The sequence below is a fragment of the Panthera onca genome, chromosome B3 (genome assembly GCF_046562875.1).
Source record: "Panthera onca isolate mPanOnc1 chromosome B3, mPanOnc1 haplotype 2, whole genome shotgun sequence".
NCBI lineage: Eukaryota > Metazoa > Chordata > Mammalia > Carnivora > Felidae > Panthera > Panthera onca.
Window position 1 is genome coordinate 70,660,066 of NC_138344.1, and position 288,358 is coordinate 70,948,423.

General features: G+C 37.3%; 15 protein-coding genes and 2 pseudogenes across 19 annotated transcripts; 8 read left to right on the plus strand and 9 right to left on the minus strand.

Moving 5' to 3' along the window:
* Positions 1–2,162: 2,162 nt before the first annotated feature.
* LOC132668412 (olfactory receptor 4K2) lies at positions 2,163–3,113 on the minus strand. Its single transcript, XM_060617386.2, has one exon. It carries the CDS (start codon positions 3,111–3,113, stop codon positions 2,163–2,165), a length of 951 nt encoding a protein of 316 aa, XP_060473369.2.
* Positions 3,114–26,778: 23,665 nt separating this feature from the next.
* On the plus strand, positions 26,779–27,726 carry LOC132668413 (olfactory receptor 4K3). Its single transcript, XM_060617387.3, has one exon. It carries the CDS (start codon positions 26,779–26,781, stop codon positions 27,724–27,726), a length of 948 nt encoding a protein of 315 aa, XP_060473370.3.
* A 9,600-nt stretch (positions 27,727–37,326) lies between these two features.
* On the minus strand, positions 37,327–107,101 carry LOC132669334 (olfactory receptor 4K2-like). Of its 3 annotated transcripts, XM_078448433.2 has the most exons (4): positions 107,014–107,098; positions 103,124–103,269; positions 60,695–60,859; positions 37,327–41,103 (listed from the first exon to the last, which is right to left on the minus strand). In XM_078448433.2, exon 4 carries the CDS (start codon positions 41,084–41,086, stop codon positions 40,127–40,129), a length of 960 nt encoding a protein of 319 aa, XP_078304559.1. In that variant the 5' UTR covers positions 41,087–41,103; positions 60,695–60,859; positions 103,124–103,269; positions 107,014–107,098; the 3' UTR covers positions 37,327–40,126. The 3 variants fall into 3 exon arrangements, with proteins under 3 accessions (XP_078304559.1, XP_078304560.1, XP_060475035.1); XM_078448434.2 differs by lacking the exon at positions 103,124–103,269 and having other exon boundaries at positions 107,014–107,080; XM_060619052.3 differs by lacking the exons at positions 60,695–60,859; positions 103,124–103,269 and having other exon boundaries at positions 107,014–107,101.
* LOC132669335 (olfactory receptor 4N2) lies at positions 72,304–74,239 on the minus strand. Its single transcript, XM_060619054.3, has one exon. It carries the CDS (start codon positions 73,789–73,791, stop codon positions 72,868–72,870), a length of 924 nt encoding a protein of 307 aa, XP_060475037.3. The 5' UTR covers positions 73,792–74,239; the 3' UTR covers positions 72,304–72,867.
* Positions 88,087–90,587, minus strand: LOC144616679 (olfactory receptor 4N4C). The gene has a single exon (XM_078448438.2). It carries the CDS (start codon positions 89,657–89,659, stop codon positions 88,733–88,735), a length of 927 nt encoding a protein of 308 aa, XP_078304564.1. The 5' UTR covers positions 89,660–90,587; the 3' UTR covers positions 88,087–88,732.
* On the minus strand, positions 104,925–235,922 carry LOC132669333 (olfactory receptor 4M1). 3 transcript variants are annotated; one of them, XM_078448435.2, is made up of 5 exons: positions 235,375–235,922; positions 208,904–208,966; positions 113,349–113,471; positions 110,558–110,668; positions 104,925–107,105 (listed from the first exon to the last, which is right to left on the minus strand). In XM_078448435.2, the coding sequence occupies exons 4-5, from the start codon at positions 110,577–110,579 to the stop codon at positions 106,138–106,140; spliced, it is 990 nt and encodes a 329-aa protein (XP_078304561.2). In that variant the 5' UTR covers positions 110,580–110,668; positions 113,349–113,471; positions 208,904–208,966; positions 235,375–235,922; the 3' UTR covers positions 104,925–106,137. The 3 variants fall into 3 exon arrangements, with proteins under 3 accessions (XP_078304561.2, XP_078304562.2, XP_078304563.1); XM_078448436.2 differs by lacking the exon at positions 208,904–208,966; XM_078448437.2 differs by lacking the exon at positions 110,558–110,668.
* LOC132668414 (olfactory receptor 4S2-like) lies at positions 120,591–121,554 on the minus strand. The gene has a single exon (XM_060617388.2). The coding sequence runs from the start codon at positions 121,527–121,529 to the stop codon at positions 120,591–120,593; it is 939 nt and encodes a 312-aa protein (XP_060473371.2). The 5' UTR covers positions 121,530–121,554.
* Positions 133,830–135,192, minus strand: OR4Q3 (olfactory receptor family 4 subfamily Q member 3). Its single transcript, XM_060617389.3, has one exon. The coding sequence runs from the start codon at positions 135,171–135,173 to the stop codon at positions 134,226–134,228; it is 948 nt and encodes a 315-aa protein (XP_060473372.1). The 5' UTR covers positions 135,174–135,192; the 3' UTR covers positions 133,830–134,225.
* LOC132669690 (olfactory receptor 11H2-like) lies at positions 148,781–149,767 on the plus strand. Its single transcript, XM_060619696.2, is given in 1 exon segment — positions 148,781–149,767. A coding segment is annotated over 1 exon segment (987 nt).
* Positions 182,179–183,192, plus strand: LOC132669691 (olfactory receptor 11H12-like). Its single transcript, XM_060619697.1, has one exon. The coding sequence runs from the start codon at positions 182,206–182,208 to the stop codon at positions 183,190–183,192; it is 987 nt and encodes a 328-aa protein (XP_060475680.1). The 5' UTR covers positions 182,179–182,205.
* Positions 183,271–190,976, plus strand: LOC132669692 (vacuolar protein sorting-associated protein 29 pseudogene; annotated as a pseudogene).
* On the plus strand, positions 196,886–197,854 carry LOC132669694 (olfactory receptor 11H6-like). The gene has a single exon (XM_060619698.2). It carries the CDS (start codon positions 196,886–196,888, stop codon positions 197,852–197,854), a length of 969 nt encoding a protein of 322 aa, XP_060475681.1.
* On the plus strand, positions 210,832–211,867 carry LOC132677235 (olfactory receptor 11G2-like). Its single transcript, XM_060629115.3, has one exon. It carries the CDS (start codon positions 210,832–210,834, stop codon positions 211,783–211,785), a length of 954 nt encoding a protein of 317 aa, XP_060485098.2. The 3' UTR covers positions 211,786–211,867.
* Positions 235,559–236,512, plus strand: LOC132677421 (olfactory receptor 11G2-like). The gene has a single exon (XM_060629252.3). It carries the CDS (start codon positions 235,559–235,561, stop codon positions 236,510–236,512), a length of 954 nt encoding a protein of 317 aa, XP_060485235.2.
* A 26,379-nt stretch (positions 236,513–262,891) lies between these two features.
* Positions 262,892–263,860, plus strand: LOC132676264 (olfactory receptor 11G2-like). Its single transcript, XM_060628390.3, has one exon. It carries the CDS (start codon positions 262,892–262,894, stop codon positions 263,858–263,860), a length of 969 nt encoding a protein of 322 aa, XP_060484373.1.
* Positions 263,861–272,818: 8,958 nt separating this feature from the next.
* Positions 272,819–282,440, minus strand: LOC132669695 (olfactory receptor 11H12-like; annotated as a pseudogene).
* Positions 282,441–283,049: 609 nt separating this feature from the next.
* On the minus strand, positions 283,050–283,988 carry LOC132669696 (olfactory receptor 11G2-like). Its single transcript, XM_060619699.1, has one exon. It carries the CDS (start codon positions 283,986–283,988, stop codon positions 283,050–283,052), a length of 939 nt encoding a protein of 312 aa, XP_060475682.1.
* Positions 283,989–288,358: the final 4,370 nt, after the last annotated feature.

The following is a 288,358-nucleotide window of genomic DNA, read 5'->3' on the forward strand; positions in this document are numbered from 1 at the left end:
TTTACACTGAACCGCAAGGGAAGGTAGTTGTAGTTGCCTTTATTTATGGAAGTCCTTCAGAGGCTGTGATCCTTTTCATTCTCAGCTGCAGAATCTTACTATAATTCCAACTAATCAGTCTCATTATTGACTTGTTTTGCAGAGTTGTCTGCTGATCAGTTGTACCTTTAAGGGTTTTGGCAAATGTCCTTGAGTTTTATAATTCTCCACACAAGTATTGAAGATTGATGACATTCTTTTGAAAAGGCTCAACACTTTAATCTTGCAAAAACCATTTCATTACAAAATATACTCCCTATTCAAATAAATATATTATGTGAAAGAATTATTTGGGGCATTAACAAAATACCAGTTAGAAAATTTGTACATAAATTAATTCATTGATCCTGAACACATTTGCATATTTTCACACATAAGTGAAAGTTCACACACCACATGCACACACACCCTAAATTGGCCCATTTGTATTCCTATTTCAAATAGAATTACGCTATTATTTGGTGGATGTAAACACATTTCAGATTAGTGTTAATACTATAGACATTTTTACCCAACAGTTTCAACCATTCCTAGGGTTTTAACACAATATCACACATTTTTTACTGTAAATTTGTTTCCTCATTGGGAAAATCACTGGGTGTTATATGTAAGTGATGAATCATAGGATTCCACTCCTGAAACCAATATTACACTATATGTTAACTAACTTTAAATTTTTTTAAAAATGAAGAAAATAAACACACTCTGATGAAGAAAAAACACATTTCTGCTGGCATTTGCCTTAAAATTAACAGTTAGGAATATCCTTTCTTAACTTCTCTCTCATCAGTGATAATTAGTGCATATGTAATTCTTGGTTATTATTTACTCAATAATGCCAGAGAAGAACAACTTCATATTTATCAAATACTGTGGTTGTAACAGATATTTTCTTGTACATAAAAGTTGGATAATATGCTGAACACTATAAATATCATTTACCCAGTTTCAAATAGCAATTAGTTCTTTCATGTGTGCCATAAATTTAAACAAGATGATTTGCAAAGCAAGGTACGCAGAATTCTTTCTTCTGGTTTTCAATTATTGCAATTCCAGTAACAACCAGCAGGTGGCAGAGATACCTTGTGTACCTTAAAGCTAATATTGAACCTATTTAACACTTAAAAAAAAAACACCATTTGTATAAAGAAACATACTTATTACATTGACAGTGTATTACTAAGCACATATTTCTTATTTTTTCAACCATATATTAAAAGGAAAAAGTAATTTAACCAAACTGTAAACCAGTCCAGTACTTTAAAATGAAATCATAGGTTGTCCATAAACTGTTATTATAAACTGTATCTCTTATTTTAATTCCAGTTTTAACTTCTCAGCCATTAAACTGACATAGTACCTGTATGAAACAAAATATACTGCTTTGAAACTCATTTGTAATATTTTCTAATTTGTGGAATACTTCAGCCTCTTTATTCATAATGTATTATCAGAAGTTATCATGGCTGTATATCTTTGCTTATTAGCTAAAAGTGAGTGGTGGAGACTCTTCTACTTATAGCATTTGCTTTGGACCTCATCAGCATTTGTAATGAAATACATCTAGGGTTTTCTTCAATTAGAAGAGATTACAAATTGTTTTAAATGTTAAGTAGGAATGACCCAGGTATATATGGAAAAATCACTGCTTGTCAGAGGATAATCCTATAGCAGTATGGAGTTTCTAAGGCTTATAGAAATCTTACTAATTTGACATACTTTAGGGACAATTCTCTGAGTAACTCAGTAACGAGTTGTATATAAATGTCATTTTCTTCTAGTTCCCTTTTAACCTATATTTCCTCTTCTAATTTTTTGTTCATCGTTTCCATTGAATAGATTGTTAATGTTGGATTTCCTAACTGGAGCAGGAACTCTTGGCATTTTTATAGATAGTCTTTGCTTCTGGAAGAAATTGTTTCTGTCAACTTGATTTTGTGAAATATAACATGTATTTTAAACATATGACTAAGAGTAGTTTTAATATTTATGATTTGATTGCAATTTGATTTGATTACAATTTGATGGGAACTCCAGAAATAAGAGCCTAGTCATAATTCTGTGTACACAATAACTGTGCCATGTAATGCCTGGGAAGTTAAAACTAGAACTAGAATTTAAAATTAAAAATAATGCCAAGGAGTTGTCTTGTTAGGATTTAGAAGCCTATTTTTCAGTTTCCTCATGGCTGTCTTCACGTCTTGATTTCTTAAAGTATAAATTACTGGGTTCAGAATGGGAGTAAAGATGGTATAAAACACAGACAGGATCTTGTCTGTAAGAAAACTGCTTAGTGGCCACATATAGATGAAGATGCATGGCCCAAAGAACATGAATACAACAATGAAATGAGCTGTGCAGGTAGAAAGGGCCTTAGATGATCCTTTTGAAGAATGATGCTTGATAGTAACAAAGACAATAACATAAGAATTGAATAAAAGAATAAAGCAGGACAATGCAATTATGCCACTTGTTGAGATCATAAACAGGCCCAGAACATAAGTATCTACACAAGCTAGCTGGAACACCACAGGAAGGTCACAGAAAAAGCTGTCTACTTCATTGGGACCACAGAATGGTAATGTGAGAGCAAATATGACCTGGCTCATTGAATGCATGACTCCCACAACCCAGGAAGCCACCACAAGGGCAGCGCACACCCAGGGTCTTATGACTGAAGTGTAGTGGAGAGGCTTGCATATTGCAATATACCTATCAAGGGACATGGCCATAAGTAAAATTATCTCAGTACCAGTAAAAAGGTGTAGGAAAAATATCTGGGTGATACAACCATCAAAGGAGATGGTTTTGTGTCCAGTGAGGTAGTCTGCAATCATCTTAGGGGTGGTAAAGGAAGCAAGGGACATATCAATGATGGAAAGGTTGGTAAGTAGAAAATACATAGGAGAGTGTAGGTGAGAGTCAGCTATAACCGTGATGACTATGAGACTGTTACCAACCATTGTTGCCACGTAAAACAATGAAAACACTATGAAGAAAAACAGCTGTAGTTCCCAAGAATTAGAGAGTCCAAGCAAAACAAATTCAGAAACAGACTTATTGGCCACATCCATTGTCCTGATTGATAGGTGGAAACCTGTATCAAAGGAAAAAAGAGACAGAAAATACAATTCTATTTAAACAAAAGCTCTAAGAATCCACTTTCAAAGATGTTGTTTCCTCTGTGAAAACTTATCTTTGCTATTCTTTCCATCTTCATTCGTATGTTAGTTTGAAAGATAATTATAGGGTATTAGAGATTATAGTGAAATAAAGCTTAAGTCATAGATATTGAAAATAATATCTGTTATTTGGTACTATACAGCAATTAAATTGAGAATATGTCATTATAATGTATCTACTTAACTAAGTATTTGTCCATCTATTCATCTATATAATCCTAAGGATAATAGCTAACATTAAGGAAGCACCTGCTCTGGGATGGCTGCGTGTTATACACACGCACGCACGTGCACACACACACACAGAAGTCATTTAGAATTCATCACTAAGAATACCCTTACTGAAAGAATATATAAAAATTATATATATATATATATATATATATATATATATATATATATATATATATATATATATATATATGTTGCATTATAGACAGGCTTCAGTGAACAATTGCAGAATGCTTGCAAATTTCCAGAGAAGATTTTCAACATAATTGCAGATAAGTTATCAATCAGTTGGACCCATCACAGAGAAAATTAGTTTTGCTGATCTTTATCAAATGGAAGAAGACTGCTTTATTATCAGGTTTACTACATTATAGCCATACAGCTCAGAGAAAGGCATTTACCTTTTCTTCACAATTTCTTTTCTGTTAAAGTATGAATCTGTTCCTCCTACAACTATCTATAGTTCTATGACTTAAAAATGTACCTTTATCTCCTAAAGACTACTATATCACATCCTTTTTATGGGAAAGAGCTCCAAGATTAAGCTCTTTAAGCCCTCCCCTGTTGAGTTGTCCTTTCATATATGCTAATATATGCAAACTATTTATTGATCTTAGCTCCATGAAATCAGGGTTAGGAGATGGAGGTAGGAAGGGCAGAGATTTAAAATCTTTCAGTAGAAATAATATTGTAAAACACTTAAACTTACCAGATCTACAGCAGAATCAGGGCCTGAGATTATTCAGTGTTAGGTAGGCTCTGACAGAGAGCATATAGGAGGTAATTTTATATATAAATAAATGACCTAGTTGATCATTAGTTGTTTAGCAGCTGTAGATAAAATGGATATTGTAGAAACTTGGGGCTTGACCAAGAAAACATCTTGCAATGGGATTCATTAAATAGCAAAGATGGTATTATTTGGCTCACAACAAGAATATATGTCAAAAGTCTTATGGGAATTTACAATGATTATTTTCATCTGGACCAGAGAGATTCATGGAATGGAAGTTAGAACAGCCATCATTTAAGAGTTAGCCAGAAATATCAAACCAGTGAGCTTTAATAAGCACCTCTGATTATCTAACCATGTTCTACAGGCAGTGGAGAATAAAACCCAAAAACATTCACCTCTGCTTCAAGTCATTTATTATTTCTTTGGGTATATTGAATACCTATAAATAAAAAATTAGTGAAAAAAATACAGTCAAATCTAATGTTCACACAATTCTCAGAGATCATTAGTGAACTGAATTTTAGATAAAACTTATAGAATGTTTAATCAAGAAAGTGGTCTTGCAGGGGCAGCGAAATGATGCATTTTGCTATTTATATGGATTTGAATATTTTTCACTTCTTACTATTTTTTACTGTTTTGTGTCAAAAACTTATACACAAGTATTCAGAGCAGTACTATTTACAACAGCCAAAAGGTTGATAAATGAATGAACAAAATGTGCTAGAGCGATGCAGTGGATTATTATTTAGCCATAAAATGAAATGACGTATGAAGACTGATACAAATTACAGCATAGTTGAATCTTAAAAACATTTTAAGTGAAAATAGTTAGATATGTCTACCTTTTAATGTGTGTGTGTGTGTGTGTGTGTGTGTGTGTGTGTGTGTGTGAAAGAACAAAATCACAGCAAAAGAGCTTAATTAAATGGAGATGAGTGATATGCCTGATAAAGATTTCAAAGCAATGGCCTTAAGTATATTCACTGGACTTGAGAAAAGTGTGGGGAATCTCAGTGAAATCTTCAACAAAGAGAAAGAAAATATTAAGAACAATCAGAGATGAAATTCAATAACTCAAATTAAAAATACACTAAAAGGAATAACTAGTAAACAAGAGGAAGCAGAGGAATGAATCAGTGAGCTGGTAGATACAGTAACGGAAAGCACCCAAGCACAACAGCAAAAGGAAAAAGAACAATAAAAAAATGAAAATATGTCAGAGGAACTCAGCAATGTCATTCACATTATAGGGATCCTAAAAGGAGAAGAGAGAGAAAAAGGGCAGAACATTTATTTCAAGAAATAATAGCTGAAAACTTCCCTTATATATGGAAGAAAGCAAACATCCAAATCCAGGAGGCATAAAGAGCCGCCTAAAAAATCAACCCAAGGAGGTCCACACCAAGAAACATAATAAGTAAAATGGCAAGAAGTAGTGATAAAGAGAGAATCTTAAAAGCAACAAGAGGGGAGGGAAAAAAAAAAAAAAGTTACATACAAGGGAAACTCCATAAGGCTATCAACTGATTTTTCAGCAGGAATTTTTCAAAGTGCTGAAAGGTAAAACATACAGCCAAGAATACTCTATCCAGTAGGCTATCATTCAGAATAGAAGGAGAGACAAAGCGTTTTCTAGGCAAATAAAAGTTAAAGGAATTCATGACCACTAAACCAGCCCTACAAGAAATGTCAAAAGGGACCTTTTGAGTGGAAAGACCATAAGTAAGAGTAAGCAAAGCGGGAAACACAAAAGCAGAAAAAATATATCTGTAAAAATAAGTCAATAAGGGACTCACAAAATGAAAGAATGTAAAGGACCCCATATACCTAAAATGTGGCAGGCGGGAGGGAGAGAAGTAAGAATGGATACAAACTTAAGTAACCATCAATTTAATATAGATGGCCCTATGCAGAAGATGTTATATATAAAATTAATGCTAGTTACAAATCCAAAACTAGTAATAGATATGCAAAAAATAAAAAGAAAGGAATCCAAGTCTATGACTAAAGAAAGCCAAGTTTTTGTGAGAGAAGAGAACAAGGGAATAACGTAAGAGAAGAACTATAAAAACAAGCATAAAATGGGGCGCCTGGGTGGCTCGGTCGGTTAAGTGTCCGACTTCGCTCAGGTCATGATCACACGGTCCATGAGTTCGAGCCCTGCATCAGGCTCTGTGCTGACCGCTCAGAGCCTGGAGCCTGTTTCAGATTCTGTGTCTCCCTCTCTCTCTGCCCCTCCCCTGTTCATGCTCTGTCTCTCTCTGTCTCAAAAATAAATAAATGTTAAAAAAAAATTTTAAAAAAAAACAAGCATAAAACAAGTAACAAAATAACTATAAATACATACCTATCAATAATTACTTTAAATGTAAATGGCCTCAGTGCTCCAGTCAAAAGAAAGAGAGTGATGAAATGGATTAAAAAAAATCCATATACTGCCTACAGAGGTTCATTTCAGACCTAAAGACACATGCAGATTGAAAAGGAAGTTGAAGTAGCAATACTTATATCAAACAAAATAGACTTTAAAACAAGAGACAAAGACAAGAGACAAAGAAGTACACTATATAATCATTAAGAGGACAATACAAGAAGATATAACAGTTGTAAATATTTATACATCCAAAATTAAAGCACCCAAATACATAAAACAGTTAATAAAGATAAACTAATTGATAGTAATACAATAATAGTTGAGGACTGCAACATCCCGCTTATATCAATGAACAGATTATCCAAACAGAAAATCAACAAGGAAACAGTAGCTTTGAATGACACATTGGACTAGATGGATTTAACAGATATATTCAGAATATCCCATCCTAAAGCAGCAGAATACACCTTCTTTTCAAGGGCACACAGAATATTATCCAGAATAGATCACAAAACAAGTCTACAAAACAAGTCTCAATGAATTCACAAAGACTGAAGTTATATCATGCATTTTTTTTTTACCATGAATCTTTCTGACCACTTGCTCTGAAACTAGAAATCAACAAGACAAAATATGGAAAGACCACAAATACATGAAGGTTAAATAACATGCTACTAAACAATGAATGGGTCACCCAAGAAATCATAGAAGAACTCAAAAAACATATGGAAACAAATGAGAATGAAAACAATTGGTCTAAAACTTTGGGATACAGCAAAAGCAGTTCTAAGAGGGAATTTTATAGTAATATAGACCAACCACAAGAAGCAAGAAAAATCTCAAATAAACAACCTAACCTGATACCTAAAGGAGCTGGAAGAATAGCAAACAAGACCTAAAACCAGCAGAAGGAAGGAAATAATAAAGATTAGGGCAGAAATAAATGATACAGAAACTAAAAATAGAATTGATCAATGAAACCAAGAGCTGGTTCTTTGAAAAAAATAATAAAATTGATAAACTTCTAGTGAGACTTATCAAGAAAAAAAAAAGGATAAAGGACTCAAACACAATCACAAATGACAGAGGAGAAATAACCAACACCACAGAAGTACAAACAGCTGTAAGAGAATATTATAAAAAACTATCTGCCAACAAATTAGACAACACAGAAGTAAGGGAAAAATTCCTGTAAATATATAAACTCCCAAAATTGAATCAGGATGTAATAAAAAGTTTGACCAGACCAATTACCACTAAATCAAAATTTAAAAAAACTTAGAATGAGTAAAAGTCCAGGACGAGATGGCTTCACAGGCAAATTGTACCAAACATTTAAAGAGGAGTTAATACCTATTCTTCCCAAACTATTCCAAAACATAGAAGAGGGAGGAAACTTCCAAATTCATTCTATGAGGCCAGTATCACCCTGATACCAAAACCAGATAAAGACACTGCAAAAATAACTACAGGCCAATGTCTCTGATGAACATAGATGCAAAAATCTTCAACAAAATATTACCATACTGGGGCATCTGGGTGGCTGAATCGGTTAAGCATCCAACTCTTGATTTCAGCTCAGGTCATGATCTCACAGTTTGTGAGATTGAGCCCTAGGTCAGGCTCTGTGTTGACAGCGCAGAGCCTGCTTGGGATTTTCTCTCTCCCTCTCTCTGCCCCTCCCCCACTCACTCTCTCTCAAAATAAATAAATAATATATATATATTAGCAAACCAAATCCAACAATACATTAAGAAAACCATTCACCCCAATCAAGTTGCATTAATTCCCAGGATGCAAGCGTGGTTCAATATTTGCAAATCAATCATCATGATACCTCACATCAATAAAGGAAAGGATAAAAACCATATGATCATTTCAGTAGATTTAGAAAAAGCATTTGACAAAATACAACATTCATTCACAATAACAGCCCTCAACAAAGTAGGGTTAGAGGGAAAATACATCCACATAATAAATAAATGCCATATATGGGAAACCCACAGGTAACATCATACTCAGCTAAGATCGGGAACAAGACAACGATATTAACTCTCACAACTTTTATTCAAAGTAGTAATGCAAGTCCTATCCACAGAAATCAGACAACAAAAAGAAAAGGCATCCAAATTGATAAGGAAGAAGTAAAACTTTCACTATTTGCAGATGACATAATCCTATATGTAGAAATCCTATACATAGAAAGCTACCGGGGAGCCTGGGTGGCTTAGTCGGTTAAGCGGCCGACTTCGGCTCAGGTCATGATCTCATAGTCTGTGAGTTCGAGCCCTGTGTCAGGCTCTGTGTTGACAGCTCAGAGCCTGGAGCCTGTTTCAGATTCTGTGTCTCCCTCTCTCTGACCCTCCTCCGTTCATGCTCTCTCTCTGTCTCAAAAATAAACGTTAAAAAACATTTTTAAAAAGCTACCAAAAAATTATTAGAACTGATAAATGAATTCAGCGCAGTTGCATGATACAAAATCATGATACAAATGTGCAGAATGTGTTGCATTTTATACACTAATAATGAAGCAGCAGAGAGAAAAATTAAGAAAACAGTCCCATTTACAATTGTACCAAAAATATGATACCTAGGAATTAACCTAATCAAAGAGGTGCAAGACCTGTACTCTGAAAACTCTAAAACATTGATGACAGAAATTCAAGACGACACAAAGAGATAGAAAGGCACTCCATGCTCATGGATTGGAAGAACAAATATTGTCAAAATGTCTATACTACACAAAGCATTCTACAAATTTAATGCAATCCCTATCAAAATACCAACAGGAGTTTTCACAGAACTAGAACAAACAATCCTAAAATTTGTATGGAACCACAAAAGACCTCAAATAGCCAAAGCAACCTTGAAAAAGAAAAGCAGAGCTGGAAATATCACAATTCCAGACTTCATGTTACATTACAAAGCTGTAGTAATCAAAACAGTATGGCACTGGCACAAAAATAGACATATCAATCAATGGAATAGAGTAGAAAACCCAGAAATAAACCCACAATTATATGATCAATTAATCTCAGTGAAGCAGAAAAGAATATCCAATGGGAAAAATCTCTTCAAAAAATAGTGTTGGGAAAACTGGTCAGCTATACACAAAAGAATGGACCACTTTCTTACACCATACACAAAAATAAACTCAAAGTGTATTAAAGACCTAAATGTGTGAAACCTGAAACCATAAAATTCCTAGAAGAAAGCACAGGTGGTAATGTCTCTTACATTGGCCATAGTAACATTTTTCTAGATATATCTCCTGAGGCAAGGCACATTAAAGCAAAAATAAATTGTTGGGACTACATCAAAATGAAAGCTTCTGCAGAGCAAAGGAAACAATCAAAACTAAAGGGCAACTTAAGGAATGGGAAAATATATTTGCAAATGACATATTCATAAAAGGTTAGTATCCAAAATATGTAAAGAAATTATAAAACTCAATATCCAAAACAAATCATCCAATTAAAAAATGGGCAGAAGATATGAACAGACATTTCTCCAAAAAAGACATACCAATGACCAATAGACACATGAAAAGATGCTCAACATCACTTATCTTCAGGAAAATCCAAATCAAAACTACAATATCACCTCACACCTGTCAGAATAGCTAAACTCAAAAACACCAGGGATAAGTGCTGGCAAGGATGTAGAAAAAAAGGAACCCTCCTGCACTGTTGGTGGAAATGCAAACTGGTACAGCTACTGTGGAAGACAACGTGGAGGTTCCTCAAAAAAAAAAAAAAAAAAAAAAAAAAGAAGAAGAAGAAAGAAAGAAAAAGGTTAAAAATAGAACTACCCTACAATCCACAGTAATCTCACTATTAGATATTTACCCAAAAGATACAAGAACCCTTATTCAAAAGGATACATTCAACCCTAGGTTTATAGCAGCATTATTTACAATGGCCAGATTATGGAAACAGCCAAAGTGTCCAATGTTTGATGATTGGATTAAGAAGAAATTGTATATATACAGTGACATATAATTCAGCCACAAAAAGGAAAGAAATCCTGTTATTTGCAATGACATGGATGGAACTAGAGAGTATAATATTAAGCAAAATAAATCAAAGAGTGACAAATACCATATGATTTCACTAATGTGTGAAATTTAAGAAACAAAACAAACAAGTAAAGGAGAAAGAAGAGAGAGGGGCAAACCAAGAAATAGGGCTCTCAATTGTAGAAAACAAACTGATAGTTACCAGAGAAGATGTGGGTGGGGGATGGGTTAAATGGTTGATGGGGACTAAGGAGTGCACGTGTGATAAGCACCAGGCATTATATAGAAGTGTTGAATCACTATACTGTATACTTAAAGCTAATATTACACTGTATGTTAACTAACTGGAATTTAAATAAGAACTTTTTAAAAATAAATTCTTCCCATGGTGTAAGTTTAAAAAAAATAATTAAAAAGACTAAGGTAATAATTGTAACAGTGTACTATAATAATTATAAACATACGTGTAACAATATCACAAAATAGAGGGAAAGGGAATAGAACTATATAAAAGTACTGTTTCCATTTCTCACTAGTATCAAGTTAATATAAATCTGAAGCTGATGTCCATAAGATACACAGTAAGAACTGGAACTACTAAGGAAATAATTCAAAAAGATAACAAAAAAATTATTAAAGAAGGTAAAGGACTACATTAAAAATATTTATTCAAGGGGCGCCTGGGTGGCTCAGTCATTTAAGCATCTGACTTAAGCTCAGGTCATGATCTCATGGCCTGTGAGTTCAAGCCCCATGTCGGGCTCTGTGTTGACAGCTCAGAGCCTGGAGTCTGCTTCAGATTCTGTGTCCTCCCTCTCTCTCCGCCCTACCCCTGCTTGTGCTCTGGTCTCTCTCTGTCTTTCAAAAATGAATAAACATAAAAAAATTTTTAATAAAAATATTTATTCAATGCAAAAGAAAATAGTAAAGGAGAAGGAGAATTAAGAAAACATGACATATATAGAAAATAAAAGCAAAATAGATGTAAATCCAATAATATCAATATCAACATTAAATGTGAATGCATTAAAAATAACCCAATAAAAAGTCAGTGATTGTCAGACTGTAAAAAACAAAATAAGATACAACTATACTCTATTTAAAAGAGACACATTTTAGGGGCGCTTGTGTGGCTTAGTTGGTTGAGTGTCCAATTCTTGATTTCAACTCAGGTCATGATCTTACTGTTTGTGCAATTGAGCCCTGTGTCAGCCTCCTCACTGACAGCACGGAGCCTACTTAGGATTCTCTCTCTTCCTCTCTCTCTCTCTCTGCCCCTCCCCCATTCTCTCTCTCTCTCTCAAGTTAATATTTTAAAAAATAAAAGTAATAAGAGACACATTTTAGATTCGAAGATAGAGATTGAAAGCAAAAAATTGAAAATGACATATCATGCAAACAGCAACCACAGAAAAGTTGGAGTGATTAGACTATCAGACAAAATAGACTTTAAGACAAAAATACTACTAGAGACAACAAGAGGCATTTTATAATGATAAAGGGTCAATCAATCAGGAAGATATAACAGCCATAAACTATAAGAGCCTAATAACAGCACCAATGTACATGAAGGAAAAAGTGACAACAATGAGGGGAGATACAGACAATTCAACAATAGTAGTTGGATCATAGTTGGAGACTTCAATACCTCACTTTCAATAATGGGTAGAATAACTAGGCAGAAGATCAACAAGGAAATAGAAGAACAGTCCTGTAAACCAACTAGGTCTAATAGACACCGATAGAATAGTTCAAACAACAGCAGCATATGTATTCTCAAGTGCAGATGTCTCATTCTTTAGAATAGACCGTATACTAGTCCCATAAAGCAAATATCCATAAATAGATTGAAACATAACAAGTGTGTTCTCTGACCTTGATGGAATGAAGTTACAAATCAATAAAAGAAATTTGGTAAACTCACAAATATGTGAAAATTAAACGATATACTTCTAAATAACCAACTGGTAAAAGAAGTTATCCAAAGAAGATTAGAATACACTTGGAGGTGAATTAAAATTAATACACACCTACTATTCACCTACTGGAGGTGAATTAAAATTAAGACTGAGGTCCTGGGTGGCTCAGTCGGTTAAGCCTCTGACTTCGGCTCAGGTCATGATCTCTCACTTTGTGAGTTCAAGCCCCACATCGGGCTCTGTGCTGACAGCTTGGAGCCTGGAGCCTGCTTCAGATTCTGTGTCTCCCTCTCTCTCTGCCCCTCCCCTGCTCACGCTCTGTCTCTCTCTTTGTCTCTCAAAAATAAATAAATGTAAAAAAAATTATAAAAAAACACAACATACTAACACTTATGGGATGTAGCTAAAGTAGCAGTGTTTAGAGAGAAATTTACAGCTCTAAACAATTACATTAAAAAAATAATAAGGATTTCAAATTAATAACCCAATCTTCCACCTTAAGACACTGGAAAAAAAGATAAAACTTAATGCAAGGAAAAGGAATAACAAAGATTAGAGTAGAAACTGATGAAATAGAGAGTGGCAAAGCAATAGATAAAATGAATGAAACCACAAGGTTCTTTGGAAAGATTAGCAATACTGACAAACAGAAAAGAAGACTCAAATGACAGCATCATTGCAGCAGGGGTCACCACTACTGACCTTACAGAAATTTAAAAAGATATAATAAATACTCGGAATAATTATATGCCAGTAAATTACTTAGGTGAAATGAACAAATTCCTGGAAATATACAAACTACCTAAATTGACTCAAGGATTTGCAAATGACATATCAGGTAAAAGGTTAGTATCCAAAATCTATAGAGAACTTACCAAACTCAACACCCAAAAAACAAATAATCCAGTGAAGAAATGGGCAAAAGGCATGAGTAGACACTTCTCCAAAGAAGACATCCAGATGGCCAACCAACACATGAAAAAATGCTCAACATCACTCATCATCAGGGAAATACAAATCAAAACCACAATGAGATACCACCTTACACCTGTCAGAATGGCTAACATTAACAACTCAGGCAACAACAGATGTTGGCAAGGATGCGGAGAAAGAGGATTTCTTTCGCATTGTTGGTGGCAGTGCAAGCTGGTGCAGCCACTCTGGAAAACAGTATGGAGGTTCCTCAAAAAACTAAAAATAGAACTATCCTATGACCCAGCAATTGCACTACTAGGCATTTATCCACAGGATACAGGTGTGCTGTTTTGAAGGGACACATGCACCCCATGTTCATAGCAGCACTGTCAACAATAGCCAAAGTATGGCAAGAGCCCAAATGTCCATCGATGCATGAATGGGTAAAGAAGATGTGGTATATATATATACAATGGAGTATTACTCAGCAATCAAAAAGAATGAAATCTTGCCATTTGCAACTACGTGGATGGAACTGGAGGGTATTATGCTAAGTGAAATTAGAGAAAGACAAAAACCGTATGACTTCACTCATATGAGGACTTTAAGAGACAAAACAGATGAACATAAGGGAAGGAAACAAATAATATAAAAACAGGGAGGGGGACAAAACATAAGAGACTCTTAAATATGGAGAACAAACAGAGGGTTACTGGGGGGGGTTGTTGGAGGGGGGATGGGCTAAATGGGTAAGGGGCATTAAGGAATATACTCCTGAAATCACTGTTGCACTATATGCTAACTAATTTGGATATAAATTTAAAAAAATAAAATTTAAAAACAATCTGAATAGACCTTAAAAAATAAAAAAGATGATGAGAAATGTGAATTGAAATGGGATGCAAGAAATGCCACTTTTCTTTGATAGTTCTCCATTACTTGCACTCGATTCCTGGTTAGCTTCTTTTTGACCGCTGTATTTGTAATTACTGGTAATAAAAGGCACACACCTTTCATAATTGGGGTTACATTTTGCAAGATAACAATCTTTGAATACAATTTTAAACTTATAAAATATATTTTGGGAAGTAGTGTTATTCATGAACTACTCTTGCTGCCCTGGCCTTAGCTCTAAAAGTTCACATTGTGGTAGAACTTTAAAACCCACATCTAAAACCCTGAACATTACACTACAATCCAGAGAGTTTTAGGTTAGTAACTGTATTTTACTCTTTCCTTCCTCTCCTCCTTTCCCCAATGCTGTGCACATTTGATCTATCATTTCGCTTTATCCATCTTGTATACCATCTAGTACATTGAGAGCCCACAACATTCTGAAAGATATGTTACAAATGGGAATCAAGAGAGATCGCTGGGGCTCCCAATTTTTTGTAGATCTGAAGTATGCCGAGGGAACTATTCAGCAGAAAACATAGTCTGTCACCTATGGAAAAAGAAAAATGACTCTTAGGTTGTGGCCAAGAGCTACCTAGATCAATGGATTAGGGAACTACCTCGGGGAGGAGGGGGCAGAACCAGGCGAGAGTCAAGGAACATTCTCTGCCCTCTGGAGTCAGGGAAGTTGACGAAATACCCAGAAGTATTTCAGAATAACTGTGGGCCAGGGCCTGCTGTGTGTTACCTGCTTTTTGCATTGGCTGACCCATCACAATTAACTGATCATAGTCTCACCATTGTATATTGTATGGAGAATAGAGCAAATGGTATCTTTTTCAGTTCAGAGATATCCATACTAAGAGGATCTGTGCCCAAGGGGCTGCATATATATCTGGAACTGGTACAGAAGAAATGATTCTGGATCTTAAGCCAAAAGCTGTAATTGCCTGAGACTTTGGGTATCTCGCAATTGAGTGGGCATGTTTTCTATCTGAGAGAAATGTAAATAATTGTGTCCAGAGAGTGGATAGCGACATATTAAAAACAATAACCAGAATATTTTATATCTCCTTCAAATAAGAAATGGATTTTTGCCTAATCCTTTGAATCTTGGTTGGCCTTGTAAATTGCTTAGCACTATACAATGTGGCTGCAGGGTTGTTGTGTGAGTTCCAGAGCTGAGCCCTTAACAGTCCTACAGCTTTGATTTTCATCATATAAAATAAAAATTTCGTCATATAAATAAGCTCAGGCTAGACTACTGGATGTAAGATACTGTGTAGAAAGGAAGAGACCCCCAGCTATTTCAGCCACTCAAGCTGAGCAACAAAAATGTAAGGAAACCCATCCTGGATGTTCTAGCACCAGCCAATCTCCCAAATAAATTTAACTGAGTCTCTCCTGTGGATTGTGGGGAGAAGTGAACAGAATTTTTCTATTGTGGACATGGTTACATAAGAACTGCATTTTCCCTAATCCCCTACCCTGCAGGTTTCTGGGTTAGTATTGTTTAAAAGAAGTTTGTTTGGGATGTGAGAGGAGTGAGCATAAAGCAGTAGCCATTCCCCTCTGATCATTATGGTTAGATTAGATATCAGGCAGTTGCAGACATTCCAAGAGGTTCTGGTTCTGGCTTGTTTTACTCCAACTCTGTATCCCAATTCTTTTTCCTGTCTTACTTGAGTATCTACAGTAGCCACAGGCCATGACAGATGCACACAAACAGATGCAACTGCCTATGCACACAACTAACAGTTTCACATCTTTCTTTCTCATTTTTTCTTCCTTCCTTCTCCTTCCTTCCTTCCTTCCTTCCTTTTTCTTTCTTTCTTTCTTTCTTTCTTTCTTTCTTTCTTTCTTTCTTTCTTTCCTTTCTTTCTTTCTTTCTTTCCTTCCTTCCTTTTCCTTTTCCTTTTCCTTTTCCTTTTCCTTTTCCTTTTCCTTTTCCTTTTCCTTTTCCTTTTTCTTGTACCAGCTTCCTTTTATAGCCCTACTTCATTGGCTAGATGAGCTTGCTTTCTTAGATTGACTCATTGGTGTTGCCTCTGATTTTGCAACTCCTCATTTTATATTTTTATTTCTGCAGGTCTTTCCACAATTGTTCAGGGTCTGATTTCTATGGTTGAATCCTTATCCCATAATGCACAGTGGCTCTGCTTTCTAAACTGAACTCTGACTGATAGAATTCAACCTAAGTAAAAACTAACAACCCAGATATATTCAAAGCAGTTTTTTTAAAGAACTGAGATTTTGATTTATTACTAAATTCTACTTCTTGGGGCACTTGGGTGGGTCAGTTCGTTAGGCGTCCGACTCTTGGTTTTGGCTCAGGTCATGATCTCACAATTTGTGGGCTCAAGCCCCACATCAGGTTCCATGCTCACAGTGCAGGGCCTGCTTGGGATTCTCTCTCTCTCTCTCTCTCTCTCTCTCTCTCTCTCTCTCTCTCTCCCCCCCCCAACTCTCTATGTCTTTCAATCTCTTTCTCTCTCAAATAAGTAAACTTAAAAAAAAATACTAAATTCTCCTCCTCTTAGCTACTTCATTAATTTCTTTAGCCTTATTTTGGCTTTTGCTATATTCTTTTCCTAAATTTTTGAGTTGGGAATCTAATTCACTTATTTTTTTTTCCAATATATGAAATTTATTGTCAAATTGGTTTCCATACAACACCCAGTGCTCATCCCAAAAGGTGCCCTCCTCAATACCCATCACCCACCCTCCCCTCCCTCCCACCCCCCATCAACCCTCAGTTTGTTCTCAGTTTTTAACAGTCTCTTATGCTTTGGCTCTTTCCCACTCTAACCTCTTTTTTTTTTTTTTCCTTCCCCTCCCCCATGGGTTTCTGTTAAGTTTCTCAGGATCCACATAAGAGTGAAACCATATGGTATCTGTCTTTCTCTGTATGGCTTATTTCACTTAGCATCACACTCTCCAGTTCTATCCACGTTGCTACAAAAGGCCAAATTTCATTCTTTCTCATTGCCACGTAGTATTCCATTGTGTATATAAACAACAATTTCTTTATCCATTCATCAGTTGATGGACATTTAGGCTCTTTCCATAATTTGGCTATTGTTGAGGGTGCTGCTATAAACATTGGGGTACAAGTGCCCTATGCATCAGCACTCCTATATCCCTTGGATAAATTCCTAGCAGTGCTATTGCTGGGTCATAGGGTAGGTCTATTTTTAATTTTCTGAGGAACCTCCACACTGCTTTCCAGAGCGGCTGCACCAATTTGCATTCCCACCAACAGTGCAAGAGGGTTCCCGTTTCTCCACATCCTCGCCAGCATCTATAGTCTCCTGATTTGTTCATTTTGGCCACTCTGACTGGCGTGGGGTGATATCTGAGTGTGGTTTTGATTTGTATTTCCCTGATAAGGAGCGACGTTGACCATCTTTTTATGTGCCTGTTGGCCATCCGGATGTCTTCTTTAGAGAAGTGTCTATTCATGTTTTCTGCCCATTTCTTCACTGGGTTATTTGTTTTTCGGGTGTGGAGTTTGGTGAGCTCTTTATAGATTTTGGATACTAGCCCTTTGTCCGATATGTCATTTGCAAATATCTTTTCCCATTCCGTTGGTTGCCTTTTAGTTTTGTTGGTTGTTTCCTTTGCTGTGCAGAAGCTTTTTATCTTCATAAGGTCCCAGTAATATACTTTTGCTTTTAATTCCCTTGCCTTTGGGGATGTGTCCAGTAAGAGATTCCTACGGCTGAGGTCAGAGAGGTCCTTTCCTGCTTTCTCCTCTAGGGTTTTGATGGTTTCCTGTCTCCCATTCAGGTCCTTTATCCATTTTGAGTTTATTTTTGTGAATGGTGTGAGAAAGTGGTCTAGTTTCAACCTTCTGCATGTTGCTGTCCAGTTCTCCCAGCACCATTTGTTAAAGAGACTGTCTTGTTTCCATTGGATGTTCTTTCCTGCTTTGTCAAAGATGAGTTGGCCATACGTTTGTGGGTCTAGTTCTGGGGTTTCTATTCTCTTCCATTGCTCTATGTGTCTGTTTTTGTGCCAATACCATGCTGTCTTGATGATGACAGCTTTGTAGTAGAGGCTAAAGTCTGGGATTGTGATGCCTCCTGCTTTGGTCTTCTTCTTCAAAATTACTTTGGCTATTCGGGGCCTTTTGTGGTTCCATATGAATTTTAGGATTGCTTGTTCTAGTTTTGAGAAGAATGCTGGTGCAATTTTGATTGGGATTGCACTGAATGTGTAGATAGCTTTGGGTAGTATTGACATTTTGACAATATTTATTCTTCCAATCCATGAGCAGGGAATGTCTTTCCATTTCGTTATATCTTCTTCAATTACCTGCATAAGCTGTCTATAGTTTTCAGCATACAGATCTTGTACATCTTTGGTTAGATTTATTCCTAGGTATTTTATGCTTCTTGGTGCAATTGTGAATGGGATCAGTTTCTTTATTTGTCTTTCTGTTGCTTCATTGTTAGTGTATAAGAATGCAACTGATTTCTGTACATTGATTTTGTATCCTGCAACTTTGCTGAATTCATGTATCAGTTCTAGCAGACTTTTGGTGGAGTCTATCGGACTTTCCATGTATAATATCATGTCATCTGCAAAAAGCGAAAGCTTGACTTCATCTTTGCCAATTTTGATGCCTTTGATTTCCTTTTGTTGTCTGATTGCTGATGCTAGAACTTCCAGCACTATGTTAAACAACAGTGGTGAGAGTGGACACCCCTGTCGTGTTCCTGATCTCAGGGAAAAAGCTCTCAGTTTTTCCCCATTGAGGATGATGTTAGCTGTGAGCTTTTCATAAATGGCTTTTATGATCTTAAGTATGTTCCTTCTATCCCGACTTTCTCAAGGGTTTTTTTTAAGAAAGAGTGCTGGATTTTGTCAAAGGCCTTTTCTGCATCGATTGACAGGATCATATGGTTCTTCTCTTTTTTTTTGTTAATGTGATGTATCACGTTGATTGATTTGCGAATGTTGAACCAGCCCTGCATCCCAGGAATGAATCCCACTTGATCATGGTGAATAATTCTTTTTATATGCTGTTGAATTCGATTTGCTAGTATCTTATTGAGAATTTTTGCATCCATATTCATCAGGGATATTGGCCTGTAGTTCTCTTTTTTTACTGGGTCTCTGTCCAGTTTAGGAACCAAAGTAATACTGGCTTCATAGAATGAGTCTGGAAGTTTTCCTTCCTTTTCTGTTTCTTGGAATAGCTTGAGAAGGATAGGTATTATCTCTGCTTTAAATGTCTGGTAGAACTCCCCTGGGAAGCCATCTGGTCCTGGACTCTTCTTTGTTGGGAGATTTTTGATAACCGATTCAATTTCTTTGCTGGTTATGGGTCTGTTCAAGCTTTCTATTTCCTCCTGATTGAGTTTTGGAAGAGTGTGGGTGTTTAGGAATTTGTCCATTTCTTCCAGGTTGTCCAATTTGTTGGCATATAATTTTTCATAGTATTCCCTGATAATTGTTTGTATCTCTGAGGGATTGGTTGTAAGAATTCCATTTTCATTCATGATTTTATCTATTTGGGTCATCTCCCTTTTCTTTCTGAGAAGCCTGGCTAGAGGTTTGTCAATTTTGTTTATTTTTTCAAAAAACCAACTCTTGGTTTCGTTGATCTGCTCTACAGTTTTTTTAGATTCTATATTGTTTATTTCTGCTCTGATCTTTATGATTTCTCTTCTTCTGCTGGGTTTAGGCTGCCTTTGCTGTTCTGCTTCGATTTCCTTTAGGTGTGCTGTTAGATTTTGTATTTGGGATTTTTCTTGTTTCTTGAGATAGGCCTGAATTGCAATGTATTTTCCTCTCAGGACTGCCTTCGCTGCATCCCAAAGCGTTTGGATTGTTGTATTTTCATTTTCGTTTGTTTCCATATATGTTTTAATTTCTTCTCTAATTGCCTGGTTGACCCACTCATTCGTTAGTAGGGTGTTCTTTAACCTCCATGCTTTTGGAGGTTTTCCAGACTTTTTCCTGTGGTTGATTTCAAGCTTCATAGCATTGTGGTCTGAAAGTATGCATGGTATAATTTCAATTCTTGTAAACTTATGAAGGGCTGTTTTGTGACCCAGTATATGATCTATCTTGGAGAATGTTCCATGTGCACTCGAGAAGAAAGTATATTCTGTTGCTTTGGGATGCAGAGTTCTAAATATATCTGTCAAGTCCATCTGATCCAATGTATCATTCAGGGCTCTTGTTTCTTTATTGACCGTGTGTCTAGATGATCTATCAATTTCTGTAAGTGGAGTGTTAAAGTCCCCTGCAATGACCACATTCTTATCAATAAGGTTGCTTATGTTTATGAGTAATTGTTTTATATATTTGGGGGCTCTGGTATTCGGCGCATAGACATTTATAACTGTTAGCTCTTCCTGATGGATAGACCCTGTAATTATTATATAATGCCCTTCTTCATCTCTTGTTACAGCCTTTAATTTAAAGTCTAGTTTGTCTGATAGAAGTATGGCTACTCCAGCTTTCTTTTGGCTTCCAGTAGCATGATAAATAGTTCTCCATCCCCTCACTCTCAATCTAAAGGTGTCCTCAGATCTAAAATGAGTCTCTTGTAGACAGCAAATAGATGGGTCTTGTTTTTTTATGCATTCTGATACCCTATGTCTTTTGGTTGGTGCATTTAGTCCATTTGCATTCAGTGTTATTATAGAAAGATACGGGTTTAGAGTCATTGTGATGTCTGTATATTTTATGCTTGTAGTGATGTCTCTGGTACTTTGTCTCACAGGATCCCCCTTAGGATCTCTTGTAGGGCTGGTTTCGTGGTGACAAATTCCCTCAGTTTTTGTTTGTTTGGGAAGACCTTTATCTCTCCTTCTATTCTAAATGACAGACTTGCTGGATAAAGGATTCTCGGCTGCATATTTTTTCTGTTTAGCACACTGTAGATATCGTGCCAAGCCTTTCTGGCCTGCCAAGTTTCAAAGGAGAGATCAGTCACGAGTCTTATAGGTCTCCCTTTATATGTGAGGGCACGTTTATCCCTTGCTGCTTTCAGAATTTTCTCTTTATCCTTGTATTTTGCCAGTTTCACTATGATATGTCGTGCAGAAGATCGATTCAAGTTACGTCTGAAGGGAGTTCTCTGTGCCTCTTGGATTTCAATGCCTTTTTCCTTCCCCAGTTCAGGGAAGTTCTCAGCTATAATTTCTTCAAGTACCCCTTCAGCACCTTTCCCTCTCTCTTCCTCCTCTGGGATACCAATTATGCGTATATTATTTCTTTTTAGTGTATCACTTAGTTCTCTAATTTTCCCCTCATACTCCTGGATTTTTTTATCTCTTTCTCTCAGCTTCCTCTTTTTCCATAACTTTATCTTCTAGTTCACCTATTCTCTCCTCTGCCTCTTCAAGCTGAGCCGTCGTGGTTTCCCTTTTGTTTTGCATTTCGTTTAAAGCATTTTTCAGCTCCTCGTGACTGTTCCTTAGTCCCTTGATCTCTGTAGCAAGGGATTCTCTGCTGTCCTCTATACTGTTTTCAAGCCCAGCGATTAATTTTATGACTATTATTCTAAATTCACTTTCTGTTATATTATTTAAATCCTTTTTGATCAGTTCATTAGCTGTTGTTATTTCCTGGAGATTCTCCTGAGGGGAATTCTTCCGTTTGGTCATTTTGGATAGTCCCTGGAGTGGTGAGGACCTGCAGGGCACTTCCCCTGTGCTGTGGTGTATAACTGGAGTTGGTGGGCGGGGCCGCAGTCAGACCTGATGTCTGCCCCCACCCCACCGCTGGGGCCACAGTCAGACTGGTGTGTGCCTTCTCTTCCCCTCTCCTAGGGGCAGGATTCACTGTGGGGTGGTGTGGCCCGTCTGGGCTACTTGCACACTGCCAGGCTTGTGGTGCTGGGGATCTGGCGTATTAGCTGGGGTGGGTAGGCAAGGTGCATGGGAGCAGGAGGGGCACGCTTAGCTTGCTTCTCCTTAGGTGATCCACTTCAGGAGGGGCCCTGTGGCAGCGCGAGGGAGTCAGATCCGCTGCCGGAGGTTTGGCTCCGCAGAAGCACAGAGTTGGGTGTTTGTGGGGAGGGAGCAAGTTCCTTGGCAGGAACTGGTTTCCTTTGGCATTTTGGCGGGGGGATGGGCGGGGGAGATGGTGCTGGCGAGCGCCTTTGTTCCCCACCAAACTAAGCTCTGTCCTCCGGGGGCTCAGCAGCTCTCCCTCCCTTTGTCCTCCAGCCTTCCCGCTTTCTGAGCAGAGCTGTTAACTTATGACCTCCCAGAGGCTAAGTCGCGCTTGCTGTCGGAACACAGTCCGTCTGGCCCCTCCGCTTTTGCCAGCCAGACTCGGGGGCTCTGCTTGGCCGGCGAGCCGCCCCTCTGCCCCGGCTCCCTCCTGCCAGTCCGTGGAGCGCGCACCGCCTCGCCGCCCTTCCTACCCTCTTCCGTGGGCCTCTCGTCTGCGCTTGGCTCCGGAGACTCTGTTCTGCTAATCCTCTGGCTGTTTTCTGGGTTTTTCGGCAGGTGTAGGTGGAATGTAAGTGATCAGCAGGACGCGCGGTGAGCCCAGCATCCTCCTACGCCGCCATCTTCCGCCGCCCTATTTCACTTATTTTTGATAAATGTTTAAAGCTATACATTTTCTTCTAAATGCCATTTAAATATTCTTTATAGATTCAAAAATGTCATATATTTATTATCATGAATTTTAAGAAAATCTATAATTTTGGTTTTAGTTTGTTTTTTAGCCACCAGAGTTTAAGAGAAGATATTTAAAATATTTAAATTTCCATGTGCAAAAACCTTTAAAAAATGCCATTATTTTCTAGTTTTGTTGCATTTGATCATAGAGTGATTGTAACATTTCTACTTTATGGAACTTAAACCTGTTGTTTTCTCGACCAAAAATCTACATGGTTCGTATCCTTTTTATTTTTTAAAAATTTTTCCAGCTTTATTGCGATATAATTAACATATACATTTAATGTGTACAGCATGTTGATTTGGTGCGTTTATATATTGTAAAACAATTACCACTGTAGAGTTAGCTAACATCTCCATCACTTCATCCAATTAGCATTTCTTTTTTGTGGTGAAAACATTTAAGATCTATTCTCTTAGCAACCTCCAAGTATGTAAAACAGTGTAGTTAACTATAATTACCATACGTTCTTACATTAGATCTACAAAACATATTCATCTTGTAACTGAAAGTCTGTACCCTTTTACCAACATCTCCCCATTTCCCCACTCTCAAGCTTCTGTTAACCACCATTCTACTCTCTGTTTTTATATGTTCAGCTTTTCTAGATTTCACATGTAAATGACTCTCTGTTTGACTTATTTCACTTAGCGTAATGTTTTCATGTTATTGCAAATGGCAGAATTTCCTTCTTTCTCATGACTGAATGATATTCCACTGTATGTAATACCACATCTTCATCCATTCATCTGTTGACTGACACTTTGGTTCTTTCTATATCTTGGCTATTGTGAATAATGCTACCTTGAAGAGTGCAGATATCTCTTCAAGATCTTGATTTCATTTCTTTTGGGTATATTCTCAGAGGTAGGATTGCTGGATCATATGGGGTAGTTCTATTTTTGATTTCCTGAGGAGCTGCCGTACTGTTTTCCAAGTGACTGAACCAATTACGTTCCCACCAGAGGTGTGCTAGGGCTCCCTTTTCTCTGCATCCTAGACAACACTTGATATCTCTTATCTTTTTTATGATAGCCATTCTAACAGGTATGAGGTGATATCCTATTGTGGCTTTGACTAGCTTATCTTTTCAAATTAGTGTTATTTAAAATTCACTACAAAAAATTGAGTATTTTTATGAAACTGAATATGTTTTATATTTCTCATTACAGATGAGGACATTAAAGTTCAAAATGATAATGTGGTAATATTCTCAGGGTAATATAGTAAAGTCTTGCCCTGTGATGTGAACTCAGGCCTCCAAATCTAATATCCAATGTTCTTTATTACCCCAGCTGTGTATAATGTAGTTCCATCAAATTATTTCCTTTTACTTGATGAGTACAAGTCAAGCACAAGGTAGATATTTCAAAATTTCTCAATAGAGAAGTACTTAATATTCATCTAAATTTTATTGGTTGTTATTCTGATTATGTAGAGATATTAAAGACTTAATGATCACTTAACATCTTTTATGTATTTAGAATGTGTCATATATTTCTTCACTTTTCATTTCTTTTTTTTTCCCCTACTCTATAATGATTCAAGTGAATATTATAAAATCTAAACTCTCAACCATTCATTGATTCTATTATTCACAGTATGAATTTTTCTCTGAGCAGGGAAACACAGGCCTTATTCTCAAAAATTAGTGGAGGAACTGAGAGATGACATTTGTAATCCCACAAGTCAAATAATCTTATTTTTCTTACCTATGCTATGGTCCAAGATAAAAGTTAAAAGCCTACTGGCTTCCCTTATCCCACAATATCCATACCATATACATGAAGCACTTAAGAACAATCATAACATTTTGTGATTCATCTTTAACTGTGGCCAAATTTGAATGTTTTAATAACTCTCACTGCAACTTGAACATCTGTTTATTCCCCAAGCAGCAGCTGGTCTTTTTCATGCCATGTCATTTACTGAATTGATTCCTACCAATACAGACTTTATAAATACAAAGGTCCCAAGAATTGTGAGCCTCCTTGACTTAGAAATTAGGCATAGTATTGACATGAGGTCACTCTCAAGCAGTTGTCACTGCTTTCAGGTACTAGTTGAATGTTGCAATATTAATATGTGTGTGGAAAGGATCTTAAAATCATCCAGTTCAACCAACTTGTATTATTTATGAAGAATCAAGGCATCAGGTTATTTAGTAAAGTATCCAGTCTCACATATGTAGGACAAGATTTAATTCACATTGTCTGAATCCTGGGCTGCCACTATTTCTTCTACACCAATCTAAGTAAGAGCTGTGACACCCATTTTAATATCAGGTATGTGGGGCCAGAAACAAATCTAAAAGTTTCTGGAATGGATAAAGTCAGAAGAACAATGTGGAGTTAAGGAAAGAGCACCCAAATTTCAGGGGGGAAAAAGCCAATAAATATGGGTAATTGCATGTATAAATAGGATTTAGTCTTAGAACAATTCATTTAAAATGTGTACTTCTAGCAGAGTTTTGAGAAAGAAGAAAGCTTAGTTTAGTGGCAAGAATAAAGGAGTTTGGAGTTTGTTGTGAATTTTAAGTACATATCTTCTCAATTGGCTTTCAATGCAGTTTGTAAAGTCTTCTTGGATCTCAGCGAGAGCTAGATAACCTAAGAAGTCTAGTTTTAACTTTTAAGGCATATGGTATTACCTAACGTGTAGGTTCACCATCACCATCTTCTGTCTATACTTAAATCTGTCTCCTATTTGTTCCAAGTGAACTCCTGAAACAGGAAGAGTTTTCTGCTTCAAACTGCTTCAGTGAAAGTCTATAAAAGCTAGCAGTTAAAAAATATTTAGGTAGCATGCCATTTAAGTCTTTCTGTTTAAAATATACATGGCGGGGGGGCACTTGGGTGGTTCAGTCGGTTAAGTGTCTGACTTTGGCTCAGATCATGATCTTGCAGTTGGCAAGTTTAAGCCCTGCATTAGGCTCTCTGCTGTCAGTGTGGAGCCTGCTTTGGATCCTCTGTCCCTCTCTCCCTGCCCTTCCCCCACTTGTGCTCTTTCTTGCGCTCTCTCTCTCTCTCTCAAAAATAAAATAAACATTAAAAAATAAGTGAATAATAAAATATACTAGGAAATTTATAAGACCTTTACACTCTAGCTACATCATGTTCACCAGCCTTTGAAAAATGCCTGGCCTTGGGTAGTGTAGAAAATAAATGTTATTCATGTCTGCATGACTGAAATGAAGAACCAAAAATGAAAGGCTATTTCATTTTGATTCTGGACAATCTCCATCTGAAAACTGGAATAGATTATGTTTCTCTGTAGCTCTTTCCCCTCCTTATGTTCTATTCCTTTATCCTACCCACTGTAAGAGACAGTGCCCACATTCCTTTCCACTTGTGTGTTCCCACTTACCATCTATCATGATTCTCAAACTTTGTCCACTCCAGTCCTTCAGTCATCATGATGTTTTGAAAATTACCATTCTTTCCCTTCAAAACTTTTTGGAAGTTGTGAAAAATTTTTTAAGTACTTCACAACTGAGGAGTAAATCTTCAAATAGCTGATTTTTTATTTCCTATTATGAAGAATTATATCTTATTTTTAAGCAAATTTCTAAGTCATAAGATTTAATCTTGAATTGAATCAATTAAGATACCTGGAAAGACCATGGTGAAGTATTTGACCACTGTGATCAGGGAAGTGATAAAACAGGGAACTATCTGGTAGTGGGATGCCACTAAATTATTTCATGCCAAAACAAAACAAAAACAAAAACACCTTACTTTTAATTCAATCACTGTATTTTTTCCTAGTTATCCTCCCATCTGGAAATGTCAGAATCCTTCCAGAAATCAGAGTGAATGGCCTGGAATAATCAGTCAGTCGTAACTGAATTCATACTACAGGGTCTCTCTGGTTCTTGGGAACTCCAGATCTTCTATTTCCTGTTTTTCTTCATAGTCTATGCAGCCACTGTACTGGGGAACCTCCTTATTGTGCTCACCATCATGTCAGAGCCACGCCTTCACTCCCCCATGTACTTTTTGCTGGGCAATCTCTCCTTCATTGACATGTCTCTGGCCTCATTTGCCACCCCCAAAATGATTGCAGATTTCCTCAGTGAGCACAAAGCCATCTCTTTTGAAGGCTGCATCACTCAGATATTTTTCCTGCATCTGTTAGGGGGTGCTGAGATTGTACTGCTGATATCCATGTCTTTTGATAGGTACGTGGCTATATGTAAACCTCTAAGTTATTTAACCATTATGAGCCGAAGAATGTGTGTTGGGCTCGTATCACTTTCCTGGATTGTTGGCATCTTCCATGCTATGAGTCAGTTAGCATTTACTGTGAATCTGCCCTTCTGTGGACCCAATGAAGTAGACAGCTTCTTCTGCGACCTCCCCTTGGTAATTAAACTCGCCTGTGTAGACACATACATTCTGGGAGTATTCATGATCTCAACCAGTGGCATGATTGCCCTGGTGTGTTTCATCCTTTTGGTGATCTCCTATACTATCATCCTGGTCACTGTGCGGCAACATTCCTCTGGTGGGTCCTCCAAAGCCCTCTCCACTTGCAGTGCCCACTTCACTGTTGTGACCCTTTTCTTTGGCCCATGCATTTTCATCTATGTATGGCCTTTCACAAATTTCCCAATAGACAAAGTGCTCTCAGTATTTTATACCATTTTCACTCCCCTCTTGAATCCAGTGATCTATACTCTTAGAAATAAAGACGTCAAGGATTGCATGAGAAAACTTAGCAGCCATATCTTTAAGTCTAGGAAGACTGATCATACCCCTTGATTTCCTTATACAAAAATGGAATACCTGTTTGGCATTTACCTTCCTCATTCAGTTGGTCAACAAAGCGATGCTACTTCGAGAAACCAGTAAGTTCCTGGCAGAATTATTTATGTAATCAGTCTTAGCACTCACTGAGTTCTGTTCATGTTAATTGTTCTTCACACAATAGAACATTTACAACAGGGCATCATCACATCTATACTCAGCATTTTACTGCCCAGAGACCCACTTTTTAGAATATCTAGCTTTTGTCAGATACAAACAATTTATTTGAGTATTCCTCCCCCTGAGACATTTGCATGTTTTAAGAGTAAATTTGCTTCTGGTCTCTTGTAAGTAGCCTCTAAGCCAACACCCAGTATACTACCCTGTACACTAAAGTAACAATGAAATTATTTGTTGCTGACAAAGGTGCTGATGCATGAATTATTTTAGTTCAAAAGTCGGGAAAAAATTGAAGATTCTTATGAATTAAAAATATGTGGTATTTAATATTTTGAAACCAAAAATAAGAATGTACCTTATTTATATTCTGTCCCTAAGTTCCCTAGAGTGGATTTTCCAATTTTAAAACAGTACAGTTAACTCCAGAAAATTCTGGTAGTCTTATATATTAAAGATTGATATGTAGTATATAGCAAATTCCATCCACACTCCCATTCTAGAAGCTGAAATTAGAGACCCAAGGACACTGTAGCTTTTTCATGGTAATGCTAATTAGAGGCAGAATCTAGGTCATTCACCTCCAAAGAGAGAAATATGTTTGTTTTCTAAACAGTAACAAGTTATTTTGGTGCTATGACATTTGTTTTATTGTTTTTATAATCAAAAGATACCTGTAAAGAGTAGTGTCCTAACGGATCTGAACCAGTTTCCCCCCTGGTTAGACACAGTATTTGACTTAAGGGACCTATGAAACAGTGGTCTTTCAACATATTTGATATACCTAATAACTAAAGTTTTTAGAATATAGAAACCATCTAGAAATATCTATTTAGATTTACAGATGATGCAGTTGAGTATCAGGGAACAAAGTAACTTTATCAAGTTCATACATCTGTATGACAAAGTCTAGCCTAGAACATGCCTCTCCTCTCTCTCTCCCTCAACTGAACAAGGGCTAGGTTATGTTCAAGAGCATTTGGTCATTGTCATTCTGAGAGTTACACATAGAAGAAATGTCAGTGCATATAAGTGGACTACCTGTAACCCTAAATAATTATCCAGCTTCCTGGCATTGTCAAAGTTTGCATAATATTGTAATATTGTATTCGTTTGGGCTTAGGTAAAGACAGGTGAATATCTAGAGATGACTGATGGGAAAAATAGATTGTAAAGAGTTGAAAGAAAGATAAACCAATCATTAGCTGAATGGATGAACAGATAAATGGAAAAGCAGATAGACGGGAGATGGCTGTATAGCAAGATATAGATAGATACATACATTCGTAAGAAATGCTTATAATCATAAATAAATGAATAAAAACTTTACTATATTGACTCAGTAGTCTGTGTGTTGAATCTGTACAATTGTGAATTGCAACTATCACTTGTTTAAAATTATTTGAAAGGTTATTGAATTTAGTAAAGTTGAAAAGGGATACTCTTTTAATATTTGTTTATTTTTGAGAGTCACAGAGCGTGAGTGGGGGAGGGGCAGACAGGGAGACAGAATCTGAAGCAGGCTCCAAGCTCTGAGCTATCAGCACAAAGCCCAACATGGGGCTCAAACCCATGAACTGCAAGATCATGACCTGAGCAGAAGTCAGATGCTTAACTGACTGAGCTACCCAGGGGCCCTGAATAGGGAAACTCTTAAATAATTCTTGTGATGAAGTACAACTAGTGCAGTTTACTAATGTGTTTAATGGCTACTTGAGAGATCTACCAATGAATTAATATTAGTGAAAAAAGTAATTTAAAAACCTTTTGTTTATTTATGACTCTGGATATTATAAATCTGTTCTCCCACCTTCTCAATTCTGTTAGATCAAGTTTCCAGGTTGTTCATATTTCATTCTGATCAATAGCATATGATTGGCTGATCAGGGTAAGGAATATTGCATTTTTTTTCTGTGTCAGACTATGTATTTTCTGCTCCAGTTTAGCATCGTAACATACACACTAATAGAATTATTGCCAAATAAATATCATGGGTTCCATTATATGGAAATTTACATGTGCTTTAAAATAAAGTTCCAAGTATTAGGATGCAACATGGTAAATTAACCCCAAAGACAAAATCTAGATGGTTAACATAAGCACCAACCTAAGAAAATTTGAATAAAGGACTCTCCCATTCTGCATTCTAAGTGCTCCACCTACAGGGTTCTCTCCCTCCCTGCCTCATATTCTCTACTGACACTCAATTATCTGAGCATGCTCTTTTACCTGGTATTCTCATTACCACAAAGAAGAAGCTTAACACTGAGTCTCAACAGTTTGCTGTAAAGGATAAACCTGACAAACAATTTCAGGAAATAAGCTAATTTTATGATGCCATCTCTTCACCTGGAAGAGTCATTGGCCTAATTGAAACTGTGACTACTGTGGTTCAGTAGAGCAATTTTTTTCTTTTCTTTTTTTTATTCTTTGAGTAGATGTCCTTCATTTATCTCTATTGAGCTTATTTTACAAATTGATCTCTTAATTATAGTCTAATAAATGAAACCAGGAATAAATAAATAAATATATATGTATATATATGTCAAAATACTTAATATTGTTCAAAAATTAAATGTACACACATAAAATTGAGTTTGTCTCAGAGTGGATGATCTCAGCAGTGGGCCATCATCCCCAAACTGGGTTCCTGATATCAAAAATTCCTTTAGATATATTTCTCTCCCAGCAAAAAAAAATCATTGTTCTGCTCAAAAAACTACTGTCTCCTGCTCATTTGAGGAGAGAAAAATCAGCAAAGTGGCCTTTCATCTGATGATGTAGCTGAGGGTTTGTGTTGCTTCATTATCAAAAACTTGACTAAAAAAAAAGATTTTTTTCTTGTGTCATTTTTTTCTGGTCAGTTATCATTTTGCACCCCCCCCCCATGATTTAGAAGATGATGTTACAATTTTATTTTTTAAAAAATTTCAATGGTTTTATGGGGCGCCTGGGTGGCTCAGTCAGTTGAGCATCCAACTTTGGCTCAGGTCAGGATCTCACACTTTGTAAGTTCGAGCGCCATGTTGGGCTCTGTGCTGAGAGCTCAGAGCCTGGAGCCTGTTTCAGATTCTGTGTCTCCCTCTCTCTGCCCCTTCCCCGCTCATGCTCTGTCTCTCTCTGTCTCTCAAAAATAAATAAACGTTAAAAAAAATTCAAAAAGCATTTCAATGGTTTTAGAACCAAGACATAGTACGATCTTATGACATCCTCCTTGAAGGTTTAACCTAAGCCCCACCTCTTCAAAAGCGGCTCCTCAAATTCTTTTATTAACCTCTACTCCTTTCAGAGCTGATGTTTCCTGCATTATTAATTTTATACATTGATATATATTGTTGCCTAACCATTTCTTGAGTCTGTCTTTTCTTCTTGTAATTTATAAACATTTTGAGAGCAGAAACTTTGCCCTTGCTTGCTTTTGTTGTTGTTATTCATTTGTTTGGGTAAATTGTTTTTAGTACCTGCCATAGCATTTGACTCCAGGCACAGTTACAAGTAGTGATTTGGTACAATTTTTAAAGTAATAATGTTTTTCCAGACACCCTTTTGTGTTTTCCTTGTTACTACCCCACCATTCTTTTACTGTGTCATATTAATCATAGAAATGTTCAGATAGAGAGCATTTCAGAGATAAATAGTTGCCCCTATCAAATTCTGTCCCCATCAAATTCTACCATTAATTATGGGACCTTGTGCAAATCTCTGATCTGATTGAATCATCTGTGACGTGCTTTGGAGTACTTGTTGTGTGTAGGACCTTTGATTGTCAACTCATTTTATCATATGGTAATTCAATTATAAAACTTCCTAAAAGTCAGGAGAAATTGAGGTAGAATGTATAGGGAAAGGGACTCTGCTTTTCTTTTTTTAATAATAACTCCTTATGCTTTTTATTTTGTATTCATTTCTGCATTTTTTTTCTTTTTTCAAATATAATTTATTGTCAAATTGGCTAACACCCAGGGTGTAAAGTGTGCTCTTGGTTTTTAGGGTAGATTCTCATGGTTCATCGCTTACAAACAATACCCAGTGCTCATCCTCAATGCCCATCACCCATTTTCCCTCTCCCCAACACCCCCACCCCCATGGGACTCTGCTTTTATACTCTTCAAAATATCCTGGAGACCCAGGGAGGTATGCATCCCATAAATTTTGGTATGTTGTGTTTTCATTTGTCTCAACATATGTGCTAATTTCTGGTTTTATTTCTTTTTTGATACAGTTGTTCAAAAATAAGCTAATTTCTACATATTTGTTAATTTCCCCATTTTATTTTTGTCATTGATCTCTAATTTTTTATTCCACTGTGCTTGGAATAGATACTTGGAATTATTTCAGTCTTCTTAAATTTGTAATGACTTGTTTTGTGACCTAGCATGTGATCTCTTCAGGGGATGTTTCATGCACACTTGAGAAGAATATATAGTCTGTCACTTTTGGGTGAAATGTTCTGTATGTGTCTGGTAGGTCCATTTGGTCTGTAGTGTTGTTTCCACCTGCTGTTTCCTTATGAGTAGTTAGTCTGGATCATCTGTTCATTATTGTATGGGGTATTGAAGTCTCCAACCCTATTGTATTGCTGTCTTCTTTTTAAAGTTTATTTATTTTGAGGGGGAAAGAGAGAGAGGGTATGTGAGGGGGAAGGGACAGAGAGAATCCCAGGCAGGCTGCGTACTGACAGCCTGGGGCTCAATCCCACAGACCAGGAGATCATGACCTGATCTGAAACCAAGAGTCAGTCGCTTAACCGACTGAGCCACTCAGGCACCCCTATTTTATTGCTATCTATTTCTCCCTTCAGATCTGTCAATGTTTGCTATATATGTTTAAGTATTCTCATTTTGTGTACATGTATTTTTCTAATTTTACATCTTCCTGTTGAATTGACTCTTTAGCATTACATAAAGACCTTCTTTGCTTTTGTGACAGTTTTTGACTTACAGTCTATTTTTTCTTATAGAAGTATAGATACCCTTCTCTCTTTTGGTTACCATTTGAATGGAATGTATTTTTCCATTCCTTGACTTTGAGCCTGTTTGTGTGTCCTTAAATCTAAAGCAGATCTCGTATAGACAGCATATAGTTGGATCTTGTTTTTTATCCCTTAGCTGCCCTATGGCTTGTTTGCGTGGTGAGTTTATTTAAAGTCACTGTTTATACTAAGGACTTACTATTGCCATTTTGTTCATTGTTTTCTGTTTTGTAATTTCTTTTGTTCCCTTTCCTCTCTTGCCATCTTCATTTTTGATTTGATGATTCTTTGTAGTGCTATGTTTTGATTCTTTTCTATCTTGTATTGCTACAAGTTTTTTCTTTGTGGTTACCATGGGGCTTGCAAAAAAAAACTTATTATAACAGTCTATTTTAGACTGGTAACAACTTTAATTGCATAGAAAGACTACACTTTTACCCCACACACACAAACCCTTTGTAGTGTTGTTGTAAGAATTTAAGCAGATAAAATAGCATGTGCAAAGGCGTCCAAAACAATGGAGTGTTGCACATGAGAAGAAGAAGAAAATTAGCATCTAAAGGGGAGAGGAATGTAAAATAGGGCTGAGAAGGTAAGCAGGATCCAGATGATGCATGGCCTACTATAATTTGTAGTAATTTGTTGTTGTATATTCCCCAACCACATTAGCATTTTTTCTATGACACATAGAATGAAGCCTGTCACATTTTAAGCTTTTAGTAATAAATATTGGAGAATAAATGAATATATGATTTTCAGCAGTAGTGAAATTAGCAGTGTTCAAATCAGCATCAAATCAGAATATTTCACCCTTAGAGAGACAAGTGCTGAGAGGTATATGCCTCACCGGGGATGTCCAGTTCTGTTCTCTAATCCTTCCTGCTCCCCTCCAGGTATTCTCTGTCACCTTAATGTAAAGGCTCCCACCAACTTGCATATCATCCACCCAGTGAAAATACACTAACCTGCCATTCAGAACAGACATCAAGAAGCCATTAAGATCATTTCAGGGTATGGGAGGAGAAGAGATTCTGGGGAATAGCTTCAAGATGCAAGGTGATGGGAAAAGAAGAGAAGAGGTAAAAGGAAGCCTTATTTCCAGAAATTACTGGGTTAACAGTTGCAAGTCAGCTCACCATATAACTTAAGATTGAGGATGCTGGTCAAGTAAACAAATTCAAAATTATACAGGAGAGATTGTAAAGAGATAAGAAGAGCCAGGATAACTTCTCTTCTGTGACTCCAATATCGTCTTCAAGTGCAGACTATGTGTTTGGCACCCTTTTATCAATCATACAGAAAATAAATAAGACAGAACTTTCATCAAATCACCTGAGAAGGCTGTAAAACGTTCTCACAACAGGAACTGGGTAAAAGCTGACCCATTGCTTACAGTCTGCCCTCAGTTACCCAATGCTTCCTCCTTCTTTCCAGGGCTCTTGCCACTTTCTTTCAGTACAATTTCTTTCTGCTAATTTAACATCTCGTTCTCTAAAAATAATAAACCAGGGGCGCCTGGGTGGCTCAGTCGGTCAAGCGTCCGACTTCGGCTCAGGTCACGATCTCGCGGTATGTGAGTTTGAGCCCCGCGTCGGGCTCTGTGCTGACTGCTCAGAGCCTGGAGCCTGTTTCAGATTCTGTGTCTCCCTCTCTCTCTGACCCTCCCCCGTTCATGCTCTGTCTCTCTCTGTCTCAAAAATAAATAAACGTTAAAAATAATAAACCATATGCAGCTCCTGAGTTCACTAGGCATTTATATTTTTCTCTGCTTTTTGCCCATGTTGTTCCTTCCCTGTGGCATACTTTCCCCCCAATTTTGCCTTCAAGTCTCAGATTCAGCACTACCTCTGAGGAGCTTTCTCTGACTCTGCAGGCATATTTGGACATGCCCTTTCCTAAGTCTCCATATTACCATGTGCAAACTTATATCATGACCATTATGACACTGCATTGTGATTACTTTTCTTTGTACTAGATATAATCTCTTTAAAGGTAAGGGATAATGCCTTATTATTTGTGTTTCCAAAGGACAGAGCATGTATCTTGAAACAAACAAACAAAAAAAGCCCCAAAAAACATTTCTTGGAGTGAGGGCACCTGGGTGGCTCATTCGGTTAAGCTTCCAACCTCAGCTCAGGTCATGATCTCATGGTCCATGAGTTCAAGCCCCCCATCGGGCTCTGTGCTGACAGCTCAGAGCCTGGAGCCTGCTTTGGATTCTGTGTCTCCCTCTCTCTCTGCCCCTCCCCCTCTCACACTTGTCTCTCTCTCTCTCTCACTATCAAAAATAAATAAACATTAAAAAAAACATTTCTTGGAATATCTATACTAAAGGGGGATATTAAGGTGGCACCTGTTTGACAGAAGCAGAAAATTCTACCTAAGTAAATGTCATCTCCTCTGTTCTAATACTGAACTATTTCAAGAAGAGGGCAGTCCTATCCTCCTATAATTAAAAATGCTGAGGTAGCTCTTCAATATAAAATGAAATACAAGTGACCAAGAGCAAATTTCCACTGGAGTGTAGTCAAAAGAAAATCGGGACATAGGAGAAGAAAGGCATTAAAAAAAGAAGATAGAAGTATAATGAATTTTTTTGTATCCCAGTTAGGCTTAAATCCTCATATAGAAATTTATAGGAATATCAGTATTCCAAAGAGATACAATAAATGCTGTTTGTTGAGAGTGAGCCATCAAAAGTTGGGGGCATAATTGAATTGTGTCAAAGTATGGGTTAAGGCTGGAAGAAAAGTTATAAGCATGGTGAAGGAAAAGGCATATTATCCATCTTATACATATTATACATTCTTTATAAGGATCAGAAACTGTTGGAGTAATATGCATGAATGGAGTGGCCTAGTTCAAGACAAAACAGAGAGAGGAGATCTCTGGTATTAGCCGAATCTGAAAACTCAGCTGCAACTTAGAATTGTGGTCCAGTGTTGGCAGGGTTATTTTTCTTTTTCTTTCTTTCTTTCTTTTCTTTTCTTTCTTTTTTTTTTTTTTAAGAAAATCTATCAAGCTCGGATGCCTGGGTGTCTCAGTCAGTTAAGTGTCCAGCTTTACCTCAGATTATATCTCATGGTTCATGAGTTCGAGACCTGACTCCGGGCTCTGTGCTGACAGCATAGAGTCTGGAGCTGCTTTGGATTCTGTCCCTCCCTCTCCCTCTCTCTTTCTCTTTCTCTCTCTCTCTCTCTCTCTCAAAAATAAATAAGCATTAAAAATTTTTAAAAAATCTATCAAGCTATATTTTCTTGTGAAATCTCTCAGTCTCTAATTTTGTTGAATTAGCTTGATTTCTTTATAAACCTCTTAGGGAAAGACAAGCATGTTGTGAATGCAGGCTGTTGGCTTCCAAACTCTGCTAAAAGAATTTAAAAAAACTGGGATAGACAATGACAAACTTGTACCAAACCAGAGGCTTAGTAAGTGGTGTAAAGCTGAGTTTAGATCAGACAACCTGGCTTCATTGGTGCTATTCACAGTCCCCACTCTGGGAGTTCTTAGTCATGCGGGGGGAGCAGGGGGAGACATTTGTGTCTCTAGCCTCCTCATTGGAACAATATTGCAAACACAAACTAAAGTACATAGGAGTGTAAAGAAGACCAATTATACTGAAATATAGTTATCAAAATGAGCTGTAAATATAGTTTGGGGTTTAACTGATTCCCCAGGAATAGGCTTAACCACAGAAATGCCCAGGTAGAAATTAGATATTTATCCAAAGCTTCAGGGATATCTTAGCCAAATGAAATGTCTGACTTGATGCTATAATTTCACAATTCCAATTTTAACAGTTTCTTAAATAATACTTCTACCATGTCTCCAAATAAACTATTCCCTTATATTTCTGTAAATCTGGAGTAGTGGTAACTTCTTTATTTTTTTTTAATTTTTTATAATGTTTATTTATTTTTGAAGGAGAGAGAGACAGAGTGTGAGTGGGGGAGGGGCAGACAGAGAGGGAGACACAGAATTGGAATCAGGCTCCAGGCTCTGAGCTGTCAGCACAGAGCCCAAAGCAGGGCTCGAACCCACAAACCGTGAGATCATGACCTGAGCTGAAGTCAGCTGCTTAACCGAATGAGCCACTCAGGTTCCCCAGTAACTTCTTTATTAATAAGCTGAATATAGAGTGAATAGGTACATGTCACCATTCATTTCCCAGTTAATATTTTTTTTTAATGTTTGTTTGTTTATTTTAAGAGAGAGCAAGCATGGGGGAGGGTAGAGGGAGAGGGAGACAGAGAAACACAAGCAGGCTCCATGCTGCTAGTGCAGAGCCCAACTTGGGGCTTGATCTCATTAATTGCGAAATCATGACCTGAGCCAAAATCAAGAGTCAGACATTTAACTGACTGAGCCACCCAGCTGCCCCTCCCAGTTAAGAATTTAAAGCATTTCCCTATCTTTTGAATGGGTAAAACATAAAGACAGACAAAATACATGAATAATATTTATCACTTTTCAATCATAAAAACTTTATTTAAAAACATTGTCGTGAAACAGGACACTGACCTGTAGAACATTGTGCATTGTTTTTTCCCTCCTATGCAATCTTGGAATATATTTAAACTTAAAATGAATAAGAAACTTCTAAAATATAATACTTCCTTTGCAAAACACAAACATACAAAGGACAACATTAACTACATAAATGCACCAAAGATTAATAATTGGCACAAATCCAATAGTTTAACATTAGTTAATATTAGGTAAATTGACACATCCTAAACAGTCTTAAAACCATGCCCTTTAAGTTCAGGTAAGCACATCTATTTCCATTCCATTTACCCTGTCATTTGTGCATATCTAACACAATGGCACTAAGTAATATTTATTAGTTAGTATTGGTTAAACGTTTAATGAATGCCAAGCACTGCTAATTGTGTTACATGTCTTTTCAATTTTCACAACATTCCTAGTGGTTATATACTAGATCCACATTTTATAGGTGAGAAAACAAAGTCTTAGAAACGTTAGGAATACTTGCTCAAAGTTGTACAACAAGAAAGCGATGCAATTGGAATTCAAGACTGGTCCCATCTAATTGCTAAACATATGTCCCTCAAAAACAGAGAAATAGATCTTGTACATTAATGTAGTATCATCAGCACCCAGAAAGGACCTTAAACAGAATGGGTGCTCAATAAATAGTCATTGAACTAAAGATTGCTATTTCAGAAGCAGGGTTTATATTTTATTTTATATGTTTATTTGTTTATTTATTTTTGAGAGAGAGCGAGTGAGCAAGTGGGGAAGGGGCAGAGAGAGAGGAAGAGAATCCCAGGCAGGCTCCATGCTGTCAGCACAGAGCCCGACATGGGGCTTGATCCCACAAACCATGAGATCATGACCTGAGCCGAAATCAGGAGTCAGACACTTAGCTGACCAAGCCATCCAGGCACCCCAGAAGCAGGGTTTATATTTTAAAACGAAGATGATAATTTTTGCTAAAGAATGGAGATGAGACAAAAGGACATTTTTACTTTTTCTCATTTGACTGACTTTATGGCAAGAATAAAGAGTTTATGATTTGGCTAAAAATTAACTAGTATTTTAAACTAGAATGTGGTTTTTATACCTAGCTCCAATACTACATTTCTTCATAAACCTCTGCCACATTATTTAACTTCAGATATTAAGTATTTATCTTGAAGATTGTGTTGAATCATGTTGAAACCTTAAAAGTCCAGAATAAATGTAAGAAACTATTAATACCATGAATGTCATCATAACAGATCATTTCCTAAATTATTTTCGTAAACTTCAGTCAATTCAAAGAGATGCAGCCTATCAGTACATTGTTATTCATAAAAAACACAAAGTATCTGGCAATCTAATTTCTACAACCACCCTCCATGTTAACAATGGAAAACTGGAAAGTGTTCTATTTGTTTTTCTGCCATATGTCTTAAGAAGCTGCAAAGAGACGTCCTAAAACTAGAATGTCAAATTTTGTGAGCTGCTGGTTTCACCTGAATGTGGTTATTCTTTAAAGGTATACTACTTAAAAATAAAATGAATTTTGGGTAAGAGTCTGTGTAGTTGCGAAGGGAAAAGAAAATGACATTTTTGGAGTCTGTTGTGTCCACTTTCCATAAAATGGTCACAACAGTTTTTATCATCTTCATATTAGAGATTAAACAGGGTAGAGAGATGAAGTGAAACTCCCAGGATAACACAACTAGGAAATGACAGATCCAAAATTAAATCTGGGATCTAGGTATATTTAGAGCAATGACTTTTACCCATTACAGTAATTCAGTCTTGAACCAGCTCTAAGAATTTTCTGTATCTTAGGTTCTTTCACTGTTAGGGAAATGGTTTGGCTAGCTGATTTTCAAAAAATGTCTTGGAATAAAAAGTATGTTTAACACAATCACTAATAAGCCAGATTAGGAAGAATTGTTCTATGTATTTTTTTAAATTAGTTTCATCTTTTCTTCCTCTAGGCTACGTTATGTTGAGAATGAGAGACAAAACTCATACTAAGACTAATAAAGTTTTGTAATGTTTTACTTTGGAAATGACAAACTTGTCATGAATTTAGTAGTTAATTTTTCAAGCATTTAGTCTTGAGAGTAAATGAATGCATCATATCTCTGACATTCAACCAGGTTTTAGGAGAGAATCATATTTTAGTTGTTTACTTTCTATGGTTTAAACTTCACAAATGGCTGTTTAAATAATTATTTGCTATATCAATTATCAAGTGTGGTAATGATCTATACACCTCTTAAGAAACCAGATTGTTAAATCTCAGATCCTCCAAACTGTTCTCTTTTGTTCAAAGTTGACTCAGAAGAATCTCTTCACCATTTGAATTTTCCCATAAAAATATTTCTAATGAAAAATAAACACTTTTAATCAAAGTTCTGCAAGTGGACACCATCAAAGTACCACAAGGCTGTGCAACTGAGTAGGAATGTTCTGGGGTAGAAGACAAGAGAACAGTATTTTATCTCAGGCTTCTCTAAGTTGCTGAGGTATGTTGATAGGATTCATGGGTATATGAAGCCCTGAATTTATGTTTTGATTATATGTGCATTTTTCTGTGAAAATAACCTATAGATTTCAGCAGATTTTCAAACGTGTCTGTAACCTCAAAAGGCTCACAAACATCTCAGTAATTTTTAGACAAGATTATTTCACATCTCTCAACCCTGGCTTCTTCTTTTTGTGAATTTAAACTAAAAGACTTGAAATGAAGATACTAAGTATTGCTATAAAAATAAACTGATGATATAAATCTCAGGAGATTCATTGCACTGGATATCTTGGAGAAGTTTTCCCAAGATCTAGGTATTGGTTACTTAGTTTCTTCTTCACAGCCGTCTTCATTTCCTGGTTTCTCAAAGTATAGATAAGTGGATTCAGAAAGGGAGTAAAGATGGTATAGAAAACAGACAGAACTTTGTCCACCAGGAAGTTGGTGAAAGGCCACACATAGATGAAGATGCAGGGCCCAAAGAACATTAACACAACTAGGAAATGTGCAGTGCAGGTAGAAAAAACCTTAGATGATCCTGTGGAGGAGTGGTCCTTGATAGTGACAAGAACAATGACATAGGAGGTGAGCAAAAGCAGAAAACTTACAAGAGCAATCACACCACTAGTTGAGATCATGAAGATTCCAAGAACATAGATATCTACACAAGCCAGCTGGATGACCAAAGGAAGGTCACAGAAGAAACTGTCTACAACATTGGGACCACAGAAGGGTAAATAGAGAGTAAAAGCTAACTGGCTCAAGGTATGCAGGAAGCCCACTGTCCAAGAAGTTACCACAAGCCCAACACACACTCTTTGGCTCATAATTGTTGAATAATGGAGAGGTTTGCATATGGCAATGTACCTGTCAAAAGACATGGAGATCAGCAGCACAATCTCAGTCCCAGTGAAAAGGTGCAAAAAGAAGATCTGAGAAATGCAGCCCTCAAAGGAGATGGTCTTATGCTCAGCAAAGAAGTCCATGATCATCTTTGGAGTGGCAAAGGAGGACAAGCACATGTCAATGAGAGACAGGTTGCTGAGGAGGAAATACATGGGGGAGTGAAGGTGTGGGGTGCATAGGACTGTGAGCAAAATCAAGCAGTTGCCCAACATAGTTAGTAAATAGAAAACAGAAAACATCACAAAGAAAAAAATCTGGAGCTCAGGAGAATCAGTAAGTCCAAGTAATACAAATTCAGATACTCCAGAATGGTTGAATCCCTCCATGATCTGCAGACTCTGCTCTGGAATGACAAAATAGGACAAAATTACAGAGCTAGAAAATGTGACACTTCTACAATTACACATGAAGGAATTATGGTATCAATAATTCACAAGAAAACTGATTACCTAAAAGCCAACTAACAACTATCTCAGTAAAGATTTTTCCTTTTGGCACAAATTTAACAATTGCTATCAGATATCACTTCAAATGGACAACTTCTTGATTTTGACCAACATCAGCACATTTTGGGTTATATTCATCACATAACCACACACTAATATTCTGGATACTAAGTAGTTATATAATCCATATTTATAGAGGAAGAATTACACTAAGTGTGCTCTACTTATTCAGGTATATAAAAAATTAAATGATGGTTGAAATCTCCAAGCTTTCTGTTAAACAATAACAATAAAAATATGATGATGTCAAATCCATTATTGTTGAGCACTGGATTTAACTAACAGTTTAACATAACAATTTCAGAAGACCCATTTAGTGTCTCCTATCAGGGTAATAACTAGTGACCTTCTGTTTTCTCAGCTACAGAAAAAATCCAGTTCCACCCTTACTTTACTTGCAAATTTTCAAATTGTTTTCTCACTATTGATAAGTACTATTCTTAATACTTAAACATATAAATAATAAGTTACTTTCTTGACCCCATTAAACTATTGATAACCAAAAGGTGTACCTATGAGTTTTTCTCAATTTTATTTTATGATCCCATAGAAACATTTGAAAGAGAGAGAATATCCCTCCTTCTCATGCTACTCCAACAAAACTATTTTTTTAGACTAGAAAAAATATATTCTACACCTGGACAAGGAGATACACAAGATAAGTGTTGGACATCCTTGAGTACCATAATGCTCAAAACAAAACAAATTTAAAAATCCACTTAGATGGTGGTATCTCAAGGTGACACAAGAGCCACTTGGGGGAGGGTGGGAAAGACACATTAAGGACTCAGACTCATTCTTCAAAATTGAGTTTGTAATTTGCAGCACATTTCAAGTTCTGAAAATACCTTCTGTGATGTTTTTTTTAATTTAAATAATCTCCTGTTTTTCCATGACAAAAAATTAGGTTTCATAAACCATTTGCAAATACTCAAATTGTTCTTTCAATTTTGATAAATATCTGTAAAATTTATCAGAGAACAATAGTCCAGAAATATTAAAACTGGACTGTGGCAAAGCAATTCAAAGGGTTAAGGTGTCCTTACCCTGCTGTGTGGCCTTGATCTTACCTTGATCTTGATCGAGAGATTAAATTAGATAGTCTGTATAAAGCACCTATCATATTTCCTGGGCAACATTTAAGAATTCTCTAGGTTTCAAAATTCATAGTTAAGAATACTGTTCTGAAATAATCAGCTTGTTTTAGTTCATTAATAATAATAATTACAGCATAAATATTCAAACCTAGTTTCAGTGCAGGGATTTAGGAAAAGACGTGTTCTTACAAAAATCGTTTCATCTTTTTGAAGTTAAATTACTTCATTTTAAATGAAAATTATGAGTACCTTGATATATTAAATGCACTGAAAATACTCAGCCTCACACATTTGAGTATTTCTTCTGTTTTCCTAACTTGATAATGTAATTAGTAATGGAAACTCAGAAACTATTATGCCTAATCTATATATATGTATATATGTATATGTATATGTATATAGGATGAATATATTGTATATTCATTGTAACTGAATAAACAGTTGTCAGAATTTTTTCTCCTTTCATCTACAGAATTCACATTTAATTCCTATTTAGTGGAACCATCTATCTTTACATCTTCGTTATTTTTTTTCTTTGCTACTCCATTATATTTGCTCTATAGAATTATTAAATGAATTGTTTTTGCCACCTGAAGAACACAAAACACAACCGCTTCCCAAGATCCTTAATATTATTTCCAGATTTTAACCTACCAGTTATACATCAGGAATCAAAAACACCATGTAGTTTGAGAGTCACAAGCCTACTGAAATCACCATGATTCTTAGTAAGCATCAAAAGCCTGGAGTATGGATATAGGTTTTTCCCATTCCTGGTATAAAAACCTCTAGAAAGCAGCGACATTCAGGAGATGAGGGATTAGACACTCCTGTCTACTTGCAGTGGGAGTTATTAAAATGTTGAATTGACTTTTCCCAAAGTTACAAGAATTGTGGAGTGTGTCTTTGCTATTTAAAGTGAGGATACACCCATGATGAAGCAGTCTTCATTAGAGAAAGAGCATAATTGGGACTGGACTGGGAGAAGGACACCTTTGAGCAACATCAAGGAGCATTTTAGTAGCAAAAAAATTGCTCCTTTGAACATAGAAATAGTCCCACCTTTAAGCCACAGTGTTCAGTGTCTCAATGTTGGAAAATTACTCTTTTAGGCTAAGATACTTTGTCACAAAAAAAAAATATATATAATATATTATATATATATATAATATATATATAATATATATATATAATATATATAATATATATATATAATATATATAATATATATATTATATATATATATAATATATATATATATTGCTTACTGGAAGAATCATATAAGGGTATAATCTGCATTAAAGTTTTTGACAGGACACTAAAAATTATTACAGGCTAGTAGGTATAATGATATCTGCCACCACCAATAGGTGAAATCTGGGGAAGGAGAAGTTGGAAAACCCAAAGTAATAACAAGAAGTTAAGACAGGTACTTTGCAAGTACCCTAGAAAAATGGTGTATGAATTAAATGACACAAATGTAAAGCATTTAGCACAATACCTAGCATAGAGAAAGTAGTGAATAAAATATAGGATAACTAGTGGAGGTGATTCTAAATAACATTATTTTTTGGAATGTCCGTCACACATAATTTAGGAAAATACCAGATGTAGATTCTCAACCTGAAACAATAACTGAGGATGTTGCCATATTTACTTGAATCATTCATGTGTGGATTGCTCTTCAAACACAACTTTCTCCTCAAATGCCTCAGTAATTTGAACTCCTCATAGCTATACTACCTATCCTACATTCCCCAGAAGGCTAGCAGTAGAGTCCAAGGAAATCTTCCCTAGATGACCACATTTCTTACAGACTTTGAAATAATAAACAACTTTGTTTTGAATATTTTTACAATTTCTGTAAAGGAAATTTTTTAAAAAGCCAACTAACATAAGAGCAGTTGAAAAAATTCACTAAATTTTAAATATTTGCCCAATTTTTAAACTTTTTTTTTAATTTTTATTTATTTTAAGAGACAACAAGCGAGAGAATCCCAGGGAAGACCCGTGCTATTAACAAGGAACCTGATGCAGGGCTCGAATTCATGAACCATGAGATCATGACCTGAGCTGAAACCAAGAGTCGGACGCTTAACCAACTGAGCCACCCAGGCACCCCAATCAATATTTGCCCACTTGAAAACAAAAGGTAAATGTATACAGACATTACCAGAGTTAACCTGGAAAGGTTAAGAGAATTAACAGAAAGATAATAGAAATAAAAGATAAGTCAGAAAGAGTATGAAGGAGTTTAGGGGCATTATGCAACTGTTCTGTATCTTGGTCACAGTGGTGGTTACATGAATCTATACATGTCTTAAAATTCATAGCACTGCATACCAAAAGAAATAAAAACCAATTTTAATTTAAGAGAATTTATAAAGTATAATTTTAGAAAGCAAAACCAGATAATTTTGCTTACAAAGTAAGCAAATAAAACCATGAGCTTTCTTATAAACCAACACTAACCTAATAAAATATATAGTAAAAAAAAAAAAAAGCCTTTTCAGATAAGCAATAGAATACATAGAGTAAATAAGAATAATCTTAATCAGAAAGGTGTTGGATCTATGTGACAAGCTATAATACTCTACAAAAGGAAAAAAGCAAATTAAGGTACATGCTGTGTTATTGGAAGGCAAAATACAGTATCACTTACAGTATCACTAAAGTAAATTTTTTTATTGAAGTACAGTTAACATACAGTGTTATATTTTCAGGTGTACGATTATGTTACTCAGTGCCCATCATGGTAAGTGTAGCCACCAAACAATGTACCACATTAACCATATTAATAACCATATTCCCTATGCTGTACTTTTTTCTCTGTGACTTAATTTATTTTGTACTATAAATTTATACCTCTTAATCCCCTTTATTTCACTCATCCCTACCCCTCCCCTTTGGAAACTACCAGTTCTCTGTATTTAAGAGTCTGGGGTTTTTTTTTTTGTCTTTTTCTGTTTCTTTATTTCTTAAATTCCACACTGAGTGCAATTATATGGTATTTGTCTTACTTTGACTGATTTCACTTAGCATAACACTCTCCAGCTCCATCCATGTCATTGCAAATGGCAAGACTTCAATTTTTATGGCTGAATAATATTGTGTGTGTGTGTGTCTTCTGTTACCATTCATCAGTTGATGGACACTTGGGCTGCTTCCATATTTTGCTTATTGTAAATAATGCTGCAATAAACATAAGGATACATATCTTTCAAATTTTTGTGTTTTGGGACAGGTAAGTACCCAGTAATGAAATTACCAGATCATATGGTGTTTCTATTTTTAACTTTTTGAGGAACCTCCATAGTGATTTCCACAGTGGCCACACCAGTTACATTCCCACCAATAGTTCATGAGGGTTACTTTTTCTCCACATCCTAGCCAACACTTGTTTCTTGTGTTTTTGATTTTAGCCATCCTGACCAATGTGAGCTGATATCTCATTATGGTTTTGATTTGCATTTCCCTGATGTTTTAGAGGTGTTGCACGTCTTTTCATGTGTCTGTTGACCATCTGTATATCTTTGGGAAAATGTCTAATCAGGTTCTCTGCCCATTGTTTAATCAGGTTGTTTGGGTTTTTTTGGTGTTAAGTTGTATAAATCATTTTTGTATTCTGAATATTAGCCTCTTATCATATATATGACTGAAAATATCTTCTCCTACTCAGTAGGTTGCTTTATCTTTTTTCATAGTTTGTTTTGCTGTCCAAAAGCTTTTTATTTGATGTAGTCCCAATGGTTTATTTTTGCTTTTCTTTCACTTATCTCAGGAGACCTATCTAGAAAAATGTTTTAATCGAAGATCAAATAAATTACTACTTATGGTTTCTTCTAGAGTTTTATAGTTTCAGGTCTCACATTTAGGTCTTTAATCCATTTTGAGTTTATTTTTGTGTATGGTGTAAGAAAATGTTCCAGGTTCACTTTTGCATGTAGCTGTCCCGTTTTCCCAGGACCATTTGTTGAAGAGACTTTCTTTTCCCCATGGTGTATTCTTTCCTCCTTTGCCATAGATAAATTGACCATATAAGTGTGGGTTTATTTTTGTGCTCTCTATTTTCTTCCATTGGTCTGTGTGTCTATTTTTGTGCCAATACTGTTACTGAGAGATAAAAAAGGAAAGAAGCCTTGGTTCTTTTTGCTGCCACTGTGAAGAATAACAGGACAGGAAAATGAAAGTAAAGCAGAGAAGTTTTACTAAATTATACACCAAGGGAGGAACAGGCCAGTCAAGAGAGACAAAGGCCCCAGAAACTCTGGGGTATGAGCTTATATCAGTTTTTTCTCTTTGGGGTGGGTCCTAGAGTAGCAACATTTGAGTGACAGGCCTGGATTATATAATAATTAGCCAACCATGCATGTCTTTTACCAAGATCCATTTGAAATCCCTGCACAGGGTAGGAAACCACATTATTTCTATTCTAGAGATAGAGGTCAAATAAGGACAGGCAGCTGCTTTCTGCACAAATGCAACAAGCACAAATTTAACTCTTCTTCTGCTAGGATGTTGTAACTGCAAGCTGACTGCTAAATGAGTGGGATGGAGTGGTCCCAGCGTGTCCCTTGGTTGGGTCTCTCTGTCAGGATGTCTAAGGTCCATCCTCCTGTTGCACATGCCAAGCTTCCTGCCTATCAAGTACCATACTACTTTGATTACTACTACTTCATAGTAGATCTTTTTTCTAAAGTTTATTTATTTATTTTGAGAGAAAGACAGTGTGAGCAAGGGAGGGACAGAGAGAAAGGGAGAAAGAAGGAATCCTAAGCAGGCTCCGCACCGCCAGCTCAGAGCCCAATGTGGGGCTCAAACCCATGAAACCATGAGATCACGCATGACTTGAGCCAAAACCCAGAGTCAGACACTTAATCAACTGAGCCACCCAGGTGCCCCTGGAGTATATCTTTAAATCCGGGGTTGTAATACCTCCAGCTTTGTAACTCTTTAAGACTACTTTGGCTATTCAAGGTCTTTTGTGGTTCCACACAAATTTTAGTGTTATTTGTTCTAGTTCTGGTGAAAACTGCTATTGGTATTTTGATAGGGACTGCAATGAATATGTAAGAATGCTTTGGGGAGCATGGACATTTTAATATTAACTCTTCCAACCCATGAGCATGGAATATTTTTCCATTTGTTTGTGTCTTCAGTTTCTTTCATCAGTGTTTTATAGTTTTGGAGTACAGGTCTTTCACTTCCCTGGTTAAGTTTATATAAATGGGATTGTTTTCTTAAAGTCTCTGTCTGCTACTTCATTATTAGTGTATAGAAATTTAACAGATTTCTGTATCTTTTCTTTCTGCAAATTTACTCAATTTTTGTTTTAGTACTTTTTTAGTAGAGTTTTTAGGGTTTTCTAAGTATAATATCATGTCATCTACAAATATGGACTGTTTTACTTCTTCTTTACCAATTTGGATACCTTTTTTTCTTATCTGATTACTATTTTGAGGACTTCCAAGATAAGTTGAATAAAAGTGGTGAGAGTAGACATTCTTGTCTTGCTCCTGATCTTAGAGGAAAAGCTCTCAGTTTTCACCATTGAGTATGATGGGATAGCTATAGCTTTTTCCTTTGGGCCTTTATTGAGATATATTCCCTCTAAACCCGCTTTGTTGAGGGTTTTTATCATGAATGGATGTTGCACTTTGTCAGATGTTTTTTTCCTGTGTCTATTGAAATGATCACATATGATTTTTATCCTTTCCCTTGTTAATGCAGTGTGTCACAATGATTTGTAAATGTTCAACCACACTTGGATTCTAGGTATAAATTCCACTTGATCCTGGTGAATAATTTTTTGATATATTGTTGGTTTAGTTTGCTATTATTTTCTTCAGGATTTCTGAATCTATGTTCAGCAGAGACACTGGCTAGTAGGGTTTTGTTTTGTTTTGTACCGTCTTTGGTTTTGGTATCAGGAAAATGCTGGCCTCCTAGAATGAATTTGGAAGGTTTCCTTCCTCTTCTATTTTTTTTTTTGGAATAGTTTCAGGACAGTGGGCATTAACTCTTCTTTAAATGTGTGCTAGAGGGGCGCCTGGGTGGCTCATTCCGTTAAGCAGCCAACTTCAGCTCAGGTCATGATCTCACGGTCCGTGAGTTCGAGCCCCGCGTCGGGCTCTGTGCTGACAGCTCAGAGCCTGGAGCCTGTTTCAGATTCTGTGTCTCCCTCTCTCTGACCCTCCCCTGTTCATGCTCTGTCTCTGTCTCAAAAATAAATAAACGTTAAAAAAATAATAAATGTGTGCTAGAATTCATCTGTGAAACCATCTGGTACTGTACTTTTGTATCTGGAGAGTTTTTTGATTACTGATTCAATTTTGTTGCTAGTAATTTTTCTGTTCAGATTTTCTGTTTCCGCATTCAGTTTTGGAAGGTTATACATTTCTAGGATTATGTCCATTCCTTCTAGGTTTTCTAATATGTTGGCATATGATTTTTCATAATATTCTCTTATAACCCTTTTTTAATGGTGTCCTTCCTTCATTTCTGATTTCATTTATTTGAGTCCTCTCTCTTTTTTATTGATGAGTCTGGCTAAAGGTTTATCAGTTTGGTTTACGTTTTCAAAGAATTAGCTCCCAGTTTCATTCATTTTTTTCTATTGTTTTGTTTTTTTTTGTTGTTGTTGTTGACACTATTTCACTTATTTCTGCTTTAATCATTATTATTTCCTTCCTTCTACTGGCTTTTGGCTTTTGGCTTTGTTTGCTCTTCTTTTTCTAGATCCTTTAGGTGTAAGGTTAGGTTGAGATTTTTCTTGTTTCTTAAGATAGGCCTATACTGCTGTAAACTTCTTTTAGAACAGCTTTTCCTACATCACCACACAATGGTTGTGTTTTCATTTTGATTTGTCTCTGTGTATTTTTTATTTCCTCTTTGATTTCTTGGGTAACCCAACCATTATTTAGAAGTACATTATTTAGCTTCCATTTATTTGCTTTGTTTCCAGATTTTTTTCCTGTAACTGATTTCTAATTTTATACCATTGTGGTCAGAAAAGATGTATTTTATTATTGCAGTCTTTTTTAATGTATTAAGATTTGTTTTGTGTCCTAACATGTGTTCTATCTAGGAGAATATTCCATGTGCGCTTTAAAGAATGTGTATTCTGCTGTTTGGCGATGGAACAGTGTGTGTGTGTGTACACACATACTGTTTGGCTTTGAATGACACAAGACTGCATAGATCTGTTTCCTTGTTGATTTTCTGTCTGAATGAACTATCCCATTGATGCAACTGGGGTGTTAAAGTCCCCTACTATTATTGTATTATGATCAATTTCTCCCTTTTTCCCTGTTAATAGTTGCTTTATGTATTTAGATGCTTCCTTTTGGGATGCATAGATATTTGCAATTGTTCTATCCTCTTGTTGGAATGTTTCCTTTATCTTTCCCTACAGTCTTTGCTTTAAAGTCTATTTTATTGACTATAAGTATTGCTACCTCAGCTTTCTTTTCACTTTCATTTGCATGATGTTTTTCTATCCTCTTACTTTCAATCTGTGTCTTTAGGTCTGGAATGAGTCTCTTGTTAATCTACTACCTTATTATATGTTTGCATTTACCTGTGAAATTTTTTCCTTTCATAATTTTTTAACTGCCAATTATGGACTTTCCTCCTTTCCACTCAAAGAATTCTCCTTAACATTTCTTGTAAGGCTGCTTGAGTAGTGATGAACTCCTTTAACTTTTCTTTGGGAATCTCTTTATCTCTCCTCCTCTTCTGAAGGATAGCCTTGCTGAATAGAGTATTCTTGGCTGCAGGTTTTTTCCTTTCAGTACATTTGAATATATCACCACTCCCTTCTGGCCTGCAAAGTTTCTGCTGAAAAATCAGTTGGTAGCCTTATGGAATGTCCCTTGTATGTACTATTTGCCCTTGCTGCTTTAAAAATTCTTTATCATTACTTCTTGCCATTTTAATTATTATATGTCTTGACATGGACTTCCTTGGGTTGATTTGGGTGGTGGCTTTTGTTCGTCCTCCATCTGATATCTGTTGCCTTCACTAGATTAGGAAAGTTTTCAGCTATTATTTCTTCCAATATGTTTTCTTTCCCTTTCTCTCTCTCTTCTACTGGGATCCTTATAATGTGAATGACATTATGCTTGATGATGTCACTGAGTTTCCTTAACCTATTTTCATTTTTTATTCTTTCTTCATTTTAGCTTGCCTGCTTTCCATTACCCTGGCTTCCAGATTGCTGGTCCTTTCTTCTGCCTCTTCTAATGTGCTATTGATTCCCTCTAGTGTGTTTTTAATTTCTGTTATTGTGTTCTTCATCTCAGACTGGTTCTTTTTTACATTTGTGATCTCTTTTTTGAAGGTCTTACTGAGATTCTCCACTCTTTTTTAAGTCCAGTATCTTTATAACCATCACTTTGTCTTTATCAAGCATATTCCTTATCTCCATTTAAGTTTTGTTGTGATTTTGTTCTGTTCTTTCATTTGAGACATAATCCTGCCTCCTTATTTTGTCTAACTCTGTCTGTTTCTATGTATTAGGAAAGTCAGCTATGTCTCCTGATCTTGACTGTAGTGCCCTTTTGAAGAAAAAGTCATGTGGCGCCTTGTAATGCACATACTCTCTGGTCATCAGAATCAGGCTCTCCAGGGGTGTCTTCTATGGGTCCATGCATCCTAGTGTTCTGGCTGAGCCATGTTTCCTTCAGATCAGTTGGCTACAGTGGCCCACTTTGGCTGCTGTGGGTGCATAGGGCAGGGTTTGGTCGTGTGCTGTTGAGAAGTCTGAGGCTTCCATGGGCTTATAGCTGGGCAGTGTCAGCAGTCAGGCTAGCTGTCTGCACTCATTCTGTCAGTCTGTCACAGTTACTTGCACAGTGAGCTGCAGGGTACTCTCCCTGGGCTTCCCACTGAGAGATTTTGTTTGTTACTGGAACTGGCATTCAGACTGGTTACTTGTCTGCCAGAACTGTGGCACTCTGCTGTGTGTGGTTATCTTCCCCACTCCTCAGGACAGGAATCACTTTGGGGTGACACCAGTCCCTGCTGGGCTGCCTGCAGGGTGTGTCAGGGCAGGAGCTGCTTTACAAGGACCCCTGTAAGTGGGGCAGGTCTGCCTGGGGATGCAGGGGTGGGGAACATGGTAGCAAGATAGGTGAAGAGTGTTCATGCTGGTTCTCACAGTGTTGGCCTATGTAGGCTGGAGGAGGGGAAGAGAAATGGTGCCCATCAGCACTTTTATTTTTGGAGAAGTCTTCTAAAACTCCCTGCCTTTCCTGGATTAGTAAGTACATCTCCTTCATATACCCAGGCACTTTTCAAACTACTGCATATATGTTGTGTTTTCATTTGGTTGTTATGCTGGCTATATGGTTATATGTTACAGTAACTCAGTTTCTTATTGCCCTCCAGCACTCCTAGAGGTTATAGAGCTAATAAGCCCACTGATTTTTAAAATACTTGGAGTTAGTGTGAGTCCCCCATGCTTGGGGTACCTGGAGAGTGGTCTAATCCTCTTTCTTCTCCATGATGGTGGGATCCCTCCCATGGGTGATTAGTTTCTTAAAGAGGTTTGGTTCCCAACCACATCTCTGCCCCTCCTACTCTTTTTAATGTGGCCTCTTTACTATATGATTAACTGTAGAAGATCTGTTCTGCCAGTCTTCATACTGTTCTCAAAGTTAGTTGTACAGATGTAGCTGTTATCTCAGTGGGTTCATAGGATGAAGGATTCTCCTACTCCACCATTTTCCTGACCTCCAGCAACAAGTAAATAAGATTTTTTTTTAATTAACAAAATAATTCCAAAGTTTGTCTAGAGGCAAATAACTGGAAATAATATCTTGGGGCACCTGGGAGGCTGTCTTTAAACCCCACGTCAGGCTTTGTGCTGATAGCTCAGAGCCTGGAGCCTGCTTTAGATCCTGTGTTTCCCTCTCTGTCCGTCCCCAGCTCACACTCTGTCTCTCTCTCAAAAATAAACATTAAACAAAGAAAACAAAAGAAAAATAATTGAAAAAGTAATGGCTTAGGGACTTTGCAAATTTGATAAAAGCTATTCTCACGTAGATCCAAACAAAAAAAAATATGGAAAATCACTATTTTATATGTATGCATAAAATAATGTAATTGCTGAAAATCAATGATAAAAATGAAAAATTGTAAAGCAGCCAGAGAAAAAATAATACATGATACATAGGGAGAAACAAAGATGCATGACTACAGATTTAATAGTCATTCTTCTAATAAATTCCAAAAGTATGCACAAATAAGAAGGCAATGGGAGTGGGATATTTGAAATATGAAAAGAAGGTGGAGGTAGCAGGACTCTGTCAGCCCAGAATTCTATTCCTATCAAGAAAGTCATACAAAAAAATAAGAGTTTTCAAAAACTGAAATGCTGAAATATAATGCATTATAAGTAGACCTGTACTCAATGAAAGCTAAAGGCAAGTTTTCATGTAGAAGGGAAATGATATCAGATGTGAATCTGAATATACAAAAGGGAATAATAAAATATTAAATATATATATGAGTAAATATGTAAGATTTTTCTCATTTTTAAACTCTTTAAAGCAAAAATAGTAACAATGGGCTGTAGGTTCCATAATACATATAGCAATAAAATGTATGAAAACAGTAACACAAGGGAACAGGAAGGCAGAAGTGGAAATATACTATTCTAAGATTATAATAAAGTTATATTAATTTGTAATATAGAAATTAAGAATGCATATTCTTAATAAGAATGCATACTTAACAATGTAAATCCTAGAACAAACTGGAGAAAAGAAAAAAACAATATAGCTAATTAAAGAGAGAAAAAATAAGAACAAATGATACAAATAGAAAAAAAAATCACAAGATGATAGATTTAAAAACAATACTGATGAGTACATTAAGTATAAATGAAATAAACCATGTATTATGGAGTAACCATATACTGGAAACTACAAGCCCTAAATATTTTTAAAAATTAATATCCACATCTTAAAAAGTAAACTGATGAAATTAGTTTTTTTTTTTTTTTATCTTTTATTTTTTAATATATGAAATTTACTGTCAAATTGGTTTCCATACAACACCCAGTGCTCATCCCAAAAGGTGCCCTCCTCAATACCCATCACCCACCCTGCCCTCCCTCCCACCCTGCCCTCCCTCCCACCCCCCATCAACCCTCAGTTTGTTCTCAGTTTTTAACAGTCTCTTATGCTTTGGCTCTCTCCCACTCTAACCTCTTTTTTTTTTTTTTCCTTCCCCTCCCCCATGGGTTTCTGTTACGTTTCTCAGGATCCACATAAGAGTGAAACCATATGGTATCTGTCTTTCTCTGTATGGCATATTTCACTTAGCATCACACTCTCCAGTTCCATCCATGTTGCTACAAAAGGCCATATTTCATTTTTTCTCATTGCCACGTAGTATTCCATTGTGTATATAAACAACAATTTCTTTATCCATTCATCAGTTGATGGACATTTAGGCTCTTTCCATAATTTGGCTATTGTTGAGAGTGCTGCTATAAACATTGGGGTACAGGTGCCCCTATGCATCAGTACTCCTGTATCCCTTGGATAAATTCCTAGCAGTGCTATTGCTGGGTCATAGGGTAGGTCTATTTTTAATTTTCTGAGGAACCTCCACACTGCTTTCCAGAGCGGCTGCACCAATTTGCATTCCCACCAACAGTGCAAGAGGGTTCCTGTTTCTCCACATCCTCTCCAGCATCTATAGTCTCCTGATTTGTTCATTTTGGCCACTCTGACTGGCGTGAGGTGGTATCTGAGTGTGGTTTTGATTTGTATTTCCCTGATAAGGAGCGACGTTGAACATCTTTTCATGTGCCTGTTGGCCATCCGGATGTCTTCTTTAGAGAAGTGTCTATTCATGTTTTCTGCCCATTTCTTCACTGGGTTATTTGTTTTTCGGGTGTGGAGTTTGATGAGCTCTTTATAGATTTTGGATACTAGCCCTTTGTCCGATGTGTCATTTGCAAATATCTTTTCCCATTCCGTTGGTTGCCTTTTAGTTTTGTTGGTTGTTTCCTTTGCTGTGCAGAAGCTTTTTATCTTCATAAGGTCCCAGTAATTCACTTTTGCTTTTAATTCCCTTGCCTTTGGGGATGTGCCGAGTAAGAGATTGCTACGGCTGAGGTCAGAGAGGTCTTTTCCTGCTTTCTCCTCTAAGGTTTTGATGGTTTCCTGTCTCACATTCAGGTCCTTTATCCATTTTGAGTTTATTTTTGTGAATGGTGTGAGAAAGTGGTCTAGTTTCAACCTTCTGCATGTTGCTGTCCAGTTCTCCCAGCACCATTTGTTAAAGAGACTGTCTTTTTTCCATTGGATGTTCTTTCCTGCTTTGTCAAAGATGAGTTGGCCATACGTTTGTGGGTCTAGTTCTGGGGTTTCTATTCTATTCCATTGGTCTATGTGTCTGTTTTTATGCCAATACCATGCTGTCTTGATGATGACAGCTTTGTAGTAGAGGCTAAAGTCTGGGATTGTGATGCCTCCTGCTTTGGTCTTCTTCTTCAAAATTACTTTGGCTATTCGGGGCCTTTTGTGGTTCCATATGAATTTTAGGATTGCTTGTTCTAGTTTCGAGAAGAATGCTGGTGCAATTTTGATTGGGATTGCATTGAATGTGTAGATAGCTTTGGGTAGTATTGACATTTTGACAATATTTATTCTTCCAATCCATGAGCAGGGAATGTCTTTCCATTTCTTTATATCTTCTTCAATTACCTGCATAAGCTTTCTATAGTTTTCAGCATACAGATCTTTTACATCTTTGGTTAGATTTATTCCTAGGTATTTTATGCTACTTGGTGCAATTGTGAATGGGATCAGTTTCTTCATTTGTCTTTCTGTTGCTTCATTGTTAGTGTATAAGAATGCAACTGATTTCTGCACATTGATTTTGTATCCTGCAACTTTGCTGAATTCATGTATCAGTTCTAGCAGACTTTTGGTGGAGTCTATCGGATTTTCCATGTATAATATCATGTCATCTGCAAAAAGCGAAAGCTTGACTTCATCTTTGCCAATTTTGATGCCTTTGATTTCCTTTTGTTGTCTGATTGCTGAGGCTAGAACTTCCAGCACTATGTTAAACAGCAGCGGTGACAGTGGGCATCCCTGTCGTGTTCCTGATCTCAGGGAAAAAGCTCTCAGTTTTTCCCCGTTGAGGATGATGTTAGCTGTGGGCTTTTCATAAATGGCCTTTATGATCTTTAAGTATGTTCCTTCTATCCCGATTTTCTCAAGGGTTTTTATTAAGAAAGGGTGCTGGATTTTGTCAAAGGCCTTTTCTGCATCGATTGACAGGATCATATGGTTCTTCTCTTTTTTTTTGTTAATGTGATGTATCACGTTGATCGATTTGCGAATGTTGAACCAGCCCTGCATCCCAGGAATGAATCCCACTTGATCATGGTGAATAATTCTTTTTATATGCTGTTGAATTCGATTAGCTAGTATCTTATTAAGAATTTTTGCATCCATATTCATCAGGGATATTGGCCTGTAGTTCTCTTTTTTTACTGGGTCTCTGTCTGGTTTAGGAATCAAAGTAATGCTGGCTTCATAGAATGAGTCTGGAAGTTTTCCTTCCCTTTCTATTTCTTGGAATAGCTTGAGAAGGATAGGTATTATCTCTGCTTTAAACGTCTGGTAGAACTCCCCTGGGAAGCCATCTGGTCCTGGACTCTTCTTTGTTGGGAGATTTTTGATAACCGATTCAATTTCTTCGCTGGTTATGGGTCTGTTCAAGCTTTCTATTTCCTCCTGATTGAGTTTTGGAAGAGTGTGGGTGTTTAGAAATTTGTCCATTTCTTCCAGGTTGTCCAATTTGCTGGCATATAATTTTTCATAGTATTCCCTGATAATTGTTTGTATCTCTGAGGGATTGGTTGTAATCATTCCATTTTCATTCATGATTTTATCTATTTGGGTCATCTCCCTTTTCTTTTTGAGAAGCCTGGCTAGAGGTTTGTCAATTTTGTTTATTTTTTCAAAAAACCAGCTCTTGGTTTCGTTGATCTGCTCTACAGTTTTTTTAGATTCTATATTGTTTATTTCTGCTCTGATCTTTATTATTTCTCTTCTTCTGCTGGGTTTAGGCTGCCTTTGCTGTTCTGCTTCTATTTCCTTTAGGTGTGCTGTTAGATTTTGTATTTGGGATTTTTCTTGTTTCTTGAGATAGGCCTGGATTGCAATGTATTTTCCTCTCAGGACTGCCTTCGCTGCGTCCCAAAGCGTTTGGATTGTTGTATTTTCATTTTCGTTTGTTTCCATATATGTTTTAATTTCTTCTCTAATTGCCTGGTTGACCCACTCATTCATTAGTAGGGTGTTCTTTAACCTCCATGCTTTTGGAGGTTTTCCAGACTTTTTCCTGTGGTTGATTTCAAGCTTCATAGCATTGTGGTCTGAAAGTATGCATGGTATAATTTCAATTCTTGTAAACTTATGAAGGGCTGTTTTGTGACCCAGTATATGAGCTATCTTGGAGAATGTTCCATGTGCACTCGAGAAGAAAGTATATTCTGTTGCTTTGGGATGCAGAGTTCTAAATATATCTGTCAAGTCCATCTGATCCAATGTATCATTCAGGGCCCTTGTTTCTTTATTGACCGTGTGTCTAGATGATCTATCCATTTCTGTAAGTGGGGTGTTAAAGTCCCCTGCAATGACCACATTCTTATCAATAAGGTTGCTTATGTTTATGAGTAATTGTTTTATATATCTGGGGGCTCGGGTATTTGGCGCATAGACATTTATAATAGTTAGCTCTTCCTGGTGGATAGACCCTGTGATTATTATATAATGCCCTTCTTCATCTCTTGTTACAGCCTTTAATTTAAAGTCTAGTTTGTCTGATATAAGTATGGCTACTCCAGCTTTCTTTTGGCTTCCAGGAGCATGATAAATAGTTCTCCATCCCCTCACTCTCAATCTAAAGGTGTCCTCAGATCTGAAATGTGTCTCTTGTAGACAGCAAATAGATGGGTCTTGTTTTTTTATCCATTCTGATACCCTATGTCTTTTAGTTGGCGCATTTAATCCATTTACATTCAGTGTTATTATAGAAAGATACGGGTTTAGAGTCATTGTGATGTCTGTATGTTTTATGCTTGTAGTGATGTCTCTGGTACTTTGTCTCACAGGATCCCCCTTAGGATCTCTTGTAGGGCTGGTTTCGTGGTGACAAATTCCTTCAGTTTTTGTTTGTTTGGGAAGACCTTTATCTCTCCTTCTATTCTAAATGACAGACTTGCTGGATAAAGGATTCTCGGCTGCATATTTTTTCTGTTTAACACACTGTAGATATCGTGCCAAGCCTTTCTGGCCTGCCAAGTTTCAAAGGAGAGATCAGTCACGAGTCTTATAGGTCTCCCTTTATATGTGAGGGCACGTTTATCCCTTGCTGCTTTCAGAATTTTCTCTTTATCCTTGTATTTTGCCAGTTTCACTATGATATGTCGTGCAGAAGATCGATTCAAGTTACGTCTGAAGGGAGTTCTCTGTGCCTCTTGGATTTCAATGCCTTTTTCCTTCCCCAGTTCAGGGAAGTTCTCAGCTATAATTTGTTCAAGTACCCCTTCAGCACCCTTCCCTCTCTCTTCCTCCTCTGGGATACCAATTATGCGTATATTATTTTTTTTTAGTGTATCACTTAGTTCTCTAATTTTCCCCTCATACTCCTGGATTTTTTTATCTCTCTTTCTTTCAGCTTCCTCTTTCTCCATAACTTTATCTTCTAGTTCACCTATTCTCTCCTCTGCCTCTTCAAGCCGAGCCATCGTGGATTCCATTTTGTTTTGCAATTCGTTTAAAGCGTTTTTCAACTCCTCGTGACTGTTCCTTAGTCCCTCGATCTTTGTGGCAAGAGATTCTCTGCTGTCCTGTATACTGTTTTCAAGCCCAGCGATTAATTTTATGACTATTATTCTAAATTCACTTTCTGTTATATTATTTAAATCCTTTTTGATCAGTTCATTAGCTGTTGTTATTTCCTGGAGATTCTTCTGAGGGGAATTCTTCTGTTTGGTCATTTTGGAGAGTCCCTGGCGTGGTGAGGACCTGCAGTGCACTTCCCCTGTGCTGTGGTGTATAACTGGAGTTAGTGGGCGGGGCCGCAGTCCGACCCGATGTCTGCCCCCAGCCCACTGCTGGGGCCACAGTCAGACTGGTGTGTGCCTTCTCTTCCCCTCTCCTAGGGGCGGGATTCACTGTGGGGTGGTGTGTCCCGTCTGGGCTACTTGCACACTGCCAGGCTTGTGTTGCTGGGGATCTGGCGTATTAGCTGGGGTGGGTAGGCAAGGTGCACGGGGGCTGGAGGGGCAGGCTTAGCTCGCTTCTCCTTAGGTGATCCACTTCAGGAGGAGCCCTGTGGCAGCGGGAGGGAGTCAGATCCGCTGCCGGAGGTTTGGCTCCGTAGAAGCACAGAGTTGGGTGTTTGCGCGGAGCGAGCAAGTTCCCTGGCAGGAACTGGTTCCCTTTGGGATTTTGGCTGGGGGATGGGCGGGGGAGATGGCGCTGGCGTGCGCCTTTGTTCCCCGCCAAGCTGAGCTCTGCCGTCCGGGGGCTCAGCAGCTCTCCCTCCCTTTGTCCTCCAGCCTTCCCGCTTTCTGAGCAGAGCTGTTCACTTATGACCTCCCAGACGCTAAGTCGCGCTTGCTGTCGGAACACAGTCTGTCCGGCCCCTCCGCTTTTGCCAGCCAGACTCGGGGGCTCCGCTTGGCGGGCGAGCCGCCCCTCCGCCCCGGCTCCCTCCCGCCAGTCCGTGGAGCGCGCACCGCCTCGCCGCCCTTCCTACCCTCTTCCGTGGGCCTCTCGTCTGCGCTTGACTCCGGAGACTCCCTTCTGCTAATCCTCTGGCGGTTTTCTGGGTTCTTTAGGCAGGTGTAGGTGGAATCTAAGTGATCGGCAGGACGCGCTGTGAGCCCCGCGTCCTCCTACGCCGCCATCTTCCCTAATAACCACTGAAATTAGTTTAAAAATATTTTATTCAACCAAATATATCTAAATATTACTTCAATATGTAGTAGATGCAATCTTTTTTATATACTTTTTCATACTAAGTCTTTGAAATCTGATATGTATATATAGCACACCTCAAGTCAGACTAGCCAGAATTTCAGTGCTAAATAGTTTCATGGGGCTAGTAGTTACCTTATTAGACAGAGCAGGCCTAAATACTCCAATTAGACTTTTCAGAATTGATAAAAAAGATGGTGTTACAAGAAACCCATTTCAAATATTAAAGATGAGTTAAACATCTAATAAAAAAATCATACAAATATGAATTAAAAGTCTGAAATGACTACATTAAAATCAACAAAGTAGACTTCAGTACAAGTAATATTATGAAAGAAGGGAATAAATGACAAAGAGGTCAATAACTGAAGAGAAAATAACAATCCTGAATATGTATGCATCTAGTAATAGATATTTGAAATACACAAAGCAAAAGTGGTAGAATTAAAAGGAGAACTAGAGAAACTACTTACATATTTTAGATTTCAATGCCCCTACCTCAGTAAATGATTGAGTAAACAGAAAATTAGTATATAAAAGACTTGAACAACATTATCAACCAGCTTGTTTTAATTGAGACATCTAGCAACTGCACCAAACAGCTTCTTTTAAAGTGTTAGGAAATATTAAGGCCTTAATAAATCCAAAAGATTTGAAATGCAAAATATGTGTTTTAATTACAATGCAATTAATTGATTTGGAAATCAGTAAGAGAAAGCAGTCTGAAATATCCCAAACATTTAGAAATGTATTTCAAAATACATTTTGTGTATTTTGAATACAGTGTATTTCAAAATAAGTTGAAGAAGAAATCACAATAGAAATGAGGAAATATTTTTAAATGAATGAAAATGAAAACATGACTGATAAAAATTTATAGGATGCATCTAAATCAGTGCTTAGAGAAAAATGTATGCCATTAAATGCTCATATTAGAAAAGAACGTCGGGGCGCCTGGGTGGCTCAGCTGGGTTAAGCATCCGACTTTGGCCTAGGTCATAATCTCACAGTTCTCTGGGGTTGGAGCCCTGCATAGGGCTCTGTGCTGACAGCTCAGAGCCTGGAGCCTGCTTCAGATTCTGTGTCTCCCTCTCTCTCAAAAATAAGGAAACTTTAAAAAAATTAAAAAAGAAAGAACAGAACAGAAGAGTCCTCTCTGGCATTTTGTCCTGCAAATTGTACATGTTGAGTTCTCCCCCTAGAAACTCAAGTCCCTCTTAACACAGAGTCTGCAGACTTCTCCAAGTTTCCTGTCCTTCATTGTTCCCCAGAAATTCTGTCAGGAAAATAAGTTAGGAAACCACAGAACTTACCTTTTGGTTTTTGGTTTTACCATTTGTTGCCTGATGTTCAGTGTCTTGAAATCTGTTTTGTAGATTTTTTTTTTTTCTGTTGCTCTAAGCAGGAGGGTAAATTCAATTCCTGCCTCTCCATCTCAATCAGAACCAGAAATCCTGGTTTTGAGAACTGGTTAAAAGCTTTAAATATAAATGACAGCGTTTATTCACTTCATATGGCAATAGTGTTACAAATTGTATGGATAAAATGAGCACAACTATTTTTATTTTTTTTTCTTTTGTACAATTTTATTCTATTATTATTTTTTAAATAAATGTATTTAAAACCATTTTTTTTTATTTTTATTTTTATTTTTTTTTATTTTTTATTTTTTTTTATTTTTTAATATATGAAATTTACTGTCAAATTGGTTTCCATACAACACCCAGTGCTCATCCCAAAAGGTGCCCTCCTCAATACCCATCACCCACCCTGCCCTCCCTCCCACCCCCCATCAACCCTCAGTTTGTTCTCAGTTTTTAGCAGTCTGTTATGCTTTGGCTCTCTCCCACTCTAACCTCTTTTTTTTTCCTTCCCCTCCCCCATGGGTTTCTGTTAAGTTCTCAGGATCCACATAAGAGTGAAAACATATGGTATCTGTCTTTCTCTGTATGGCTTATTTCACTTAGCATCACACTCTCCAGTTCCATCCACGTTGCTACAAAAGGCCATATTTCATTCTTTCTCATTGCCACGTAGTATTCCATTGTGTATATAAACCACAATTTCTTTATCCATTCATCAGTTGATGGACATTTAGGCTCTTTCCATAATTTGGCTATTGTTGAGAGTGATGCTATAAACATTGGGGTACAAGTGCCCCTATGCATCAGTACTCCTGTATCCCTTGGGTAAATTCCTAGCAGTGCTATTGCTAGGTCATAGGGTAGGTCTATTTTTAATTTTCTGAGGAACCTCCACACTGCTTTCCAGAGCGGCTGCACCAATTTGCATTCCCACCAACAGTGCAAGAGGGTTCCTGTTTCTCCACATCCTCGCCAGCATCTATAGTCTCCTGATTTGTTCATTTTGGCCACTCTGATGGGCGTGAGGTGATATCTGAGTGTGGTTTTGATTTGTATTTCCCTGATAAGGAGCGACGTTGAGCATCTTTTCATGTGCCTGTTGGCCATCCGGATGTCTTCTTTAGAGAAGTGTCTATTCATGTTTTCTGCCCATTTCTTCACTGGATTATTTGTTTTTCGGGTGTGGAGTTTGGTGAGCTCCTTACAGACTTTGGATACTAGCCCTTTGTCCGATATGTCACTTGCAAATATCTTTTCCCATTCCGTTGGTTGCCTTTTAGTTTTGTTGGTTGTTTCCTTTGCTGTGCAGAAGCTTTTTATCTTCATGAGGTCCCAGTAATTCATTTTTGCTTTTAATTCCCTTGCCTTTGGGGATGTGTTGAGTAAGAGATTGCTACGGCTGAGGTCAGAGAGGTCTTTTCCTGTTTCTCCTCTAGGGTTTTGATGGTTTCCAGTCTCCCATTCAGGTCCTTTATCCATTTTGAGTTTATTTTTGTGAATGGTGTGAGAAAGTGGTCTAGTTTCAACCTTCTGCATGTTGCTGTCCAGTTCTCCCAGCACCATTTGTTAAAGAGACTGTCTTGTTTCCATTGGATATTGTTTCTGGCTTTGTCAAAGATGAGTTGGCCATACGTTTGTGGGTCTAGTTCTGGGGTTTCTATTCTCTTCCATTGCTCTATGTGTCTGTTTTTGTGCCAATACCATGCTGTCTTGATGATGACAGCTTTGTAGTAGAGGCTAAAGTCTGGGATTGTGATGCCTCCTGCTTTGGTCTTCTTCTTCAAAATTACTTTGGCTATTCGGGGCCTTTTGTGGTTCCATATGAATTTTAGGATTGCTTGTTCTAGTTTCGAGAAGAATGCTGGTGCAATTTTGATTGGGATTGCACTGAATGTGTAGATAGCTTTGGGTAGTATTGACATTTTGACAATATTTATTCTTCCAATCCATGAGCAGGGAATGTCTTTCCATTTCGTTATATCTTCTTCAATTACCTGCATAAGCTGTCTATAGTTTTCAGCATACAGATCTTGTACATCTTTGGTTAGATTTATTCCTAGGTATTTTATGCTTCTTGGTGCAATTGTGAATGGGATCAGTTTCTTTATTTGTCTTTCTGTTGCTTCATTGTTAGTGTATAAGAATGCAACTGATTTCTGTACATTGATTTTGTATCCTGCAACTTTGCTGAATTCATGTATCAGTTCTAGCAGACTTTTGGTGGAGTCTATCGGACTTTCCATGTATAATATCATGTCATCTGCAAAAAGCGAAAGCTTGACTTCATCTTTGCCAATTTTGATGCCTTTGATTTCCTTTTGTTGTCTGATTGCTGATGCTAGAACTTCCAAGACTGTATTAAACAACAGCGGTGAGAGTGGGCATCCCTGTCGTGTTCCTGATCTCAGGGAAAAAGCTCTCAGTTTTTCCCCATTGAGGATGATGTTAGCTGTGGGCTTTTCATAAATGGCTTTTATGATCTTTAAGTATGTTCCTTCTATCCCGATTTTCTCAAGGGTTTTTATTAAGAAAGGGTGCTGGATTTTGTCAAAGGCCTTTTCTGCATCGATTGACAGGATCATATGGTTCTTCTCTTTTTTTTTGTTAATGTGATGTATCACGTTGATTGATTTGCGAATGTTGAACCAGCCCTGCATCCCAGGAATGAATCCCACTTGATCATGGTGAATAATTCTTTTTATATGCTGTTGAATTCGATTTGCTAGTATCTTATTGAGAATTTTTGCATCCATATTCATCAGGGATATTGGCCTGTAGTTCTCTTTTTTTACTGGGTCTCTGTCCGGTTTAGGAACCAAAGTAACACTGGCTTCATAGAATGAGTCTGGAAGTTTTCCTTCCCTTTCTATTTCTTGGAATAGCTTGAGAAGGATAGGTATTATCTCTGCTTTAAACGTCTGGTAGAACTCCCCTGGGAAGCCATCTGGTCCTGGACTCTTCTTTGTTGGGAGATTTTTGATAACTGATTCGATTTCTTCGCTGGTTATGGGTCTGTTCAAGCTTTCTATTTCCTCCTGATTGAGTTTTGGAAGAGTGTGGGTGTTTAGGAATTTATCCATTTCTTCCAGGTTGTCCAATTTGTTGGCATATAATTTTTCATAGTATTCCCTGATAATTGTTTGTATCTCTGAGGGATTGGTTGTAAGAATTCCATTTTCATTCATGATTTTATCTATTTGGGTCATCTCCCTTTTCTTTTTGAGAAGCCTGGCTAGAAGTTTGTCAATTTTGTTTATTTTTTCAAAAAACCAACTCTTGGTTTCGTTGATCTGCTCTACAGTTTTTTTTAGATTCTATATTGTTTATTTCTGCTCTGATCTTTATTATTTCTCTTCTTCTGCTGGGTTTAGGCTGCCTTTGCTGTTCTGCTTCTATTTCCTTTAGGTGTGCTGTTAGATTTTGTATTTGGGATTTTTCTTGTTTCTTGAGATAGGCCTGGATTGCAATGTATTTTCCTCTCAGGACTGCCTTCGCTGCGTCCCAAAGCGTTTGGATTGTTGTATTTTCATTTTCGTTTGTTTCCATATATGTTTTAATTTCTTCTCTAATTGCCTGGTTGACCCACTCATTCGTTAGTAGGGTGTTCTTTAACCTCCATGCTTTTGGAGGTTTTCCAGACTTTTTCCTGTGGTTGATTTCAAGCTTCATAGCATTGTGGTCTGAAAGTATGCATGGTATAATTTCAATTCTTGTAAACTTATGAAGGGCTGTTTTGTGACCCAGTATATGATCTATCTTGGAGAATGTTCCATGTGCACTCGAGAAGAAAGTATATTCTGTTGCTTTGGGATGCAGAGTTCTAAATATATCTGTCAAGTCCATCTGATCCAATGTATCATTCAGGGCCCTTGTTTCTTTATTGACCATGTGTCTAGATGATCTATCCATTTCTGTAAGTGGAGTGTTAAAGTCCCCTGCAATGACCACATTCTTATCAATAAGGTTGCTTATGTTTATGAGTAATTGTTTTATATATTTGGGGGCTCTGGTATTCAGCGCATAGACATTTATAATTGTTAGCTCTTCCTGATGGATAGACCCTGTAATTATTATATAATGCCCTTCTTCATCTCTTGTTACAGCCTTTAATTTAAAGTCTAGTTTGTCTGATATAAGTATGACTACTCCAGCTTTCTTTTGGCTTCCAGTAGCATGATAAATAGTTCTCCATCCCCTTACTCTCAATCTGAAGGTGTCCTCAGGTCTAAAATGAGTCTCTTGTAGACAGCAAATAGATGGGTCTTGTTTTTTTATGCATTCTGATACCCTATGTCTTTTGGTTGGTGCATTTAATCCATTTACATTCAGTGTTATTATAGAAAGATACGGGTTTAGAGTCATTGTGATGTATGTTTTATGCTTGTAGTGATGTCTCTGGTACTTTGTCTCACAGGATCGCCCTTAGGATCTCTTGTAGGGCTGGTTTCATGGTGACAAATTCCTTCAGTTTTTGTTTGTTTGGGAAGACCTTTATCTCTCCTTCTATTCTAAATGACAGACTTGCTGGATAAAGGATTCTCGGCTGCATATTTTTTCTGTTTAGCACACTGAAGATATTGTGCCAGGCCTTTCTGGCCTGCCAAGTTTCAAAAGAGAGATCAGTCACGAGTCTTATAGGTCTCCCTTTATATGTGAGGGCACGTTTACCCCTTGCTGCTTTCAGAATTTTCTCTTTATCCTTGTATTTTGCCAGTTTCACTATGATATGTCGTGCAGAAGATCGATTCAAGTTACGTCTGAAGAGAGTTCTCTGTGCCTCTTGGATTTCAATGCCTTTTTCTTTCCCCAGTTCGGGGAAGTTCTCCGCTATAATTTGTTCAAGTACCCCTTCAGCACCTTTCCCTCTCTCTTCCTCCTCTGGGATACCAATTATGCGTATATTATTTCTTTTTAGTGTATCACTTAGTTCTCTAATTTTCCCCTCATACTCCTGGATTTTTTTATCTCTCTTTCTCTCAGCTTCCTCTTTTTCCATAACTTTATCTTCTAGTTCACCTATTCTCTCCTCTGCCTCTTCAAGCCGAGCTGTCGTCGTTTCCATTTTGTTTTGCATTTCGTTTAAAGTGTTTTTCAGCTCCTCGTGACTGTTCCTTAGTCCCTTGATCTCTGTAGCAAGAGATTCTCTGCTGTCCTCTATACTGTTTTCAAGCCCAGCGATTAATTTTATGACTATTATTCTAAATTCACTTTCTGTTATATTATTTAAATCCTTTTTGATCAGTTCATTAGCTGTTGTTATTTCCTGGAGATTCTCCTGAGGGGAATTCTTCCGTTTGGTCATTCTGGATAGTCCCTGGAGTGGTGAGGACCTGCAGGGCACTTCCCCTGTGCTGTGGTGTATAACTGGAGTTGGTGGGCGGGGCCGCAGTCAGTCCTGATGTCTGCCCCCAGCCCACCGCTGGGGCCACAGTCAGACTGATGTGTGCCTTCTCTTCCGCTCTCCTAGGGGCGGGATTCACTGTGGGGTGGCATGGTCCCTCTGGGCTACTTGCACACTGCCAGGCTTGTGGTGCTGGGGATCTGGCATATTAGCTGGGGTGGGTAGGCAAGGTGCACCGGGAGAAGGAGGGGCAGGCTTAGCTAGCTTCTCCTTAGGTGATCCACTTCAGGAGGGGCCCTGTGGCAGCAGGAGGGAGTCAGATCCGCTGCCGGAGTTTTGGCTCCGCAGAAGCACAGAGTTGGGTGTTTGCGGGGAGTGAGCAAGTTCCCTGGCAGGAACTGGTTCCCTTTGGGATTTTGGCTGGGGGATGGGTGGGGGAGATGGCACTGGTGAGCGCCTTTGTTCCCTGCCAAGCTGAGCTCTGTCCTCTGGGGGCTCAGCAGCTCTCCCTCCCTTTGTCCTCCAGCCTTCCCGCTTTCTGAGCGGAGCTGTTAACTTATGACCTCCCAGACTCTAAGTCGCGCTTAGACTTAGAGTGATGGGTACTGAGGAGGGCACCTTTTGGGATGAGCACTGGGTGTTGTATGGAAACCAATTTGACAATAAACTTCATATATTGAAAAAAATAATAATAATAATTAAAATGTCAAAGGCTAAAGAGAAAAATTTTAAAGCAACAAGAGAGAAAAAAGGCACAAAAGAAACCCCATAAAGCTCTCAGCTTATTTTTCAGTAGAAACTGTACAGGCAAGAAGAGTGGCATGGTACATTCCTAGTGCTTCAAGGAAAAAACCTACAACCTATAATACTCTAACCAGCAAGATTATTCAGAATTGAAAGAGAAAGAGTTTCTCAAACAAAAGTTAAAGGAGTTCATCACCACTAAACTGACCTGATAAGAAGCGTTAAAAGGAATTTTTTTAATGGAAAAGACCATAATTAACCATAAGAAAATTATGAATGAAAAGATGTAAAATATGGCAGTCTACACATAAAACATGGAGGAGAGAGTAAAAATAAGAGATATTTCTAGAATGTGTTTGAACTTAAATAACCATCAGCTTTAGTGACTACTGTATATTTAGGATATTATATATGAACCTAATGGAAACTACAAACCCAAAAACTATAATAGATACAAAACAAAGAGAAAGCAAAACACAATACTACAGAAACTCATCAATCACAAAGAAAAAGAAAGAAACAGAAAGAACTACAAAAACAAGTGGAAAACAACAAAATGTCAATAACTACATACATATCAATAATTTAACGTTAATGATCTAAATGCTCTAATCAAAAAACATAGGGTGGTGGAATGAATAAAAAAGACATTGATATTCTTCGTACAAGAGGCTTGCCTCAGACCTAAAGACACATACAGACTGAAAGTGAAGGGATAGAAAAACATTTGCCATACAAATGGAAGCAAGAAAAAAAAAAAAAAAAAGCCAAGGTAGCAATACTTATATCTAACAAAATATATTTTAAAATAAAGACTAGAACAAGAGGCAAATAAGGGCATTACGTGATGATAAAAGGGATCAATCCAACAAGAGGATATAACAATTGCAAATATCTACATAGTCAACATTGGAGCACTTAAATACATAAATCAAATGTAAATGGGCATAATGAGAGAAATTGATGGTACTACAATAACAGTAGGAAACGTTAACATTCCTCACCCCCTTACATCAATGGATAAATAATCCAGGCAAAAAATCAGCACAGAAATGGTGCCTTTGAATGACACATTAAACCAGATGGACATAACAGATATATACAGAACATCCCAAAACAAGAGTATACATTCTTTCAAGTGCACATGAAACATTCTCCAGAATAGATCACATGTTAGGCTGCAAAACAAGTCTCAACAAATTCAACAAGATGGAAATCATACCATGCATCCTTTCTGACCACAATGGTATGAAAGTAGAAATCATAACAAGAAAAAAAACTGGAAAAAACACAAATGCATAGAAACTAAACCACATGCTACTAAATGACCAATGGGTCAACAAAAAAATTTAAAAAGAAATTTAAAAAATACACGAGACAAGTGAAAATGATAACACAACGGTACAAAATCTTTGGGACACAGCAAAAGATGTTCTAAGAGGGAAATATATAGCAGTACAGGCCTACCTCAAGGAAAAAAAAGTCAATCTAACACCTAAAGGAACCAGAAAAAAGCCCAAAGTCACTAGAAGAAAGAAAATAATACAGATCAGAGCAGAAGTAAATGACATAAGACTAAAAAACAATTGTAAAGATGAACCCAAGAGCCGGTTCTTTGAAAAGATAAACAAATTGATAAACTTTTGGCTAGACTCATTAAGAAAAAAAGAGGACACAAGTCATAAATGTAAAAGAACTGACACTACAGATAACAAAGGATTTTAAGAGAATACTATGAAAATATATGCCAACAAATTGAACAACCTAGAAGAAATGGATAAATTTCTATATACATATAAATTTCCAAAACTGATTCAGGAAGAAATAGAAAACCTGAACTAGCCAGGTATGGTAACAAAATTCAATCAGTAATCAAAAAACTATCAATATATATATATGTATGTGTACATGTATATATATACATACACACACATATATACGTATATATACATATACATAGATACACAGGTGAATTCTACCAAATATTTAAAGAATTAGTACCCATTCTCCTCAAACTGTTCCAAAAATAGGAAGGAAAGCTTTTAAATACATTCTGCAAGGCCAGCATTACCCTGATACCAAAACTATACAGAGACACCAAAAGAAGAAAACTACAAGCTGATATCTCTGTTGAACATAGTTGCAAAAACCCTCAACAGAATATTAGCAAACTACATTCAACAATACATTAAAAGTATCATTCAACACAGTCAAGTGGGATTTATTTCAGGAATGAAATGATGGTTCAATATTCACAAATGACTCAACATGATAACATCAATAAAAGGAAGGATTAAAATCATATGATCATCTCAATAGATACAAAAAATATTTAACAAAATTCAACATCCATTCACAATAAAAACTCTCAGCATCATGAGTTTAGAGGGAAGATACCTCAACATAATAAAGGCCATATATGAAAAACCCACAGCTAATATCCTACTCAATGGTGAAAAACAGCTTTTCCTCTAAAATCGGGGACAAGAGAAGGATATACATTATCACCACTTTTATTTAATGTAGTACTGGAAGTCCTAGCCACAGTAATCAGAGAAAAAAAAAGCATCTATAAGGAAGAAGTTAAACTTTCACTATTGGCAGATGACATGATACCATATACTATACATACTATATACACTATGGAAAGCCCTCAAGACTCCACCAAAAAAAGTACTAGAATAAATGAATTCAGTAAAACTGCAATATAAAAAATTAATACACAGAAATTCATTGTGCTTCTATACACTAATAACAAAGTAACAGAAAGAGAAATTAAGAAAATAATTCTATTTACATTTTCACCAAAAGGAATAAAATGCCTAGGAATAAACTTAAGGAGGGGAAAGAACTATACTCTGAAAACTATAAAATATCGATGAAAGAGTTTGAAGATGACACAAACAAATGGAAAGATATACTATACTTATGGATTGGAAGAATTAATGTTGTTAACATGCCCATACTATCCAATAAAATCTACAAATGCCATGCAATCCCTATCAAAATACCAACATGATTTTTCATTGAGAACAAATAATACTAAAATTTATATGAAACTACCTAAGAATCCAAATAGCCAAAGCAATCTTGAAAAAGAGGAACAAAGCTGGAGGGATCACAATCCCAGATTTCAAAACAATATACTACAAAGTGGTTATCAAAACAGTATGGTTGTGCCACAAAAGAGACAAATAGATTAATAGAACAGAATACAGAGCTCATAAATAAAACTGGACTTACATGATCAATTAATCTATGACAACAAGGGGCCAAGAGTATACAGTGGAGAAAAGATAAGTCTCTTCAATATTTGCATTTTGCATTTGCTACTTGCAAAAAAAAAAAAACAAACCAGACCACTTTTTTTACACCATAAACAAAAATAAAATCAAGTGGATTAAAGATCTACATATGAGACTTGAAACCATAAAACTACTAGGAGAGAACATAGGCAGTAATCTATTCCACATTGTCTGTAGCAATGTTTTTCCAGCTATGTCTCCATAAGCCAGGGAAACAAATATAAACTATTTAAACTATTATAAACAAATAAGTTTTAGCACAGTGAAGGAAACCATCAGCAAAACAAAAAAGCAACTTACTGAATGGAAGAAAGTATTTGCAAATGACATATCTGATAAGAATTAGTATCCAAAATATATAAAGAACTTATTCAACTCAACACCAAAAACACCCCAAATAATCAAATTTAAAAAATGGGAGAGGACTTAAATAGACATTTTTCTAAAGAAGACAGATGGATGACAGACACATGAAGAGATGCTTAATATCACACCAATCACCAAGGAAATCCAAGTAAGAACCCTCATGCACTGTTGGTAGGAATGCAAATTGATATAGCTACTATGGAAAACACTACAGAGGTCCTTCAAAAATTAAAAATAGAATTACCATATGACCCAGTAATTTGACTACTAGGTATTTAACCAAAGAAAGTGAAAACTCTAATTTGAAAAGATACGTGAACCCCTATGTTTATTGCAGCATTATGTACAATAGCCAAGATATGGAAGCAATCGAAGTGCCCTTCGATAGATGAATGTATAAAGAAGATGTGGTACACACACACACACATTTTATATATATATATATATATATATATATATATATATATATATATATATATAACATGTATATGCATATATATGTGCATATATAATATGCACATATATATTGCATAATGTATGTATGTATAACATATACTATGTATATAATATATAGTGTGTGTGTATATAATATAGCCATAAAGAAGGATAAGATCTTGCCATTTGTGACAACATAAATGGACCTAGAGTGTATTTTAAGTGAAACAGACTTATTTCACTTAGCATAATACACTCTAGGTCCATCCAGGTCATTGTAAATTGCAAGATTTAATTCTTTTTTATGGTTGAGTAATATTGCATTGTGTGGTGTGTATGTATAGGTATGTATACACACACACACACCACATCTTCTTCATCCATTCATCAGCCAATGGACATTTGGTCTCTTTCCATAATTTAACTATTGTTGATCACGCCGCTATAAACATCAGGTGCATGTATCCCTTTGATATAGTATTTTTGTATTCTTTGGGTAAATAAGCCAGAGAGACAGATACCATATGATTTCACTCATGTGGAATAAACAAAACAAGCAAGTAAAGGGGGGAAGAATGAGAGAGGGGTAAATCAAGAAACAGACTCTTAATTATAGAGAACAAACTGATGGCTACCAAAAGGAAAGTTGGGTTAGAGGGATGGGTTAAATAGATGATGGGGATTAAGGAGCGCACTTGCTGTGATGAGTACCGGGTGTTATATGGAAGTGTTGAATCACTGTATTGTATATTACACTGCATGTTAACTGGAATTTAAATAAAAACTTAAGAAAAAAGAAGGACAAATACAATATGATTTCACTTGTATGTGGAAACTAAAACGAATAAACAAAGAAACAAAACACAGAATGACCTATACATATAGAGAACAAACTGATCAGTGGCAGGATGGAGAAAATGGGTGAAAAGGAGTGGGAGATACAGGTTTCCAGCTATGGAATGAAGAGTCAAGGGAATAATAAGTACAGGATAGGGAATATAGTCAATGGTTTGTAATAGTGTTGTGTGGTGACAGTAGCTACACTTGTATTGAGGATGGCATAATATACAGATGTATTGAATCACTATGTTGTACACATAAAACTAATTTAATATTGTGTGTCAACTCAAGAATTTTTTAAATTGTTTTTGCCTTCATCTAATTTAGAAAAAAAAGTTGGCAGTTTAATTTTTTTCAAAATATAATCCCTCTTGATAATTTTTCAACTCTTGATATCTGCACAGAATCTTGAGTTTACAGCCCTAAGACATTTATAAAACTGCATATGAGAAATCATTCTGCTGCTTAAAGCCTTAGAATGGTTTCTTATTATAATTACAAAAAAATTACCAAAAAAAACCCTCTTTATATTCACTTCATAGACTCATGTGTGTTGAACACTACCTTCAACTCTAATCATTTTCACATTCACTTATTATACCTCAATTTGAACTTTGTTGTATTCTTCAAATATACCAAGTTCATTACCTAATCTTCAGGTTTATGTGCTACCTGTTCCCTCTGCCTAGAATGCTCTGCCTCCAGATGTTTGCATAGTTGACTGTTTAGTTCATCTAGTTACTAGCCAAAATGTCACATCCAGAAGAACACCTTGATTAAAGATGGAAAGTGAACTTATAATGTTCACTCCACACTTTCTATTATCTATCAATCCTTTTGCTTTTTTATTTAGTTTCTGTATCTCTTCCTGAAACCATTCTGTTCATGTTTCTATCTTTAATGTCTATTCCCACTAGATTGTACCTTAAGGAGAACAGTGACTTGACTTGTTTCATTAATAACTCTTTCTCCTAGTGCCTAAAATAGTACCAACAAAAATGAAAATGCTCAATAAATGCAGTATTTGGAAATGGATAAGTTAACTTCAGAGGAAATTCTCTGGTCTTGATTTTCTTTTCTTTTTCCTTTAATTAGGCTATGTGCTGATTAAACAGCCTCCTCATGGAAGCTTTTACTTCCTGGTTGCGAAGGGTATAAATCACAGGATTCAGCAAAGGAAAGATCACTGTGTGAAAGAGAGAAACCACCTTGTCAGCTGGGAAGGCTCTGAAGGGGCGAGTGTAGATAAAGATGCCAGGCCCAAACATAAGAAATATAACGATGATATGGGTGGTGCATGTGGATATGGCCTTGCTCTTCCCCTCAGAGGAAGATCCATGTACACGACAGAGGATGACTGCATAGGAGGCCAGAAGCCCCAGGAAGCACAGGAGGGTGAGCAGGCCACTGTTGAAGACCATTAGAAGCTCCACCATGAGGGTGTCTGTGCAGGCCAGCTTGATGACCTGTGGCACATCACAGAAGAAGTTATCCAGTTGGTTTGGGCCACAGAAGGGCAAGTGGAGGATGAGGGCCACCTGGATAATGGAGTGGACAAAGCCTCCAAGCCACAGGGCCAACAGCAAGGCACAGCAGGCTCTAGGGTTCATGACTGTGGAATAGTGTAAAGGCCGACAGATGGCGATATAGCGGTCAAAGGCCATCACAACAAGGAGTAACCCTTCCCCTCCTCCAAGGAAGTGCAAGAAAAAGAGCTGAGTGATGCAGCCCCTGTAGGAGATTACCTTCTTCTCAGAGAGGAAGTCCACCAGCATCCTGGGAGCCACAATGAAGGAGTAGGATGCATCCAGGAAAGCCAAGTTGCTCAGAAAGAAGTAGAGGGGGGCTGTGAGACCAGGGTCTGATCTGATGGTGAGGATGATGAGGAAATTTCCAGGAAGGATGATGAGATAGAAAATTAAAACTAGGACAAAGACCAGGAGCTGAATATCTCGAGACTGGGTGAGACCAAGAAGGATGAATTCTTTCACCACTGTGCTGTTGTCATTTTCCATCTCCTCTGTCTGCAGTACATCAAGAAGCAGAGTTCATTGTTATTACTGTTTCTTCTATCTAGACCCTCATTCCTGTCCAACTAAAAATATTTGACATATATATCACATTAGCTAAAAACAGGTCTCAGCCCTCTCCAGTATCCGGGGTAAACTCCAAACCTTTCATTAACTCCAGATTTAAAGCAAGCAAACTAACAAACAAAAATACTGTTCTTATACCACAACTCTTATTCCCATTCAATCATGTGCTTCTATAGAACTGCGCTCCACTTTAAGAATATGGCATCCTGGGGCACCTGGGTGGTTTAGTTGGTTAAGCATTTGACTCTTGATTTTGGCTCAGGTCCTGATCTCATGGTTACTGTGATGGAGCCCAGGCTCTATGCTGACAGCGGGATACCTGCTTGGGATTCTCTCTCTCCCTGACTCTCTCCCCCTCTCTCTTTCTCTCTCTAAGTTAGTCATTGTATTTTAATATTCTTTTCAAATGCTACTTTTTAATATGTATAATATAAATTAGTATCAAGGCATATATGTACTGTATAAATAAATTGCATATACTTAAAGCACATGTTCAAAAAATGTTATGGGTATGAAATGATCTAAGATTGATAATTGCTCATCTACAGAAAAATATAATGTAATATATGCCAGTACTCCCCTATGCTATTTATGCTAAATAGCATAGTTGCTTTAAGTAAGTTCTGTGGAACATGGGGTGCCAAAAAAATGCTAATGAGTCATTAGTTATAAAGGAAAGACAGAGAGAAGAGTGACGGAAAAAAAGAAGAGAGAAATAGAGAAGCCAAAAAAAAAAAAACCCAAAACAAAACAAAAAACAAAATAGTATGTCTATACAGTGCATTGTTAGGGTACATATTTTAGAAAACATTAAAAATATCTGTTTTAAGTATCTCCAGAGCTGAATAGAGTGGATAATATACAGGTTTCCATGTATTACTTGCAACCACAGGTGGAATTTATGAAAGTCATACTTCGGTATATTGATCAGTATATATACATGATATACATATACACAAACACCACACACACACACACACGGAAAGTGGGACCTACACATAATTTTAATAAAAAATTTGTAGACTCTCTAAATTAGCTTCTCTGCTCACTTCTTAACTTTTCAACATTTCAGCAGCCATTTGTCTCAACATTCATTCCATAATTTTCCTATAAAAATACACCAAAGAATGTAAGTCAAAGCCACCCTTAGATTTTTTGCATCCCACAAACTCACTCAGAGTGTATTATTTCGTGATGTGTGTTTAAAGATATATCTAAGACATCAGAGGATTTCTGAAGGTCTTTGTGATTAAGGGTTATAGGCTCTTCTACTCAACCTCTTTCCTGTCTTTCACCTCTGTTTTTCGACTATTACCTAAACAGATGTTATTACACACTACTTGACATATGTGATTCATTTTTATCCCATAACCTATTTTTGTATATGTGCCTTCTGTACCTGTGATTCTGAAATGGTGGCTGGCATAGATGCAGAGACTATGAGATGAGCATTTTTCTAGGTAAAATAAATTTCTGGACAAAATCTACAAATTACAGCCCTCTTCAGAATAAAAATGTCCTATTTTAGCCAATTAGTCGGAAAAGGATCAAAAATCTAAATCCTTACCACTCTATCTCCAATTTTCCTTGCCATTTCAGCTAATTCATACGTTCTTCTCACTGTGGCAATGATGATATATTATAGAAGTAGGAAGGCAAGGGAGAAGGGCTGCCCTCATTTTTAAGGTGGAAACCAACTGTGCAGGCCTGGAGTGCCAACAGTGGTAGACCAGCCCCTGGAGCCAGGTGTAGAGACCAAAGGGCCTTACTTCCCCATCTCTTTGAAACATTTACTCATGCTTCCTTCCTAATGCTCCCTCTATTCTCCTTCTCTCCCCTTTCACTCATCACCAAGTCTTCATTTTCCTAATTTATTTGTGTAAATTTGTTTATGGTTTCTTTTCCCCTTTTAATTTATTGAACTCATTTTCTCCTAATTTTCTTTCCCTATTTACCTGGCTTTCTATAAATCTAACACTGTATCATTTTCTCTTCTTTCTCCCTATCATGTATTCGTGTTCTCTTCGCTCTGAAATTTTTTCACTCTCTCTGCTTGTCCTCTTGTTCACTGCCACTCCACTATATCCCATGCCTCTCTTGCCATTATATCTAAAAACAAGGGGTGCCTGGGTGGCTCAGTCGGTTATGCATCTGACCCTCGATTTCAGCTCAGGCCATCATCTTACAAACCATGTCAGGCTCTGCACTGACAGCACAGGGTCTGCTTGGGATTATCTCTCTCCTTTCTCTCTCTCTCTCTCTGCCCCTCCTCCATTCATGTGTATTCTCTCTTTCAAAATAAACTTTTAAAAAATTAATATTAATCACTTCTTGGCCTTTTGGCTAAGATCAAGTGTAAAAATTAATATTAAATATGAAACAAAAACCATATTGTTTCCTTTCAAACAAAACAAGCAATACATATGCTTCCCACCATCTTCCATTCTAAACAGTTGGTCAACAAAATAAAATGTGTAAGTCACTTTTCAGTACTAACCATTTTCTCTTGAATGGTATCCTTACAGTTTACTAAATCTGAACCACTCATTAATTACTTCCCATTCCCTCATATATTCTTTTACTGCATATAAGTGAACTTGATAAAATGAGATGCTTTACCTTTTTGAAAAGTAAATTTCATTAATACCATTCTAATGAAATGAATATATTTAACAAAGTTTCCAAAAATTTGAGTGTAATGTCTGTCAGCATATTGATTGAAGCTTATAAATTATTTAAGTATAAATTAATAAGTTCTACATATCCTTAAAAATGTGGATCAAGCTGAAGAACATGATCAAAAATTTAATACTGATGCTAATGATGGACGTATAAAGCACTAAACAAATGTGTTGGTCTTCAGCCAGAAAATTCTCTCATCAATGAAATGAGATGGTTAAATTAAAATACTTCTAAATTACCTAGCTTTTTAGGAAATAATAAATAATGTAGAAATATCCTTGGTTTGAAGTCCTTTTATATGATTCTAATACCTTTTTAGAATGAGTAAGTGTTGGCTCAGCATTTCACTAAATGTATTACCCTAGGAAAGTCACCCAGCTTTCAGAAGGCTGAATTTTCATCTATCATATAGAATAATGTGTTGACTCCTTCTGTCTGACAGGGATATAAGGATCAAAGGAGATAATAATAATAATAATAATAATTAACTTATTCCAGTGTGTTTAAACCAAAGCTAACCCTGCAAATCTGTAGATGTTACGAGGTAGCTCTACTGAATGGACATATTGCCACGAGATCCTTTGTCAATGGCTGCAGGGTAAACCCTGGGTGACAGCTGCAAAAATCTGATTAATAGAAGAAATTGTGGAAGTGCAATAAAGCCTTCATGTAAGTCATTTGTAGATCAAGCTTTTCTCAGTTTTACAAGCTTTCTCTCAGTTACCCTATGTTGATGAATATAGAAGAAACTCTCAAATATGTTGAGTATGGAAGTTAAGATATCTGCGCTAATCTGAAAAATCATAAAATCTGTTAAGTTTTTCCCCTGAAGACTTTAGCCTTTCTGTATCTTCCTTCCTTCCATCTGTACTTCATAAGGAAAATAAAACACATCAGTCATTTATATGCTCCTTGGTTTTAACATCAAATGTCAATTCGCTGAAAGTCACTGATAATTTCACTTAACTATGACAAGAGAATGAAAGTTTTTGTCCATCATTAAATTCTAAGCTACAAGAGATATGGAAATGTATTAGAGGAGACGGTAGAAAATGCCACTCTGCTGAATTTAGGCCTTTGCCTCTGCTATTCCTACTGAAACTCTGACCTCTGTTCCATTGTATTCCAGGGCAGAAGATGGAGCAGAATAGCTGTAATACCTTCTCTGTTGTTCTTTCCTTCTTGTTTCTTATAAATACAAATACTGCTCCCAGCCCCTGAAATTTGAGTCTCCAAGGGTTTATGTAATTCTCACAGAGTACCCATCCTTCCTCTCCTGATAAAAACATTAACTGACCATTCTTACTGTTCATAAATATTTGTTCTCACATATGGAACACAGCTTTTGAAACCTCCTTTAACTCTTTGTGATGCAATGGAGAAAGTGCTTTGGACACTTGAGACTACCACAACTCTACTGAATATTTCCAGAGGGAGCTATTAGAATGTCAACTAAATCAGGCATGGGGAAATACCAGAGCTTTGTAAGAGATAAATATTTTTAAATGAATCACATAATGCCACACTGGGTAAATTCTGAATTTTAAAACCAAAATCCTATCAGTGAATGAGATAATAAACCCTATTTGGAAGCGTACTTATTAGGTCAAAAGTAAAGATCAAGAAAAATCAATTTCTATTTTAGAATTCAAAAAGAATGTAAATGAAAGATTAATATGTATACATATACATGATGTACACATACACACATACATACATACACATCAAGAAAGCAAGCAAGGCCAGGATGAGAGGGTGAGGAAAGTGAGGTATTTGCCTTAGGCATAAAATTTACCAGGGTACCAAAAACTTTAATAATCAAGATAAATAATATTTTAGTGCAGTATTTTGAAAATAAAAGTTAATGTGAAATTATGAACAGAATAATCACATTTTTTAATAAAGACATAAAAATTACAGATTTTTCCCTTTCCATGAGATTCTAGTATGGCCCAGCATGACATTATTATTGATACTGTCTTTAAAGTTTGGTATTTATTTTGTTCATGATGGATTTTTATAATTAATTTTGATTTTTTAAAAATATTAATTAAAACATTCTTTATTACGAAGTTGGTAAGTTTTTTGGTTACTTCCTTAGTTTTTGCACTCAAGGCAAGTGCTTTACTCATTCTCTAGCATCACCATGATCTGACCCTGAAAGCAAACAATGTGGCTAAGTCAGTAATGAGCTTGTAAGATTTAACACATTGCTGTGATGAAGACATAAGCAGAGAGAATATTAATGCTCATGAAGACTTTGAAGGCATAATTCTTCTTAGAGAAAAGAACTGTTTGGTGTAAGATAAACCATTTCCTCAAGGGAAAGTGACTTCCCAAATAGGATGTGAAAAGATATATCATGATCTCAGTATTTGTTGTTTATTCACTTTTACTCTGCTCGGCAAAAACAAAAATGAATAACTTTTTTTTTCCATTGAAGATTATTAAAGTAAAAAATTAAGGGTCAGAGCAATTAAATGAAGCTTAATTTTCTTTTTTTATATCTGATTGTTTTTATTGTTTTGCTTTAAAGGGAAATAGTTTATGAGTAACTTTACAATTGAAAAAATGAATATACTCTTTGTAAAGTAAATATAATTCATAATCAGATATGTATTTGTCCTAATCTATTTGCAGCTCAAAAACACAGTGTGAAAAGTAGAAAAAGGAAAAAAGAGAAAGAGATAAAGAGAAATTTAGAATGATCAAAATATAGGACAGGAAAATAAAGTAGACATAAATGTAAAGATAATTATATATATAATTGTATAGTAACAGCCCCATCTTGGAATAGGTTAGAGTCGTGCCACAAAAGACTTAAAAAGGTGATATTTTTCAGGGCACCTGAGTGGCTCAGTTGATTAAGTGTCCCACCTCAGCTCAGGTCTTGATCTCATGGTTCCTGAGTTTGAGCCCTACTTTGGGCTTTGTACTGACAGTTCAGAACCTGAACCTGCTTTGGATTCTGTGTGCCCCTCTCTGCCCCTCTCCTGCTCATGTGCACACGAGCTTGTGCCCGCGTTAGTTCGCTCTCTCTCTCTCTCAAAAATAAACATTAAAAACAATCATATACATGAAAATAGCCCATTATAGTGAAAAGATTGCCAGGCAGAAAGCAAAAGCTAAGGACATAATCCTGGCTCTAATCTATAAATGTTCAATGGCTTTGGAAAATAACACCACTTTTCTCAGACTGTTTTTCCACCTATAATGGGGCATTTTTTTATATTAAGATACTGAACTATTTATCTCTATTGCTGAGTTTTTTGACACTCCCTTAGATTCTGCACCCAATTCAAAAATCACTTACTGTCTACCATGAGTCAGGTAGTATTTTAAGTGTCAGCAATGCAGTACGGACAAGACCAACAACAACTCTGTTCTTTGGAATTTTACATTCTAATGCAGGGAGACAGACAATAAACAAACAAGCAGAAAAGAAAACATCAGATAGTAATGAATGTTATAATGAAGATATAACAGTGTGTTGGAGAAAAAGACTGCTATTTTAGATGGAGTGGTGGTCAGGGAAGGTCTTTCTGAGGCAGTTTCAAAAGAGTGAGTTCTGAATGTCTAAAAGAAGCCATTCTAGAAAGAAGCCACCAAAAAGAAAGATCTGGGAACACCTGTGTGGCTCAGTGGGTTAAGTAAGCATCTGACTCTTGATTTCTGCTCAGGTCTCATGGTTCGAGGGTTCAAGCCTCACATAGGGCTCCACTTTGATGGTGTGGAGCCTACTTGGGATTCTCTCTTATTCCCTCTTTCTCTGCCCTTCCCCCACTCATGCTGTCTCGCTCAAAATAAATACACTTAGGAAGGAAGGAAGGAAGGGAGGAAGGAAGGAAGGAAAAGAGAAAAAAAGGAAAGGAAAGGAGAAAAGAAAAGAGAAGAAAAGAAAAGATCTGGTGTGCTGAGGAATAGAAAACAGGCCAGGATGCCAAGATAGTGAAAAAATTATACACAGAGACGATTCCTTCCCATCTTTGTCCCCTATCTATATTCCCCCCCCAACACACAATTCAGAGTAGGAAATAGCTATTATTCTCTCTGTATCTTCCCCAAACCATTATGCATAAATAAGCAAATGGATTGTATATTCTTTTCTCCCTATTAATAAACAAATGTGATAAACATCCCAAAATAGGGAATTATTGAAATATATTTTAATAACAGCATACAAGTCAGTACTTCACAGGTCTTTAAAATTATATATATATTATATAAATTATATATTTATATAATATATATGTTATTTATATAATGTGTAAAATTATATATATAATGTAAGTATATAATCTATATCATGCATAATATAAGTTCTAGAATTTTTAAGCTTATACATGTTGAAAATTGTGGAAAATACATTTCAAAATATTATATATATTCTCTGACCTTTTTCCTATTGTGTATATTTCTCATCAATTCCTTTCTACCACAGTCATGTTTTAAATTATTGTTATTAACATAATCACATTATATAAAACTCTATATTATCTCCTATTTCAAAATTTTCAATTCTGCTTTTTGCAGTAAAAAAAAAATAATGTATTCAATTACTCATTCTCTTATCAACCATTATTGAAAGTCTACCAGAGTGAGTCATTGTGCCAAGAGATGAAATACAAAAATTAATAAGACAAACATTAACTTCAAGGCAGGCAGAAAATTGTGAATAATATACATAACATTTAAATAATCTTGAGATGTTTTATAACATAACTGTACTTAGAGTAAGCAAACAGAAGTGAACACAAGGTGGAGCATTAGAAATGTTTCAAGAAGGAAGAAACATTATGGCTGAGTCTTGATTGAAATATTCACCAGAAAGTGGGAAAAGGAGAAGACAGAATGTGCAAAGGCATCAAAGAATCAAAACTGTGCATGTGCAGAAATATAGTAAGAGAGAAGATTGGAAAAACAAGGTAATTGCTTAGAGTGATTATATTTTATTAAGTTTACAATTGAGCAAAAGGAAATTCAGGAAATATCCAAGAGACTGCTGTTTTACCCTGTATGTAAAAAATATATCTAAATGACTGGAGGAAATTTACAACTTCTCAGTATGTTGTTTATATGTATCCTGTAGCTACATTGATCAGACTAAGTTCATTTTTCAAAAGTATACTCTTAAATTTAAAATTTAGAACTCAGTAGGGTGCCTAGGTGGCTCAGCTGGTTAAGCCACCGACTTTAGCTCAGGTCGTGATCTCACTGTTCGATGGTTCAAGCCCCCCATCAGTATCTGTGCTGAGAGCTCAGAGCCTGGAGCCTGTTTCTGATTCTATGTCTCCCTCTGTGTCTGCCTCTCTCTTGCTCACGCTCTCTTTCTCAACAAAATAAATAAATGTTAAAAAAAAATTTTAAACAAAATAAAATTCAGAACTTATTATGGCATTCAACATGGCAGGTCTTAATCCAACAGATTTTATTCTAGGATATAAAGCAAATTTCAACACATTTTTAAACTGAAATCATATTAAATATAATCTTGGACCACAATGAAACTAAACTAGAAATGTATCAGGCTCATTCCCAAATATTCAGGAAAAAAATATACTCTAAATAACCCATGAGTAAGAAAGTCAAACTAGACATTAGAAAGTATTTTTAATTGAATGAAAATGAAAACACAACATATAAACGTATGCAAAATATAGATAAAGCAGTGCTTAGAAATGTGTAGAATCAACTGAATATATTTAAAGGTTTATAGCAAAGGGTTTGAATCAATAGTCTAATCTTCACCTATAGAAAAAGAAAAGGAAATGAAATCCAAACAAGGAAGAAGGAATGCAATAACATAGACATGAGAAGAAATATAAGAAATTGAGAAAAATAATAGAGAAAAATAAATAAAACCAGAAGCTAGTTCTTTATAAAGAACAACCAAATTGATAAAACTTTAGTCAGAATAGTAAAAAAAAAAAAAATTACAAAAATATCAATATCAGGAATTAAAGAGGGACAATCATTGTAGATATGATAAAAATTAAAAATATTAAGGAAACATTATGAGCAATTTATGCCAATGGAATTAATAACCAGTTCAATGCACAAAATTCTAAAGGCCTAACTACTAACGCTAACTCGAGAATAGACTGAATAGCTATGTATCTAAGAAATTCAGCTTGTACTTAAAAATCTTCCCATGAAGAAAACTTCAGACCCAGATGTCTCCTCTAATGAAATCCACCATTTATTGAAGAAATAATACTGATTCTACACAAACTCTTTTAAAAAAACCAGAGTATGAAAAGGAAAATATTTTCTAATATCCTCTAATTTCTTCTTGTACACATTGGGTTATTTAGAAGTGTCTGCGTCTTAATTCAGAAATGTACATAGTTTTTTCTTAATTATTTCTAATTCAATTCCAGTGTGGTCAGAGAATATATTTTGTATGCAATATACTGAGTTTTTTTTATAGGCCAGCATATGGTCTACTTGGCAAATGCCTCATGAAAAGAATGTGTATTCCTCATTGGTGGGTGCAATACTCTATAAACAGCAACTAGGTTAAGTTTGTCTCTAGCGTTCAACTCTTCTATACCCCTACTGATTTTTTATCAGATGTTCTATCAACTTTCAAAGACAGTTATTAAAATCTCAATCTATGCCTTTGGGTTCTCCATTTATTTATTTATATATGTCTGTATTAGTGCATACATTTTTAAGTTCTATTGCTAGAGGAATCACATTAAGATTGTTATGTCTTGATGAATTGACATTTTTATTGCTATGAAATTCTTTTATAAATACCTAATAATACCTCTGGGTCCTTGAAGTTTACTTTGTTATTAATACAGCTATACCATGAAGTGATTAAGGTTTGCAGGGTGTATTAGGGTTTTCCAGACAAACAGAATAGTAGGATACATAGACACATATTAGAGAGAGAGAGAGAGAGGTTTATTATAATGAATTGGTTCATGTGACTATGGAACTGGAGAAGTCCTACAATCTGTCCTCTCCTAAATGAAGACCCAGGAAAGCCAAAGGTGTCATTTAGTCCAAGTTCAAAGGCCTGAGAACCTGGAGAGCTGATGGCATAAATTCCAGTCCAAGGACTAAAAGAGATGAAATGAAATATCCCAGCTCAATCAGTGAAGAAAGAAATAAGAAGCAAATTCCTCCTTCTGCCTTTTTTTCTATTCAGGCCCTCACTAGATTAAATGATGCCCACCCACATTGGGAAGGGCAATCTACTTTACTGAGTCCACCAATTCAAATACTAAGCTCATACTAACACTCTCACAGACACACCAGAAATAATATTTAATCTGGGGGCCCCACAGCCAGTTGATATATAAAATTAAACATCACATATGGCATATCATTCTCCACCCTTATACTTAAAATATATCTGGGTCTTTATATTTAAGAACTGATATCTTACAAACAGTATATACTTGAATCTTGCTCTTTTATACAGTCTGAAACTCTATTTTTTAACTGGCATGTTTGGTCCATTTATATTTAATATTGTTGATCTTTGAGTTCATTGGTATTTGTTTTCTGTTTGCCCCATTCCTCTTCATTCCTTTGCACTTCCTTCCTTACTTCTTTTGTAGTGAATGTTTTTTATATTCCATTTTCTTTCCTGTAAAGGTTATCTAATTAAATCTCTTTGTATTATTTTTAAATATGTGGATGCTCTAGTGATTACAATATTCATCTATAGCTTACCAGTCACTTCAAATTATTATTCAAGGATACTTCATGAAGAGTATAAGTAATTTACAAAAACATATATAAATCTTTTATCTTCCCTTAAGTCCTCTGTGCTATTGCTATATTTTACTTCTAAATAAGTTATAAGCCCCATAGTACTTTATTATTTTAAAGCAGTTAATTATAAAGTAAATAATACAAAGTAAAAATACTCCTTGCCATATTTATACACCTTTTTTTTTTTAACCATTTCCAGATCTTTTTACTCCTCATTAATTCCAGTTTCCATCTGACATGTTTTCCTGTTAACATGAAGAATTTTCCTTTAGTATGACTTTCTGTGTGGGTCTACTGCCAACACATTCTCTCTCAGCTTTTATGAATATTAAATGCCTGTTACACCTTTCTTTTTGAGGTTTATTTTCATTAGATATGGAATTCTAGCTTAACTGTTTTTCTTTGAGAACTTTAAAAATACCATTTCACTGACATGGTGTCCATGGTTTCTGATAAAAGGTCAACCACCATTCTTGTCACTCCTCTGAAGTGTCTTTTTTCCTCTGTTGCTTTTAAAATGTTCTTTTCATATTTGGTTAGCATCTGTTACACTGTGGTCTTATTTGTATTTATATTGCTTGGATTTTGCCAAGTTTCTTGGATATGAATTCTTGGAAGTTACTTCTTTTCCTGTCCCATTCTCTCTCTCCTCATCTGGAATCCCAATTACACATATATTTTACTATTTGTTATTGCCCCCATAGTATATTAACACTATTAATACTTTTAGTCTTTTATTTCTGTACTTCAGTTTGGGTTGTTTCTAAAAACCTATCCTAACAATCATTAGCCATTTTGTCTGCATTGTCCACAATGCTGTTCATTCAGCTCATCTAAGGAATTTCTTTTAATTTCAAATATTGTTGTTTTCAGTTCTAGCATATCCATTTATATTTAGAGTTTACATTTCTCTCCTAAAATCCTCATCCAGTTATCCATTTATGACTTATTTGACATACTTATAATAGTTTTTTCTAAAGTTTTTGTCTGATAATTACATCATGTGGTTTTATATATCAATATTTTTCTATTAGACATACTCTTCCCTATTTTCGTGGCATAGCTCCTAATTTTTAAATGGTAGTCCCAAAACTTCCTGTAAAAATTCAATGGAAGATGAAGAGTATTTAATATTATTTTGCTTAGTTCTTTAGAAACTTCAATCCTTTTCCTCTGTCCAGAAGTTAGAATGAGGATATGATCATTCATATTATTTCAATGGTCTAGTTGAGCTAAGACTTGGAATCATCTTTAATTAAACTATATTCAGCTCAAATTAGTTTTACCTCCAACATCTGCCAACTGCTACCAAGATCTTTTATCCTGGTGATACTTGGAGCTGGGAGGAGTTTGAGCCACAATTCAGATATTTTTGTTTCCCTTAGGATTCAACTCTATAGACACCCAAGACACCCAATTGCTAAAAATGTTCAAATCCCCTATAATTTTTATTTCTTCCTCCACTGCCCCTTTTCTGAGCAAATTACTGGTATAGGTGTCAGTGGGGATAGTGGGAGAAATTTATAAAAGTAAGCTATTTATTTTTGTGTTTGGGGCTTTTTCAGATTCTAGTCTGTCAATAGCTTAGAGCTTTTTACTCATCTCTATCAAATATCTCAATCTATGGCACGATCACTCCTCCATGTGCCCATATCCAGACCAGGTACTTGTCCACAAATATGAAAGCTGCCATAGCTCTCTGCTCGTCTTAGATGGACTTTGTCCATTTTTGGATCTCTGTAATAAGGTTTCCTTGCTTCATCTACTCTTTTTTTTAGCCTCAGAGAAAAGTATAATTTTATTTCTGCACTTTTCTTTTTGTTGATAATACATGAGCAACATTCTTCTACAAGCTAACCAGAATCAGTAGTCTGTATTCTCATCATTTGTTTTTGAGAATAAAATTATGTTGATAAGCTTTTCCATTTTTCCTTTGTTAACTTTGTTGGTTTCAATTGCCCATTTCTAGTTTCCTTCTGGGTATGATCTATTTCACATTCATTTATTGAAATTCCTTATGTATTAGTGAATTAATCTTTTATCATTTTTATTAATTTTTAGTTAACAGCTTTTTTATTTTAATTTTTTGCATAGGTACTCCCTTGTACAATCCTGGGATAGGGAGGAAACATTCAATTCAATGTTCATGCAAGCCTCTATAATTGTTGAGAAAATAATCTGCCCATATATATGTGGTAAATTGATTTTCATCAGTTTTTTTTTTTACCTTTTGCCTACACATATATATTTTTTACTATGTAAAATATAATTTTTTCTTTCCATTTACTATTTTTATATCCTACTTCAGTGGCCTTTCACACTTCCAATACTGTAATACTATTATCCTACATTTTACCATTTTTGGCATTGTTTTATTGTTTTCTTATAAAGCTGAGAACATATACACAGGTTCTTCTAGAACCTTTGTATCTAGGGTTCCAAATTCTGACTATCAAATGTACTTATGTAAAACTTGAATTTAGAAAAAATTAATTGGAGAGGTGATAACATTAAAGGTATTCTGTATCATCCTCCTGTTCCCAGACCATGGCTAATTTAGATATAGTCCTTCAGTCAAGAATTGGCAAAATAGCTTCTTGGTTCCCCATCTCCTGATTATTGTAGGGATAGATCACTTGGCAGGTTAGTTTTTTACTGTTTTTCTGGCAATCATGTCTGGATTCCCAGCATAGAAAATAGTATATAAACCACAATTTCTTTATCCATTCATCAGTTGATGGACATTTAGGCTCTTTCCATAATTTGGCTATTGTTGAGAGTGCTGCTATAAACATTGGGGTACAAGTGCCCCTATGAATCAGTACTCCTGTATCCCTTGGGTAAATTCCTAGCAGTGCTATTGCTGGGTCATAGGGTAGGTCTATTTTTAATTTTCTGAGGAACCTCCACACCGCTTTCCAGAGCGGCTGCACCAATTTGCATTCCCACCAACAGTGCAAGAGGGTTCCCGTTTCTCCACATCCTCTCCAGCATCTATAGTCTCCTGATTTGTTCATTTTGGCCACTCTGATGGGCGTGAGGTGATATCTGAGTGTGGTTTTGATTTGTATATCCCTGATAAGGAGAGACGTTGAACATCTTTTCATGTGCCTGTTGGCCATCCGGATGTCTTCTTTAGAGAAGTGTCTATTCATGTTTTCTGCCCATTTCTTCACTGGGTTGTTTTTCGGGTGTGGAGTTTGGTGAGCTCTTTATAGATTTTGGATACTAGCCCTTTGTCCGATATGTCATTTGCAAATATCTTTTCCCATACCGTTGGTTGCCTTTTCGTTTTGTTGGTTGTTTCCTATGCTGTGCAGAAGCTTTTTATCTTCATAAGGTCCCAGTAATTCATTTTTGCTTTTAATTCCCTTGACTTTGGGGATGTGTCGAGTAAGAGATTGCTACGGCTGAGGTCATAAGAGACTGTTAAAAACTGAGAACAAACTGAGGGTTGATGGGGGGAGGGAGGGAGGGGAGGGTGGGGGATGGGTATTGAGGACGGCACCTTTTGGGATGAGCACTGGGTGTTGTATGGAAACCAATTTGACAATAAATTTCATATATTGGAAAAATAAATAAATAAATAAATAAAATAAAATAAAATAAAATAAAATAAAGAAAAAGAAAATAGTATTCTATCCCTTCAAAGATTTTGCAAGTACCTAATTTCCCACATTAAACCCATTGCATTTAAAATAATAATTTATGTAATCTCCAACAGATCTATAGTAGCAAATAATTATCATTATCGTAATGAGTAAAATCAATTGAGGGCAAGGTTTAAGATAAAGGGAGGATTTCTAAAAACCCATTAGTAATAATCACGAAGCTCTGAAAAAGTCAGATGAAATAATTTCATGACATTTTTCTATGAAACCAATTACCTTCCTTTCATACCCATTAAGCAAATGGGGGGGTAAGGTAAATAAATATATATATTAGAGAGAATCATATACAGAGAAAGAGGGCAGGGGGAGAGAGAGATTTTTCCAAAACAAGTCTGCAGAATAGCATTTAGCTCTTAATGGAGTTTTGCAGCTTAATGATCTCTGCCCAGAATCCTGATGTTGCTCTAAACCACAGAAGAAACAACTGTGGATGAGTGACTCTCTTGCTTAAAATGTTAACATGTATTTTTTACAGTATTTAGAATAAAATAAAATTCCTTATCTCAGCCTAACAGACCTTAGTGATTTGACCCTTACAGTCACATAAAATTTAACCCTTAAATCTCTCATAAGTATTCATCATGTTCCAACCATTCAGGTGTTTGTTTTATATTCTTTAGGCATACCAAGCTTATTCCCTAATTATGTATAACTCTCCCTCATTGCCCACAATAGTACCTGACAAATGGGAGGTACTCAGTGAAATAGTATTTGTTAATGAATGTATGATTTATAGCAAGAATTCCCTCTTCTTGACTTCTTTTTATAAAATCTATTCAGCAGACAACATGCCGACTCAGTAACCTCCTCATGGAGGATTTCACTTCCTGATTGCGTAGGGTATAAATCACAGGATTCATCAATGGAAAGATCACTGTGTGGAAGAAGGAAACTACCTTGTCTGCTGGTAAGGCCCTGAAGGGGCGAGTATAGATGAAGATGGCAGGTCCAAACATGAGAAGTATAATAATGATATGAGTGGTGCATGTGGACAGTGCTTTGCTCTTCCCTTCAGAAGCAGACCCATGTACATGGCAAAGGATGACTGCATAGGAAGACAAAAGCCCCAGGAAGCACAGGAGGGTGAGCAGGCCACTGTTGAAGACCATTAGAAGCTCCACCACGAGGGTGTCTGTGCAGGCCAGCTTGATGACCTGTGGCACATCACAGAAGAAGTTATCCAGTTGGTTTGGGCCACAGAAGGGCAAGTGGAGGATGAGGGCCACCTGGATAATGGAGTGGACAAAGCCTCCAAGCCACAGGGCCAACAGCAAGGCACAGCAGGCTCTAGGGTTCATGACTGTGGAATAGTGTAAAGGCCGACAGATGGCGATATAGCGGTCAAAGGCCATCACAACAAGGAGTAACCCTTCCCCTCCTCCAAGGAAGTGCAAGAAAAAGAGCTGAATGATGCAGCCCCTGTAGGAGATTACCTTCTTCTCAGAGAGGAAGTCCACCAGCATCCTGGGAGCCACAATGAAGGAGTAGGATGCATCCAGGAAAGCCAAGTTGCCCAGAAAGAAGTAGAGGGGGGCTGTGAGACCAGGGTCTGATCTGATGGTGAGGATGATGAGGAAATTTCCAGGAAGGATAATGAGATAGAAAATTAAGATCAACACAAAGACCAGGAGCTGAATATTTCGAGACTGGGTCAGACCAAGAAGGATGAATTCTTTCACCATCGTGCCGTTTTCTAGCTCCATCTTTTCTGCCTATAGAACATCAAGGAATAGTTTATTTTCATCTCTTGCATCTAGATCATAGTTCTTTTCAAACTAAAAGTTATGCCACATCTGTCACACCATCACTGTCCCACAACCTAAGAAATCTTTTCTACCCTTTATTCTGCCAACACCCTGATCTTAATTTTTTTTTTTAACGTTTATTTATTTTTAAGACAGAGAGAGACAGAGCATGAACGGGGGAGGGGCAGAGAGAGAGGGAGACACAGAATCGGTAGCAGGCTCCAGGCTCTGAGCCATCAGCCCAGAGCCCGACGCAGGGCTCGAACTCACGGACCGTGAGATTGTGACCTGAGCTGAAGTAGGACACTTAACTGACTGAGCCACCCAGGCGCCCCCAACACCCTGATCTTAAAGCCACACTCTCTGCTTCTTCAGTCCTGTGCTGCTATTAACTATTCTCTCACGTGGGACTCTGCAATGCCCCTGCCCTGGACTAGTTTATGATTTGCATGAGACATAAGAAAATGTTTCTGACTGAGAAAAAACTTAACCCCAGTTATCAAGTTCTTCAAGTTTTTATTTGAATGAGGGTTAAGGTAGGGATTGACAGCAAACAGGAATGACAGTTTTTTAAGGTGACAGAAATGTTCCATATCTTGACTGTAATGATTACCAGTGTCTGTTCTTTTGCAAAAAAGTACTAAACTATACAGAAATCGGTACATTTACTTTATGTAAATTACACCTTAGGAATGCTGACTTAAAAAGCTAAGAAAAAACTGTTTACTTGAAATATGTCCTTCTCCTTTATAGAATATCAACCCATCAACCTGGTCTAAAATTTTAAAAATCCTGGTCATTCTGGAGAAATTAAGATCTGAGGCTTATCTGTAATAGTGGCATCTAAATTGGGAATGTGGTCACCCAACACACATTATAATTTATTGGCATGAAAACAATAATAGTAGAATTTCTATATATATATATATATATATATATATATATATATATATATATATATATTATTATATCACATTCTTTGATGTTCTACTTTTAAAAGTGTTATAGTTTATATAGAATCATGACATAATTGAATATAAAATATACAAATAAAATATAGATGTTGCTTGCGCATGTTCAAAATGGTTTTTATTGAAATGAAAAATTTTAAAAGCTTGAAGATATTTGAACAAGAACAAACTACTGGTGATTTAAAACAATAATTCACATGCTTTCAGTTACATGGCACACTTGTTTTTAAATTGTTGTGAAATATAGAGTGTAGAGAAGAGGGCAAGAAGGGTCCACTAAGTATATGTAAGAGGGGAGAGAATGAAAGAGAGAAAGAAAAAAAAGAAAAGCAATAAAGTCCCAAGTCAAGAAACCAAGGGAGATTTTTACAATGGCACATCTATTCAAAACATCAAAATACCTGCATTTTGTATGTCTAAATCTAAATAGATTAATTAGTAACTGATATTTTCATGTATAGTTTAAGTTGGGAATTATGAAATAGGTACTTTACATCAAAAGGCACATATATGCACACACAGTTTCCTAAGCAAAACTGAAGTACAAAAATTTACAAATGGCGCCATCCAAATCAGCTTTTCTGTTTCCGTCTTTCTTTTCTTTTCTTCCTTTCCCTCCCTCTCCTCTCCTTTCCTTTCCTTTTTCTTCTCTCTCTCCTTCCTTCCTTCCTTCCTTTAGCATTCACTGGCTTCAATATTTATAATTCCTTTTGTGCATAAAATCTGCTGTTAGAAAAATTAATCAGGAATCCTTCTATACTTAATTCTAAGTAGTGTGCATCTTGCACAGTATTATACAGTGGTTATTTCATAGTCTTTCAAACAGTGATTCTGTCTTTAAGACATAGAAGAAATCTTTAAGCTCCTGTAAGGTTAAGAGCTACAGGCTCTTCCACTGTATGTTGTGTTTTATTTCCTATCATAGACTTCTGTTCTATTAACTCTTTAACAGATGGGATTCATTACCATCTAACATCCCTCACTTCTCTCAGTTAATATATGATGTGTGAAATTAAGACCCAGTATTAACATTCCCAAGACAATTGGTACTTTAATAAAAGCTTTGTATATCTCCAATAATTTTAAATATGAGGAAGAACTAAAGCTATATTAACAGATAAAAGGTGTTGTACTAACAGATAAAAGGTGTTGCTGTATTGTTGAATTCAGACTTCACATATTAGTCTATTTCTACTATAATTCTGACCATTACATTCCAAGACAGCAAATGCACCACCTGAAGAATTATAATAGCTTTCCATTTATTCCTTCTTTCTATACTTCGTAAATATGAAGACAAAAAGATTTACCTCTCTAGCAATCCAACACTACACTCACACAACAGCAATCACCTCTTAATGGAAGGAACAATTACTGATTATTCCTGCCTTTGTTCTTAAATATCTCTTCTCACAGAGGAGGCTCTTACATTTTGAAATACACAGCCAATTTGTGATGAAATGGAGAATGTACTTTGGGAATTTAAAGGCTAACAAAGCTATAGAATGCTTTCATTGGGAATTATTAGAATGCCAACAAGATGTAATCAAAGTTTAGACTAAAGAGCCGTTAGGTACAAATATTCAAATACACTCAGTTAAAGAGACACTGTGTCACTGCTGGGATTTAAAAATCAACATTCCAGCAGTGACAGAGACAATGGAATGTCAAGCATGTTTATTAGGTCTCAGTGAGTAGAAAGCCACAGGAAAATTGTTTTATATTTTACACTGCAATTCAAAAAAAGAAAAATAGTATAATTGCTAGGAAATCATAGCTACATCAGGAAACAATTAATGTGGTCAATTAGGTAAATATATTAGATTCAACATATTTCTGGTGACAAAAAATAGCCAAAGACAAAATAAATGATGCTTACAAAGAGTCCTTTGGACTTTCCATGGAAAGAGAGGATGTCCTCCAAACAGACCGTATTATGCCCTTGGTATTTGTTGTTTTCATTTTAGACATAATTGTCTCCTATGCTCTGCTGAAGCAATAATGAGGAACTATTTCCTTTTCAAATATATATTATTAGTTTATTATTATTAAACTAAATAATAAGAATCATGTAGTAGAAGGTAACAAAATTTAAATTTTAGATTTGATTTTGTTTTAAAGAGAAAGATTTTTCAAACTACTAAAAAATCAAAATGCTAAACATAAAATGTTTCTTTAAAAAATGCAATGCATAGGGGCACCTGGGTGTTTCAGTCGATTGAATGTCTGACTTCAACTCAGGTCATGATCTCATGGTTCATGGATTCAAGCCCCGCATTTGGCTCTGTGCTGACAGTTCAGAGCCTGGAGCCTGCTTCAGATTCTGTGTCTCCCTTTGTCTTTCTGCCCCTCCCCTGTTGCGTTCTGTCTCTCTCAAAAATAAACATTGAAAAAAATTTAATATAATGCATAATCAAAGACATTTCATTCTCATACAATAATATTAGGGGACTTTAACACCCCAGTTACATCAATGGACAGATCATCCAAACAGAAAATCAACAAGGAAACAGTAGCTTTGAATGGCACACTGCACCAGTTGGATTTAGCAGACATATTCAGAACATTCCATCCTAAAACAGCAGAATACACATTCTTTTCAAGTGTACACAGAACATTTTCTAGAACAGATCCCATATTGGGTCACAAAACAAGTCTGAACAAATTCAAAAAAATCAAAGTCATACCATGCATCTTTTCTGACCAAAACACTATAAAACTAGAAATCAACCACAAGAGAAAATCTGGGAAGACCACAAATACATGGAGCTTAAATAACATGCTGCTTAACAACGGGTCAACCACAAAATCAAGGAAGAAATAAAAAATTATATGGAAGCAAAGGAAAATGAAAACACAATGTTCCAAAATCTTTGGCAGGCAACAAAAGTGGTTTTAAGAGGGAAGTCAGAAAGCAAGAAAACCTCCAGAAGCAAGAAAAATATCAAACTAACCTTACACCTAAAGGAGCTAGAAAAAGAACAAGCAAAACCCAAACCCATCAAAAGAAAGGCAATAATAAAAATTAGAGCAGAAGGGCACCTAGGTGGCTCAATTAGTTAAGCATCCTTATTTCAGCTCAGGTCCTGATCTCAGGGTTTGTGAGATGGAGCTGCACTGACAACATGGAGCCTGCTCGAGATTCTCTCTTTCCCCTCTCTCTGCCCTTCCCCCCTTTCTCACTCTCTCTCTCTCTCTCTGAAAATAAATAAATAAATATTAAAAAATAAATAGAGCAGAAATAAATGATTTATAAACTAAAACAACAATCAAACAGATCAATGAAATCAGGAGGTGGTTCTTTGAAAAGATCAACAAAATTGATAAAGCAAAATTGATAAGCTGGACTCATCAACAGAGAGAGAGAGAGAGAGAAAGTTTGCAGTCTCAGCCAAATAAATAAAATCACTAATGAAGAGGAGAAGTAACAACAAACACCAAGAAATACAAAGGATTATAACAGAATATTATGAAAACCTATGTGCCAACAGATTGGACAACTTAGAAGAAACAGATAAATTCTTAAAAACATATAACATGCCAAAACCAAAGTAGGAAGAAATAGAAAATTTGAACAGACCAATTACCAGCAACGAAATTTAATCAGTAATCAAAAAATAAAAATGCAGGACAAGAAGGCTTCACAGACAATTTCTACCAAAAAGTTAAAGAAGAGTTAATACCTATTCCTCTCAAACTATTCCAATAATATAAGAGGAAAGAAAACTTCCAAATTCATTCTATGAACCCAGTATCACCCTGACACCAAAACCAGATAAAGACACCACAAAGAAACAAACCACAGAACAGTATCTCATAAATATAGATGCAAAAATCCTCAGCAAAATATTTAAACCGAATCCAACAATACATTTTAAAAAATCATGCACAACTATCAAGTGGGATTTATTCCTGGGATGCAAGGGCGTTTAATATTCACAAAACAATCAACATGATAGAGCACATCAACAAGAGAAAAGATAAAAACTGTATGATTGTTTCAATGCAGAAAAAGCATTTGACATAGTACAACATCAATTCATGGTAAAAACTCTCTGCAAGGTAGGTCTAAAGAGAACTTACCTCAATATAATAAAGGCCATGTGTAAAAAACCCATAGCTAACATCACAGCCAATGGAGAAAAACTGAGAGAGCTCTTTCTAAGGTCAAGAACAGGACGGATGTCTACTCTCACCACTTTTATTCAACATAGTAAAAGAAGTCTTACCCACAACAATCAGACAATAGAAAGAAATAAAAGGTGTCAAAAGTGATAAGGAAGAAGTAAAACTTTCAGTATTTGCAGATGACGTGATACTATGTATAAAAGCCAGAAGACTCCATCAAAACCTACTAGAACTGGTAATAAATTCAGTAAGATTTCAGGATACAAAATCCATGTACAGAAACCTGTTGCATTCCTATGCACTAATAATGAAGTGGCAGAGAGTGAAATTAGGAAAACAATCCTATTTACAATTGCACCAAAACCAAGAAAATATCTAGAAATGAACTTATCTAAAGAGGTGAAAAATCTGTACACTGAAAATTATAAAACACTGCTGAAAGTCAAAATGACCCAAAGAAATGGAAAGACTTTTTATGCTCCTAGGCTGAAAGAGTAAATATTGTTAAAATGTCCATACTACCCAGAGCAATATACAGATTTAGTGCAATCACTATCAAAATACCAATCGCGTTTTTCACAAACTAGAACAAACAATCCTAAAATTTGAGTGGATCCACAAAAGACTTCAAATAGCCAAAGCAATCTTGCAAAAGAAAAAACCAAACTTGAAATATCACAATTCCAGATTTCAGTTATACTACCAAATGGTAGTAATTAAAACACTACGGTAGAGGCATAAAAATAGACATATAAATCAATGGAATAAAATAGAAAACCCAGAAATAAACCTATAATTATGTGGTCAATTAATCTTCTACAAAGAAATGAATACACAAAGGGAAAAAGACAGTCTTCAACAAATGATGCTGGGAAAACTGGACAGCTACATGCCAGAGAATGACACCGGACCACCTTCTTACACCATACACAAATTAAACTCAAAATGGATTAAAGACCTACATGTGATACCTGAAACTACAAAACTCCTAGAAGAAATCATAAGTAGTAATTTCTTTGATATGTGCTACAGAAACATTTTTCTGGATATGTCTCCTCAGGTAAGCGAAACAAAAGCAAAAATGAACCATTTGGGACTTCATCAAAATTAAAAAGCTTTTGTGCAGTAAAGGAAACTGAACAAAACAAAAAGGCAACCTGATGAATAGGAGAAGATATTTTCAAATGATATATCTGATAAGGGGCTAATATTCAAAATATAAAAAGAACTTATACAACTTCACATAAAAAACTTTTTTAAATTAAATAATGGATGGAGAACCTGAGACATACAGATGGCCAATAGACACATGAAAAGATGTTCAACAACTCTAAACATCAGGGAAATGCAAATCAAAACCACAATGAGATATCATCTCATACCCACCAGAATGACTAAAATCAAAAACACAAGAAACAACTGGTATTGGCAAGGATGTGGGAAAACAGGAACCCTCTTGTACTGTTGGAAGGAATGCAAATTGGTGCAGACACTGTGGAAAACAGTATGAAGCTTACTCAAAAAGTTAAAAACAGAACTACCCCATGATCCAGTAATCACAGTACTAGGTATTTATCCAAAAAATACAGAAATGCTAATTAAAAGGGGTAAATGCGCCTCTATGTTTATTGCATCATTATTTATAATAGCCGGACTATGGAAGCTGCCCAAGTGTTCATCAACTGATGAATGAAGGTGATGTGATATGCACATGCGCGCATTGAATACCATTCAACCATAAAAAAGAATGAAATATTTTGCCATTTGCAACAACATGGATAGATCTAGAGTACAATTCTAAGCGAAATAAGTCGGAGAAGGAAAAATACTATGATTTCACTCATATGTGGAATTTAAGAAACAAAGCAAAGTTAAAGGGAAAAAAATGAGAGAGAGAGACAAACCAATTAACAGACTGTAAACTAAAGAGAACAAACGGATGGTTACCAGGGGTAACCTGGTAGAGGAGGGGTGAAATAGGTCTTAGGGATTAAGGAGAGCACTTTAATGAAAATAATAATAAAATAAAATAACAAAAGGAGAGGAAAATAAAAACATTTCACTCTAATTTACATCCAGCTCACCAAAGAGAAGTGGGAAGACTGTCAAATGGAAAGAATAGAGGAAGTAAGAGATACATGATATTATAATAATATAAACAGGAAGGGGAAATTAAAAACAAGAACAATTACAAAACTATATTAGGAAAATAGGAAATGAACATGGAAAGACAGACACGGAAATGCATATTTTGTAAAACCTTATATACAAAAAACTCGACAGTAAAAGAAAGTTATTTTTTAAAAAATGACACACACGGCCTTGGTGTTTGTGGCTCTCCTCGGTGGCCAAGGCACCACCTGCACTATGCCCTGAGACCGGCTCCTTCACAGGCTGCAGGTGCCCCTGCATGGGGGCCAAGGGGAGCTGGGGCTCCACCCTCCTCTGCCCTGGAAGTCATGGCCCTCCTCGCCTCCCCTGTGCCACCATTGCTTTGTGTGGGGGACATGGCAAAGCACAGGGAGGAGAGGCCCTGCTTGCAGCCCACCCCAGCCCCTAAGTCAACATCCCTGGGCAGTGGCACCATGACCTGAAAGAACAGAATATCTGTCAGGCAAGAGCTGCTGTAATGCTTTATGATGATGCCATTAAGAAGTGGGTGCCAGCCAGTAGCTCCAGAGGGTTCTGCAGAGTGTGTGTATATATATATATATATATATATATATATATATATATATATATATATATATATATATATATCACCCTACAGGCAATGACACGCTCAGAATGGTGGGCAAGAAAATTCAGGACCATCAGCATTGCAGTGTGGGGGGTAACCTAGTGATATAAAGATGAAGGAAACAACTATATGGATTGGAAAGGAAGAAACAAAGCTGACCTTATTCAGTGACAATACAATTGTCTACATGAAAAACCTCAAGAGTATCTGCAATTAAAATATTAGATTAAGCCTGTTGAGCATGTTTACTGGGTAGAAGATCAATTTATAAAAAGCAGTAGCTTTTTTGTATAACTAGCAATAAACAATTTGAAAATACAGTTGACCCTGGAATAACCTGGGGGTTAGGGGAACCACCTCCCATGCAGTTGATTCTCCATGTATAACTTTTAACTACCCCAAATTTTAACTATTAATATCCAACTGTTGACTGGAAGCCTTACCAATAAACATAAATAGTTGATGAACACATGTTTTGTATGTTATGTGTATTATGCATTATATTCTGACAAGAAAGTAAGCTAGAGAAAAGAAAATGTTATTAAAAAGATCGTAAGAAAGAGAACATAGACTTACAGTACTGTACTGTGTCAAAAAAATGTCCATGTAGAAGTGGACTTGCATGGTTTAAACCTGTGTTGTTCGAGGATCAACAGTATAATATTAGAAAGATATTGCTTAATTTTTTGAGGAACCTCCACACTGTTTTCCAGAGTGGCTGCACCAGTTTGCATTCCCACCAACAGTGCAAGAGGGTTCCCATTTCTCCATATCCTTTCAACAATAGCCAAATTATGGAAAGAGCCTAAATGTCCATCAACTGATGAATGGATCAAGAAATTGTGGTTTATATACACAATGGAATATTACGTGGCAATGAGAACGAATGAAACATGGCCTTTTATTGCAACGTGGATGGAACTGGAGAGTGTTATGCTAAGTGAAATAAGTCATACAGAGAAAGATACCATATGTTTTCACTCTTAGGTGTATCCTGAGAAACTTAACAGAAGACCATGGGGGAGGGGAAGGAAAAAAAAAGAAAGGGAGGGAGCTAAACCATAAGAGACTCTTAAAAACTGAGAACAATCTGAGGATTGAGGAGGGCACCTGTTGGGATGAGCACTGGGTGTTGTATGGAAACCAAGTTGACAATACATTTCATATTTTTAAAAAAGATATTGCTTAAAGTAACAACAATGTATCTAAGAATAAATCTAATAAATTGGTTGCCTTTCAAAAAATAAGAAAAGAAACGAACAATGAAATATGAGGAGAAAATTCATCTTGGAGAATGTTACAGTCTATTGCCACCAAAGACTTAAAATGTGTGGGGTTTTTTTCATAACTATACATAAACAGGGACCTTGCCTTCTAATGTTTACCACGGCACTTAAAATTAACCTGATGATCTAAACTAGTTTTCAGACTGGAGACTTCTTATTTCTGCTGGGAAAAATTTATCATTTTGGACAATCTTAGAAACTAAAATCATGAGCTAGTTAGCATTATAGTGTCAGCAATGTAGCACTGAATGAGGCAAAAAAAAAAAAAAAAAAAAGTTCCTGGGAATTTGACATTCAAATGCATGGAGAAGACAATAAACAAACACACCAGAAAGGAAACATCTGACTGTGGTGAGTGCTGGGTAGAAATATAACCAAGTGATATGCTGGAAAGAGTCGGGGAAGAGGCTGCTGTGCTAGGTGAGCTAGCCAGGGAGAGTCTTGCTGAACAGCTGGCATTTCAACAGATATCTGAATGTCTGAATAATCCCACTATGTGGATATCTGAAGAGCTGATAGAAGGCCATGAAGCAGGAAGAGAATGATGCACTAAGCAGCAGAAAGGAAAAGAAAGAAAGAGAAAGGCCACTATGGCAAGAGAGTAGTGGCCAAATGGAATTTTTAAAAAGTGTTAGGCAAGATAGAGAGGAAGGGCCAGATATGGATCAAATGCCAATTGGTCATCATTTCATTTGAGATGTTATAAACAGATGAGTGACAATATCTGATTTACATTTTTTAAAGATTATTCTGATACTGGTAAAGAATGGGTTTTAGAAGCCAAGGTAGAAGCAAGGAGACCAGTTAGGGAGCATTTGAAGTACTGTAGACAAGAGATGTTGATAAGTTAGGCTAGGAGGTAGAACAAGAGATGGATGCTTAACCAACAGAGCCACTCAGGTTAAGTGTTGGACTCTTGATTTTGGCTCAGGTCATGATCTCACAGTTGTGAAATGGAACCCCAAGTGGGGCTCAGTGCTGGGCATGGAGCCTGCTTACGATTCTCTCTCTCCTTCTCCCTCTGCCCCTCCCCCTAACCCTCACCTCTCATTAATTAATCAATTAATTAATTAATTAATTAAAACCTACAAAAGTTTTTCCTCTGCAGGTTAACATCAGACTTCTTTCAATAGCAACAGAGAAAGTTGTTTTATTTTATTTTAATTTTTTTAATGTCTATTTATTTTTGAAAGAGAGAGAGAGACAGAGCATGAGCAGGGGAGAGGCAGAGAGCGAGGGAGACACAGAATCTGAAGCAGGCTCCAGGCTCTGAGCTGAGTGCACAGAACCTGACATGGGGCTTGAACTCATGAACCGGGAGATCATCACCTGAACCGAAGTTGGACGCTCAACCAACTGAGCCACACAGGTGCCCCAGAAAATTGTTGTTTTTTTAAGTGAAGCAATATTTTCAAAAACTTAAAGTATACAAGGATTTTATGTAATCTAAGCTATCTGTAAAGTCTGAAGACAGTTTTAAACATGTATTAACCCAGAAATTTATATTCATGCACCTTCCCTGTGTAATATTAAGGACAAATTTCTTCCAACCAAGAGAACAGTGAGGAATCTTCAGCAAACAGATAAAACAGGATAGCAGTATCCTTCTGACCAGAGAGGGGGGAAAAATGGGACTAAAGGGCATATAGCACACCACAAAGATAATGCTAATACCTTTACTTATAAAGGGTGATAGGGTGTGCCTGGGTTTATATTATTATAATTTCTATGCTCATCATATCCTTTAATAGATAAGACTCCATAAATCAGAAAAAAAAAAGAAGTCCTATAACAAAATCCTATTTAGGAGATTAAAAATAAGAGACAGTTTATAGTAATTGCTTCATATGTCATCTCTAGAAGTCAAAGTCTATTATTAAAGCTGTAATTAAATAACTGAAGCATAAGCAATAGAAAGGTAAAATTAAGAATGATAAAACTTTTCATCACTACAATCTGGGTTGAAGAAGAGGAAAGAAAGGTTTATACTAATTTTATCTTTGCTCATGATATGGATCTATTGATATTATTAAAAATTCCAGAAATTATTTTATTATATGATATAAAGACAAATCCTGGAAAAGTGATGTGGCCATCAGCCATATGTGACTATTGAGCATTTGAAATGTGGCTACAAGCTGAGGAAATGAAATTTTAAATTTTGTTAGTTAAAATTTTTAAAGTCATATGTAGCCCATGTATTGCATAGCACAATTCTAGGATAATACATGAACTTTAATTTAACTTTACATTCTTTCTAATTTATTTGTTATTTTTCATTTTAACCTTGTTTTTTCAGTGTTCTGGGGTGTCACCCAAACCTGCAACAGGCCTTATGTAAGTGAGAAGTAAACTTCTGATGTGTAAAACCAATGATCTTTCTTTCTGTGGCATAACCTATTAAGTCTGATAGTCACCCAGAGTTAAAGTAAACCAGTATCCTCACCATCTTCCTGAAAAATACAAAGACTATTACATTTAACTCCAATCACACAACTCTTATGTAAATGTTATTTCCATGAACTTTAGTTCTTACTTTTTCTAAACTTCAGAAGTTTGTTTGTTGCTGTTGGTAGTTAAATACAGAAGTTTGTTTAGATTTACCACATACTTGCCATTCTTTTTCTGTCATCTCAAATCTCCCAGCTGGGATCATTTCCTTATTTCAAGCGTATCCTACAAGATTCCTCTAAGTTGATTGTCTGCTAGCAGCAAGTTTGTTGTTTTTTTTTTTTTTCTTCCTAAGGATGTTTTTATTTTATTCTCACAGAGTTGATGATTATTTTATCTCTGAACATTGAATATAACTCATCATTGTTTTACATTTTTGCTGTTAAGGCAGTCTGTTGTTAACTACCTTTCCCTTGAGGGTAATTCCTGCTTTTCTATTCAGATACTTTCAACATCTGCTCAGTTGTCCTTATGGATTTTATGATGTGTCTCACATTGTCTCTTCAAAATTGCCTCTGCCACATTTTGTCTACCCTCTTCTCTGGAAACTCTGAACTTTTATTCAGTTCTCAATGTCTCTTACTCTTTCTTTCATCCTTTTTATCCCATTTGGCTTCTGCCCTGCAATGTTGGTAGTTTACTCAACTCTATATTCTAGATTACTATTTCTTCTCTGAATGTGTCTAATTTGCATTCAGATGCATCTATGGAGTTTTCTAACTGAATCTAAGTTCTCTTTGTTTTTCATATAATTTTCCTATTTGTTTTTATAGTGTCCTCCATTTTCATATTTCCAACCCTTTTTCTATTTCTCAAAGAATACTAAATATATTCAATTTATATTCTGTAGTGGTTTTTTTTCCTGCTTTTCTGTTGTTCTTCTGGCTCTCACTCACAGAGCCTTGCTTTCTTGTGTGCTCATGATGTCAGATTGTAAACTCTTATTTCTTATATGTAGAATATACTTTAAAAGTCTTGGGATAATGGCAACATACTCCATATGGTATTTGTCTTTCCTTCTATCAGGAGGCATTACAACTCTGGAACCAGAAACTGTAAATAAAATTATCAACTAGTAGTGATTCAGACTACTCAATAGTATAAACTCAAACTCAAAAAATATGTGTGATCTCACTTATAGTTCATAATTCTTTTTTCTCTTTTTAGCATTTTGGGTGGTGTTTTTTTTGAAAACTTTATTTCACCACTACCCTGAGAATATATCCTTTGAGATCTCAGCTTGTTGTGGAATATTTCCTTGTGTGAGCCCAGGGCTTTGTCTCCTATCCATCTCTGTCCCTACCACACAAACTCTGGCCTTAAAAACAGAACACAAGTTTTCACAATAAAAGATGATTTTTATTCACCATTTATTTCTCTGGGTTCCCAATTTCATTTGATTTCCAGATTCTCAATATTCTATGCTGTCATTTTCTTTTTGCTAGCTAATCAAAGGATTTCAAAAAAAATGTTTATCCAACGTGTGTATTCATTTTTAGTGACAGGTTCAGTAAAGCTCTCTAATGTGCCACAGACGGAAATAGAATGCAGCTCTATCATTTCTGCATTACAAGGCATGTGGCATTTCATACTGTTTGATCATGCAAATCACCACATTAGTTTCAGTCTTAGATATAGTGTAATATATTTAATATTCAGTACCCATACTTCTGTCCTAGCTCCTCGATCTTCATGACTGACTGAAGTTTATTCTGATAGTTTCTTCAAGAATTTCTTGAAAACCACATTCCCAGAATTTTGTTTAATGCTTAAACCTGATGGTAGTCGTAGCCTTTTAAATTAAATGCCAGTTTTGCTAGGTATAAAATCTGAGTTTTACACTTACTTGTCTGAAGATTTGTGTTCCACCTCACCTTCACTTAATGTTAGTTTATTGCGTTTTGTAGCAATGCAGGCAGGCGAACTGGCCTGCTTCCAATCGAGCCGGTTGGGTGAAACTTCACAAATTTTGTTAAACAAAAACCCCAATCCCTGGGGAAAAAAAGACTGCCAGTAATGTTTGTTTTTCTACTTACAAGTTCTTATATTTTTAATTTTTAATGAACCTATTCTATTAATTAAAAAAACAGAAGACCTTTATTTTTGTTTGGATAATAGAGATGTTTTTACCAGCTGTAACAGTAAAGTCCATCTTATTAATATTGAGATACCGTTAATATTTTCTTTACACTGCTATGTTTGATATCTTTTCTTCTTATTCCTAGCTTCAATATTTTCAGCAAATATCCTTCAGTAGTAGCAGTATAATAGTGTTTGAAGAGCATATTGAGTCAGTAGTCTTTTCCCCAAAAACATTCATTCTACCTAAATGAAGAATAAGTGACCAAATGAATACAAGTCTATCTGGTTCAGATAGAGAGAAATAACAGTAAGGAAATATAAAATCTAGATACATATTTTTTATTGTGTATGTATATATCTTTTGTGTGTTAGATGGTTTCTTCATGCCCTGTTGTAAAATATTAGAGAAGTCTACTATTTTATTCATTTCCAGGCAATGAGAAGTCAACTCAAAATTCAGGAATCATAAATTCCATCAGTATATTTGGGTTCTTAGAAGAGAAGTCCCTGTCATTTTGAACATGAAAGAGGGTCATCACAGAGAAAACTTCCCACAGCAAAGAATAAACTTTTTGCACCATTATTCTATCCTGTGTACCTGAGGTTTTCATCATTTTCATTGTTCATTTATCTATTTTCATTCCTAAAGCTAGTCATATACTATTATCAAAGAAAATATAAGACTAAAACTCACAACAAATAATATGCTCTTTTATGGAGAGAACCCTAGTTTTGAAATTGAAAAGTTAATTTAAGTAAATAAATTTATATGAACTCAAATATTCTTTTATATTCTGAAGCAAAGTCAATAACTGGGTTCTTCCCTCTTGCACTGTTGGTGGGAATGCAAATTGGTGCAGCCACTCTGGAAAACAGTGTGGAGGTTCCTCAGAAAATTAAAAATAGACCTACCTATGACCCAGCAATAGCACTGCTAGGAATTTACCCAAGGGATACAGGAGTACTGATGCATAGGGGCACTTGTACCCCAATGTTTACAGCAGCACTCTCAACAATAGCCAAATTATGGAAAGAGCCTAAATGTCCATCAACTGATGAATGGATAAAGAAATTGTGGTTTATATACACAATGGAGTACTACATGGCAATGAGAAAGAACGAAATATGGCCCTTTGTAGCAATGTGTATGAAACTGGAGAGTGTGATGCTAAGTGAAATAAGCCATACAGAGAAAGACAGATACCATATGGTTTCACTCTTATGTGGATCCTGAGAAACTTAACAGAAACCCATGGGGGAGGGGAAGGAAAAAAAAAGAGGTTAGAGTGGGAGAGAGCCAAAGCATAAGAGACTGTTAAAAACTGAGAACAAACTGAGGGTTGATGGGGGGTGGGAGGGAGGGGAGGGTGGGTGATGGGTATTGAGGAGGGCACCTTTTGGGATGAGCACTGGGTGTTGTATGGAAACCAATTTGACAATAAATTTCATATATTGAAAAAAAAATAATAATTGGGTTCTTAGTGTCAGCAATAGTAAATTGATCTCTAATAAATAAATCACTAAAATATTATTAAAACCAATACATCTAGGTCTCTTCCATATGCAGTAATGAAAAAAAAATGGGTTAATGGGAAAGAACTCTGAATTATAGGGCTAACAAAAGCAGCACCCTACTAAACTAATTTAACATGAGAACAAGAATTAGCAAATACAGAAAACACAAAAAAAAAATTGCAAAGGAAATATTAACCTTTTAAAAATCACACAGCTAGATGTCTGTTCATTCCAGTCAGCCTAGAATCCCTTTCCTCCAAGTCTGCTTTCACACTGGAGGATGTAAGTAGAGACTGGCTATAAAAAGCACTACTTGGCTGGAGACTTCCGCTGGAATGAGAGGGGGTCTCACAGTCTCACATAGTAACAAACTCTGCTATGAATTCATAAAAATTGCTGTAGGCTGTGACAAAATCTTGAGTTCTGTCACCAATACTGTTGAGTGGTTGCCACATGAAATATGACTTAAAACAGCTTGTGTAAATGAATCCTCAGTTTCCATCATGAATTCTTGGAGTAGGAAAAGATAAAGTACAAAATAATCTATTTTTCTAGTCCCAGGAAGGTGGGTTACCAAACACCATCCCACTGGGCTAGGACTGAACCATGGGAACAATATTTAATTTGGTTACTTGAAGCTACTCATATTCATATGCTAGCCACTTACTTCTTCATATTCATTAACAACATGTCTCCCAGGTCTTATTTATTTTATTATTTCTCAACAAACATTCTCCTCACAGCCAAAGCCTCTTCAGAATACTCATTCAATAAACAATTAGTGAAAATATGTTTAGCAGACCATCACTATATCTTTTTTTTTTTAATTTTGTTTTAATCTTTATTTCCTTTTGAGAGAGAGAGACAGAGACAGAGCATGAGCAGGGGAGAGGCAGAGAGAGTGGGAGACACAGAACCTGGAGCAGGTTCCAGGCTCTGAGCTGTCAGCACAGAACCTGACGTGGGGTTCACACTCATTGCGAGATCATGACCTGAGCCGAAATCAGATGCTTAACCAACTGAGCCACCCAGGTGCCCCTACACCATCATTATATCTTAATTTCTAATGGTGATCTGCTGTAAGTTTCATGGAGGGTGTGAATAAACTTATTTTTGTCTTAATTTCTTTGTTTTTTCAGTGAATTGAGGGGAAAAAATCTGGTAGGAATTTAAGAACTCAGATGAAAAGCAGTACTATTACCACTGCAAATGCTTCCTACTTTAGGACGATGACCTTCAGAAAGATTCTAGAATATGCCACTTTCACTTCTCTTTACATAAAATATATCTGTTGACCAACTTCCTCATGGCTGTCTTTACTTCCTTATTTCGCAAGGTATAGATAATGGGATTAAGTAAAGGGAATATCACAGTATGGAACACTGACACCACTTTATCTAGGGAAAAAGAGTCAAATGGGCGAGCATAAATGTAGATGGATGGCCCAAACATAAATACCACAATGGTGATGTGGGAATAGCAGGTGGACATGGCCCGGCTGGTACTCTCATCTGAGCCTGAATGTTTCTTAAGCATGGCCAGGAGGAAGGCGTAGGACATTAAGAGAGCAATGAAACATACCACAGAGATCAGACCACTGCTAAAAATCATCACTAATTCCTCCGGGAAGGTATTGGCACAAGCAATCCGGATAACCTGCGTGATGTCACAGAAGTAACTGTCTAACTCATTGGGCCCACAGAACGGAAGTCGAACAATGAGAGCCACTTGTATTATAGAATGAATAAAGCCCCCCAACCAGGAGAGAACCACCAGGATACTGCAGAGACGTCGATTCATGATAGTAGCATAGTGGAGAGGACGGCAGATAGCAGCATAGCGGTCAAACGCCATTACTGTGAGCAGGAACATCTCTGAGGCTCCCACAAAGTGCAAGAAAAAGAGCTGTGCAATGCACCCACCAAAGGAAATTCTCTTCCTTTCCACAAAGAAGTCTATGAGCATTTTAGGGGCTGTGATGGAGGAGTACCAAATGTCAAGGAAGGCCAGATTAGCCAACAGGAAATACATGGGTGAGGTCAAATGAGGGTCAAGCCTGATTGTGCAAATAATAAGAATATTTCCTGGAAGGATGAACAAATAGAAGGATAGAAATATAACAAATAGGACTAGTTGTACCTCTCGAGTCTGGGATAGGCCAGTGAGAACAAACTCTGTCACTCTGGTGTAATTTGCAGGTTCCATTTCTTCACTTTTTAAAAATAATGTGGCTATAAAAAAAATAAAGAAATTGCAATTACTCCAAATAGCATTATTTTACTGCTTTTGAAATCATCAGATTGGCCTCTGTTATTAAGAGACTGTATTAGGATACATCTGATTGTCCCATTTGATGTCTGATAAGCCAAAATAGGGGAAAAGTAAGTGATGACCTGAAAATTAGAAACACTGAAATCATATGAAGTGTGTCACATATCAGAAACCAACCAATCTATTAATGTTATTAATTTCTATTTTTTGTGAAACTCAGCAGTGTACTAATTCTTTCCCCATGCATCTACCTTAGTAAGAAATATATGCAGCTACTTATAAGATAAGCCAAATTGTAGACTGGTAATAAGAAAAAGAGCTGTTATTTCTAGATTTTTTGTTGTTGTTAAGAAATCTAGCCAACTTGGAAACTTGCTTGTCTAATATTGGGTACACTGATCTGGCAGTATTTTCTTTTTAATCTTTCAAAAAGATCCCAGGGCTTCATGTGTAATGAATGGACATTTCTTCTTTAACCAAAGCCTATACAGCTTAATCCTTGGTAATAGGTAAGCAGCCACAATATACAACAATGCAGGGTCATAGATGAAAATTCTTTGGGCTGCGATCAGATCTCATTATTGCACTGACCATGCATTTTATCCACTGCCCCAGGAAGGTAGGAAGAAGATATAGAGATCTAAGAAATGGGTTTGCTTACTACCCAAGCTGACCCATTCTGCCATTTCAAGATGACAGTGGGAATAAGATTATTGTTAAAATTTTGCTCAAGGCCTAGTCTTGAACCTACTACTATTAGATAAAACAAAACCCATTGAATAAAAATAATATAATCATTCACTTTACCAAATATGCTTCCTCTTTTAGGTAATATAAACACTGCCCATCAAAGTAAGTATTTCTTATAGCCAACAACCAATATGAAAGAGTTGCTTCTGTTCTACTGATGTGCTGTTTTATAATATTGCCTCTCCTCAGGAGGTAAGCATAGAAAAACAAAGTTAAGATTCTATAAAACCAAGTGGATGAAACAGCATCCAAGCAATAAAGATTATGTATACTATTGACTGAAGTAATCCAGTGTTTCTTCCTTCAAAGCTACCCACTCAATTTGTGCATAATTTTAATGACCATAGACATGACTTTCAGAACTAATATGTTATAAAAGCAAGAAAATAATGCTAAAGAAGGGATGGTTCACTATAAGTCAACACACTGAGAAAAGACCAGTATTTGCCAGCAATCTGACACAAAAGGAAGAAAACAAAAACACTGAGAAGGTTCAGCATTGTGGGACTTTTTAGCAAAAGGATAAATATTCCCACTCATGAATAGCCCAAGGTGAGCCTTAGTGAGTTAATTAATCATGTTTAGTAAGACAGTGAAATTTAAAATTCAGTTTGGAAAATTTTTAATCAAAAGAAAGATAATGCTGCCAATTTTCAATCCTCAACTTTCTTAAAAGCATGGTTATCCAGATTGACATATTTCCTAGGAATCCAGAAAGCAATGGTTTTACTATATTTACCTGGAGAGGGTGCCTGATAGCCTCCATAAAACTTTACACACGATATTGAAAGCTCTATCCCAAAACATATAGTGTCTGTGTCACTTCTATAAATTACCCATTTGTTTATTCAACAACTATTTAGAGGATATCTACTATGTCTTAACTGCTGAGAATACAACAATGAACAAGAAGACTTGGTTTCTGACTCACTTAAACTTCCATTTTAGAAGATTGACACAAAACTAATTAGTAAACAAGCAATAAGTAAATAAATGAATGATAAATAATCAAAACAAATAATTACCACTATTGATAAGAGACAAGAGTGAAGTAAAAAGGGGATTATGATAGAAAATAAATGGTAGTGGCACATGGTGGTGATGGTGATGGCTTTTTTAGAAGAGCATCTTTGAACTAGTGACATTTCAACTAATTGAAAGCAAGAGAAAAAGCATTCTAGGAATAGGGAAGAGCAAATGCAAAGTCCTTGTGATTGGGAAGGGTTTCTAGGAGCTATAGAAGATCTGCAACTTGCTGAAGCACAAAAACAGAATAGAGATAGCCAAAGGACCAAGTATTGTGTCTTTTAAGAAGAAAATTATATTTTAATAGCTTCCAATATATTTTAGAATAAAATCTAAAGAATAACTTAACAAGATTTGTGATTTAGAAATATCACCCTTGCCTCTTTGCAAATAAATTGAAGTAGGATTAGGTGTGGGTTAAACTACAGATACAGCAACAGCTATTAAGAGAAACGAAGTGTTTTCTTTAGAAAATACTTAGGAGATCCAATTGGCAGGATTTAATGTTGAATTGTATATTGTCATTGTCCCACTACCAAAGTCAGTCAGAATTTGAGCACCATAATGGCAAACTATTAAAAAATGCATCTTTAAATCTTCTGTGTCAGAAATGAGGTTCATCCAGCACATTGAGGTTTTTAATAAAATTTGAGTGAATCTGCCATAACTATTTAGGGATGCTCTGTCCACCCCCTAAGGAAAGCTTGGGATTGTGCCAATAGAGCCGGGAGCAAGGAATCATGTCTGTGGAAATTCTGCAGGGAGCTAAGCCACCTATGGAAACTGAGGTAGGGCATTTCCTTCTTAGGCTGCCATTTAGGAAATAACTATTCCAAGCCACTGCTTACTCTTAGAGCAGCTATGTTGCTTGGTCAAGTGGATTTTAATTCATCCTGCCTACACCTATGCCTCCTAAGTTTCTTGATACAAGCCCTCTCTTCTTTTTGTTCTCTTTTAATAAAAATTGCATATATTTAAGGTGTACAACATGGCAATCTGATGTACATATTCATAGTGAAATGAGTCCTATTATCAAGTTAATTAATATAATCTCTTCACACAGTTACCTTTTTTTTTCAGTGACAAGAACACCTAAAAATTACTCTCTCAGCAAATTTTCAGTATTCAGTACAGAATTATTAATGATAGTCATCATTCTGTACATGAGATCTCTAGACTTATTCATTCATTCTGCATAACTGCAAATTTGTTTTTGAGCAACATCTCTCTATTTTCCCCCACCTCTCTGTCCCTGGTAACAACCATTCTCCTCTCACATGGCTAAAGAAATTACGATATAATAATATATATAATTCTGTCTTTAAAAAAAAAGAGATCTAACATTTACAACAACATGAATGAACTTGGAGGATGTTATGCTAAGTGAAATAAGCCAGACAAAGAAATACTGCATGAGCTTACTTATATGTGGATTCTAAAAAAGCCTGCTCCTCTTTTAACAACATCTAGCGAATTCCCATTCTGTGCTTAATCTGTAGGGATATAGTATCTAGAGGATGACTATGGGAGATACCTAGAAGTACAGATGCTCTCCCTACAGGTGAATGAACTGTGAACTCTCCTCAAGGGAAAAAATGCTTTAGGGAAAATTAAGAATCTGTGCAGAACTTCTTACCAACAATGCAGTGGGCACCCATGTATCTAGCCAAGCTCTCAGTAATCACATGAAGAATAGATATCTTGCCAATAGATATCTTGAGGAATTAGGGATGCTATCACATAGATCCTGAAATAGTAAAAGATGAAACGACTCAAGAGATATGCAGTTACCTTCATACAAGAGGCATTTTTAAAACATTAGCTATCATCTATGACCACTGTCAATTCTCTTTCCTTAGATGAAGATGTGAATGAAGAAGCCAGTGTCTTCCAGAGTAAAAGTCACTCATCCTAGCTCCTCCCAAAAACCAAAAACTCACAACCATAAGAACTGCTTTCAGACTCTGCTTCAATAACATCATGTAGAAGGAGTAAGCTGAAACTGAGAGGCTGGGAAAATGGAAGAAAAGGAAATGTTGTATTGATGAAGGGGAAAAAAGGCTGTAAAAGAAAGAGGAAGTTATTAGTCAGGCATTTCTTCTGACGATGAAAACAGCCCATCTTTATGGGTCACGTTGCTACCAGTGAGTATTCATTTAAATGAAAAAGTAAAATAGTTTTATAAAATAAATAAAAATGTTCATAAATAGGTTCAAGTGATGATTTATTGAAAATTCTTCCCCAGAGAAGAAAAGTACTTTAGCCTTCCAAACCCACTGATCATGGGACAATGGTGAAGACTATGTAGGAGAGCTTTAGCCTTACTAAGCTAGGGGACCTTGAAAAATGGGGACTAAGGTCAAGTGAGAAAGGGAGGCTATAGGCAAGCACGGCAGGAAGGTACTAAATTTTTAGAAAATAGAGACATGTGGACTTGAATTTTAAAGAGTACTCTACCTCAGTAAGATCCATGTTAAAGCAAATCATTAAGAAAAAAAGATATTTTTAGAATAGTAGGATAAGGAATCAAAAACAAAGTCATTATTTGAAATCTTTTGTTTTGTCTTTATAACTCATATATTACACATACAGACATATGTATTACATATTCCTTTAATTTCTCCAAAATATTTATAAAGAGGTGAATTTTACACAGTGTAGGATATTTATATGATGCATACTCCAATTTAAAGGGCATCTATAAAGAGCTCTGAACAAGAATTAAGAAACTTGGATTCCCATGACAGCTTAGCCACCAAAATCTGTGTGACCTTAAAAAGGTCATTCAACTTCCCTCTACAGCAGCTTCTTCCTAGCAACATGAGGGATTTCAACTAGAATTTTAATGAATAACCTACTGTATAATTCTCTATGAAGATAAAATTAAGAACAATATGGGTGACGACGTGGAGGGATAGTGATTTAATCACCATTGTAGATATACACAGCACATAAAATACATAACTTAAATTCATTTTCCCTATTCCTAAGACATCAAGCTTACCTATCTTATTATGTAAGATAGGGAGGAGGTAAAAGCATCTGCACCACATACAGGGGTATGTGGAGACCAGGCATCTTGAGTCTCACAAATAAACCAACAGCAGAGAATACTACAATGTAGTAATTATCTAGATTTCCTAGATATTTTGTTGCCCACAATAAACTAGGCAAGAAGAAAGCATTAGGATCTGAGAAGGGCTTATTTCAGTATGAGAGGATCATTTGCTGCTTGTGCATTTCTCTTAAAATAGATCAGCAGTGTAAGTGCCTTGGTTCTAATTGCAGCTGACCAGTTACTAACTATGTGATCTTGAACAACTCACTCACTTCTCTTCCTTAATGTGTCCATAAGTGCAATGGAGATAGTAATAGTACCAACTTCATAGTTTTTATTGTAGGGATTAATGAGCTAATGCATGTAAAGTTCAGAAAAATATAGTTCATACTTACTTAAATTACTATTATTAATGTCATTATTATGATAATGATGATGTTTATATTCCCTTTGCAAAGAATCAAGCTCAATAGAAAAACTATTCTTCTTATACATAATTTCTAAAATATTGCCCTTTAATGTCTATTTGTATTTCTCTATCCCCAACTACTCTCCTTGGATCCAGAAGACTAAATTTGAGAAATAGCTTAGAGAAGAGGTCAAGAACATCTGACTTCTAAACACTACTATCTTCTCCTGTTTTCCCTAGACTCTAATCCTATGTGACTGTTGATAAATCACTATTATTAAGTCCTCTGACTAGTCTCAGAGGCCCTTTTCTATAATGACTGAAATCTGTATGAATGATTTCTAACAAACACCAGAGAAATTTGGGCTTGCATAGTAATGCTCTATTCACATCTATTCACATCAGTTTATATTTTGGCCAAAATGCAACTGAAACTCTAAGCCCCTTGAGGACATGAAGCATGTCTCATTTATATATCTGGCTAGTGCCTAAGATAGCTTCTGCCCCACTACAGTCACTAAGATGTGTTTATTGAATGAATGAATGAATGAATGAATGAATGAATGAATTTATAAGTGAATAAACTAGTTGATGACTTTATAGGAAAAAATGTCAAATACTTCTAAATCTAAATGTTTTATTAATCCATTTGGTGTTTTCTGACTCTGATTCATGATTCTTGATTTTATTTCCTGGAATCCTCTTTTTTAAGATACCTATTCTACCCATATTAATTTCAAATGAAAGTCTGCTTTTAAGGGTTTTTTTCTATTTTCACTTACAGAGTTGTCATGACTACCAACTCCAGTACCTTCAAAATGAAACATATCAGGCCCTATCTCCCCCATATTCACAGAAATCATCCTGAAGAACTATCATAAGTGAGGTTTTTCCTAACTTCATTTCAGGAGTGACAGGATTCAAAATTTTGGAAGGTTCTTTTAATGGTTTGGTACTTACTGAAGACCCACAAGACAGAAAAACTTTCTCTGATTGAGACTGTTTAAGAATGTCTCATCCTGCAAGTATGAGATGACGAAGTCATCTTCTAAACGTCCAGTTCAGAGTTGGGTTTAAAAATACCTGTGGACATGAAACAAAAGAAGAAATAGTTTGTCCACCATGGTTAAGGTCGGCTCTATATGATCACCATGTTTCCCTAACACCTTTCCTTACTAGAAGCTTCTGCTTACCACTATTCTTTGAGTATTTTACATAATCATTCTTATTATTATATCTACCTCATAGTTTCAAAAAATAGAGTGGTTTATGTAAATATTCTAACACCATTATTCCACCTACCAGTTGCTAGTGACAGTCCTGATGTAGTCAAGGACTATAGAGGGGGTAGAGGTGCCTCTTCCCCCATCCACAACAGAAAGCTTTGTTTCTGTATTTTGGTATATATCAGTTCCTTCCCTGATGTAACAATGAGCTAACTAGCATCATGGATTTTGACTAAGAAAATCAATTCTCTGGAGGCCAGGGCCAGCCAGTTAGGAATCAAAACACTGAGGGAATAATTTAAAAGTTGATGTGTTCTTCATCCAAGGAACATAGAATCACAATATCTGAATTTTCCAGAACAAGTAAGGAAAACGGCTCACTCCCCTAAGTTATAACTACAAAATGTTATGATGTGGGATATGCTCTCTAAACTATGATGTGTAGTTCCAATTCACTTAGAGATGTTGGATCCTTAGGAAAATGGAGATCTATCAAAATCTAATACTGCCTGAATTACTTGAACAGTTTAGTGATGTTTGCAATAAAGATCTTAAGTAATAACTCCTTAAAATCTCTAACTTTTATTCAATGTCTTCTTCATGTGCTTAGCTACTATATGTCAGACATGGTAGTAGGCACCAGGCTTATAATGATGAGCAAGAGAGGAACTGTCCCTATTTCCCTAAATCAACCTATAAATTATTGTCCACCTATGAATACACAAACACTTGCCTATACCTCTCACCTAGAAATGTTCTCTGAAAACTTTAGGTAGGTAAGGTAGATGATAGATAGATGGATGGATGGACAGATATATAGATAGATGACAGATAGATGATGATTATGATAGAAAGAGAAAGAAAGAAAGAAAGAAAGAAAGAAAGAAAGAAAGAAAAAGAAAGAAAAGAAAAGAAAAGAAAAGAAAAGAAAAGAAAAGAAAAAGAAAGAAAGAAAGAAAGAAAGAAAGAGAAAGAAAGAAAAAGAATTTTAGGTTCTATCTCAATTTTATTCTATCAGCTTGATCTCCATCTCTTATCTTTCAGATATTTTTCCTCCTAAAATTATCTTTATATTAAACTCTCTGTTTGTAAAGTAAGGATGACTGAGTTACCTTTAGTAAAGTTGCAGGATACAAAGTTAATATGAAGAAAGTGGTTTCATTTATGTACACTAATAACAAATACCAGAAAGAGAAGTTTAAAAATTATCCCACTTACAACCATGCCAAAAAGAATAAAATATCTAGAAATAAACTTAACCAAAGCTGTTAAACAACTATACTCTGAAAATTATAAAACACTGGTCAAAGAAATTGAAGACAACACAAACAAATGGAAAGATATTCTACACTCATGGATTGGAAGAACTGATGTTAAAATGGCCTTACTATCCAAAGAAATCTACAGATTCAATGCAATCCCTATCAAAATACCAACAGGATTTTTTCACAGAACTAGCAAAAATAATCCTAAAATGTGTATGGAAGCAAAAAATACCATGAATAGCTAAATAAATCTTGATAAAGGAAAACAAAGCTACAAGTATCACAATGCCATATTTAACTATGTACTATAAAGTGACAATAATTAAAAACAGTATGGAACTGGAACAAAAGTAGACACATAGATCAATGGAACAAGATAGAGAGCCCAGAAATAAACTCACATTTATACAATTAATCCATGACAAAGGAGGCAAGAGTGTACAATGAGGAAAAGACTGTCTCTTCAACAAATGGTGCTGGGAAGACTGGACAGGTACATGCATAAGAACGAAACTGGACCACTTTCTTATACCATACATAAAAATAAATTCAGTATGGGTAAAAACTTAAATGTGACACTCCAAATCATAAAACTCCTGAAAAGAACATAGGCAGTAATTTCTTTGACATCAGCCACAGCAATATTTTTCAAGATATGTCTCCTCAGGCAAGAGAAACAAGAGCAAAAATAAACTGTTAGGACTACATCAAAATAAAAAGTTTCTACACAGCAAAGGAAACAGCCAATAAAGCATAAAGGCAGCCTACTGAATGGAAGGCAATATTTACAAATGATATATCCAATAAGGAGTTAATATCCAAAACATATTAAGAAAGAACTTAATACAACTCAACATCAAAAATAATAACAAATAACCCAATTTAAAAATGGGAAGAGGATCTGAATAGACACTTTTCCAAAGGTAACAATTGGCCAACAGACACATGAAGAGATGCTCAACATCACTAATCATCAGGGAAATGAAAATCAAAGCCACAATGAGATATCACCTTATACCTGTCAGAGTGGCTAAAATCAAAAAGACAAGAAATAGCAAGTATTGGTAAAGATATGGAGAAAAAGGAAATTTTATGCATTGTTGGTGGGAATGTAAATTGGTGCAACCACTACAGAAAACAACATGGATGTAACAAAAAATTAAAAACAGAAATACCATATGGTCCAGTAATTCTGATACTGATATCTGATACTGGATATCAAAAGGATATATGCACCTGTATATTTATTGCAGTATTATATACAATAGCTAAGATATGGAAGCAACCCAAGTGCCCACAGATAGATGAATGGATTTAAAAAAAAGGATGTAGTATATAGCTACAATAGAATACTATTCAGCCATAAAAAAAGAATGAGATCTTGCCATTTGTAACAACATGTATGGATTTAGAGGGTATTATGCTAAATGAAATAAGACAGGGAAAGACAAATGCCATATGATTTTACTTACATGTGGAATCTAAAAAACTAACTAAATAAATAAATAAACAAACAAACAAACAGAAACAGACCCACAAATACAGGGAACAAACTAATTGGTTTCCAGAAGGAAGGAAGTTTTGGGGATTGGCAAAATAAGTTAAAGGGATTGGGAGATGCAGGTTTCCAGTTATGGAATATACAAATCACAGGGATAAAAGATACAGCATAGCGAATATGGTTAATGGTATTGTAATAGTGTAAAATGACAGATGATAGCTATGCCAGTGAAGAGCATAGCATAATGTATAGACTTATTGAATCACTATGGTGCACAGGTGAAACTAATGTGACATTGTGTGTCAATCAGATTTCAATTTTAAAGAGAGGGAAACATGGAGGAAAATTAAATACATATTACTAAATGAAAGAAGCCAATCTGAAAGGCTACCTACTGTTTCATTCCAACTATATGACATTCTGGAAAAGGTAAAACTATGGAGTCAGTAAAAAGATCAGTGGTTGCCAGGGCTTGGGGTTTGGGGATTGGGAAAGGGAAAGATGAAAAGGCAGAGCACAGAGGATTTTTAGGGCAGTGAAACTACTCTGTATAATAATATAATGATGGATACATATCATTATACATTTTTCCAAGCCCACAAAATATGCAACAGTAAGCATAAATCATAATGTAAACTAGACTTTGGGTGATTATGATATGCTGTAACAAATAGATCACTCTGTTGGGGAACACCGATAATGAGGGGAGTTATGCATGTGTTGGGGCAGGAAGTATATGAGAAATCCTAGTACCTTTCCTTTAATTTTTCTGTGAACCCAAAAACTGCTCTAGGAAAATTTAGTCTTAATTTTTAAAAAATCAGGAGAAAGAAAATCTCTCTCCTTTCAGGTTTCTATATCTACTCTCTGCCATTCCCTTCAGGCACAAAGGTATTAACAGCTCTCCTGCTCCTTACCCTTGGTTATATGCTGTCCCATGTGACTCCTCCATATCTACAATTTTATAGACAGTCCCTCTGTGAATTTCTCTTTGTGAATTATCCTATCTTGAGTGTGTCATCAGCTTTCTGATAAGAGTCCTAAATGATACAGTTTTCTATAAATGTGCCCTTAAACCCATCAACTTGCTCCATCCTATTGCCTATACCTTTATAATTAAGATGCTCCATCATCATCTTAAATAATATAAATTCCCACTCTCACTCTGTTTTCCAAAGCCTCCCTTCCTGGGGCTTCTATCCTTCTGCTTTCATCCATTTCTACTGCCCCCTAATGCCTGCTTCACAGCTCTCATCTTAAAAGTGCTTTTGGCCACCCCTGCATTGATTTCTTGAGCCTATCTCCTCTTAGTTGTTTTTCCTGGGACACATCCTCCCATACTTTCAAAGAAAGTGTACTTATAGAGTAAATTTTATAAATCTTTGCATGACTGAAAATGTTTTATTCTACTTTCACACCTGATTGATGGTTTTGTTCTATATAGAATTCTTGCCTGAGAATCAGTTTCAGTCACTTTTCCACTGTATTGAAGGGACCAGTGTTGTTATTGAATACTCTAGTGCCTTTTGGATTTTGCATACTTTTTTTGTGGCCTTTTTCCTCTCTCAATAATTTTATAATCTTATCAATCTCTAGGGTAATACAATTTCATAATAATGTATCTTAGTTACTGTTTTCTCATCACTAGGGTAGGCACTCAGTACATCTTTTGTATCTGGAGACTTAAACCCTCCTGCTCTGAGTTTTCTTTTCATTGTTTCTTTTAAATTCTTCCCCTCTGTCTTCTCTGTTCTCCTGGGACAAATATAAGTGTTTTACCTCTTGACTTGAATTTTCATATTCAGTTGTTTGGAGGTGACTGGATGGCTCAGTTGGTTAAGCATCCAGGTCAGGTCATGATCTCACATTTGTGAGATCGTGTCCCAAGTTGGGCTCTCTGCTGACAGTACAGAACCTGCTTGGGATTCTCTCTCTCTCCCTGCCTCTGCCCCCTCCTGCTCATTCTCTCTCTCTCTCTCTCTCTCTCTCTCTCTCTCTCTCTCTCAAAACAAATAAATAAACATTAAAACAAAAAGATATCAATGGTTTTTACAATGAATTTGTGTTATCTCTAATTCCAAAATTCCCTTTTGCCTTCCTAACAGCTCACGTTTTACTTCAACTACCTTATGTATATTAAAGACTTAGGCACCAAAACTTTGACCAAAGGCAGAGATCAACAGAGCAGAGCTTACTGACTGCTGGGCTTCTGATCAAGGTTCTAGCAGAGAGGCAGCCATTCCATTTGTGATCTCCAAAGGAAAAATGTGAAAGACTTTTCTCTAACATAGTTTAATTTCTTAATGCAAAGATGTCAGTATTCTGTTTGTGAAGTGTATGCCTGTGTGAGCATCTGAGAGTGAGGGGTGAAAAGAAAAGGTGGTAGACTGAACCATTCCTTTCTTTTAATTGACCTATAACTAGCCCTGAACCCCACTATCATCCTTGCCTGGTGCCCTGGCATCTCAAACATGTCAGGGGTTCTGGGAGATAAATCTGTCTATTTCTCCTCAATATTCCTCTCAGTTGCTACTTTCATGTTAGCCTTCTCTCCTCTGCCATATCAGTTACCCTGCCTTTGTCTTGTCTTTTCCAAACATATGTTGAAATCTTTTGTCTGCATCTAACTTCTGTCCTATTTGTGAGTCTAAACTTTTTTCTCGTTTGTTGTTATTGCTATTTTATTTAGATCTTAGGAGGAAAAAGGAAAACTCATGTAGCCCACAATTTTAAATATAAGTTCAGTATATTTGTTATTTTTTAAAAGGATAGAATGATCCTTTTTCACAGAGGAAAGGTAATATGAAAAAATAACTATAGGGAAATGCAACAAAAGGTTAGTGGTGGTATTTTAATATTTTAACGGGGTCACCATAAATAATGTCGTCTCTGTTACTAAGGGAAAAAAGGAACAGTGGATACTGGGATAACAACAGGTAGACTCTGTCACAAATAGGTATTGTGCATCCAGCTCTGTGCCATACATAGGGAGTAGAAAAAAGGTAAGATATGTTATTTATATCATTAATAAATTACAGAAATGAGGTAAAATCCAGTAAGGGAACAAAAACTGGGAAAAATGTCTGATACCATTTTATAAACCATATGGAGGTGTGCTTAAGGCACACAGAAAACAGATGTTGGATGAAAATAATCAGGGCAGAATTCTTGAAAGATATAGAGATATAGAAACAAGATCTAAGAAGTTCCTCAGAATAAAATTGCTTTTCTGAAGTACTGAGACCATCCAGCTATCCTCTGACCTTACTAAGAACACAACAGAAAAGAATCTATTCTGTCCCTTTCAAAAATTGAAAATAAATTTAACCAAAAATGTATAATATATCTCCTTGACTTAGTCATTGCAATAGTTCAAATGTCAATTCATTTTAGTTGCTTTAATTAGTCTGTTCTGTGTATTGCAAAAATAAAAGTAGGATAACTTTTAGTACAAATAATATACTACTAGGATTATAGAGAGTATTCAAATTTTCCAACAGGATCTTTAAAAAATTGCTCCACACAAAATATGTAAAATGTACCCCTTTTCCCCCTCTAAAGAAACAATCCTTTGGGTAGTTTATGAATGTACACTAACCTCTTAATTGTATGCAGCGTATATTTCTATGTATGCATTTTCACTGCATTCTATGTATGTACTATCGTTATCTCTTTATGAATCCATTTCCCCTACTAGATTATATGATATTTGTGGGGAAAGACTAGGAAAGGAAAAAAGAAGGAAAAAAAAAGAAGGAAGGAAAGAAAGGAGGAGGGAGGAAGAGAGGGAAGGGAGATTGGGAGACAAGGAGGCAGTTTCTGGGAAGTTAGACTTCTGTTTTTAAGAGAAATGGTCAGATTCCTCAGAGATCTTTCTCTTGTAACATCATTCTACATTGTTGAATTTAGTTTAAGAAAGCTTAATTTGAATTGAAGGGACATAAAGCAGTTAAAGAGATACTGGCTCAGAGTGTTTACTCTCCTACTCTAAAAGTAAGAGAGGATAAACCTTGACAGTATAGAAACCTAGACGGTATAGAAAGGCTTAAGTTTAGCCCACCTAAACATATAAAAAAGAGTCTCAAATTATTCCTGGTTAAATGAAAAGTACAAGATAATTGAATTTTAGGGACTATTCCTTAAAAATCATTAGTAAGTTACAGATAATTGAAGGTATTAGCTTATTCTCTGATTTTGCAATTCTGACAAGCTATCCCTTCTCCTTTTCCTTCAAGGAGACCTTGCGACTCCATATCCGTTTCATGGCATTCTTTACATCCTCATTCCTCAGAGTATAGATGAGTGGGTTTAGCATTGGGGTAATGGTAGTATAAAACACAGACACAGCCTTATCCAGTGGGAAAGTAGTGGAGGGACGAAGATAAATAAATATACAAGGGACAAAGAAGAAAGTTACTACAGTGAAATGAGACCCACAGGTAGAGAGAGCCTTGCGCCGGCTCTCTGAAGACCGCTTACGAAGACTAAACAGAATGACCATGTAGGAGGCCAGAAGAATGAGGAAACACCCCAGAGAGATGAGGCCACTGTTGGCAACCACCAACATATTTACGAGGGTTGTATCAGCACAGGCAAGCTTTAGGACTGGGTGGACATCACAAAAGTAGTGGTCAATGACCTGATCATTGCAGAAAGGCAGCTGAAAGGTCAGAAGGGTCTGAACAAAGGAATGACCCAGGGCTCCTAACCAGGACAATGATGCCAGAACAATACAAACATTGGCACTCATGATGGTAGTATAACGGAGAGGTTGGCAGATGGCAGCATAACGGTCGAAAGCCATAACAGTCAAAACAAAAATCTCCGCACACCCAAAAAAGTGGAAGGTAAACATCTGAGTTACACAGCCCCAGTAGGAAATGGTCTTTTTCTTAGAAATAAAGTCTGCAATCATCTTGGGTGCTGTGGCTGAGGAATAGGCAATGTCCACAAAGGACAGGTTACTGAGGAAGAAGTACATGGGCGTTTGGAGCTGGGGATCAGAAAAGACCATAAGCAAAATGAGCAGATTTCCCACCATGATCACGATGTAGAAGAGGAGAAATAAGGCAAAGAACATCAGTTGCATTCCAGGATCTTGGGAAAGTCCTAGGAATATAAATTCAGTGACATTATTAGCCACTTCCATGGGGACCCAGATGGTACTGGCTTGGTGGCTCTGGTTCTCTGCAAAAATAAATAAATATAAACCACTGTAAGCATGGTACAGCCTAAAGGAGAAGTCTTATTAAAATATTTAAGTGATGCTAAATATAGGAGAGGAAACTTCATATTTCTTGAGCATAGTCAATTTTCTTACCACATTATTGACTCACATGTGATTTCTGTTACACTCAGACCTATAGTTCTTTTCTCTCAAATAATAATCTAGAGAATATGATGATTTTTTATTGGATTTAATGTTCCCTAATCCTCCGTCTCTCTCTCTCTCGTATTGCCAGAAATTCTCTTTCAGATGGAAAATTTTAAGTCAATTATTAAATAAATTTTTGAGGCTTAAGGTAAATATAAGGAGTCAGAATCTGAGATTTGATGCCAAATTTCTTAGATGGATCTTTTTTAACATAATGTACAGAGATCAACTTTAGAAGAATAACATTCTACTTAATCAAATGATAAAGACTGTTTTTAGTTTCTAAATTAGGTTGGGAGTTTCAATACAATTAAAGATTAAGTCATTTTTAGTGATGAACAACAGCAGAAACAGAGGTCTCCTGCTTACCAAAAACCCATGCTTATAAATAACATCCTGGGAGTTTGAGTCCTAAGACTTGGTATGCATGTGAAAATTTCATTTTGCTTGTCAGTAAGGAATACCTGAAGAGTGGTCAACCTATACAGAGAAATGCTTTTCTCTATGTTGCTCTAAAGAGTTGAAAAGCTAAAACATACTGAGGCCCCTATCATTCTCAATCCCTTTGCCTTGAAATAGCCTTCTGTCCTTGTAATCAGAGGTAAAAATCAGTAGTTAAATTTCCATACAGAAAAGCTATAAATGGTAGTTAAAGAATAAGTCTAACACCATTTTACAAACTATACACAGGGATGCTCAGGGAATACAGATAAAAATATTGAGTAAAAATTATCAAGGAAAAATTCTTGAAAGAGATAAATCATAAGACAGGATCTAAAGAAGTTCCTCAGAATAAAAAATGGCTTTTCTGAAGCATTTCAAATTACTAGCTATCTTTCATCTTTGCTAGGAACACCTTTTTTCTGCCTGGATAGTGAAAGCTGAGTGATTTAAGTTTGAACACCCCCACCAAATGGATTACTTTAAGTAAATCTATTTTCTCAATCTCAGTCTTCTCATTTATAAAAGATGGGTAACAAAAATTATTTTACTTCACAGAACTGTTACAGAAATAAAATGAGATCATTTGTGTAACTTTTTTTGTATTTATGAGGTGATTTACTTTGTCATTTGAGTCTGTGAAGTGTGGGATCTTTTTAGTAAGAAGTTTTCATTTGATCTATTCATTATATAAAAATTATATAGAAAATATTAAAATTTATCCATAATTTTATTCCTGAGATAATAAACAATAATATCTGTCCATCTCCATGGTAGACATATTATTAATAGTGGTGATACTGGTAGTAAATATTTACTAAGCACTTTACTATGTGCAGGATTATATGCTAAACTATTAGCATATGTTACCCCATCTATCCTCACAGCAACATTTTAATTTCTATCTCCATTTTAAGGAGCACAAAATTTTGAAGAGATTAGGTAAATTATCTAGTAAAACACAGTCAGTGAAGAGGCTGGTATTTGAATTGAGACATTCTGATTCCAAAACCCACACAACACTCATCCCCCTAAATAAATAATAGGTAGAACAATAAGTGAAAAGATGATAATGATAGATGATAGATAGATAGATGATAGATGAAAGAAAGAACTAGAAATAGAAAAAGAAAGAAAGAAGATAAACTTCTCATGAAAAGGAATTCCTTTTTTTAAAAAATCAACTGTGCTCTTATGGTGTAAAGTCCTTTGATTAGAGGATACACTCCAAGTCCTCAACATCTTTGAATATTCTGACACTACAACAGCAAAGCCAAATTGTTCTCAGTCATAACCAAATGGCAGAATCATAAGGGTTGAAAATCATTTAGGTAATAATAGAAAATTTCTATTGTACTTACTATTGTCTAAGTGGTAATAATTCATTTGATCCTCATAACATTCTTACAGTGTAGGCTATCATCATTATCCCCACTTCAGAGATGAGGAAACTGAAGCACAGAGAAAGTGCATAACTTGCCCAAGGTCACAGAGCTAGGTAATTGACAGAGTTGGTATTGGAACCTAGGCAAAAGGACTTTAAAGTTTATTTTATTTTTTTATTAATTTTATTTTTTTTAATTTACATCCAAGTTAGCATATAGTGCAACAATGATTTCAGGAGTAGATTCCTTAGTGCCCCTTACCCATTTACCCCTTCCCCCCTCCCACAACCCCTCCAGTAACCCTCTGTTTGTTCTCCATATTTAAGAGTCTCTTATGTTTTTGTCCCCCTCCCTGTTTTTATATTATTTTTCTTTCTCTTTCCTTATGCTCATCTGTTTTGTCTCTCAAAGTTCTCATATGATGCATACTCCTGGAGCTGTGGGACTGTGGGCATAAAGTCAGCATGCCTTCTTTCTCATTTAAAAGTCTTAAAATTTCTGTAATAGCCAAAAGACTCCTTTTCTGCTAATTGTGAAGGGTTTTTTTGTTTTTTTGTTTTATTTTAAGTTTATTTATTTATTTTGAGAGAGAGAGTGGGGGAGGGGCAGAAAGAGAGGGAGGCAGAGAATCCCAGTGCAGGGCTTGAACTCACGAACCATGAGAGAACCATGAGATCATGACCTGAGCTGAAGTCAAGACTTAGACTCTCAATGACTGAGCCACCCAGGCACCCCTAATTGTGAAATTTTGTAAAGCTGTATCCAGTACTTTGAGGCAAACACTACATTTACAACTGGCAAGATCATCACAACATTCAGAGTTTGTGCCCAACTTTGCTTAAACTTACACTGAGGATGTCATAAGCGATGTGGTACTGATAATCTTGATGTTATTTCATTGACATGTGTTGCCAGAGGAGGCCCGCATGTAAACCAGCAATCCCAGGTCTAGAGGAGAGTCGGAGACACGTCTCCAGAGAAGGTCTTCACTGAGTGGAATGTTGGAAGGTGAATTAGAGTTAACCTGATGATGAAGACTGCAGGGTGAGGGCACAGAAGACAGGGCAGGGCAGGAAGGACATTCCAGGCCTAATGGACTGGAATACATGAAGACAGTGTAAATCATCATAGCATCCCCACTGGGGAATGCCAACAGGTTTGACATGATTCAACACAGAATACATGAAAGCAAGTGTCAGGAAGTGAGGCTAAAAAGGAAGAGGAGCTCAGATCATAGTCTTGTAAGTTAAGTTGAGGAGTTGGAATTTATTGTGAATGATTTGGTGGATCATGAAGAAAGATCACTCTAGCAGCAGGAGGGCAGCAGGAATAGGTGCTGAAGAGTAGCTGTTACAAAGAAGCCTGAAACCCAACTTTCCTAGGTTCAAATTCAAGCTCCCCTATTTGTTCACATTAGGACTTTAGGAAAGTTACTTAACTTCCCTTTCCTCAGTTTTCTCAAGGGTTAAATGTAGATAAAAATACCACACAGCACTGGGGCGCCTGGGTGGCTCAGTTGGTTAAGCTTCTGACTTCTGCTCAGGTTATGATCTCACAGTTTGTGAATTAGAGCCCCGCAACAGGCTCTGTGCTGACAGCTTGAGGCCGGGAGCCTGCTTCAGATTCTGTGTCTCCCTCTCTCTCTGCCCCTCCCCCACTCACGCTCTGTCTCTCTTTCCTTCAAAAATAAATAAACATTAAAAAAATTTTTTAAAGGAAATAGCACACAGCACATAATTGCTGTAAGGATTAGGTGTGCATCTTATGTAAAGCACTTATGTACATGGCACACTATAAGTGAACACATAATCATCATCCCCATCTTTGTGACCAGAGAATATGCTGACTGGAAGGAAGGAGAAAAGCCTGGATAGGAGTCATTGTAAGATGCTAAATTCCTTACTACATTCATCTCCTAATTCCCATTTATATGTATTTCCATGCTTTCCATTTTTACAAAACTTACCTACTGATGACACCCACTTTCTCAAATATATTCTTTGACTTAGAGTAGTAGCAGAAAATAGTGCATATTTTTTAATCACTTTAAGAGTTCAAGCAAGGATACCAAAGATGTTTGGGCAGCTACCATATTCTTCTTGAGTAGTGACAATCTCAACTTTATCCGGGATCACCTCAGAAGCTGATTAAGGTAATTCAAGTCTAAGACCAAGATCCTTCTACTATCTTTACTGGGAGAAAGAGAACAGGATTTAAAGATAGAACAATAGAGCCTGATTCAACAGCTCTGCCTCTTACAGGCTATGTGATCTTAACACCATTTTCCTTACTTCTATTAACTTCAGAGTCCTCTCCTGTGAAAGAATAATGCCACACATGGTAAGGATCAAATTAATTAATGGACACTAAAACAATAAGTTACCTGTAAAACTAAGTCATAATCATTTCAGTGAAAAAAATTCAGAAGCATCAGTATCCAATGTCTGAACACTGTGGACCAGGGCTTGTATGGGACTCATCAGCATTTCCACTGGTCTGTACAGGTTCTTAGGTCAAATTTTGTCTCTCAGATAATGCCAAAGAATATACACTAGTTATAATGGTACCTCTGCTGTTAAAGAAATAAGATCGCTCATTTATTTAACTCCATAAGCCCACTTGAATTATTTCAAATAAAATAAATAGCAAGACTGCAGTGCCCTGAAATTCTCTGAGAAAGAGATTTAGTCTTAGTTTCTTCTGTGAACAATTTGCAAAGAACAGGGATTAAATATTCTGTTTCTCCTTCCTAACACCAAGTTCCATCCCACGGAAAGCTCTTTGCGCAATAGTGTCCTTGACATCAATATCCCTCATAGAGACATGTACACAGAAAACATGTACGTTTTCATGCCTCTGGTCATTTGACATCATTTTATTACCTGTAGATACTTTGAACTTTTACCTATAGAAAAATTTAAAGTCCTAATTTATCCTGTCCCTCTAATTGTCTACAATTGAGAAAGAAACTTACTAATTATGTGTGGAACTGAGAGATAAGGAATAATAATCTGAATAAGGCTTCAAAACGACTTGCAAATGTGTTAATGTAACACAATGTAGGTTATTTAAGGTACCATCCATATCATCTTCTATATTTCAGGCAACACCAATATTTATTTATCCTTTCACTTAATAAATATTTATTGAGCACATTCTTTGTGTCTGGTGTTATGCCGTGAATATAAAAAAGGTAAGTAAAACCCAATACCTGACATAGTCATTCATTTTAGAGTAATATGTTTAAAAGGCCTTCTCAAATCCTCTTACATTGAACCATAACTTATGTAAAATCTTATACTTACATAGATAAAAAAAAATATTAGTAATTACTTGACTTCATTCCACTCATCTAACCATGAGTGAAACTAGTGAAGTGTAAGAGGAAATTGAATTATGTAGGCTGCACTGCTAGTGATAAAGCTAGAACTAAATTCCAACTGAAATAATATTGATACACACCTTAAACTACAGCAAACTATTTCCTAAATCACTTAAAAGAATTATTAGAACAGATGTTGTAAGTGGATGAAGAATTTAATGATTTCTCTTTATCCCTGAATATGATTTGAATCAATGAAAATTGCCCTTGCCTCTCACCCTGGTTGTTAACTTATCATTACAGATGGGAAACTTACTCTGGCTGTCTTCTTGAGTGTGGTCCCACGACATGGATTTGGACAACCTGAGATCTTCTTAGATCAATAAACCTTTCTGAGATGGAAATGTGATCTATATCTAGATATTCACGCTACAAGATTGAAATGTGTACAGTGATGTTTCTCTTATGTGTGTGTTGCATTTCACAAGACGATTATGCCTACAGCCTGAGAAGAGGTCCTGTTTGTTCATTTGTTCTCTCCTTCTTTCTCTCAGGATTTTATGAGCTTAAAGCCATGCCATGGCTTCTGATCTTGATCTGTAAGACTTTATTTCTGTATTCCTGGCTGCCAGGAGAAAGAAACTGTCAGCAATCTTTATGCATCATCAGAGTCCTGAGGGAATGGCTGGCCAGGTGATTAGGTAGCATCTAGAGAGTATTATTAGGCAGGAAAGTGCCAAGTATAATTCCCATTAAGTGACCCCTTGTAAAACCATATTGAAGGTTACTTGGTAAATTGCTAGTTAAAAATAAGCAGGCCATTTTTGCAGCTTTGCACAATTTACTCATAGCTAAAGTTGGGGCAAAGGAAACTTGGTGATGCTCAGTATCACTATATTGGACCACTAACCCAAGTATATTAGTTTATAAAACTATTAAAGTGTTTTCATTTAAAAATTCATTTTAAAAACTACTGAAGCTCAAGTACACAAGCAAAATGTTTAATTTAGTGACACAGTAAAGATACTGCCTCAGTCCTATTATTACATGCATGAGTTTCTAAGAACTTAGGTCAAGGGGGCTTGACAAAAATTGAGGATTACACCTCTGCCCTCTAGTATAAAATGTGTTATTGAATTGCAGCATGAACTTCCAGGTCATGCCTAAAGTTCTGTGTGTTTGAATGGCACAACCACAACAAGAGAAAATACAGTAATTCAAATAGCATTTACCTCAGTTAGGGTGCTTTTCTAAGGCAGAAAGGATGATCACATTGCAGCCTAGAAAGGCCTTTTGTTGTTGTCAGCAGCAGTTTATTGTCCCATGACTCTAGGTTATAAATAAAGGGGCTGTTCAGACAAGGAATGGCTAACTGTGAGCATACTGTGTTCACTGGATTCCCCACTCAAATTCTTTTTAAGATGAAAAATTGTCATGTGCTTCTCTTTCTTATCTTTCTGTTCTTTCCTTTCTTCCTCCATCCCTTTCTTCCTAAGTTCCTTCTTTTATTTCATTTCCTTCGTTCCTTTCTTTAAAAACACATTTAGCCAGACAAAGAAAGACAAGTGTTGTATGATTTCATTTATATGTGGAGTCTATAAAAGCCAAACTTGTAGAAACAGAGAGTAGAATGGTAGTTACCAAGGGTGGGGGTAGGAGAATTGGGGAGATGTTGTGAAGGGGAACAAGCTTACAACTAGAAGATCAATAAGTTCTAGAGATCTAATGCACAACATACCAACTGTAGTCAATAATTACTTCAAAACTGCTAAGAGATTAGATCTGAAATGTTCTTCCCACAGAAAAGAAATAATAATAACATGATGTGATAGAAGAGATGGCCAAAGTTATAGTAGTAACCATGTTGCAATATATAAACATCAAACTAACATATTTTACATGTTAAAATTACAAAATGTTATAGGTCAATTATATCTCAATCTGGAAAAAAAAAACCTTATCAAGAATTTACTGGTGCTGGGCACCATGCCAGACACTCCAGATACAACAACCACTGAATAATGGGGCAGCCCAATGAGTGAGGGAACAAAAGTACAATAACTATGGTGTGTGTTATGCTGATGAAAGATAAGCACACCAAGCTATGAGAATTCATATGAGGACCAATAAATAAAACTCTACAAAGACAGGCTCAGAGATGACTTGCAAGAAAATAAGACTCAATCTGAGTACTGAAGGCAAGAAGTGGGTCACTAATTCCAGCAGAGGCAGCAACATCTTCAGAGGCATGAAGATATGAGGAGAACAGCAAGTAGTTTACAGGCTCAAGCAACGCGACAGGACTGAAACCATAAAGGAGGACTGGGACCATGACTTGGTCTCAGAACAAGCGTAGTCAGTAGACCTGAGCCCAAGGTTTAGAGTGGTATTGTAGCCCAGTGAATAATTTGGGGACTCCTAGGCATTACCCTAGATTTTCTTATCCCCATGTATACTCTATTTCCCTACAGATTCCATGATAATATTTGTACCAGAGTCTAGGACAAGATACAACTTGCAGATAAGAAACTATATATCTGAAGAAAAAAAGAGGACAAGATTGATAGGGACAGGAAAGACTTATTCACTTAAGAGAGGAAGCAGACTGTACTGTGAGTATTTACATTATAGATTTCACCATTTTCTCTAAGTAAAAGAATCTCACCAGGTGCTTTGTTTATGGGATAATTACAAAAAGCGTCTTGGAAACATAATAAGCATAAAGATAATAATAACTAAAAATACAATAAATAAAAAATGGATAACTTAGATAAGCCTATTCATTAAGGAAAAACTACTGAAATATAATCTAATAAAACAAATATAAATAAAATATGGAGTTTAGCTAATAGTATGTATCAGCTTTGGCTCATTAGTTCTGACAAATATGCCATATCATGTAAGATGTTAACAATAGGAGAAATGGTGCAAGCTGTACAGAAACTCTGTACTATCTTTGTAGCTTTTCTATACATTTAATTAACCAGAACATTTCAAAAACACTTAAAATGTGATTTTTTAACATAATTTTGAGAGTGCATATATTGCCCAATATGACATTTCGTGTCAAGGTTGGTTTCAATGTCAATGGGGGAGTTACCAGGGATTTTACTATCATATGGCATGGATCTGGAGTCAAAAACTCTTAATTCATCTTTCTGTCCTGTGATTCTTCAGGATCAAACAATTGTACAGTCTTCTTTCAGCCTCTATTTCCCTTTTAACATAAAATATAATAGTAATGGTAACATAAGCAGTCAATACTTACTGAGTTCTGTCTTATGCAGAAATGCTTGTTAGGGCTTTACAAGTATTATTTTGTGTACCTTTCCTGAGAACCTTATGCTCTGTACGCTATTATTGTCCTCACTGTATACTCAAAGGAGCATTGAGAGATTAAGTTCCTTGTGCCCTAGTAAGTGGTGAGCTGGGCATGATGAAGCTGTCTCACACCAGGGTCCACACTTCTGACTTACTCTCTCCTCTGTGCTCTATTCTCCCCAATTATCTGGACTTACATACTTTCTTAGAATGCTCTTCACATTCCTCTGGTGTTTATTGAGAGACTTCATAATTAGATATTTGGGCAGTCTGTTGATGTTTGGTGGAACACCCAAACGGCAAGATGTCTACCGCATTTCTAGGCACACAAGAGGCACTCTGGAAACAGTTATTAAAATAATAAATGGATAGTAGATTAATAATGAATTAATGAATTAATAATGAGTGAATGAATATTAAAAGATCAAAAAAATCACGAAGAGTTGTTTATCAGAGGAATATCTCCCAGGAAATGTTTTTTATAAATGAAAAGTAAATGTGTGGCACTGGGGTGGCTCAGCCAGTTGTGTCTGACCAGCTCAGGTCATGATCTCACAGTATCTGAGTTCAAACCCTGCATCTGGCTCTCTGCTGTCAGTGCAGAGCTCTTCAGATCCTCTGTTCCCCTCTCTCTCAGCTCCACCGCCACTCATTCTCTCTCTCTCTTTTTTTCTCTGTCTCCATCTCCCTCTCTCAAAAATAAACATTGAAAGAAAGAAAGAAAGAAAGAAAGAAAGAAAGAAAGAGAAAGAAAGAAAGAAAGAGAAAAAGAGAGAGAGGGAGGAAGAAAGAGAAAGAAAGAAAAAGAAAGAAAGAGAGAGAGAGAGAGAGAGAGAGAGAAAGAAAGAAAGAGAGAGAGAGAGAGGGAAAGAAAGAAAGAAAGAAAGAAAGAAAGAAAGAAAGAAAGAAAGAAAGAAGTATATATTGTGGTGGCATGCTGACTTCTCTCCAATAATACTTTGTAGTTTCTAGGGCCCTTAAAGGGAGAAATTTGACAAAGGGAAGTGGGATTTTGTCTTCTTTTTTTTTAATTGTTTTTATTTTTTTATTTGTTTTTAATGCTTATTTTTGAAAGAGAGAGAGAGACAGAGAGCACAAGTGGGGAAGGTACAGAGAGAGAGGGAGACAGAATCCAAGGCTCCAGGCTCTGAGGTGTCCACATAGATCCTGATGCAGGTCTCGAACTCACGAACTGTGACATCATGACCTGAGCCAAAGGCAGAGGCTTAACTGACTAAGCCACCCAGGCACCCTGGAAGGAGGATTTTCTTACCACATTGGCCCATTCACAATGTGTACTTTGGAGCTAGTTTATAAATGTGCAATCTTACTTTACATGTGTTCTGGAAATATTAAGTCAATAATCCTCTTATGATATGATAAACCAGGCTTGTCTTTGTCTCCTTTCAGTTATTTCAGTACCCCCTCAAAGGACCATATGATCTAGAAACAGGGGGCAGACCTACCCCAAATATCCATGGGATCCAGAGCAAGAATACAAACGCAGCCCAAATAACATATGGCTAACAGCTTTAAATCAATTTTAATAAACTTAAATTTTCATACTCCGAGAACAATATTCTCATACTCTCATATTTGCTACAAAATCCTCCGACTCCTTGAATTTGTACACCAGAATGGTAGTGTGGAAAGAGCAAGATTTGGCCCTTAGTCCCCAGCCCACCTCTTCTTCTGGCTCTAAAGCCCAACACAAGAGGCCTCTCATGTATGAATATGGACTCCGCAGCCCAGATTTCCAGGCTCTGTCCCCTACTTTACACACAGTGCCCTCAACCTGAAGGTTCCCATGCCAGTGATATGGTCTGCCCTCAGGGGGATAGACCCAAAGAAGAGGCTCAGGCAGGCCCTGGAAGTAGGCTCAAGGCATTTAAGAAGAGAACTCTGGAGATGATAGCAATTGTGTACAGTCTGAAAAATAGAAATGTTATCAACTTATTAATAAAGAGAATTTTAATATAGATAATGGATTAAGCAACTATTGGAGGATTAATAATGCAAAAGGAAACACACACAAGTCTTGCTTTTCTGAATATAATGCTACCAATCCCAGATATGAACAGGACATTTGAAATGATTTCCCAAGACTCTAAATTTTGCTAGGAAAAAGGAACATTAGAAAAAGGGAGGTTGCGTCCAGCTGATATGAAAAGAAAGCCTGGAACTTCATGTCCCTGCAATGTGTCTGGCTAACCCACAACACCACTTAAACCTTCTTGTCAACTCACACATTACTCTGTAGCTAACAATGTCCTCCTGTCTGCTCTTCTAGATGTTCACTACAGGCAAAGGACCTCTGTAGAAATGTTGTGGAGTGAAAGAGAAGAGTATGATCCGTACCAGGGATACTAACCCACTCAAACTATCAAGAAATCATCCAAGCTCTTACATGACCACAGGCATTGCAATTTACCTAGTAAATCTTAATATTAGGTGGAATTTCGAATATTCTTTCCTTAGTTATGTTTTTTAGCTAAGTGATTTAAAAAAAAAAACCCTCTCCACTGCAACTGATCAGGAAATAAGTGGGCACATACAAAAATATTGCTAAAAGCCCATAATTAAAGCATTATTTAGTAAATAGAATTAATACCCTTCCATAGACATAAAAAGTTGCAAAGATCCTTATGCCAGAAACAGATAACCTTAAACATAAATGTTTTGTGCATGTTTTTAGTGATCTCCTACCTCTGAAGTTCCTCTCTAGGTAAAACAGAAAATATACAATTAGTCCATCTAATTAGGGTAAAGACTTTCTGGAAAGAAAAATATTAGCTTAATCTTAATTATCTAAAATTCCGAATTTCTTACTTGATCATATTTTTTCTGAGTGATCTTATGAAAGTCATTTAATAAATCTGTTTGTTTGTAAAATTGAAGTTGAATAATATTACCTACTCCGCAAAGTACTTTTGAGACTTAGAGGTAATAACTATGAGTACTTTAAACCACAGTTCATTTCTTCACCCCTCCCCTTACAGGTCAGAGCTCTTAAACATTATGATCAGTTGAAGACCTAGCTTATCAACTTTCCCCAGTGTGATTCCACCCAAAGAGAAACTCAAGAGGAATGGCATGCCTCTTCTAGAGAAGCCTCCACAGCAGGACACTAGGAGTTTCCATCACCTGGCACTTCCTTCCCTTCACACGTAAGCTTCACTAAGAGCATTGCTCACTATGTGAGTTGAATTCAAGTGCATTTCTAAAATTTGGCACAATATAAAACATAGTTCCTGGGTGAACATTAATATGTGGGGTGGTTAGTGCTGTTTCAGGTTTTGTTAGAGACAGGATGAGAGGGATTCACACTGCTTCAGAAGAGACTCTGATGATATATCAAAAGGAACTTCCTGACAGTAGGAGTTGTTACAGCCAGAGGACCAGGACAAAAAAAAAGGTGATGGGATACCTTCTTTCATTTGAAGAGAATTTAAAAGTAAAATGAGGGGCCCCTGGTTGGCTCAGTGGGTTAAGTGTCCAACTTGATTTCAGCTCAGGTCATGATCTCACAGTTCCTGAGTTCGAGCCTTGCATCAGGTTCTGTGCTGACAGTGCAGAGCTTGCTTGAGATTCTCTCTCTCTCCCCCTCTCTATCTGCCCCTCCCTTGCTCACACTCACTTTCTCTCTCTCAAAATAAATAAATACATAAACTTTAAAAAAGGATTGTTTAAAAAATAAAATAAAAAATCAAAGTCAAATGACTTAAAGACTAGTTATAGACAAAAGGATAGAAGAGTTGGACTTTCAAGGTGTCCTCTTGAGCCTAGTCCTCAATACCTGGGCCATTACACATTCCTGACTTCCCTATTTAATATTTAACATCTGACAAAGTCACTATGCCTCAATAGCAATCAACAGCAATTATAATGTTTATGCTGGATTTTATACCAAAGTCATCAAATTGGTTTCATGCATGTACTCATGTACAGGATGAGTCAAGAATGTCCCAAGAAAGTTATGTTTTATAAATCACATCTTCCTGTTCATCCTTTAATATGGCAGAAGGATGCCACATGCTTTTTTCTCAGCTTCTTCATGACTGTCTTCATTTCAGCATTTCTGAGTGTGTAGATGAGAGGATTCAACATAGGTGTGATCACTGTGTAAAAGACAGAGAATACCTTATCCACGGAGAAGCTGCAGAAAGGCCTCAGGTAGATGAATACACATGGCACAAAGATCAGGCTGACCACTGTTAGGTGGGAGGCACAGGTAGAGAGTGCCTTGCTGTGGCCCCGACGGAAGCGAGTTCTCACAGTGATGAGGATGATGGCATAAGAGAATAGCAAGACCAAAAAGCAGACGAGAGATAACAGACCACTGTTTGAGACCATCAGCACCTCTACTACATATGTGTCCGTGCACGCTAGCTTGATGACCTGTGGGACATCACAGTAGAAGTTGTCCAGTTCAATGGGACCACAGAAGGGCAGCTGTATGACCAGTGTGACCTGTGTGATAGAATGGATGAAACCCCCACACCAACAGGCAAAAACCAACTGAAAGCATAGCTGACGATTCATGACTGTCAAGTAGTGCAAAGGATTACATATGGCAACATACCTATCATAGGCCATGACTGTCAGCAGAAACATCTCACTGGCTCCCAGAAAGTGCAGGAAGTAGATCTGGGCCAAGCATCCTGAAAATGAGATGATCTTGTCTTGCTGTAGGAAATCTCCTAACATCTTGGGCACGGTAACACAGCTCAGGCATAGGTCAATGAAGGACAGATGGCCCAAAAAATAGTACATAGGAGATTGGAGCAGGTGAGCATCAGCTCGCACTGTTACAATTATCAAGAGGTTTCCCAAAACAACAGTCATGTAAAAAAACAAAAATATTAAGAAGAGAAATAGCTGTAGCTCCCAAGAGGATGATAGGCCCAGAAGAACAAATTCTGTCACTTTAGAATCATTTCTTTTTTTCATCAAGTCAAGAATACCAAGTGACCTAAAGAAAGAAGAATTAAATTGGAAGAAGAAAGATTTAACTTAGACAAAAATTTATATATATATATATACATATATATATATGTGTATATATATATGTATATATATGTGTATATATACATATGTATATATATGTGTATATATACATATATATATATATATATATGATTTGGGGTCTGGTGTTTATGGAATCATATTCCAAGATGAAAAACCTTTTTAAAAAAATTTTTTTAACGTTTATTCATTCTTGAGAGACACAGCATGAGTGTGGGAGACACAAAGTGAGAGAAGCAGACACAGAATCCAAAGTAGGTTCCAGGCTCTGAGCTCAGCACAGAGCCCAATGCGGGGCTCAAACTCATGCACAGTGAGATCATGACCCAAGCCACAGTTGGATGCTTAACCAACTGAGCCACCCAGACGCCCCCAACATGAAAAATCTTAAGCAATTTCTGTGAGGTAGGAAATACATATTCCTGTATAAATAGAACAAGAAATATATTCCTGTATAAATAGAACATTGCATTCGTTCCAACCCTTCATTCCTATAATGCTTTTAAGTTACATTTACAACAAACTAGGGAGGGAGAAAATTACCTGGACATGAGGTGATGAGAACGTGAAAATCATTCCATTTTTGTAAGAGACAAAACTATAGCCTTTAATGGCAAGAGTTCTGGAATGAAGTCTAGATCCAATGCCTAACTCAACCACTCACCAATTCAGTGACCTCAGGCAAGGTATCAAACCCAAGTTTCATTCTTTGTTTATTCAATCTAATATAGGCATAATAATATCTTCCAAGGTTGTTTTGAGAATCAAATATAATCTATGAATAAAATACACTTAAATAAAAAATTACTTAACTCCCTAAAGTGGGGCAGTATTTCTTATTAATCTCTATACTTACACCACAATGCTTACTGTGTAATAATTTATCAAATTGAAGGAATAATGCTTTGTACTATAAATTACTATACTGTACAAAGTTAGTAACTATTATAAATGCACATGTTAAGAAACAAATTATTTAGGAAGGATTGAAAAGAAGCTCATGTTCTTTGTTTTTATTTATTATCATAGGTGATGGAGGTTGGAAAATTTGTAGAAACTGGGTAACAGGAAATTAAATCTTTGCCTTTAAAGTTTAAGGAATCATCTAACTTAAGATGAGTAGGATAGTGGCTAGAACACACTAATCACCAAAAGCAGAGACCAAGGGCAATGATCCTTATCATTGAGACAGGTACAAAAGAGGCTCATTATGACCCATTTCATAGGAAAGGATAATGAGGGAAGTCAGAATTATGCTGCTTTTGGACTTTTCAACAACCATAGGTACACTTAAAAGAAATAAAGTTTACACTAAGATATTGTTTTATCCATTTTCTCCTTCTCTACATTTACATTCACTTGCAATATTGGGTGAGAATATCTCAGATTACAAATAAAAAAATCAGGGAACATTGGTACATTCTTTCCATTGAAGTGGTTAAGAATTAGCAGATGTTTCTCCATCTAGATTAGATTTTCAATCTAGAACTAGCTCTTGGTAAAATATTAAGTGAGACAAAATTTGTATTTTTTCTGTCTTCAGTCTCAGTTATGCATTCCAGGTTGTACTTGGTTCTCTCAAATAAGTCAGGTAAAGTTATCTGATAATTATTCAGATAATCCAAAAATAAGAATTCTTAATACCAAGAAATTTTGCTTTACACATTGTTTCAAGATAAGCAAGTGAGAGAGAGATTTGGGGCCAAAGGAACTTTTGGATGTCTTGATCATACCACATATGTGACCATCCTCTTCACCTGCCTATATCAGGTGCCCAGGTGCATCTAATTCTACAATCTGATAAATAATGGAGGGAACAATCTCACTCTGTAGATTCATTTTGGAAAACAAAACAAAGCAAAAAAGACAGGAAACCATTTTCTGTCATATGTACAGCCCTACTTGAACTCTAATAGAATGGAAGTTTCCCAATCCTCTTTGGATATACCAAAGATTGTGAATTTCCATATGGAAATGGCAATCTGGTGTTCTTTCCAATTATCTAAAATATTTAATTAGACGAGGTCAAGTTTTCATTGAAATTCTGCATCTAATTTCAAACCTCATCTTTGGAAAACTAGAAAGAGCCTGAGAAAGAACAACCAAAATTATTTTTTAAAAATTCAAAAGAGGTTTCTGAAAACAAGGAAGAAAAAAACAAGTGGAAAAGCAGAATCCAAAGTATTCTTATAATTTATGGCTGAGTAATAATGTGATTATTTCCTAATGTGAAAACAATATGCAAAGGGTAGTCACTTGTATTACACACTTATTATTTCCATAGGACAGATATAAAGATAAGCTTGTACTAAAACAGACAAAATTAAACCAATCAGAAGGGTAGATTAAGAGTATGTAAAAAATATTAAAACCTAATTACTCCAAAACATTGTTAAGTCTTAGTCTATGATCTAACTTTTTAAAGTAATATTTAATATTCAGGGACTTCAGTACAATAAATATTTTCAGATCATCCCTAGGACATTAGCATAATAGGACTTCACTAACAGTGATGTTGAAATCATTACATTTCATGAGACAAATACAGACAACTCTATATTTGAGTTTTAATTGAGGTATGGGCTAGATTCTGGTTATTCTTAAATTTCTTACGAACTGAAGAAATTTTCTGCCTTCAGATAATATGAAAACACAATGCCAACCAATATAGAAAGTTCATTTGCAGTATTAACTGCCATGTTTGGAAGAAATATTTCCAGTTTCTGTATTTCTGAAGTCTCTGCTCACAGTAAGAAATCCAGGCTGTGAGTATTCTGTGAAGGACAAAACCAGCACTATCTCTAAGCATGAGGGACTGTCCATCACCTAAAAATACCTTCCACCACAACATTTTCCTAGGCTGACCCCCTGCTGGGATCTGGGAAGCAACATTCACCCTATCAAGTGTTTCATGCTTCACATTCAAAGAATAAACTAAGAATTCGTGAAAGTCAATAAATATGTTTTTAAGTTGGCAAAAAGAGACAAAGGAATTGAGGAGAATGCTTAATGAGAAGTGAAAGCCTTTATGGAAGTACCCAAAACAGCACAGAGGAAAGAGAACAAAACCAAACTCTTTAAATAATCAAGGGCTATTTGTGGACAGTTAAGCAACTACTCTAGTTTTTCTACGCAAGGAAAAAGAGAGGTCTACACAGAAAATTAAAAAAGGAATAAAATTTTCCTTGTGGGAGTGGTTGTGGTTTTTTCAAACAATGTATTTTGCTATTTTGTCTATTTTTGCCTGTGTTGAGCTAAAAGTATTCTCAGAAGAAGAAATTTGACCACAACAATGACAGAAAGAGATTTACCAGTTGAGGCTTAAATGCTATGTGAACTTCTTTTGGGGGCATCTGATGTATTTTCTAATTTCTCCTGTAACACCAGGAAATGTACACCATTCATTGAAGATGATACCTATGATGGTATCTCCAACTGAGAAGGAAGGTATAATCTTTCTGCTCTAATCTTTCTGCTCTAATCTTTGTTTGAAATATTGCATCTTAAATTTCATTTGGGAGAAATTAAGAATTTAGCAAAAAGCAACTGAAATAAATAAATGGAAAATAGGATCTAAGAGGAACTACTGTAGAATTAGGTAATCCTAAGACAATACTGCCATGGGTCCAGTGCTTTTGTTATATTAAGCTGATCCTATTTTATCCAAACCTTGTTTTTACCTTCCAAGACATCACCAGTCCTAGAATTCCCTGATGCTATGAGAATTTCATTGCTCTGTGAATGCATCTAAGGGTATAAACCTAGAACAAACTCAAATGATTTCTTAAATTTAAAAACAATGAATGTCAGAGAGGTATAAATATGGTTTCAGAGATAGAAAGAGGAGCAAATGGGGTGAGTGGAGCTTTAAAAAAACACATTTTAGAAACTTACATGATTACATGTCAGGAGCTATGTGGGTTTGAGGAAGGAATGTGTTACCCTGCTATTCCTCCCACCAATCTCTTCATACTTTCAGACCAGCAAAATTATAAATTCTCAGATGATCATCATAGTTGCCCGAGTCTGTGCCCTAACTGCTTTCTTATAAGTCACGCTCTAGTTGAGGCCTGGCTGTACAATTGGAAAGACCTCTTGTCCCCAGGGCTCTGGATGTGTCTGAGGCTTTTACGGTTCTTATGCCATTGCTCAGCCTAATGAGCCTTAGGATTCTCTAGGCTGCTGTTGTCTGAATCTCAGTTCTTGCTAAAAAGCTGAGCTTAGACCCCACAGACTCCAAAACAGTCAGACCTTATTGCATAACACAGCCCACCCCTTTTACTTACTTTGGATTGATTAATTTGGCACTGGTTATGCTACGAATTTCCATGTGTCAATCTATACCTGAGTAAAATGATTCTCACTGCTTTCTATATGAAACATGGTCCTGAAGTAAGCAAGGCTGAATGATAAATACTAAGTTAGCACTGCAAGCTATAGAAGCAGAAACACTTCCCTCAAGGTGTTACAGAGCCTTCATTACAATACCCGAGTCTCTTGATGATACTTCAAGCAACTTATCTAATTGGTGCCTATGTATGGATCTTATACAGAAAACACAGCTGCTGTGATTAGTAATTGAATATTTTTTATAAATTGTTGCTGTCAAATATAATTTTTTAAATGTTATAAACAAAATTCTCAAAAAGGTGCTTAAAACATGTCAAAAATTATATTTAACTCTTAATGAAGAAGAGCAGGATAATGAAGCCAGTTCAAAAGATAATATAAAAAGGTGGCTTCAACTCTGGAAAACAGTGTGGAGGTTCTTTAAAAAATTAAAAATAGACCTACCCTATGACCCAGGAGTAGCACTGCTAGGAATTTACCCAAGGGATACAGGAGTACTGATGCATAGGGCCACTTGTACACCAATGTTTATAGCAGCACTCTCAACAATAGCCAAATTATGGAAAGAGCCTAAATGTCCATCAACTGATGAATGGATAAAGAAATTGTGGTTTATATACACAATGGAGTACTACATGGCAATGAGAAAGAATGAAATATGGCCCTTTGTAGCAATGTGGATGGAACTGGAGAGTGTGATGCTAAGTGAAATAAGCCATACAGAGAAAGACAGATACCATATGGTTTCACTCTTATGTGGATCCTGAGAAACTTAACAGAAACCCATGGGGGAGGGGAAGGAAAAAAAAAAAAGAGGTTAGAGTGGGAGAGAGCCAAAGCATAAGAGACTCTTAAAAACTGAGAACAAACTGAGGGTTGATGGGGGGTGGGAGGGAGGGGAGGGTGGGTGATAGGGATTGAGGAGGGCACCTTTTCGGATGAGCACTGGGTGTTGTATGGAAACCAATTTGACAATAAATTTCAAAAAAAAATGAAAAATAAAAAATAAAAATGTGGCTTCATACAGAGTATTAAAAAAAAAACATTGAAATAAAATTTCTAAGTTATATGTAAACTGGTTAATGTCCTAAAGGGCAACACAATCTTAACCTTTGGGATTACCTTTTCTACCACACTAAAAAGAAAATTAACACAATTTAGCAGTTTTCTATTACATCTCTCTTCTTAGCATCCAGAACTATGAGAAATAAATTTGTTTATATGTCACCTAATCTATGGTATTTTTGTTATAGCAGCCCAAAAGAACTAAGACAGTAACTAACTTCTATTTCCTCACTAGCACAAACAGAAGAGTTGATATTTGAGAATATCTTTCACACACAAGCATCTTAGCAGATCACCATATTGCATACATTTCATAAATGCCTATAATCCCATGCATCTCTTTTTATATTTCTTAAATAGGAAGCAAATTAAAATTGGGCCTCACAATCAATATTTTTGTGTTCTATCTTATTAAGAGTTGTCTAGGTATCCAAAGATTTTTCATCAATTATCAAGTTAGTGTTAGTCCAAGGCCTTAAAGTTAATAAAGGATATTGGAAATTATATATAAGATGACATTACAGAGCAACACAATTACTATTTATAAACTATTTATTAGAAAACATTCAATTTGGTTGAACACATAATTTTACATTTTTAATAATGCTAGATATGTGAAAGTAATGCTAGCTCATCTGATCAGTAAAGCCAGTAGATGAAGTTTATTAAATTCATATTAACCAATTTTCCTATGTGAAAACAAAGTGGTCTTACAAAAAATAAAATGTAAATTTGTGTTATATTCTAATGTATTATAAAATGATGAAGAAAAACTTATAGTTCCTTCTAAACCAAACTAACCAGCCCTTTTGATTTGTCCAAGGAATTATTCTGAATACCTGAACTTGGATTCTTACATATAAACGCTTCTGAGCTACCAGTTTCTGTTAGAAGCTGTTCATTTTTTCTTAAAATGCTAGTGCATTTAAATTGTTAGAAATTCAATTTATTTCTTTCCCTTATTTAAAATTTGTGAAAGAACTTATTCTCCATAACCAACTAGAATTAGAGCGCCATTAAATTGAAGAAGCTCTACAATATAATATATAGATTTCTTCTAGGAACAAAAACATATTTAGCACTCATACAAGAAGGATAAAATATTTCATCATTTACATACACAAAGAGAACTTTCAGCTGCAGTTAACAAATCCAACCATAGGTTAAAAAAAATATGAACACAGATAACATGTAAAAATTCCTATAGAAAAAAAAAAAGAACATGTATTTTCATTCAACAATTATTTATAATGCTGCAAATATATGCCAGGCACTATGCTAATGACTGAGTTCATAATTATTTTGAACAGAAGAGACACTGTCCCTCACAGAGTAAACATTCTAATATGAAAGACAGACAAGGTATAAAATAATTGCAGATTTTGATAACTGCTATGAATGAAAAAAACAGGGTGATGTAATAGAGAGCAAGTGAGAGGCACCAACGTTAGAGAGCATGGTGACTAAAATACAGTGAACAAGGGGAAATATGAGATGAGTTTCAATAGGTAGCCAGAGTCCTATAGGTCATGGTGAGGAGTTTGGACTTTATTCTAAAAAGAGTGGAGGGGCGCCTGGGTGGCTCAGTCGGTTGGGCGTCCGACTTCGGCTCAGGTCACGATCTCGCGGTCCGTGAGTTCGAGCCCCGCGTCGGGCTCTGTGCTGACAGCTCAGAGCCTGGAGCCTGTTTCAGATTCTATGTCTCCCTCTTCCTATGACCCTCCCCTGTTCATGCTCTCTCTCTCTGTCTCAAAAATAAATAAATGTTAAAAAAAAAAATTAAAAAAAAAAAAAAGAGTGGAAAGAATTTGAAGTAATTTTTAAAAAGTAACTGAAATTATTTCATAAATTTTTTTATAGTATCACTCTAGAAGGATCAGATAGAGGAAAATGGGAAAGCAGGTAACTGGCTGCCTTCCAGAAAAGAACTAATAATAGTTACACTAGGATACTGGCAAAGGAAATAGGCATAAATGGATAGATTTGATATTTTTATTTTTTTTTAATTTTTTTAACATTTATTTTTGAGACAGAGAGAGACAGCGCATGAACGGGGGAGGGTCAGAGAGAGGGAGACACAGAATCTGAAACAGGCTCCAGGCTCTAAGCTGTCAGCACAGAGCCCGATGCGGGGCTCGAACTCACAGACCGCGAGATCCTGACCTGAGCTGAAGTCGGCCGCTCAACCAACTGAGCCACCCTGGCGCCCCTAGATTTGATATTTTTAAGAGATCAGACATTTTTAAGCATGGATTAATGTAAAAGCTGTAGAAACAAAGAGAAATGGACAAATTAAGATTTTTTTAGAAGTAGAAATGACAAGAGTTGCCTTAATTACTAATAATAGAAACCTAAATTGTTTAGACCTACTACCAACAGAAAAAAAATGATAAAATGCATCAAAAAACTAACAAGATAGAAGGGAACAACAACACTGGATTCTTTGGGTGATTCAGAACCCAGAGAAATAAACAAAACAGTGGAGCATGAAACCTTCATTTTCCCTGACAGGATTGTGTCAGGGCAAATGAGGGATTCATTTCAGAAGCTTTGCAAAAAGAAGTTAAGGCCCAGGGTCTTCCCTACATGGGCAGCCTTATAATAAATACTCTTCATCTTAAGCACACAAAGGGGGACACAAAGAGTTATATCTTTAGGATAAGTGGAAAACAGAACTACTGGGTATTTACCCAAGGAAAACAAAGACATTAATTCAAAAAGACATGTGCTATATTTATTTCAGCATTATTTACAGTAGCCCAGGTATGGAAGCAATCTAAGTGTCCATGAGTAGATAAATGGATAAGGAAGATGTGGCAGATAGAGATAGATAGATAGATAGATAGATAGATAGATAGATAGATAGATAGATAGATGATATAGGTATACATACACACACACACACACACACAATGGAATATTTCTCAGTCACAAAAAAAGGACTTGTTGTTGCCATTTGCAACAACATGGATGGACCTAGAGAACATTATGCTAATAAAATAAGTTGGACTGAGAAAGACAAATATCACGTTTTCATTTATATGTGGAACCTAAAGTACAAAACAAATGAATAAACAAAAAATCATATCTATAAATACAGAGAACTGATGATTGAAAGAGGGGAGGAGGATGGGAAAATGGGCAAAATGGGTAAAGGAGATTAGGAGTTGCAGGCTTCCAATTATGGAGTGAATAAGTCACAGAACTAGAAGGCAGGAACTAGAGTCTATTTTTCTTGACATTCCTTTACAGCTATTATTTTTGTCTTTAGTTTCCATTGTTTATAATTTGTAGAGTGTGAATTTTTTATTTTCAGTGTTAGAATGTATTGGACTTACTCTTTGAAGTTTTAGTTTTTTATGCTTGACCAAATCTAAAAAATTTTTCAGATATGATCTCTTTAAATATTGTTTCTGACTTTTCCTTTCTTCAGGATTACTAATTAAACTGTTAGACTTCCATGTTTAACCTCTCTTCCATTTTTCTCTCTTTTTTTTGTCTATTCAAAATGCATTAATGTAGAAAGTTTTCTGATGTAGTCTCCAGTTAATTTATTTTCTTATTTGCTGTCCCATCCACTATTAAACCTGTCCATAAATTTTTAATTTTCATTATATTTTCATTTTTATTTCTGGATAGTTATCTTTTCTCAAAAAAAATATATATCCCAATATCCATTAATCAGCATGTTTATACATCTGCCTGGTGTCATTGGATGTGGATGTTACACAATAGAGAGTTGAAATCAATTGCCATGATGGAAGAAGTCTGTTAGGGATGGGAGGGATGGATGTTAAAAAAATGATGCTGACCTTTAGCTTTTATGGAGAAGAAATGCCTGCCAGCTGCTAACCCAGTGGTGGGGATGTGTCAGCAAAAAGTGAATCTAAATACCACAGAAAACAAATCTACATGCCAAATGTTACTGTTCACTAAGGCAGAAGAAAATTCCAGTGAATTTCCAATATCCTTGCAAACTTGATGCTAATAAAAGTATCTCCATCACAGTGGGCAATTCCCCACCATGATGTGAACAAATTTTGGAAAAAATTTCTTCATTACAAAATGGACATATTTTCATTTGGATTGGTACAAAAGATAATAGTTGACAACCTGTGGTATGTCTACCACAGATGACATTAAGATGGAAAGAACTGATCCTAGACAAAATTATTAAGTGGGCAAATATATCTTGGTTCCTGTTCACTCTACCTTTTGTAATTCTTCCCAATCACCATATACATATTGTGGTTCTAACTCACACTGACTCTTGATGCTCAAAGATCCCCGCATTGCACTATAATGACCTATAAATGTTTTATTCTTCAATTTTTTTTTTTTGCTCAAATGCCAAATACAAATGGGAATTTGATTATTCTTTGTTACTATGCCTGATTCCAGAAATTCCCTAAAAAGTCAGTCAGATGGTGAGATCTTAAAGAAATATACAGGAAATAGGGGCGCCTGGGTGGCTCAGTCGGTTGAGCGCCGACTTCGGCTCAGGTCACGATCTCGCGGTCCGTGAGTTCGAGCTCCGCATCGGGCCCCTGTGCTGACAGCTCAGAGCCCGGAGCCTGTTTCAGATTCTGTGTCTCCCTCTCTCTGACCCTCCCCCATTCATGCTCTGTCTCTCTCTGTCTCAAAAATAAATAAAAACGTTAAAAAAAAATAAATATACAGGAAACATATTAGAGGAAATATTTTTGTAATATGATTATATGGGCCCCTTATACTCAACAAAAAAAGGATAATTCTTAAAAAAAAAAAAAAAGTACATGCACACACAAAAGCTTATAAGAGGGATACCTGGATGGCTCAGTCACTTGAGCATCCAAGTCTTGATTTCTGCTCAGGTCATGATCTCAGGTTCCTGGGATCGAGACCTATGCCAGGCTCTGCACTGACAGATTCTCTCTCCTCTCTCTCTATCCCTCTCCTGCTCATGCACTCTCTTTCTCTCTATCCCTCTCTCTCAAAATAAATAGACTTAAAAAAACAAAAGCTTAGAAGAATGTTAAGAGAATCTTGAGAGAGCTCATCATGCTATGACACTACAAAGCTAATACAATAAGACATTAATTCTGAAGAAAACCAAAAATGTAAAATGTACCATAATGGATTTACTTCCTGCACTAGAAACAAATATTTCACAGTCTTTAAGCTGTCCATTTTTTTTTCCTCATAAGCCAGAAATTTTTTTTCTACATCTCTCTGGGGATTGACAATAGGGCTGCCTCCTTTCCCTAGAGGAACCTTGGTTTTACAAAGTAAAGGACAATTCATAATTAGCTTTGAGTTCAGGAGACACAGCCACATATTCATCTTACACAACTATTTATTTTTCCTAGTTCTTCTACCAAAGACACCTAATCACAGAAGGTAAAGGCAGATGCTGGCCTGAGAGACTAGCCTACCCAAAGGACTACCAAAGGACTACTGAGGTGAGAAGTCACTTTTTAAAGTACACAAGGAGCCAATCTCTGGAAATACAGACTAGAAATATATAGAGAATAGGGTCCTCTCCAGAACTCCATTTCTATATTAAATGTTTTATGTAGGTGTTACTTGAATCCTTTCGTCCAAATTAAAAACTGGAAACAATTTCCAGTATCTTTCCCACATCATCTTCCAGGCATCTCCCCTGATGAGACTCTGGCAACCACTGCACAGTTAATTGAACAAAAGAGAGTTTGTTTTTCAGTGAAGGTCTTGGAATCCACACTTTTGAGACTAAAATTGAGACTGAGAAGAAAGGACATAGCTGACCCACTCTTCCCAGACATAGCTACCAGTATGCAGAAATTGCATCATGCTCCTACCTTTTTTTTTTCCCTAGAGAAATAAGCCTAATTTTTGTTATTGTTTTTAGTATCTTTGATGAAAGATCTGAAGAACAAAATCCAAATAGCTTTAATTCCTGGCAAAGTCGTGGTGTTTGCCACTAACTGAGGTAAGTATAGATGAATCAGCTTTCTAAAACATTAATTTTTCTAGCTTTTTCACAACTCCAAGATAGGTTCTTTTGAAAACAAGAGTCAGTTATGTCAAGAACTCATAGAAGATAATGTTAAACAAGACTGAAAGCATTGTTTCCCTGATTCCATTTTAGGAGCTGTATGTACACATCACTCCAGGGTTCCAAAGAGACATAGCACTGAAGACAAAGTCACAATACAAATACCATTCACTAGGAAGTCTTAGCAGGTTATGAAATTAGGAAAAGCAAATCAGTTTTGAGATGTTTCATAAATGCATTTAAAACTAATGTTGGCTCTTCATGTCGTGTGTATATATATGTAAACACACACATACATATTTAACTCATGAGTAGCCACAGCTGGGAAAATCACAGTAATGGTTTTATCTGGTAAAAATAGATCCTATGATATCACTGCAAGCTGAGAGAAGCAGACCCAGGCAGAAAACCTGGCCAAACCAAGATAATGGCATGGAGAAATTAAAAGTCCTACAGGATATGTCAGACATAAACATACTTAATACCAACACCAGAAGACTCCTTGGGAAGAGCGAAGTATTTCTTTACCTTAAGTGAAGAAACCAAATCAAACTATTTCAGGTCTTTCCTCTTCCCTGAGTTGCTATACATTTTCTTCATTAGGTTGGCCAGAGAAACCAGATCATTAAATGTTTGGGGAAATAATCAACTCAATCTAGATCAGAACACAAACTCCTATTTCTTCTTAAATACTAAGTCAATCTGTCTCACTGGCTGCTTCCTCCAGTTATATTTCTTCTTGGGCTTCATGGAGTACTTTTCTTTTAATAATACTTTTACAGAAATATTAATTGAAGTGGCAACTGTCTGAAGTGGGCCACAAGAGCAGAGAAAAGCAGAGTTTCTCAAAGAAAATCTTCTGGGTCCATAGTGCTGCTTTACTGAGTAATTTAGTCTTGAGGGAAAGAAATGTATCAGGGCTACATCTACCCACCCTAGGACCTTGGTCATGTAGCTGTATTTGACAAATAGAGTATTCAGATGGCACAGACATCGAGAAGTCCTAGGAAAGCAATTTGGGCAGCTCCTTGTTATGGTTCCCAGGTATCTTCTCAGTACTTTCATAGGTCATATTTACAACCTTTCCCTTTTCTCTGTGGACAACTGAAAGGAATAGGCTTCAATAGGACCCAAAGGAACCAGTGCATATACATTTTTAGTGTAGGCTGGGTCCACTTCAGGATCTCAAATAGGATGACTAACCATCCATCCTGCTTCCCTGGGCCTAATGGGTTTCCTGAATCACAAGGCCGTCAATGCTAAAATTGGGACAGTTCCAGACAAACAGGTACATTTGGTTACTCCAATCACATACCATATTGGTCTACTACCTCCCCTTTGTAGTATGCCCTTACTCTCATCTGCCCCTACAACTTCCCTCCCAGCTTCAAGGTCTAATGGAATGTTTCTTTCCCTACATACATGAAATGACTAAGGGCTTCTAGATAGAAATCTGAATTAAGATTCAACTGAAGGTATAATGATTTACTCATTTAACAATTACATAGTACATATGGCCTAAAACATAATGTATTAGATACAGAAAAAGAATCAAAGATGATTAACAGTTGGTCTCTATTCTCAGAGGTTGATAGTCTAGTAGGTAAGCTAAAACATGTAAAGAAATATCCATGATACAAAGTATAAGGTGTAAATTATTTAGTGCAGAAAACTACCAGAGATTTTAGAATGTTACTTCTCATTCATTCTAGCTTAAAAAAATAATGAGTCATTTGTTTAATGTTGATTCAGCAAATATGTGGGCATGGCTATAGAGGCTGCACTGCACTAGGCATTGATAATATAGAAATGAAAAACATAACTTCTGTCTCATAAAGCTTATACACTGAAGAGATAGAAAAGCAAAAAGATAGAAAGAAAGAAGGAAGGAGCAAAAGACACCTTAGGTAGGGAGAACAGCATGTCATTTGGTGGAAATGCAACTATTCTTACTGGACATTGAGCTCAAAGGTGCACAGGGAAAGAGATGAGTTTAAATAAGTAGATAAAGATCAGATCATGAAGGACATTGTATGTTATGCTCAGTTGTTAGGATTTGGTCTCATGGTGATGTCTCATTGCTGCACAGATTACATCCTAAATGAACATCTCTGGATCAGGATCCTCTTCTGAGTCAGTGAGAGAATTCATCCTTCTGGGTTTTCCCTGCAGCAGGGAGATTCAGGTCATCCTGTTTATGTTCTTCTCCATCATCTACCTCCTGACTCTCACGGGAAATGGAGCCATTATCTGTGCTGTTTTTTGGGATCAACATCTCCACACCCCCATGTACATCCTGCTTGGGAATTTTGCATTCCTGGAGATCTGGTATGTCAATTCCACTGTTCCAAACACACTGATCGACTTCCTCTCAGAGACCAAGACCATCTCTTTCACTGGATGCTTCCTTCAATTATATTTTTTCTTTTCCATGGGCTCCACTGAGTGCTTCTTTCTTTCAGCAATGGCCTTTGATCGCTATTTTGCCATCTGTCATCCTCTGCATTATGCTACAGTTATGACCAGATAACAGTCTTTCAACCTAGCAATTTCCTGTTGGGTATGTGGCTTTCTCTGGTATCTGGTACCTGTTATTCTTATCTCCCAACTGCCTTTCTGTGGTCCTAATGCAATTGACCACTTTGTATGTGACTCAGGCCCACTGCTGACCCTTTCATGTGCTCCTGCCCCCATGTCCAAGCTCATCAGCTATACCCTAAGCTCCCTCATCATCCTCCTTAGCTTTTTCTTCATCCTCATCTCCTATGCCCTGGTTCTACTTGCTGTGCTTCAGTTGCCTTCAGCATCCAGTCGGCATAAGGTCTTTTCAACATGTGGATCCCATTTGTCCGTGGTGCTGTTATTCTACGGGACGATTATGGTGATGCATGTGAGCCCTGGATCCAGCCATTCTACCCTGATGCCAAAGATCATGACCTTGTTCTATGCAATGGTGACTCCACTCTTCAACCCTTTGATTTATAGTCTTAGGAATAGGGAAATGAAAAATGCTCTCTGGAAAGTTCTGGAAAAGTTTAAAATGTCTTTAAAAGTCTTTGACAGCAGACCCAGCAGAAGTGTGAAATAATCTAGTTTAGTATGATATGGGTGAAATGGCCACCCTTTTACTTTCATTCACTTGAGCAGTCATTCATTGGACATATAGTCACTGAAAGCCTCCTCCATATTAGACACTTTGCTTGGCACTGGATTATAAAGATAATTAGGAAGATAATTCAGACCGAGTCTCTTCCATCAAATAACAATCTGGTAGGGGAGACAGACAAGTAAGAAGATAATCGCCATAAAATCCAATAAATGTTCTTATCAATATACATACAATTTGTCACAGAAACACAAAGAAAGAAACATTTAATTTTGCCTGGGTTTTGTGGTGGTAGAAATTAGTGTTAAGGAAAACTTCAGTCAAAGCAATACGAGACATTTGTGTCTGTGGTGGGAATAGGGAAAGCCTTATGTTTCTGTTCAGCTTCTAGCTAGATTTTTCAATTACATTGTGATGTCTTTGAAAGGATATGGGACTTTAAATCAGAAGGTCTGGATAGGAACTAATTCTTCCATCAATCAACTATGTGAATTTGGTGAGTCACTTAATTTCAACTAAAATTGGAATGGTAATTTCTACACAAGAGAACAATTAGTGTGTGGTTCTACTGAGATAATGAGACATCTCTTGCACATAGAAAGCATGCAATAAATGTTAAATGAATATGAATATTTATGAATTCTGTGTTTTCATGTTCTTTAACAAAATCAAAAGAAATCACAGACTCCGCACGTAAGTCACCTCCCATTACTATCGGCAAAGCCCTTTTACAACAGATCTCCTCGACTTTTCTTGGGACATAGAGTAGATTTCTTTCATTTACATACAAAATACCCTGTGATTAAGTTTTTCTTTGGTTTCGTTTAGTTTTGGTGTACATGCACACACAGTATTCTAAAGAATTAATATTCAAACTGGCTTTTGTATATCCATAGGAATACATGAAGACTTTCCAAGAGGTACATAAGCATAGATAGGTCAATTTCCGGATCCTCCACTTACATATGTACATTTTCCTAAATCTGCTGTGCCTGGGAACACACAGGTTGCTGGAGCTTCATACGGCCTCATTTCACACAATCACTCTTCTCCCACTTCAAATATAAAGCTTGCCTTTCACCTATTCTGATCTTAATATTAACATTGCTTAAGTATATATACTTCTAGTTAGGGCATTAAATGAGTCATTTGAAATACTGATCTCTCTACTGTGAGAGTGAGTGAACTTAACTGTCAGATAATAAATCCTTTTGTTAACAGGTGGTTTACCAATTATTTGTTTCCAACACAATTAAAGTAGAATGGCTTTTTGGGGTTGTCCCAAAAGAAAAACTGAGGCAAGGCCTTGGGTGCAGGTAGTTTATTGGGAAGTAGATTCAGGAAACAGGAATGAGGACTAAGAAGAAGCTACAGTAATCACTGAGGGATTGATTCCCCTAGAACCTCTGAGAATTGTCTATCTGAATGGCATGAGGCTAAAACGTTTATCAAATAACTATGGTTGCACCTTTACTCCTTATGTTTCCAAAATGTATTGGCTGGTATGCTAAGCCAGCGGCTGTGACTTCAGAAAATGCCATGGGAAGAAAGCAGGACAACACATGGGTGTGGACTGAGGGGGAAGGGATGCCATCAGGCTGATTCTGAGCTCCCAAGGGACTCTATGCAGCCAAAATCAGAGGTGGGTCAGGAAGCTCGAAAACATTCAGTACAGAGGCTACTTAATTGATTTGCTTAACAGACAATTACAAATAATTTTGTAGTTAACAGGCAAAATGTGGTAGTGGTAAGAAACAGGCTGTTTGAATTCAAATCCTGGCCCCTCCCATCTGCATGACTCCATTATTTCATATTTAAAGAGGTAACAATAAGAGAAGTTTCTTTATAGTGCTGTGGTAAGGATAAAGTGAATTCATGTACTTGTCAGAGAACCTAGCAAAAGTGAATACTAAACTACCTCCATCATTATGATATTTTGTTCTTCTGTCTGCAGATAATTTGTTCTCAGTACAGGCTCTCATTTGGAAGTTAATTTTCCGTCCAAAAGAAAATTCCCAATTACTAGAATGTAGCTGAAAACATAGGCATTAGAACAGAGTTAACTAGTCAAAACAATGCATACTCAGATCAGAGTGTGATAGAGTATAGAATATACCAATAATATAGGCATTTCTGAGTCACAAAGCAGAAATATTAGTGTCTTAAAGGAAAAGCAGACTTTCTCAGCAATACAACTGACAAACACTATCTTAACATAGGTTATGAGCAAATGCACATGCAAATGCTGAATCACCCATATTAAAAAAAAAAGCCCTCATGTAAAAGAACATAAGACATGCAGAAAATTACCAGTATAGTCAACACATTGTAAAAACATTTATAAACAAATGTACCCCAGAATGAAACAGATTATTATGTTATTATCATAGGCACTTATTTCATGAGAAGGAACTAGAATTTGATATCAGATTTCTACTTTCAGTAGTTTATTGTGTAATACTTATAGTTTAATGAATACATTATATTGAAGATCATATACATTTCTTATTTTATAGGTTGGACTTTCATAGATAATATGCTCTCTGTCTTCTTCAAATTCCTAGTTAACTTCTTTACTTCAAATATTGCTATATATCATTCTTTCTCAACTAGGAGTATCTATCAAAATCAATAGGACCTTTCTACAAATTATATTTGCCTGAACCCTGTCCCTGGAGGTTCTAATTCAGAAAACGAATGATGTGTCTTAACATGTCAATTTTGTAACAAAATCTATATAGATGAGTCATGTTCACACAACCCAGTTAAGAAAAGCAATTTTAGCAGAAAACCGCCAGAGGATTAGCAGAACGGAGTCTCCGGAGCCAAGCGCAGACGAGAGGCCCACGGAAGAGGGTAGGAAGGGCTGCGAGGCGGTGCGCGCTCCACGGACTGGCGGGAGGGAGCCGGGGCGGAGGGGCGGCTCGCCGGCCAAGCGGAGCCCCCAAGTCTGGCTGGCAAAAGCAGAGGGGCCAGACGGACTGTGTTGCGACAGCAAGCGCGACTTAGCGTCTGGGAGGTCATAAGTTAACAGCTCTGCTCGGAAAGCGGGAAGGCTGGAGAACAAAGGGAGGGAGAGCTGCTGAGCCCCCTGACGGCAGAGCTCAGCTTGGCAGGGAACAAAGGCGCTCGCCAGCGCCATCTCCCCCGCCCATCCCCCAGCCAAAATCCCAAAGAGAACCAGTTCCTGCCAGGGAACTTGCTCGCTCCACGCAAACACCGAACTCTGTGCTTCTGCGGAGCCAAACCTCTGGCAGCAGATCTGACTCCCTCCTGCTGCCACAGGGCCCCTCCTGAAGTGGATCACCTAAGGAGAAGCAAGCTAAGCCTGCCCCTCCTGCCCCCCTGCACCTTGCCTACCCACCCCAGCTAATACGCCAGATCCCCAGCACCACAAGCCTGGCAGTGTGCAAGTAGCCCAGATGGGCCACGACACCCCACAGTGAATCCTGCCCCTAGGAGAGGGGAAGAGAAGGCACACACCAGTCTGACTGTGGCCCCAGCGGTGGGCTGGGGGCAGACATCGGGTCGGACTGCGGCCCCGCCCACTAACTCCAGTTATACACCACAGCACAGGGGAAGTGCACTGCAGGTCCTCACCACTCCAGGGACTATCCAAAATGACCAAACTGAAGAATTCCCCTCAGAAGAATCTCCAGGAAATAACAACAGCTAATGAACTGATCAAAAAGGATTTAAATAATATAACAGAAAGTGAATTTAGAATAATAGTCATAAAATTAATCGCTGGGCTTGAAAACAGTATAGAGGACAGCAGAGAATCTCTTGCTACAGAGATCAAGGGACTAAGGAACAGTCACGAGGAGCTGAAAAACGCTTTAAGCGAAATGCAAAACAAAAGGGAAACCACGACGGCTCGGCTTGAAGAGGCAGAGGAGAGAATAGGTGAACTAGAAGATAAAGTTATGGAAAAAGAGGAAGCTGAGAGAAAGAGAGATAAAAAAATCCAGGAGTATGAGGGGAAAATTAGAGAACTAAGTGATACACTAAAAAGAAATAATATACGCATAATTGGTATCCCAGAGGAGGAAGAGAGAGGGAAAGGTGCTGAAGGGGTACTTGAACAAATTATAGCTGAGAACTTCCCTGAACTGGGGAAGGAAAAAGGCATTGAAATCCAAGAGGCACAGAGAACTCCCTTCAGACGTAACTTGAATCGATCTTCTGCACGACATATCATAGTGAAACTGGCAAAATACAAGGATAAAGAGAAAATTCTGAAAGCAGCAAGGGATAAACGTGCCCTCACATATAAAGGGAGACCTATAAGACTCGTGACTGATCTCTCTTTTGAAACTTGGCAGGCCAGAAAGGCTTGGCACGATATCTTCAGTGTGCTAAACAGAAAAAATATGCAGCCGAGAATCCTTTATCCAGCAAGTCTGTCATTTAGAATAGAAGGAGAGATAAAGGTCTTCCCAAACAAACAAAAACTGAAGGAATTTGTCACCACGAAACCAGCCCTACAAGAGATCCTAAGGGCGATCCTGTGAGACAAAGTACCAGAGACATCACTACAAGCATAAAACATACAGACATCACAATGACTCTAAACCTGTATCTTTCTATAATAACACTGAATGTAAATGGATTAAATGCGCCAACCAAAAGACATAGGGTATCAGAATGGATAAAAAAACAAGACCCATCTATTTGCTGTCTACAAGAGACTCATTTTAGATCTGAGGACACCTTTAGATTGAGAGTGAGGGGATAGAGAACTATTTATCATGCTCCTGGAAGCCAAAAGAAAGCTGGAGTAGCCATACTTATATCAGACAAACTAGACTTTAAATTAAAGGCTGTAACAAGAGATGAAGAAGGGCATTATATAATAATTACAGGGTCTATCCATCAGGAAGAGCTAACAGTTATAAATGTCTATGTGCCGAATACCGGAGCCCCCAGATATATAAAACAATTACTCATAAACATAAGCAACCTTATTGATAAGAATGTGGTCATTGCAGGGGACTTTAACACCCCACTTACAGTAATGGATAGATCATCTAGACACACGCTCAATAAAGAAACAAGGGCCCTGAATGATACATTGGATCAGATGGACTTGACAGATATATTTAGAACTCTGCATCCCAAAGCAACACAATATACTTTCTTCTCGAGTGCACATGGAACATTCTCCAAGATAGATCATATACTGGGTCACAAAACAGCCCTTCATAAGTTTACAAGAATTGAAATTATACCATGCATACTTTCAGACCACAATGCTATGAAGCTTGAAATCAACCACAGGAAAAAGTCTGGAAAACCTCCAAAAGCATGGAGGTTAAAGAACACCCTACTAACGAATGAGTGGGTCAACCAGGCAATTAGAGAAGAAATTAAAACATATATGGAAACAAACGAAAATGAAAATACAACAATCCAAATGCTTTGGGACGCAACGAAGGCAGTCCTGAGAGGAAAATACATCGCAATCCAGGCCTATCTCAAGAAACAAGAAAAATCCCAAATACAAAATCTAACAGCACACCTAAAGGAAATAGAAGCAGAACAGCAAAGGCAGCCTAAACCCAGCAGAAGAAGAGAAATAATAAAGATCAGAGCAGAAATAAACAATATAGAATCTAAAAAAACGGTAGAGCAGATCAACGAAACCAAGAGTTGGTTGTTTGAAAAAATAAACAAAATTGACAAACCTCTAGCCAGGCTTCTCAAAAAGGAAAGGGAGATGACCCAAATAGATAAAATCATGAATGAAAATGGAATTCTTACAACCAATCCCTCAGAGATACAAACAATTATCAGGGAATACTATGAAAAATTATATGCCAACAAATTGGACAACCTGGAAGAAATCGACAAATTCCTAAACACCCACACTCTTCCAAAACTCAATCAGGAGGAAATAGAAAGCTTGAACAGAACCATAACCAGCGAAGAAATTGAATCAGTTATCAAAAATCTCCCAACAAATAAGAGTCCAGGACTAGATGGCTTCCCAGGGGAGTTCTACCAGACGTTTAAAGCAGAGATAATACCGAGGGGGGTTCCGGAAGATGGCGGCGAAGGAGGACGCGGGGCTCACAGCGCGTCCGGCCGATCACTTAGATTCCACCTACACCTGCCTAAAGAACCCAGAAAACCGCCAGAGGATTAGGAGAAGGGAGTCTCAGGAGTCAAGCGCAGACTAGAGGCCCACGGAAGAGGGTACGAAGGGCTGCGAGGTGGTGCGCGCTCCACGGACTGGCGGGAGGGAGCCGGGGCGGAGGGGCGGCTCGCCGGCCAAGCGGAGCCCCCGAGTCTGGCTGGCAAAAGCGGAGGGGCCGGACAGACTGTGTTCCGACAGCAAGCGCGACTTAGCGTCTGGGAGGTCATAAGTTAATAGCTCTGCTCAGAAAGCGGGAAGGCTGGAGGACAAAGGGAGGGAGAGCTGCTGAGCCCCCGGACTGCAGAGCTCAGCTTGGCGGGGAACAAAGGCGCCAGTGCCATCTCCCCCGCCCATCCCCCAGCCCAAAATCCCAAAGGGAACCAGTTACTGCCAGGGAACTTGCTCGCTCCACGCAAACACCCAACTCTGTGCTTCTGCGGAGCCAAACCTCCGGCAGCGGATCTGACTCCCTCCTGCTGCCACAGGGCTCCTCCTGAAGTGGATCACCTAAGGAGAAGCGAGCTAAGCCTGCCCTCCAGCCCCCGTGCACCTTTGCTACCCACCCCAGCTAATACGCCAGATCCCCAGCAACACAAGCCTGGCAGTGTGCAAGTAGCCCAGACGGGACACGCCACCCCACAGTGAATCCCTCCCCTAGGAGAGGGGAAGAGAAGGCACACACCAGTCTGACTGTGGCCCCAGCAGTGGGCTGGGGCAGACATCGGGTCGGACTGCGGCCCCGCCCACTAACTCCAGTTATACACCACAGCACAGGGGAAGTGCACTGCAGGTCCTCACCACGCCAGGGACTCTCCAAAATGACCAAACGGAAGGATTCCCCTCAGAAGAATCTACAGGAAATAACAACAGCTAATGAACTGATCAAAAAGGATTTAAATAATATAACAGAAAGTGAATTTAGAATAATAGTCATAAAATTAATCGCTGGGCTTGAAAACAGTATACAGGACAGCAGAGAATCTCTTGCCACAAAGATTGAGGAACTAAGGAACAGTCACGAGGAGTTGAAAAACGCTTTAAACGAAATGCAAAACAAAATGGAATCCACGATGGCTCGGCTTGAAGAGGCAGAGGAGAGAATAGGTGAACTAGAAGATAAAGTTATGGAGAAAGAGGAAGCTGAAAGAAAGAGAGATAAAAAAATCCAGGAGTATGAGGGGAAAATTAGAGAACTAAGTGATACACTAAAAAGAAATAATATACGCATAATTGGTATCCCAGAGGAGGAAGAGAGAGGGAAAGGTGCTGAAGGGGTACTTGAACAAATTATAGCTGAGAACTTCCCTGAACTGGGGAAGGAAAAAGGCATTGAAATCCAAGAGGCACAGAGAACTCCCTTCAGACGTAACTTGAATCGATCTTCTGCACGACATATCATAGTGAAACTGGCAAAACACAAGGATAAAGAGAAAATTCTGAAAGCAGCAAGGGATAAACGTGCCCTCACATATAAAGGGAGACCTATAAGACTCGTGACTGATCTCTCCTTTGAAACTTGGCAGGCCAGAAAGGCTTGGCACGATATCTACAGTGTGCTAAACAGAAAAAATATGCAGCCGAGAATCCTTTATCCAGCAAGTCTGTCATTTAGAATAGAAGGAGAGATAAAGGTCTTCCCAAACAAACAAAAACTGAAGGAATTTGTCACCACGAAACCAGCCCTACAAGAGATCCTAAGGGGGATCCTGTGAGACAAAGTACCAGAGACATCACTACAAGCATAAAACATACAGACATCACAATGACTCTAAACCCATATCTTTCTATAATAACACTGAATGTAAATGGATTAAATGCGCCAACCAAAAGACATAGGGTATCAGAATGGATAAAAAAACAAGACCCATCTATTTGCTGTCTACAAGAGAATCATTTTAGATCTGAGGACACCTTTAGATTGAGAGTGAGGGGATGGAGAACTATTTATCATGCTCCTGGAAGCCAAAAGAAAGCTGGAGTAGCCATACTTTTATCAGACAAACTAGACTTTAAATTAAAGGCTGTAACAAGAGATGAAGAAGGGCATTATATAATAATCACAGGGTCTATCCACCAGGAAGAGCTAACTATTATAAATGTCTATGCGACAAATACCCGAGCCCCCAGATATATAAAACAATTACTCATAAACATAAGCAACCTTATTGATAAGAATGTGGTCATTGCAGGGGACTTTAACACCCCACTTACAGTAATGGATAGATCATCTAGACACACGCTCAATAAAGAAACAAGGGCCCTGAATGATACATTGGATCAGATGGACTTGACAGATATATTTAGAACTCTGCATCCCAAAGCAACACAATATACTTTCTTCTCGAGTGCACATGGAACATTCTCCAAGATAGATCATATACTGGGTCACAAAACAGCCCTTCATAAGTTTACAAGAATTGAAATTATACCATGCATACTTTCAGACCACAATGCTATGAAGCTTGAAATCAACCACAGGAAAAAGTCTGGAAAACCTCCAAAAGCATGGAGGTTAAAGAACACCCTACTAACGAATGAGTGGGTCAACCAGGCAATTAGAGAAGAAATTAAAATATATATGGAAACAAACGAAAATGAAAATACAACAATCCAAACGCTCTGGGATGCAGCGAAGGCAGTCCTGAGAGGAAAATACATTGCAATCCAGGCCTATCTCAAGAAACAAGAAAAATCCCAAATACAAAATCTAACAGCACACCTAAAGGAAATAGAAGCAGAACAGCAAAGGCAGCCTAAACCCAGCAGAAGAAGAGAAATAATAAAGATCAGAGCAGAAATAAACAATATAGAATCTAAAAAAACTGTAGAGCAGATCAACGAAACCAAGAGTTGGTTGTTTGAAAAAATAAACAAAATTGACAACCTCTAGCCAGGCTTCTCAAAAAGAAAAGGGAGATGACCCAAATAGATAAAATCATGAATGAAAATGGAATGATTACAACCAATCCCTCAGAGATACAAACAATTATCAGGGAATACTATGAAAAATTATACGCCAACAAACTGGAACACCGGGAAGAAATGGACAAATTTCTAAACACCCACACTCTTCCAAAACTCAATCAGGAGGAAATAGAAAGCTTGAACAGACCCATAACCAGCGAAGAAATCGAATCGTTTATCAAAAATCTCCCAACAAATAAGAGTCCAGGACCAGATGGCTTCCCAGGGGAGTTCTACCAGACATTTAAAGCAGAGATAATACCTATCCTTCTCAAGCTATTCCAAGAAATAGAAAGGGAAGGAAAACTTCCAGACTCATTCTATGAAGCCAGTATTACTTTGATTCCTAAACCAGACAGAGACCCAGTAAAAAAAGAGAACTACAGGCCAATATCCCTGATGAATATGGATGCAAAAATTCTCAATAAGATACTAGCAAATCGAATTCAACAGCATATAAAAAGAATTATTCACCATGATCAAGTGGGATTCATTCCTGGGATGCAGGGCTGGTTCAACATTCGCAAATCGATCAACGTGATACATCACATTAACAAAAAAAAAGAGAAGAACCATATGATCCTGTCAATCGATGCAGAAAAGGCCTTTGACAAAATCCAGCACCCTTTCTTAATAAAAACCCTTGAGAAAGTCGGGATAGAAGGAACATACTTAAAGATCATAAAGGCCATTTATGAAAAGCCCACAGCTAACATCATCCTCAACGGGGAAAAACTGAGAGCTTTTTCCCTGAGATCAGGAACACGACAGGGATGCCCACTGTCACCGCTGTTGTTTAACATAGTGCTGGAAGTTCTAGCATCAGCAATCAGACAACAAAAGGAAATCAAAGGCATCAAAATTGGCAAAGATGAAGTCAAGCTTTCGCTTTTTGCAGATGACATGATATTATACATGGAAAATCCGATAGACTCCACCAAAAGTCTGCTAGAACTGATACATGAATTCAGCAAAGTTGCAGGATACAAAATCAATGTGCAGAAATCAGTTGCATTCTTATACACTAACAATGAAGCAACAGAAAGACAAATGAAGAAACTGATCCCATTCACAATTGCACCAAGTAGCATAAAATACCTAGGAATAAATCTAACCAAAGATGTAAAAGATCTGTATGCTGAAAACTATAGAAAGCTTATGCAGGTAATTGAAGAAGATATAAAGAAATGGAAAGACATTCCCTGCTCATGGATTGGAAGAATAAATATTGTCAAAATGTCAATACTACCCAAAGCTATCTACACATTCAATGCAATCCCAATCAAAATTGCACCAGCATTCTTCTCGAAACTAGAACAAGCAATCCTAAAATTCATATGGAACCACAAAAGTCCCCGAATAGCCAAAGTAATTTTGAAGAAGAAGACCAAAGCAGGAGGCATCACAATCCCAGACTTTAGCCTCTACTACAAAGCTGTCATCATCAAGACAGCATGGTATTGGCATAAAAACAGACACATAGACCAATGGAAGAGAATAGAAACCCCAGAACTAGACCCACAAACGTATGGCCAACTCATCTTTGACAAAGCAGGAAAGAACATCCAATGGAAAAAAGACAGTCTCTTTAACAAATGGTGCTGGGAGAACTGGACAGCAACATGCAGAAGGTTGAAACTAGACCACTTTCTCACACCATTCACAAAAATAAACTCAAAATGGATAAAGGACCTGAATGTGAGACAGGAAACCATCAAAACCTTAGAGGAGAAAGCAGGAAAAGACCTCTCTGACCTCAGCCGTAGCAATCTCTTACTCGGCACATCCCCAAAGGCAAGGGAATTAAAAGCAAAAGTGAATTACTGGGACCTTATGAAGATAAAAAGCTTCTGCACAGCAAAGGAAACAACCAACAAAACTAAAAGGCAACCAACGGAATGGGAAAAGATATTTGCAAATGACACATCGGACAAAGGGCTAGTATCCAAAATGTATAAAGAGCTCATCAAACTCCACACCCGAAAAACAAATAACCCAGTGAAGAAATGGGCAGAAAACATGAATAGACACTTCTCTAAAGAAGACATCCGGATGGCCAACAGGCACATCAAACGATGTTCAACGTTGCTCCTTATCAGGGAAATACAAATCAAAACCACACTCAGATGTCACCTCACGCCAGTCAGAGTGGCCAAAATGAACAAATCAGGAGACTATAGATGCTGGAGAGGATGTGGAGAAACAGGAACCCTCTTGCACTGTTGGTGGGAATGCAAATTGGTGCAGCCGCTCTGGAAAGCAGTGTGGAGGTTCCTCAGAAAATTAAAAATAGACCTACCCTATGAACCAGCAATAGCACTGCTAGGAATTTATCCAAGGGATACAGGAGTACTGATGCATAGGGGCACCTGTACCCCAATGTTTATAGCGGCACTCTCAACAATAGCCAAATTATGGAAAGAGCCTAAATGTCCATCAACTGATGAATGGATAAAGAAATTGTGGTTTATATACACAATGGAATACTACGTGGCAATGAGAAAAAATGAAATATGGCCTTTTGTAGCAACATGGATGGAACTGGAGAGTGTGATGCTAAGTGAAATAAGCCATACAGAGAAAGACAGATACCATATGGTTTCACTCTTATGTGGATCCTGAGAAACTTAACAGAAACCCATGGGGGAGGGGAAGGAAAAAAAAAAAAAAAAGAGGTTAGAGTGGGAGAGAGCCAAAGCATAAGAGACTGTTAAAAACTGAGAACAAACTGAGGGTTGATGGGGGGTGGGAGGGAGGGCAGGGTGGGTGATGGGTATTGAGGAGGGCACCTTTTGGGATGAGCACTGGGTGTTGTATGGAAACCAATTTGACAGTAAATTTCATATATTAAAAAATAAAAAAAAAAAAAATAAAGCAGAGATAATACCTATCCTTCTCAAGCTATTCCAAGAAATAGAAAGGGAAGGAAAACTTCCAGACTCATTCTATGAAGCCAGTATTACTTTGATTCCTAAACCAGACAGAGACCCAGTAAAAAAAGAGAACTACAGGCCAATATCCCTGATGAATATGGATGCAAAAATTCTCAATAAGATACTAGCAAATCGAATTCAACGGCATATAAAAAGAATTATTCATCATGATCAAGTGGGATTCATTCCTGGGATGCAGGGCTGGTTCAACATTCGCAAATCGATCAACGTGATACATCACATTAACAAAAAAAAAGAGAAGAACCATATGATCCTGTCAATCGATGCAGAAAAGGCCTTTGACAAAATCCAGCACCCTTTCTTAATAAAAACCCTTGAGAAAATCGGGATAGAAGGAACATACTTAAAGATCATAAAAGCCATTTATGAAAAGCACACAGCTAACATCATCCTCAACGGGGAAAAACTGAGAGCTTTTTCCCTGAGATCAGGAACACGACAGGGATGCCCACTCTCACCGCTGTTGTTTAACATAGTGCTGGAAGTTCTAGCATCAGCAATCAGACAACAAAAGGAAATCAAAGGCATCAAAATTGGCAAAGATGAAGTCAAGCTTTCGCTTTTTGCAGATGACATGATATTATACATGGAAAGTCCGATAGACTCCACCAAAAGTCTGCTAGAACTGATACATGAATTCAGCAAAGTTGCAGGATACAAAATCAATGTACTGAAATCAGTTGCATTCTTATACACTAATAATGAAGCAACAGAAAGACAACTAAAGAAACTGATCCCATTCACAACTGCACCAAGAAGCATAAAATACCTAGGAATAAATCTAACCAAAGATGTAAAAGATCTGTATGCTGAAAACTATAGAAAGCTTATGCAGGTAATTGAAGAAGATATAAAGAAATGGAAAGACATTCCCTGCTCATTGATTGGAAGAATAAATATTGTCAAAATGTCAATACTACCCAAAGCTATCTACACATTCAATGCAATCCCAATCAAAATTGCACCAGCATTCTTCTCGAAACTAGAACAAGCAATCCTAAAATTCATATGGAACCACAAAAGGCCCCGAATAGCCAAAGTAATTTTGAAGAAGAAGACCAAAGCAGGAGGCATCACAATCCCAGACTTTAGCCTCTACTACAAAGCTGTCATCATCAAGACAGCATGGTATTGGCACAAAAACAGACACATAGACCAATGGAAGAGAATAGAAACCCCAGAAATAGACCCACAAACGTATGGCCAACTCATCTTTGACAAAGCAGGAAAGAACATCCAATGGAAAGAGACAGTCTCTTTAACAAATGGTGCTGGGAGAACTGGACAGCAACATGCAGAAGGTTGAAACTAGACCACTTTCTCACACCATTCACAAAAATAAACTCAAAATGGATAAAGGACCTGAATGGGAGACAGGAAACCATCAAAACCCTAGAGGAGAAAGCAGGAAAAGACCTCTCTGACCTCATCCGTAGCAATCTCTTACTCGACACATCCCCAAAGGCAAGGGAATTAAAAGCAAAAGTGAATTACTGGGACCTTATGAAGATAAAAAGCTTCTGCACAGCAAAGGAAACAACCAACAAAACTAAAAGGCAACCAACGGAATGGGAAAAGATATTTGCAAATGACATATCGGACAAAGGACTAGTATCCAAAATCTATAAAGAGCTCACCAAACTCCACACCCGAAAAACAAATAACCCAGTGAAGAAATGGGCAGAAAACATGAATAGACACTTCTCTAAAGAAGACATCCGGATGGCCAACAGGCACATCAAAAGATGTTCAACGTTGCTCCTTATCAGGGAAATACAAATCAAAACCACACTCAGATGTCACCTCACGCCAGTCAGAGTGGCCAAAATGAACAAATCAGAAGACTATAGATGCTGGAGAGGATGTGGAGAAACGGGAACCCTCTTGCACTGTTGGTGGGAATGCAAACTGGTGCAGCCGCTCTGGAAAGCAGTGTGGAGGTTCCTCAGAAAATTAAAAATAGACCTACCCTTTGACCCAGCAATAGCACTGCTAGGAATTTATCCAAGGGATACAGGAGTACTGATGCATAGGGGCACTTGTACCCCAATGTTTATAGCGGCACTCTCAACAATAGCCAAATTATGGAAAGAGCCTAAATGTCCATCAACTGATGAATGGATAAAGAAATTGTGGTTTATATACACAATGGAATACTACGTGGCAATGAGAAAAAATGAAATATGGCCTTTTGTAGCAACGTGGATGGAACTGGAGAGTGTGATGCTAAGTGAAATAAGCCATACAGAGAAAGACAGATACCATATGGTTTCACTCTTATGTGGATCCTGAGAAACGTAACAGAAACCCATGGGGGAGGGGAAGGAAAAAAAAAAAAAAAAGAGGTTAGAGTGGGAGAGAGCCAAAGCATAAGAGACTGTTAAAAACTGAGAACAAACTGAGGGTTGATGGGGGGTGGAAGGGAGGGGAGGGTGGGTGATGGGTATTGAGGAGGGCACCTTTTGGGATGAGCACTGGGTGTTGTATGGAAACCAATTTGACAATAAATTTCATATATGAGCAATAAAATAAAATAAAATAAAATAAAATAAAATAAAATAAAATAAAATAAAATGTTAGTGGAATTTGCCAGCCAAAAAAAAAAAAAAAAAAAGAAAAGAAAAGCAATTTTAAGAATCAAAACCACATTGAGATAACACCTCACACTGGTCAGAGTGGCTAAAATTAACAACTCAGGAAACCATAGTGTTGGCAAGGAGGTGGAAAAGGGGGAACCCTCTTGCACTACTAGGAATGCAAACTAGTGCAGCCACTCGAAAAAAACAGTGTGGAGGTTCCTCAAAAAATTAAAAATACAATTACCCTAAAACGCAGCAATAGCACCACTAGGAATTTATCTAAAGGATAAAGGAGTACTGATTCATAGGGGCACATGTACCCCAATGTTTATAGCAGCACTTTCAACAATAGCCAAATTATGGAAAGAGCCTAAATGTCCATCAACTGATGAATGGATAAAGAAGGTGTGGTATACATATACAATGGAATACTTCTTGGCAATGAAAAAGAATGAAATCTTGCCATTTGCAACAATGTGTTTGGAAATGGAGTGTATTATGCTAAGTGAAATAAGTTAGTCAGAAAAAAACAGAAATCATATATTTTCACTCATATGTGGAATTTGAGAAACTTAACAGAGGACCATAGGGAAAGGGAAGGGAAAAAAAAGTTACAAACAGAAAGGGATACAAACCATAAGAGACTTATATACAGAGAACAATCTGAGCGTTTAGGGGGGTGGAATGTTTGGGGGGGCAGGGAAAATGGGTGATGGGCACTCAGGAGGGCACTTGTTGGGATGAGTACTGGGTGTTGTATGTAAGCCAATTTGACAATAAATTACATTAATAAGAAAAAAACTGTTTCCTGCTCCTATTCAAATCCTCTTCTTCCATTATTCTCATCAGAGAATAATGACCCTCTGCTGTAGCCCACACTGTCCACATTCCAAATCAGCTAAAATCCCTGTGGCTCTTCTGTAATACAAAGTCAATGCACTAATTGAAGAGAAAACCTAATCAGTCTATTTACAATACTCCAATTTTAAATTCTTTCTACAGAATCCTAAGCAACTACAGTTCTACCACTCTATTTGCTGTTGTTAAATTACTGCTAAAATCCATGCAAAAGACAGGACTCAAAGAATGTGTTCTTCATAAAGTTTTAGAAAAATTTTAGACTGCAGTTACCTATGAGAGTGGTCTCAATCTCTCTTCCCTTTCCTCTCTTCCTTTTCCTCTCTCTCATTCTCTCTCTCTCTCCAAATATTCTCAGGGATATCTCTGGCTTTTGGCAGAAAAAGAATTTGCCTTCAAGTTAGGCAGTTTCTAAAAATAGTCTCCACTATACAGATACCATTTACTCTGTGATAATTTTGTTGCTACATAACTAAACTCCTTCCTGACTCTCAAGCCAGAGTTCTATCTAATCATATCATGACCTGTATAAATGCTTTTACATATCAAAACAAAAACTCAGTATCTATTATTTGTGAATCAGAGTTGTTTCCACTGCTAAATCTGGAAAAGATCATTTTTGTGCAGGGGATATGTGTATTCCTTTGCCCTGAAAGCCTTACAACCTTCATGCTATGGACTGAGTATTTGTGTTGCCCCAAAATAATACATTGAAATGCTAACCCTCAATGTGATATTACAGTATTGGGAGGTCACAAGAGTGGAGCCATCATGAATGGGATTAGTGTTCTTATAAAAATGACCCCCGAGAGATCCCTGGCTCTTCCACTGTGTGAGTATTCACAGTGACAACCATCTGTGAATAAGAAGCATGTCCTCACCAGACTCTGAATCTGCTGGCACCTTGGACTTTCCAGTTTCTAGATTTGTGAGAAATAGATTTCTGTTATTGATATGCCAGCCAGTCTATAGTAATTTTGTTACAGCAGGAAACAGACTAAGACACTTCAGGAATTAGATAGCTTTTTAGTACCATGACCTTTCCAAGCATAAACCCCTCACATGCAGCCTGGTTTTTCTGGTGTCATACAATGACAAAACCACCCCACATTGGCAACTTTGTGCTATCATAAAATATGTTGAGAATTGCAAAACTCTCTAGTTTTTAATTCTCTTCCTTGTAGGTATTATGGCCACACTCAGGATAGCATTTGTCAAATGATGCATAATCATTGTTGAACTATCTTTACCAAATAATGAGGTTTACATATCATTCAGTCACAGATTCTTAAGAATGCAAAGAAACTTCTAGATAAGCCCATTCAGCTATACATCTAATGCTCCACCCCAACAACTGGTTCTCTAACGTATTGAATTCCCATCCAGTGATGAGAAAGTTATTTGATTTCTGCCCAAGAAAAAAAAAATCCTTGTAATTTTGTGTGGTGATGGTTATGGGTGTTAACTAGACTTACTGTGGAAATCATGTTGTGATATATACAAATATCGAATCACTATTTTCTACATGTGAAACTAACATGTTATATGTTACTTATGTCTCAATAAAAATATTTAAAAGGTCTTTAAAAATTTTGGGGGGCCTGGGGGGACAATAAAATATATATGCTTATAAAATATATCAACAGGTCAAGGCTAAAAATAAACTTATCTGAGGGATACCTGGGTGGTTCAGTCATTTGAGCATCAGACTCTTGCTTTCGGCTTAGGTCATGATCCCAGGGTTATGGCATAAAGGCCCATGTCAGGCCCTGTGCTGTGCATGGAGCCTGTTTAAGATTCTCTCTCTCCCTCTGCCTCTCTCCCATGCTCATGTACTCTCTCTCTCTTAAATAAAAAAAAGTTAAAAAAATTTAAAAATAAATGAAAATAAACTCATCTCAACACAATCACTTCATTTACTAAAATGGACAATTAAAATCAAATTAATCTAAATCACCATTATTTGTTTTTCCTGCTTTGAGCGTAAGTCTTCTCACTGATAATACTGTAAAACAAATACTGAGACAACAATAAGGGAAAGAGATCCTATGAGTTTGGGCAGACTTAAGGCAAAGCATATTAGAGAATGAAGAAAAGAAACTAATTGCAGTAGATGTGGGTAATGACATTATTAATATTTAAACTAGTCCTCTAGCTATTTGTTGTTTTAGGAACTTGTAATAGATGGAGGACACAAGATCTGAGGGGATGGATCATGAAAACAAAAAATTTTTAGATTGACATTACTTGAGAGAAGCAATTTGTTGACTTGATGGGTCTCTAATCTGCCTATTTCTTTTTCATTCTCTGGTTCATCCAAAGTAGCTTCCTTACTGTAAGGCTTTCTTCCTTACCCACTCCCATCCTCTCCCTTCCCCCTCTTAGCATCCCAAAAATTCACATCACAGCTAAACCACCCTTTCCATCAAGGTTCTCTATACACAGTTTCTCCTAGCTAGAATGCCCTCCTCATTCAGGTGAGTTCCACTGTTCTCTTTGAACCTCATGATAACTACAAACCCAAAACCTATGACAGACACACAAAAATAAAGAGAAAGAAAGCCAAACAAAACACTATGATACTCATCCATTACAAAGAAAGAGGGCAAGAGAAGAAGAAAGGAACAAAAAATAACTACAAAAACAATCAGGAAACAAATTTTAGATTAAATGATAATAAGTACATGCCCATCAAAAAAGACTTTAAATCTAAATGGAGAATCTTAAATTCTCCAATCAAAAGACATAGAGTGGTGATATGGATAAAAAAAAAACAAATAAGACCCATCCATATACTGCCTACAAAAGATTCATCTCAGCCCTAGGGATGCAAACAGACTGAAAGTGAAGTGATGATAAGACATTCACCATGCAAATAGAAGTGGAAACAAAAGCTGGGGTAGTAATACTTAGACAAGATAAAATAGACTTTAAAACAAAGAGTGTAACAAGAGACAAAGAAGGGCATTAAATGATAAAGGGATCAACCTAGCAAGAGGATAACAATTTTAAATATCTGTGCACCCAACACTGTAATATCTAAATGCATAAAGCAGATATTAACAGACATAAAGAGAGAAATTGATGGTTATAAAATAAAAGTAAGAGACTTTAACATTCCACTTACATCAATGAATAGATCATTCAGACACAAAATTAATAAGGAAATAATGTCTTTGAATAACACATGCACCAGATGAACAGAACATATACATGTAAAATATTAGATCCCAAAAGAACAGAATATATGTTCTTTTCAAGTGCACATGGAAAATCCTCCAGATTAGATCACATATTAGGTCATAAAATAAGCCTCAATAAATTTAAGAAGATTGAGATCATACCATGCATGATTTCTGAGCAAAATGCTATGAAACTAGAAATAAATCACAAAAGAAAAAAAAACTAAGAAAAACGCGAACACATGGAGACTAAATGATACTAAACAACCAATGGATCAATGAAGCAAAGAGGAAATAGAAAAATACATGGAGACAAATGAAAATGAAAATACAACAGTCCAAATAATCATTGAGACACAGCAAAAAGTGGTTCTGTGAGGGAAATATAAAGCAAACAGGCTTACCTCAAGAAACAAGAAAAAACTTAAACAGTTTAACTTTACACCTAAAGGAACTAGAAAAAAAAGAAAAAATAAAGTCAAACATGAGTAGAAGAAAGGAAATATTAAAGATCAGAGCAGAAATTAATGATGTAAAGACTTAAAAAAACAACAGAAAAAAATCAACAAAACCAAAAGCTGGTTTTCTGGGAAAAAAAAAAAAAACTAAACTAAACTAAAAACCCTTAGCCAGGCTCATCAAGAAAAGAAAGAGAAAAGACCTAAATAAATAAAATCAGTAATAAGAGATAAATGACAACTGACACCTCAGAAATACAGAGGATTGTGAGAATACTATGAAAAATTATATGCCAACAATCTGGTCAATCTAGAAGAAATGGATAAATTTCTAGAAATGTATAACCTCCCAAAACTGACCCAGGAAGAAATAGAAAATCTAAACAGATCAATTATAAGTAACAAAATTGAATTGGTAATCAAAAAAACAAACAAAAAATAAAAGTCTAGGACCAGATGCACTCACAAGTGAATTCTACCAGACTTTAAAGAAGAACTAATACCTATTCTCCTCAAACTATTCCAAAAAACAGATGAGGAAGGAAACCTTAAGTATAGAGAAAAAACTGAGGGTTACTAGAGGTGAGGGCACTTGTTGTGATGAGCACTGGATGTTTTGTGTAACTCATGAATCACTAAATTCTACACCTGAAATATAAAATTTAAATAAAAACTTGAAAGAAAAAGAAAAGAAAGTAAAAACAAAAGAATAAAATACCTAAGAATAAACTTAACCAAGAGGTGAGTACTTAACCTGTACTCTGAAAACTATAAAACACTGATGAAGGAATTCAATATGACACAAACAAATGGAAAAATATTCCAAGCTTCAGGATTGAAAGAATTAACATTTTCAAAATGGCCATACTACCCAAAATAATCTACAAAATCAAAGCAATACCTGTTAAGACACCAACAGTATTTTTCACCAAACTAGAATACTAAAATTCATATGCAAACACAGAAGACCCTAAATAGCCAAAGCAATCTTGAGAAAGAATGAAGCTGGAGGTGTCACAAATCCAGATTTCAAGATATACTAGTTATCAACAATATGGTACTGGCACAAAATACACACATAGATCTATAGAACAGGATAGAGGGGCACCTGGGTGGTTCAGTCGGGTTAGCACCCAACTCTTGATCTCAGCTCAGGTCATGATCTCACAATTTGTGAGTCTGAGCCCTGAAATTGGCTCCGTGCTGACAGTATGGAACCTGCTTGGGATTCTCTCTCTTTTCCTCTCCTTCTTCCTCTCCCACATGCACTAACTCATCTCTCTCTCTCACTCGCTTGCTCTCTCCCTCCCTCTCTCTCTCAAAAATAAAAAAAGCTTTAAAAAATAAAATAGAAAAATAAAAAAAAATAGAACATGATAGAACCCAGATATAAGCTCATACTTATATGGTCAATTAATCCATGACAAAGAAGGTAAGAATGCACCATGGGGAAAAGACAGTCTTTTCAATAAATGGTTCTGGGAAAACTGGACAGCTACATGCAAAAGAATGACACTGGAACACTTTCTTACACCATATACAAAAGTAAACTCAAAATGAACTAAAGATTTAAACATGAGACCTGAAACCATAAAACTCCTAGAAGGGATTATAGGCAGTAATTTCTCTGACATTGGCCATAGCAACATTTTCCTAGATAGTTTTCCTGAGGCAAGAGAAACAATAGCAAAAATAAATTACTGGAACAATGTCAAAATAAAAACCTTTTGTACAGAGAAGGAAACCATCAACAAAATAAAAAGACAGCTTTCTGAATGGAAGAAGACATTTGTAAATGATATATCCAATAAGGGGGTAATATCCAACATCTATAAAGAACTTACACGACTCAACATCAAATAAATTAATTAATTTAATTAAATAAATAAATAAATAAATAAATAAATAAATAAATAAAATAATCAAATTTAAAAGTGGGCAAAGGATCTGAACAGACATTTTTCCAAAGAAGACAGTTGGCCAGCAGACACATGAAGAGATGCTAAACATCACTAATCATCAGAAAAATGCAAATCAAAACCACCATGAGATGTCACTTCACATCTGTTAGGATGACTAAAATAAAAAGGACAAGAAATAGTAAGTGGTGGCAAGGATGAGGAGAAAAGGAACCCTCATGCACCAATGGTTATTAATGTAAATTGGTATAGCCACTGTGGAAAACAGTATGGAGTTTCCTCAAAAAGTTAAAAGTAGAAATACCATATGATCTAATAATTCCACTATTGGGTATTTACCCAGGGAAAACAAAAACACTAAGTCAGAAAGATATATGTGCCTCCTATGTTTATTGTACCATTATTTACAATAGTCAAGACAACCTAAGAAAGCAACCTAAGTGTTCATCAATAGATGAATGGATAAGGAAAATGTGGTGCGTACACACACACACACACACACACACACACACACAGGAATATTATATAGCCATAAAAAGGATGCAATAGATTATGCCATTTGAGACAACATTGGTGGACCTAGAGAGTATAATGCTGAGTGAAATAAGTCAGACCAGGAAAGACAAATATCATATGATTCTACTCATAAACAGAATCTTAAAAAACAAACAAACAAAAAAAAAAAACAAAGAAAAAGCAGAATCAGACCTATAAATACAGAGAACTAGTGGTTGCCAGAAAGGAAGGGGGTGGGGAGCTGGGCAAAACTGATGAAGGGGAGGGGGAGATACAGGTCTCCAGCTACGGATTTAACAACTCAGGAATAAAAAGCAGAGCATAAGGAATACATTCAGTGATACTGTAGTAGCAATGTAACAGGACAGATTATAGCTATAAGTGTGCAGAACACAGTATAATATGTAAACTTGTCCAATCACTAATTTGTACACCTGAAATTAATGTAACATTATGTCAACTATACTCAAAATGAAAATAATTAAAAATTTTGAAAAAAGTATTAAAAAATAAAAAATAAAAGTAAATTCATTTGTCCTCTAATTCAATGCTTGTGAAACTACCTTAAGTGAAGCCTAGCTTTTTTTTCCAATTCATTAGTTGACAATTTTGTAAGGTAAAAATAAGTAGAAACTGAAATATAAAAACATATATATAGCGCATTCTGTATTATTAAACACACATAAAACTTGTTTCCCATAAATGTTTTTATTTCAGTGTTTTCTTTCTCAGCTTTTTATTGACATTACAGTTAGTTAACACACAGTGTGATATTAGTTTCAGGTGTACCATATAGTGATTCAACATTTCCATCCAACACCCAGTGCTCATCACCAGTGACCTCCTTAATCCCCATCATCTATGTAACCCATTCCCCACCCACCTCCCCTCTAGTAACCATACGTTTATTCTCTATAGTTAAGAGTCTGTTTCTTGGTTTGCCTCTCTTTTTTCTCCCCATGTTAGTTTGATTTGTTTCTTAAATTCCACATATGAGTGAAATCATATGCTATTTGTCTTTCTCTGACTGACGTATTTCTCTTCCATAATACTCTCTAGCTCTATCCATGTTATTGCAAATGGCAAGATTTCATTCTTGTTTATGGTTGAGTAATAGTTCTTGTGTATGTATATCACATCTTCTTTATCCATTCATCAGTAAAGGACATTTGGGTTCTTTCCATAATTAGTCTACTGTTAATAATATGTGTGTGTGTGTGTGTGTGTGTGTGTGTGTGTGTGTGTGTGTGTGTGTTTAAATGCTTACTCTTGATTTCTGTATTTGTCATGGACTGGTAACAATTTGAGGACTGCACTGGTGCAATGACCATACTTTGAGTAGCATTATTCTACGTCATACCTCAAGCCCTCTTCAATGAACTAAGATGTCTGTCATAGGGAGTTTTAAACTGTATAGATTTCTCCCTTCCTCCAAATTTCTTTCACATCTGTAAATACAGGATAATGCAGTCATGCACCTTGGAGTTGTCTTTATTAACTTTGGTATGCCAGGTGTTGTTTTTACAAATAATAAAACTCATATAATTTTTAAAATGTCATTTATATGACAAATATTTAATGAGGACCAGTAGATGCATGTATTTTTTCACCTTGATTAATTCTAAGTTGATTGATGTTTGTTCTCAACTTCAAAAGACTTAACAATGTGGGAGGAGAGAAAAGATAAGTACACAAATAACGATAACATACAGCAGCTTGTGACAAATGTTTTAGGAAAGATACAAAGATGGTTAAATAAAAATTCAGAGATGGAAAAGTTGCTTTGGTTAGGGGAATAAGGAAAAGCATTACGGAAAAATGTCATTTGAAATAGACCTTGAAGGATAGATGGGGTTTTTGCAGGTGTATATGGAAGTAATGAAGATTCTAAACAGAGAGACCACAAAGAAATGAATATGGGAAATTCAAAGCTATCTAGAGAATAAAATGCTGTCCAATCTATGTATAAAAGGGAGTAAGGAAAGATAAGAAAATTGATACCAATTTATGGATAACTTGAGAATTTCTGAATAAAACCATTGATGTTTTTTATCAGGCAAGTAATAAGATCAAGGCTATGTTTTAGGAGTTTCTAAGTCCTGAAGTAGTATAACTAAGAGGTAATAAAGGTCTAAATACCATTTTTCCTCCTTAGTCTTTCCATGTGAGGAGTTTGTTTTTTAGATATTCCTCATTCTGTGGTCCACAGACCCGTGTTCCTATGGAATACAATCATGATGTTCTCTATCAGTTTACACCATGTGGTATGAGCATCATTCCCACCTGGGGGTTTTAGTCATACTACATAAATTTCATATGCCATAAGGTAAAAAGGGGACACCAATCAATGACATCAAATACTCCTCTCATATTAACTGGGAAGCCACATGTTCCTCTGTAGTATTGAAGTCAGTTACCTTAAAAAACTGACACTTCAGGGGCGCCTGGGTGGCTCAGTCGGTTGGGCGTCCGACTTCGGCTCAGGTCACGATCTCGCGGTCAGTGAGTTCGAGCCCCGCGTCGGGCTCTGGGCTGATGGCTCAGAGCCTGGAGCCTGCTTCCGATTCTGTGTCTCCCTCTCTCTCTGCCCCTCCCCCGTTCATGCTCTGTCTCTCTCTGTCTCAAAAATAAATAAAAAACGTTAAAAAAAAAACCTGACACTTCTTGCTCTTTTCTCTCCTACCTAAAGAATTCTGACAAGCTGTCCTTTTAAAAGCTACTTCTAACTTCTACAAATTTTATTGTCAATGTCCTACAGTGTTCTATACCTCGACATTTTCCTCATCAAGCTCACTGTACTTCATTTCTGTATCTTCCAACATGTGCACAGACATTAGAGGTGTTCCTGAAACTCATATCAAAACTTTTGGTAAGGGCACCTGGGTGACTCAGTCGGTTAAGTGTACAACTTCAGGTCAGGTCATGACTTGGCAGTTTGTGAGTTCGAGCCCCACATCGGGCTCTGTACTGATAGCTCAGAGCCTGAAGCGTACTTTGGATTCTGTGTCTCCGTCTCTCTCTGTCCCTCCCCCACTCATGCTCTGTTTCCCTCTCTCTATCATAATAAACATTAAAAAAATTAAAAAAAAACTTTTGATGACACATTTTGCTTTATTGTTCCTCAAATTTTGTCTTCTAAAAACTTTTTAGAATCTATATTCCAGGTAGGCAAACTATTTGTAAATAATAGTGCCTCAGAGAAGTTGTCACTCTTTACTGACTCCTGAGAGAACATGCAATCATTAACTTTTTAAGTATCCATCAGCTTAGAGAAGAACTTTCCTAATGCCATAGAGGCCAAGTCCCAGGAGAACGTGTGATAAAGAAAGTACATTCTTAATTTTTGTGAAGCAATAAAACTCTTTATCCAAAGAAGTATATGGTTCATCACCCAGGTCCCCTAGAGATTTGGTAGATGTCAAAACTATGGTATTTTTACCTTTTGAGCACTGCAGAAAGTCATGACACCTCCGTGTCAATTCTCTTTCATTCCAGAATTTCTTAATTCTAATATTAATATTCCTGTTTGGGAACGTTTAAAAAATAGATACATGCTACTAAAAGCACAAAGACAGCTTCCACCAAATCATTATAAAAGACTTCTCAGAGCACTGGTATGGACAATAGTTTAGAAGCAAATTTGTTTTTGAAAATTTTTGTTTGTGACCCAAATGTAAGCCTTTACAACTTTCAGAACTCACATCCCTGCATATTGCCACACAACACACACACACACACACACACACACACACACACGCACGCACACACGCACACATGCACACACACTCAGGAAACTTAGATCCCTGACACCTTTTCCATGAGAATGTAGGATAAAGTAAGTGTACTTAAAGAAAAAGTATTTGACTTCTCTTTTCTGGTGCAATTTTTTTAAGTTTTCTTAATATTTATTTATTATTGAGAGATGGAGAGACACAGAGCGTGAGCAGGGGAGGGGTAGAGAGAGAGGGAGACACAGAATCTGAAGCAGGCTACAGGCTCTGAGCTGTCGGCACAGAGCCTGACGCGGGGCTCGAACTCACAAACTGCGAGATCATGACCTGAGCCACAGTCAGTCACTTAACCAACTGAGCCACCCAGGCACCCCATCTGGTACAAATTTTTAATTTAAACAAGCATATAAGAAAAATCAATCCCAGAGGAGTGCCGGAAGATGGCGGCGTAGGAGGACGCGGGGCTCACAGCACGTCCTGCCGATCACTTAGATTCCACCTACACCTGCCTAAAGAACCCAGAAAACCGCCGGAGGATTAGCAGAAGGGAGTCTCCGGAGTCAAGCGCAGACTAGAGGCCCACGGAAGAGGGTAGGAAGGGCGGCGAGGCGGTGCGCGCTCCACGGACTGGCGGGAGGGAGCCGGGGCGGAGGGGCGGCTCGCCGGCCAAGCGGAGCCCCCGAGTCTGGCTGGCAAAAGCCGAGGGGCCGGACGGACTGTGTTCCGACAGCAAGCGCGACTTAGCGTCTGGGAGGTCATAAGTGAACAGCTCTGCTCGGAAAGCGGGAAGGCTGGAGGACAAAGGGAGGGAGAGCTGCTGAGCCCCCGGACGGCAGAGCTCAGCTTGGCGGGGAACAAAGGCGCCAGCGCCATCTCCCCCGCCCATCCCCCAGCCAAAATCCCAAAGGGAACCGGTTCCTGCCAGGGAACTTGCTCGCTCCACGCAAACACCCAACTCTGTGCTTCTGCGGAGCCAAACCTCCGGCAGCGGATCTGACTCCCTCCCGCTGCCACAGGGCCCCTCCTGAAGTGGATCACCTAAGGAGAAGCGAGCTAAGTCTGCCCCTCCAGCCCCCGTGCACCTTGCCTACCCACCCCAGCTAATACGCCAGATCCCCAGCAACACAAGCCTGGCAGTGTGCAAGTAGCCCAGACGGGACACGCCACCCCACAGTGAATCCCGCCCCTAGGGGAGGGGAAGAGAAGGCACACACCAGTCTGACTGTGGCCCCAGCAGTGGGCTGGGGGCAGACATCGGGTCGGACTGCGGCCCCGCCCACTAACTCCAGTTATACACCACAGCACAGGGGAAGTGCACTGCAGGTCCTCACCACGCCAGGGACTCTCCAAAATGACCAAACTGAAGAATTCCCCTCAGAAGAATCTCCAGGAAATAACAACAGCTAATGAACTGATCAAAAAGGATTTAAATAATATAACAGAAAGTGAATTTAGAATAATAGTCATAAAATTAATCGCTGGGCTTGAAAACAGTATACAGGACAGCAGAGAATCTCTTGCCACAAAGATCGAGGGACTAAGGAACAGTCACGAGGAGTTGAAAAACGCTTTAAACGAATTGCAAAACAAAATGGAATCCACGATGGCTCGGCTTGAAGAGGCAGAGGAGAGAATAGGTGAACTAGAAGATAAAGTTATGGAGAAAGAGGAAGCTGAAAGAAAGAGGGATAAAAAAATCCAGGAGTATGAGGGGAAAATTAGAGAACTAAGTGATACACTAAAAAAAAATAATATACGCATAATTGGTATCCCAGAGGAGGAAGAGAGAGGGAAGGGTGCTGAAGGGGTACTTGAACAAATTATAGCTGAGAACTTCCCTGAACTGGGGAAGGAAAAAGGCATTGAAATCCAAGAGGCACAGAGAACTCCCTTCAGACGTAACTTGAATCGATCTTCTGCACGACATATCATAGTGAAACTGGCAAAATACAAGGATAAAGAGAAAATTCTGAAAGCAGCAAGGGATAAACGTGCCCTCACATATAAAGGGAGACCTATAAGACTCGTGACTGATCTCTCCTTTGAAACTTGGCAGGCCAGAAAGGCTTGGCACGATATCTACAGTGTGCTAAACAGAAAAAATATGCAGCCGAGAATCCTTTATCCAGCAAGTCTGTCATTTAGAATAGAAGGAGAGATAAAGGTCTTCCCAAACAAACAAAAACTGAAGGAATTTGTCACCACGAAACCAGCCCTACAAGAGATCCTAAGGGGGATCCTGTGAGACAAAGTACCAGAGACATCACTACAAGCATAAAACATACAGACATCACAATGACTCTAAACCCATATCTTTCTATAATAACACTGAATGTAAATGGATTAAATGCGCCAACTAAAAGACATAGGGTATCAGAATGGATAAAAAAACAAGACCCATCTATTTGCTGTCTACAAGAGACTCATTTTAGATCTGAGGACACCTTTAGATTGAGAGTGAGGGGATGGAGAACTATTTATCATGCTCCTGGAAGCCAAAAGAAAGCTGGAGTAGCCATACTTATATCAGACAAACTAGACTTTAAATTAAAGGCTGTAACAAGAGATGAAGAAGGGCATTATATAATAATCACAGGGTCTATCCACCAGGAAGAGCTAACTATTATAAATGTCTATGCGCCAAATACCCGAGCCCCCAGATATATAAAACAATTACTCATAAACAGAAGCAACCTCATTGATAAGAATGTGGTCATTGCAGGGGACTTTAACACCCCACTTACAGAAATGGATAGATCATCTAGACACACAGTCAATAAAGAAACAAGGGCCCTGAATGATACATTGGATCAGATGGACTTGACAGATATATTTAGAACTCTGCATCCCAAAGCAACAGAATATACTTTCTTCTCGAGTGCACATGGAACATTCTCCAAGATAGATCATATACTGGGTCACAAAACAGCCCTTCATAAGTTTACAAGAATTGAAATTATACCATGCATACTTTCAGACCACAATGCTATGAAGCTTGAAATCAACCACAGGAAAAAGTCTGGAAAACCTCCAAAAGCATGGAGGTTAAAGAACACCCTACTAACGAATGAGTGGGTCAACCAGGCAATTAGAGAAGAAATTAAAACATATATGGAAACAAACGAAAATGAAAATACAACAATCCAAACGCTCTGGGATGCAGCGAAGGCAGTCCTGAGAGGAAAATACATTGCAATCCAGGCCTATCTCAAGAAACAAGAAAAATCCCAAATACAAAATCTAACAGCACACCTAAAGGAAATAGAAGCAGAACAGCAAAGGCAGCCTAAACCCAGCAGAAGAAGAGAAATAATAAAGATCAGAGCAGAAATAAACAATATAGAATCTAAAAAAACTGTAGAGCAGATCAACGAAACCAAGAGTTGGTTTTTTGAAAAAATAAACAAAATTGACAAACCTCTAGCCAGGCTTCTCAAAAAGAAAAGGGAGATGACCTAAATAGATAAAATCATGAATGAAAATGGAATGATTACAACCAATCCCTCAGAGATACAAACAATTATCAGGGAATACTATGAAAAATTATATGCCAGCAAATTGGACAACCTGGAAGAAATGGACAAATTTCTAAACACCCACACTCTTCCAAAACTCAATCAGGAGGAAATAGAAAGCTTGAACAGACCCATAACCAGCGAAGAAATTGAATCGGTTATCAAAAATCTCCCAACAAATAAGAGTCCAGGACCAGATGGCTTCCCAGGGGAGTTCTACCAGACATTTAAAGCAGAGATAATACCTATCCTTCTCAAGCTATTCCAAGAAATAGAAAGGGAAGGAAAACTTCCAGACTCATTCTATGAAGCCAGTATTACTTTGATTCCTAAACCAGACAGAGACCCAGTAAAAAAAGAGAACTACAGGCCAATATCCCTGATGAATATGGATGCAAAAATTCTTAATAAGATACTAGCAAATCGAATTCAACAGCATATAAAAAGAATTATTCACCATGATCAAGTGGGATTCATTCCTGGGATGCAGGGCTGGTTCAACATTCGCAAATCGATCAACGTGATACATCACATTAACAAAAAAAAAGAGAAGAACCATATGATCCTGTCAATCGATGCAGAAAAGGCCTTTGACAAAATCCAGCACCCTTTCTTAATAAAAACCCTTGAGAAAGTCGGGATAGAAGGAACATACTTAAAGATCATAAAGGCCATTTATGAAAAGCCCACAGCTAACATCATCCTCAACGGGGAAAAACTGAGAGCTTTTTCCCTGAGATCAGGAACACGACAGGGATGCCCACTGTCACCGCTGCTGTTTAATATAGTGCTGGAAGTTCTAGCATCAGCAATCAGACAACAAAAGGAAATCAAAGGCATCAAAATTGGCAAAGATGAAGTCAAGCTTTCGCTTTTTGCAGATGACATGATATTATACATGGAAAATCCGATAGACTCCACCAAAAGTCTGCTAGAACTGATACATGAATTCAGCAAAGTTGCAGGATACAAAATCAACGTGCAGAAATCAGTTGCATTCTTATACACTAACAATGAAGCAACAGAAAGACAAATGAAGAAACTGATCCCATTCACAATTGCACCAAGAAGCATAAAATACCTAGGAATAAATCTAACCAAAGATGTAAAAGATCTGTATGCTGAAAACTATAGAAAGCTTATGCAGGTAATTGAAGAAGATATAAAGAAATGGAAAGACATTCCCTGCTCATGGATTGGAAGAATAAATATTGTCAAAATGTCAATACTACCCAAAGCTATCTACACATTCAATGCAATCCCTATCAAAATTGCACCAGCATTCTTCTCGAAACTAGAACAAGCAATCCTAAAATTCATATGGAACCACAAAAGGCCCCGAATAGCCAAAGTAATTTTGAAGAAGAAGACCAAAGCAGGAGGCATCACAATCCCAGACTTTAGCCTCTACTACAAAGCTGTCATCATCAAGACAGCATGGTATTGGCATAAAAACAGACACATAGACCAATGGAAGAGAATAGAAACCCCAGAACTAGACCCACAAACGTATGGCCAACTCATCTTTGACAAAGCAGGAAAGAACATCCAATGGAAAAAAGACAGTCTCTTTAACAAATGGTGCTGGGAGAACTGGACAGCAACATGCAGAAGGTTGAAACTAAACCACTTTCTCACACCATTCACAAAAAGAAACTCAAAATGGATAAAGGACCTGAATGTGAGACAGGAAACCATCAAAACCTTAGAGGAGAAAGCAGGAAAAGACCTCTCTGACCTCAGCCGTAGCAATCTCTTACTCGGCACATCCCCAAAGGCAAGGGAATTAAAAGCAAAAGTGAATTACTGGGACCTTATGAAGATAAAAAGCTTCTGCACAGCAAAGGAAACAACCAACAAAACTAAAAGGCAACCAACGGAATGGGAAAAGATATTTGCAAATGACACATCGGACAAAGGGCTAGTATCCAAAATCTATAAAGAGCTCATCAAACTCCACACCCGAAAAACAAATAACCCAGTGAAGAAATGGGCAGAAAACATGAATAGACACTTCTCTAAAGAAGACATCCGGATGGCCAACAGGCACATGAAAAGATGTTCAACGTCGCTCCTTATCAGGGAAATACAAATCAAAACCACACTCAGATACCACCTCACGCCAGTCAGAGTGGCCAAAATGAAGAAATCAGGAGACTATAGATGCTGGAGAGGATGTGGAGAAACAGGAACCCTCTTGCACTGTTGGTGGGAATGCAAATTGGTGCAGCCGCTCTGGAAAGCAGTGTGGAGGTTCCTCAGAAAATTAAAAATAGACCTACCCTATGACCCAGCAATAGCACTGCTAGGAATTTATCCAAGGGATACAGGAGTACTGATGCATAGGGGCACCTGTACCCCAATGTTTATAGCGGCACTCTCAACAATAGCCAAATTATGGAAAGAGCCTAAATGTCCATCAACTGATGAATGGATAAAGAAATTGTGGTTTATATACACAATGGAATACTACGTGGCAATGAGAAAAAATGAAATATGGCCTTTTGTAGCAACATGGATGGAACTGGAGAGTGTGATGCTAAGTGAAATAAGCCATACAGAGAAAGACAGATACCATATGGTTTCACTCTTATGTGGATCCTGAGAAACATAACAGAAACCCATGGGGGAGGGGAAGGAAAAAAAAAAAAAAAAAAGAGGTTAGAGTGGGAGAGAGCCAAAGCATTAGAGACTGTTAAAAACTGAGAACAAACTGAGGGTTGATGGGGGGTGGGAGGGAGGGCAGGGTGGGTGATGGGTATTGAGGAGGGCACCTTTTGGGATGAGCACTGGGTGTTGTATGGAAACCAATTTGACAGTAAATTTCATATATTAAAAAATAAAATAAAATAAAAAAAAAAAAAAAAAAAAAAAAGAAAAATCAATCCCAAATTTTATGGAAAGAAAGACTTCAAAAAAAGTCCCATACCTAGCTGTTATTTTGCAAACTTTTACAGGTGAAAGATTAAGTGAAAACTTAAAGCCACTGCTTCCTACAGAAGACACTGAAGAACTGCAATATTAAAAGTCAGTGTTGGTAAGTAAAATTATAGAATTACATTTTTACGATGCTTAAGTTAACAGCAGTAACAACCAAAATACAGGGATATTGGCTTTAAACTTACTGCCAAATTGCTATACAATATGTCCATTTCTTTTCATATTTAAATGATATGTTAAGTAATATATTTAATTGAGATGTTAATGGTAAAATTAAAACCTTCTTTACTGAGTCTCTTGCACTATAAAATGGGTTTAGGATAAGAAACTAAGTGTTAACTCTGTGTTATATGCTACTCAGAAACTATCATAGATCATTCCCCACCCAAAAATAACAAGCTTTACAAAGTGAGTTTAATTTTGCCTAGTTCTATCATGGTGGCATAATGAGGGAGAGATTCAGAAGCAGGCAAAAGTTTGTTTCTGTGCAGCCAGCTACCTACTATGCCCAAAACTCAGAGTATATAGCCAAGAACAAGTAGACTACATTCTCTTCCTGATGACCCCATGTTCATTGTCTTCTCTTTACCCTGAAAAAGGAGCACATTTGAAACCAGTCCTAACTGATAACAATATGTCTCTTGATCTTGCAGGTTAGTGACTCAATGAATGTCTCTGAGCCATATTCCAGCTTTGCTTCTGTAAGAGAATTTATACTCTTAGGTTTTTCCTATGAGTGGAAAATTCAGATCCTCCTATTTTCACTCTTTACTACAATGTATGCTTTGACTGTAACAGGGAACGGGGCCATTGTCTGTGCTCTGTGGTGTGAATGGAGACTCCACATCCCCATGTACAGATTCCTGGGGAATTTCTCCTTTCTAGAGATCTGGTATGTCTCTTCTACAGTCCCCAAGATGTTGGTCAACTTCCTCTCAGATAAAAAGACCATCTCATTTGCTGGATGTTTCCTCCAATTTTATTTCTTTTTCTCTTTGGGAACATCTGAATGTTTCCTCTTGGCCGTCATGGCCTTTGATCGGTACCTTGCTATCTGCCGTCCCTTGCACTACCCTAATATCATGACTGGGCATTTCTGTACCAAACTGGTCATTATCTGCTGGGTTTGTGGATTTCTGTGGTTCGTGATCCCCATTGTATTCATCTCTCAGATGCCCTTCTGTGGTCCGAACGTTATTGACCATGTTGTGTGTGACCCAGGGCCACTGTTTGCATTGGCATGTGCCTCTGCCCCAACAACCCAACAGCTTTGCTACACTCTAAGCTCATTAGTTATATTTGGTAACTTCCTCTTCATCCTTGGATCCTATACGCTTGTCTTATTAGCTGTGTTGCGTATGCCTTCTGCCACTGGGAGACATAAGGCCTTCTCTACCTGTGGGTCTCATTTGGCTGTGGTATCACTCTTCTATGGCTCCTTGATGGTCATGTATGTGAGCCCTAGACTCAGACATTCTGCTGGTATACAGAAAGTTGCAACTTTGTTCTATGCTATGGTAACCCCACTCTTCAACCCCCTCATCTACAGCCTCCGGAATAAGGAGATAAAGGCAGCCCTGAGGAAAGTTCTGGGGCATCTCAACATAATCCAAGATACACTTGATGATCCCTCCATTATCAGGTCAGTATAGTCTCACAAAAAGCAGTCAGGATTATACAGTTATTCAAATCTTCAAATATAAGTCTAGTGATATTAACTATATCAGCTTATGAAATTAAGCATCTATGAGGCCACTTATAATCATAAAGTGGCCAGGTTATATATAAATACATGGAAGTACTGGGTTCCACTTTGCCATTTAGAGTGTATATGACCTAAGGAATGTACACATCTAGGTGTTTTCTGGAGTGTTCATATGAAAATATCTGTGTTCTATTTGATAATTTAGATTAACAGTTCTTGGATCAATAAAATTATGTCATTTTGTTTGTTTAGTTGTCTGATTGTAAATAAAAGAAGGAAATGTATTTTTTTTCTGTTTGTCATTCTTTTCATATTTGACTGTACTATTTTGGTGATGTGGTCACCCCTGGCAAATAAACCGTTAAAAGCAATTATCCAAAATTTCTATGGGACAGTAATGCTATGGTAGCCTAAAGACATTTAGACATATGTCATTTGTTTTCCTTACACATTACCTCTTTCTAAGCTCCTTAAGGAGCAAATTCTAATTCTAACAACATCAATCAAAATACTCCAAAATACAGTATTCTGATTGCCAATACTTTTACCTAGACAAAGTGCTACCAAAAGCTTAATTAGTCAATTAGTTAGGTTTTAGATGATAGGTTATCTCCTACTAAAACTGGAGAGGGAAATGATCTACTTTATAATAAATTACCTAAGTTTAAAAAAATAAGTGACAGTTCATTGTTATTTGTTGTTAAAACAGTGTAAAAATAACATTAAGGAAAATCAGTAAAGAAGAAAAGCATCTAGAATTCAATCCCTGTAAGGTATTTTCATTTATACATATGCTTTGCTTACTATAACATCAAACTCATTCCTATACTATAGCAAGTTTTTATAATTATTGTTTTTTAGGAACTATAACATTCCATTCATACTAATACAGTATGGATTGTAATTTTTTATGTGGTGAGATGAATATTTTCCTAGAAGGAGGATTGTCCTTCCAAGTAGCTTGAAGCTGACTTGTGCAAGAAAGGGAATTTCCAGAAGGGGGATTAGGAGAAAAATGAATGCCACCATTATGCAATAATGACCACTTCATTATTATCCAGGGATTCAGATCTTCCTTCCATCTACCACCAATCCTTTCATTATACATTACAGTATTTCCACTATTTTAGTGTAAAAATTAATACCTCAATTAAATCTTCATAAAGATTTGCCATAATGATGTTTTCGAACTGGATTGGACTCATCATCTAATCCAAAAACTGCCCCCATAAAATCCAGGATGTAAGACTACTATATGCATATATCAATTTTCCCTCTGGGGTTTTTATCTTAGAACAGTTTCCTGGTAAAGAAATGGATTACTCAGTTCGAAAGATTTGCACATTATGGATTTGTGATTTTTGAAACAGACTTTCTAGATAGAACAATTATTTTTCCCTTTGATATGAGAAATTGTTGAGCTCCTTAGTCAATCTTACTTACCAGAACCCTGCCATGTATCTCTCACTTAACCAGTCCTTTGAGGATGTTTTCTAATTTATACCCCTTCCAAGGATATGTGACTTTTCAGTTTCCTGAGATCCGAAAATCAAAGAGCTGAAGAATAGGTAGTCAAGCCAGAAAATATTTCTACCATAATGTTAAAAATCTCCACTTTGGGTTTATTCAGTTAATACATTTACGCAGCCACTAACTCTTCAATGATCCCTTCTTGCAATTCCAAATACTATGATTGGTTCACAATCCTTTCCATAGTATTAAATTATTTGATATACCACTACCATTTTATACAATATTTTCTCAAAGCCAAACTGCATCCCAAAAAGAGAGGGAGAGAGAAACGGTTTTAGGGAGAGCAGTATAAAGATAGTGTTCTTTCTTTTCTGAGCATTTAAACTTAAAAAAAAAAAAAAAGCAAGATTGGGGCGCCTGGGTGTCTCAGTCGGTTAAGCGTCCGACTTCGGCTCAGGTCATGATCTCACGGTCCGTGAGTTCGAGCCCCGCGTCGGGCTCTGTGCTGACTGCTCAGAGCCTGGAGCCTGTTTCAGATTCTGTGTCTCCCTCTTTCTCTGACCCTCCCCTGTTCATGCTCTCTCTCTCTCTCTCTGTCTCAAAAATAAATAAACGTTAAAAAATTTAAAAAAAAAAAAGCAAGATCATAGTTAAAAACCTATTGTTAGTTTTCTTGTGAAAAATGAAAAAAAAAAAAAAACATGTCTAGTTTTTACTTTCAAATGTAGTCGTGATGTTTACTAACTGCCTTTAAACCCTTGGTAAGCTAAATGTTGAATATCCCTCAACTGTAACTAACTTCCTCACAAAGTAAAAGCTATTCATAAAACCAAAAATTATGTATGTTCAAGATTTTAGGAAAAGTAAGAGCATGGACACGTGGGGAAACAATATCATAGGAAAATAGAAAGTGCATTTATTACTTTAACAAGTTTAGATGTGCAAATTTACCACCACAGGGTTTGCTCTTATGGAAAGGGTTATCCTTATTGACAAGAATAATAATTAACATTTTGAGTCACTTGTTTGGGGCCTGGCACCTGTTCCAAGTCCTTTACAAGTAAGTCTTTATTTTCTACTCATAACAACCCAAAGAGGTCAGGTCGGTGTTATAGTATCTCTGATTTTCCAATAATGAAACAGGCACAAGGAGAAACTTACATAGTCAGAGATAGTATTTGGATCCCAGGTGGGCTAACTACAAGGCCCACACTTTCCTGCTACTATCAAGGAGAAGGGCCAACACTCTGAAAAATAAATTGGTTACAAATTTAAGTACTATCGCTACCTGTGTGAGCTTACCCAAGTTATCCTTTCTTTCTTGATTTTTTAAATCTATAGACTAGAGCTAATGATAATACTTCCCTCACAGAAAGGCTGTCATGAATAAAGGAGATTAATTAGAATAGAATCTTATACATAGTATATATGATTGATTGATTTCAGTTAATATTAATACTTTTCACTTGGAAAGCTCTTTATCATTTACAAAATACTTTGACATACTCTCTCAATTCAACCTCACACACTCTGTGACAGAATTAGGGTAGACATTCTCATAGTCATTCCATAGATGAGACCAAGTGAAAGCAAGTGTGTTGTCCAAGGTCACACAAGGAAGTGAAGGAAGCAGTTGTGCTGACTTCCAGATCAGTAAGAATTCTGCTGTGCCGTACCTCCTCTCCTGGAAACCCTGGCTGTGTCCTGTGTAGTTACCTTCAGAACTTCATGGCAATGCAGGTCAAAAAGCTGGATTTATCTAGGAAATGAATACTGTAGAAGAGATATGCATGTAGGAGATATGCTTATAGGAATTTCTCCTCAATTGTTTTAAGACAGTAACTACACACATTACATGAAGACTTATGTAATAAATATTCAATAGGTAAAATATTATGTTACTGAATGAAAAGGCGGATCATGAAACACTATTATTACATAAGCATACTTAAATAGAGTGATGGTATTATGGGTGGTTTAGATTCTTTTTTTTTCTTTTATGTTACTGTTTATTTCCTAATTTTTCCATGATAGGCATGTATACTTCATCTAATTTACAAAGGATGTGCAGTTTAAAAAATCAATGTTTATAAAGGGATATATAACTTAGAGCAACTCCTTTAGATATTTTAACCTAAGGTTTCTATTTTGTGCATTAAGAAAGGATAATGCTACTGTCTTTGGTAAGCCTTATAACAGGTGCCTTTCCAGAGCTACTCAAAGACTTCCATGTGGGGTCACATTGTGGAGAGAAGTAAATTTGGCTTCCTCATGCTTCTGTTTCACTCAAAATCAGTTCTTTCTGTAAATCATAAAGAGATTCTTGGCAGCAAACTCTGGCTTTGCAGTTTTTGTTCTAGATGCTCAGAACAGAAAGAAAATGGAGGAAATAGACATACCATGCAATCAAGTGAATCTTCAAAAAGAGGAAAATCTTCCCTGGGGACTTCCCCTCTACATTTTTCTATCTCTCACATAAGCCCCTGCTTATTATTAGTATAAGAACAACTTTTCATTAAAAGAGAGCTTGAATTATTATGCTTTCAACACTTGCCTTTTATGCACTTCTGTTTTTTTAAAACAACCTGTTTCAAATGTCCATCTCTTTTAAAGAACACAGGCCATTTCTTTCTCTGTCAAAATATATACTTTAAGTCATCATAATAAAAATAGAGCCATTTTTTAAATGATCATTCAACTATCTCAAAAAGAAGCAGATAATCCAGAATGAAAGAATTGGAATACAGTCAATATAATACTGTAATAACCTGTATCATGACATATGGTAACTATACTTATTATGCTGAGCATTGCATAATGTATATAATTTTTAAATCACTATGTTGTATACCTAAAACTAATACAATATTGTAAGTCAACTATATTTCCATTTTTAAAAGTTGGAAGCAATAATTACTTTTTATTAGGTAATTCAATCATTCCAGATTTTACCCACTTGAGTGATGAAAACAAAAAGGAAACTCAAGATCTACCCAGGAACCCAGAATGGTTGAATATATTAGCCTTAGATTCAGTTGTGTATAACAGAAATCCAAGTAACAGCAACTTATACAAGGTAAATATTTGGGGTTTTTTTCCCTCACATATATACTTCTAGAGATAGATAGTCTATGCCAGTTCAGAGGTAGGCAGTTCCAAGATGTCCTGAGGGACTCAACCTCTCCTGGCTTTTTGATAAATCCTTCTTAGTATTTTCATCCCCCAAATCACCTTATTGTCTTAAGATAGGAGCTAAAGTGGCAGACTTCAAGAAGGAGGCCAATCTCTACTCCACTTATAACTCTGAACAGAAGTGTGCCACTCAATGACCCCTATATAAAGGAGACTACACCATTTGATTTCTCAAGCTGAGCACATTGCCACCAGAATAGAAGACTGTATTAGGCAGAAAGATAAGAAAAATGGATAGTAAGTAGTAAGTATGAAGCTAATGTACCTCTGCCATGCATGGATTGAGCAAAAAAGGAGAAAATGACTACAGTGATGGAAATTTAGAAATATACCCTTTTCTCAATTATACCACTTTAGGAGGTTGATATTCAAGCAAATATTCATATCCAAATGAACAGCAAGAGAAACTGATTCAAGAGAAAAGTCTTGAAAAACAAAAATGTTAAGAACAGAAACAACATGGGGCGCCTGGGTGGCTCGTCGGTTAAGCATCTGACTTCGGCTCAGGTCATGATCTCATGGTCTGTGAGTTCGAGCCCTGTGTCAGGCTCTGTGTTGACAGCTCAGAGCCTGGAGCCTGTTTCAGATTCTGTGTCTCCCTCTCTCTCTGCTCCTCCCCTGTTCATGCTCTGTCTCTCTCTGTCTCAAAAATAAATAAACGTTAAAAAAAATTTTTAAAAAAAGAACAGAAACAACAACAAAAAACATGAGGCACCACACTGCCTAAGAATTTAATCAAAACTCATGAATGTGTATGGAAAAATTAAATATAAATTTGTTTCCCAAACTTCAACAAACAAAAGTACCTCATGTAGTACTTAAGAAAAATGAATTATTGGGAAGATAGATGAAAAAATATTTTAATATCTCTATAATAAAATTTATATAATTGTTACTCCAAAAACAGGCAAAAAAATTTAAAGAGAGTTTCAATCAAAGTAAGCATGATAGGACTCAGGGAGTGGGAAACCTTTCTATCTTTGGGATACTAAATGACCCAAACTCAGTCCTGGCTCTCATTTCAAAACTTCCTCAGTGTATAGGTCAAATTCTCTCTTATAATATTATGGGGTCTTCTTCAATTTCCTGCTACAAAGGAGCTTAATGTTAAGACTACTGGGAAGATGGAGAGGAAAGAGATAGAAATGACGGACATAGTGGGTTGCTCTTATTGCAAGGAAGAAAGAAAATTCTCCTGGAAAATGAAGAAGGGTCTTTTTCTTTCAAATGTCAGAAGGATATAATGCAAATGCAGTGAGAACTGAAATCCCCAAATCAGACTAGAAAAGAGGAAATCATGAAGTAGAAAGTGTTGGTAAGAGGGAAATTAGGAAAAAAATGCATATTTGGGAGAAGTTAACAAAGCACTCTTCCCTTTGCCCTGGCTCTTCCCACCTTTAACTTAACAGAGGTGTCACACCTATGTGTGAGAGTGAAGAGGCCAATATAGAAAAAGAATCACAGAAGAAAGGCTTTTATATCTTTGTTACAGGAGAATCCTTCCTAAGAAATTTCAACTCTGTCTCCACTGAGCTCCATTTCCTCTGCTTAAGGGTAAATTAACTGCTACCCTACTACAACTTAAGTTTTCTGGACAAAGTAGAAGAATGAGTAGTAGAAAGTGATAAGGAAGAAAGCAAAAAATGGAGACTCTCCCTACATAGAGATCCTGGCCTTCTCTAGGGGAAGCCAGAGAGGCCTCAAGCTAGACAGGGGCTAGGCAGAGATTAAGGGGAAACATCTGGGTTAAAGCTTGCCACAATTTAACTGGCCAAATGAGGAACTGTCATTTGTGGAAAATCTGAGTGATGACTCAGATAATGCCATCAAAATTAATTTCCTAAGGACAAAGAATGTTCACTCCACAGTCTAGAATTAGTCTATATTCCTAGGATCTCTGCCCAGTGACATTGTGTCTCTTTGGTCTGAGATCTATTACAGACTTTGAAATCTCCTAGATACTAGAATAGAGAGGGAAGACCAAGAATAACAGGACATCCTGTCATCCTGTCAGGGACTGACAGTGATGGAATGTAGTGTGAGCTTAAGAAACAGCTTTTCTTGGGGTACCTGGGTGGCTCAGTTGGTTAAATGGCCAACTTTGGCTCAGGTCATCATCTCATGGGTTCATGGGTTTGAGCCCCACATCAGGCTCCATGCTGACAGCTCAGAGCCTAGAGCTGCTTTGGATTCTCTCTCCCTCTCTCTCTGCCCCTCCCCTGCTCATGCTCACTCTCTCTCCCTCTCCCAAAAATGAATAAACACTAAAAAACTTTTTCAGAAAGGAAGGAAGGAAGGAAGGAAGGAAAGAAGGAAGGAAGGAAGGGCTTTTCTAAAATGCAAGAGGGTTGCAGAGGAGCCCAAGAAAGAAGGCAGCAGCAGTTGTGGTGACTAAGCTGAGCCCAGTGACAGGATGCTTCCCACATTAACCAAGTACTCCAATCCATATCTGAAAGAATCCCTGTCTAAAGATGAAGACTATTCTCTCTTCATTTGGTGTTGGTATTAGGAGACCTACACATTCCATACCAGTCCAACAAGTTTGCTGGCTACATTTAAAAAAACTGCAGGTCCCAGGAAAGAGTCAACACATTCTCTGTACTGGAAACCTTTGCCCCAAAGAGAGTTAAGACTATCTCAAGACTCTGGTCAGTGATGTTCATGTTGTGAGAGGAGACTTCAATGAGAATCTGAATTATCCAGAACAGAAAGTTGTGACTGTTGGCAGTTCAAAATTAATTTGATCCATGGGTATCATGTTACTCTATGGGGAATATGGCCACTTTAGCCCTGTTGCAGAGGGAGTTTGATGTGAATATTCATATCTTGAGACACACACACAAATTTGAAGCATTTGAGCATGAAAATAAATTTTACAATAACTCAGGTTCTGCCACTGGGGCATATAATGCCTTGGAAACAAACATTATTCCTTCATTTGTGTTGATGGATATCCAGGCTTCTACAGTTGTCACTTATGTGTATCAGCTAATTAAAGTAATGTGAAAGAAAAATGAATACACAGAAATCTTTTTTTTAAATATTTTTGAGAGAGACAAAGTGCAAGCAAGGGAGGAGCAGAGAGAGAGAGAGAGAGAGAGAGAGAGAGAGAGAGAGACAGAATCTGAAGCAGGCTCCAGGTTTTGAGCTGTCAGCACAGAGCCCCACATGAACCACGAGATCATGACCTGAGCTGAAGTTGGACGCTTAACCAACTGAGCCACCTAGGTGCCCAGAATACAGAGAAATCTTAAGGCCAGGACTGTCTTGCTGCTTTTTTCATTCCCTTGTCCAAATCAAGTAGTTAAACATTTATGAGCCAAAAAATTGTATCACTTTTATAATATTTTACAGTAAAATACAGTATCATTTTCTGTTAATACCATGCTTTAAGCTTCTTGTACTCTATAAGAATATATTCCACTTCTGTGTATTATTTCTATGAAAAAATGTCCACCGCACAGCAAATGGTCATATGTTAAGAAGAATTTACCCTTATAAGTAAGTACCTTTAAAGTTGATATCTGGAACTTTACTACAAAAGCAGTGCATGAGTAAAAAGAATTGTACTTTCTTGCTTACATTTTTCTCTCAGCAATAAAACAGCTACCTTTCATTTATAAATAAATAAATAAATAAATAAATAAATAAATAAATAAATAAATGCAAAGGAATAGCCATAGAAATAGACGGACTCAGTATCAAGTATGTTGAGTAACATTCACAATGAGGTTGACAGTTTTGCAAGGTCAAGTCATCTTGACAACGAATCCCCTGGCCTTTCTCCAGCCTCTTCTGAACTCTGAAGCATACACAAGTCTGGTGCTCAAGGAAAGGGAGCTTCAGTGCTTCCAGAGCCAGCTTTATGTGATCTCCCAGGCATGTTATCCACAGGGCAAACTCAAGTGGAAGACAGAAAAGCTCTCAAGGGTTTTTAAAAGGTAAAGTATCTTTTAATACCAAATCCTCCTTTGCCCAAAGGCCTGAGTTACTGAATAAGCCAGACCCTGTCAGGAGGACAATCACTGTGGTTGTCCACACAGGCCTTTCACTGTGGTTTGCTGATATCTCTCTCTGCCAGAGCACCCGACTGGTCTCCTGCCTTTTTCTATCTTCTCTGAGACCTACAAGGGAGACATATGGTTACTGCTCACTTAATAATGGGGAACTGGAGGCCTTACCATAGGAGAGGAATAAGAAAGCAGTAAGGATCAATGGAACTTCCTACCTCCATCACTATATTCTGAACACAAAACTATCAAGACTTCATTTTTTGCTTTAGTGCTTTTTCCTCTGCTTCATCCTCCAGTTCAACTTTCTCTACTGTCTTTATATCTTGCATGAACTAAATTTTGACTCTCTTCATATTTTTTTTATTTTTTTTTTACGTTTATTTATTTTTGAGAGAAGGAGAGAGACAGAGCATGAGTGGGGGAGGGACAGAGAAAGAGGGAGACACAGAATCGGAAGCAGGCTCCAGGCTCTGAGCGCTCAGCTCAGAGCCCGACATGGGGCTTGAACTCACAGACTGTGAGATCATGACCTGAGCCGAAGTCGGATGCTTAACCGACAGAGCCACCCAGGTGCCCCAAGAGACTCTCTTCATAAACTCAACATAAACTCAATGGTGAAACTTCACTTGAAATATTTCCTCAGCCCCACCTGAGGACTTCTTTAGTGGAAAGACCATCAAATCAAAATACGAAATTGTGTGCCAAACATCTTAAAAATGTGCACATATGATCTGTTTCCAATAATTTTTTCTAAAGGAAAAATATAACAGATTCCCAGAAAAAGTGCATGAAAGTACAAGCTCCCTAGCCAAAGCAATCTTGAAAAAGAAGAACAAAGCCAGAGGCATCACAATTTCAGATTTCAAGGAGACCTGCAAAGTGTTAGTATACTACAAAGTGTTAGTAATCAAAACAATATGGTACTGCCTCAAAAGTAGAACCCTTTGCTCCTACATTTTCATCCTTAAATTCAGTGTCTTTTTGCGAGAAAACACAGCTGCATTACTATAAACATATACACAGATGCTTCTGATTATATTTAACACTCTGATCCAAAGCTTAAGGCCAACTTATTCTTCAGCTTAGATTCAGGCCTCTTTTCCCCTAGAGGTTGGATCAATTTAGACCTCAGTTAAAGAAATGCTTTCTGAGATCTAGCCAAAGCTTTATCATTGTTATTCCTAGATGAGTCCTCTGGGAAAAGTCAGATAATCCAGAAGGGTCAGAAGCAAACCTTGGCACATATATTCAAAAGTACAATGCAGCTGAAAGTAAGGCCTGAGTGCACACACACAGTGTTCTGGATCACCACACCTCCAAGATGGACCGTGGAGAATGGAATAATCATGGCTCAGAATGGGTTTGCTATATACCCTCCTTTAGAAGCAGGGGTGTAATCACTCATTCCCAAATCAGGACAGACCACAGTGCCCTTTCCAACTTCATGTAACCAGCTTGAGAAGGTCAATACAGTCACTGTATGGGCTTCAAATAATTGCTATTCTGGATAACTTTTTAAAAATATTTATTCTTTTATCTTGAGAGAGAGCGAGAGAAGGAGAGAGAGAATCCCAAGCAGGCTCCACCTTGTCAGCTCAGAGCCTGACTTGGGACTCGAACTCACGAACTGTGAGATCATGACCTGAGCTGAGATCAAGAGTCAGATGCTTAATGGGCTAAGCAACCCAGGTGACCCTATTCTTGATAATATTACCTTCGAACACTCACCCTCTTTCAGAAGCCTGCTAAGGAATGTGGATGCAAGCACCACTGTGATTAGTTTGGCTGCACACTTTCTCCCACTGAAAAGAGAGAACAAAGAGGCTGAAACTGACTCCAGGAGAGAGAGAACATCTCCCCTCTACCAGATTCTATAATCCTCGCATAACAGCTTTAGGTAAGGCATAGCTCAGATTTCTTTGTAATGTCTTTTTCACTTTTCTCTAACCCTGTCTTGTGTTTTCTCCATATGAAAATGTGAGTTAAAATAGCTTCCTCCTAATAGACAGTGGTTACATTCTCAACTACATAACATAGCCTCCAGCATCAGAACTGGTCTAAATAAATCGTAGGTCACATGTGTTTTATTTATAAATATATCAGTAAATATAGTTAATAAAAATAACAGTATTTTACTTGAGATGTTAGCTGAACCACATGGGCCAAGAATAAATTGTGAAATGAAAACTTCATTCTATACATTATTATTTATTCAGATTATATATACCAGATTTCCTGACCCTGAATATGGGGCAAGAGATGGACATTTTTCTTTTTTTATTAAAAGAATTGTTTTTAATGTTTATTTTTGAGAAAGACAGAGTGCAAGCTGGGGAGGGGCACAGAGAGAGGGAAACACAGAATCTGTAGCAGGGTCCAGGTTCTGAGCTGTTAGCACAGAGCCTGACGTGGGGCTCAAACTCCCGAACGGTGAGATCATGACCTGAGCTGAAGTCAGATGCTTAACTGACTGAGCCACCCAGGCACACCAGGACATTTTTCTATTAAAGGAAATGGTGTGGGGGGGTGTCATTTATAGATTATAAACACATTCCTTTTAAGAGGGAATAGTTTAAAACAATTCACATACCTATTTAAAAATGAGAGGGAAATGTTGTAAAGGCCATCTAATAAAAACATTTAAAGATAGGGACAATTAGAGACTGAGAGAGAAGACAGCAAGAAACAGTATACACACACAATACACACATCCTTACAGCATGATTATTACTTAGCAACAATAAGAAAGCTCACAACACAAAACAGAGTGGATGAGAGAGACCTAAAGAAAGATGATTCAAATAGGGTTGTCTTAAGATGGCTCCTGTCATGGATGTCCTCCTGTTTACTTGGACTGATGGTGCATCCTCATAACAAACTAAATCTTTGTTGTCTTGATTTTGTTTTTAGCCAACTGGAGTTTTCTAGTGTTTGCATTTAACTTTTTTCCTCTGGCTATAGATAATTATTTCCCCAATTGGTTACTATTAGGCGTGTTCATTGATTAAGACAACAAATGTTTAATAAACACTCATACCAGATAGTGTCCTAGTTTCTGGGAATATGTTGGTGAGCTAAGTAATGTCCTCCTCCTGATTTTTACCAGAAATCTGGAATCGAGTAACAAATTAAGACATGTGAATATTGGCAGAGCAGAGAGAAGGACTGAGATAGGGATGTTCCAGGCCTTGATATGGGCCACACATAGCATAATCAAGTATCAGTATGGCTGGAGTGGGGCTAATAGGAGGAAAAGTGGTAGGAAATTAGGACATGGAGGAAGGCCTTACTGGTCTTCTTAGCCATGGAAAGGAATTGGGAGGTATGTTAACTGTGTTTAAAAGATTGAGAGCAAGTAGTTGACATGATCAGGTTTTTAAAAAACTGTCATCTAGCTATTATGTGGCTAACAGTCTTGGCATATAAAAATGGAAACAAGCAATTTAAGAGGTTTTTGTAAGTAGTCAAAATGAGAATTCCATGGTAGGGTGCACCAGGGTGAAAGCTGATAAGAATGATAAAAATTGTGCACATTCTGAATGCTTTGAATATGAGGCCTAGAGTATTTGCTGATGGTTTTGGATGTAGACTAGTGAGAGGGATAGAAGTGATGTGGCCAAAGTGTATGGCCCGGGCAACTGAGTGAATGGAGGTGCCATGTAGTGATATGGCAGAGAAAGAAGGATTGGCTAGTCTGAGGGGAGAATAATCAAAAAACAGTTTAGTCATAGGCATGTTACATTAGATATCAAATGGAGATGGTAAGTAAGAAATTGGGTAGAAAAATCCAGGTTGCAGAAGAGATTTCATAGCTAGGGAGAGAAAAATCTGGCTTTATCTCACATAGTTTTTATATCAAGGGGCTAGTGTCAGGTCACTTACAGAAAGAGTATAGTTGGAGAAGGAAAAATATCAAGGATTATGACCTGAAAAAAACATATACAGGTCAGGTCAATCAGGAGGAACTCTGACATAGAAGCCTGAAATAATATATAAGGAGAAATGAAACCAAACAGTCCATGCACAGATCTCGAATTGTTGTTCAAATCTCAGAATGCTTTCAGTGACATAACACTATAATTATTTTTAGTCTACCTGGCAAAATGTATATAGACTGTCACTGTGAGGTACTTTCCCTGCATGTGATAAATTTCAGCTGAGGACTGAAGCTTGTGTATTCTAGTTAGGGAAAATCTCTGTTAAAAAAGAATCATTAGTCTTTAGTCTGAACCTCATTCATTCATACCAATTTCATTTAAAATGTTATTCAAGGTGAGAATATAAGAAACTTACTCCTCTTCAGCAACAATTTTTTAAATGCAAAGAGAACCAAGTTAAAAATGAGGAGTACTTTGAAGAATTTTGCATATGTCACTAAATATGGAGAGAAAATTTGCTGTAAGCCATCATTGGTTAAAAGTTGAGGTTGCTGGGACACCTACGTGGCTCAGTCCGTACAGCATCAGACTGTTGGTTTCAGCTCAGGTCATCATCTCACAGTTGTGAGATCGAGTCCCGCGTCAGGCTCCATGCTGGGCATGGAGGCTGCTTGGGATTCTTTCTTTCTCTCTGTGTCCCTCCCCTACTCTTGCCTGTGCTCTCTCTCTCTCTCAAAATAAATAACTGCTTTTAAGTTGATGTTTCTGACCTAGGTTGAAGCCTCTCAATGACAAGAAAGCATCTAATTAATTTTATATAGTGCTGAGGACACTAAACAAAGGCAGGTGTTTAATGGCCCACGATGGGCATGGTGATCATGATGGTAAAGCTGTAATAAGCATCCACATCTCCAAGTGCCTTATTCCTCCCAATATCACTGGGTCAAAGAATGCTGAAAATGTTTAACCTAAACTGTGCTAATTGAATTGTAAAGAAAATCAGAGACTACCTTAATGAGAAAACTTCTGCAAAGTCATCTGTAACATGGTAATGTCTTGTTATTGCAGTTTGAGGGAGAGAAACATGAAAATCCCAGCTGAAAACAACCACTCTGACCCTGTCAGTGAATTCATTCTTCTTGGCTTCCCTTGCATCTGGGAGGTCCAGATCCTCCTCTTCTCAATCTTCTTTGTGATCTATGTCCTGACATTAATGGGAAATCTGTGTATCATCTGTGCAGTGTGGTGGAATGACCATCTCCACACTCCCATGTACATCCTACTGGCCAATTTTTCCTTCCTGGAGATCTGGTATGTCACTTCTACTGTCCCTAATATGCTGGCCAACTTTCTCTCCGAGACCAATTCCATCTCCTTCTATGGCTGCTTCATCCAGTTCTACTTCTTCTTCTCCATGGGCACCACTGAGACCTTCTTCTTGTCTGCCATGGCCTTTGACAGGTACCTTGCTATCTGCAGGCCCCTGCATTACCCCGCTGTCATGACAGTTCAGCGCTGCATCAGAATAGGAGCTGGGTGCTGGGTGTGTGGCTTCTCTTGTTTTCTCCTCCCCGTTTACCTCATCTCCCAGCTTCCTTTTTGTGGTCCCAATACAATTGATCATTTTTTATGTGATCCAGGACCCCTTATGAATCTGTCTTGTGTGGCAGCTCCTGCCACTGAGATCATCTGTGCCATCTTTAACTCAGTCCTCATTTTCTCCACCTTCCTCTTCATTACCAGCTCCTACACCTTGGTGATCAGAGCTGTGCTGAGGGTCCCCTCAGCAGAAGGTCGGCATAAGGCCTTCTCCACGTGTGGCTCCCATCTGGCTGTGGTGTCCCTGTTCTATGGCTCCATCATGGTGATGTATGTGAGTCCAACAGCAGGCAATCCAGCAGGGATTCAGAAAATTGTGACTTTATTTTATTCTGTGATGACTCCACTTTTCAATCCCTTGATCTATAGCCTCCGGAATAAGGAGATGAAGCAGGCCCTGAGAAAACTATTTAGGATTATGAGACTTGGTCAAAGGCAGCCTCTCAAGAACTAGAATCCATATATGTGTTGGACATATAGTGATACAAAATTATAGGAGGTTAATGGTCTTATGCAAATTTGAGAGACAGATATGTTTCCCATATCCCAGGGAATATTTTTAGAAATACATTTCAATGAAGCAAATAGAAAACAAAATCTTACAAGACCTTGCATAAATCATTTGTACTAGGCTATAATGTATTAATATTCCTGTGCACCTTGCATGGAAACAGGAAAATGTGAGACATTTTCAGGCCTTTTTGCAGAAAAATCATATATAACCCAGATGTCAACAGATCAGTTTCTATCTTTTGCAGATATAGGTAAATTTGTCCCTGACCCCCAGATTCACAATGCTCAGGTGTCTAAAGCACCCATCACTCTCTCCCTACACACACACACACACACACACACACACACACACACACACCATCAAACATGTTCGTGTGTGCTTTTCTCTTCCAATCCCTGAATCTACCTCCTGTCTTATTTTGATCACACCAGTCTGGATGTGAGACTCATCTCCTTCAACATTTTATCCAAAACCAAAGTAATTCCATTTTTGTGTGGGGTTATTAACCTGACTACCAGCTGGGGTTAGGGAGAGTCATAGGAAAGGCTACCGTGCTGAACACCCAGTCAGTTTCTCATATTATACCTGGTCTGCCTCTTCTTCTTCCTTCCTCATCCTCTTCCCACCACCCACCAGAATGACCAGAACATCCTTCCCTTTCTTATTCAGAATAAATGTCTTCCATATGTAGGTCCTTGGCAGTTTCGGACTCTTCCTCAGCTGGGCTTGTCAAAAAATTTCTCCTCAGCAAACTTAATTCTTAAATAGGACTTTGTGAAAATAGTGGGTTTTTTTCCAAATGTTTACTTTTTTGGGTTGTTTTAGGGTCCTTATAACTCATTATTTTCCTTATCTTAGTACCACCCAGTACCACTCAGTACAAAAGAATATATGTACTGAAACAGGGTGAGACCTGGAAACAAGACTACCTGTAAGAAACTTAATCAGAAAATAATTCATATTTTAAATGCTTCATGATTTTAAAGAGGTTTTTCTCTCTATATGTATTAGAATTAATACAAACCATGCAAAGAGAATAGTGCATATGAGTCTAAGGCTAGAAATAAGATAGTATGACTACTTTTCAATAAATGGTGTTGAGAAAACTGGATACCTACATGCAAAAGAATGAAACTGGGCCACTTTCTTACATCATACACAAAAATAAACTCAAAATTTACTAAACTCCTAGATGTGAGACCTAAAACCATAAAACTCCTAGAAGATAACATAGGCAGCAATTTTTTTACATCAGCCTTAGCAACATTTTTCCAGATATATCTCCAAAGGCAAGGGAAACAAAAGCAAAAATAAACTATTGGGCCCATACCAAAATTAAAGACAACAACAACAACAACTTATGCACAGCATAGGAAACCATTAGCAAAGGAAAAAGGCAACTTAGTGAATGGGAGAAGATATTTGCTAATGATGTATCCAATAAAGGGTTAATACCCAAAATATATAAAGAACTTATACAACTCAACACCAAACAAAATCTGATTAAAAAATTGGTAGAGGATCTAAATAGTTTTCCAAAGAAGACATACAGATGTCCAATAAACACATGAAAAGATGCTCAATATCACTCATCATCACAGAAATGCAAATCAAAATTATGAGATAGCAGTTTACACATGTCAAAATGGCTAGCATGAAAGAGACAAGAAATAACAAGTGTTGGTGAAGATGTGGGAAAAAGAAAACACTTGTGCACCATTGGCTGGAATGTAATTGGTATAGCCACTGTGAAAAGCAGTATGGAGGTTCCTCAAAAAATTTAAAATATTAATACCACAGTCCAGTACTTCCACTTGTCAGAGGAAAAAGGTAAGGGGAAATGCAAAATGGGTAAAGGAAAGTGGGAGATGCAGGTTTCCAATTATGGAATGAGGAAGTCTTTGGAATAAAAGCTACAGCATAGGGAACATAGCCAATAGTACTGCAATAGCATTGTATGCTAATTGTTGGTAGCTACACTTGTGGTGAGCATAGCATAATGTATAGTCATTGAATCACTGTGTTGTACACCTGAAACTAATGTAACATTGTCAACTATACTTCAATAAAAAAATAAATTTAAAAAACTTTTATAAAGACATGCAAAAAATTGCTGTGGAATGATTAAGAATAAACTAGAAATAGGAGATATGAGGAAATAAAACAATGTACTACTAACAGTTTGATTTAGAGGCACTAGTAATGCCATTAATAATTTTTTTTCATATTTACCATTTTTCTTTTCATTTTATTTTCTAAAATAGTAATTTAGGGGCGTCTGGTTGGCTCAGTTGGTTGGGCAGCCGACTTCAGCTCAGGTCATGATCTCTCAGTCCGTGAGTTCGAGCCCTGCGTCGGGCTCTGTGCTGACAGCTCAGAGCCTGGAGCCTGCTTCAGATTCTGTGTGTCTCTCTCTCTGACCCTCCCCCGTTCATGCTCTGTCTCTATCTCAAAAATAAATAAACATTAAAAAGAAATTTTTAAATAGTCATTTAAAATGTATATAATTTTCTGGCAGGGTGTAAATGATGAGTAACAAGTCAAAGAGCAAATGTCCTACAGTGGTCTGCAACTTAAAATGATAAAAATCTTTATATAAGTGCAAAAGCTATTAAAGGTGCTATTTCTGAGATGAGAGTGCACTAGAAGAAATATTCTGGAACAGATTTAGGCAGGCAACTCTCAGATCTTCAAAGTTGTCTCCCTAAAACAGTTATCTTCCCAGGGTTCTAACTATCAGCCCTGTGTATGGAAAAGTGACCTGATCTGTGTGTTTTGACAAGCTTAATTTCTTCAATAGTTGTGCCTTGAGCTTTCCCCATATTTTCTCAGGCTTCCCTGTCAATTTAGTCAGGAATTTTTCCTGAATTTCCTCTTGAATTTCATCTCCTAACACAATATGTCCTACACTGTCTTTAAGATCTTAGGCCCAGATTAATGGTTTTATTGATCCTGAAACTACATCCCACCCTGGAAACCAAATTTTGTTCACATTATTCTTATAGAAACTCCCCAAGCCATGGGTTTACTTCTGACAAAATCCACACTATTTCCTCATCCCAAACACACTCAAAGATACTAAAACTAAATTATCAGGATCTATTATTTGGATACTGTACTATGATGTATTTTCCGACAATTTTATTTTCCTCCTTTGAAACATTCCTTCACTCATTTATTCACTTTTTTATATATTCATCTCCCAAACTTTTACTGAGTGTCCTCTATGTGCTAAGTATTGAGCCCAGGTTTGGAGAAATAAAGAAGTGCAAAATACTCACAGACCTTAGAGACTTACAGTTATTAAGAGAGTAGACACTAAGTGTTGTCATCTCAAGAAGTTCTCTCTTTTCATTATTTCTATATGAGATGATGGAGGTTAACTAAGCCTATTGTGGTAATCATTTCACAACACATGTAAATCAAATTATTATGCTATACAACTTAAACTTATACAGTGATGTGTGTCAGTTATTTCTCAATAAAATTGGGAGGAAAACAGACTGAGGGGACCCTAGTCAAACAGAGAGGAACCAGAGGAAGGGGGTTAAATGACCCAGAAATTCAGGGGACTTAAGATAGCAAGATAGCTGTAGAAGAAGCTTAGACCTCCCCACTTCTCTGATTTTACTGCTTCATCTAGTAAAAAGATCCCCAACTGGAGTTGGTAAGAAATTGACTTCAAACTGGTCAAGTTTGGAATGAGGTCAACAAGCCAGTCCACAATTTCACAAACGGCCTTGCAACTGGCTACAGATTCCCATGTTACAATTTGCCCCCAAAAGCTATCCTTCTATATTATAACAATGGCAAACAATGGGAAAGGGGATCAGAGGGAAAAAGGAAAAAAAAAAAAAAAAAAAAAAAAAAAATATATATATATATATATATATATATATATATATATATATATATATATATATATTTGGCAAGTCTTCTATACAGAAAACAATAAAATTTTGTTGAAAGAAATTCACGAAGATATAATAGGAAGATATGCCAAGCCCATGGACTGTAAGAGTAATTATTGTGTAGAGGACAATTAACCTCCCCATTCAAAGCAATCCCAATCGAATTCCAGAAATAATTGTTGTGCAAATTGGCAAAAGAATTCTAAATTTATATGGAAAGGCAATGGGCAAAAAGAGTTTGAAGAGAAAGAAATTGGTAGGACTTACCTATTTTAGATATCAAGACTCATTATAAGCTACCATAATTAGGAAAATGTGCTATTGGTGCAATAGGAACAAAAAGAAAGATGAAATTAGAGAATGCAGAAACCAACCCATGCATATATGGACACTTAATTTATGGTAAAAAAAAATAGGACTACACAGCAGGCATAGAATACAGGTTTAACAAAGAAAATTTCTAGGTCAAATGGATTCTCATGTGGAAAACTGAAATTTGACCTATATTTCGTACCATACATAAAAACTATGACCAGTATAATTGCAGATTTTAAATTTGAAAGATATTAACACTTCTAAATAATATTTTCATAACCTTGAAATAAGCAAAAAGAACTAGCTATAAAGAAACTTGATTGAGGGGTGCCTGGGTGGCTCAGTCCATTAAACAACCAACTCTTGATTTGGGCTCAGGTCATGATCTCACAGTTTATACTTCAAGCCCTGCACTGGGCTCTGTGCTGATGGTGCAGAGCCTGCTTAGCAATCTCTCTCTCCCTCTCTCTCTCTCCCTCTGCCCCTTCAGAGTTCTCTATCTCTCTCTCTTTCAAAATAAATAAATAAACTTAAAAAAAAAAGAAACTTGACTGATAAATCAGGTGCATTAAAAATAAGAATTTCTGCTCATTAATAAACCAGTCAGAGAAAGACAAATACCAGATGATTTTATTCATATGTGGAATTTAAGAAACAAGATAAATAAAGGGGAAAAGAAAAGAGCAATAAATAAAAAACAGACTCTTAACCACAGAGAACAAATTTCTGGTTACCAGAAGGGAGGTGGGTGGGGGAATGGGTGAACTAGGTGAAGGGGATTAAGGAGGGCACTTATTATGATGACCACTGAGTAATGTATAGAATTGTTGAATCACTACGTTGTATACCTGAAATGAATATAACACTGTTTATCAACTGCACTGGAATTAAATTTTTTTTAAAAAGAACTTCTTTTCATTAAAAAGAAATTATGAGACTAGAAAAATAAGCCTGCATAAACCAGAGAAAATATTTGGAATACATATAACTGATTAAAGGCTTGCTTTCAGAATATATTTTTTAAATCTTTAAAGTATTAACAAATTCCCAGTAGTTTAAAAAAGAGCAAGACTCTTGAAAAGTCATTATTTTTAAAAAAAGTATATACAAATATAAAACAGAATGTGTTTTCCTAAATGTTTTTTGAAAACCAAAAAAAACAAAAACTGACCAAAATAAAAATAAAAAATAAACAGAATAATGAGGATTATCATATACTACTCATGAGAGTGTACATTTTAGCAACCACTTTGGAATACTCTCTAACATTATCTGTTACGGTTGAATATATACATTCCCTGGAATCCAGCAGTTTCATGGATATGCAACATAAATTCTTGCAAGCATACGCCGAGAGAGATGTAGAATACATGTTGGTGAGGGGAACGCTTTTGCAATGTTGGTCAGAATGCAAACTGGTGCGGCCACTCTGGAAAACAGTGTGAGGCTCCTCAAAAAATTAAAAATAGAACTTCCCTATGACCCAGCAATAGCATTGCTAGGAATTTACCCAAGGGATACAGGAGTGCTGATGCATAGGGGCACTTATACCCCAATGTATATTGCAACACTTTCAACAATAGCCAAATTGTGGAAAGAGCCTAAATGTCCATCAACTGATGAATGGATAAAGAAGATGTGGTTTATATACACAATGGAATACTACTTGGCAATGAGAAAGAATGAAACATGCCATTTGTAGCAATGTGGATGGAACTGGAGGGTGTTATACTAAGTGAAATAAGTCAGTGAGACAAACACAGAACCATGTTTTCACTCATATGTGGATCTTGAGAAACTTAATAGTAGACCATGGAGGAAGGGAAGGGGGGAAAAATTTACAAACAGAGAGGAAGGCAAATGATAAAAGACTTCTAAATATAGAGAACAAATTGAGAGATGATGGGAGGTAGAGAAGAGGGGAAAGTGGGTGATGGGCACTGAGGAGGGCACTTGCTGGGATGAGCACTGGGTATTGTATGGAAGCCAATTTGGCAATAAATTATATTAAAAAATAATTTCTAAGTTTGAGGTGTATAACATTATAATATGGATTTTATACATGTGTATATTGTGAAATGATTACCATAATAAGGTTAGTTGACACCTCCATCACCTCCATAATTACTTTTTTTCTTGGCAGTGAGACCACTTAAAATCTACTTTCTTAGTGACTTTCAAGTACATAATGTAGAAGTGTGAACTATAACCACCATGCTGTACTAGTGTTCTAATGAGAACTTATTCATGTTAGAGCCAGAAGTTTGTGCCCTTTGACCAACATCACCTCATTTCCTTCATCTCCCAGTCCCAGAATCCCCATTCTAAATTTGTCTCTATAAGTTTAAGCTGCCAATTCTTTCTGATCTACAGAAAAAGAACAGAGGGAGAAGATGGTGGCATAGGAGGACGTTGGGCTCACTGCATCCTGCTAATCACTTAGATTCCACCCACATCTGCCTAAATAACCCAGAAAACTGCCAGAACTAGCACAATGGACTCTCCAGAGCCAAGTGTAGACAAGAAGCCCACGGAAGAGGGTAGGAAGGGCGGAGAGGCAGTGCGCACTACACGGACTGGTGGGAGCCAGCCAGGGCGGTGGAGGGGCAGCCCTCCCGGCAAGGCAGAATCCCCAAGTCTGGCTTGCAAAAGCAGAGGGGCCAGAATGCGTGAGTTCTGACAGCCAATGGGACTTATCATCCGGAATGTGAAAACTCAACAGCTCTGCTCCGAGAGCGGGAGGGAGAGAGGACACTGGGAAGGAGAGGTGTTGAGCCCTGGAAGACAGAGCTCAGCTCGGTGGGGAACCAAGGCACTGGCCAGTGCCATCTCCCACTCCCATTCCCCAACTGAAATCCCAAAGGGAACCAGTTCCCGGCACCGATCCTGCTTGCACCCTGCAAACACCCAATGCTGTACTTCTGTGGATCCATCCCTCCGACAGGTCTGCCTGCCTCCCTCCTGGTGAGGCAGGGCCCCTCCCGCAGGGGACCACCTAGGGCAAAGTGAGCTAAGCCTACCCTTCCCACCCCTGTGCACCTTGGAGATCCACCCCGACTAACACACAAGATCCCATCAAAGCAGCACCACAAGCCTGGCAATGTGCAAGTAGCCCAGACAGGGGCCAAACCAGCCACAGTGAGTCCTGCCCTTGGGAGAGGGGAAGATAAAGTACACACCAGTCTGATTGTGGCCCCAGCAGTGGGCTGGGGACAGACATCGGTCTGACTGTGGCCCTGCCCACCAACACAAGTTACTCCAGACAGCACAAAAGAACCATATGACCCTGTCAATCAATGCAGAAAAAGCATTTGACAAAATTCAGCATCCTTTCTTAATAAAAACCCTCGAGAAAGCCGGGATACAAGGAACATACTTAAACATCATAAAAGCCATTTATGAAAAGCCCACAGCTAATATCATCCTCAATGGGGAAAAACTGAGAACTTTCCCCGAGATCAGGAACACAACAGGGATGTCCACTCTCACTGCTGTTGTTTCACATAGTGTTAGAAGTGCTAGTATCAGCAATCAGACAACAAAAGGAAATCAAAGGCATCAAAATTGTCAAAGATGAAGTCAAGCTTTCACTTTTTGCAGATGACATGATATTATACATGGAAAACCCGATAGACTCCACCAAAAGTCTGCTAGAACTGATACATGAATTCAACAAAGTCGCAGGATACAAAATTAATGTACAGATATCAGTCACATTCTTATACACTAATAATGAAGCAACAGAAAGACAAAGAAACTGATCCCATTCACAACTGCACCAAGAAGCATAAAATACCTAGGAATAAACCTAACCAAAGATGTAAAAGATCTGTATGCTGGAAACTATAGAAAGCTTATGAAGGAAATTGAAGGAGATATAAAGAAATGGAAAAACATTCCATGCTCATGGGTTGGGAGAATAAATATTGTCAAAATGTCAATACTACCCAAAGCTATCTACACATTCAATGCAATCCCAATCAAAATTGCACCAGCATTCTTCTTGAAACTAGAACAAGCAATCCTAAAATTCATATGGAACCACAAAAGGCCCCGAATAGCCAAAGTAATTTTGAAGAAGACCAAAGCAGGAGGCATCACAATCCCAGACTTTAGCCTCTACTCCAAAGCTGTAATCATCAAGACAGCATGGTATTGGCACAAAAACAGACACATAGACCAATGGAAGAGAATAGAAACCCCAGAACTAGACCCACAAACGTACGGCCAACTCATCTTTGACAAAGCGGGAAAGAACATCCAATGGAAAAAAGACAGTCTCTTTAACAAATGGTGCTGGGAGAACTGGACAGCAACATGCAGAAGGTTGAAACTAGACCACTTTCTCACACCATTCACAAAAATAAACTCAAAATGGATAAAGGACCTGAATGGGAGACAGGAAACCATCAAAACCCTAGAGGAGAAAGCAGGAAAAAAACCTCTCTGACCTCAGCCGCAGCAATTTCTTACTTGACACATCCCCAAAGGCAAGGGAATTAAAAGCAAAAATGAACTATTGGGACCTCATGAAGATAAAAAGCTTCTGCACAGCAAAGGAAACAATCAACACAACTAAAAGGCAACCAATGGAATGGGAAAAGATATTTGCAAATGACATATCGGACAAAGGGCTAGTATCCAAAATCTATAAAGAGCTCACCAAACTCCACACCTGAAAAACAAATAATCCAGTGAAGAAATGGGTAGAAAACATGAATAGACACTTTTCTAAAGAAGAAATCCAGATGGCCAGCAGGCACATGAAAAGATACTCAACGTCGCTCCTCATCAGGGAAATACAAACCAAAACCACACTCAGATATCACCTCAGGCCAGTCAGGGTGGTGAAAATGAACAAATCAGGAGACTACAGATGCTGAAGCGGATGTAGAGAAACGGGAACCCTCTTGCACTGTTGGTGGGAATGCAAACTGGTGCAGCCGCTCTGGAAAACAGTGTGCAGGTTCCCCCAAAAATTAAAAATAGATCTACCCTATGACCCAGAAATAGCACTGCTAGGAATTTACCCAAGGGATACAGGAGTGCTGATGCAGAGGGGCACTTGTACCCCAATGTTTATAACAGCACTTTCAACAATAGCCAAATTATGGAAAGAGCCTAAATGTCCATCAACTGATGAATGGATAAAGAAATCGTGGTTTATATACACAATGGAATGCTATGTGGCAATGAGAAAGAATGAAATATGGCGTTTTGTAGCAACGTGGATGGAACCGGAGAGTGTTATGCTAAGTGAAATAAGTCACACAAAGAAAGACAGATACCATATGTTTTCACTCTTTTGTGGATCCTGAGAAACTTAACAGAAGACCATGGGGGAGGGGAAGGAAAAAAAATTAGAGAGGGAGGGAGCCAAAACATAAGAGACTTAAAAACTGAGAACTGAGGGTTGATGGGGGGTGGGGGGGAGAAGAAAGTGGGTGATGGGCATTGAGGAGGGCAACTGTTGGGATGAGCACTGGGTGTTGTATGGAAACCAATTTGACAATAAACTTCATATATTGAAACAACAACAAAAAAAACCCAAAAATAAATAAATAAATAAATAAATAAATAAATAAATAAATAAAATGCACCCCAGATATCTCTAACAAACTACCTAAGTACAGACATTTGGTGGTCAAAGAATGATTTCTTCTTCTTCAAAATAGACAAAGGGATTGCTATGAGCTTGCTATTACAGCTATTATAACAATCCCTATTATGACTAATTATTCCCCAAAAACCTTCAATGATATATGACTACTAGAGAAAAAAGAAAAGATAGAATTGATTCTTTATCTTCACTATTCCTTGTGGAATACTAAGACTTGGTGTTTAATTATAAATAAGTGAAAATTCAAAAATTATCTCCTCTTTTGAACAAATACTATCAAATCGTCAAGAGGATAAATCCCAAATCCCAAAAGGTCATGATGCAAGAAAGTAGACATATATAATACCTTCTTCTGGGCTTTCATTTTTACCATAAACATGTGCTTTCAAACTAGAGAAAAAGTATCTTGTAGGGCTTACTCTTTGCAATCCATGAGAGATTACAAACTGGATCATCCAATTTCTTGGAAGTCCTTCACATGCCTGTTGCTCCATGGAGTAATATTTTATGTCTGGTCTCTGACCCTCTTCTCAGCATTCATCCAAGGAGTAAGTGGAAATTGTCTAACATGTGAGCCACATGTACTCAAAGTTTTTGCAAAAATAATTTCATAAGAAATTTTTTATCTTTAAAAAAGCTGAAAATATTTCATTAGACTGAAATGCTGACAAATAAATAAAACCTAAAAATATTAATTTCCTTCTTGTTTCCCTGAATTCTGGGGAATATTCTTCACTTAGTTTGTGTATCACTCTAAAAGATAAATAAGAGATACATACAAGGGCTTAGGATTTTAAGTGAAGAGGTACATTAACTGACAATTGCTGGAGAAGGATTTATTTTGATGATTTTTGTTGCTTGGTGAATAAATATGGCAAATTTCTCTCTCCAGTGATATCTTCTTTCCAAAACCCATTTATTACTTTTCAGTCCCATCACATTAATAAGCCCTGGTTTAATGGGGATTCTTTTTGAAGTAACAAAAGTTTCCAGCATGTTGAGTTTTTATTGTTATTTTTGTTAATCATACAGGATGTACCCTAAACTCTGGCTTTGGACAATTACTATCTCCAGGAAATATTCTAAAATAAGGGGGCTAAGGGTCAATAATGATTTGAAACAAATCCTTTGTCAACGACCTACCTCTTAATAATTAAACTGAGATGATGACACTAGGGTGCTGAGTAAACAGGACCACAGGAATGCCTAAAGGACAAAAGGACAATCCATTGGAATATAAAAAAGTACAATGTGGAAAATATCCTCAATAATATTATAACATATTTGGTAACATGGTAACTACACTTACCGTGGCAAGCATTCCAATATGTATAAAATTGTCAAATCACTATGTTGTACACCTGAAATTAAGAGAACGTTGTATGTCAACTATACCTCAATGATAATAATAAAAAATCTTTCAAAAAGGAATTTAGGGACATGATTTCTCAAAATCCCTGTGTAAATGAGTAAATTCTGTTCTTAAAAACATTAATAAAGTGTTTTAGAAAACCAATAGAGCCAAGGATTTGGCTGACCTGACCTTCTATAACCATATATACAATTACAAGGCAAAAAGAATCTATAAATAGTAGTCCTTCCAATCTAGATGCCATCTCAACGGTCAAATAAAAGAGTCAGCCATCTATGTGGTCTGACCTTTACACAAATAAGTCCAGGATTTCCCTGACTTAGAGTCTTGGATTTCTACTTCGAAAAATCTTCTTTGATTTATTAGATTATTCCTTATAAAATGTAAAAAATATTTCCAGGAGAATAAAACAAAAAAAAATTCAGCAAAAAATGTATTAAAATATATTGTTAATCTCTTGATTATAAGTTCCATAAGTGCAAGATCTGGCATACCCACAGCTGTTTCTTCAGCACTTAAAAGACAACTTGATACAATGAAGAAGTTTAATAAGTATTTTTGAATGAATTACCTTGCTTAATGCAAAAGGTCAGAGTAAAGGTACTGAGGAAACAGGAGAACTGAGTTTTTTTTGATTTAGGAACAACTACTTGGTATGGAAGTACCCAGAGAGAAGTGCAAAGCTCATTGTTTCTCATTTGCCCAGACATGAAAGGCCTAGATGGGGCTTAGTGAGATGTAAAAAGATATGAAAGTTCTGTCTAAAAGAGAGAAAAAAAGAACATGTGGGCAAGGACTGGGGGTGGGAAGGAGGTAAAAAAAAATACTATGGAAATTCTCACAAAAGTATGAAACCTATTTTTCCAATTTTCTTACAGCCAACTTGACCACGGGTACAAGCATAGGGACAATGAACTTGGTCACTGTGACTCAAACTAGCTGCTTTCCCTCAGGTCAATTGCCATTACGGGCATATGTGGTACATATATTGACATAGAAACACATCAAAATATTTAGCCAGAGCAACTTAGAGGCCAAGGTATAGGGCTCTTTCTCACAATATATAGTGCATTCAGTTGCCAAAAAAGTAAAGGAAGCATTTTTGTACTAAACACTGGTATGAATACTTAAGTATCATTAAAAAAATGAATAAATCCTGGAATGATAGAGGTTTTTTTAGGTTACTTTAAAACTCCATGAGTAACCTGGAGGAACTGAAAATGAAAATAAATATTAGTTTGTGTCCTGTCATGGCACTACCCTTAGATTCTTAGGTGTCTTCATTTAGTCTTTTTATTAAGTCAGTTATAAATCATAGAATATCAAGTACTCATAGACTGTTGAAATATATTCACATGCACAGAAATATAGTATCAATAGTGCAGGTAAACATATGAAAAGTAAACTAATACCGGTAATTTATCAGAATCACAAGATTGCGTTCCTAGTATCTAGTCTAGCATTCTTAGAAAGGGAAAAATTTGTCTCCAACTCATGTTTTCCTTCTTTTCTAGTACTGCGCCTTTTTAAATAATATATGTTCAGGGCTGAGTAATGTAAGTCACAGTTTTGTTGTTTAAGCAAAAGTCTGTTTACTACTTTATGAAATAAAAAATAAAGAAATTTAATGTTTTCAGGAAGAACCAGCATACTCCATTAAGAGTACTATAACAAAGTCATCTCCATGTCTTCCAGACCAATGAATGTGTCCGGCACAGAAACCACCAACTCCGTTAGCCACTTTATCCTCGTGGGCTTTCCCTCAAGCCCAGAAATGCAGCTCCTCTACTTCGGGCTCTTCTCAGTAGTCTACACGCTGACTCTCATGGGGAACGCAGCCATTGTCTGTGCAGTGCGGTGGGAACGGCGTCTTCACACGCCCATGTACATCCTCTTGGGGAATTTCTCTCTCCTGGAAATATGTTATGTCACCACGACCGTCCCTAACATGTTGGCCAATTTCCTGTCCTCAAGCAAGTCCATTTCCTTTGTGAACTGTTTTGCACAGTTCTACTTCTTCTTCTCTCTGGGGTGTGATGAGGGCTTCTTCCTCTGCATCATGGCCTTTGACAGGTACCTTGCCATCTGTCGTCCTCTGCATTACCCACGCATTATGACGAAACAGCTGTACACTGGCCTTGCCATCTTTGGCTGGTCGTGCGGGTTCGTCCTCTTCCTAACCCCAGTTGTTCTCATTTCACAGTTACCCTACTGTGGCCCAAATACCATCAACCATTTCTTGTGTGATCCTGCCCCATTGATGATGCTGTCCTGTTCTGAAGACACCACAACACAGTTCATTTACTCTACTTTCAATGCTGTTTTCATGATTGGAACCTTTCTCTTTGTTCTTTGTTCCTATGCTCTGGTGATTGTGGCTGTGCTAAGGATGCCCTCAGCAGCAGGCAAACGCAAGGCTTTCTCCACTTGTGCTTCTCATCTGGCAGTGGTGATCCTGTTTTTTGGCTCTGTTATGGTGATGTATGTTTGTCCTGGATCAGGACGCCCAGTGAAAATGCAGAAAATTGTGACCTTACTTTATTCTGTGATAACACCCCTCTGTAATCCTCTAATCTATAGCCTTAGGAACAAGGAAATGAAGACTGCTCTGAAGAAAATCTTTGGCACTGCGCATGGTATTCATAAAATGTAAATCAGAGTCAAATTCCATCACTGGAGTGTAACTTCCCTTAACAAAACATGAGTGATATATTTGTCTGAAAATTCACTAAACTGTATTTCAAAACTACTAAAATGAAAGCCCATTATCATCTTAAACACCACTCACCACAAATTGTAGTAGTCTTATTTAAGAATGTATTTTAGCAAGTGGATTCAATTTTGTTTTGAAGCTATTTATCACGTAAGTGAAATTTTAGTATCTAAGCCCATTAGTCCCTCTATATGTAATTCAATTTCTAAAAAGACAGAGGTCTATTTTGCATTACTGAGTTGAAACAACTGATACACATGTAATAGAGAGCACAGATTGCTTTGGGCATTAACACTGTAAGCCAATAATTCTCCACTGAGACATACTTACTGAGAAGGAAGATGCAAATTTGAAGGAAGTCTACCCTGTCAAAGTATGCATCTTTAAGGAAACAGACTAATAGCCTTAGCTGGATATTAATGATTTTTCAGAGGGCACAGGACAAGGATTAGGAATTTACAGTGTATTAGCTACCTAGAATACGGTAAAGATAAGAGCTAAACATAAAGTCCAGGACATTACTCAAGGCGTAACTCAGCTTGGGGTAAATACAGTTAAACAACAGTTTCTGGTACCATGTGTGGTTTAATTTTAGCACTGTGTGACTTATTTTAATGCCATAACCATCTTAAAACTATTTCCATAAACTTCACACTTGTCAGAATGGCTAAAATAAAAAACACAAGAAACTAGCGTTGGCAAGGATGTGGAGGAAAAAAGAAACTCATGTACTGTTGGTGGGAATACAAACTGGTGCAGCTACCATAGAAAACAGTATGGAGGTTCCTTAAAAATTAAAAATAGAATTACCATATGATCCAGTTATTCTACTATTGGATATTTACCCACAGAAAATGAAAATGCTAATTTGAGGTGATGCAGGCACCCCAGGCCGACTGTAGCATTATTTACAATAGCCAAGATATGACAGCAATCCAATGCCCACCCATAGATGAATAAAGAACATATGGAAGATAAAGAAGATAGATATGTCTATGTATACATACACATACAATGGACTATTGCTCAACCATAAAAAGAATGAAATTTTTCCATTTGCAATAACATGGATGGACCTACAGAATATAATGCTAAGCAAAGTAAGTCAGACAGAGAAAGACAAAAGAGCATATTATTTCACTCATAGGTGGAAATTAAGAACCAAATGAACAAAGAAAGAGACCAAAAACAAAACAAAAAAACAAACAAAACCCAATCCTTAAATAATAAAGAACAAACTGGTGGTTGAAAAAGGGGAGGTAAGTGGAGGGATGGGTGAATGAGGTGTATGGAATTAAGAGTTTTTTGAACCCCTATATTGTACACCTGAAACAAATATAACACTATATGTTAATTACACTAGAATTTCTTTCTCAATATATTTTATTAGTGACCTATCTCAGTGAGTTATGGCATATTACAAAGATAAACCAAAATTATATTGATCCATCAACATTTCCCTATGGTTAGCCTTTGATGTATGTAAATATCTCTATGTTCAATTATAAGGTTAACACAACTTTACTTTTTCTTTTGTTCCGTCTCTTTATTCAATTTTTAAATATGTTTTTATTTAATTCCTATGTAGTTAACATACAGTGTTAAATAGTTTCAGGTATAGAATACAGTGATTCAACATCTATACATTACTCAGTGCTCCTCATAATACTGGAATATAAAAAAATAAATGAATAAAATTTTAAAATATTTATTTTCTCCTCTGGGATGCAGCAAAGGCAGTCATAAGAGGAAAGCATATAGCAGTCCAGGGCTTCCTAAACAGGAAGAAATGTCTCAGATACACAACCTAACCTTACACCCTAAAGAGCTGGAAAAACAACAGCAAATATAGCAGAAGACAGGAAATAATAAAGTTTAGAGCAGAAATTAATGCACTGAAACAAAAAAAACCCCAAAAAACAAAAAAAAAAAGTAGATCAATGAAACCAGAAGTTGGTTCTTTGAAAGAAATAACAAAATTGATAAACCACTAGCCAGTTTAATCAAAAAGAAAAAGGAAAGAACCCAAATACTAAAATCAAGAATGAAAGAGGAAAGATCACAACCAAAACAACAGAAATACAAACAATAATAAGAGAATAATATGAGATCCTGTACACCAATAAATTGGGCAATCTGGAAGAAATACACAAATTCCTAGGAACATATAAACCACCAAAACTGAAACAGGAAGAAACAGAAATTTGAACACACCCATAACCAGTAAAGAAATATAATTAATAATCAAAAATCACCCAAAAAACAATGGTCCAGGGCCAGATGGCTTTCCAAGGGAATTCTAACACACATTTAAGGAAGAGTTAACACCTATGCTCTCTTTTAAAAATTTAATTTAATTAATTTATTTTAATATGAAATCTATTGTCAAACTGGTTCCCATACAACACCCAGTGCTCATCCCAACAGGTGCCCTCAATACCCATCACCCACTATCCCCTCCCTCCCACCCCCCATCAACCCTCAGTTTGTTCTCAGTTTTTAAGACTCTCTTATGTTTTGGTTCTCTCCCTCTCTAACTTTTTTTTCCTTCCCCTCCCCCATGGTCTTCTGTTAAGTTCCTCAGGATCCACAAAAGAGTGAAAACATATGGTATCTGTCTTTCTCTGTGTGACTTATTTCACTTAGCATAACACTCTCTAGTCCCATCAACATTGCTACAATAGGCCATATTTCATTCTTTCTCATTGCCACATAGCATTCCATTGTGTATATAAACCACAATTTCTTTATCCATTCATCAGTTGATGGACATTTAGGCTCTTTCCATAATTTGGCTATTGTTGAAAGTGCTGCTATAAACATTGGGGTACAAGTGCCCCTATGCATCAGCACTCCTGTATCCCTTGGGTAAATTCCTAGCAGTGCTACTGCTGGGTTATAGGGTAGATCTATTTTTAATTTTTTGAGGAACCTGCACACTGTTTTCCAGAGCGGCTGCACCAGTTTGCATTCCCACCAACAGTGCAAGAGGGTTCCCGTTTCTCCACATCCGCTTCAGCATCTATAGTCTCCTGATTTGTTCATTTTAGCCACTCTGACTGGTGTGAAGTGATATCTCAGAGTGGTTTTTGATTTGTATTTCCATGAAGAGGATGTTGAGTATCTTTTAATGTGCCTGATGGCCATCCGATTGTCTTCTTTAGAGAAGTATCTGTTCATGTTTTCGGCCCATTTCTTCACTGGATTATTTGTTTTTCAGGTGTGGAGTTTGGTGAGCTCTTTATAGATTTTGGATACTAGCCCTTTGTCCGATATGTCACTTGCAAATATCTTTTCCCATTCCATTGGTTGCCTTTTAGTTATGTTGATTGTTTCCTTTGCTGTGCAGAAGCTTTTTATCTTCATGAGGTCCCAATAGCTCATTTTGGCTTTTAATTCCCTTGCCTTTGGGGATGTGTCAAGTAAGAAATTGCTGTGGCTGAGGTCAGAGAGGTTTTTTCCTGCTTTCTCCTCTAGGGTTTTGATGGTTTCCTGTCTCCCATTCAGGTCCTTTAACCATTTGGGTTTATTTTTGTGAATGGTGTGAGAAAGTGGTCTAGTTTCATCCTTCTGCATGTTGCTGTCCAGTCCTCCCAGCACCATTTGTTAAAGAGACTGTCTTGTTTCCATTGGATATTGTTTCCTGCTTTGTCAAAGATGAGTTGGCCATAAGTTTGTGGGTCTAGTTCTGGGGTTTCTATTCTCTTCCATTGGTCTATGTGTCTGTTTTTGTGCCAATACCATGCTGTCTTGATGATTACAGCTTTGGAGTAGAGGCTAAAGTCTGGGATTGTTATGCCTCCTGCTTTGGTCTTCTTCAAAATTACTTTGGCTATTCAGGGCCTTTTGTGGTTCCATATGAATTTTAGGATTGCTTGTTCTAGCTTCAAGCATTCTTCAAGAAGAATGCAGGTACAATTCTGACTGAGATTGCATTGAATATGTAGATGGCTTTGGGTAGTATTGACATTTTAATAATGTTTGTTCTTCCAATCCATGAGCATGGAATGTTTTTCCATTTCTTTATAACTTCTTCAATTTCCTTCATAAGCTTTCTATACTTTTCAGCATACAGACCTTTTACATCTTTGGTTAGGTTTATTCCTAGGTATTTTATGCTTCTTGGTGCAATTGTGAATGGGATCAGTTTCTTTGTCTTTCTGTTGCTTCATTATTAGTGTATAAGAATGCAACTGGGGGGGGGGGGCAGGCTTCTGGGAAGATGGTGGATTAGGAGGACACTGGGCTCAACACGTCCTGCAGATGACTTAGATTCCACCCACACCTGCCTAAATAACCCAGAAAATCACCAGAAGACTAGCAGAACGGAGTCTCTGGAGCCAAGCGCAGATGAGAGGCCCACGGAAGAGGGTAGGAAGGGCGGAGAGGCGGTGCACGCCACACGGACTGGCGGGAGGGAGCCAGGGCAGAGGGGCAGCCCGCCGGCAAAGCAGAGCCCCTGAGTCTGGCTTGCAAAAGCAGAGGGGCCAGACAAAGTGTGTTCAGACAGCAAGCGGGACTTAACATCTGGAAGGTTATAAGTTAACAGCTCTGATCAGAGAGTGGGAGGGCTGGAGGACAACGGGAGGGAGAGTTGTTGAGGCCCGGACAACAGAGCTCAGCTAGGCAGGGGAAAAAGGCACTTGGCAGCACCATCTCCCTCGCCCATCCCCAGCCAAAATCCCAAAGGGAACCAGTTCCTGCCAGGGAACTTGCTTGCACCATGCAAACACCCAACACTGTGCTTCTGCAGATCCATCTCTCCAGTGGGTCTGACTCCCTCCCGGTGCCACAGGGCCCCTCCCGAAGTGGACCTCCGAAGGAAAAGTGAGCTGAGCCTGCCCCTCCCGCCCCTGTGCACCTTGCCTGTCCACCCGAGCTAATACACTAGATCCCCAGCACCACAAGCCTGGCAGTGTGCAAGTAGCCCAGAGGGGCCACGCCACCCCACAGTGAAACCCGCCCATACGAGAGGGCAAGAGAAGGTATACACCAGTCTGATTGTAGCCCAGGCGGTGGGCTGAGGGCAGACATCAGGTCTGACTGTGGCCCTGCCCACCAACGCAGGTTATTCAAGACAGCACAGAGGAAGTGCCCGCAGTTCTGCACCACTCCAGGGACTATCCAAAATGACGAAAGGGAAGAATTCCCCTCAAAAAAAACCTCCAGGAAATAATGACAGCTAATGAAGTGATCAAAAACGATTTAAACAATATAACAGAAAGTGAATTTAGAATAATAGTCATAAAATTAATCGCTGGGCTTGAAAACAATATGCAGGACAGCAGAGAATCTATTGCTACAGAGATCAAGGGACTAAGGAGCAGCCAGGAGGAGCTAAAAAATGCTATTAATGAGCTGCAAAATAAAATGGAGACAACCACAGCTTGGATTGAAGAGGCAGAGGAGAGAATAGGGGAACTACAAGATAAAATTATGGAAAAAGAAGAAGCTGAGAAAAAGAGAGATAAAAAAAAAAATCCAGGAGTATGAGGGGAAAATTAGAGAACTAGGTGATGCACTAAAGACAAATAATCTATGCATAATTGGTATTCCAGAGGAGGAAGAGAGAGGGAAAGGTGTTGAAGGTGTACTTGAAGAAATAACAGCTGAGAACTTCCCTGATCTGGGGAATAAAAAAGGCATTGAAATCCAAGAGGCACAGAGAACTCCCTTCAGACAAAACTTGAATCAATCTTCTGCAGGACATATCACAGTGAAACTGGCAAAACACAATGATAAAGAGAAAATTCTGAAAGCAGCAAGGGATAAACATGCCCTCACATATAAAGGGAGACCTATAAGACTCGTGACTGATCTCTCTACTGAAACTTGGCAGGCCAGAAAGGAATGGCAGTAAATCTTCAATGTGATCAACAGAAAAAATATGCAGCCGAGAACCCTTTATCCAGCAAGTCTGTCATTTAGAATAAGGAGAGATAAAGGTCTTCCCAAACAAACAAAAACTGAAGGAATTTGTCACCAATAAACCAGCCCTACAAGAGATCCTAAGGGGGATCCTGTGAGACAAAGTACCAGAGACATCGCTACAAGCATGAAACCTACGGACATCACAATGACTCTAAACCAATATCTTTCTATAATAACACTGAATGTAAATGGACTAAACACGCCAACCAAAAGACATAGGGTATCAGAATGGATAAAAAACAAGACCCATCTATTTTCTGTCTACAAGAGACTCATTTTAGACCTGAGGACACCTTCAGATTGAAAGTGAGGGGATGGAGAACTATTTATCATGCTACTGAAAGTCAAAAGAAAACTGGAGTAGCCATACTTATATCAGACAAACTACACTTTAAATTAAAGGTTGTAAGAAGAGATGAAGAAGGACATTATATAATTACAGGGTCTATCTATCAGGAAGAGCTAACAATTATAAATGTCTATGCGCCGAATATGGGAGCCCCAAAACATATAAATCAATTAGTCACAAACATAAGCAACCTTATTGATAAGAATGTGGTCATTGCAGGGGACTTTAACACCCCACTCACAACATGGATAGGTCATCTAGACACACGGTCAATAAACAAACAAGGGCCCTGAATGATACATCGAATCAGATGGACTTCACAGATATATTTAGAACTCTGCATCCCAAAGCAACAGAATATACTTTCTTCTCGACTGCACATGGAACATTCTCCAAGACAGATCATATACTGGGTCACAAAACAGCCCTTCATAAGTTTACAAGAATTGAAATCATACCATGCATACTTTCAGACCACAATGCTATGAAGCTTGAAATCAACCACAGGAAAAAGTCTGGAAAACTTCCAAAAGCATGGAGGTTAAAGAACACCCTACTAAAGAATGAATGGGTCAACCAGGCAATTAGAGAAGAAATTAAAAAATATATGCAAACAAACGAAAATGAAAATACAACAATCAAAACGCTTTGGGATGCAGCAAAGGCGGTCCTGAGAGGAAAATACATTGCAATCCAGGCCTATCTCAAGAAACAAGAAAAATCCCAAATACAAAATCTAATAGCACACCTAAAGGATATAGAAGCAGAGCAGCAAAGACACCCTAAACCCAGCAGAAGAAGAGAAATAAAAAGATCAGAGCAGAAATAATATAGAATCTAAAAAACTGTAGAGCAGGTCAATGAAACCAAGAGTTGGTTTTTTGAAAAAATAAACACCTCTAGCCAGGCTTCTCAAAAAGAAAAGAGAGATGACTCAAATAGATAAAATGATGAATGAAAATGGAATTCTTACAACCAATCCCTCAGAGATACAAGCAATTATCAGGGAATACTATGAAAAATTATATGCCAACAAACTGGACAACCTGGAAGAAATGGACAAATTCCTAAACACCCACACACTTCCAAAACTCAAAAAAGAGGAAGTAGAAAGCTTGAACAGACCCATAAGCAGCGAAGAAATTAAATCAGTTATCAAAAATCTCCCAACAAATAAGAGTCCAAGACCAGATGGCTTCCCTGGGGAATTCTACTAGACATTTAAAGCAGAGATAATACCTATCCTTCTCAAGCTATTCCAAAAAATAGAAATGGAAGGAAAACTTCCAGACTCTTTCTATGAACCAGTATTACTTTGATTCCTAAACCAGACAGAGGCCCAGTAAAAAAAGAGAACTACAGGCCAATATTCCTGATGAATATGGATACAAAAATTCTCTAGAAGATACTAGCAAATCGAATTCAACAGCATATAAAAAGAATTATTCACCATGATCAAGTGGGATTCATTCCTGGGATGCAGGGCTGGTTCAACATTCACAAATCAATCAACATGATACATCACATTAATAAAAGAAAAGATAAGAACCATATGATCCTGTCAACAATGCAGAAAAAGCATTTGACAAAATGCAGCAGGCTTTCTTAATAAAAACCCTCGAGAAAGTCGGGGTAGAAGGAACATACTTAAACATCATAAAAGCCATTTATGAAAAGCCCACAGCTAATATCATCCTCAATGGGGAAAAACTGAGAACTTTCCCCGAGATCAGGAACACAACAGGGATGTCCACTCTCACTGCTGTTGTTTCACACAGTTTTGGAAGTGCTAGCATCAGCAGACAACAAAAGGAAATCAAAGGCATCAAAATGGGCAAAGATGAAGTCAAGCTTTCACTTTTTGCAGATGACATGATATTATACATGGAAAACCCAATAGACTCCACCAAAAGTCTGCTAGAACTGATACATGAATTCAACAAAGCCACAGGGTAAAAAATTAATGTACAGAAATCAGTAGCATTCTTGTACACTAATAATAAAGCAACAGAAAGACAAATAAAGAAACTGATCCCATTAACAATTGCACCAAGAAGCATAAAATACCTAGGAATAAATCTAACCAAAGATGTACAAGATCTGTATGCTGAAAACTATAGAAAGCTTAAGAAGGAAATTGAAGAAGATATAAAGAAATGGAAAAACATTCCATGCTCATGGGTTGGGAGAATAAATATTGTCAAAATGCCAATACTACCCAAAGCTATCTACACATTCAATGCAATCCCAATCAAAACTGCACCAGCATTCTTCTCAAAGCTAGAACAAGCAATCCTAAAATTCATATGGAACCACAAAAGGCCCTGAATAGCCAAAGTAATTTTGAAGAAGAAGACCAAAGCAGGAGGCATCACAATCCCAGACTTTAGCCTCTACTCCAAAGCTGTAATCATCAAGACAGCATGGTATTGGCACAAAAACAGACACATAGACCAATGGAAGAGAATAGAAACCCCAGAACTAGACCCACAAACGTATGGCCAACTCATCTTTGACAAAGCAGGAAACAATATCCAATGGAAACAAGACAGTCTCTTTAACAAATGGTGCTGGGAGGACTGGACAGCAACATGCAGAAGGATGAAACTAGACCACTTTCTCACACCATTCACAAAAATAAACTCCAAATGGATAAAGGACCTGAATGGGAGACAGGAAACCATCAAAACCCTAGAGGAGAAAGCAGGAAAAAAACCTCTCTGACCTCAGCCGTAGCAATTTCTTACTTGACACATCCCCAAAGGCAAGGGAATTAAAAGCCAAAATGAGCTATTGGGACCTCATGAAGATAAAAAGCTTCTGCACAGCAAAGGAAACAATCAACATAACTAAAAGGCAACCAATGGAATGGGAAAAGATATTTGCAAGTGACATATCGGACAAAGGGCTAGTATCCAAAATCTATAAAGAGCTCACCAAACTCCACACCTGAAAAACAAATAATCCAGTGAAGAAATGGGCAGAAAACATGAACAGACACTTCTCTAAAGAAGACATCCAGATGGCCAATAGGCACATGAAAAGATGCTCAACGTCGCTCCTCATCAGGGAAATACAAATCAAAACCACACTCAGATATCACCTCACACCAGTCAGAGTGGCCAAAATGAACAAATCAGGAGACTATAGATGCTGGAGAGGATGTGGAGAAACGGGAACCCTCTTGCACTGTTGGTGGGAATGCAAACTGGTGCAGCCGCTCTGGAAAACAGTGTGCAGGTTCCTCAAAAAATTAAAAATAGACCTACCCTATGACCCAGCAATAGCACTGCTGGGAATTTACCCAAGGGATACAGGAGTGCTGATTCATAGGGGCACTTGTACCCCAATGTTTATAGCAGCACTCTCAACAATAGCCAAATTGTGGGAAAAGCCTAACTGTCCATAAACTGATGAATGGATAAAGAAATTGTGGTTTATATACACAATGGAGTACTACGTGGCAATGAGAAAGAATGAAATATGGCCCTTTGTAGCAACGTGGATGGAATTGGAGAACGTGATGCTAAGTGAAATAAGTCACACAGAGAAAGACAGATACCATATGTGTTCACTCTTATGTGGACCCTGAGAAACTTAACAGGATCCCATTGGGGAGGGGAAGGAAAAAAAAAAAAAGAGGTTAGAGTGGGAGAGATCCAAAACATAAGAGAGTCTTAAAAACTGAAAACAAACTGAGGGCTGACTGGGAGTGGGAGGGAGGGGAGGGGGATTTGTATTTTCCTGATGAGGAGCGACGTTGAGCATCTTTTCATGTGCCTGTTGACCATCTGGATGACTTCTTTAGAGAAGTGTCTGTTCATGTTTTCTGCCCATTTCTTCACTGGATTATTTGTTTTTTAGGTGTAACTTAACAGAAGACCATGGGGGAAGGGAAGAAAAAAAAAGTTAGGGAGGGAGCCAAACCATAAGAGACTCTTAAAAACTGAGAATAAACTGAGGGTTGATGGGGGGTGGGAGGGAGGGGAAAGTGGGTGATGCGTATTGAGGAGGGCACCTGTTGGGTTGAGCACTGGGTATTGTATGGAAACCAATTTGACAATAAATTTCATATATTAAAAAAATAAAAATAAAAATAAAAAAATAAAGAGCATGTAAGACAGTGATGTTTTTTGGGACATCTTTGAAAACACAATCAACCAGAGAGTCTACTGTCTGATCCTAACCAATCACATCACTTCCACATGTTAAATATATTCAACTCCTCCCCCAAATGTTCTCCCCTTATGGTATCAGGCATTAGTGCAGAATCTGATCACTTAAAATGATGCATGAAGCTCCTGGGTACAGTGACCTGGCAAGATAATTGCAATATTCATTTCTGTTTAAAACAAAGGAGGACTGGGGCACCTGATGACTTAGTTGGTTAAGGGTTGGACTCTTGATTTCGGCTCAGGTCATGACCTGCCAGTTTGTGGGTTCAAGTCTCATGTTAGGCTCTACACTGGTGGCACAGACATTGCTTGGGATCCTCTCTCTCCTGCTCTCTCTGTCCCTCCTCTGTTCATGCTCTTTCTCTCGCTCCCTCTCCCTCTCAAATTAAATACATAAACAAAAAAAATTTAAAAGAAGGGAGATAGTGTGGAGGTTCCTCAAAAAATTAAAAATAGATCTACCCTATGACCCAACAATAGCACTTCTAGGAATTTACCCAAGGGATACAGGAGTGCTGATGCATAAGGGCACTTGTACCCCAATGTTTATAGCAGCACTCTCAACAATAACCAAATTATGGAAAGAGCCTAAATGTACATCAACTGATGAAAGGATAAAGAAATTGTGGTTTATAGACACAACGGAATACTACTTGGCAATGAGAAAGAATGAAATATGGCCTTTTGTAGCAACGCAGATGGAACTGGAGAGTGTTATGCTAAGTGAAGTAAGTCATACAGAGAAAGATAGATACCATAAATTTTCACTCTCATGTGGATCCTGGGAAACTTAACAGAAGACCATGGGGGAGGGGAAGGAAAAAAAAAGTTAGAGAGGGAGAGAGCCAAACTATAAGAGACTCTTAAAAACTGACAATAAACAGGATTGATGGGGGGGTGGGAGGGAGGGGAGGGTGGGTGATGGGTATTGAGAAGGGCACCTGTTGGGATGAGCACTGGGTGTTGTATGCAAACGAATTTGACAATAAACTTCATATATTGAAAAAAAAAGAAGTGATTTGGTTTTTTTTAAGTATGAAATTTATTGTCAAATTGGTTTCCATACAGCACTCAGTGCTCATCCCAACAGGTGCCCTCCTTAATGCCCATCACCCACTTTCCCCTCCCTCCCACCCCCCATCAACCCTCAGTTTATTCTCAGTTTTTAAGAGTCTCTTATGGTTTGGCTCCCTCCCTAACTTTTTTTTTCTTCCCTTCCCCCATGGTCTTCTGTTAAGTTACACCTAAAAAACAAATAATCCAGTGAAGAAATGGGCAGAAAACATGAACAGACACTTCTCTAAAGAAGTCATCCAGATGGTCAACAGGCACATGAAAAGATGCTCAACGTCGCTCCTCATCAGGAAAATACAAATCAAATCCACACTCAGATATCACCTCACGCCAGTCAGAGTGGCCAAAATGAAAAAATTAGGAGACTATAGATGCTGGAGAGGATGTGGAGAAACAGGAACCCTCTTGCACTGTTGGTGGGAATGCAAACTGGTGCAGCCACTCTGGAAAACAGTGTGGAGGTTCCTCCAAAAATTAAAAATAGATATACCTTATGACCCAGAAATAGCACTGCTAGGAATTTACCCAAGGGATATAGGAGTACTAATGCATAGGGGCACTTGTACCCCAGTGTTTACAGCAGCACTTTCAACAATAGCCAAACTACAGAAAGAATCTAAATGACCATCAACTGATGAATGGATAAGAAATTGTGGTTTATATACACAATGGAGTACTACACAGCAATGAGAAAGAATGAAATATGGCCCTTTGTAGCAACGTGGATGGAACTGGAGAGTGTTATGCTAAGTGAAATAAGTCATACAGAGAAAGACAGATACCATATGTGTTCACTTTTATGTGGATCCTGAGAAACTTAACAAAGACCATGTGGTTTATAACGAAGTAGCTTTCTTAGCCTGTTTCCTCCTCATAAAAGTTTGGAGGCAGAGAAGTATCTTTTAAATTTGAACTGTCTCTGTTTTAGACCAAACTGGTGGTATTTCTCCCAACCAGCATCCTGATTTGCTTTTAAGACACTGGCAAGACTTTGAACTCATTTTATAATCCTGACATTGACACAATTTTGCATCTCATTTACAGCAAGATCAGCACCGTGGCTATCAGAAATAAGATATGGCTGCTATAGAAACTCTCTGTTTCACTGACCATGACTTCAACTTGGATTTTAAAGATCTGACCTTATCCTTTTTTTTCTACCAATGCTCCAGTACACTCAGAGAAAGCCATCCCATGCCACAGTTCTTAGAGTCATCATTGCTGCCATAATAGTCAAGTTCAGAAGCCACTTGCTTGACAAAGGCACTTAATTACAGCCAACAAGTGACAACTTATTTTTTATAGTTTTCTGACTTTTATTTTTTATAAAGGCTTTATTAAAATATAATTCACTTACTAAAAAATTTACCCTTTTGAAGTATACAATTCAGTGGTTTTAGTATATTCACAGAGTCATGAAACCATCATCACTGATTTTAGACCATTCTCAACATGACAAAATGAAACTGTACCCAACCACTAATCTACACTCTTTTTCACTGGCTTCTTTAACTTAGTATAATATTTTCAAGATTAGTATGATATTTTCAAAATCAGTATAATATTTTCAAGATTCATCCATGTTGTACATCCATCAGTACTTCATTCCATTTTTAAAAAAAAATATTTATTTAAATTCAAGTTATTTAGCATACTGTGTAGTGTCAGTTTTAGGAGAATTTAGTGATTCATCATTTACATATAACACCCAGTACTCATCCCAACAAGTGCTCTCCTTAACACCCATCACCCATTTAGCTCATCCCTACACCCTACACCTCCCCTCCAGCAACCCTCAGTTTGTTCTGTGTATTTAAGGGCCTCTTATGGTTTTCCTGCCTCTCTTTTTTTATAATATATTTCCTTCCTTTACCCTATGTTCATCTATTGTGTTTCTTAAATTCCACATATGAGTGAAATAATATATTTATCTTTCTCTGACTTATTTCACTTAGCATAATATACTCTAGCTCCATCCACGTCACTGCAAATGGCAAGATTTCATTTTTTTTTTGATCCCCAAGTAATATTCCATTGTGGCATGCATATATATATATATATATATATATATATATATATGTGTGTATATATATATATATATATATGTGTGTGTGTGTATATATATATACACACACATGCACATATATATAGCATGCATATATACATATGTATATATATATGTATACATACATATATATATACACACACACACATACACACACACAAACACACACCACCTCTTCATTATCAATTAATCAGTCAGTGGACATTTGGGTTCTCTCCATAGCTTGGCTATGGTTGATACTGCTTCTGTAAACATCAGGGAACAGGTACTCCTTTGAATCTGTATTTTGTACAGATACACCTTTTGATAAATACCTAGTAGTGCAATTGTTGGGTTGTAGGGTAGTTCTAAGCTTTAATTTTTTGAGGAACCTCCATACTGTTTTCCAGAGTGGAAACTGCACCAGTTTGCATTCCACCAGGAGTGCAAAAGTGTTCCCCTTTCTCTGCATTCCTTTGTAATGCCAGATAATACTCCATTGTACGGATATGCCACAACATTTCAGTTGTCTATTTATCTGTTGCTGAGCACGTGAATTGTTTTACTTTTTGGCTATTGTGAATAATGCTACCATGAAAACTCTCATGCAAGTTTTTCTGTGGACTCATTTTCTTTTTTTTTTCCAACTTTTTATTCACACATATTTCAAATTCTCTTGGATATATATTAGGGGTAGAATTTCTGCATCATATACTAAGTCTATGCTTAACATTTTGAAGAACTTACAAACTATTCTCCACATTGGCTATGGCATTTTACAATCCCACTGGGAATATATGATAGTCCAATTTCTCCATATCCTCGCCAACACCAGTTATTTTGAATCACTTGTTTTTTAGCCAAACTAGTGGGTGTGAATTGGCATCATTATAGTTTCAATTTGCATTTCCCTAATGAAAATGAGCACTTTTCATGTGCTTATTGACTACTGGCATATCTTCACTAGAAAACTATATAAATTCTTTGACCATTTTTAAAATGGGTTGTCTTTTTATTGTTGAGTTGTAAAAGTACTTTACATGTTCTGAATATAAGTTCCTTATCAGATATATGATTTGTAAATATTTTCTCCTGTGGGTTGTATTTTCACTTTCTTGATGGTATCCTTTGAAATACAAAAATTTCCCATTTTGAGTAAGTCAAATCTATTATTTCTTTTGTCTCCTGTGCTTTTAATGTTGTAAGAAACCACTGCCTAGTCAAATATTTGCCTAAACAAATACTTAAATTTATAATTTTTATCTATGAGTTTTATAGTATAAACTTTTGCTTTTAGGTATGATCCATTTTGAATTAATTTTTGTATGTAGTGTGAGATTGTGCATACGAATTTCATTCTTTTGCATGTGAATATCTAACTGTCCCTGCACAATTTATTGAAAACAACCCTATTAAATATTATGTCATTAAATACTACCTATAGATTACTAGAATTTTACTAGAATGGACAAGTTAGTAAGCACCGTGTTAAGCCACAAAACAAAACCAAAGTAGTCCCAAACTACCACTGTTGAGGATGTTTCCAGGGACTATTCCTGGCACCAACTTCTGCAACAGAAAGGTCCAGTCAGTAGATATAAAACCCTCAGATTAGGTGCGCCTGGGTGGCTCAGTCGGTTGAGCGCCGACTTCGGCTCAGGTCACGATCTCGCGGTCCGTGAGTTCGAGCCCCGCATAGGGCCCCTGTGCTGACAGCTCAGAGCCCGGAGCCTGTTTCAGATTCTGTGTCTCCCTCTCTCTGACCCTCCCCCACTCATTCTCTGTCTCTCTCTGTCTCAAAAATAAATAAACGTTAAAAAAAATTTTAAAAATAAATAAAATAAATAAAACCCTCAGATTATTGTAACACAAATAACTTAATATAAAGAAGAGATTACTAAGGTAATAAAGAAATGCCCCCCCCCAAAAAAAGAAAAGAAAGGAAACAGGGAATACTAAGCCGGAAATTGCATGAGCCAGATGCCACTCTTAGTTCTGGGGCAACAAAGGGGAAAATTTGGAATTATATATTTATATAATAAATATTATATAATCTATTTTTTTCTTTTGTCTCGTGTGTGTGTATACACACACACACACACACACACACACACACACATATATATATATATATACATATATATTTATTTATTTATTTATTTATTTATTTATTTATTTATTTATTTATTTCAGCTCTGAAGCTGAAAATCAGACTTCTCAGAAGGGGATACCAGCCACCTGATGCTGTGCTGATGTCACTAAAGGACAGCATTGGTGCTATTTATGCCAGTATTTTAGAAAAAAAACATGCATTTTACTAATATGGTAGAACTCTGCATCCTCACAGGGCTTTATCCCACCCTCTGTAGTTTCCAATAAACTATCCACTTCTTGCTTATCCAATCCAATGAGCATGATGTCATTGACATAGTGGGTTAGTGTGATGTTCTGCAGGATGTCTACCATTCAAGGTCTTATTGGACAATACTGTCATAGCAGATGGGAGGAACATAGCCATGTAACCTGTTCCATGTGAGTAGAAATTCTTTCTGATTTGTGTTTTTCTGATAATGTGGGAAAGAGCAGATCAGTGTCTACATAATATTTACTTAGATTATGTTAAGCTGCTCTTCAAAAATACATCTGGCACAGAAAATTAATCTCGACATGATCCTGGATATGGACCTGAGGCAGCCTGTCTGAAAGCTCTATCTCTTCCCAGCTAGTCTGAAAGCAATTCTGCCTCCTCAGGGAACTGGCAGGAGACATGCCCATCGATGCTCCCAGAGGCCTGCTGGCTTATCTCCATCTTAATTGCAGAGACTGAATTAGCCCTGTGATTTGGCTATAGACCCTCTCTACTATTTTTTTTACATTAATCCTCCCTGCCTACGTACCCACCCAGAGACTTGGCAGAGGCCCTTTCAGGGACCCAGCGAGAGAAACCTTGTCCCTGCATCTGGCACTTGTCTCAGCACCAGCCCTATGGACCATGGTCCTGAGGTGACTCCCCCATCCAAGGATTCCCCCATCAGAAAGGATCCACACCTGCCCAAAACCCTGCAAGCAGTCCTGACATCAAACTCCATTGCAGACCCAGCAGCAGCCACATGACCTGGCTCAAATCCCATACAACTACAATCCCACAAAACTGTAGAACTGAAGAACTAATAATTCAGTAAATTTCCAAAATACAAAATCAATATACAAAAAACAAGTTGTGTTTCTATACACTAAGATGTCCAAAAAAGAAATTAAGAAATTAACAATTCCATTCACAAGAGCATCAAAAAGAATAAAATACAAAGGAATAAATTTAACCAAGGAGGTAAAAGGTCTCTACACTTAAAACTGTAAGATACTGATGATAGAAATTGAAAGAGGCACAAATAAATAGAAAGATAACCCATGTTTGTGAATTGTAAGAATTAATATTGTTAAAATGTCCAGACCACTCAAAGCAAGCTAGTTAATGAAATCCCTCTCAAAACTCCAATGGCACTTTTCACATAAATAGAAAAAATAATCCTAAAATTTCTATGGAACCACAAAAGAGCCCAAATAACCAAAGCAATTTTGAGAAAGAAGAACAAAACTAGAAGCATCACACTCTCTGGTTCCAAGTTACATTACAAAATTATAGTAACCAAAACAATATGGTACTGACATAAAAACATACACATAGACCATTGGAACAGAATACATACCCCAGAAATAAAACCATGCATATATGGTCAACAAATCTATGATAAGGGTACCAAGAATACCTAATGGGGAAAAGACAGTCTCTTTAATAAAATGAAAAACTAGATATTCACATGCAAAAGAATAAGCAGACCCTCTCTTACACCATACCCAAAAATCAACTTGAAACAGATGAAAGACTTAAACAAAAGACCTGAAACTATAAAACTCACAGATGATAACATAGGGAAAATTTTCCTCATAATCTTACCAATGATTTTGGGGGTTTGGGTTTGATAAATAAAAAAAAAAGCACAGGCAACAAAAGCAAAATTTAGCAAGCGGACCTATATCAAACTAAAAGCTTTTGTACAGTAAGGGAACAATTAACTAAGATACAAAGACAACCCAGAGAATGGGAGAAAATATTTACAAACTGTTTATCTGATAAAAGGTTAATATCCAAGATATATAAGGAGCTCATACAACTATAAAACAAAGTATAAATACATATAAATAAACTTAAAATGGGCTCAGGATCTTTATAGACTGATTTCAAAAAAAGATATACAAATGGTCAACAGGTACATGAAAAGTTACTCAACATCACTAATCATCAGGGAAATGCAAATCAAAACCACAAAAGATACTTCATGTCTGTAAGAATGGCTAGTACCAAAAAGATAAGAGATGGGGTGCCTGGGTGGCTCAGTCTGTTAAGTGTCTGACTTCAGCTGAGTTCATGATCTCACAATTCTAGAGCTCAAGCCCTGCATCAGGCTCTGCACTGACAGCTTGAAGCCTGGAGCCTGGAGCTTGCTTCGGATTCTGTGGCTCCCTCTCTCTCTCTGCCCCACCCCTGATTGTATTCATATTCTCTCTCTCTCTCTCTCTCTCTCTCTCTCTCTCTCTCTCTCTCAAAAATAAATAAAAATTAAAAATAAAAATAAAAGGCAAGAGATAACAAGTGTTGTAAAAGAAAAGGGAGCCCTGGTTCATTGTTGGTGGCAATGCAAACTGGTACAGACACCATGAAAGACAGTATGAAGGCTCCTCAAAAAATAAAAAGTAGAATTATCATGTGATCCATCAATTTCACTTCTGGGTATATATGTGAAGAAAATGAAATCACTACGTCAAAAATATTTGCACTCCCATGTTTACTGCAGCATTACTCACAATACCCAAGATACAGAAACAAACTAAATTTCCATCTACAGATGAATGGATAAAGAATATATGGTTATATATATAATGGAATATTACTCAGCCATAAGAAAAAGGGAAATCCTGCCATCTGTGAGAACACAGGGGGACCATGAAGGTGTTATGCTAAGTGAAGTAAGTCAGACAAATACTGTACATCACTTGTATGTAGAATTTCAAAAATGTGAACTAGAAACAGAGAAAAGATTGGTGATTGCCAGAGGCTGTGAGGTAGGGGAAATGGGGAAGATGTTTGTCGAAGGATATAAATTTCCAGTTATAGAATAAATACATTTTGGATATCTAATGTACATCATGGTGATTACTGTCAACAACACCATACTATATAATTAAAGTTGCTAACAAAGTAGATCTTCACTGTTTTCACCACAAGAGAAAAAGGATATTTATGCAAGGTGATGAAGCTGTTAGCTAATATTATGGTGGTAATCATTTCACAATATGTGAATGTGTCAAATCAGTACATTGTATACCTTAAACTTATATATTGTTACTATATATTATATGTCAAATATAGCCCAATAAATCCAGTGAAAAAAATTTTAAGTAAAAAAGACTACACTGAAGTACAGATGTGAAACAAAGAAGAAATTCAGATAACAGGAGTGGATGCCAGAAAGAGGCCATCTCCCCAGTTTACACAACTGCAGCACACTGACCACCTTGCTCTTTTCCTGACATACTTAACATATTCCTAGCATCAGCTGTTCCTTCTGCCTGGAATCTTTCTTGATATACTCTTGGTTTCTTCCCTCACTTTTTCAAGCATCTGCTCAAATATTAGTATCTCCATTAGGCTTTGTTCAAGACCTTGTTTAAAATTACAAGTAATGGGGAAAAAAAGACAGTCTTTTCAACAAATGTTGTTGGGAAAACTGGACAGCAACATACAGAAGAATGAAACTGGACCATTTTCTTATACCATATACAAAAATAAATTCAAAATCAATGAAAGACCTGAATGTGAGACAGGAAACCATCAGAATCCTAGAGGAGAACATAGGTAGCAACCTCTTTGACCTCAGCTATAATAACTTCATCCTCGTCATGTCACCAGAATCAAGGGAAATAAAATAAAAATGAACTATTGGGACTTCATCAAGATAAAAACTTCTGCACGGCGAAGGAAACAATCAACAAAACTAAAAGGCAGACCATGGAATGGACGAAGATATTTACAAATGACATCAAATAAAGGGCTAGTACAGAAAACCTATAAAGAATTTAGTAAACTCAACACCCAAAAAACAAATAATCCAGGTAAGAAATGGGCAGAAGACATGAACAGACATTTTTCCAAAGAAGATATCCAGATGGCTAATAGACACATGAAAAGATGTTCAACATCACTCATCACGAGGGAAATATAAATCAAAACCACAGTAAGATACCACCTCACACCTTGTCAGAATGGCTAAAACTGACAACAAAAGAAACAACAGGTGCTGGTGAGAATGTGGAGAAAGGGGAACCCTCTTACACTGTTAGTGGGAATGCAAACTGGTGCAGACACTCTGGGAAAGAATATGGAGGTTCCTTGAAAAGTTAAAAATAGAACTACCCTATGACCCAGCAGTTGGACTACTAGGTATTTATCCAAAGGATACAAAAGTACATATTCAAAGGGGTACATGCTCCCCAATGTTTATAACAGCACTATCAATAATAGCCAAGCTATGGAGAGAACCTAAATATCCATTGACTGATGAATGGATAAAGAAGATGTGGTATATATATGCCATGGAATATTACTCCACCAGCAAAAAGAATGAAATCTTGCCACTTACAATGATGTGGATGGAGCTAGAATGTGTTATGCTAAGTGAAATAAGTCAGAGAAAGACAAATACCACATAATGTCACTCATATGTGGAATTTAAGAAACAAAACATATGAACATATGGGATGAGGGAAAGAGAAAAGGGAAACAAAACATGAGAGACTATTATGAGAACAAACTGCAGGTTGATGGAGCTAGTTGGGAATGAGATGGGCTACATGGGTGATGGGTATTAAGGGGGGTACTTGATATGATGAGCAATGGGTGTTGTATGTAAGTGATGAATCACTGAATTCTACCCCTGAAACTAATATTGCACTGTATATTAACTAACTAGAATTTAAACTAAACTAAAATACAATACAATACAATAAAAGTCCTGCCCTATTTCTGATCCATTCCATTCCCACACTATTCTTCTCAAATGAAAAAAACTATTGTTCATTTACTGATGTTGTTTGTCTTCTATTTCTTTCCTTACCCCCATTGAATTGTTCTATGTAGGTAGGAACTTATTTCTATTTTGTTTGCCTAGATATATTCCCAGTGCCTGGTAAGCACTCAATAAATATTTGTTAAATATCCTCATACCAGTTTTACCACTAATGGATATAATAAAATTGTGACTGAAACGTCTCTAACAATTTTTTTGAGAACTAATACTGACAAGCGAAGAATTTTCTTTCTTCAAAATAGAAACAGGGAATTCAAAGGTGCATGTTCATATTATAGTTATTCCAGAAAGCTCTATTACTATTTAATTAGTCCCCAGGAACATTTTGCAATGCCTATTTAGTAAAAGCATAAGAGAAGAACCTAGTTCTGCAATACACCAATCCTCAGGGAATAGTAGGGCCTGGGATTTCATTGGAGATAAATAAAATTCAAAACAAGCTCATCTGTTGAACAAATACTTTACAAATATCACGGGAGAGAGTCCCAAATCTCAAAAGACTATGATGCAAAGAAATAAATATAGATCATACCTTCATCTAGGCTTTATCTTAACCATAAACATGAGTTTTGCAGCTAGGGAGAAAAAATCTTTTAAAATTTACTCTTTGCAATTCATGGCAGGTTACCACCTGTATTCTTCAACTGTTCTAAAGTTCCTCACAGGATTTTCACACTCTGGTAGTATTTTATTTCCCCTCTCACATTTATTTTTCTTGGTACATATCCAAGGAGTGAGTTAAAATTGTGTTCCCTATTACAAATGCTGAGTTTTCTGCAGAAATGGATTTGCTGGCAAGTGCTTTCTGTTTGCTCTGAAAATAAAAATATATGATTAGAATAAACTTCAGATGGAAAAGTATTAAAATATTAATTTTTCTCTTGTTTACCCCAGCATAGGGAAATATATTTATCTAGATTTCTTATCCCTTTAAAATACAGATAAGTATTATTTACAAGAGGGGCCTGAGGATTTTGTGTGAAAATGTATAATTAATAAACTACTGGAGGTAGGTGAATGATGAATTCTGTTGCTTGTTCAACAGAGAAAATATACCAAATCTATGATTCCACTGATATACTATCTAGATCATATATTGCTCTCAATCTTACTAATATGCCTTGATTTTATGTGAAATAATTTCCTTTAATGACAAAACCATTCAGCATCTGTGTGCTGTTTCTTGCATTTATAGGTTCTTCTTTGGATTTCGACTTTATACAGTTAGTATTCCCAAAAAATACTGTAACAGGAGACACAAATAGGGTGAGTATTGATACTGATTTGATATACCACTGTTAGTGTCCCACTGTCAATCAAAATCTTAATTAAAATGGCTTAGAGTAAGATACCAATGTATCAGGACACAGGCCAGAGTAAAAAGGACAAAAATAGTTTTAAAAATTCAGTTGAATGAGTTATGCAGATAACCACTAAGACCCAATAGGTATATTAGAGAGTCTTTTCTTCATAAGAATGCAGCACAATAATTTGTGGGCATCCCATTGGTAAGAGTATTTTTGAAACATAAGAATATTAATGCCTGTTACATTAATAGTAATATTATGCTTTTTGTCTTTGCTTCTGCATATTTTGTCCTCACTATACATAAGTAAAATTTAAATGTAGTTAAGTTAAAGGAATTCTATTTTTCATTTCTAGGTGAATGGCCAAGACTCACAAGTTCCATACCTTGCTGTCTCTATACAAAATGATGCTTAATTCTTTCTCAGATCCTATACAACAAACTCAATGAGAAAATCATACCATTCTTCAGGATAAAAATCCTAAATAAACTTTTTTTTAAATCTTACTAGGGGTGCCTGGGTGGCTCAGTCGGTTAAGCATCCGACTTTGGCTCAGGTCATGATCTCACGGTCCGTGAGTTCGAGCCCCACGTTGGGCTCTGTGCTGACAGCTCAGAGCCTGGAGCCTGTTTCAGATTCTGTGTCTCCCTCTCTCTCTGACCCTCCCCCGTTCATGCTCTGTCTCTCTCTGTCTCAAAAAAATAAATGTTAAAAAAAATTTTAATCTTACTATATATTCACAACAAATCAAGGGAGACACTGTCTTCCAGGACAGGGGGAAAACACACACACACACACACACACACACACACACACACACACACACACAAACTTCTGTAATTGGAGAATTTCCTCTACCTGCTCTATACTGCCATATGACATGATAAGATTGCTATGGAAAACAAATGGACTGAACCACCAGGTTGCATTCAGACTTGACACAGTCTACACAGCCCCATGGGCAACAAGTATACATAAAAAGCAGTCCTTCCACATTAGATGCCAAATGTGATAGCCAAGAGTAGATTTCTAAGGAAATAACACATGTACAAGTTAAGCTGTGATTCAACAACAACAAACTGGGAGGACTTTTAGGTGCCAAAGTGTAAGGCTTTTCCCCATGCTATGAAGCTCAATCCAAGAGGCTGGATAGAGAGAAAGCATTTTTTATGTACCAAACATGCCTGTCTAGTCATGTAGTGAATCATCTATGGTGGAACCAGAGAGCCATTTTGGTCATCACTTGACAACAGCACAAACAAGTACAAAAAGCAATATTCCCTGTGCCCTTTCACTTTCTATCTCAGTGAGAAAGAACTTTTTGGAATGTCTTAATATAAATAGGACTTCATTTGCTGTTCTTATCAACATTACTAATTCCAATAAATTAATTTTACATTATTCTTTAGAAAGAAATATCAATTTTGCACTAATATGTAATCCAGTCTCCTGACCCAGTTTAATGATAGTCCCACACCATGTTTTTATTTATATTATTACTTACATCTTATCAAAATGAAGTCATGCTTTGGAGAACATGTTGTGATGATCACAGCTTTGTTGCTTAACAGAAAGCTCATGGTTTGTTACTTTATCAAAAAATGGTCAAGAATTTGGTGTTTTCTGAGAGAACCAGCATACTCCATTAAGAGTGCTATAACAAAGTCATCTCCATGTCTTCCAGACCAATGAATGTGTCCGGCACAGAAACCACCAACTCCGTTAGCCACTTTATCCTCGTGGGCTTTCCCTCAAGCCCAGAAATGCAGCTCCTCTACTTCGGGCTCTTCTCAGTAGTCTACACGCTGACTCTCATGGGGAACGCAGCCATTGTCTGTGCAGTGCGGTGGGAACGGCGTCTTCACACGCCCATGTACATCCTCTTGGGGAATTTCTCTCTCCTGGAAATATGTTATGTCACCACGACCGTCCCTAACATGTTGGCCAATTTCCTGTCCTCAAGCAAGTCCATTTCCTTTGTGAACTGTTTTGCACAGTTCTACTTCTTCTTCTCTCTGGGGTGTGATGAGGGTTTCTTCCTCTGCATCATGGCCTTTGACAGGTACCTTGCCATCTGTCGTCCTCTGCATTACCCACGCATTATGACGAAACAGCTGTACACTGGCCTTGCCATCTTTGGCTGGTCGTGTGGGTTCGTCCTCTTCCTAACCCCAGTTGTTCTCATTTCACAGTTACCCTACTGTGGCCCAAATACCATCAACCATTTCTTGTGTGATCCTGCCCCATTGATGATGCTGTCCTGTTCTGAAGACACCACAACACAGTTCATTTACTCTACTTTCAATGCTGTTTTCATGATTGGAACCTTTCTCTTTGTTCTTTGTTCCTATGCTCTGGTGATTGTGGCTGTGCTAAGGATGCCCTCAGCAGCAGGCAAACGCAAGGCTTTCTCCACTTGTGCTTCTCATCTGGCAGTGGTGATCCTGTTTTTTGGCTCTATTATGGTGATGTATGTTAGTCCCAGATCAGGACACCCAGTGCAAGTGCAGAAAATTGTGACCTTGTTTTATTCTGTGATAACACCCCTCTGTAATCCTCTAATTTACAGCCTAAGGAACAAGGAAATGAAGACTGCCCTAAGGAAAGTCTTTAGGACTGAAATACCTGCTCATAAAATATAAATCAGAAGTCACAGTGAACTATGTTCCTACTGCAACCTATCTTAATAAGATATGAACAAGATACTTTTCTAGAGAATTCATTAATTTTGGTTAGGAAATTGTTACAATAAAGCCCACCATGATCTTTTTTTTAACTTTTTAAAAAATTTATTATTTTGAGAGAGGCAGAGACAGGTGAGTAGGGGAGGAGCAGAGAGAAAGGGAGAGAGAGAATCCCAAGCAAGCTCCACACTGTGAGCACAGAGACTGAAGGGGGACTTGAACTTATGAAACTGTAAGATCATTACCTGAGCCAAAACCAAGAGTCAGATGCTTAACCAATTGAGCCACCCAGGTACCCCAAGCCCATCATCATCATAAATAACCCTCACTACATGATGGGATAGTTTTAAGAAATTAAATTGTTTTAGGAACTCTTTTTATATAACTGAGTTTCTAAGGAAGTATAAATCTAGTTTGTACTTCAGAATTGGAGCACAAGATAAGGGTATAACATGGTCATAAATTTCTTTGGGAGTTAACACTATAAACAAATTCTTCTCCACTGGTAGTTACTGAATAAAAGGAAGGATATCTGTATGAGAAAGTCCAACTTTGCAGGTATGATCTTATCACTCTACCTCCAAAGAATGATGCATGCTTTTACTTAAGGATTTTTTTCTAAGATTTGATTTAAATTCAAGTTAGTTAACATATATGTAGTATTGGTTTAAGGAGTAGACCCCAGTGAGTCATCACTTACATATAACACTCAGGGATCATCCCAACACGTGCCCTCCTTAATGCCCATCACCCATTTAGCCCATCTCCCCACCCACCTCCCCCCCCAGCAACTCTTAGTTTGTTCTCTATCATTAAGAGTCTCTTATGGTTTGCCTCCCTCTCTGTTTATATCTTATTTTATTTTTCCTTCCCTTCCCCTATGTTCATCTGTTTCATTTCGTAAATTCCACATATAAGTGAAATCATATATTTCTTTCTCTGACTTATTTTCCATAACAATATACTCTAGCTTCATCCATGTAATTTCAAATAGCAAGATTTTATTCTTTTTGATGGCTGAGTAATATTCCATTCCACACACATTACACACACACATATATACCACCTCTTTATATATTCATCATTCTATGGGAATTTGGTTTCTTTCCATAATTTGGCTATTGTTGATAGTGCTGCTATAAACATTGGGGTGCATATGCCCCTTTGAATCAGTATTTTTGAATCCTCTGGAAAATACCTAGTAGCGCAATTGCTGGGACATTGGGTAGTTCCATCTTTAACTTTCTGAGGCACCTCTACACTGTTTTCCAGTGTGGCTATATCAGTTTTCCTTCCCACCAACAGTGTAGGAAGGTTCCCCTTTCTCCACATCCTCCCAACATCTTTTGTTTCTTGAATTTCTCATTTTATCCATTCTGACAGTTGTGAGGTGGTATCTCACTGTGGTTTTGATTTGTATTATCTGATGATGAATGATGTTGAGCATCTCTTCATGTGTTTGTTGGCCATTTGTATATCTTCTTTGGAGAAGTGTCTATTCATGTCTTCTGCCAGTTTCTTAACTGGATTATTTATTTTCTGCGTGTTGTGTTTGATAAGTTCCTTATAGATTTTCGATACTAACCCTTTACCCAATGTATCATTTGCACATATCTTCATCCATCCCATAGGCTGCCTTTTAGTTTTGTTGATTGTTTCCTTCACTGTGCAGAAGATTTTTATTCTGATCAAGTCCCAATAGTTCATATTTGTCTTTATTTCCCTTGCCTCTGGAGATGTGTCTAATAAGAAGTTGCTACAGCCAAGGTCAGGAGGTTGCTGCTATGTTCTCCTCTAGGATTCTGATGGCTTCCTGCCTCATATTTAGGTGTATCACCAATTTTTGAATTCATTTTGTGTATGGTGTAAGAAAGTGGTCCAGTTTCATTCTTCTGCATGTTGCTTTCCAGTTCTCTCAACACGATTTGTTGAAGAGACTGTCTTTTTTCCATTGGATATGCTTTCCTTCTTTGTCAAAGATTAGTTGGCCATATAGTTGTGGGCCCATTTCTGGGTTCTCTATTCTGTTCCATTGATGTGTCTGTTTTTGTGCCAGTACCATACCGTCTTGATGAAGTCCAGAATTGTGACACCTCCCACTTTGCTTTTCTTTTTCAACACTACTTTGGCCTTTTGGGATCTCTTCTGGTTCCATACAAACTTTTGAATTATTTGTTCTAGTTCTCTGAAAAATCCTAGTGTTATTTTGATAGGGATTACATTGAATGTGTAGATTGCTTTCAGTAGTATAGACATTTTAACATTATTTGTTCCTCCAATCCATGAGCATGGAATGCTTTTCCATTTCTTTGTGTCTTCTTCAATTTCTTTCACAAGTGTTCTATAGTTCACACAGTACAAATCTTTTACCTCTTTGGTTAGGTTTATTCCTAGGTATATTATGGGTTTTGGTGCAATTGTAAATGGGATTGATTCCTTGATTTCTTTTTCTGCTGCTTCATTATTGGTATATAGAAATGCAATCTATTTTTGTATAATGATTTTACATCCTGTGGCTTTTCTGAGTTTATATATCAGTTCTAGCAATTTTTTGCCAGTGTCTTTTGGGTTTTCCATGTAGACTATGATGTCATCTGAGAAGAGTGAAAATTTGACTTCTCCTTACCAATTTGGATGCCTTTTATTTCTTTTGTTGTGTGATTGCTGAGGCTAAGACTTCCAGCATTATGTTGGACAACAGTGGTGAGAATGAACATCCATGTCATCTTCCTTAGGGGAAAATCTCTCAGTTTTTTCCCATTGAGGAAGATATTAGCTATGGGTCTTTCATATATGGCTTTATTTTGTTGAGTATGTTCCTTTTTTCCCCTACTTTCTTGAGGGTTCTTAACAAGAAAGGATACTACTCTTTCTCAAATGCTTCTTCTGCACCTGTTGAGAGGATCGTATGGTTCTTATCCTTTCTTTTATTAATGTGATGTATCCCATTGATTGATTTTCAGAAACTGAACCACCCCTGCAGCCCAGGAATAAATCCCACTTGATCATGGTGAATAATTCTTTTAATGTACTATTGGATTCAATTTGCTAGTATCTTTCTTGTTGAGAATTTTTTGCATCCATGTTCATCTGGGATATTGGTCTGTAATTCTCCTTTTTAGTGGGACCTTTGGTCATGAAACAATAGCCTTAGCTGGGTAGTAAGTAGTCAATCAGAGAGCACTCAAAATAAGAATTAGGAATTTTGTGACTATTGCTTATCTCTAGTAGGATTAAGATAGATGCTAAATGTAAAGAGCCAGGCAATAGCCAGGATTTAACTTCCTTTCCTGAAAATCTAGTGTGAATTGACTATTTTTAGAACCACATTTTATTTCACTATTTTTTCTGTGTGGCATATTTAAGTATTACCCAAAATGCCTCTAAAGATCATCTAGTCTTTAAAATATATAATCACAATTGTTGGTTTTAACATACATTTTATTTTAACCGTTAGCCATCTATTTTTTTTTCTGGTGTAACTCTCTAAAATGTAATAAAAGGCAATAGAAAAATAAGATGCAATATACAGAGCCACATTTACAGCCTTCAGAAAGAGATCCCTTCCACAAAGTGAAAATGTAACTGTAACTGGATGTCCTTTAGGAAAGAACCGAGGATTTGAGGTAGTCTGGACCTAGAGCAGGAGGATTTCTGAGGGTTTAATAACAAAAGAGAGGTTTTCTTTGTTCTATTTCACAGAAGCAAAGTGAGTTGAATGACTGGCAGTTGCCTGGACAAATTACTAATATAAGCAATAAACCTTAATTAAGAACTCATTCTAAAATATCTTTAATATAGTTCTATGATGGTAATACTTTTTTGATTATTTTAATTATGATTCCCCTCCAGGGGCTTATGGTTTATTCACTCTATGGTCATCGACATTTCTTAGCAGATTGAAAAAGAGATGAAACTGTGTGGTAATTAATAAAATGTGCTGTTGGTTCTTTCTAAATGTGTGTGGTTTGTGCACTTATAATCAACTTTGAGTTAATAATTAACTAATAAGCTTTACAATGAGACTTCCCAAACCCCAGGAACACTTTCACCTACTATTTCAGGTTGCTGCCACTTATGGAATGAAATCCAACTTATTTAGTAAATTTTGCTGAATTTAGGATTTTATAAATTAAGAATATAGAGATAAAAAATTTGAAATTTTTGTCTACTTTTTCTAATTTAGTTTAATAGATGAACTATTTATAAGGAGACAAAGTCTATCCTACTCAATATATGATTTCTTGTCTTCATAATTTCCCTCACACACCTCAACCACTACCAAAGAGTTGCATTATTTTCAAACCATACAATAAATTCTTACCTCCTCAAATACAGAGGATAACCTTGCAGCCTCCTTCATTTATTTCAACAATACGCACTAATATTTGAGCATTTATAGCTGCTAATCACAGAGATAAACCACATATATATTATCTTCAAATTTTCCAAAATATATTTTTTTTGGCCCCAGAACCTCTTTTTTTTAGTATGAAATTTATTGTCAAATTGGTTTCCATACAACACCCAGTGTTCATCCTAACAGGTGCCCTCCTCAATGCCCATCACCCACCCTCCCCACCCTCCCACCCCCCCACCAACCCTCAGTTTATTCTCAGTTTTTAAGAGTCTCTTATGGTTTGACTCCCTCCCTTTTTTTTCATTCAAAGTATTTTAAGCGAATAATCCATGTGAAATTAATAGAAAAGAGTGGGAAGGGGTCTTCTCAATTAAAAAAAAAAGTCCTATATTTAAATAAAGCAAATAATGGCTTACAACAAACTAAGCTAATCTGTGAAGTCTTCAAGAACATCATAAGCATTATAAATCCCCAAAATAAATATTTTAGGATGGAGCTATATCCACTTTTGACAGGATAACTCCTTTCCCCCAAATCACCCATTAGACTATTTCACTAAATATTTTTGAAAACAGTCACTTTACCTATTATATGCAACAACCCTCTAGAGCAGGTTATTATCCATGTCAAATTTTAAAGATTGGGAAACTGCAAATGTAAAGATATACCATGTTCATGGATTGGAAGAATTAATATTGTTAAAATGCCCATGCTATCCAAAGTAATCTAAAAATTCAGTGCAAATCCTATCAAAATCACAACAGCATTTTTCACAAAACTAGAGCAAATAATTCTAAAATTTGCATGAAATCATAAAATACTTTGAATAACCAAAGAAATCTTAAAAATAACAAAAGTGGTGGTATCACAATCCCAGACTTCAAAATATACTACAAAACTATAGTAATCAAAACAGTATGGTACTGGCACAAAAATAGACACTTAAATCAATGGAATAGAATAAACAGACGAGAAAATGAACCCACACTTATGGGGTCAATCTATAAGAAAGGAGGCATGAATATACAATGAGAAAAACAGCTTTTTCTATAAGCGGTGCTGGGAAAACTGGACAGTTACATCCAAAAAAATGAAACTGGACCACTTTCTTGCACCATACACAAAATAAAATCAAAATGTATTAAAGACCTAAATGTGAGAGCTAAATCCATAAAACTCCTAAAAGAAAATATAGGCAGTAATTTCTTTGACATCAGCGTTAGCAACATTTTTCTAGATAGGTCTCCACAAGCAAGGGAAACAAAAACAAAAATAAACTTCTGGGCCTAGACCAAAATAAAAATCTTATGCACAGCACCTGAAACCATCAGCAAAGTGAAAAGGCAACCTAATCAGCTGAAGATATTTGCAAATGATACATTCAATAAGGAGTTAATATCCAAAATAAAGAACTCATACAACTCATACCAAAAAAAAAATCCAATTTAAAAATGGACATAGGAGAGGGAAGATGGCGGCATAGGAGGACGCTGGGCTCACCGCGCGTCCTGATGATCACTTAGACTCCACCTACACCTGCCTAAATAACTCAGAAAACCGCCAGAGGATTAGCAGAATGGAATCTCCGGAGCCAAGTGCAGACAGGAGGCCCACAGAAGAAGGTAGGAAGGGCGGCGAGGTGGTGCGCGCTCCACGGACTGGCGGGAGGGAGCCGGGGTGGAGGGGCGGCTCGCCGGGCAAGCAGAGCCCCCGAGTCTGGCTGGCAAAAGCAGAAGGGCCGGACGGACTGTGTTCCGACAGCAAGCGTGACTTAGCGTCTGGGAGGTCATAAGTTAACAGCTCTGCTCGGAAAGCGGGAAGGCTGGAGGACAAAGGGAGGGAGAGCTGCTGAGCCCCCAGACGACAGAGCTCAGTTTGGTGGGGAACAAAGGCGCTCGCCAGCGCCATCTCCCCGCCCATCCCCCAGCCAAAATCCCAAAGGGAACCAGTTCCTGCCAGGGAACTTGCTCGCGCAGCGCAAACACCCAACTCTGTGCTTCTGCAGAGCCAAACCTCCGGCAGCGGATCTGACTCCCTCCTGCTGCCACAGGGCCCCTCCTGAAGTGGATCACCTAAGGAGAAGCGAGCTAAGCCTGCCCCTCCTGCCCCCGTACACCTTGCCTACCCACCCCAGCTAATACGCCATATCCCCAGCACCACAAGCCTGGCAGTGTGCAAGTAGCCCAGACGGGCCACACCACCCCACAGTGAATCCCGCCCCTAGGAGAGGGGAAGAGAAGGCACACACCAGTCTGACTGTGGCCCCAGTGATGGGCTGGGGGCAGACATCAGGTCTGACTGCAGCCCCGCCCACCAACTCCAGTTATACACCACAGCACAGGGGAAGTGCCCTGCAGGTCCTCACCACTCCAGGGACTATCCAAAATGACCAAACTGAAGAATTCCCCTCAGAAGAATCTCCAGGAAATATAACAACAGCTAATGAACTGATCAAAAAGGATTTAAATAATATAACAGAAAATGAATTTAGAATAATAGTCATAAAATTAATCGCTGGGCTTGAAAACAGTATAGAGGACAGCAGAGAATCTCTTGCTACAGAGATCAAGGGACTAAGGAACAGTCACGAGGAGCTGAAAAGCGCTTTAAACGAAATGCAAAACAAAATGGAAACCACGACAGCTCGGATTGAAGAGGCAGAGGAGAGAATAGGTGAACTAGAAGATAAAGTTATGGAAAAAGAGGAAGCTGAGAGAAAGAGAGATAAAAAAATCCAGGAGTATGAGGGGAAAATTAGAGAACTAAGTGATACACTAAAAAGAAATAATATACGCATAATTGGTATCCCAGAGGAGGAAGAGAGAGGGAAAGGTGCTGAAGGGGTACTTGAACAAATTATAGCTGAGAACTTCCCTGAACTGGGGAAGGAAAAAGGCATTGAAATCCAAGAGGCACAGAGAACTCCCTTCAGACGTAACTTGAATCGATCTTCTGCACGACATATCATAGTGAAACTGGCAAAATACAAGACTAAAGAGAATATTCTGAAAGCAGCAAGGGATAAACGTGCCCTCACATATAAAGGGAGACCTGTAAGAATTGTGACTGATCTCTCTTTTGAAACTTGGCAGGCCAGAAAGGATTGGCACGAGATCTTCAGTGTGCTAAACAGAAAAAATATGCAGCCGAGAATCCTTTATCCAGCAAGTCTGTCATTTAGAATAGAAGAAGAGATAAAGGTCTTCCCAAACAAACAAAAACTGAAGGAATTCGTCACCACTAAACCAGCCCTACAAGAGATCCTAAGGAGGGACCCTGTGAGACAAAGTACCAGAGACATCACTACAAGCATAAAACATACAGACATCACAATGTCTCTAAACCCGTATCTTTCTATAATAACACTGAATGTAAATGGATTAAATGCGCCAACCAAAAGACATAGGGTATCAGAATGGATAAAAAAACAAGACCCATCTATTTGCTGTCTACAAGAGACTCATTTTAGATCTGAGGACACCTTTAGATTGAGAGTGAGGGGATGGAGAACTATTTATCATGCTACTGGAAGCCAAAAGAAAGCTGGAGTAGCCATACTTATATCAGACAAACTAGACTTTAAATTAAAGGCTGTAACAAGAGATGAAGAAGGGCATTATATAATAATTACAGGGTCTATCCATCAGGAAGAGCTAACAATTATAAATGTCTATGCGCCGAATACCGGAGCCCCCAAATATATAAAACAATTACTCATAAACATAAGCAATCTTATTGATAAGAATGTGGTCATTGCAGGGGACTTTAACACTCTACTTACAGAAATGGATAGATCATCTAGACACACGGTCAATAAAGAAACAAAGGCCCTGAATGATACATTGGATCAGATGGACTTGACAGATATATTTAGAACTCTGCATCCCAAAGCAACAGAATATACTTTCTTCTCGAGTGCACATGGAACATTCTCCAAGATAGATCATATACTGGGTCACAAAACAGCCCTTCATAAGTTTACAAGAATTGAAATTATACCATGCATACTTTCAGACCACAATGCTATGAGGCTTGAAATCAACCACAGGAAAAAGTCTGGAAAACCTCCAAAAGCATGGAGGTTAAAGAACACCCTACTAACGAATGAGTGGGTCAACCAGGCAATTAGAGAAGAAATTAAAAAATATATGCAAACAGATGAAAATGAAAATACAATCCAAACGCTTTGGGACGCAGCGAAGGCAGTCCTGAGAGGAAAATACATTGCAACCCAGGCCTATCTCAAGAAACAAGAAAAATCCCAAATACAAAATCTAACAGCACACCTAAAGGACATAGAAGCAGAACAGCAAAGGCAGCCTAAACCCAGCAGAAGAAGAGAAATAATAAAGATCAGAGCAGAAATAAACAATATAGAATCTAAAAAAACGGTAGAGCAGATCAACGAAACTAAGAGTTGGTTTTTTGAAACATAAACAAAATTGACAAACCTCTAGCCAGGCTTCTCAAAAAGAAAAGGGAGATGACCCAAATAGATAAAATCATGAATGAAAATGGAATTATTACACCAATCCCTCAGAGATACAAACAATTATCAGGGAATACTATGAAAAATTATATGCCAACACACTGGACAACCTGGAAGAAATGGACAAATTCCTAAACACCCACACTCTTCCAAAACTCAATCAGGAGGAAATAGAAAGCTTGAACAGACCCATAACCAGCGAAGAAATTGAATCGGTTATCAAAAATCTCCCAACAAATAAGAGTCCAGGACCAGATGGCTTCCCAGGGGAGTTCTACCAGATGTTTAAAGCAGAGATAATACCTATCCTTCTCAAGCTATTCCAAGAAATAGAAAGGGAAGGAAAACTTCCAGACTCATTCTATGAAGCCAGTATTACTTTGATTCCTAAACCAGAGACCCAGTAAAAAAAGAGAACTACAGGCCAATATCCCTGATGAACATGGATGCAAAAATTCTCAATAAGATACTAGCAAATCGAATTCAACGGCATATAAAAAGAATTATTCACCATGATCAAGTGGGATTCATTCCTGGGATGCAGGGCTGGTTCAACATTTGCAAATCAATCAACGTGATACATCACATTAACAAAAAAAAGAAGAGAAGAACCATACGATCCTGTCAATCGATGCAGAAAAGGCCTTTGACAAAATCCAGCACCCTTTCTTAATAAAAACCCTTGAGAAACTCGGGATAGAATGAACATACTTAAAGATCATAAAAGCCATTTATGAAAACCCCACAGCTAACATCCTCCTCAATGGGGAAAAACTGAGAGCTTTTTCCCTGAGATCAGGAACACGACAGGGATGCCCACTCTCACCGCTGTTGTTTAACATAGTGCTGGAAGTTCTAGCATCAGCAATCAGACAACAAAAGGAAATCAAAGGCATCAAAATTGGCAAAGATGAAGTCAAGCTTTCGCTTTTTGCAGACGACATGATATTATACATGGAAAATCCGATAGACTCCACCAAAAGTCTGCTAGAACTGATACATGAATTCAGCAAAGTTGCAGGATACAAAATCAATGTACAGAAATCAGGTGCATTCTTATACACTAACAATGAAGCAACAGAAAGACAAATAAAGAAACTGATCCCATTCACAATTGCACCAAGAAGCATAAAATACCTAGGAATAAATCTAACCAAAGATGTAAAAGATCTGTATGCTGAAAACTATAGAAAGCTTATGAAGGAAATTGAAGAAGATATAAAGAAATGGAAAGACATTCCCTGATCATGGATTGGAAGAATAAATATTGTCAAAATGTCAATACTACCCAAAGCTATCTACACATTCAGTGCAATCCCAATCAAAATTGCACCAGCATTCTTCTTGAAACTAGAACAAGCAATCCTAAAATTCATATGGAACCACAAAAGGCCCCGAATAGCCAAAGTAATTTTGAAGAAGAAGACCAAAGCAGGAGGCATCACAATCCCAGACTTTAGCCTCTACTACAAAGCTGTCATCATCAAGACAGCATGGTATTGGCACAAAAACAGACACATAGACCAATGGAAGAGAATAGAAACCCCAGAACTAGACCCACAAACGTATGGCCAACTCATCTTTGACAAAGCAGGAAAGAACATCCAATGGAAAAAAGACAGTCTCTTTAACAAATGGTGCTGGGAGGACTGGACAGCAACATGCAGAAGGTTGAAACTAGACCATTTTCTCACACCATTCACAAAAATAAACTCAAAATGGATAAAGGACCTGAATGGGAGACAGGAAACCATCAAAACCCTAGAGGAGAAAGCAGGAAAAGACCTCTCTGACCTCAGCCGTAGCAACCTCTTACTCGACACATCCCCAAAGGCAAGGGAATTAAAAGCAAAAGTGAATTACTGGGACCTTATGAAGATAAAAAGCTTCTGCCAGCAAAGGAAACAACCAACAAAACTAAAAGGCAACCAACGGAATGGGAAAAGATATTTGCAAATGACATATCGGACAAAGGGCTAGTATCCAAAATCTATCAAGAGCTCACCAAACTCCACACCCGAAAAACAAATAACCCAGTGAAGAAATGGGCAGAAAACATGAATAGACACTTCTCTAAAGAAGACATCCGGATGGCCAACAGGCACATGAAAAGATGCTCAACGTCACTCCTTACCAGGGAAATACAAATCAAAACCACACTCAGATATCACCTCACGCCAGTCAGAGTGGCCAAAATGAACAAATCAGGAGACTATAGATGCTGGAGAGGATGTGGAGAAACGGGAACCCTCTTGCACTGTTGGTGGGAATGCAAACTGGTGCAGCCTCTCTGGAAAGCAGTGTGGAGGTTCCTCAGAAAATTAAAAATAGACCTACCCTATAACCCAGCAATAGCACTTCTAGGAATTTACCAAGGGATACAGGAGTACTGATGCAGAGGGGCACTTGTACCCCAATGTTTATAGCAGCACTCTCAACAATAGCCAAATTATGGAAAGAGCCTAAATATCCATCAACTGATGAATGATAAAGAAATTGTGGTTTATATACACAATGGAATACTACGTGGCAATGAGAAAGAATGAAATATGGCCTTTTGTAGCAACGTGGATGGAACTGGAGAGTGTGATGCTAAGTGAAATAAGCCATACAGAGAAAGACAGATACCATATGGTTTCACTCTTATGTGGATCTTGAGAAACTTAACAGAAACCCATGGGGGAGGGGAAGGAAAAAAAAAAAAAAAAAGAGGTCAGAGTGGGAGAAAGCCTAAGCATAAGAGACTGTTAAAAACTGAGAACAAACTGAGGGTTGATGGGGGGTGGGAAGGAGGGGAGGGTGGGTGATGGGTATTGAGGAGGGCACCTTTTGGGATGAGCACTGAGTGTTGTATGGAAACCAATTTGACAATAAATTTCATATATTAAAAAAAAAATGGACATAGACCTAAGCAGACATTTTTCCAAAGAAGACATACAAATGGCCACTAGAAACATAAAAACATGCTCAACATCACTATCAGGGAAATGCAAATCAAAATCACAACTAGATTTCACCTTACACCTGTCAGAGTGGCTAAAATCAAAAAGTGTTGGTGAGGATGTGGAGAAAAAGGAACACTCATACAGTGTTAGTACAGGCACTGTGAAAAATAAATGTATTTTCCTCAGAAAAGTAATAATAGAAATACCATATGATTCAGTAATTCCACTACTGGGTATTTATCCAAAGAAAGTGAAAATGCTAATTCAAAAAGGTATATGCACCCCTATATTTATTGCAGCATTATTTACAGAAGCCAAGATATAGAAGCAACTTATGTGTCCAACGATAGACAAATGGAAAAGGAAGATGTGGTATAACAATGGAGTATTATCTAGCCATAAACAGAATGAGATCGTGCCATTTCTGATGACAACATGGATGGACCTAGAGGGTATTATGCTAGCTAAAATAAGTCAGAATGAAAAAGACAAATGCCATATGATTTCATTTATATGTGGAATCTAAAATAAACAAAAAAAACAAAAACACAAATGAGACCTATAAATACAGTGAACGAGCTGATGGTTGCCAGAGTGGGGTGGGATGATGGGAAAAATTGGTGAAGGGGAGTGGGATATACAGGCTTCCAGTTATGTAATGAAAAAGTCACAGGACTAAAAGGCACAGCATAAGAAATACGGTCAAGAGTATTGTAATAGTGTTGCATGGTGACAGATGTTAGCTACATTTCTGGTGAGCACAGAATCACATATAGACTTGTCAAATCACTATGTTGTATATCCCAAACTAATGTAATAATGGGTGTCAACTATACTCAAATTTAAAAAAAGAAAAATAAAAAAACTAATTCAATTATGAAATTACCAAGTGTGTATATTTGGCCACTTGTCTCTCTTTCCCCCAAATTTCACAGGGAACAAAGCACTCTTCAGAGTCTTTACATATGGCCTCTGGAAGGCTGACAAAGATAGGAACCTAAATATCCTGGGCCATACTGCCTAAAGTAGAGTCCATCCAACAGCCCTTGGGGTTTAGCTGCCATACCTTTAACAACATCTTGGCTAACAAAAAGAGGGCCTGAGAAGATCAGATTTAACCCAGGTACACCACTTCCTGACAATACCTTTCAGGTCTAGAGCTGATTGCTTTCCAGAGTTTGAATCCAAACACCTAATCAGGACCTGGTGTCCCTTGGGTACTCATAACTTAAGCAATTACTTTCAGGCCCAAAATATATTTTCTCTTCAGCAGCAAAATGTCCTGTTTGGCTTCTGTTTAGCTTTATCCTGGGATATCCAAACTGGTATTACAGCTCTGAGATATCCAAACCCTGGGCTTTACTGTATGGGCTCAGCTACATACTGATAGGCTAAATAAGTGAGGCAATGGAGCTCACTGGCAATATCACAGAACCTCAGTTGCCTTGGCACCAATTCTAGGAAGAAAACACAAAGAAAGGAAAGCAGAAAACAAAAAGAAGGGTGCCTGGGTGGCTCAGTTGGTTAAGCATCTGAATTTGGTTCAGGTCATGATCTCATGATTCATGAGTTCGAGCCCCGCATCAGGCTCTGTGCTGACAGCTCAGAACCTGGAGCCAGCTTTGGATTCTGTGTCTCTCTCTCTCCCTCTGACAATCCGACCCCCACCACACTTGCACTCTGTCTCTCAGAAATGAATAAACATTAAAAAAAAGAAAATGGAAAGAGTCAAAAGCATAAGAATAATACTAGAGTGATAGAAAAACATATGGGTTCAAGTTTACATTTGAAGAATTTATCTAAACTTGAAACATCTAGAAAATTTCAATTTTTTTTTCAGAATGGCTGTCTCCTTTGGGGGAAGTGTCATATCAGAGAAGACTGGTTTATGAGGTACTTCTGAAATTAAAAAGGGAAAGAACTAATTTGGAAAGTTACATACTAATGGGATACAACACAAATATTACTAATCACAAAATATTTTTAAAAGATTGTACCAAAAATTACATACTGTATTATTCCATTTATATAATATTCTTGAAATGACAAAATTCTAGAAATGGAGAACAGCTTAGTGGTTGCCCAGGGATTAAGAAGGAGATGGGACCAGAGGGAAGTGAGTGTGGCCATACAAGGAAAACACCAGGGATCCTCGTAGTGATAGAAATGTTTTTATCTTTCCTCTTACCAATGTCAATATCTTGTCTGTGATATAGTACTATAGTTTTTCAAGCTGTTGCTATTGGTGAAAACTGGATAAAGGGTACATGGGTTTCTCTGTGTTCCTTCTTACAACTGAATTTGAGTCTACAATTACCTCCAAATAAAAAGTTTAATTAAAAAAAATTAAACAGATGAACATAGGGGGACATAAAAGAGAGGTAAATAGAAAACAGACTCAACTATGGAGAACAAACTGAGGCTTGCTGGACAGGAGATCAGTGGGTATTAAGGAGTGCATTTGTCATGATGAGCACTAGAAGTTGTAAGTGATGAATCACTAAATTCTACACCTGAAACTAGTATTACACTGTATGTTAATCAACTGGAATTTAAATAAAAACTTTAAAAAGGTGGGGGGGGGGAGGAGAAGAGTTAAAATGGCAGAGTAGGAGGAGGACCCTGGCTAGTCTCATTCCTCCAACACAGCTAGATCAACATCAAATCATTTTGAACACCTGGGAAATTGATGAGGCTTAAGAGAACAATCTGCATAATTTGAGGGAGAGAACGTGGCAGATGCGTGGCGCAGAGAGGGAAATTGGGGGAGAGAAAAGCCGTGGTGCTGAGGGGTGGGAGACTCTTCATGGAGAGAAAAAGACAGGGAGAGAGAGAGCAGTGTATTGGGTTCATGCAAGAAAAGTACTCCCCCAAAACCACTGACGAGTAACGGACTATAGAAAATTTTTGCAAACAAGTGAGCTGAAATTCTGAGTTTTAGGAAATCTGGAGTAGGGCCGGCAGCAATGCACCTGGGGAGAAGGGGGGTGGGGGCCTGAATGGACAGCCAACAGTGTAGGGAATCCCCTGGGCCACACTGGTAGCGAATGTTCCTCTCCCTGGAATGCATTGGGAAGAAAGTATATTGCCTCTCCAAGGACAAAAGCACCCAGTTGGTGCCTTTGAGCAGCCAATTAACAGCAGGGGACAGAAACACATGTAGAGGGCAGCTATAGTGGTCGCAGCTTTTCCCTGTGCATCACCATAAGCTCTAGGCACCTGCACTGCTGTGCGACTACTTTTCTGGGACAGAAAAGTGCCAGGCATAGCACTGCAGGGGTCTCTTCTGGAGGAGGGAAGCAGGTATGCCTGTTACCCAGTCCTGTAAGATTTGCACCGGAGATAAAACACAGGAGAGCTGTGGCACCCGGCACAGAAAGGTTGAGAGGAGGGATCTGACAGAAGCCTGGGACAAAGGAGGGAAGAGTGTTTGCCTGTCTGTGAGGGCTACCTGAAGAGAGGTGCCAGCTCCCTTACCTGGGACCAGAGAGCGGTGTGATGCCATCTTGCCCGACACACCAGCTTAGTCGGCCTTCAGTGAGCAACACAGCGCCCCCAGTGGAGGAGGAGCTGCTTACACCAATCCCCACTCCCCTGCATCTTAAAGGGGCTAGGAGAGGTGAGGTCTGGCTGTGAGCCAGCACAGCAGGCCTTTTTCCCTCAGAGGATGAGCATAGACTCCCTGTCCCCGACTCCCCCACATGCACCAAATTAACTGATCATAGTGTGCTCCAAAGCATCAGCTTCAGTTTTTCAGTTTTGATGGAAATACGAACAGGCTTTTTTTTTTTTTTTTTTTAATCAGGCTGATATTTTTTGTCTATTTGCTTTTTATTTTCTTTTCCCGTTTTTTGGGTCAGGCTTCTTTTTCTTTCGTTCTTTTTCTTCTTTTTTTCCTTATTTTTCTTTGGAATCAGGCTTATAGTCTTCTGTTTGTCTATTTGGAGATTTTTGTTCTTTTCCTTTTATTTTGCTTCAGGTCTTTTGTTGTTGTTGTTTTAAACCAGGCTTATTTTAACAAACAAATCAAAACATACCAGTTGAAGGTCCAAACACTCCCCACTACAAGCAAAGGGGAACTCTGCAGGGGACTGACCTGGGGAAAAGAGCAGCCAAATCACAACAGCAGAGTGCACACAGCATATACCAGAAACACTTCCTGAAGCACCAGACTCTGGGCAGTGTATAACCCCTTCTTCATATAGCATTACCCTCAGGAGCAGGAAACAGAATAAGCTTTCATAACACACACAAACCAGAAATCTAGACGAAATGACAAGATGGAGGAATTCTCCCCCAAAGAAAGATCACAAAGAAACCACAGCCAGGGATTTGCTCAAAAGAGATATAACTAATATATCAGAACAAGAATTTAGAACAACAGTCATAAAAATACTAGTTGGGCTTGAAAATAAAAAGCAAAAAGACACCAGAGAAATCCTTGCTGCAGAGATAAAACTAGTCAGGCTGAAATTAAAAAATACTATAATGGAGATGCAAAACCAACTGGATGTAATCACAATGAGGATGGAAAAAGCAGAGGATTGAATAAGTGATATAGTAGATAAAGCTGTGGAAAATAATGAAGCTAAAAAGAAAAGGAAAAGAAAACTATTAGATCATGAATATAGACCTAGGGAAATCCACAATTCCAGAAAGTACAATAATATCCATATCATCAGAGTCCCAGGAGAAAAGCAGGAAAAAGGAACAGAAGGTTTATTTAGACAAATTATAGCTGAAAGCATCACTAATCTGGGGAAGGTAACAGACATCCAAGTCCAAGAGGCACAGAGAACTCCCCTAAAAATCAACAAAAACAGATCAATACCAAGACATACCATAGTGAAACTTGCAAAATACAAAGATAAAGAGAATTCTGAAAGCAGCTAGGGACAAAAGGACCTTAATATACAAGGGTAGACACACAAGGTTAGCAGCAGACACTTGGCAGGCCAGAAGGGAGTGGAATGATATATTCAATGTGCTAAACATGAAAAATACGCAAGCAAAAATACTTTATCCAACAAGGCTGTCATTCAGAACATAAGGAGAGAGAAAGAGTTTCCAAGACAAGCAAAAACTGAAAGAGTTTGTGAACACTAAACTAGCTCTGCAAGAATTATTAAAGGGTACACTTTGAGTGGGAAAGAGAGACCAAAAGCAACAAAGACTGGAAAGGAACAGAGACAATCTACAAGAACAGTGATTTTACAGGCAATACAATGGCATTAAATTCATATTGATCAATAATTACTCTGAATGTAAATGGACTAAATGTGCCAATGAAAAGACAGAAGGTATCAGAATAGCTTTAAAAAAAAATGAGACCCATAATATGTTGCTTACAAGAGACTCATTTTAGAACCCAAAGATACTTCTGGGTAGAAACTAAGGGGGCGGAGACCCATCATGCTAACAGACATCAAAAGAAAGTTGGAGTAGCCATACATAGATCAGATAAACTAGATTTTAAAACAAAGACTTTAATAAGAGATGAAGAAGAGCACTGTATCATAATAAAGGGGTCTATCCAACAAGATCTGACAATTATAAATATTTATGTCCCAAATTTGGAACACCCAAATATATAAATCAACTAATAACAAATTTAAATAAATTCATTTGATAATAATACATTAATAGTAGGAGACTTTAACACCCCACTTATAGCAATGGACAGATCATGTAAGCAGAAGATCAACAAGGAAACAATGGCTTTGAATGACACATTGGACCCAATGGAATTAACAGATGTATTTAGAGCATTTCACCCTAAAGCAACAGAATGAACATTCTTTTTGAGTGCACATAGAACATTCTCCAGAAAAGACCACATACAGGGTCACAAATAAGGCCTCGGCCAGTAAAAAAAAAAAAAAAAAAAAAAATTGAGATAAGGCCATGCATATTTTCGGACCACAACACCACGAAACTTGAAGTCAACCACAAAAAGAAAGACTGCAAATAATGGAAGTTAAAGAACATCCTATTAAAGAATTAAAGGGTTAACTAGGAAACTAAAGAAGAAATTAAAAATACATGGAAGCCAATGAAAATGAAAACATGACAGTCCAAAACTTTTGGCATACAGCAAAAGCAGTCATAAGAGGGAAGTATATGGCAATCTGGGTTTTCCTCAAGAAGAAAATTCTAAAATACACAACCTAACACTAAACTTAAAGGAGCTGGAAAAATAACAGCAAATAAAGCCTAAAACCAGCATATGGAGGGAAATAATAAAGATTAGACCAGAAATAAATGATATAGAAATTTAAAAAACAGAACAGATCAACAAAACTAGGAGCTGATTCTTTGAAAGATTAACAAAACTGATAAACTCCTAGCCAGACTTATCATAAAGAAAAGAGAAATGACCCAAATAAATAAAAACACAAATGAAAGAGGAGAGATCACAATCTCTCCTGAAATGGAGAGATTCCAATCTACTGAAATGGAATCAGTAATCAGAAATCTCCCAACAACAAAAGTCCAGGGCCAGATGGCTTCCCTGGGGAATTCTACCAAACATTTAAAAAAGAATTAATACCTATTCTTCTCAAACTGTTCCAAAAAATCGAAATGGAAGGAAAACTTCCAAATTCATCTATGAGGACAACATTACCTTGATTCCAAAAACAGACAAAGAACCCCTAAGAAGGAGAATTACATACCAATTGTCAGAGTGGTTCAATATTCACAAATCAATCAACATGGTACACCACATGTTTGGTGGATAAGAACCATGTGATCCTCTCAATAGATGCAAAAAAAGCATTTACAAAATACAGCATCCTTTCTTGATAAAAACCCTCAAGAAAGTGGGACACCTCAACATCATAAAATCCATATATGAAAGACCCACAGCTAATACCATTCTCAATGGGGAAAAACTGAGAGCTTTTCTCCTAAGGTCAGGAACATGACACCAGTGTTGTTCAACATAGTACTGGAAGTCCTAGCCTCACAATCATACAACAAAAAGAAATAAAAGGCATACAGTTGGCAAGGAAGAAGTCAAACTTTCACTCTTCTCAGATGACATGATACTCTTCATGGAAAATCTAGGAGACTCCACCAGTATATTGCTGGAGCAGATACATGAGTTGAGTAAAATCGCAGAATACATAAACAACATACAGAAATATCTTGCATTTCTACACACCAATAATGAAGCAGTAGAAAAGTAATCAAAGAATTGATCCTATTTACAATTGCACAAAATCCATAAGATACTTATGAATAAACCTAACAAAAGAGGTAAAAGATCTATACTCTGTAAACTCTAGAACACTTAGGAAACAAATTGAAAAAGACACAGGGAAATGAAAAAATATTCCATGCTCCTGGACTGGAAGAACAAATATTGTTGAAATGTCTATACCACCCAAAGCAATCTGCATATTCAATGTAATCCGTATCAAAACACCACCAGCATTTTTGCACAGCTAGAACAAACAGTTCTAAAATTTGTGTGGAACCAGAAAAGACCCCAAAAGGCCAAAGTAATGTTGAAAACCGAAAACAAAGTTGGAGGTGTCACAATTCTGGACTTCAAGCTGTATTACAAAGCTGTAATCATCCAGATAGTATGGTATTGGCACAAAAACAGACACATACATCAATGGAATAGAATAGAGAACACAGAAGTGGACCCACAACTATATAGCCAACTAATCTTTGACAAAGCAGGAAAGCATATCCAATGGAAAAAAAAAAGTCTCTTCAACAAATGGTGTTGGGAAAACTGGAAAGCAACATGCAGAAGAATGAAACTGGACCACTTCCTTACACCATACACAAAATAAATTCAAAATTGGTGAGACACCTAATTATGAGGCATAAATCATCAAGATCTAGAGGAGAACACAGGCAGCAGCCTCCTGACCTTGTCTGTAGCAACTTCTTATTAGACACATCTCCAGAGGCAAGGGAAATAAAAACAAATATGAACTATTGGGACTTCATCAAGATAAAAATCTTCTGCACAGTGAAGGAAACAATCGACAAAACTAAAAGGCAGCCTATGGAATGGATGAAGATATGTGCAAATGATACATTGGGTAAAGGGTTAGTATCGAAAATCTATAAGGAACTTATCAAACTGAACATGCAAAAAATAAATAATCCAGTTAAGAAACTGGCAGAAGACATGAATAGACACTTCTCCAAAGAAGGCATGCAAATGGCCAAAAAACACATGAAAAGATGCTCAAAATCATTCATCATCAGAAAATACAAATCAAAACCACAGTGAGATACCACCTCACACCTGTCAGAATGGATAAAATGAATAACTCAAGAAACAAAAATGTGGGGAGGATGTGGAGAAAGGGGAACCTTCCTACATTGTTGGTGGGAAGGAAAACTGATGCTGCCACACTGGAAAACAGTGTAGAGGTGCCTCAGAAAGTTAAAGATGGAACTACCCAATGTCCCAGCAATTCCACTACTAGGTATTTTCCAGAGAATTCAAAAATACTGATTCAAAGGGGCATATGCACCCCAATGTTTATAGCAGCATTATCAACAGTAGCCAAATTATGGAAAGAGCACAACTGTTCATCAACTGATGAATGGATAAAGAAGAAGTGGTATGCATATACTATGGAATATTACTCAGCCACCAAAACAATAAAATCTGGCCATTTACAATGATGTGGATAGAACTAGAGTGTATTATGCTAAGCAAAATAAGTCAGTCAGAGAAAGACAAATACCATATGATTTCACTCATGTGGAATTTAAGAAATAAAACAGATGAACATAGGGGAAGACACAGAAAAATAAAACAAGATAGAGACAGAGAAGGAGGCAAACCATAAGAGACTCTTAAAGATAGAGAACAAACTGAGGGTTGCTGGAGGGGAAGTGGGTGGGGACATGGGCTAAACGGGTGATGGACATTAAGAAGAGCAATTGTTGTGATGAGCCCTGGGTGTTGTATATAGGGGATCAGTCACTAAATTCCTCCTGAAACCAATACTACACGATATGTTAAACTGGAGGGATCACTAAATTCTACTCCTGAAACCAATACTACACTATATGTTAAATGAAATCTTGTAGGGAAAAAAAAGAAAAAATTTCTCAGATCGGTATGCTGGTATAATGAACTGATTGTGGGTCAGGCTGGCCTCTTGTGTTAATAAAACATTTCTCGGGGCGCCTGGGTGGCGCAGTCGGTTAAGCGTCCGACTTCAGCCAGGTCACGATCTCGCGGTCCGTGAGTTCGAGCCCCGCGTCAGGCTCTGGGCTGATGGCTCGGAGCCTGGAGCCTGTTTCCGATTCTGTGTCTCCCTCTCTCTCTGCCCCTCCCCCGTTCATGCTCTGTCTCTCTCTGTCCCAAAAATAAATAAAAAACGTTGAAAAAAAAAAAAAAAAATTAAAAAAAAAACATTTCTCTCTTCTCTTTTTTCCTTTATCTCATTAGTTCTTTAATAAATACCTATTGCATATACACAAACAGAAAGAATAAAAATAAATTAAAAATAAAGATTGTACCAAAGAATTTAGACCTCCATCATCAAAGTGACAAAGACTCAATACATTTTCAAAAGCAAGTCATTGAGGGCAGAAGTTAAGGAGGTTAAAAAGGAGTGTCCAAGTGCAATACAAAAGCATTAGTGTGTTGAAAACTTCCAGAAACATCAATCGTACTTCCAAAATGGAAAAATTAGAGTATCCTTAATTAGCACCAGAAGAAAAAAGAGGAATTAGGGCCAGCAGTTAATGTTACTCAGAAATATTTGTCCCAAGTTACTTTCTGCAGGAACTGTTGGACAGTGAACAGAGTGAGTAGGCTGTTTCCACTCTTGCTTTCTCAGCTTGGATTAGAGACATTCTGGCTGGTTCCTGCCACTTCATACCTGTGTGCTAAAATGACTAAAACTTAGAGAAGAGAAAAGGAGCCTAACATGAGTTAGTGTCTGATAGAAGAAGGTGACATCTGAAACAGGTCTGACTCCCACCTTCCTATGAACCATGCCCAAGAAGTCAAATGTACCTCACCGTCAGTGTAAGACTACTATGTATCTGTTTAAGCAGCAAAGAATGAAATGGATATAAAGTTTTCCCCTTGTGCAGGGTTCTTTGCTGAAACTTTTGCCAAAGTACCTTATTACCCTAAAAGCTCTCTGTGGGAAATGACTACTTTGAATAAATCTTTGTTCACAATGGGCACTCATTTTTCAATGAAAATTTTTGTACCAAGGTAAGCAGCAAGTAAAACCATAGACAGCAGCTTCTGAACAACCTGATCAAGTTAGTGTTGAAGTAAAAATATTTTAAAAATAAAGGAAGCAGAAAATAATAATAATGTTAATAGAACAATGACCAAGAAAGAATAGACAGGTTGAAGCTATAGGCAGATTAAATATAATTTTTCACTACAAGACTTTTGTGGAAAGTAAATAAACCAAGTTGAATTATAGCCAAATATAAACTCTTACTCTCTGTATGCTTCTATTTAATCATTTTAACTGGTAAGACTATCTTCAAAAAAATTTATGAGTATTATATATCAGATAATACACGTGAAATCTGTTGACACAGTAATCGGCACATAGCAGGTACTAAAAGCTATCATCCAAGCATGATATAAATCTAGAAATAGTATTTATATCCATTGGAGGAAGATAATTTTAAAATATAAAGAGACATAGAATCCTTGGGGTTGAGGCAGGCTGTGAGAGAGGCTCTAAATGTTAAATGAAACCAGGTTTTTCTACTCTCAAAGCCTGAAAGCCACTGGATAGTTCCAGCAGGTGTCAGTTCTGGCTGCCAGGGGGCTGCAGGGGGAGTAGAAACCAATTCAAACAACACTACACGGAGTGATGAAGATTGGTGGGGAAATTTCTCTTAGTGGACAATTGGGGAGATACTCAGGATTTGGGGATTTGTTAAAGTGAACTTAAATGCACATGTGAAGGAAAGGGAACTCCAGGAGCTTTGAAGCAATTGGTGACATCCAATGAGGCTGGTTTTTAAAATCCAGAACCAGTCTGGAGGTGTAAGGTAAGCAGCAGAGCAGAGGGACCATTATTAGGTGACAGTCTCACCAATGGATTCAGGGAGGCCCTTTCGCCTTTGAGTTCATGACTGGAAGTAAAACACACTTGGGGGTTGATTGATGCACTGTGATTGTCCCTGCTGCTCCTGAGGGGTGGCCTCCAGGGACAATATGTGGCCAGAAAGGGATGCATAATAAAACGAATGGAGAGTTCCCTGACACTCTATTCCTTTTTGTGTAACAGTCAAAGAGAATCCTTTGTGAGGCTCAAACTGTGAGAGAGAGCCACCAGGAATCCAAAATCCTGCACACCTAGACCCTCAAAGAGGGCACAGGTGGGAGCCCCTCAACTGCTACTGAAAATATTGCTACAGAAAAAAATTGTAATATTGCTACAGAAAAAAGGGCTTTGAATTTTCTTTTGTACTTTTAATCTATGAATATGTCTTATATTTTAGAGAAAGTATGTAAAATAATACATAATGTTTTTTAACAAAGCCTTCATTCTTCCTTGCAGGGCACCTCAAATGTCTATCCAGAATATATTTGTTTAAAAATCTCATCAGGAAAACCTGAGCTGACACTTCTGCTTTGCATTATCTTCCAGATAAAAGATGAGGGAAGGCAGTGGGTCTCATATCACTTCAGAGGACATAAAATATTTGTAAGTAATGGGTATTGATTTTCATTAAGTATTATTAAGATTTAAGAACTCCTTTGGGGCCCGGGTGGCTCAGTGGGTTAAGTGTCCAACTTCGGCTCAGGTCATGATCTCGCCGTTTGTGAGTTCTATCCCCATATTGGGCTTTGTGCTGACAGTTCAGAGCCTTGAGCCTGCTTTAGGTTCTGTGTCTCCCTCTCTCTCTGTGACTCATCTCTCTCTCTCTCTCTCTCTCTCTCTCTCTCTCTCTCTCTCTCTCTCTCTCAAAATAAATAAACATTACAAAAAAAGACTTAAGAACTCCTCTATCTGCAGTGAAAGGAAAGATCAACATGTGGTTGCAGGTAGAACCCACAGTGACCCCCAGGCAGGGAGAGAAGGACTTAGAACAGTGAGGCAGGAACAGAGGGATTCTCAAAGACCAAGAAGTCTGCTCCTGAATTGAGAAAGGAAGGGAGAGAACTCACAACACTCCCAAGTTTTATTAAAGATAAGAATTTGAAAGAAAATCTGCTTCTGTCTGGATGTTTTCTTCTTCCCTCTTTAACTACCGTTTGTTCATTTAAGATCCACCCTCAAAATATTGAAGACTTCTTCCCGAGGGATCCTTACACTTTCCTTAAATAAATCTAACCAAAAGTGAAAGGAATGTTTCTCATTCAAATAAATCCACCCCAAAACATACTTTCCTTACACTCTTGTTCTTACCATTTTCTTTGCCCCGTTCACATGCAGTCTTACCCACCATTGTCAGTTCCACTGTGTAAGTAAAACTATGGCCACAGAAAAGAGTGTGGGAGCACTATGTACTTTAGTTAAATTATAGAAAATTTAGGTTGTCTAGTTCTGGGCTAAAGCATCTTATCCTTCCTTACAATCACTGAGTTTCCAGCCCAAAGCCTCCTTCAATGAGCCCACAATCTTGGATTTATGGTTTATAGCTTTCCCAATTTCAGCTCACCAGTCTGTTTGTAGGGCATGTTTGCTCTCTGAAGGAACACAATAATCTTCTCATACTTGGTCACCCTTTGGTATTTAATGGAAACTGCTGTCCTCAAGATACCTGCTCACTATCTTAGCTAACATACCTGAAGTCAACTATATAGAAAGACTATGAGAAATATATACATAATCTTTTCTTATGGTATATGGCCTCAGTTCCTAACACAGCTTTCCTGAGGTTAACCTTCCATATTCACAAGTGTAAATTTGATTATAACCGAGTTGCACGTGAATAAATTGAATCAAAAACAATAAGGAAACAGCTAATATATACATAGCTGACAGCCATGTAGAAAAAATAAGTTGGGTTTTAGAATCGACATACTCAGAGGGAAATAAAATTCAATGCTACATTTAGAAATGTGGAAGTGCTTGTCTGTCTCTTTGTTTGTTTGTTTGTTTGTTTGTTTGTTTGTTTTAAGGCTCTAGAACTAGAGATTTTTGAAAGAAGAGTAGAATTTAATGAGATAATGAACACTAAGTGACTGCCACAATAAATATTTAATATGACAGTGGTTGTCATTATACTTACTATTTTAGGAGTCAAATGTGTTTTAAAGAAAGTGTCCAAAAGTGTGTTCGTGTCATTAAAGGTTCCCAGAATTAGGACACAGGGCAGGTCAAAGATGAATGAAGGATATAAGATAGTGATTTCCAGCTTTGGTGAGTAGCTTTATTAAAGTCCTTCTTTATTATAAATAGGAATCTGGTTCAAAGGAGGGAAAGTTATAATATATGCACAATATATTTTTACAGCCATCAGAGAAAAATAGGTTCCATGATTACAAGGTTTATGGGAAAACGTCTGAACTAAATATCCAAACACTTAAGTTTTAGACCTGTTTCCTCCACCAAAAGCGAACATGACCTTGGATTAGTCTAACCTCTCTGGTTTCAGTTTCTGTGATAAGAAGAATTAAGCTTGATAATCTCTGAGGTCCCTTCTGCCACTAACACTCTACACTGGTATATTTCTCTCACAGTTTTAGAGTTAAATATATGCTTTTGTTTCTTTTTTATTGTTTTTTTATATAGGATAATTCATCACCATGCAGCAAAAAGATGATGAAGCATCTGAGCTAAGAGACGGGTGTTCCTCTATTTGCCTCTATCTATTTTTCTATTTGAGAACCAGAATCTCCTAATAAATGAGTGAAGCCAACTAGGGTACTTTTGGCATCAAATTAGCTGTTGCTCAGCAAGTAGAAGTTAAATACAGGTATAAGAAGCTTATAGGTATGTTAACTAACTGGGATTAAAATTAAAACTTTTTTAAAAAGAAGCTAATAAGTACTCGCTAAAATGGAATTTGTGGCACTGTCTTCAGTACCCTGCTTTAGTCAACAGAGCTATTCCGGACAGATCTCCTGACAATACCATGTTACTGACAACAAAGTAAGTAAGATGCTCTTTTTGTACTGACCTGGTTCAATTTCAGGTTATATTTAAACTTTGATTTTTCTTAAAATTTTCCAAAATGCTATACAAAATTTTCTTTTCAACAAGAATAAATGTTCTTTTCAACAAAAATATGAATATATTACAGAATGATACATCAAAAAAGAATTGATTTAAGTGCAAACAGAGAAAACAATTTGGATTCTATGGGCCAATGAAATTTATACTCTGAAAATGGAGATTGATAGAGTAGGGGCTGTGGGAGCATACAAGTTTCTCCCAGAACCCTGATCTCACTGGGCGAAGCCAGATCCTGGGAAATGAGTTACTGACTTAAGAACCATACAGAGCCTGTTCATGAAAGTGCATTAAAGGAGTAGATAAGAGTCAGAAGAAATAAAAATAACTTTTAAAGAGAGGGCAAATGACTCATATAATGATGCTTATTGCTCATTCCCTTCACAGATTAGAATGAGTATGTCAGAAGCCAACAATATCTCTGGGTCTGTGAGTGAGTTCATCCTCCTGGGCTTCCCATGCCGCAGGGAGATCCAGATCCTCCTCTTTGTCATCTTCTCCCTCATCTACCTTCTGACTCTCATGGGGAACACATCCATCATCTGTGCCGTGTGGTCAAGCCGGAAACTCCACACACCCATGTACATCCTCCTGGCTAACTTCTCCTTCCTGGAGATCTGCTATGTCAGTTCTGATGTGCCCAAAATGTTGGCCAACATCATCTCCCAGACTAAGAGTATCTCCTATGCTGGCTGCCTGCTTCAGTTCTACTTTTTCTTTTCTATGTGTGCTGCTGAAGGCTACTTTCTGTCTGCAATGTCCTTTGATCGGTTCCTTGCTATCTGTCGACCTCTACGTTACCCCACCATCATGACTTACCATCTATGTGCCCGATTAGTGGTTTTCTGCTGGGTAGGTGGCTTTCTATCCATACTCATGCCTGCAGTTCTCATGTCCCAGGTGCCCTTCTGTGGCCCTAACATCATTGACCATTTTTTCTGTGACCTGGGACCATTGCTAGCCCTGTCCTGTGCTCCAGTTCCCAAAACTACTCTAACTTGTGCTACTGTAAGTTCTCTTATCATCTTTATCACCTTCCTCTACATTCTAGGGTCCTATAGCTTAGTTTTGCGTGCTGTACTTCGGGTCCCAGCTGGCTCAGGTAGGAACAAAGCCTTTTCTACATGTGCCTCACATTTCTTGGTGGTTTCCCTGTTCTATGGATCAGTCATGGTGATGTATGTGAGTCCAGGTTCCAGGAGCCATCCTGGAACACAGAAATTTGTGACCCTGTTTTACTGCATGGCAACCCCATTCTTTAATCCTTTGATTTACAGTCTTCGGAACAAAGATATGAAAGATGCACTCAAGAAAGTCCTGGGAGCACCATCAAAAGAAATTACTAAAAATAAAGAGAAATGATATAAATTTTCGTATAATTCTCTCAGAAACATAGAATTTCTCTCACTGGGAGAAAAACTATCTTCTGGGCATGTCTGAGTGTTCAATTCCTCACTCTCATGACAATGTGACTCGTTATACACAAAGAATTCTCATCCTGTCTCAAAAGCAAATATCCACAGTCTTAAAGGTCTATTGTAGAAAATTCTGTACAATTTTCATGCATCAATGTATCATTCTCTGTTTTGTCATTTTTTGAAGCCCTAAAACAAATGTAATCAAGTTGAGAAGTACAAAGCTAACGTTTATGCTTCCTACTTGTATCTTGGCGTTTATCCTAGTACTATTTTTTTGTGTTTCAAATGTATCACTATTTTTCTCCTTTCCAATTACAGGTTTTTCTATAATGACATGTAGCATCTACTCACTGCACTAACAAAAATTCAATTGCTTTATTTATAAGATCAATAACCCAATATCTGTCAATGAAATCTGTTTTTCATCTGTGTTTTCTTTCATCTGTGTTGGTAAAGTGTCCAGTTTACATAGCAAATGGAAACGGGAAATGATATGGTTGCTTCTTATGTAAACTTCTTAGTCCAGTTTTGAAGAGAATGCACAAAAGGATACATTCACATATGCCAAATCATGAAGTATTCCTTACCCAAACCTGGGTTTCAGCACCTTCTAAGCTTTTAGTTGAAGAACATGTACTGTTACAGAAAATAGGCATGAGAAACCAGGGAATAAATTCTGTCAGCCAAAATATAAGATACTGTCAGGCAATTGGCACTTAATATTAAACTGTTGACCTGGCCTGATCATCTTCCCATCCTTGGAAATGTTCATATTTTAAACTATGGCACAAAATTCCCTTTTTCTGGGGTCAGTTTGTGAAGTTGTCTCCTAATGTTGAAAAAAAAAATGGTTTGACTGACAACATCCAACCCAGACCAGACCTCAATTTAGTTTTTCATGCAAAAATAGATATTTTAAAGTCTTCTTTCAAGTTATTTTGGCTTTGGGGATATTTTCTGTAACAAAATATGCTGAGTGATGAAGCTTCCTAGACCACCAAGGGAAAATTCAAGACAACCTACAGTACTGAAAGGTTAGTGTCTCTTTGTCTGATTACCGGGACTGCACCTACCTGAGGTAACGCTACATTTATGTAATTATAACAGGGTTCTTACTTGCATACAACAGAAACTAACTCTGGCTGATTAAGCATGACAGTGGGAAAGATTTATTGATGGGGTATCAGGAATCTCACAGAATCAAATGAAAGCTGAAGAACCAGAGTTGAGGCTCAGATTCAAAGACCAGTGTACAAACTACCGTGCAGAACTGGTCTGATGAACAATCACCATCACTAGAGCCACACCTGCGGCCATGTGCTACCAGATGCCACTGTTTCAACCATTGCCATTCTGTCCTTCCTGCAATCACTGGGCTACCTGCTTCATTGCTGATTTTAATGCTAATATTTCAACATTGCTTCCCCCCACCCTACTTCTGCTTCTTGCATCACTAGCTCCTGAATCAAAATCTGGTTTAGCTGTATCTGTTTGGTGGAACCAAAAGTACATCCCTGTACTGTAGCTCCAAGAGAGGCTAAGAGAACTAATATCTGGCAATAAAAAAAAAAAAATACACTTATGCAGAGATAAGCTCCATGCCTGCTAATATTGTGATTCTCCCAGCCATAAAAAAGAATTGAGATACCAGGGAGCCAAAACAAACAAACAAAAATACTAACTATAATAATCCATTTATTTGGACTCCCCAAGATATCCCTGAGCCATATCCCTCTAGAAGTTACACAGGGTAGGACGTAACTAAATGATCCATCTATATAATAGCAGTGAAGTAGAAGCAGGATGAAAAAGGGGAAATAAATTTCCCTATGGGTAGTTGAGGGCTTGTCTATCTCATGATGAGTGCTGTTAGAATACAGTCTGATACTTTTAAGTTATGGCTGGATTATCTGCAGTCCTGAGAAACAAGTTCAACTAAAGGGAAAAAAACATCATCCACCATGTAGGAAAGACTCCATTAGCTTCCGTGAGATTTAGTGCTGCCTACTCACCTTTCTTAGAATTGGTAAAGAGTGAATAAGGAAGATTCTTCACTTGACTCCTTCACCTTAAGCCAAAAACTTTTTGCCTGGGGGATAAATGGACCACAATTAACCAAATAACTGAGATCTTTATATCTGGGTTTTCACAGAGTCTAAAAAAGAGATTAATATTTTAAAATAAAATATTCAAAATTAAATATTTTTTGTTTTGGTCTAAATGTTATATTCGTATATCTTTCAATAACCCGGGCTTAACTACACAGAGATGAATAATATTCTACTTTCTCTATTTACTTTTCAATTATGCAATACATTTTACAATGAATAAATTTTCATTATAAAAGCCAAATAGTACAAAATAATGAAAATCCTCATATCTCCATACTTACACACACACACACACACACACACACACACACACACACACACCTGTCTCTGTAGCAATGTGTTCAGTTTGTTGGGTATGCTTCTAGACCTTTTTCTGTGCATTTATATATTGAAATATAATTTCTTGGTTTTGAATGACTATGTAACTTGGATTATACTTAAAAATTGCTCTACAACTGACTGGCTCTTACACCCACCCCCTATACTCATCTAAAAAGCAATGTCTGAGGGGAAATTTCATCCAGCTTCTGAAAGGGCTTCTAACTATTGGTCTGGGACACATTAGGACAATGAGGCTGAAGATGCAATTCTTCAGGAAAGACCCATTCTCAGGAGGCAGTTCATGGATGTGTGAGCCCACTACATCCATGACAAGTGAACTCAGGAGGTTCTTCTGGCACCAGATCCAGATTGAAATTAAGAAAACCTGTGACACAGGAGTATGCTTGTTCCCTCTAGGCAAAGAAACTATATTCCGAAAAATAAAGACAATTCAGTTATTTGATTAACCTCAACATTTTTAAGCTCTATATTCAGTCCTCAGACTTCTCTATACCTGCACTATCCAACACAATAACCATTACCCACATGGGACTACGGACCAGTTGAAATGTGACCAGTTCTTACAGCCACTCTGGAAAACAGTATGGACCTTCCTCAAAAAGTTAAAAATATAATTACCCTATGACCCAGCAATCGCACTACTAGGTGTTTACCCAAAGGATACAAAACTACAGATTCAGAGGGTCACATGCACTGCAATGTTTATAGCAGCATTATCAGCAATAGTCAAATTATGGAAAGAGCCCAAATGTCTATGGACTGATGAATGGATAAAGAGGATGTGAGATAGATATAGGTATAGATGATATAGATATAGATATAGATATAGATATAGATATAGATATAGATATAGATATAGATAGATTAGATATAGATATAGATATATAGATATAGATAGATATAGATATAGAAATATTAATCAGCCATCAAAAACAGTGAAATCTTGCCATTTGCAATGACATGGATGGAACTAGAGTATATTATGCTAAGCAAAATAAATCAGTCAGAGAAAGACAAACACCATATGATTTCACTCATGTGGAATTTAAGAAACAAAACAGATGAACATAAGGGAAGGGTAAAAGAGGGAGAGGGATGCAAACCACAAAAGACTCTTAACTATAAGGTGCCCTTTTGGGATGAGCACTGGGTGTTGTATGGAAACCAATTTGACAGTAAATTTCATATATTAAAAAATAAAAATAAAATTAAAAAAAAAAGACTCTTAACTATAGAGAACAAACTGAAATTAATTAAAAATATACATATTGTATTGTATATATTTATTTCTCTATCTTTATTTCTGTCTCCTCATACTAGAATATGAACCTCATGAGAGCTAGATATCATACTCTACCCTCAATTCCCAGAGAAATGGCTAACACACTGTTGCAACTCAATAAATGTTTGTTGAATGAACCTGTAAATGAAATAAACAATTATTTGAGTTCCTACTATTAAAGAAGTCATTCTGGAACAGTGAAAAGATAGTATAACTTATATTCCCTGCTTCCAGGAAACTTACAATGTAACTGATAGGAAAGTAAAAAGTAACACAAATGAGGGGTGCCTGGGTGGCTCAGTCAGTTAAGCCTCTGACTTCGGCTCAGGTCATGATCCTTCGGTTTGTGAGTTCAAGCCCTGTGTCGGACTCTCGGCAGACAGCTCAGAGCCTGGAGCCTGCCTTGGAATCTGTGTCTCCCTGTCTTTCCCTGTTCCTCCCCCCATTTGCATTCTTTCACTCTCACTCTCAAAAATAAATAAAGATTAAAAATTTTAAAAAAAGTAACACAAATGATATTGCAACAGATACATAAAAGGCAGTCTGATTACAAGTAAATATTCAACAAACCTCAAAAACGCTATGAATTTAGAAAAGAATATTGGGCCCCTGGGTGGCTCAGTCAGTTAAGCATCTGACTGCGGCTCAGGTCATGATCTTATAGTTTGTGGGTTAGAGTCCCACATCAGGCTCTGTGCTGACAGCTCAGAGCCTGGAGCCTGCTTCAATTCTGTGTCTCCTTCTTTCTCTGCCCCTACCCTGCTCATACTGTTTCTCACAAATGAATAAATGTTTAAAAAATGAATAAATGTTTTAAAAAATGAATAAATGTTTCTCACAAATGAATAAATGTTTAAAAAAATGTTTTTAATTGCTTTATTTTTTTTTCTTTTTTTTTTATTTTTTAATATATGAAATTTACTGTCAAATTGGTTTCCATACAACACCCAGTGCTCATCCCAAAAGGTGCCCTCCTCAATACCCATCACCCACCCTGCCCTCCCTCCCACCCCCCATCAACCCTCAGTTTGTTCTCAGTTTTTAACAGTCTCTTATGCTTTGGCTCTCTCCCACTCTAACCTCTTTTTTTTTTTTTTTTTTTTTTTTCCTTCCCCTCCCCCATGGGTTTCTGTTATGTTTCTCAGGATCCACATAAGAGTGAAACCATATGGTATCTGTCTTTCTCTGTATGGCTTATTTCACTTAGCATCACACTCTCCAGTTCCATCCATGTTGCTACAAAAGGCCATATTTCATTTTTTCTCATTGCCACGTAGTATTCCATTGTGTATATAAACCACAATTTCTTTATCCATTCATCAGTTGATGGACATTTAGGCTCTTTCCATAATTTGGCTATTGTTGAGAGTGCCGCTATAAACATTGGGGTACAGGTGCCCCTATGCATCAGTACTCCTGTATCCCTTGGGTAAATTCCTAGCAGTGCTATTGCTGGGTCATAGGGTAGGTCTATTTTTAATCAAAAGTGAATTACTGGGACTTTATGAAGATAAAAAGCTTCTGCACAGCAAAGGAAACAACCAACAAAACTAAAAGGCAACCAACGGAATGGGAAAAGATATTTGCAAATGACACATCGGACAAAGGGCTAGTATCCAAAATCTATAAAGAGCTCATCAAACTCCACACCCGAAAAACAAATAACCCAGTGAAGAAATGGGCAGAAAACATGAATAGACACTTCTCTAAAGAAGACATCCGGATGGCCAACAGGCACATGAAAAGATGTTCAACGTCGCTCCTTATCAGGGAAATACAAATCAAAACCACACTCAGATATCACCTCACGCCAGTCAGAGTGGCCAAAATGAAGAAATCAGGAGACTATAGATGCTGGAGAGGATGTGGAGAAACAGGAACCCTCTTGCACTGTTGGTGGGAATGCAAATTGGTGCAGCCGCTCTGGAAAGCAGTGTGGAGGTTCCTCAGAAAATTAAAAATAGACCTACCCTTAATTGCTTTAAGAAAAGAATATTATGGTGAGGTATAGTGGACAAGAAACGTTTTTTAAGGAGAGCATGGCTGGTGCCTGAAAATGGGCAAGTTATTAGTAAAACAATTGTAAGCTCAGATTGTAAAACAAAGATTATACTACATTAATTAGGGAAAGTGAGTCAAACAGGAGTACTGGGACACATATTTACTAAGGTTCTAGTTTGAGGACAAGTTGAATTACACACAAACTAAACAATCTAGACACAACTAATCACATGTGACTTTTGCTAGCATAATCTCATCTAACTGCTGACCCTTTCTCTCTAGGGTGGCACCTCTCATAGGTAGCTGCTCAGAATCAGTCTTCATACTTTTCTGAATTCCTTTCACACTGGTGTTGTTCCCTGCGTTGGTGCCACTTGATTTCTGTTCCTTTTCTCAAGTGTCACATCTTCTCCAACTCACCATGCATTAAGATCGTTGTAACAGGGTAAAGATTTGCCACCCTTTTTACAAACAGTCATCTATTATTACTATTCATGCTGTTTTCTATGCACTCCACAGGTCTGAAGGCTCATTACTCCATATTTGACTTTAATTTTCTTGGGCTCTTTTCTTGTTGTGAGTTCTTGTACTGTTTTTAGGGCCAGGATTTCCTTTTGGCGACCTATGCCAATGGCTGCTTTTAGGAGTTCTGAAACTGCTAAGACAATGGTTTTTCAAACTTTTCTGAACACAATCCACAGAAATAAATTTATTTTACATTGTGCCCATTACATACATACATATACAACTGAAACAGAAATTTCTTTAAAAAAATAACACCCGTATCACAAATAATGCATTTCTATCCTATCCTATTTCATTCCATTTCTAAGGACACATCTCACAAAGCCCCAAGATGAATGACTGGTGGGGTGATTCATTTCCTCTTGGTAGGCTGACAGTATCTGTGGTCTCTGTAATTTAATCACCTTCTAATGAACAGACTGAAAACTATTATTTATATATTCCTTGAGGGAAGATGGTTAAATTAAAGGTGCCATTTGAAAGATTAGATTCACAGAAAACTACAACTCAAAACAGTCTTTTTCTCTTTAGTCTTTTTAATTGTTTTCCTCACCATGGAACTCAAAAGTGCCCTTTCATTGCCAAATGCTATTTGCTCAATATTATTATGATTGTCGTCAGAAAAACTCATTACTATTCAAATTTGGTTGTACCAATTGTTTACAAAAATATCATTTATTGTGATCACCAAAAAGTGATTTCAAGTGGTTAGTCAACAGTTCTGTCTTATTTGCCTCCAGTCAGATTTATAAACATAGTGGCTTCTGGAAAGTTTGTATGCTCGTCTTCCTTAGCTTTTTCATACTTGTCAAAGGTCAGTGTTATCAGTTGTTGAGTTTCATGAAGTCTAAAGTGATTAGAGAAGCTCTCCAGATCCGTCTTGTGCCAGGGACTACTGTCACCCACCCAAAGTTCATCGCCCTTTTCCGTAACTAAAAGAAGCCTGACTTTGTTCAGAGTAGCAATGAGTCCAGCTAAAAACGTTTGCTTTTTCAGCTTCCTTGCAGCTAGTTTGGTCATGTGACATAATTCCAGCCAGTGAGAATTAGACTGGGGGTTTCTGAGGGGGCTTCTGCTTTCTGGGAACTAGAAGCTGCTGTTTCAAGCTCCTCCACCCTGGAATGGGGAAAAACCTGGATGTTTAGTGCCATCTTATAACTGAGTAACAAGTAGCAGAACAAGGACGATAAGTTAGATGTCATAGATCAAAGAGCAGTATATAAATGTAACTATATATGTGTATGTATATATATTTATTTATATATATTTGTTTATTTGAAATTTTATTTTTTAGAGTTGTTTGAGGTTCACAGTGATTTCCCATATGCCCCCTAACTGTGCACATACATAACCTCCCCCGTTATCAACACCCCCCACCAGAGTGGTATATTTGTTACAACTGATGAACATACATTGACATAGAATCATCACCCAGTGTCCATAGTCTACATTAGGGTTCACTCTTGGTGTTGTATATTCTTCTGGTTTGAACAAATTTATGATGACATAAAACCACCAAACAAAACAAAACAGAAGAATTTGGGATTTGTCTCCAAAGTTTGTATAAGTAGAAAGGAGATAAGCATAAGGACTGATGGAAAAGAAGTTTAAGTTATGCCTATAAAGGCATGGAGTGCTAGAACCTAGACAAAAATGAAGGAGGACAACAAAGGATCACAGGGAAGATGCCACAGAACTTAATGACATTAAGATTGGGAATGAAAAGGTAAGGGATTTATGAAGGTTAAGATTTTAGGTTCAGGTTATAGATCAGTGGAGCCATTAACAAATAAGTATAGCTAGGGCTAATTTAAAAGGAGGTTATCAAATTTAGGATCAGACATTTGAATTAGGAGTGGACTTTCCTGAAAAAAATATATATACATTAGACCTACCTCCTAAAATGAAAGCACTGGCAAAATGTGGGAGTCAAGCAAGTCATTATAATCTTACTGAGGATGCTTGTTGGTGCCCAAAACTATACTTAGAATTATGGAATATGTAAAAGTAGTGCTTTAAAACTGTTCCTGAGGGGCACCTAGGTGGCTCAGTTGGTTGAGCATCTGACTTCAGCTCAGGTCATGATCTCATGGTTCATGAGATCAAGCCCCACATTGGGCTCAGTGCTGTCAGTGCAGAGCCTGCTTCAGATCCTCTGTCACTCTCTCTCTCTCTTCCCCTCCCACACTTGTGCTCTCCCAAAAATTAATGAAACCTTTTTTTTTAAGAAAGTTTAAAATTGTCCCCAATATTGAGGGTTTTTTTAAAAAAACTGGTTAATTATGTGTGTGATTGCAATACATTCAACATTCGTTATTCTCTGAAAAGAACAACTGGCTCTGATGAAAGCAGAATTTGAAAATGTTGAAAGACATCAAGTAGTATTTAATTAAAACCAAAAGAAACTAAAAAACTCAATTATAGAGGAATACATGAAAATCTTACCAAGTTGTATTTCAAACTAACTGTATCTAAGGTAACTGCAACATAAGAATAATAACTTCCTAAGACTTAAATCATGAGTCTAGTGAATTTTTAAAAATCATCCTCCCAATATATGAAAATAAAATAAAATGAAGGGAAAAAACCATAATCTCATTTTTGTTACCTTCCATCCTCCTAGACTTGCCGTATACTAAATTCAACTTTTGAATCCTTTAGCGATTTCCCATAATAACACATTCAGAATTTTCTTGAGTGCCTCTTTCATATCTTTGTTCCAGAAGTTGTAAATCAAGGGATTAAAGAGTGGGGTTGCGAAAGCATAGAACAAGGTCACAAATTTCTGCATCCCAGGATAGTCCCCAGAACCTGGGCTAATGTACATCACCATGACTGAACCATAGAACAGACACACCACAGCAAGGTGGGAGGCACAAGTAAAGAAAGCCTTATGCCTTCCTGAGCCTGGGGCACCTATAACACCACACTCAAGACAGAGAAGTAAGTGCCATGTACAGGAAAGTGAGAAAGATGATGAGAGAGCTATTGATACCACAGATTTGAGTAATTTCACATACTGGAGCACAGGACAATGTCAGCAAAAGTGCAAGATCACAGAGAAAATGGTCAGTGGTGTTTGGACCGCAGAAAGGCACCTGAGATATTAGAGTCAAAGGAGTCAGTAACCAGAGAAAGCCCCTACCCAGCAGAAGACCACTAACTGAGTGCATAGGTGGTGGGTCATTATGGTAGGATAGCGGAAAGGTCTACAAATGGCAAGTAATCAATCAAAAGACATCACTGACAGAAATAAGCCCTCAGCGGCACACATCGAAAAGAAGTAGAACTGGAGCAGGCAGCCAGCATAGGAGATACTCTTAGTCTGGGAGATGATGTTGGCCAACATTTTGGGCACATCAGAACTGACATAGCAGATCTCCAGGAAGGAGAAGTTGGCCAGGAGGATGTACATGGGTGTGTGGAGTTTCCGGCTTGACCACACGGCACAGATGATGGATGTGTTCCCCATGAGAGTCAGAAGGTAGATGAGGGAGAAGATGACAAAGAGGAGGATCTGGATCTCCCTGCGGCATGGGAAGCCCAGGAGGATGAACTCACTCACAGACCCAGAGATGTTAGTAGTCTCCACAGTCCTTATTAGTGTGACCTGTGGACGTGACAGAAGACTGTAAGAACCAAAGAAATATTAACACTATTTTTCTTCTTTCTTTGTCCTGGTGAAGAGATACATGCTTGTTTTCCTCAATTCAGGCTTGTGATATTACTAACTTCCCTTTGGAAGGGTGAGTTCTTTCCTTTTCATCTCCTTCCCTCTCTCATTTATTCAATAAACATTTATTATGTACATATTATTGCCAGGCACTGTTCTGGGAGATAGCAAAAAAGTGATGAATAAAAATGCAGAGTCCCTGCTCTTTTGTAACTTATGTCAAATATATTTTGTTCAAAGCAACTTCAAACAATACATTCATGGCTCCAGAATTTCTACATAAAAGGAGTTTAGGAGCTTAAATCTGATTGGAAGAGATCTGAGGAGATTGACCTTGGAATCACATTTGCATAGAAAGGAAATTGTTTTTACTTAGACTATGTTTATTTGTGGGAAATTCATAGGGAGCCCCATACATCCCTCCACCTATATCATGGTGCTGCCACTGACACTGTAACAGCATATGACAAATCAGAACAAAATATTTTCTCATCACGAGACATGATTATACTCAGTTGGAAAAAATAAGGAAAGGCTTTAGCAAAAGGTCAGTGACGGAGGCAGAACATTAATAGCATATACTAATGATAATGTGAAAAGATTTGGCTGTAAGACGTTGTGTTTAGAGAAAAGCCCAAAAGAGTGAAAATTAGAGTACTTGTTAAGGAACAGTGGGATACAATTTTCACAGATTGGGCCACTTGGCAGAGGACTCACTCACTGCCAGTCTAATTCAGGCTTCATTTGCTAGTCAATGGAAAACAATTGGAGCTAGACTAGTACAAGAACACAAGGATCAAAGGTTTATGGAAGCTACATTTGCAAGACAATTAGAGGGTAATGAATTTGCAGTAAACTATTAGAAAGCAGTTTCAGTAGCCCAAAGAAAAAGCCTGAAGAGCCTGACTTAGGGTAATGTATAAGCAAAAAGATACCAGGAATGAATTCAAGAGACATGCAATGGTAGACACCTAACCTCCTAGGCTTTAAAATCAGTACAGGTAATGAAATGCTCCTCAGGAACTGAGAAGACACAGAAAAGAGACCTCACGTTCCATTTGCCACAGTAATACTCTTTAGATCTCTTCTGATTGTTCTCTCACCTGGGATGCCTCACAGGAGAGAGCCACTCTGAACATCCTGGCTCCTTCTGTTCCCACACGTCAACATGCTGAAGACAAGTGTTCCTTTCCTTGCCTTTCCTCGCCTTTGGGTCTCTCTCTGAGCCCACTTCATTCCCCAGTCCCCTGTTTTCTTTTGACTCCTTTGAATCTGAGTATTATACCTCATTAAATAAATTAGCTTCCACTTACAAAGTTTTCCTCTCCTACAAGCCACACATAATGGGTGTTGATCTGCTATGTTGTCACTCATGTGAAAGAGAACAGTAAACAAGAGAGTCATCTAAATTGTTGCCAGTGTTTTAAAGAAAAATTGATCCCTTTTCCTGTTGGCTAAGAATACAGTCCTTTTCAACACATGAATAGAGGGGAAAGAAAAAAGAGAGAGAGAGAGGCAAACTATAAAAAACTCTTAATAATAAAGAACAGACTGAGGGTTGGTGGAGGGAGGTGGGTGGGGAATGGGCTAAATGGGTGATGGGTACTGAGGAGGGCACTTGTGATGAGCACTGGATGTTATGTGTAAGTGATGAATCACTAAATTCTACTTCTAAAACCAATATTATACCATATGTTAACTAACTAGAATTTAAATAAAAACTTGAAACATTTTTTAAAAAGGTAAAAAAATGAACTATTTCCGTATAAAAAGAAAAGAAAAAGAAACTAGAAACTTAGAAAAACCTCCTACTTCAAAGAACAGTTCTTTTGAAGATGACCTGCAAAGACAGAATGATAACTTAATGAAAACATTTCTTTAATCCCATGTCTAATATGGTTTGTATAAGAGGAATGGTGTTTGCAAAGGAAAATAATCATGAAAATTTTGCTCCATTTTCTTATCAATAGATAAAACAAAATGGACAATGAGACACAGGAAAGAAGTTATTGTTCCATGTGCCCAGACCTACTTATCCCACCCAGTGCAGCCCAGAAGTCAGAGATATCAGCTCCTTGGTAGGACGCTTTTTGGTTCCTTTCTTTACAAAGATCCCTTTCAGGTTTTACTCAGAGAATAAAACAAGCCACAAATCTTTCCATTCCCCATTACTTATCCTTTCCAGACTCTGAAGCCTGTCTCTGGAGACCTCAACCCCAGGAGCAATGGAGGCAATTAATGTGCATCATACAGACTTGAGCATGTTTCACCCTCAGTGATTATCATATCGAGGATGAAAACTACACGAATGTGCACACATTCATAGGTGCACTCACAAATACACACACGTATGCACATATACACACATATTCCAAGCTAACATAGTATTATTCCTTCCAGAGTTTCCTCTCCTAACCTTAAGAAACTACTTTTTTTTTAAATGTTTGTTTATTTTTGAGAGCCAGAGTGCAAGAGAGCATGTATGAGGAGGAGAGGGGCCGGGAGTGACAGAGAATCCCAAGCAGGCTCCATGCTGTCAGTGCAGAGCCCAATGCAGGGCTTGAATTTAGGAACTGTGAGATCATGATCCAGGCAGAAATCAAGAGTCAAATGCTTAACCAACTGAGCCACCTAGGCACCCCCTTAATAAATTACTTCTTAGCTAAAAAATTTGTTTGACATCAGATGCTTTCATGTCATTACTTTCAAGCTTTGTTAGACCTAGAGTCTCCCGTTCCTGTTGTCCAAATGACAGTTTAAAGATCCTGTCCACTATATCCTTAATGAGCCTATTAAACATCTACATCATCTCCATACTTTTCAAACTGCTTATGCCTACATGTAGGTCACATAGGATGGATGTTTGTCAACTAAGAAGTTAAGACACTGACAGAGACAAATACATTTCCTCTTCTTCAAGTCAATAATATATTTTTTAAGGCTCCCTTGGAGGTATGTATGCTCATGTAACTGAGTTCTAGTTAGTAGAATGTAATTAAAATTGATGTGTAACACTTGAAGCTTTATCCAGACATCATCCTTGATGATCTTGGATATAATTAAGTATGTTGACCTAGGAAGCTAAGTTTTGAAGATGATGAAGACAAGGATGGAAAATACCTTGAATTCCAGAATCATCATTTGAAAAACAATCATCTGTCAATCAGGAACATCTGGATTTTAAGTAACCAGTGAATATGTTTCATATTTGTTTTTACAATTTTTTAAGTTTAATTTATTTTGAGAGAGAGCATGACAGAGACAGAGAGAGAGAGAATATGAACGCTGACAGTGCAGAGCTCCATGCAGGGCTTGATTTCACAATGGTAAGATCGTGACCTGAGCCAAAATCAAGAACTGGACACTTAACCAACTGAGCCACGCAGGTGCCCCAAAACTTTTCATATTTGATCCACTAAAAAATAAGGTTGTTTGGAGAATAATGTGACTAGTTGAATTAAATATTTACTTTTTGATAAATATATGAAAACAATCTGTGGTTGACTATATTAAAATGTATATATTTGTGGGCTTATTCCCTTCAATTTTCTAATTCTAAAATGGCACAAATTAAAAAACAATGTTTATGAAGGATAAATTCTGAGAAATAAAAATTGTGAGTCATAAAGTGAGAGCATTTTAGATTTAGGTCAATGTAGCCACATTTCCCTCCAAAGACATTTCAGAGCTTTCTTCAGCACTATTACTTTTCTCTCTGTCCTTAGCAGCAAGACCTAGCTTTTCATACTGTGCTGCTGGCCTAGTTCTGCAAACTGGGCATTATAAATGAATATAGCAACACTATTTTATAGCTCCATTATGATGATGTATGTCAATATCAACTGAACGAATATGGAACATATCTTTAAGACTTTTTTCATCCAAGGTGACCCAATGTCTACCCTTCAAACCTACAATGTACATCCTCAAGAACACAAAGCTAATCGCCACACTAAACAAAAACCTGGGGAACTGTATTAACTGCCCACACACCATTATAAAACCAACCTAGCTCTCTTGCTATTTTAATAGCACATACAAGGGATGTAAGATTCTTCAGAACTCACTAGATCTGTTACTAAACCAGGTTATTAGTCTTAGAACTCTCACAAATCTTACACATCATACATTTGTTGGAGAATTTTTTTTAATTTTTTTTTATATTTCAGAATTTAGTTTTGAGAGAGAAAGAGTGCAAGCAGGGGAGGGGCAGAGAAAGAGGGAGACACAGAATCTGAAGCAGGCTCCAGGCTCTGAGCTGTCAGCACAGAGCCCAATGCAGGGCTTGAACCCATGAACAGTGACGTCATAACCTGAGCCGAAGTCGGACACTTAACCAACTGAGCCACACAGGCACCCCAAGAATTGTTATATCCTAATCTCTTAAGATAGGTTCCCATATTCTAGAACATAGCTTTTTAACCTCTTTACAAAGAGTAGTTTCAGGGCGCCTGGGTGGCTCAGTTGGTTGAGCATCTGACTTCGGCTCTCAGGTCATGATCTCACAGTTTGTGAGTTCAAGCCCTGCGTTGGGCTTTGTGCTGACAGCTTGGAGCCTGGAGCCTGCTTCAGGTTCTGTGTCTCCCTCTCTCTCTGCCCCTCCCCAGCTCGCGATCTCTCTCTCCCTCTCTTTCTCATAAATAAACATTTTTAAAAAAAAATTTTAAAGAGTAGTTTCTGCTGGCTCATAACAGCTGTAAAACACTTAACACAGACTTTGTCATAACTTCAATATGCAAGAGCAAAAAGCCTCCATGGAAATATGCTACAAAACATAGGGCTTGAGGTAAGGTAAAGGAGTTGCTGTTGTTATTATCATTGTTATCCTTCCTTTTTAAATGGTTCTCAGATGGCAAGTCAAATATGTGGTCAAAGCCCAGAGATCTTTCCACTGTTTAGAGTCTATGGTGAAAGAAAGGCTCAGAATTTCCATTTGGGCATGTTCAATTAGGAATGAAATATGATTTTAATTGAACACCTTCCCAACTGCAACTTCAAACTACTAAACTTAAACTCTGACAATGTTAATATAAAACAGATTTCCCACCTTGACTGTAAGACTCTGAGATGTCAGCTATGTTTTCAAGAGGAATTGTGAAATTCTCAAAAGATTGAGTCAATACCATTAATTTGAATTCATCTTCTCCTTAAAGTTAATTGGATTGCTTACACTATGTTTGATGAAAGATGGAGCTATACTGTGGCACTCAGTGACACAGAATCTAAACAAAGATGCCAAATTTTCAAAAATGCATGTCTGATTATATCATTCTTTTGCTTTCAATTCTTAAATATTTCCTTCTCTGCTACAGGATCAAGTTCAACCTCTTTAGTGTCTCTAAGTTCCTGCCTCCCTAAGTTCATCTCCTTTCAGGACCCCCCCATTCATTCTAAACTCAGCAATACTCCTTCTGCTTGTAATGTCATCATTCACCTTCCTCCTTCCCTTCTATCCAAAGAACTTCCAGCTTGTCATTCAAGATTCAGATGACTTATCAGGTTCTCTGTGAACTCTTCTTTGACACTTCCCACCAACACTTTCCTAACCTATACTTAGTCCAACGCTCTTCTGTGTTCCTCTGGCACACTATGCATTCCTCTCTCTTAGCATTTTTCATTGGAATTAACACATCTATGCCCACATAAGTCAGAATTCCTCAAGAACAAGGATCCTATCATATGTATCCGTGTTTTGCCAATACCAAGTGTGCTGCTTGGAAGACTTTGTAGGCCTCAGAGTTCCATGTGTAAGACCACACATCCTCTGGCCTCCACACCATCAGCAAGACTAAAGAGAAGCAGCAAAGCTCTACCGTCTCCTGGTAAAGTTACCCTCATCTCCCTCCCCATCAACCTTTCTACACTGTCTGCTGTGAAGACAGCATCAGTACATTGCCTTCTCCCAAAATGGCTATGATCTCACTCCACTAGTAACAAAGAGAGTCTTCCTTGTCTCTTTTGCTGCTTCCAGGTTTTTATCCCTCCTTCCTCTCTAAAAGCTATGTTTTAAAGTTCAATCTCCCTTTAGAGGAAGAGGACAAAGAGGAACAGAGACAGAATAAAGAAAAGACAAGAAGTCATTTATCTAAGGTTACTTACTGAAAGCTCCCAATCTACTAACCATAATCCACCCCATCCACACCTACTCTCATTACAAAGGAGAACATAAGAAGCCACAGAAGAGCACTGTCCATTATGGTAACCACTAGCTAGTTGTGGCTACTGGCACTCAAAATATGACTGGTCCATATTGAGATGTACTGAAAGTATGAAATTCAGCCCCATTCTCAAGATTTAGTATACAAAAAACTAATACAAAATATCTGGTTAATAATTTTATATTGATTACAAGTTAAAACATTTTTATATTGAACTAATGGGTCATTAAAATTAATTTCACTGTTTCTTTTCACTTTTTGTGTGGTAGAAAATTTTACATTATACATGTTGCTTGCATGTGTCGCTCATCTATTTCTGGGATGGGTATGTAAGATCAAGTCCACCTGAGGTGTGCAGTGCTAGACAGAGAGAGAAAGACAGATACCATATTATTTCATTCATATGTGGAATTTAAGAAACAAAACAGATGAACAGAGGGGAAGGAGGAAAAAGAGAGGCAAACAAACCACAAGAGACTCTTAATCATAGAGAACAAACTGAGGGTTGATGGAGGGAGGTGGGTGATGGATGGGCTAATGGGTTTTGGGTACTCAGGAGGGCACTTGTGATGAGCACTGGGTGTTATATGTAAGTGATGAATCACTAAATTCTACTCCTGAAACCGATATTATACTATATGTTAACTAACTAGAATTTAAATAAAAACTTGAAAAAAAAGAAAAGCATACAGACAGAGGATGAGCTCTCTTCCTCCTTGAGGTCAGGCACATCACAACTCTGGCTCACAGTGGGGGAGGAATTTGACACCAGGCAGAAGCCAGTCAGCTCAGCTAGGAGGTACTTCAGACCCTCAGGAGAGGTTCTGCTATGTGATCTAAAGACTTGGCAACACTGAGCAGCCTCAGAGCAAATTTCTCCATGTGCCAAGGGTTTGCACACCTCAGGCCAGAACCAAAATTATTCCTTTCTTTAATTTTATCCCTGGTGATAATGCAGTTTCTAACAATCATGAGCACTAGGGTAGAAGAAACTCCCTGAGGTGAAAGTCTGCCCTTGGAGGTGGGGGGGGGGGGGGGGTGGCTGCCTCCTTGAGACCACTCTCTGTGTCCTCAAAGAGCAAAACAAAGGGGCAGGCACCTTGTGGGGCAGAGCAATGATAGAGCTGGGGAGGGGAGAAATATTCGTGACCTGAAGGGAAAAAATCCTATCCTATCTGTAGTTTCAATTACTGAGAAAAAGCTGTAACAGCAACATCACAAGATGGAAAGAAAATGCACACACAGACAAGACTGCAGCAGCAGGTGTTGCTGGAAAAGAATACAATGAAAATGCTAACATTATAACAATCAAAAAGACAAAAACAAAAACAAAACTGACATTGGTAATGCGCTTTACATTTCAAAATTATTTTTAATTGTGGTAAAGTATATATCACATGACATTTAACAAATCTTAATTTTTTTTTTTTTAATTTTTTTTTTCAACATTTTTTTTATTTATTTTTGGGACAGAGAGAGACAGAGCATGAACGGGGGAGGGGCAGAGAGAGAGGGAGACACAGAATCGGAAGCAGGCTCCAGGCTCTGGGCCATCAGCCCAGAGCCTGACGCGGGGCTCGAACTCACGGACCACAAGATCCTGACCTGGCTGAAGTCGGACGCTTAACCGACTGCTTAACCGACTGCGCCACCCAGGCGCCCCAACAAATCTTAATATTTTAAGTGCACAGTTCAGTGGCATTAAGCACGTTCACACTGTTGAGCAACCATTACCACCACTGGTCTCCAGAATTCTTCATCTTCCAAAACAGGAAATGTGTATCCATTAAACAATTATTCTCCATCCCCCTTCCCCAGCCCCTGGCAACCACCATTCTACTTCCTATCTCTATGAATTTGACTGCTCTAGGAACCTTATAAAAGTGAGATTATACAGTCTTTGTCATTTTGTGAAAAGCTGGTGCATCCATGTTTCAGAATTTTCTTTCTTTTTTTTAACGTTTTATTTTTGAGAGAGAGAAATCAGAGCACAAGTGGGGGAGGGGCAGAGAGAGAGGGAGACACAGAATTTGAAGCAGGCTCCAGACTCTGAGCTGTCAGCAGAGAGCCCGACACAGGGCTCAAACTCATGAACCTTGAAATCATGACCTTAGCCAAAGTCAGACACTTAACCGACTAAGCCACCCAGGCACCCCAGAATTTCCCTTCTTTTTATAAGGCTGAATAATATTACAGTGTTTGTATATATCACATTTTGTTGATCCATTCATCTGTAGATGGACATTTGACTGCTTTCATCTTTTGACTGTACTTTGCATTTTACAAATACTTTTACACGTGATTGATCATTTGATCCACATAAAACCTCCAAAGTGTCCTTTTTAAAAATTGGGAATGAAGGCTTTGATTCACTGAGGTGGAACCAGAACACAGTCTTCATCAATCTTTGTCCAACAAATCATTGTCGTCATCTTCATAACACAAAGAAATGTGGGGAGGAGGTGGAGCAAAAATTATTCTTGTTTTGGTTTGTATTTATATAGACCTCCTTCAAGAAACAAAACTTTTTTTCCTTAAAAATAGACTGTTTTTTCTTTATATAAATATAATATGATTATCATTTCACAGTTTGACAAAAGAAACTGCTGAAGCTCTTACTTGACAATGATAGCTAATGATAATAAATTTGGATATAATTGTTATTAATAATAGTATATTATCATATCATATAATATTTATTGAGAACCAGGCTCTATTTTAAATGATTCCATATAGTAAGTCATTTAATCTCAAACACTCTATAATATAGATATGATTATTAAGGTCATCTCCAGTTAAAATTGGAAAAACAGATAACTCAAATAGCAGATACTCAAATAACAATTTGAGTAACTTGACCATACTCACTCAATCAATACAGAATGCAGACAAGCTTGGAATTTTAAGGAATTCTCATGTGGACACATTTATTCTAGATCTAGCTCCTTTTCCTACTTTTAAGTATAATTTTTCTATATTCTTTATAACAGAACTCAAAAGGAATTTATTGCACTATGCCATCTCCCATTCAGGAATTATTTCTAAACTTTACACATAACTTTCCTCAGGGCAACTTTCATCTCCTTATTCCTGAGGCTGTAGATCAGAGGGTTTAAAAGTGGAGTTGCAATTGAGTATAACATGGTCAAGAACTTCTGCATACCAGGCTGATTGGCTGCCCCTGGGCTTACATACATCACCATGACTGAGCCATAAAATAGGGACACCACTATCAGGTGGGAGGCACACGTGGAGAAGGCTTTTTTCCTACCTGAACCTTCGGGAACCTGAACCACAGCTCGAAGGACCAGTGTGTAGGACACAAGGATATAGAACAAAGTGATGAATGTTATCACAGCACTGAAAATGCTACAAGTCAGAGTTGTCTTGGGGACAGGTAAACATGATATGGCCAGCATTGCCCCAAGATCACACAGGTAGTGGTCAATGACATTTGAACCACAAAATGGAACTTGGGAGATAAGTATGGCTGGGGTCACCAACCAGAGAAAGCCACCCACCCAGCAAGCAGACACAAGGGTTCCACAGACTTTCCCAGTCATTATGGTAGAATAGTGCAGTGGGTGGCAGATGGCAACATATCTATCTAATGCCATGAGGGCCAGAAAGAAGAGTTCTGTAGCACAAAGAGAGAGGAAGATGTAGAACTGTAAGATGCAGCCATTATAAGAGATGGTCTTGGTCTTGGATAGGAAGTTGAGCAACATGTTGGGTACATTGGAACTGATGTAGCAGATCTCCAGGAAAGAGAAGTTGGCCAATAAAGTATACATAGGGGTGTGGAGTTGCTGGTTCCACCACACAGCACAGATAATAGCACTGTTGCCCAACAAGGTCAAGATGTAGATGACAGAGAACAAAACAAAAAGGAGAACTTCTACTTCTTGACTACACGGGAAACCCAGGAGGCTGAATTCATGAATGACAGCAGTGACATTATTGTTAGGCAAAACATACATTTCTTTGCAACCTAGAATGTGCACAGATATAATCAGAACTGCATAATAAGAATCTCCTATTTTATTCAGCCCTCCATACCTCAACTTCTCATCAGAACCAGACAGTATTTTAAGTAGAGAAAAAATGGAATATTAATATTTAGTCAACATGAAGAATTTGTATCAAAATAGCTCTGTTATAAGACAAATAGAAAAAACACCACTGGTAATGTTACTTTAAATATTACTTTACTTTAAATGTTTTCTCTAGAGCTTTTTCTTCCAATTTTAGCCTCTACACTTCAACTGCTCACTTTATTTAACTCAAGTATAGCTAATAAGCTTTAGGAAGGAATTTATGCCCTCAAACTGCACTGAAATATTTTATTGCCAACATATCATTTCAATCAACATCACAAGATCCATAAATTCTCCATATTTATCTACATTATTATAGAAGCTTGGTACATCACAATAAATGAATACATTAATTCATTATGTATTCATATGTATTCATTATCATCATATGAATCATAATTCATTCCATAAATGAATACATTAATTCATTAATTACTTTCCATTAAAGACTTGCATCCCCAGATGATTCCAGTGTGACAAAAACAGTGCTCGGCTTTTGAGAACTACTATTTTACCATATGGGTGCCAGAGAAGTTTGAATTCAGGGAAGATTGTTTTAGAAGATTTGAATGGAGAGCAATGAAAGTAAAATATAGAGCTTAGACTACCGACTTAGAAGCACAATATGTAAGATAAAAGAGGGTTCATAAATAACTGAATGATAATTCAGCAATTCCCAGTCTAACTTAGGAATGTAGCATGTACTTTAAAAACAATTAAATTAATTTATTTTAATTTGATTCAAATTATCCAATGTGGAATCCCTTTTATTCATGTTAGCTATATAGTATTTCAGTCCCTTTGCAAAATTTGCCAGTTTACTATTTTTTAAAATGATATTTTACTTTTTAGTTGAAACAGGTTTTCCACCCATTTTTATTTTCTATGTATTTTATATCATTTTCCCTCAATTTTCATTTTAAATATATAGAGTTTAGTGAAAAAACAAAAAGCTTGACACCTTAATGTTTTCTGAGTAGAAAGTCAAAGTGACTGTTTAAGAATGAGGTGTCATGCACACTGGTGCAGCTGCTCTAGAAAACAGTGTGGAGGTTCCTCAAAAAATTAAAAATAGAACTGCTCTATGACTCAGCAATAGCACTGCTAGGAATTTACCCAAGGGGAGAGGGGAAAGTGAGTGATGGCCATTGAGGAGGGCACTTGTTGGGATGAACACTGGGTGTTGTATGGAAACCAATTTGACAATAAATTATATTTTTTTTAAAAATGAGCTAAACTTAAAAAAAAATAATGAGGTGTCAGTTTTACCATAATTAGAAATGGGTTTTTTTTTTACTTTTAAGGAAAATAAAGAGTCAGAATTCAGAAAGACTTAACTGAAACCCTAGCCCTTTTTAATACAAGATTTATGACCTGCGACAAGTGACTTTCTCTTTCTCTGAGTTTCAATTTCTTTATCTGCAAAATCAGGGTAATAGTACCTACTGTTAACAAAATATAATCATGTTCATGAAGCACCTAACACAGTGCTTACCATAAAGTAAATGTTCAGTGTGGAAGGGCTCATTTTATTGCCATTTTATTTATTTATCACCATAAGCAAAATATGAGCTGGTTCTTCCTAAAAAGTATTTGTTTGAACCTAAAAAGAAAAAGAATATTCAGCTTTCATACACATTCTTCTCCTTTTGCATATTCAATCTTAGGAATGATATGAGATTAATGCACTTCCATGCCACTAACATTTGAAAACATGTTCTAAAATTGCATTTGGACCTCAGAATAAATCTCTCGATAAAAACATTATACCTTCATTACAGAATGGCCCACAGAAGCCCAATTTGATCATTGCAATCACTTTAATTATTCCTTACTCCTTGAATTGAGCCCCTTTTGACATTATTCTATACAATTTTCCTTTCTCTGATTCCAACTTGTTGGCTTATATTCTGCTTTCAGTCCCTTTCACACAGCACTTCAACTACAGATTTTGTTACAGATTTTCATGGGTTTCCCGAAATGAACGATTATTAGGAAAATTCTTCTTGGGGGGAAAAATCCATTTTAATTAAACTCATGAGTCCAGGCACAACTCTCTCCTCTACTGACTTACATACGTGAAAGCTGGGAGGGCATAAGTGAAATTGTGTCCCTAGGTCTGGACTGATAAAACTTTTTTTTATCTAGAGAAAAACTTCAAGATTTTAGAAATATTCAATAGTTTCCTGTGTCAAACAGTAATAAATCAGAGACAAGACTTGAACCCAGGTTTGTATGATCCCAAAGTCCATGATCAATATAACCCAAATAGATTGCTAGGTAAAGAAGCATAGAGAGAGTTTGATCAAATAGTAATGTCAGGAGGTCTGTCCCCTCCTCTGCCTGCTACAGGATACTGCATCGCCTGTGGTCTCCCCTCTCACTCTGACCTAAGACTAATAGGAACTAGTAACAGGAACACCCTCCCACCACCCTGTCCCATCTCAGCATCTTTTTCAGCATCCACCTGGATGAGCATGTTTTAAGCAAAGCAAACAATAAGCAGGACAGAACACTATATAATACAAAAGACCCTGATCACTGTGGTGATTGTGATTATACGAAAAAAACAGCAAGGTGATTTGGAGAGAGTGGGAAGCAATTTGGAGTGATTGTGGAGAAAGCTGGAGGAGCTTACCATGTTGAAGCTCTGTTACAAGGTGGATAATTATATGATCAGAGGAGATAATAAAATTATGAGACCTGTCAAAGAAAGCTGAGTTTTTCATAATACAAATGACTAAAACTTGGTTTAGAAATTTTTAAGAGGCAATAAGACCCTTAAGCTTGAAACATGTGAAAAATTTCACCAGGATTTGTTTTCTTGGATGTTTTCTTGTATGTGCAATAAGACCCTTAAGCTTGAAACATGTGAAAAATTTCACCAGGATTTGTTTTCTTGTATGTGAGGAATTTTACAGAGAGTAATGCTCATTTTCACAGGAATTCTATCAAAGAGAAAACTCATGGTGCCCATCCCATCTGGCCACTTTGCATAGGTGATATATCATCTGGTGAAATTCTCAATTAAGTGACTTCCTAAAGACATCTATCTATTCATTCATTTAGCACATATATATTAGTCATCCATTGTGTGGAAGATAAAATAAAATAGGGATTCATTAACACTCACTCTAGTGAGATATGTCTAACCTCCAGTGAAATCCAAGGGTCCCACCTGCAGGAGAAAGTATCAGTTTCTATCATTCAACTACTTCTGGCTCTGACAGGATTATTATTTAAGGAAAGGATATCTCTTTGTCTCTCCTCACTTCAGTTTGTTTGCTTTATCCTGAGGACCCACCCAAAAGGAACACTGGGAGATGTCCTAATTGCCCTCTAGGGCACAATTTTTTTTTTTTTTTTTTTTTTTTTGTGGGTCATGAGAAGGAGGCAACTTGGATGCACAATCTCTGACTTGCTGGAAGTATATACCTGCTGTCTTCTTAGACTTCTTGAGGAACATTTAGAACCTAAAAAGCTTCACTCTATCCACTGTGGAAGCTTCTCTAAGAACCACTGAGTCAGATAAGAACAGATACAATTTGGTCAGATCAATTTCCTCTTACACTCACAAAATGTCATTTTAAATTATTATCACAACAGATAAGATACAAAGACATAAGCAATATATTCCATAGCAGGTGCCCCTCCTTTCTTCCTTTTCTTGACCTTTTGGTGACTCAACTGGTTGTTGATTTTCAGAGTGAAATAAATGATACCATAGCTATTTCCAGTATTTTAGGCTTTGTGATAAAGATTGATGTCTAAGACATTAATGCAAGAAATTAAAGCAGATACAAGTAAATGGAAAGATATTCTAAGTTCATGGATTAGAAGTATTAATATTGTTAAAATGTCCATACTACCCAAAGCAATCTACAAATTCAATAAGATTCCTATCAAAATTCCAGTCGTATTTTTCACAGACTGAGAAAAAACAATCATAAAACTTATATGGAACCACAGAAATGGGAGACTGAGTGGCTCAGTTAGTTAGGTGTTCAACTTCAGGTCAGGTCATGATCTCACAGTATGAGGGTCTGAGTCCCATCAGGCTCTGAGCTGTCAGCACAGAGCCTGCTTCCTATCCTGTCTGCCTCTGTCTCTGTCTCTGTCTCTCTCTGTCTCTCTCTCTCTCTCTCTCTGTCTCTCTCTCAAAAATAAACATTAAGAAAAAAATTTATAATTATGAAAAAAATAAAACACAGAAGACTCCAAAGCAATCTTGAGAAATAAAAACAAATCTAGAG

Coding starts and splice junctions, on each gene's coding strand:
- LOC132668412 (XM_060617386.2), bottom strand. CDS start 3,113: ATGGATGTGGCCAATAAGTCTGTTTCTGAATTTGTTTTGCTTGGACTC.
- LOC132668413 (XM_060617387.3), top strand. CDS start 26,779: ATGGCCTGGAATAATCAGTCAGTCGTAACTGAATTCATACTACAGGGT.
- LOC132669334 (XM_060619052.3), bottom strand. CDS start 41,086: ATGGAGGGATTCAACCATTCTGGAGTATCTGAATTTGTATTACTTGGA.
- LOC132669335 (XM_060619054.3), bottom strand. CDS start 73,791: ATGGAAAATGACAACAGCACAGTGGTGAAAGAATTCATCCTTCTTGGT.
- LOC144616679 (XM_078448438.2), bottom strand. CDS start 89,659: ATGGAGCTAGAAAACGGCACGATGGTGAAAGAATTCATCCTTCTTGGT.
- LOC132669333 (XM_078448436.2), bottom strand. CDS start 110,579: ATGGGTGCCCACTGCATTGTTG. Junction 107,106..110,557: donor GGGTGCCCACTGCATTGTTG/GTAAGAAGTTCT, acceptor TTTTTTTTATAG/CCACATTATTTTTAAAAAGT.
- LOC132668414 (XM_060617388.2), bottom strand. CDS start 121,529: ATGGAAGTGGCTAATAATGTCACTGAATTTATATTCCTAGGACTTTCC.
- OR4Q3 (XM_060617389.3), bottom strand. CDS start 135,173: ATGAAAAAAAGAAATGATTCTAAAGTGACAGAATTTGTTCTTCTGGGC.
- LOC132669691 (XM_060619697.1), top strand. CDS start 182,206: ATGAATGTCTCTGAGCCATATTCCAGCTTTGCTTCTGTAAGAGAATTT.
- LOC132669694 (XM_060619698.2), top strand. CDS start 196,886: ATGAAAATCCCAGCTGAAAACAACCACTCTGACCCTGTCAGTGAATTC.
- LOC132677235 (XM_060629115.3), top strand. CDS start 210,832: ATGAATGTGTCCGGCACAGAAACCACCAACTCCGTTAGCCACTTTATC.
- LOC132677421 (XM_060629252.3), top strand. CDS start 235,559: ATGAATGTGTCCGGCACAGAAACCACCAACTCCGTTAGCCACTTTATC.
- LOC132676264 (XM_060628390.3), top strand. CDS start 262,892: ATGAGTATGTCAGAAGCCAACAATATCTCTGGGTCTGTGAGTGAGTTC.
- LOC132669696 (XM_060619699.1), bottom strand. CDS start 283,988: ATGTATGTTTTGCCTAACAATAATGTCACTGCTGTCATTCATGAATTC.